Raw genomic sequence first — 288,358 nt, 5'->3', positions numbered from 1 at the left:
AATAAGCGGAATTTCAAAATAAGCAAGTTCAATATAAGTGGAGTAAGCTGTGTATATATATATATATATATATATATATATATATAATATTTTGTGTTTGTTTTGAAACAGTCATTCATGCATGTCTATTTTTCAGTAACCTATATCTCATTCTCCAAATACAATAACTGTTTATATTTAAATTCGTGTGTACGTAAGTGACAAGATTTGTAAGGACTAACTCTCCATTTAATACGCAATTAGGGATTTTCATGGGCCAAGCAGACATTAAACTTTTTGAAATTTTAATATACTAAGCCCGATTTTTATTCCGATTTTTTTTCAACACTTTTAAAAGAAATACATCGGGGCAGGCCATTTTCAGAGAGACAAGCGTGGATGAAAATTTTAAAATTCATTTTATGTGGCCTGACACTAGCAAGCTTTGTTTCAAATTTTAGCTTCTAATTATTTCCATTAATACAAGACATGACACTGACAGGAGTTAACCTTTTTTCAGCAATGACCCTGAACTTCCCATTTATCCTTGAGTCAACATCATGAAACACTTTTAGGTCACAAGCAAATTTTGTGTGAAGAGAGAACTTTAAATGTTTCTCCATTAGAAAGATAGAGACCGGACCGAGTCAAGGTCTTGACACACCTTTAAGTCATTAGCAATCTTTTTTGTTAGTAAAAACTTCCAATGTTTCTCCATAAGAAAGATTTGGACCGGACATGAATTTTGCACTTTTTCTGCCAGTGACCCTGATCTTGCCCGAATGACCTTGAATTAAAGTCATGACAGACCCTTAGGTCATTAGCAATCTTTGTGTAAAGTTAAAACTTCCCATGTTTCTCCATAAGAAAAATATGGACCGGACACGAATATTTTTCAAAGACAGACGGACAATGCGTTTGCGGGGGGGGGGGGGGGGGCATATATTATAAAAGGGATATTATATGCAACGTCAGACATAGATCGATGGTGGGTTTGAAAGTCTTAAAGTTCTAAAAACTGTGCAAATAATGTTTAAAGATCAACACAAAAAATCCACAAAGATAAAGCTTTTAATTGATGATCAACCCTTGCACGTGGCCTAGGAGATCCCACGCGAGTGGATAAGTGATCTGCGGTAACTTCGTGTTCTTCTTCATTATCATACGTGCATGTTTGTGCATGTTTATTAATAATTTATACGAGCACAGCTTTTTCATTATTTATTTTTTATCTATATTTTGATTTAAAATTGTAGTAGAGTGAAAATGTATAGGTTTTTCATATTTAAATTTCAAAATAATGATTTCATCATTATTATTGACATGTTCTAATCAATTTGTCACTTTTCAGGAATTTTACTATTGCAGACTTCGATTTATTTAATTACATAACAGAAAATGATTTATCAATGGTGAATAAATAAATTATTTAGTTGAATTAATTTAAATTGATATGTTGTGCTTGTTTTCTATTTACATTGGTTACTCCTCTTTGGAGTACACCTGTAGACTCTATTTATAGCATTTATTTGAGTGGTCACTTAGATCTGGTCATGTGATTGTTTATATGGGTACTTGTATCTGTTCATTCTGACTCATGAATTTCATGCTAAGAGGCTAGCAATGCGGTTTTTACTGCCATATTAGAATTTGAAGCTGTTCTATATTTTATTCATCTTTGAAGTATTTTCCTGCACTTAGAAGTTTTGACAAACACTTACACATGACCTACATGTAACTGGTAGAAGTTTCCATGACCTTCGCACCTCATTGGGGGGTCGGGGGAGTTTTATTCTGTAATTTCCCATACACAAATCCCATACACAAATAAACCTACAATAACCCAACGAATGGAGTTCCTGTCTTTATTTTACTCGGTTTCAAAATGAAAAGAATAATTTATCTTACTTGTACAGTTGATTTTGCATATTTTAAAACGATAGTGCGTATAATCAGATAGACACATGACCATTAGTAAAAGAAATATGTAGATATAATCGGATGTACACTCTAAGTAAGGCATCACCATATGTGTATGATGATTAATATTACTTGGCATTTTTAAAAAAAAAAATAACCTTTTTATTTTTAAAAGGCATTAAGATATATTGTTTCTTTTTTTGAAAGTTTAATGTATAGCTACAAACATGTATGATTCAACCATGCTTTTGTACAGCTTAAGTTCATTGCTAAAATTCATGTCTTTTAAAAATTATGTTTTTAAACTTTTTTTCCAGATAGGTAGTACTTCTTACCGCTTTGAAGTATACTCAGTAGACAAGTGTCCAACGAACAAAAGTGAGTTTGAGGAAGCAGCGATAAGAATGAATTGTTCCCAAAACGACAAGCGATACCTGTGTGCTCCAAATAGAAACTTGTCCAATCTAATAGAATTCTGTACAGACGTTCGAAGATCTCTCTTTGGACCAGGTATTCAATTTTGTAGTCTACTGTATTAGAAATATACATAATTATGATAAAAAAAACCTTAGAAATTAATAAATCTAAACCCATATGACATTAAGGGGTCTTGGTATTGTTAACATCTTATTTCATTTGAAAACATTATTTTACATAGATGATTCACTCTATTTAAAGATCTTTAATTCACAGATAATTGCGTACGACTGGAGGGAACAGGTTACCTCAATCATTATAACTGTAAAGAATTCAGCAGTGGCTGTCCATCGATGGCTTATTTCGACAATGAGATTTACAAATGTTGGTTTAATTTCATTAATAATTTAAAAAAAAAATTCAATTATATGTTTAGCCTAATCTTACATTGCATTATGTTGTACATGTAAACTTGCTGTAATAAGTGTTTATAACAGTACGAGGCATTTTTTCAACTTTAAGCTAAAATGATTTGTATATCAATTCGTATAATATGACTCGTTTTTTAATCACCTCCTTAGAATGTTTTATGTTAGCACACACACACACACACACACACACACACACACACACACACACACACACACATATATATATATATATATATATATATATATATATATATATATATATATATATATATATATATATATATTATACCAATATTGACTGGGGTTGAGGGCAACATTGATTATATTAACCCCCGAGGGACGAAATATTGCCCGACGCGAAACGGAGGGCAATATTTTCGTCCCAAGTGGCTAATATAATCAATGTTTCCCGAAAACACAGTCAACATTTGTTTTGTTATATGAAGAAACAGACCAATATTTAAGAAATTAATTGAAACAGATCGCCGTAATTTTCTCAGCTCAACATAGAATTTACGAATTCAATTTTGTGCAAAGTTCATTTTCAAAATATCCTCCACATTAAACGGTGACTGGTGATATTCCGCCAACCGTAACGGTAAGAATTAACATACATATACAAATGTTCTACCTGATTTTCTTTCACGGTAATTCGCAAATCCTTATATCCGTTATGATAGCAATCCGACGCCTTGCGCGTTCGTTGATTGCTTGCCTTGACTGACTGTCTATTATGACGTCATCTTGTTTTGGAGTCGCGAAAGGTAATGTACGTCATCGTTTACAAATCAACAAATCAGAGGCGATTATTTGAAATAGAGGGAATGTTCTCTAGATATTATTCCTAACCGGTCAATACCAAAAAAATATTGACCGGTCAATATTTTTCGGACGAGCTAATATCACAATTATTGACTATTCGTTTATATAGAGGTATATAGTGAGAATATACTACTGAATATAACAAATATATATATATATATAAGTTTTAAATAAAGGGATTATTTTTAGTCGTCAAAGGGGCATGAGCAAGATATTAGCCAGAGTTTATTTTATTTCATCTTCATTGTTTATAATTCTTTTGTAAAGAATTTGTAATGACCAACCAAAATTTGAGTGTCAGTTGAAGAGTAAAAAGCAAGATACAGAGCTCACCATTCTTTGCAATGTAAACATGATGTTGTTTACATTGGTTCAATATACTAGTAAAATATATTTTTTTTCAATCTGGTATTTTTGTCTATCTGCCAATTCGTTTTAAACAATATTAAACAGTTCTTAGCGTTTGTCACATTAATTTAAAGACTTGACATGCAATTTTCCTCCAACTCGCAAAATGTAAAGAAAATTCATGACCTGAATTTTTTTAACATTACAAAGAATTGTGAGCTTTGTAAAGCAACCCAATAGATAACAATTTTCAAATGATATGCACTTACTTTTTATTTTATAAACACTTTTGGAAACGATCTCGCAAGCATTTCAACATCATGAAAAGTATATAAATTAAGAGCATATGCCATTTTTATGCTACTCAGTCGTGAGTGATTAAACATGAAAATGTACATCAATACATATACATGTATGTCTGAAGTACTTAATAGGTTAGAGCGGCTTTTTATTTGAAAGTCAGAAAAACTGCAGTTATTTTGTCAATTTTTTTCGTCCAAATTCGATCCCGAATATGTATAACATTCACATAGCCCAATGAACATTTATCAAAGAAGCGCCTTAAATAATGTAAATAAATAATATTCAACAAGCGCACCGCAAATCGGAGCATCCCCTCGCGACATGACTTGTTGTAGGGGGAAATGCATTATTTAGGAAAATACATGTTAATTTATCATAATGATCAAAATTTATCAGATCAAAATATATATGACACAAGTGTTACTAAAAACTACTTTGAATTCATAATATCTGTTTTATCCTAATCCCCAAGCTTTGTGGTGTATAAATGGGGGGGGGGGGGGGGGTAGATGTACGTGGTTGCAATATTCCTATTTCTAGCAGAAACTCAACACATACACATATTCTTTAAAGTTAAATAATTAAGATTCATTAAGTGACATTAATATTTTATATAAGCATACATAAACGATCCGTATATACTATGAAACGTAGCTGAATATCTCACGATCTGTAGTCTGCTCTGATGGACAATTCTAGTTGCTTTTAGTATGTGGTATGTCAACCCATAGTTGTAGATATGCAGCTATTATTATAATGAAACAATATTCGCGTGATAAATGTGCGATATCTGTCAGTCTCCTCTGAATTTTGGACTAGTTCTATTGTAATACGGGAAAGTTTGTCCGAAAGTCGACTGCTTGTTTCGATGTCAATCGGATGACTATCATTTCTTGCCCGCTTAACTTTTACCTCTGGGCAATCTTCTTACCCCCCAAAACTACAAAACTTTTGGGTATTTTTACCTTTATTAGATTAAAATTCCAAAAATACCAAGTTGTTGATTTGAACTGCATACGGTAGCTATTTACTTAAAGTCGTACATAAAATTACCGGAAATGTCTATTGTCAAGTCATACATAAAATTCATGTTTTAACTTCGCATTTTTACGATTATTTTAAATATTTTAAATCAGTTGACTTGGAAATCAATAGAGTTTATCCTTTTACCATGCCAAAGACGTGTACAAAGTTTGATGAATATTCATTAGAGGGTTTTCTTGGAATTTTGCTAAAGAGCTGAAAATGACACACACAATATACATACATACACACACACGCACAGCAGCGATGCTATATCCCCCTCGCAACAAGTTGCGCGAGGGGATAATTAAAAAGTCTGAAAAATACATGTGGTAGCCAATTTTAGACGATATCAATCTCCTTGAAATAAAAAATTCTCATATTTTAGAGCTAATAGATCTTGAAAATTTTCTTTACATAATGATAGATTTTAGCTAAATGAATTTAATTAACATTCTAAAATAAAGCAAACGGGTAAACTGTCGATCACTTGTTCTTCTTAAATTGTTTTAGGTGCCTTTTCTCGGCTTTTAATTTTGTTCTATATATGCAAATCGTCAACACTCTTCCAAATTATTTTTTTTGAATTGTGAAAATTTATCCTTAGATCTATTTTTTAATTGTGAAAAGTTATCATTTTCAACCCCTTTAAACCTATATAAAGAGTCAAAAAGTGGTCCTACGGACGAACTTGTTTTGATTACACGTTTCATTCTTAAATGTAAACAAAAAAGAGTTCGAAATTCAGATTTAAAAAAAGTTAAGCTAAAGGGCTTTTTTTTAGCTTTGACCGCTCCAAATCCCTTAACTTTCGATTTCTTTTTCCAAAATCCTTTTCCGGTCTGCGTATTAGCTTTCAATGTGAAATATGAAAATATCTCATTCATAACTGTTACATGAACATAGTAAATCCCATTAACGATTTTCGTCGGTTCATAAAACCAGAAGTACTCAATATTTTTCCATGAGACTATGAATACGTACACATCTATTATATCTAGTAAAGCAATTCATACGCGTTTTATAGAATTCCTATCGTTATTCAAATACTTTTTTTTATTTCCCGTTTCCGCAAGATTAAGGTCTAATATCTCAAAAATAGTACGGATGAAAAACCGAACCGCTTAACCTGTTTTACAACTGGATAAGATAAACCTAATTCTAAAAGCCCACTTACGTGTAATATACTTGAACAAAATAGATTAATGTGTCGATTTTTCATATATCAAGTATTTCTTTGTATAAACCGAAACTTAAGGAACCGGAACCCCAAAATGTTACAACCGTGTCATTAGAAATTGCTATAAGACTATTGAATACATTTTTTCAATGAAGAGTCCCGTTTTCAAAAAATCTGAAAAATAGTAAAGAAATCTGACGACAAATTTTTTCAAGAAAAAGAATACTGATATTCACTAGACCTGTTTTGTCTTCAACAAAAAGGACGGCCTTTACGACAGATTTTTAAATCTCCTTTTTGAATTGCTCTATAAAAAGATCTAAAAATAAAGAAAAATTAAAATGCCTTGGTGCATACAAATGACTATACATGAACTTGCAATAATATAAATGTTTTATGAAAGATAACTCTAAAACTTATATCTTCATATACTGTATACTTTCGATATAAAAATTAAAAAAAAAAATATTTGAGAATGTATCCATCTATTAAACACAAAACTTATCAAGTAGCTGTTATGATTATCATCAATGTGCAAAACAAAACATCTCTTAACCTGTCATTTTCTCAACTGTGCTAAAGTAATCATTTTCAACCCCTTAAAACCCCCTATAAGGAGTCTAAAAGTGGTCCATTGAACCAAAATGTTTAAATTGTACTTATTTATAAAATATAGACAAAAAAGATTTTGGAAATTGGATGAAAAATAAAAAACGTTACAGCTAAGAAGCTGTTTTTAGCCCTGGCCCCTTTGGATCCCTCATCTTTTAGAATTATTATATTTCTAACACCTTTTTTCGGTTTGCGTATTTAGTTTCTAATATTTGTTTTTTAAAAAAATCAACATTTACTTGGGAACTTTTTGAGAAAACGTTACACGCTTGAATTAAACTTAACATTGAAACTCCCATTGACGATTTTCATGGGTTCATAAAAATTTTCTATAAAACATAAAATACATGACAGACTGTTCCTTTATTACATCTTTTTAAATAATGTCTTTGCGCTACAAGAAATTCGTATTATTATTTCAAAGTTTAACTTTCTTCATCCCTCCTCCCCCTTTTCCAATGTTAAATGTCTAAAATCTCGAAAATGTTAAAGAGACAGAAAAACCTCACAACTTTATGTAAAACTTGACAAGATTCATCTATTTTCAAAATATCTTTAAATTTGCTAAAACAACAGAAATCTATCGATTCCTTAAATATCTAGTATTTTCTGTGTGTAAACCGGAAGAATCTGAACCGAGAGTCGAAAACCTTTCATTCCCATGTGATTGGAGATTGCTTTCATACTGTTTCATTATAATTTTAATATATCTTTCCGTTTTTCCAACAACAAAAAAATTGACGACCATCCATCGAGGATAATAATAAAAAAATCGAATAAGAGCAATAGGTTTTTATTAACCGAAAGTCTAAAAACCATAATATATCAAATATTATAGTACTGAAATAAATACTTAAAGCTAGGCTCGTTTGACTTTATGTCATTATGCATATTCTGTAGTAAAAAGTGGCAATTCTCTCTCTCTCTCTCTCTCTCTCTCTCTCTCTCTCGCTCTCTCTCTCTCTCTCTCTCTCTCGCTTTTAATGTCGGACATGCATCAGAAAGCGACTGAATTGTTTTGTTAATGGCTATAAATAAAAATATGTCTGTCTAGTAGAAAAAAATCAAAGGTTGCATTGAAATTTGAAACAAGCGTTCTAAAAATAACCCCTTACCCTTAATACTTCTATGTGCAGCCAAACACCAATGCTTTGAAACGTAGTTCATTGAAATTAATGCGCATATTACATGTATATGTGCCCAAAACGCAAAGTCTTGTTTAAAAAAAACACGTAATTACATGTAATAAGAAAGAAATAAATTCAACGCTAAATTTATTCGCAAACAAATAAAAAACTAAAAGATTTGACAAAACATGGCTCTCTGTGTAATTATTTGGTATAGTAAAAGCCTTTTCTTCGACGATGCTCGGTTTTTTGTTTACTTTTGAAGTTGTGATATTTATAATAGCATTGGCGATTTGCCTGCATACAGCCAGGACTCTGATTTCAGCAAAGCCCGGCTAAAAACCAATAGGTCGTTTCGACGAAAAGTTGAAAAGCCCTGATAATAATAATAAAAACGTATTCATTGAGAATGAAATTAAAATGGTTTTGGTATCTACTAAAATCATCTATTTTTAAATAGATATCTAAATTAACCAAAAATATACATGTAAAAACTTTGAAACAATTTATGTAATCATATTTGTTTAACTTGGTTGTTTTAAATCAATAAACAGGTGTTTTTATTTACAGATCCAGCATGTTTATTTATCAACAAAGATTTAAATTGTTTCACTGCTGATATAAATTGCAAAGAAAGGTAAAAGTATATCTCGATTTTCAAACGTTTAATAATGATCCAAGTATATGAATTAAATGCATATACCATTCAATACATATGTTTACCATATCCTAATTTTTTTCCATTTTGGAAGGCATCAATTAACAACGCAGTTCACATTTTCTTTGGAAAAGACATAGATATATATATGATGATATCGATCTCCAATAGTAAACTATTGCTACCTCTGTTCTAAAACGTAATTGTTTACATCAAAGCATATCCTTTCACAAACAGTGTGTTTACAAGAATACAAGTCAGAGTCTCATTCCATACGTCTTGTAAATTGTTGGTTCCTGTAGCATACGTCTGTGTGTTTCATGAATGTTGTGTTGCATTTGTGTGAGCACACCTCGGTTGAAATATATAGGACATACTATGAATCAATTGTTTAATATCAACGAAATGCCCCCCCCCCCTTTCTTTTTTTTGCTGTGGATAAAACTTTGTATATGATATTCCAAATCGCAATTCTTATGTGTTTCTCTGGCAGACAAAAAACAAAAACATATTTGAGGGTTACCTTTAATTTTGAAAAAGTGAATCTATCAGAAACCACAGGGATTCTCTGCCAGAAAAACTCCACTATTAGTCGTGATTTATGGCTGCTAAGGAATGCATATTAGTTTTAGATAGTTTTTTGTTCTTTTTTATTTTCTTCCCATTTGATAATTGTCCGTCGTCGGTTGTAAATATTTCAATTGAACATTTTTAGCTTCTTTTCTGGAACCACTAAACCAATTTCAACCAAATGTGGCATATACTGTGGAATCATTATATTTCGTGGTGGCCCACTTTCGTTGAATTGGTGGAAACCTTTCATATACGAATTAACTACCACCAGGAATGAATAAATAAGGGTTACACAGTCATATTTACATTTGCAGGTATAAGAGATTACACGAAATGACGTCCCCACGAACCTGTTTAATTTAAGCTGTCCACGAAAATTGGCCACCACGAATTTTAATGATTCCACAGTAGCATTTATGGGTAAATGGGAGTAAGGAGTGTGAAATGTATGATTCCTGTTCCCCTGGAAAACACTGAGCTCCCGTGAAGAAAATAATCATCTTCTTTACTCCTGGGGTCGCATGGATAAAAATGTCTCAAGAGCTTAAGCATATTCTTAAGTTCAGGTCGCATGGATAAAAATGTCTAAAGAGCTTAACCATATTCTTAAGTTCAGAATTTGTACTTGGCAGATTGAAATTCGACTTAGCATATTGCTTAGTATATTGCATAAAACTTCTCAACTCTTAAGCATATACATAGCATAAGCTTAAATCTAAGCATAGGTCTTGCCTCTCTTAAGTATATAAGTATGTGCTTAAGTGTATGATAGTAAGAGGAAGGTGCAACAGATTGTAAATAGACTTGAGCCGATAGAATTGCATGTTGAATAAGCGCTGTAAACGAAATACATGTAAGTAGTAAGCAACGCAGTAATATTCCCGACCATTTCTTCTTTTTAAAGAGAAAATAATGTGTTTACATTAGAAAACTTACCGAAAATATTATAATATCATAGCGGGTTATTCACCATTTCTTTATACTTTTTAAAACTCATTTCCATTTGAACCCAGCTTTCTCCTTTCTATTTATCTCGGGGGGGGGGGGGGGGGTTCTTGTCTACTGTTACACATGCCTTTAGATTAAAACGATCATAAGATGAATATGATGATGCATGTAATTACTCATACTATATCTGTCATACCGTTGAGCGGTACTATACTGTAGATTCATAATTAAACGTGAAAACTGAGACACGCGCGTCTCGCGGATTTAAAATTTCTCCCTTTTTCAGACGGATGTAAGGTAATTGAAACTTTGATAAACATTCAGCATTCATTATTTTATACTTTCGCGATTTGATGCAAAACGGTTGGGAAGTGATGGAAATTAGTACTCGAGTATTAGGAATCTACAGTAATGAAAACAAAACTTAATGTACATCTATGAAAAAATAATTACACACACATATCAAGTACTAAGTATGCGTTTAAAAAAAACACATTCTTTTTTAAAACAATACATGTAATAAATCAATATTTTCCTGAACTAAGAATTATTAAGCATGTTGCATAGAATTCTAATGTAATGGAAAATAAGCATATTGCTTAGTTGAGTATATTCTTTACAAGATTAAGCATAAACTTTCGAAAATTCTTATATGTATTGCAAATGATTTACGTTTATTAAAATAAAGTAAAGGTGACCTACAATGAAAATGAAACGCTCGTATAATTTACTCACACACTATTAATTATTTAGTTTCAATTATTTAAATAAATATGGACATATCACTTAACAGAACTAATCCATAGATTCCATTAGGAATTTCTAAGGAATGCTACTTTAGTGATGATGTCTCGCAGGAGATCATACATCTATGACGTGTTATCATGGGAAATTAAGAGAAAAATTATTTAAAAAGTATTTATTTAAACATTCACACATGCGTACTTAGCTACCGCACCCATCACATACCGGTTCTACAACTCTTTTACACCCAAAGCGTGACCACACGAATACAACTCAAACTCGACAATCACGTGACACCAAAGAAACACGTAACCAATACAAATCAATGCACGCATGAATGAAAATGATGAATGAAATCCCATTACTATACTACTATTAAATACCAACATGAGATTGTCACCCTTGGGAAATTAATGGCTCAGGGTCAGGGTTGTTTTTTTTGCACTTATGAGAGGCTCTAATGGTTATATAGAAATGCGTTTATCTCCTCTTCTGTCCCTGGGTATTAAGCCGATTAACTAAGTACATAGTTATGATGAGGAAAAATGCCTCTTCGAAATTATGAATCTCACGGCCATTTGTCATTGGTTCCTGTGTTAGGGTGGTGTTCTAATGATTATATATGAAAATGCAATAATTCTTCAGAGATCTCCTCTGCTCCTGGATATTAAGCAGATGAGCTAGGTAGTAATACCTACATTATAGTATTGATGAAGAGGTGCGCCTCTTCCAAAATTGTGAAGTTCATGGCCCCTTGGTCAGGGGTTAAGTTTTTTTTTTAATTTAGAAAGTTTTTAGGATTAAACATTCCCGGAATATTAATAATGATTTCATTAGCAGATAATTATAATGCTAATGAATGTACATTCCAAAAGCCACATTGCAGTAAGTCGGTTGACCGATAAGGCCCAATGGCCTCTTGTTTGGACAAATTCGTTTTTACGAAATCAGATCATTTCTTATCACAAACTTAATTCCTGAAAACAAATAAAATTGGTCCCCAAGCAACTAGAATCAGTTTGAATTGTTCTATATTTCAATTTTAATTGTAACGGCCAAAAAAAGAGGAATATTCCATGACGTTTTTTGAAACAAAGTCAGACGAGCCGAATTTCAAGGGTTTTTAGCATCTCGAACAGTACGGAGTAGTTCAAATATATTTACAAAATTGGCATGCATTTACTAATACAAATAAATTTGATCTCGGTGAATACTGAAGTTCTGTTTATTCATTGTAGACTCTGTAATACCAGCACTCCTGGAATGTGTTTAAATAATCCTAAAAGTGAGAATTCGACATCAAAAACTAAAACCAAAAAATCTGAAACAGAAAAAAGCATGAAAAAGGTCACCATTTCTGTTGTTTGTGTTCTTGTTACAATCATGCTTTGGATAATAGGAATTGTCCTCTACAAGACACTGGGGAAGAAAGGTAATTTTTAAGATGGAGAATCAATGATTGTCATGTGACGTGGACAGAGTGTAGAAGCGAGAGAAAAACTTTGTTTTTCAATTTTATATTTTTTTCCAAATCGCGCTTCACAAAGTATTTAAAGTGCACTGTATGGATTCTTCAAAACTCCAAGGCCGATTGTTACAATTTTTGGTGTGAAGAATTGCTATGGTAAGAGGGGCGCCAAAGGCAGGAACACGTATGCAAAAAAAAAGGTCAAAATATAAAATATCGTCTTTTTGAATGCATGGTTATAATGTTCATTAAGCCCTCTACTACGAAAGCCGAGAAGGATCATTCGAGATTCGAGATTCGAAATACGAGATTCGAAATACGAGATTCGAGATTCGAAATTCGAGATTCAATATCTAAATTAACCAATCAAATCAAGGATCTGAAAATATGTATCCTAGCGACATCAAACTGTTCTAAATAAAAATCATACGTACATGCTCTTATATACAAATAAATGCTATGTTCACTTCTCCCTACCTAACTAAATAATTATTTGTATTTACTTTTACACAGAATATCTAAGTAGACTTGTAATAATGCAGTGTGCTTCGCGGATCTAAGTGATTTTTGTTTGCCCTGGTGCATTTCCACCTGATGCGTTTGAACCCTAAGGTATTTCACCACCAGTAATAGTTTAAAACCCGGGTTTATTCACCCCTTTTGTGTAAAAATGCCGTTATGGTAGAGAACTTCATAAGCGTAGCTAATTTTTTCTGTAGGATCCCCTGACCCCCTCCTTTCTAGATCCCCGCATGAAGATTAGTACATGTATCTAAATAATCTAAATATAAATAATCTGTCCTGTTTCACTAATAAATATAAGCATTACTTATCGTTTTTATGTATGCATACAGTGATACACTAGTACTATGGTTATAAACAAATCATTGAGATATTATCACATCATACGGAATTATTGATAAATACAATTTTTTTTTTCCTTTTCCTCAGTAAACAACTTATTATGAGTCTTACTTTTGGAATTGTTTTCAATATAGAAGGATACCTACTCTCTACAATTAAAGGTAGGGATGATAGGGTGCCAATTTGTTCACATTGCCGATTTCTTGTGCAGAGAACAGTAAAACCCTTTATTTGATTGTGCATGAATATTTCAAAATTAATTGTTGTACATATATTTACATTGATATATCAACAAGAAAGAATAAAAGCATATGTTTCACAGCCAAGTTAAGTTTCTCTGTAGTTTCCTACCCCCCTACCCCCCACCGCACCAAAATTGACAATAATTACATATAAGTCATACAAATGTTTACTTTTTTTGTAAGTTAATCTCTTAATATGTAAATAAGCACTGCAAACAAAGATGTGTGTATTTAATATACTACTACATTACACTTAGCCAGATAAAATGTAATCAGGATGAAGCTACAAGGGGTGAGTGGTGCAAATTTACCAATTTGTCGCCATACACATAGAACACCAAATAAAGAAACTGTGAGTGGTGTGTGGAATGCATAAAAGATGGCGGCAAATTATCTCAAATAATCAGTGCAAAAACCCACAAATAGGCTGTTATTTGTTACATATCCTGCAAAAACATTGATAAAAAATGTTATCGTCCCATAACATAGCCGATTAAGTTAATGTGTACATATGGTCAACGTACATGTAATTCTAATATACAAGAAGGCGGACGTATCAGGCGGGGATCCAGAAAATTAAATTTCAAAAATGATCGGTTGAATTACATTAAATGTTTTGAAAATTGTTTTAAACTATCGCACGGGTCAAAATGCGTGATAGAAGCTATGTACAGTGTAATTGGAAACTTTCATTTTATATCAATATGTAGTATTACATGTACCTATTATAACAAATGAGAGTATAGCACAACTGCCACAAGCAATACATGTCCTTTACCGGCACCACCTCCCTCCCCATAAAAAAATGAAACAATTGTCGTTTTATTTGCTAAAATGTGTGTGGTTCAAGATTTTTTTAAAGGACATACCCGATTAGAATTGCAAAAAGAGTCGTACGTTTAAAACTAATTTTGTCAAACCGTTTAGATTCATTTGGTTATATTTTGGTCCATTTGGGTAAATATATGCACCAGCGCAGCTCTAATTTATATATAATCAGGCCATAAATTCAAAATATTTTCAAAAATTAATAGCTTTAAATCCAGTGGATGAAAGAAAAGGAAAGCAAGTCGAACTCGATGAGTGCTAATACCTGTGTTGAATGAATAGTACAGTAGGATATGCGCAAATGAGTCCCGTCTACTCTTTCCTACCCTATAATTATTGGAATATTAAATCCGATTATAAGAGTCAAATTAAAAATCAAGTACGGATATGTACCTGTTTATCAAAAGTAAAACTTCTCATAATTTATCTACAGTGCATCGTTATAGAGCTACACAGAAAGTTTTATATTAATTTGCCGAGCCAAATAAAAAAAACCTGGAAAACGAAGAGAAAACAAAGTGGGGACAGAATAACTGACAAATCAATTAGGACTATAGAGCTGCCCCCCCCCCCCCCCATCTTGAAATGTATATACTGAAAACAGACTATGGCGTACAACATCCGCACACAATTTAAAGAAGATTTCATGTTTTTTTTATCATTTTTGCTAGCTAATGTAAGACAAATACCCCAAGCCCCCTCACGGAAAAGGAAATGCTAGGTGATGAGAGAGAGAGAGAGAGAGAGAGAGAGAGAGAGAGAGAGAGAGAGTCGATGTAAATCACAGGTGCGCTATCACCGTTAAAATTAAAGCTTGCTAGTTGGTCTGCCCTACCCTAGCTACCTCCTCTCTTTTCTCGTTTTAGAGACTTCATTATTGTCTATATATGCTTGTAACAAATCAAATCAATTTCAAATTCTAAATCAAACTGAATTTGACACTACAAAACTCTCTCTGTGTCTGTCTGTCTGTCTGTCTGTCTCTCTCTGTCTGTCTCTCTCTCCTCTCTCTCTCTCTCTCTCTGGATTTTTGTCTTTGAGGTTGTAAATCATTATATCTTCTATGGTTTAAAACTTTATCATAACCTATACTATATCTTGACATGTCGATTATTATTTTGAGTTTCGTTACATAGCTAAAACATTTAGATTAAACAGATCTTTCTTCGCGAGCCGATTTTTACACAGTTGGGGCGAATACACTTCGGGTTAAAATTGTTCGGGGGGAAATACATACAGGGCAAACAAAACCCCTTAGATTCGCAAAGCCAACAGTGTTATTTCTAATTTAATTGTTTATACTGTGTGGGGTTAATTCATCAATGTTACTTTAACCATTTTATAACCACTATTTAAGAGCTATTAAGACATTTATTTGTAGGAAAGAGCATGTACGAATGATCTTTATTTAGAACAGTTTGATGTTGCTAGGATACAGGTTTCAGATCCCTGATTTGATTGGTTAATTTAGATATTGAATCTCGAATTTCGAATCTCGAATCTCGTATTTCGAATCTCGTATTTCGAATCTCGAATCTCGAATGATCCTTCTCGGCTTTCGTACTTTACCAATATTTTAAAATTCATGCCTCTTGCGTAAGGAGTTCAGGCTTTACATCTTCCCAAGTCAATGGTTTCTGATTTGCTCCGCTTTACATAAACCCTTGACCGAAAAGACCACACATATGCGGGTTAACGATTACGCCATCTAGTGAGAGTACTCATTTTTAAACCTTTGTGACCTCTTGTTCTGACCAATCAGAGAATGCTTTATCAACAGAAACAGTAATATGGCTGCTCCCATGAACAAAATCAAATTCGTAGAAAATATGGATTCACTTGGACTAAAAACGAATATCAGTAAGTCAAATACGTACTTTTCCGTCTCAAATTCATTTGACAACGGTTCAACATTGATCAATTCACAATTAACTTCATTATTGAAACAACGTTTCTTATTGGATCATGCAAACTTGTATGACACCAACCAGCGTGCGAGGTTTCTAACCCCGTCAAACTCTGCCTATTCGGTTTATAATGTCCATGAATTCGAAGTCTTCTGCTTAATTTGTAAAATTCATTTACTCCTTGGACAGGGGTTTAGACGGGGCCAATATAGCTATATAGGGAAATATATTAAATCTTAGAAAATCGTCTGCTTTACACACACATATAAACATGTGTGCATGATTATGATGTCCACTAACTCTTCTACCTCAATTGTGAAATACATGACCGCTGGGTCAGGGGGTTTTAGCGATAGGGGGGGGGGGGGGCAATTTGGCCATACTGGTACTGTACCAGTTATCGGCTAAGACCAGTTATCGGCTAAACTGTGGGTTTGGGTTTATCACACGCAAATATCCGAGATTTTTTAATTCAGTCGTCTGTTTCGAATAAAAAAAAGTAAGTTTGCTTGAAAACTTTTTTCAATATGTTTTAAACATGTGCTTTAACGATCATTGTTTACCGCTGATTTACATCTTTGCACTTTCAGCTGTGGGGGAAGTGACGTAATAAGTTAAAAATAGAATATGACCTCTTTGTGATGCGTAATTATATCCCTTCTTTGATTTGGCATATAATATCATTACATATAACATTTATAAACAAATGGAACTTACTATATTCCGAGAGATTCATGGCGCAGTTGAACGCCTGATTGTATAATTTTGTATTGATTATCGTAAGATTTTGTGTATTACCGTATGATAATAAACGAATAATTTTATGAGTTTTGTTTACGTATAATAACCCCTACGACCTATTGGCTGACCCCGCAAGGGACATAATTCAATTTACACTTTGTAGAATATAAAATCCACATGTACTAGGATTATACTATGTTATTATCACGAAGCCGATAACTGGTACAACAAATCATAAAACCTCGGCAAATTCGGGGCGTGCTAAAAAGCACAGAAACAATATGTTTTGGGTTCTAAATGATGATGTAATCTAACCGATGAATAAATAAAGAGTTCACAATTTAAAGCATGACAAGTGTTATTCCAATATATCAAGAAATAAGGAAACACGAAAAGAAAACGTAAAATTATAGCCGATAACTGGTATACCAGAGCGGAGGTTGACAATGGTTGTCTACACAGGCAAAAGTGGCTCGCATGAATCTCATATGAAATTCGCATGAAGTTCATGCGAATTCTTCGCATGAGAAAGAGACGAAAAGTAACACGCATGAATTTCATGCGAAAACTTCATGCGATTTTGACATAATTTTGATGCGAATATCATGATTAAAATTTCGCACAATATTCATGCGAAAATGTATATCTTATGTTTCATTGTTGTTTTATGCGAATATCATACAAATATCATGCAATTTTCATACAAAATACTATGCAGCTTAATTTAATAATCTTGAAATCTTGATCTCTTTTTATCTAAAATTGAGAATATAAGCTGCCGTCTTGGATTTATAGGGGGTCCTCGTTTCAAGCTATGTATTAATCAAGTTCTTCCGTTTCCCCAACGATTTCTGACGAGATCTAGGTTGGAAAATGTTAAAATTACTTATTCCTATCGTTATAAACACATCGTTCCGAAATGTACTAGATACTCGCCAAACTTATCGAAAGCAACGGAAGTTGATGCAAACTCTCCATGTAAACACTGAGGAGATCCGACAGCATTGGATAAACCAAGAGGAATATTTTTTCGCGGTATTTTTGCGCTCTCTAGATTTATCATACATTTTCGGAACGTCTCAGTGATTATACAGAGAATTTACGTCACTCAAAAGTAAACTTCCGTTGCTTTCGATAAGTTTGGCAAGTATCTAGAACATTTCGGAACGATGTGTTTAATTGCAGCATACAGATGTAGTCAGACGATAGGAATAAGTCATTTTAATATTTTTAATGCAATACACAGAAATACACAAAAGATTACCAATTTTAATCAATTTTTTCTTTGGGAACAATCAATTAGGAAGTCCACTATCCAACAACCAAGCCCCTGTGCACAGGTATTGTCGTATTTTGTACAACACCGTGAACAACATGGCGAATAGGGCGCCAAAACAGTGGTGCTTGACAAAAGTAGAAACTGTTAACTCCTACGAAAACTGGAGACAAAATTTATTATACACTCTCTCCCTGGACCCTAATTTCTTACCATATCTAGAGGACAGTGCAACTTGGGGTAAGAAAACCCGCGCTAACCCCCATAGAAACTTCGGGGACGACGATGAGAATGTCCCCGAGGCCAATCGCAAGACCCGCGCACAGACAGTCAGGACACTCGAACTCATGCTCGGTCAGATCGCAAATTATACACCTATTATTTCGAGGAGCACCATAGTAAATGATAGTTGTACGACACTTAGGGACATATGGCAGATTATTCGCCTACACTATGGATTTCAGTCAACTGGTGCCCATTTCCTGGACTTTACAAACATTCAACTACAGCCAAACGAAAGACCTGAGGACTTATTTCAGAGACTCATGGCGGTCACTGAAGATAACCTCTTGAAAACTGAAATGGGTATCACACACAATGGCCAAGAAATTCAAGAGGATGAAGAAATTACCCCTACACTGGATAACTTTAGTGTACCTACTTGGCTTACCCTAATCCATCCCGATCTTCCAAGATTAGTGAAACAAAGGTATGGGACCGAATTAAGATCACGTACAATAGCTACATTGAAGCCTGAAATTTCCCAAGCCCTTGATTCGCTACTACAAGAACTACGAAACACAGAGGATGCCAGAGCTATGCGCACTCAGTTTTCGTCAGTGGAAAAAAAACCTCATCACCGCAAGTCCAAAAATCATGCCCTTTGTGTAAAGCTTCTGGTCGTCCTTACAATCACTACCTTCGTAAGTGTTCATACCTACCCCAAAGTGACAAAAAGTACTTTGCCAAGGCAAGACAGATAATAGGTACAGACAATAATCAGTGCAGTGATGAAGAGGAAATATCATTCCTTCAGGATGCCTCTGTTGCCAGGGTACAAATCCGCCAATCTCCATACATTGATGCATTTCTGGCACATCATTCTGTATCACCATAGACAGTGGCGCAACTGGTAACATGATTTGATCGGATGTTGCCAGCAACCTACAAGCAGTAGTCACCCCTTCTTCACAATATGCCCACCAGGCCGATGGATTATCACCGCTCCATGTATCTGGTGAGACTCGACTTATCTTTAATCATGATGGGCAAGAGTTAACATTTGAAGGAGTTGTTGTTGACAATCTGGACACCTTTTGGCTGGAATTCCATTTATGGAGGCAAATGACATTACAATCAGATCCGCCCGACAGGAAGTCAGAATTAGTGACAACTGTGTATTCCGGTATGGCACTAAAGCTCGAATAGGACAGCACTCCATTCGGCTCACACAAGTACTCCGAGCTCCAGTGGCAAACACCACAACTCTGTGGCCGGGAGAATACATTGAGATCAAACCTTCCGACAATATGACTAGTCCGGATGAGTACAACACATTTTCGCTGGAGCCCACATCATGCCAGAGTTCTACAACAAATTGTCCTTCATTTATAGACAGTGTAGCAGGAAAAGTACGGATTGCAAATTTGTCAAATGATCCTTATACCAATAAAAGAAACCAGCACTTGTACCTAATGAGACCCACTTTCTCCCCGGATGTTTCTCCATATGAAAGCACTGCACCTGACCCTAAGCTCAACACTAAAGACAGCAAAAGATCAACAACACATTCTACTGCAGTCAACCTTGACCCTGATAATACCCTTTCTACCGAAATGAGAGCACAGTTCAACCAGAATCTCGACACATACGATGAGGTGTTTCATCCAGATTTTAAAGGTTACAATGGTGCCAGTGGTCCATTCAAGGCTGTTGTTAACATCGGGCCAGTCCAACCTCCTCAAAGAAAGGGACGCTTACCTCAATACAATACAATTAACAACTTCTTTCAACACTTCAGGACAAATATGACGAGTTGTGGGCATGTTGTGTCTTCACTAAGCCAGAGATTGTGAAAGTCAATGTCGAGTATGTAAACCCATCACTTCTAGTCAAAAAGCCATCTGGGGGCTTCAGATTAGTCACAGCCTTCGCAGATGTTGGGAGATACAGCAATCCCCAGCCATCGCTTATGCCTGACGTAGATTCGACTCTCCGACAAATTGCTAAGTGGAGATATATTGCAATAACAGACCTTACACATGCATTCTATCAAATCCCTCTGGCAAAAGACTCCATGGAGTACTGAAAGGTGGTAACCACCTTTCGTGGCGTCAGAGTTTACGCTCTTTCAGCAATGGGTATGCCTGGCCCAGAGACCATTTTAGAGGAGCTGACCTGTAGACTGTTGGGTTACTTAGTCCAGGAAGGTGTAATTACTAAGTTAGCCGATGATCTGTAGTGTGGTGGATCTACCCCTATAGACCCCCTTCATAATTTCACAAGGACTCTTCAAGCTCTACAGAGAAATGGCCTTAACTAATCGACATCAAAAACCGTGATCACTCCAAGGGAAACCACAATCTTGGGGTGGATAAGGCGTGAAGGCACCCTTCGTGCAAGCCCTCAGCGAATTGCTGCGTTAACCAACTGTCAACCTCCATCTACTGTCAGTGGCTTGAGGTCATTTAATGGTGCTTTCAGTCCTTGGACGTGTCTTAAAAAGATACTCACAGGTCATTTCTCCTTTAGATACCGCCACTTTTGGCAAGTACTCTAAAGACAAAATTCAGTGGACTGACAATCTTCATAATCACTTTGAAAAGGCCCAGAAAAGTCTCTCATCCAATCAGACAATTACTCTACCGCAAGTTTCAGACCAGTTGTGGATAGTCACTGACGGTGCCCTGCGTAATGGAGGACTTGAGGCTACACTCTTCATAAACCGCTATGACAAAATTTACCTCTCTGGATTTTTCAGTGCTAAGCTCTGAGCTAATCAGCATACATGGCTGCCCTGTGAAGTCGAAGCACTTTCAATTTCAGAAGCTGTAAAGCATTTTAGTACGTACATTGTACAGTCGTCACTAAACGCCTGTGTTCTCACCGATAATTAGCCATGTGTGCAGGCCTTCGAGAAAATGTGCCGTGGCGAATTTTCTACTAGCCCACGTGTATCAACATTCCTGTCATCTGTGAGCAGGGTTCAAGTATCTTTGCGCCGTGTGTCTGGTGCGGCTATGTTCGGGATGTCAAGCGTTATTTACAGCATGCAGTTATTGCCAATGATGGGTTATTGGTGGTTAAACGTAATATACTATTCCACCCAACACAGGAGTGCATTATCGTTCCTCGCAGCGTTCTCGTCGGACTCTTTACTTCTATACACATTTCATTGAACCATCCATCTTCCAATCAACTAAAAAAGTGGTAAATCGGTTCTTCTTTGCACTTGACATGGACAAAGCTATTAACAAAACCTCAGACAAGTGTTATGAGTGCACTGCATTGGAAATTACACCTAAATTTCAACCAAAACACTCTTCAAGTCAACCACCTGACAAAGGTGGCTATCTGTTTGCAGTTGATGTCCTTAAGCGAGAACGCCAACTCATATTGGTTCTGCGTGAGTACATGAACTTCCTATACACGGACGTTACTAATTGAAAATGAGCGCCATAAAACACTTCGGGAAGGACTACTCATTTTGTGTTCAGAGCTACTACCGTTAGATGGCCCATTTGCTGTAATCCGGACAGACCCTGCACATGGATTTACTGCATAAGTCAACGACAAACTCTTAGCCAAGCATCGCTAATCCATTGAAGTCGGACGTATAAAGAACATCGATAAAAACTCTGTAGCAGAGCGAGCAATAGAGGAACTAGAAAAAGAAATCTTGCGTTATGATCCAATGTGTCGCACAGTTACTCCATTGTCTATGTGTTTAATTACCTCTCGACAGAATACACGAAGTAGAAGTAGAGGAACCTCTGCCAAGGAGATGTGGACCCATCGTGACCAGTTTTTGCATGACCAGATCCCTGTGGACGATAATGAGCTTATTTCCAAACAACATGACATTAAGCTTGATAATCACCATCACAGTCAGGCCTCTAAACAAATCTGAAAGAGCAATGCCCCTGGATGTCGGAGCAAAATTGGTAACTTGGTGTACTTATATTGTGACCGCAATAAATCAAAAACCAGAGACAGGTATATCGTAGTATCTTGCGATGGCGACTGGCGACACATTAGTAAGTTCAGTGGCTCCCAGTTCCGAAGAACAGCTTATAGTGTTAATGACAGTGATTGCTACTTAGTACCACCGCACGAAATACGTCAAGACAGTGTTCTGATCAACCTACCCTCTGACAATGAGTGTGATGAGTCGCCTCGTGAATCGATGGACTTGGAAAACAACTTAACCAATCCAACATACCCATCACCACCACCAATACCTTGTATTCTCTCGGATCCTCCAACTCCACTTCATCCCTCATCACCTGCAGATAAACTCACAGAACCGCTAGTTTCCGAGATAACACACCCTGACAGTGCCGCCGCTTTACCATCTACTCGCAACGATGATGACCTGCAACCTAGACCCATCCGTGTTCGCCATCCACCGAAGTGGTTATCTGATTGTGATTAAACCGTGTGATTTGTGTGGGCATAATAATCCCCTTTTAAGTGTTAATTCTTGACACATGTTAAGCTTGTCTAGCAGAAACTAAAAAATCGGCTTGTTTGGAAGTAGATACATTGAAAAGGTGCAAGATGCTTTATGGTATATATAGAGGTTGAAATACAGATTTTTAAAAAATTGCAAAATTCTCACGTATTATTCTTTCTAGTTTTCCACCTGATAATAATTTGTTTAAAGATGTATTTCATAACGTGTGGGTCTTATCGAGTCCCTTCATTCGGTGTGAAGAAAAAAGGGGCTGGCCCCTATGATTAGGGAGCAAAAGGCATCAATTTTGTTTTGTCAATTACTTTGAAGAAAAATGTCTAATGCAATTTTGAAGCAAAGTTGTTGAGAATTCATTTCTGATTCAATCTATAATATTGTATTTGATGTTAAAGAAATATATAGTCAGTGTTAGTGGAAACAATATTTGCCGGATCGGCTCATTTTCCGTGGGATACGCTGTGCATGTGCAAGATGTAATGAAACGTGTTCTTGTATGCACTAACTGATACATGATACATGCGGCGCGTAAAGATGATTCAACAAAAAATTCCGAAATATACATTTTCATTTAATAAAAAAGAACCTTTTTGACTTTATTTTAATTAGTTGTTTGTTTCAAAACTGTCCCTGTCTATATTTAGATGCATTCTGAGACTCAGGTAAGCGAGTCGCTAGCTGTGAATAGGCCGTCGCCCAGACTACAAGGCATGTGCTTGTAGAGCTCGTCAATTACACACGTTTAAAAGTTTTACGATTTCGGAGACATCTTGAATTGTATCATTTCAGGAAGATGTGTGAATAAAATGGTTAAAAATACATGTAATTATACTCAAAATTTTCTACAATACACGGTTGTTCTATGTAGCATAATGTGTAATACTGGTATAAAAATATACGCTGTCAATTTAAACGAACACGGGATTCATTCGAATAGAACATTGTCTCTTACATTATTACAAATTACTAATAATATTATCATTGTGGAGATGATTTCTAAAAAAGTTAACTTAATATTTGTCAATATTACGATTTGATTCCATAGCCTTTAATTTTTAGTTACGGTATTAGGGATATTAAATATGACTCGCCCAGCCTTTCTTTACTATTTGCAAAACATCAACAAGTGAAAATATCAAACAGCCTCCATCAGCAATTTATGAATTATCTACATACAAAACTGTGAATATGTAATAAAATGATTGTGATTTTTAAATACTCGCTATCATCCATGGGACATAAAAAGAAACTATATATTGATAGAATGACAAATTAACAATCTTTCAGAAATGTATTATAATGTACATTTGACCCCCTAGTCAGAAATATTTAAATATAGAAATTTTTCTTATTTTCTATATATTGTATCTTTAAATTGTAATTGTGTTTCAAACTATTTCGGGAACAAAATGCTCAAAGTAACTAATATCTTTTTGTCACTATAGAACCAGATGACCAGATCCCTGTGGACGAGAATAAGCTTATTTCCAAGGAACATGACATTAAGCTTGATAATCGCCCACACAGTCAGGCCTCTAAACAACTCGGAAATAGCAATGCCCCTGGATGTCGGAGCAAAATTGGTGACTTGGTGTACTTATATTGTGACCGCAATGAATCAAAAACCAGAGACAGGTATATCGTATTATCTTGCGATGGCGACTGGCGACACATTAGGAAGTGCGGTGGCTCCCAGCGCCGAAGAACAACTTATCGTGTTAAAGACAGTGATTGCTACTTAGTACCATCGCACGAAATACGTCAAGACAGTGTTCTGATCAACCTATCCTCTGACGATGAGTGTGTTGAATCGCCTCGACAATCGATGGACTTGGAAAACAACTTAACCAATCCAACATACCCATCACCACCACCATCACCTTCTATTCTCTCAGATCCCCCAACTCCACTTCATCCCTCATCACCTGCAGATAAACTCACAGAACCGCTAGTTTCTGAGATAACACACCGTGACAGTGCCGCCGCTTTACCATCTACTCGCAACGATGATGACCTGCAACCTAGACCCACCCGTGTTCGCCATCCACCGAAGTGGTTATCTGATTGTGATTAAACCGTGTGATTAGACCGTGTGATTTGTGTGTGGGGCATAATAATCCTCTTTTAAGTGTTAATTCTTGACAAATGTCAGAATTCGGTTTAAGTTGTCATTGCATTAAGTATGTTGTATGATTAACAATACCTTTATTGCATTTCGTATTTTTACATTTGTATAAAAGAAAAAAAACAGACGAAAAAATAGTGACACCATTATGTTAAATAACATGTATTCCGGGTTTGCAGAGTGTGTCCCGTAGGGTTTTATGTTTATATTTTTGTCTGTCATTCTCCCCCTGTTTTCGGTTTAATAAATGCTGCGTTGATACCTGTGTGTTTGTTGCTGTGTTGGATATACATTAACTGGCGATCCTCTTTTGCTTCTTCATATTAGAATTATACATAGAATTTCTTTGCTTGTTTTTATTTAGTAATGAATCGTTAAATATTCCGGATTTTCATGACCTAGAGTTATCCTTCGTTACATGGGTTATCTATATATAAGACCAAGTATTGCGCTATGTACATGTAAATGTTAATGAAACCAGTGTAAACAAATGTTTGAAAGAGACGTTTTCGTGTGGTATAATCGGTTATTGACGTAATGAACAAACACAATTGTGCAATTAAAGGATTCTCTAAAACTATAAAAATAGGGCGATCATTATCATAGGAATGTAAGAGATAATGGATAAAAATATTGTTCTTGTGCATCATAGCTATTGTGTAAATATTTTCGCATTTTTGACTTGCAATCATATTTTCATTTAAAGTTGCATCACGTTTTGCATGTTTAAATTACTTAATTTCAATCCTTTCTGAACATTTTCTTGAAATTACATTCAAAATACATGGTTTTAATGTGCATGGTATATAAACGGCAATGAGATAAAAGTAACAAAGGTTCAAAATTAAAACGAACAAATAAACACAGACTACGAAAAAAATGTTTTAGCAGTCTTCGCAAATGTGTTTTTTTTTAACCAAAACAAATTCTTTTCTCGGTGCAATCTATCATAAAACATTGTGAGATCTATTTTCAACGTGCCCGGTCCTCAAAATTTGATACAATTTGTTTTTTAAAACATGCAAATGGTTGTCATCAATTAAATATTCTGTTTAACAGCACCAGTTGCTTGAATTGACGACCATCGGTTCCTGGTTGGATACTAATGCCCACTGTTTTTTTTTCTCATATATTAAAGCACGGCATTCTGAACAATTGGTTTAGTACAATGGGTTAAAGTAGTTGTTTGTAACCAAGTCGCTAGCTGTGTATAGGCCGTCGCCCAGACTACAAGGCATGTGCTTGTAGAGCTCGTCAATTACACACGTTTAAAAGTTTTACGATTTCGGAGACATCTTGAATTGTATCATTTCAGGAAGATGTGTGAATAAAATGGTTAAAAATACATATAATTATACTCAAAATTTTCTACAATACACGGTTGTCCTATATAGCATAATGTGTAATACTGGTATAAAAATATACGCTGTCAATTTAAACGAACACGGGATTCATTCGAATAGAACATTGTCTCTTACATTATTACAAATTACTAATAATATTATCATTGTGGAGATGATTTCTAAAAAAGTTAACTTAATATTTGTCAATATTACGATTTAATTCCAAAGCCCTTAATTTTTAGTTACGGTATTAGGGATATTAAATATGACTCGCCCAGCCTTTCTTTACTATTTGCAAAACATCAACAAGCGAAAATATCAAACAGCCTCCATCAGCAATTTATGAATTATCTACATACAAAATTGTGAAGATGTAATAAATGATTGTGATTTATTAATACTCGCTATCATCCGTGGGACATAAAAAGAAACTATATATTGATAGAATGACAAATTAACAATCTTTCAGAAATGTATTATAATGTACATTTGACCCCCTAGTCAGAAATATTTAAATATAGAAATTTTTCTTATTTTCTACATATTGTATCATTATATTGTAATTGTGTTTCAAACTATTTCTGGAACAAAATGCTCAAAGTAACTAATATCTTTTTGTCACTATTAAATCCATTTCGCCGCAAGGAAATATTTTCTATCACTTGATAATCTGCTTTTTAAATATTCACACTTATGACGGCGATGAGCGAAATATTTATATTGTTAAGGTCAAATGTTTTATGCATTTCGTGTTCATGAGGAACATCGTGATTATCTCAGATTCCTTTGGTACAAGGGTAATAACTTTGAAAAATCTTTTATACAATACCGAATGAAAGCTCTCGTTTTCGAAAACACAATCTCCAGCTGTTGCCACGTATGGACATCGAAAAGCATCATCTGTTGGTGACGATGATGTTCGTAAATTTGTTTACAACAACCTTTACGTAGATCATGGACTGACGTCTCTTGCTACAGAATTAGAAGCAATCAACCTGATGAAAAACACAAGCAACACTGAAAAACAACGGAACCATTCGTCTCCACAAAATTGCTTCAACAGTGTGAATGTGATGAAATCATTTCCTATAGATGACCTAGGAAGCGAACTGCAGGAACTAAATCATTGTGCAGACACATGCAACTTACCTATACAACATAGTTTAGGAATGCAGTGGGACTTGAACTGTGATATGTTTGTGTTCAAAATCTCTAATGCTGAAAAACCTTTCACCCGCAGAGACTTTCTATCGACAATGAACTGTATCTTTGGTCCAATGGGATTTATTTCTCCAGTCACTATCAGTGAAAAAATTCTACACCGTGAATTTGTATCTCCTGAATGTCACTGGGATGAACCACTTACAGAGGAACATTTGAGAAGATGGAGAATCTGGATTGATTCATTACAATTTGTTAATAACTTCAGAGTTCCTCGAATGATTTAAGCCACTTCCATTTCTTTGGCTCGTCACGTCAGAACACACGATAGCTGCGGTGGTATATCCTCAAGTGACAGACAAATTTGGAGAAACTTCTCTTGGATTTCTAACGAGATAAAATCTAAACTGGCACCTCTGAAAGGTCACACAATACCGAGACTCGAAATGTGCGCAGCAGTTCTTGCCACAGAGTTAGGAGAAGCAATTTGTGACTACTTGTTAATTCCTCAAGATCGATGTCATTACTATACTGACAGTAGAATCGTCTTGGGTTACATTTGTAACAAAACCCGTAGATTTTTGTGTATGTTACAAACCGTGTGGAAAACATTTACAAAGTCTCGTCTCCGTCTAAGTGGTCTTACATCTCAACTGACAAAAATCCAGCTGATGTTGCAACAAGATATTCACATACAGCAATTACCACATCTCTACATCGCTGGATAACCGGACCCCAATGGTTGAAAAAATTCTTCGGATATGATCAAAACTGTTTATCCTCTCATCAATCCTGAAACTGACAAAGAAATCCGCCAAGATGTTATTTCTAGCAAAACTCAAATTACAACTGAGATCGTCTTGGACTCCCGTCGTTTTGCAAGGTTCTTGACCTTGAAAAATCTCGTTTTTGCCTTTAAGACTTTGAAACGTTTTGTCAGAGATAAATTTCAAGTGAGCAGTTAAAGTGAAGACGAACAAGATATCTACAGAGAAACTGAAATGTTCATCATAAAACAAATTCAACAGGAGTCGTACAGTAAGGAAATAGAAAACCTGAATAGTGGCCAACCAATTCCCAGAAACAGCAAAGTGTCGCGATTTGACCCATGGCCATTTTTTCTAAAAATAGTCGAAGAAAAGCAATCCAGTGAGAATGTTCAATTTGAGGACATCGGATATGTCGTGTACTCACAGAATCATAAATTCAGAATGTCTGTAGTATATAGACCCACATCATTAAGCGTGTCCAGGTTCATTGATGAGTTTTCTCTACATTGCGCAACTTTATTTGTAACATCAGAAGAACTTCTCATCACAGGCGATTTCAACATCCACGTCGACAATCTGAACAATGTGGATACGCGGAGGTTCCTAAACGTTCTTGATAAGTGTGGTTAAAAACAACATGTTGTTGACGCAACCCACAACAAGGCTCATATACTGGATTTGCATATTACTAGAGTGTCTAACACCATCCTGATGTCTACGCCGGTAGTGAAGGATCCTTTATTGTGCGATCTTCGAGAAAATGTCCGGAGATCACAAGGCCATCTGTTCTGTTTTGAATGTCTATAAAACAGAGAAACCTAAGAAAGAACTAAGTTTCCGATAGCTTCGCAAAGTTAATACAGAATATATAGAAAAAATTGCTAAGTTTCTTGAATTCAAATTACATACCACTTGAAGACCACGTGGAAAACAATAATTTTATCATGCGGGACATTGTTGACACACACGCGCCTTTATTAAGAAAGGAAATAACGATAAGACCAAACACGAAGTGGTACTCCCCTGACCTACGCCATGCAAAGCGCGAGAAAAGAAAAGCTGAAAGGTTCTGGAGACGCACAAACCTAACAGTGCATTATTCAATTTACAAAGAAAAGTGCTCGGATAGCACAAAACTGCTTCTCAAAAGCAAACAAGACTGGTTTTTGTCCAAAATAATTTTCTGTGGTAAAAATCAAGGGAAACTTTTCAAAATTGTAAATTCACTTCTTGGGGAATCCAGTGTTCAAATTCGTCCTGACCGCATATCTGATTTGGAATTAGCAAATGACTTTGGATCATATTTCAGCAATAAAATCAATGACATACGAACTAAGCTGGTCAATGAAAGCAGAGACGGAAAAACTGATGTCATGGCATTTGATAAACCGTTTGATGGTCAATTCTTGGCAAATTTTGATCCTACATCCTGTGAGGAAGTCTTGAAAATTTTATCAAATTCGGCATCAAAAACATGTTGTTTAGACCCGTTACCAACCAATCTACTAAAAGAATGTGAAAGCTCAATGTTGGTACCTCATATTACTGACATCATTAACAAATCGATATCTGAGTGCTCTGTTCCATCGAGTTTCAAGGAGGCAATTATCAAGCCTTTGCTAAAAAAATCTGGTTTTCATAAAGAAAATTTCAAAAATTATCGACCTGTCTCTAACTTGCCGTTCAATTTTAAAAGTTTTGGAAAAAGTTATTGCCATTCGAATTGATCGTCATTTAAAACAAAACCATCTTAATGATAATCTTCAATCTGCATATAGAAAACACCCTTCAACCGAAACAGCCCTTCTTTGTGTTCATCATGACATTGCTGTTGCCGTGGACAATAACAGTTGCGCAGTTCTTGTTATGTTGGATTTATCGGCAGCTTTTGATGTACTGGACCATGACATCCTGCACAAACGATTGGAGCATACCTTCGTTATCACAGATCAAAGGCCGGAACGGCCACAAAGGCGTCGAGCTGACATTTTCTTTTAATATATAGAATGATATCAATAATTTGAATTTCTGTACTAATATATATAGTCGTTTATCAAATAATATTAAAATAAAAAAGGAAATAAATTACGTTTTGTGCTGTTTCAAAAACAATAATCAGTATATTTCGTTATAAATTAGGTAGTGATGAGTTTATAATACAATAACCCATCATGGATACAAAAATCGAAGAAATTTCAAAGATCAAAAAAAATTATTATTTTCTTTCTGCTTTAAAAAGTCTTTGCACATTTCACAGGCTCATAATTTGAATACATTAACAGTGTGTCCCTAATTATAATAATAAAACATACTTTTATTTATTTCAATTCCCGTTTGAAACAAGATTACCTATGCTATGGTTGTTTACAAACAAATCCACAACACGTGCTATCTAAAATGCTCGACCAAACCAACTGCATTATCGTGTTTATTAATTGCAACAAAATCTCTAGATAAGTTTATCGCTTACAATTATTTTGGAGACCATGCCCGATAACAAATACATTTACATATCAAATTTTATTTCTATCAGGCACAGTCTCCAATCAAAATGTAAGCGATAATCTTAAATAATATTTTAGTGAATGTTTACATTGCACCTTATTGTATTCATCCGCCATTTCTTGATTAAGCAAATTTATACATTTATTTAGCTTATTTAGTTGTCAATAACCAGGGAGGCAAAGTTGGTTTTTTTGTACACAATTTAGTTGAATAAAAGGAATACAAATCTTGTAATACGTTTAATACTTCAAGGAACTTATTTTTTATGCGCATTAAAAAGGCGGTGCAGTGCATGAATTTTTGGACGATTGCCAATCCAGACGATCGCTAGAAGGCTGCCGAGCATTAGCTCGACGCCTTAATAATGCCCTTCCGTGGATCAAATCTTACATGAGTGAAAGAACGCAACGAATATCAATTGGTTCCGAACTTTCTAACCCGGTGCCGCTTGATATTGGAGTGCTCCAAGGCTCAGTGTTGGGGCGAAAAATCTACTGTATTTTTTCCCGTCCACTTACCGAGATTTCCTTGCATTATGGTATGCAGTATCAAGTGTATCTCATCGTAAAGCCAACTGAGAACTGCCGAGATGTGTCGTCAAAGCTAACACGCTGCCTGAATGATTTTAAGCTGTTGATGTCTAACAATATGCTTCAGTTAAATAAGGAGAAATATTAACTGATTGTTTTTGCCCCGAGAAGTCGAACAACCTGAGCGAAACTAGCTTACTCTTCGGCAAAAACATCATTCACAGTGTCCCAAGTGTGCGAAATCTTGGAGCATTTTTCGATCAACTCCTATCTTTTGAAAGTCAGTGCAATGCAGTCTCAAGGACATGTTACTCACAGATTCGGAAAATAGGACTCGGCATGCAAAACACTTGTCCACTCTCTGGTTACGTCGCAGCTGGACTATGGAAATGTGCTCTTGTACAAAATAAGTAGCACCTACATAATGAAACTCATAACACTGCTGCACGTCTTATTACCAGGACAGGCAAGCATGAACATATTCAGCCCATCCTTTTTGATTTGCACTGGCTTCCTGTGATGTATAGGGTGCAATACAAACTATGTATACAAGGCGCTCCATAATCTTGCCCCGATGTATCTAGCTGAATTAGTGTGCGAACACAAACCTGCTAGGTCACTTCGCTCGGAGTCGGCAAACCAACTAGTAGTACCGCGAGTCCGAGCAAAAACCTGCGCCGATCTTCGATTCGACAGGGTGGCACCAACACTATGGAATCAGCTTCCAGTGGGACTTCAGTTACCAGTCTGAATGTTTTTAAAGCACAACTAAAAACTTATCTTTTTAGAAAGGCATTTCTTTAAGTGTATATAACTGAAAAGTTTTACGTGGTGATTGCGGTCATGTTTTCTACATTTTAGGAGTTGGAGTCCTGATCTTACTTAATTTTAATCCATATAATGTGGTTTGTTTTAGCTGTATAATGTAAAATAGTCCTGTTTTATTATGTATTTTTGACATCCTCTGTAAACCGCTTTAGAGTTTTATTAAAGATAAAGTGCTATATAAATATTATTATTGTTTTTAATATTTATTCTTTATTTATTCGAAGTTTTGGGTATTGGAGGGAGACTTAAACTAAGTCCACAGTTATCTCTGGAAGAGAAGAATTTAATCCTCATTCCAAATCAAAACTACATTACAAAACTTCTTGTACCTCACTTCCATGAAGTTATTCGTCATCAAGGACGCCAGGGCCAGAAGAGCAGCAGGATATTGAATAACGGGCTGTAAAAGACTTGTATATTCCATTCTATCATATTGTATAAAGTGTCTTCTACTTCGTGGCAGCCTTGCTTCTCAAAAGATGGCAGACCTACCTGAGGAACGACTAACCCCTTGTCCTCCATTTACTTACGTTGATGTCGACTATTTTGGACCTTGGGATGTTGTCACGCGTCGAACATATGGTGGTTCTGCGAACTCTAAACGATGGGTTGTATTGTTTGCATGTTTATCATGCCGTGGTGTCCACATAGAAGTAATCGAGGAGAAGACTACTTCGTCATTCATCAACGCCTTACGTCGCTTTACATCTATTAGAGGAAAAGTGAAAGAGTTTTATTCAGACAGAGGGACACATTTCATTGGTGGAACTCGTGAACTTGGAATAAATGCTGTTTTTTGGTAGAAGATCCCTCGATAAAATCCTTCTTACAGTTGCAAGAGCAGTTTGGAAATTTAACACTCCGTTCTATTCTCACATGGGAGGCGCTTGGGAGCGCTTAACGAGGCCGAGTACAGAACGAGTACGCACGCTTTCGCGCAGCGTTTTATTTGTATTGTGACGTCATCTTTTTGCTTTGTTGACGCCATGGCGTGATAGTTTCAACTACTGATATTCAGCGAAATTTGTTGAAAATAGCTCGATTGATGCGTAAAATAGATATTATATTGTGGAATAAACATAAAAGTATAAGCTATATTTGGGCTCGGTTCGAAAACGTGAAGAGGGTTCAGCAAGCCTAGCCCTCTGTCACGTTTTCTTAACCCGCTTATATATAGCTTAATTTCTACTAGTATATTTCAAGACATTAACAATGTATTTTATATTAATGACCCTTAATATGCGATGCTATATATATATTTATTACTTAAATGTGTCTGAATGTTTTAATAATACTATGAAGATCACCATTTTCGTCTTTGTCAAATAAAAAAATAGCCATTATCTGGCAAACTGGGAAATTGGGCACACAAAAAACAACTTTGATAAGACCCCTGGATCAAACCAGGAGGTAAAAGGTTTTTTTTTTTATTTGACCATTTGATACCTTTAAGCAATAACTTGCATATGTAGAACAGAAAAAGAAATCCCTAGGGCAGAAGTTGTAAAAAATGTGCAAAATTGAAACATTTCAAGCAAAATCCCATAGGCTCCTATGTTAAAGATTAACAAACTTTGAGATGACCCCTTGAACAAACGGTGTGGTAAATGTTTTGATTTTTTCCCCTTAAAATAATAATTATATTAGTTGAAATTATTGTAAAAAATTTCATTAAAAAAATCTAGGGCAGAAAAAATTAGACCCGGCCTCGTTAATTGGTGTAATCAGACGAATCATTGATTCAATCTTACTGGATTCTAAGCACACAAAAATTACCCATGAAGTCCTAAGCACGTTAATGGCTGAAGTGACAGTGATAGTCAATGCCCGTCCACTGAAACCGGTATCAACCGACTCCGAAGCACCTTGCGATTTGTCTCCACCTGTTTTGCTAACTCAAAAAGCCGTTGATTCAAACGAGGATTTTAAAAATCAGTGTCAGCGAAGTTTATAACATTCAGTGAAGATCTGTTCAGTCTTTTGCGGAAATATTTTGGTGTCGTTGGGAAAATGAATACCTGCAGAGTCTACAAGAGCACCGAAATTGGAAAGACACTCAAGATAACATCCAAGGTGGTGATGTTGTTCTTTTGAAGGACCGTGATGCGAAGTTTATAACATTCAGTGAAGATCTGTTCAGTCTTTTGCGGAGAAATTTTGGTGTCGTTGGGAAAATGAATACCTGCAGAGTCTACAAGAGCACCGAAATTGGAAAGACACTCAAGATAACATCCAAGTTGGTGATGTTGTTCTTTTGAAGGACCGTGGTGCATATCGCAACCATTGGCCGACAGGACTTCTTGAAAGAGTGTTTCCTAGCAAAGATGGACTTGTGCGCAAACTTTAAGTTCGTGTTATCAAAGATGGACAGTCGCAAATATATGTGCGTCCAATTTCTGAAATTATATTTTTGGGTCATTTCATTTAATGCTTATTGTGTTGTGACAATGTACAAAAACAAAAACAGTTTCATCAATAACTTTTTGTGAACTGAGTACGGTATATGCAATTAAGTTATATTTTCATATCAGACGGGGAGTGTGTTGTCTATAGTTTAATTTTAAAATTCTTCAGAAATATTTTTTCCACAAGCTAACCACTCTAAGATAAATATACACATCTTTTGTAAAAGTCAACTATTTATTTCTGGTCAAACACTCACTTCCTGTCAGCCTTACTGACCAGTCCGGTCTCACTTTGTCAATCGTCTTCAATCTTGTTAGATACGTGCCTCGAGCCACTAAGTAAGTCTTTTTTTTTTTATAGAAGTAATTGCTTAAAGTCAGTATAAAACATTCTTAAACGTATCGCACGCTATTATGGTCTTTAAAATAATTTACAGTTTAAAGGTATAAAGTTAGATTCTATATTTTCCTATTTAGTAAATTGTTATTTCTGTTTGTTGTAGTTTTTTACCAATATTTTACACGACGGCAACGTCTCCACACAAAATAAAACATGAAACGCGTGTGACTTTTGTTTGCGTTGTGCATGGTTAGCTATCTGCCTGCACTAGGCAGCATATGTTGCTTTGAAGCGAGGTCGTCTCTACCAGATAATCGGTTTATAAAACAGTTTTTGAAAATGAAATGTGATACTTTTAAAACGAAAAAAAAATTCACGTTTATTTACATAATTTATTTTTAAATCGTTTATTTTAGAATACATATAAATGTTCATGTAAGAAAAACACATGCAATCATCAAGATCGACTTCATATCTATATATAAGTGTCAATTGTTTAATGAACTGTTGAATTGTTAATACATGTATCATGGCAAGAACATTGTCAAAATGTATTAATTATAAAATGTACATGAAGTTACTGATTGGACATTAATCAATAAACAAAATAAATCGATTAAAAGGTAAATAATAAACAGCACCATGTAATATTTGTCAGAAACCAAAGTGTCATCCTGAACATTCAAGTTATAATCTTAATGAGAGACGTAAGGTTTAGGAACTGTTAACGTTATGCAAAGACATAGAACAATGTAGTATCTATAATGCAATAAAGATCCTCTTTCTGTAGAGGATGTAGGCCAACACAACCCAGATAGCTGTGTCCCAAACAGCCTTCAGCAGCAGGTGCCAGTGCATCGGGTTCTCCATGTGCCAATTCACCGGAAAGAACCGATAGAAAACATCGTGACAGACGTACACTACAAGGGAATTCATCCCTATCGTAGAAAATAAAAATATTTTTTATTTTAAATTCATGATTTTTTTGGCCATAACTCAAGATAATACAGATTATAGATTCATCGAACATGCTTATATAAAATTCACGCTTATTGCGGTGTCAGGTTCGTTTCTAGTCAGGTTAAAATGTTTTAAAGCGCATTTTCCTGATTGAATTTAGTACACATAAGACAGTCTGGTGTAAATACCTGGAAATATAAATGGTGTCCCGTTCCAAATCTTGGCAACGTCAATGATTAGATACAATATGGTAAGTAGGATGAAGGCGAAACAAGCAGTCACCATGATAAATGACACAGACCTAAAAAAACAAAAAAAACAAACGACTTTATTTTGTTTAAATTTAATTATTTCATATGATTGATCCATTAAATATATGAAATGAAATATAACGAACTCTAACGCCAACAGAAACAAGAATATGTACTAATTGTCCATTGTTAACTGATATTTAACGTACGTCATTTTTATAAAAATATATCCAAGTAAACGATATAATACAAATACCCAATTAATACGCTATTTTCCTAAGGGATTCGCGTTATTTAGGCAATGTAATTATTGCATGTGTACTAACTTCACGAGAATTTTGCTTGCGTAGACAACACTTACTTTAACATGATAACTGTCACTCACTTGCTAAAACTGTGATGCTGGTTCTTATATAAAATGTTAGATATCTAGCTAGAGAGGAGATAGCATAGTCGATCTATCAAAAAAGAACAACTCCAGTACATCCGATTTTAAAGTTTTTTGAAATTAAATCTAGGAGTTTGTTTTACGTTTAATGTGTTAAATTGATTACACATTTACCATAGATTCTTGTTTAAAGGAATCCAACCATCATTTATTGAAAACTTGCACAAAGTACCTCCAATAGCACCCTGCAAAAATGAAAAATAAATCATGATTACAGCTTTCAACATTCCTTACTTTTGTGAAAAAAAAATCAAAGAGAAGATACTAATGTATAATTGAAAATGCTGAAATAGCTGTTAAATAGATATAAAAAATACATAAATGCCGCAAGGTATTTTTTGTTTATCATTTTTGGGGCAGGTTTGTATATGGTTACATTTAGAGAACACTTTAGGTTGAGGTCTTACCGTTATGATTGCCCATATGAGCCATCTTACAACTCGACTGGCATGACCGAGGTAATAAATCAATATTCGCCCGCTCTGTTAAAACATATTGATAATTATAACAACACAGGTACAACTGTAAGAATAGTTATACAGTGCGTGTACAAGTACCATGATTGTTTACGTTACATACATGGGCAGCAATTCTAATAATAATTCGTTCAGCTTAATTAACCTACTTAAATCTAACACCTAGAAAATAACTTCCAAAAGGTCTGTTTCTAAGAAAATGTCAGTATAATGAACATATCTTAATGTTCAGTAGCCTAGAAGCCACTCATAGGTCAAAATGCTACTTTATGTCACAAAGACCTTCAAGGCTTTGACATACCTGCTAACTATTTTTTTTCTTAGGAAAGTAATTCAGTACGCCAAATATTTTATCTTAACATATATATCTGAAGGGTAGAATATTCTGGTACTGATTCTATATTTTTCCAAGTTTAAAGTCGATTTATTACAAATATTAAAATGTATATCAACAAAAGAACAAATCAGAGAATGTTTCAACACCGATGTTACAAACGTATCTTTATACATCACCTGTAATCCTAAAAAGCAGAGAAATATGGACGACAGAGTTCCCAGAATTCCCTCTGGGTCATGCGGAGTGGTAGTTTGATAGATGATCTAAAAAATATAAATATATCACTTTTAGCGTGTATATGGATACTTCAAAAAGAAATGTGTTTTACAAACTTATTTCAGACTATGTGTTAATTTTGGTATATAAGGGTCGGGTTTGGTATAAAAGATCTTCCAATGCTGAGGAACATTAAAGAGGGCTGCATGGTCGTGCACATTTGTATACTATTATTATTATTACGCTATTAATAAGAAGAAAAGCTTTGTAAAAATATACTAAATAATATTCAAATTCTAAAGTTACAACGTTTGGATTTTAATCTGATTAGAATCAGACCCTCGACCCGCTCCTAATTTTTCTATTGTCGCTACACGAGCTTTGGATTTACTCTTTACTAAAAATAGTTTATGATCAAAAATATCAAATTTTAACTTTAAAGCTAGATTCTATAATTGATTCGCTGACCATCAAGCTTCCTTATAAGACGATAAGAAATGTGAGTAACTTACGTGAGGCGTAGGTTTGCCGTATATGTGGTTCTTGCCCAGCACCATGATGTCAATGTAAGCCGCAGCCCCTGCTGTACAGTTGTAGTATTTACCGGAGTCGTGTAGTCCGCCGGGCCCGATATATCCACTGGAGGACAATATTAAGGGTTGAACAAATAATATAATGACAGTAATTTTTACAGTGTTATTTTCGCCCTGTGATATTTTGCCTTTCTTTACTTACAAGCGGTTTTGCTCCGTCTTGAATTCGCCGAAACAAAGTTGATTTTTTTGGAATAGAGATAATTTGAGATATTTGAATTCGTCCAGTTCTAAAATTGCCTGCCGACAACAATGGCGAAAGTGCCGAAAAAAAAAAACCCAGGGACAAATATTTTCCTGTATACAGTAAATTGGAAAGGTTACCAGTTTCTTGTATATTAAGTTTACTGATTATCATTATTAATCTCCAGTAACCAAAAGTAGAAGTTTTAACGGTTGCTAGACATCAAAATAATGAAAACATAAGATAATTCTGTGGTTTCGTCAATATCGGGGTCATTTTTCGTGGATTGATTCAATTAAAATCACAATTTCAAAACAAAATAATTCCGTGAACAATTATCCAATCAATACAATGTACTTTTAGAAATTGCACTTCAATGAACATTTATTTTCGTGGATCGACTTAACAACACAATTAACGAAATAAGTATACAACAAATATTGATGAAACAGCAATTTACATGCCGCTTTTAGTACAAAGTCAAATTTGACATTCTGAGAGGATAGAATATTCATGCAGTTGACAGGAAAAGAACTTACGTGGGACAGGGCCCTATGGGTAGGAGAAATGTCAGGCAGACATACGCTGCTAAGATCCCCAGGGCCAGAAACCACTGAGGTAAGAACAGCAGGATGTCTCTGAATGAAGACCAGCATCTGCCCTGGAAAAAACATGAAATAGGTAGGATATACAGTCTAGACAAAAGACGAAGGTAAATATAAACATCATATGTTTTTGAAAAATTTTACTTTTTTTAAATTTCATAAAAATGTAACATGTAAGTGGGATCTTAATGTTGGTTTAATTTTACAAATACTCTCAAACTGTCAGAACTTAACACCATATATATATATATATATATATATATATATATATATATATATATATATATATATATATATATATATATATATATAGTATTTGGGCATGAGAAATCCAAAGGTAAAAATACATGTTTGATAATAATCAAGGAAAAAACATCCATCTTGTAGATAATCCCCTTGATTGTGTTGGAATTAATGCTATAAGAGCCTTAAAATTATTCTTCTTTCGATATTTAAAGTCAGAAAAAATATGGAAACACAATATACAATAATGTAGTTTATCTTGAAAAAAGCAAGTCTTTACATTTGTTCTTTACTTTATATTCAAATTCTAAAGTTATATCACCTGAATGTTAGAAATGTAATTAATGTACTCATTTTAAACTTTACACTGAAAAATACACTAAATATTTTTAATTTTACGCGGGTAATTAATCGGTTCAACCGTTATGCATTAAATCGCAACAAATATAAAATCACGAACGCCAGTTTTTCTTTTTTACCATTATAACTTCATTGTGTTAACATCTGTCAAAAAATAAAAGCCAGAATTTAAAATCTACAGGACGTGCTTCTCACAATTAACATGTAACGCGGCCTTTAATACCGAACGTTTAATTAGAAATTTAAGTAACAGAGACACTTTTCCCTTTGCTGGGGTTTGAACCCAGGTCCTCTGGCACGCCAGTCCAGCACTCTACCGATCGAGCTAAAGGGTTAACCCACTAGCCAGAGCTAGTAGGAATGCCATATACCTAACTCTACCACATTTACAGTGCACCATGTTTTATCTTTTCAAAATAAGAGTTTCAAGATATCTAATATATAATGTACCTGATATTTTTCCGGTGTGTCATACCGAGAAAAACAGACCTCAAACAGACCCAACACTAGGTAGGTAAGACTGAACCTCTGTAACACGCCAGGTATACGGATCGTCTTCAGATTCACAGCTGTAAACAAATAAATGTTAAGGTGGCTCAATACACCTTGAAAAAGTTTCTCAAATCCACAGAAAATTACTTGATAATCAGCATTAGATTGCATGAATAAGATGCATATTACCTAAATTAGTATATTAGTCATTTAGGGAATAAACAATGCAATTTTGAATGAAATTCTTTATCTTAAGAATTTAAATCAGTTACTCATTTTTAACAAAGCATTTAAAATCGTCATCTTGTGACGTAGTGTCTTATGAAGTATACGTATGCTTTGATGAAGAAGATAGTTCACTAGTACTACAATTCGTGTAAGGAAAACTTGAATCTTCATCTTCATACAGAAGATTGAAATTGGGGACTTAATGTTGGGGAAATTGTTGAATAGAGTTTACCGTGTGTTCTAGAGTACGCGTAGTAAAATTATAAATTATACAAAAGACTGACCCGTATATAGGACAAGTAGCATGACTCCAACTTAAAATAAGATTATTCTCTTTAAATGTTATTTAATAAATATTTTACACGTTCTACATATATAATTGATTGAATATAAAGTGAAAAGATGTATATAAATCGTGGCAATACGTTCATAAAACTCAACTTGTTTAATACTGGTGGCCAGTGTTGTAGCATAGCTATTCTTTTTTCTTCTGGGTTTAACTGAGTAAAAAAAAATCTAATAAGGACTTTTAAAATCGGTATAGAAGGGTTAATTAATTTCTTAAAATTAATTAAAGTCTCCACTATACTCACGTCCCCAGTTGGTGTTGAGGACAATCCCAATAAAGAATAGAAGAATGGCCCGTCTCAGGACCTTATACAGCATCCTATATCTGGGAGTACCCCGCTTCATCATCCCACGAAACGAGTAGTTCATTGCCGTGCCCATGATAAAGATGAACCTACCAATTAGAAAAATAAACTACTAGAAGATACTTTCTCTATCTGAATCAGTACACGAAAGAACTATAATAATTAAATAGTGGTGCAAAGAATGAAAGTACAATAATATACACATGACGTTTGAGCAATATAATGTTTTAAGCAAATTACAAAGGTGATCATTTTTTAATATGGAGTGTTTTACTAACGTTACATATTTGACTATTTGGCTTTATGTAATTATATCATAAAAAAAACCCATTTGAAATGTAATATGCATATAAATGATAAAAACAGATAAAACTACTCTTGTCTTCAGGGGCCATTGCTATAGCAATTTAATTAATTTTATACAATATTGTTGATGTACTCGATCCAGCGTCTCTCTGAATAATTAGGAAATAAATATATGTTTGCACTAGATTTAAAAGACTAATCTAAATATGTTACCATGGAAACACGAGGTCGGCGACAGTGATGCCATTCCAGGGAGGATGATCAAAGAACCAGTACCCCCCGCCTCCGTAATTAACGAAAACCATGATCATCAGACTCAACCTATCGAAACAAAATCCTGTAGCTGAAAATTGGTATACCAATGATATCAATCCCGTCATTCAAAATTCAAATTCAATCAATATATCTTTACAAACACGTTAAGGTGGAATAACACATCATCACAAAATGGGTGACCGCTGATCGAAACTACAATTCGTTTTATTAAAACGATTTTGTGGACAGAACCATTTAGCTTACTCCATAGCCGAGTGGATAAAGTGTCGGACTTGTGATTCTTACATCCCGAGTTCGAATCCCGCAGGAGTTTTTGTTTTTATTTATTGGAATAATTATTTAAGATATTCATTTTTTATCCCCAAACTGCAAATTTTTCGCTTATTTGACATTTGTACAGTTTATATATCATATTTTTCATTATCAAAAATTCCAGGTGTGTTATTCCACTTTAAGCGGGCTTGGTGTTCGTGGCCATTTATAGACTCTATCGATTTCCTGTAGAATAAGAGCTCTGTATGAAAATATAGAAAAATATCCAAACTTCAAAGGTAAAATACATGGATTTTTCTTAATACATGTATTAGTTAATAGCTATAGAAACTATTTCTAAGATTTTAGGCAGACGTAATGGTCAATTTGTTGGCCATCCAGCCTTCTTGAAATAAGCTAAATCAATTTATGAAGAAAAATCATTACAAATATATATTCTTAATTTGAACGCTTTGAACATATATTTTTTATATGAATACAGTGATTTACCCTCTGAAAGTATCTAGTGATTTCAGCCTTTCCCGCTTGTTGTGGGTAGAATACTGTTGTGGAGAGTTGTTCCTGTCATGCGCAGTTCCACTGTCTTCGCTGATATCTGAAAACCCGTTCTGTGTAGGTCGAAGACTCTGGAACACGTGGAAAGTTTAATTATACTGGAATTCGTAAGAAATTTTTAATTACAGTAAAATAAATTTTAATACACTGTACTGCTATCGGCTGAATGGCATACTAATATTTTAAATATTTTTTGCGTCATTTTCTTGGATTAAGTAATTAAAAGTTGATAGTTTAAAAAAGATGTCCTTTTAACAGCAAATGTCTTGAATATGTACTGCTTATCATCTTAACATGCACTGTAACAACAGAGAGAGAGAGAGAGAGAGAGAGAGAGAGAGAGAGAGAGAGAGACAGACAGACAGACAGACAGACAGACATTTCGTGGATCATATCTAGGAGATGAATGAGTACGTACAAGCTAACTGGGTTTTTTTTTAACTTTTAACACTATTATAAAATATGTATTTTTGATAATGAAACTAAATATCAACCTTCATGCGTAGATTCCTTGGAGCGTTCTCCGGGTCTGTGATGTTCACAGACTGGGATTTGTTGTATTTTCTTTAAAATAAAATATTGTCTAGATCTTATTTAATCATCAGTAATGAAAAGATAATTTTTAGATAAACTCAGATATTTTTTGTTTTCAAATCATATTTTCTAAGTCAATGTCCTTCGTAGTTCTTTACAGAAAACTCTATTCATTCAGAAATGAAATTGTAAATATAAGAATGTGATTGGTTAAACTGACCTGTCCAGTCTGACCACCATATCTCCGATGACCCATATAATGAGTAGTCCGCCAAACACATACAAAATGGCTGAAAACAAAAACATTGGAGTTCTTACCATTTATCTTCTAATTTAAATACAAAAACCATTATTATAATCACTATCTCCATAAACGCTACTTTTGAACATCATCATCATCATCATCTTCATCGTCATCATCATCATCATCACTATTGGTTATTTGAAAAATCCATTCAAAGGGATATAGTTGTTACCTTATTCCAATATATAGTTACATGAGTTAAGATTTTAATTTTTTTTTTACAATTTATAGGACAAAAGTTGATACTCTGCAGCTTCAGGGGAAAAATATAATGAATTTAAGAAATAAGTCGCTCACGCATTTCCGCCGGAAGTGGGTCGTTCGTTTGTAGAAGCTTGCAATCATGGTGGATGAATTCTTGGTTTGAAACAAACACCCAGTAGTCGCCAGATTCTGTGAATTTCTTGTGGAATCTGAAAGTACATGATTGTAGAAATCCATTACAACATTTCATAACTATATTGATACTACAATTTCTTCGATGCACAATGATAGTCTCCTTAAAGACAATGATAAAATCTTTGCATAAAAAGAGGTTTAATTTATTTGGTCATTGTCAATTTAACAAACATAAGGCTGGATGGATGGCTATGATCATATTCAAACAAAGTCAATATTCATAAGAAGAAGAGGTCTGAACCAAGATTTAAAAAAAAATTAAAGGTAAAAAATTTGAATTTTTTCTTAACAGTTTGTTAGTTTATGGGTGACGGAATGGTACCAAAAAGTCAAGGATGATGTGATGGGTTGCCTATTTAGCCTCCTTAATGAGTATTTTCACTTTGTTCGTCTTTGTTGTTCCTTCTTTTTCTTTTTGTTTATTCCTTTTTTATACTACGACAGTGTCCGTTATGTATCTGCGACTAGTAAGACTTGTATTAGTCTAAGAGATTCTTTAAGATAAACATCAATACGTTACCTACGTAACGCAATACTTACGTGCAGAATGTCTCATCAAGAGTCCCCGTAAGGTCGTTCTCTTTGAGGTAAATAGTCGTCCCATATGTCGTGTTTACTTTCAGCGTGTAAATACTAAACCTTGGGATGATGTCAACAAAAACTGGATCACACTGGAAATAGAAAGTTATTTAAGATTAATGGAGAAATTAAAATTACAATAAACATAAAACGTTGACATTTCAATGATCATTACTGAGTAATTTGATAATAAAAGAGCATATATGTCATATAATTCAAATATCTTTTAATCTAAAGGATAAAACTTTGTCATTTTGGGCATCAGGAAGACATTATAAATAATTATGCTATTCAGTGCTTTATATAGAATTTTGAACAGTTATAATTCAGCGCTTGCAGTTATCTTTTTTGTTCTGTGTTTTAGTGGGAGTCATTTAAATAGATGTGTTATTTAATTTCTAGTTCTTTCATGCACATAAAAGAACCAACAGTTGAATAACACTATGATGGCATATTTATAGAGGATAATGATGTATATATGCAAGATAATTATGTTGACATGCAAGATAATTATGTTGATATGCAAGTTACAAATCTTTTAAGTAAATCTGATTTTTGATGCAGTTGAATCACTTAATATCGCCTGTATCTGACATCACAGATGTAAGATGAAACATGATTATGTCAACATGCGACTTGTTTATGTCAGCATGCGAGTTAATTATGTAAACATGCGACTTATCTATGTAAAAATGCAAATTAATTATGTTTACATGCGAGGTATTTATGTCAACATGCAAGATAATAATGTTAACATGCGAGATAATCATGACATGCAAGATTTTTATGTCAACATGCAAGTTATCATGTATGTTAACATAATTAACTCGCATGTTGACATGCATCAGTCGCATGTCAGCATAACTATCTCGCATGTTGACATAAATATCTTGCAAGTTAACATAATTAAATTGCATGGTTACATAAATAAGTCGCATGTCAACATTAATAAGACGCATGTCTACATAATTAACCGGCGTGTTGACATAAATAAGTCTCATGTCAACATAAATAAGTCGCATGTCTACATAATTAAGTGGAATGTTGACATAAATAAGTCGCATGTTGTCATAATTGTGTTGCATCTTTGATGTCAGATACAGGCATTAGTAAGTGATTTTACCAATATATTAATCAAACTCCCTAAATAGATTTGTAACTTGCATGCCAACATAATTATCTTGCATGTAGACATAATCATCTTGCATGTTGACATAATCATCTTGCATGTTTACATATATTATCTTGCATGTAGGGGGCAGAAATATGCCACGTTGTATAATACATAAAAAGGAGCTGAATGCTGTAAAAGTATTACCTTCCAGCACTGATCATTTAGAGAGAACAACAGGATGTTAAAGTTAACACTAGAGTTGATCGTCAGCCATGCTTCGTCCAGCCTGAGTTCCGGTTTTCTTCGAACACTCCCTTCCTTACTATTATACTCCTTTGCGAATTCTAGATCCGATATTCCAAATGTCCTAGCAACTAAACCTACAAAAGTTCAAAGTTGAGAGATGAAAAACTTAACAAACTGTTTAATCTAAAGGCATAACTGATTTTTACTTAATTTTGATGCACTGTGACTGTATTATAGAGCAACAAATAATGGAACATTTCCCTTTCATTAAACCCCTTTCACAATTGGCGCACGAGCATTCGTGCGACCGATAAATTTAGATATGAATCGTAAACTGTTGCCGAAATAATCACATTTGAAATAAGTATTCGTACGAAATTGCACGATCTAACCGATCATATTTTGTGTAATCATATGTTGCTTGATATCATAAAACGTTTATTGCATTAATGTTCAGGGAATATGAAGATTCATTCCCCAGAAAAAACAAATTTCTCTTGGGCGAAGCCGTCGGGAAATATGAGGAAATAAATCTTTATACATGTATTTCTCTCACCATCATGCAATAAATGTATATTGTAAATTTTGTTCCGAAACAGAGATACTTATACAGGGTATACATACTAGTAGCAAAGCATGGCATATTTAGGCTGATAAGTCGTGCAATGATAATAAAACGTTGCAAGATTACATGATACACATTGAGCAACAGTCTCACGGTCGCAAAACAGACGCATAAACACCAGCGATTTATCTTACGATCGTTATAAATCGTGCATCACTCTTGCGAGTACACAAAACGTTGTAAAACGTTCGTACTAATGTTCGTGCGTTGCACTGCAATGATTTGGATCGCGTTTGTCGCTTCTGAATAGTTTGCATGTCCACTATTCAGGGGAGACTTGATGCGACCAGTAAAACGTATGCAACGAATGCGAGAGCTCGTGCAACGTATGCGAGAGCTCGTGCGAAGCTCAAAAATTTCGATCACAAAGTGGTGTAAAGTGGTCGTGCGCCAATTGTGAAAGGGGCTTTATATGATTTCTCGAAAGCATACTCTTTTTATTCTTTCATTTTGAAATGGATACAATGAAAAAGTAGAAATCTAGTTCAATAACTAAGGAGGAAAAAGAGAGAGAGCTTTTATTTTTTCTGTTGGTAAAGTATATTAATTAGCCACTAAAAGGTGACTTGATGATGAATTATTAGTTTTTGATATCAAAGACAATCCCATATACATGTATCATTATCATTATTCGGTCCCATTTATCATCTTATGCAAAGCGAAACATATTTTTGACAAAGGGGTCATCAAAATATCTTGAAAGCAAACTGAAATAACGAAGGTGCATACTGGGAATTCATGTGCAGATTCAAGAGGTGAAGGGCGTTTGCTTGCGACTCTGTTGTCGCCCTGTCCCCCCGGAGGCTAGATTAGTTACAGACGCTCGTTTATATGGGGACATTTAGACACTGTAATTAAACATGTAAGAACAAAGAGATGAACGATGATGAATAAAGCGTTCATGAGAGAGAGAGAGAAAGAGAGAGAGAGAAGGACAGACAGACAGACAGAGACAGAGAGAGATGTTTGAAGGTAGAATTTAAACTCAAACCCAATATATCCTAAAATTAATTGATAGAGTGGTGATGGTACATGTATTTGGAAAGACATGTGTGGTATTATTGCTGTGCTCTCTCTCTCTCTCTCTCTCTCTCTCTCTCTCTCTCTCTCTCTCTCTCTCTCTCTCTCTCTCTCTCACCCATACATTGAGTCATTCACTAAACAGCCCCACCAGTTTAAGCATGTTTTACCGATGAATAAACCTACATTCCTATTTAGACCCATTTCGATTTAACATTTCTCTAGCAACGCTTCCATTTTTCGGATGAACAAGAACAAAAATATCAAGATGTTTTGGTATCCTCTTTAAGCGAGTTTGGATGTAAAGATAATCAGAAGGACGCCACAGAATATATGTCACACAATTAAAAATGAATAAATTTAAACATAATTACAAAAACATTTAGAGTTAATCTATTTGTCAACAGTGCCGTATTAATATATCTAGCGTAAACGTTTTCATTTGTATACTAGGTAATTTGTGTAGAAACTGAGAAAAAGATTTGCTAAGTGTGCATGCATTCACAATAATGTATTTATCATAAATTCTCTTTTTCGTGTGTAGGAAAGGGTCGGCGATTCGATCGCAAATCTCCCTCCCCATACTGACCCTAATTCTGCATCAATTCTATTTCCCCCAGTTTCATGCCTCTTGCTTCGACTCTGTTTTTAAACGTGTGTATTACTGACCATGCGTTTGTCAACATGTGTAAGAAAGGAATTGCAAATTCCTATTCTTACCAGATATATACATGTACATTTTGAATCGATGTCGGAATAGGAAAACTGGAGGAATTGGGCTTAAGTGTTTCCCTCCTTATCTAAAAAGGGGGGGGGGATGGTAGTGAATTATTGAGTTGGTTGAATATTTTGAAACATATACCCCTGACCTTCGGAATCATTCTAAACATTTCTCAAGCAAGATAACTGAACACTACACTAGTTCATAATTATTAAATGACAATAATTTATCGGAGAGAGAGAGAGAGAGAGAGAGAGAGAGAGAGAGAGAGAGAGAGAGAGAGAGAAAGAGAGAGAGATTTAAGTGTCAGTGCAAATCCCTCCGAATTCCCATTTTCTATACTTTTGATACAAGACACACCATCTTCCTCTCTTTGTATTTTTTCCCAACTATTTTGTCGTTAAACTAATAAAACACGTTATGAAGGAATTTACTCTGCATTTATAATCATTATGGTAATTTGTATTTTAATGCATTCGTGTGGGCTGTTTTCTTTCTCATTCCTTGCTAAATCGTCTAATAACATACGCGACATTATAATTGCAAATTATTTTTAGATTGGCAATGCATATATTAGTTCTATGGAACAATTCATAATTATCAAGCACAAACAAAAATTATACATTTCATATGTATATATTTGCAAAGCAGCCCTCTCTTTCCCTTTGCACGACATGCGTTGACGAATATGAAGAACACTGATATATGGATTGACTGCTGCTTAATCTAATTATGTTTACTGTCACAATAACATATGATCAAATCAGCTCCAAATGTATGTAATTTCATAAAAATGGCATCATATCTGCATTGTATTGAAACAAGAATTTCTGGAATATTTAGATCGATATCACAAAAAGACTGCTATTTAAATACTCTCCGTAACTTTGCAGTTTGAATAGTTAATTGAACCTAAATTTGACATGCAATCGTAAGAATAAGCCATGCATGAACTTTACATGTTGAAGACGTCGAGAAAAAAATTGTTATACGCGTTAAGCTATACACAGATTTTACCTACCTAGAACGACCAAGAACATTCGTAAATCCATTGTTTCAGAAAAAATGCTTCTTGAAAGTTCAAAACTTTGTTTACATTACATTGTACAGCCGTTTAAAGCGCACCTCTGATCGTTACCGGTCTTGGCAAGGGAGAGATTTACGCCTGTGGTCGGTATTAGAAAAATGCATACCGTGGCGAAGTTGTGTTGTGACAGTTGAACGAATTAATCGTTATCTCATATATAGGTAGTTTAGGGGCGATTTAATACGGGGGTATGTAGGGAACCATTTATCACCCAGCTCGTTCTTCTGCCCCGCGATTGTCGAGATTTCTCGGAACCCGTAAGGACAAGAAAAGTCTCGATATTTATCTGTCTGACTTTTCCGAGGGAAAATAAAGTCAGAAAGAATTAAGAATACATGGCTTTTAAGATACTTAATTCTATTAAAGATGATATAATTTGTGGAGAGAGAGAGAGAGAGAGAGAGAGAGAGAGAGAGAGAGAGAGAGAAAGAGAGAGAGAGAAAGAGAGAGAGAGAGAAAATATAAAAAAGAGAAAGGAGAATAAACCACACATTATAGATTAGATTTAAATATTACAAAACAGGTTCTAACATATGACAATGAAGCAGTGTAAACAATCGTTGAATCATCCCTGCAAGTGATTTATTCCATCAAATCGTCTCGCCCCCCCCCCCCATATGGAATTTATTGACCACTATCTATCTATCTATCTATCTATCTATCTATCTAGCTAGCTAGCTAGCTAGCTAGCTATCTATAACTTGGGTAAAAACTTATTGAACTTAAGATTAATTTCAGTAATACATGAAGTTCAACTTAGAATTTGAATGTGTTAAATATCTATTTGAAATTTTAATGTGTGATATTTCTCTGCTATTTATTTTACCATTTATTATTATTTTTTTTTTTTTGAAAAAATCGTTTTAATTTTCATCAAAGTCAATACCAAGAGATTACAATGAAGCAAAGTTAAAGTGATGAAGCACTGCTAGATTTCTCAAAAATTAATAATGTGTGTAATCATTATATGAAGAAAATTAGACATAATGATTTGAAAAACCCAAAATTTTACCATCGCAGCATAATATCAAAAATATTAAATACATATGAAAATAATATATAGCTATATACAATGTCAAATCATCTTACAAAACATAGTGAAGCGCTGCTTTTTCAGTTCAGAATAACACTTTGCTGTATAGATTTGCAACAAGAATTGTTTTTATCAGCAAGAGTTATCTTTCTTTATCATGAACTATTGAAGGTTTTACATCCAGTATATGATAAATTACCATAGTTTCTAATTTTTCAGAAAATGTTTTCTGTTTTTTTAAATTTGGATAAGATAATAGTCAATGATTCCATCAATGTTTCCATATGTTTTAGAATGCTACAGATGTAAACCAAAGCAATTTGTTATAACACAAAAAGGCGATCAAATGAATGATCTTCCAGTAATTTGCATAATTTCAATATAGGAAATATATCAACTTGAATAAAATCTTAATTTTGTTTTCCCATATCTGATCTTTCAAAATAAAAAAAACCATGATTTAACTTTAAACATTTAAAATGTTATAAAGTTCAAATGGTGACGATTAAGTCTAGAGTTTCAGAGTTGTTTTAGAATGTTTTTCCCAATTATAATCAATTTACCTTAGTGAACGAGCTACATGTATTAAGAGATAAATAAACATTTTCAATCTAAAGATTTTCTGGCCAAAACATCAAACACGTATTGGTCATGTAATGTTCTAGTACATATAATTTAGTTATTTTTGATAAAAAAAACAACAACAACAATGCATTGGGGGATGGGTGAACAGGGGAAGGGATATAGATATTACAATGTAACTCATAAAAATTTGATCAATTTGATTAGTTTCTTATAATTTTTTGTAAAACTGTTCTAAATTTTTGCCCCCCCCCCCCTCTGTTAAAAGTTGGGGTTCAATTCGTTCCGTTCAAATTTCATCTTTCAATATTTGAATTTAAATAAATGTCGCCTTTTTCCGGCTTAAAATGGGGCCGAGTACCGTCTCCCTTGTTGTTACATGCCTTGATAATTGTGAGTTATTAGAAAGAAAGTTGGAACATTTTCTACAGAAGTTATCTCTCTTATCAGAGGAATAATTGTTATTTCGGACGAGTTTTAAAGACTGGATACATTGTAGATGGTACATGTGATGGCTTATAATAAGCGAAACCTCCCGTTTGATCTTTGATATAATTTTGATATTTACGTTGTCATTATCAGAGATTGATTTTCAAATAAATATGTAATTTTACCAGAATAAATAATACAAACGTGTGTGGTGATAATACAATAAAATTACTCCATAAATATGTATTTTTTTCCTTCTTCATTAGATCAACGTTTTCAAAAAAAATAACAAAAATGACATAGCTTTGTAAGAAGAGTAAAAAAAATTAGACATCCTTAAATCGGGTTCATGTCAGCTGATATTAAATGAACAAGCGACTTTTATATGTGTAATTGTCTCTTTAGGGTTCACACGTTAAATAGCCCTTCCAAAGGAATTGCAGTAGAGTGTGGGATTTTAAAACGTACTTTACGGTTCATGAAACATCAAGACTGTACTTTAAGAATAACTTCGTTGATCTATGTCCTTGATATTTCAAATTCTTTTGACTTTGAGTTAAAAATTAACGCGTCATTGAAAAAAAATAAATATATTTTGCTCATTTGATTAGAATATGTTCTTTTAGGAAGCAAACAAGAATAGACTTAGGTGCATGGTACTTCCATCGAATAAACTGAAAATGCTTGATGCCCGCTTTTCAAAAACGTTTTTGAATATATAGAAAAGTGCATGTAATCATATTAAAAGTTTTAACTGAGTTTTGCATATTAGTTTGTTTTTTTAATTACGTATACTAAATATGTTTGAAACCGGATATGGCCTGGTATAAAATGTTTCACAATAATTTGAAGTTTGTTTGATTAATCAATCAGCACTAGAAAAGTTCAATTTTAAATGGCTGTTCCTAAACACGATTTTAAATAATATTAATGTTTTATTTTAGAAAATTAAATGATATGATTCTAAAAGATATGATAATTTACCTTGACTACTGTTGTTAATGGTAAGCTATAAACACATAAGCAAACATGCACATTTTATGTATTATTCATAAAGTTTGATATTTCTATTAAAAAGCAATTTTAATCATCTCTGATACCATGTGACATGTATGAATCAACGAAAATGGGATATTTCAGGCGCGGGGGGGGGGGGGGGGGGACATTAAAACGTAAAGATAAATAACCCTATTCCAATAATTTTTAGCTCACCTGGCGCAGATTTAACAAAAAAAAAACTTAAGTCAAATCTCAGACTTAAGTCTGAGTTTTTTCTCAAATATTTGAGCTTTTTTCTCAAATTTGAGAATACTCAAATCTTTGCATTTCACCAAAAAATCTTATTTGTGTTTTTTACTAAATTTGAGAAAAAACTTAAGTTACCTCCACAGCAGACTTAGTCAAATCTCAAATATGAATATGTCATCATCATCATTAATACAGTATTATATTGTCTGTAATGTTCATTTCTTAGGTCTATTCCACTCAATAATAAGCGCATATGCAATATTTCATGCAGGTTTGAAAAATAGTTTTTTCATTAAAAAATAATAATTTTGGCGGAGTTATCTCCCTTGACAAAAATGTAAACAAAGGGAACTAATTCATTTGTTTGTGTTAAATGGAATAACTGTGTAGTGATTCTACTTTCTAATGATTTTAAGGTAACGATAATGTATTTAATGTGGTCTTTTGTTTGCTATTTAATATATAAGATCATGTATATATGTTATCTATACAATGTACTTAGCATAACAAAGTGTTCATTTCATGACTGATTAAAATTTTATGACTTTTGTTAACTTAATCCGATTTTCCTCTGTTGAAAACATAAGCAGACGATTGTTTTTATTAAGAATAAATAAAAACAAAACAGGAGAAGTGATACGGAGCCACTTGTGACAATGAAAATTCTTGACTCAGCTAAGTAGAAAATTCAACTCAGCTGAGAAATGACTAAGTTTGATTTGTGAAATGCAGTTTGAAAAAATCTCAGCTGAGTAAATTCTCAGGATTTGAGATTAAACTTAGGTAAAAACTTCAGGTTTTTTTTGTAAAATCGGAGTCTGAGCTGAAAGCTCAAGTGAGCTATTCTAATCACATTTTGTCCGTCGTCCGCCTGTCCGTCCGTCTGTCTGTCCGTCCCTAAACTTTTTTACATTTTGAACCTCTTCTTTAAAACCGCTTGGCCAATTTCAACCAAATTACTGAGCCAAATACAACGCAATTTAGCATAAATCATCCTTATGGGAAGGAAAATATAAATTGCAAAAATTAAGGGCTAATTCTGTTTCAAATTTAAGTAGTTTACGAAAATAATAATAAGACAGAGAGAATGGGGGTCAATCAGTTTAACTTCGGGCTCGATATGTCATATGTCATATATCGAAAACCAGAGGTAGAAGCAGACATCTTGAAGTTGAACGGAAATGGATTTAATTTGGTTATTCTGCAACAGTTTATGTGCAAAGGGAATATTTGAAACATCCAAAATATATTTGTGCCGTTTATGTGAAGTAAATTGAGCTTAATACAGTAAAACACGGTTATAACAAAGCACCAGGGACGGGCGATTTTGCTTCGTTATAAGCATAATTCGTTATATCCGTCAAGTTTACAACATGTAATATAGTCACAGGGGAATGAAAGTCACTTCGCTATATTTGCATTTCCATTGTTCTTTCCCACTGTTAGCCCATAAGGAGGAGCTGCAATTATTTCTCTATAATCGCAATTGCTCTGTCAGTATACTATGACGTCATAAAGGTGTAACGTTATATATACTTTTCCATGACGTTATAGATTTAAACCACTATACGATACATCATGTGTTTTTCTCCAACTCCATTAAAATTGACGTATTTACATGTAATATTTATCTTGTATTTTCTTTGATGAACAGAATAGATAGCAAATTTTCAATCAAAATTTACACGTATCGTTTCAAGTTTATCCAAGCAAATGTGATATTATGGAAACGTAAACTTAGCCTCCCGTGATTAAGCGTGAATGTAATGCGCATGCGCAAGATTGTAAAATCCAAAAAATCCAGATAAGTTCCGAAGTTTTAAAGGAATTTTCGTTGATTATTAATTAGCGAAGCTTGATTTAAAAATAGAATAAAAACAAATTGGTAACCTCAAGTACTCCATGATATTTTAAATATAGAAAACAAAAGACAGTACTCTTCCGATTTCTCGGTACTAAAGCCCAAAAATTCGAGTCTATTATTTTAATATAGTAGTATAGATATTGCATATGATCTTAAATTTGGTAAAAATGGTATTCAATAAAGGTAAATATGTCCAAGATTAAGTATATGCAAAAATAAGTGTAAAATTCGGATATTCATTTTTGGTTAATCTACCGAAGGGCCACATGGCACAGTATCCTTTGAACGCCCACATAAAGCCAGTGATGCTCAGGTGAGCGATGTGGCTATTGGGCCTCTTGTTTCCAAATCTGTTAACAATGAGAACTCTGGCGCCAACAAATGCATTTTCCATTTTTTTTATCGCACGTAAGAGGAAGCACATATAAAATAGTAGTGTTTTAAATAGCAAATTGTAACTGCAGCTATCACCGATTTGTTAGTTACATTAAAGCTATCTTTTTCGATATCACGTAAAATACATGTATCCAAATGTATATTATGTTAAATACTAAAATCTGATTAGTTTAGATGCAGTTTATAATCCATTTTATCACAGCAACACATTTGGCAACGGACAACACAAAGAATTGTTACATGCGCGTAAATTATGCGTACGGTTTGCAGTGAGGTCACGTCAAACAATGTAGTAAAGATTTCTTTAAAATTGAGACATTTAGTATAATAAAATAAATAGTGCCAGTTTTTTTTTGTTTTTTGTTTTTTGTTTTTTGTTTTTTTTTGGGGGGGGGGGGTTAAAATTGAAACCCCCCAAAACCATTGTAAACCGACGCGAAACTGTTACCCTCCCAAACCGGCACTATTTATATTGTCTGCGACGACTACCAACACCAACACTGAAAAAATTCAAGAATGATTCTAATTGTTTTATTTAAATGTTCCGGTTATAAAACGGTTTACAAATGTTTAAATGTTCACATTTACATTGTATATACATGTGTATACCATTTATAATCTTTTAAAGGACTATTGAATATAATATTAAATCAAAATACAAAATATAAAAAACATATGCTTTTCAGGTTCTCTTTTACAACCAATGTTCAGAAAATACACACATTTAATACAGTGACGAATTTGATACATAATTTTGGAACTATTTAGCCCATTATTACAGCAGATTTTAATATAATTATGATACATCATTTGAGCTTCAGTTTTTCCTGTTGACTATTTCCCCATCAAACCACTACCATATCCGTCATTGCCGTCGCTTGTGTCTTCGTTTGAGTTCCCAGATCCTTCACTGCTTTTGTCCCCAGAACCTTCGTTGCTTCCGTCCTTGGTATTGGAACCCTCTTCACTATCTCCTTGTCCACACCCATTGTTGCAGCAGTTACACGAGCAGCAATTGCAACCATGGTTACCAGATCCATGTCCGTGCTGATTCGATTCGTGGCTTTCTTTGCTATCGCTATCACCATCGCTATCTTCGTCGCTGTCATTACTATCTTCTTTGACTTTTTTGGATCTTTTGTGACGATGACTGTCGTGGTCAAAGTAGTACGGTTTGACAGCAGGTAATTGGTCTACATTGCGTTTTCTTCGTAGAACGATTTCAAAGTCACCATCACCAGCGTCTCTAACCGTACGTAAAACATCTACAATTGACAATTTCTTAGCAGACGTCAAGGCTAGAAACGTCAATACTAGCAAGGCTACAATGGTCTTCATCATTAATGAAAAATGCAAGAGCACAGTATATGAAGAAGTTACTAGTTAAATTCCAGTGAATGTTCTTTCTTTGCCATCATTTATATAGAAGGAAACCCCCTGAAGAAACGCCTCTTAATTTTAATTTTGAAGCGGCGCCCCTAAAAAAAAAAAATATTGCATAATGTGGTTGTCTATGGGTGTGTCACAGATTAGGTGCTTTCATATAGTAAACTACAGACCATATAGCGTTAATATCTTTAAACTGTTGTAATTATTTTATTATCAGTACAAGAATAATGTACATGTTTTTTGAAGCTCAAACACTATTCACAGAACATGTATTACTGAACTTGAAAGTCATCTCGGCGTCTAATTTGGCCATGATTTGGCATAAATATTGTATTTATTCGTCTATATTAAAAGATTTTTAATCGGCAATTGTAATCCAACACCAGTTTTTTAATACAATTTTTACCTCTCAAAAAGCTATTTTTGGTTAAATATTGTAAAATTTCAAAAATCTAAACCAGTGAAAGTATTTCAATAATTATGTACTTTATTCTCCATTAATATCTATGGATGTCCCATACCACCTTAAATAATATGTTTAAAGCAAATCAGCATATTACTATAAGACTTGAAGATAAATGACCGGACAGATAGAATCATTTTACAATGACATCACTTACAATTGAATTATTTCAAATATTTCAGAAATTGGGTTTTCTTTGTGTTATAGCTTGACAAAAACTCTGACCACTTTCACAAAACATGATATCTATTTATCTTATTCGTTTAACATAATGTTTTTCGTATCTTTTCAAATTTGTCATAATCAATACATGTATATATTGACATTGTTTTGTTCGTCAAATTCTTTGAATATGATATTCAAGACTCTATTTATGAAGAATAAAGCATAACAAAGCAATATTAATGATGTCATAATATCAAAGAACAATAAAAAGTAATTTTGATTCCTGGTTTTTGTTTTGACTGGATGCATTGATAGCAGAAAGCGGAAATATGCTTAATCTAATAGATATGTGGAACGTGATATTAGGTTTTTTTTTCCTTTTTTCAAACCTCTTCTTAACATATCACAAATATGTAGAAACATTAATGTTTTATTTTTAAATCTAATCAAGCAATTGCTAGCAAATTGTCGTGGGACAATGATTAAAGACTTTTGATAAATTCAAGAAATTCTTTTTTTCTGCACTTTTTTTTTAATCATGAAAAATTGTACTTTTTGCAACATTTTTTTTTTAATTTCAACATTATATAAAAGTTTAAGCTACGTGTAATTCTCGGACAGCTTTAAAAAAATTATTATCACTTCGATCTAGTTAAACGCTTAAGAACGTTTTGGTACATGAAATAAGATGTACCTTGGCCCAGAAGTTTAAATAATATATACTCGTGCAACCTTGTATGATAGCGATCGATGCAAATAAGTCTGATCATCTATATGAACGATATTCATAATTTTAGTCATATATTCTTTTAAAAAAATTCAAACAAAATAATCAAGGAAATAATGAAAAGAAACATGCAGACTGTCTTAAATGATAGCAATGTTATCAGTTAGTGTTAAATAGATATGCGCAATTTTACCACTTAAATGATCTTTCTTTATGCATGAAATTCAAAATTCAAATTAAATGAGACTCTACAAGAAATGCAGTCGTTTGTGGGATAATAGCATGCATTTTACAATATATCAAACACAGGAAATGTACGATTAAGATATGATGAATGTCCTTAAACTTACAAAAACTTTTGAAATAGAAATACACGAGTCATTGATTTTTTTTTGTAATGTTGTAAAGAAATACCACCCAAATGAGATATTATACCAAACAATCATGTGTTAACTGAAAGATCTGGAAAATGACTACATGTAAACAGCAGAACATTGTCATTTATTTACATTTTAGTGAGCATTTAGTATGCTTTTACAGTACCCGCAACGTTATTTTTTACAATCCTATCCTATCGTATCGTGTATCAATCCTATCGTATCGTGCGTGTTTACTGTTCTAACGTGCGTTAATCCTATTCTATCGTGCGTGTATACTGTTCTATCGTGCGTTAATCCTATTCTATCGTGCGTGTATACTGTTCTATCGTGCGTTAATCCTATCCTATCGTGCGTTAATCCTGTCAGGTTTATCGTTCAATTTTCACAGTTTTCTCGTTTATCCTATCGTGTTCATCGTGTTGTGCCTTTTCATAAGCAAGTAAATTTATTTCAAAGTTGCAAGTCGTTCAGTACGCCGTATACGAAAATTTATCTAACAAGAATTGTTAAATCCTATCCAGCATTCTATTATGATACTAATTTCTTAATGTTTTAAATCAAAATTAACCATGTAAAACATGTAAATCATATCTGTTAGCATTGAAAATGAAAAAAATTATTTAAACTATCGAAGTTCTTAGAAGTAAGGTAACATATTTACCTGTATATCGAAGATATTAAATCAAATGCGGAGTGTTAACTAATCGTATTTATTTATTATTTGTAATATAATTCGTTTTAAATGCATCATTTTCTTACACAGAAAAGAAATGTAATTATAATAGATTTACTTAAACAAGAGTTGAATTTTTATAATTGAACCCGCTATTTCCTGTGTTATTTGATCTCGGGCTGAAAAATTCGCGGCGAACGGCTAGTATGTTCGGTAGTGAAAACAATGTTAACAATACAGAAAATTTATTGATTATTTAAGCTAAAAAAATTAGTGAAAAAATTAACTGGTCATTTTTATACATTCTATAAAGAATGCCTCGACAATTGTTACTAAAAGAAATTCCGCGTCAATCTTTATTCGTAAATGTTCAAATTCTGCAGTCAAAATCAGGGATATGAAGGTGACGATATTGAAGACAAAATACATAACGCTACTTAGCGGGTTGTGTTATTTTTTCTTCGATGACCTCAACCTCAGAACCAGTATGTATCATCAAAGGAAGTATTTTATTATTGACATTTAAATCTTTTTTAAACAAATTTATAAATTGATTGTAAAAAGTAAGAAAATTCACGAAATACTGTTAATTTACAACAGTGCGTTAGTTAAAAGAAACATTCAAATTGTCTCCAATGAGAGTTTGAGTCTGACATCATCTTTATTATCTCGTGGAGTACGTGATTTTTCTCAGGTCGCTGTAGTTTTGACCAAAACGGGGCGTGACGATTTCAGTTCTGCCAATTTCCCGTCAGTTTCAGTTGCTTTAAGTTTTGATCAATAGCACCCCTGCGAATGTTATTGTCATTCAAATTTTAGACCACGTGGTTTAATTTGACCCTTTTAGTTTCGCAGTAAAAATCGTACCTCGTGTATAAAGTCTATTTCACAGTATATATGTTCTAGTAGTCAAATCTAAAATCCAGAAATTTATTGATTTTAAACTTTATCTTCATCGATTGATGAATAAAATGTGTTCTAAAAATAAATGTGACTATACAAAAATTAGTTTTTGTCTGCTGTTGCAACAACTAACATGCTTAAAAAAGATCCCCTCTGAGGATTAATTTTCGATCCGCGCCTGACCTAGTAATAACATCAATAGTGAAACAGACTATACCATTTTATTCAGAATGTTCCTTGAAAATGGCTTGATATACTAAGTTTTAATGCAAAATAGACACCCATTATTTTTTTTAAAACATGGTATTGCACACCACAAGCATCAAACATGGCTATGATTTTATTAAGCAACCCAATGTTTATATTTTCAACCACTCTACACGTGTTTGAACACGAACGATAACTCTGTTCTGAATATTATCGTTTAATATAAATAACTGCTAGATGGTTAAATAAGACATACATCTTGAAAGCTTTTCCCGTTTTAACATAAATCAAAGTAGAATATGATATGAAAAACGACCAGTACTTACGTATTTTGAGAACATTATCCGAACACTTATACTTCCGCTCGAAATTTCACAGGAACTGAACAAATATCGGTGAAGTCTCGTGAACTTTCATTCGAGCACCTCTGGATTTATTACTTCCTTAGCAACGATAAAGAAAACATTCCGAACACATTCGCAGGGGTGAATAGATAAACTCGGCGTGTAGATTTCTGTCTGGCTGTTTCTATTGAGCTATGATTTAACTAAAACGTCTGTAAGAAATAGAGGGAACCATACTCGGTACATGTAAATATACCGGTATCTTCATCAAACTAACAAATTTGATTTTACATTATGTGACTTTTAATAACTACGATAAACAGAAAAGTGCATACAAGTTTTAAACGATCAAATAATATAATGTGACGTAGATGTGGAGACGAGGTACTGTAGACGTGTTATATTTTGAGTGTTCTATATTTGGCGGAAAATGACACTCAACAGGTTAGCTTGGATTTGAACTAGCGCATTCTTCGATGTATCTATCTTGATTAAGCGGAAGTGGCATTCCGCCAAAAACGCTAATTAGAATACACAGCCAAATGTAATACGTTTACAGTAACTATATGACTTAAAATAATCTTTTGATCTATAAAGTTAAAAAAATGTAGAAAAATGTCATACCAATTCATTCGTTGAGAAAAAAAAACCAACCATCTAAATTGTGAAATTTATATGATATATCCGTCCCTGGTGTTAAATTTGTATATGATCAACGGTTTTATTTCAATCAGCCATTTTGATAAAGAAGTCAAAAACTTTCAGAAAATATACACATTATATATATATATATAGGATCTCTCATGATTTGCGATGGTATATGATTTTTATCCAACGAGTTGTGTGTTTTCTATCCCCGAGCCTTGGCGAGGGGATAGAAAACACACAACGAGTTGGATAAAAATCATATACCATCGCAAATCATGAGAGATTCTTTTTATCACATGTTTACCAAGTATTTTGTTAATCCCAACTTTTTCTGTAAAAGTTGTGATTGTGAGCCGGACAACGCATTATTTACAACACGTCAACAACGTTACGCATGGAAAAAAAGTTCCTTGAAGTTTAACAAACAGACATTCATTTTCGAACATTCTTTTATGAATTCATGACAAATAACTGAAACAACATTAAATGTTTCAAATTTATATCTCAACGCCCCTCAATTAAATTAATTATTTACTTTTTCATTCTACGTCAAACATCCGTCTAACCTACGTAATGATTAACTATGACGTCACGTGGCGTAAGAACACACAGTGGAATATCAAAAATTTATCCCATGAGTGATATCCACCGTATATTGAGATAAACATGTGATAAAAATATATATAGCATGTTTAAAAGTATTACATTTTAAACATGTTCGAATAAAATGATACTATATATTTAAAAGCACAAGGCTATAGTTGGTATTCACTGATCATAGTTTTGGTTTGTTTGGTTACATGTATGCAGTCAATACAAAAGGTCTTTGAAATAGAAAAGAAATATGGTTGTTGAATTTCATGTATTTCTTCTCCGTTTTACCTTTATTTATGTAGGGGGAAAACCTAGAAGAAACGCCTTTTCACTTTATTATTACGCAATTTTATCTAGGTGTGTCTAGGATTAAGTGCTTTTCCATTGACAGCAAAAGATCATAGAGTTTTTACATAATTTTTTTTATTATTATGATAATCGCTTTCTTATTATCTATTGTAAACACTTGATGCATGTATTCTGATCAAACAGTTATTAGAAATAAGAACGTGACCTTTAATAACTGTCAGTTTGGGGTAAAATTTGATGATTATTTGGCTGTCACAAACCAACATATTAGAAACAAGCTTTTGAATTAGTTTTTGTACTCACGAAAAGGTGTGAAACCAGTGATAAAGATTTCATCTTATTTTACTTGTATGACGTCATTTATTAATGTACATGTGCACAATCCTTCTATATAACTTGAATAACAAAAAAAGCATTTTAGTTTGTGTTTAACTGTTAAAAAATGTAAGCTGTCTCTACCAAACAGTGTGGAATATATATATAGGTTATTTAAATGTTTTTGATATAATTTTTTTTTATAACAATTCAATTTTTTATGTCCCAGACACTATATCCCCGTCTTTATAAGTAAAATGCGTTTGTTGTAATATTAAGATTGTGTTTTATATTGAGAAAAAATATTTAACTACTAGAAATTAAAAAAAAAGTTTATAAACATAATTATATTTTTCTAAAACATTAGAGATATATAAACTCAACGTTTGTTTATCCTCGTTTCTTTCTTTTATTCCAGATACATGAAGTTTGTCTTAAATGTAATTTAGCAATTAAATGGCCACACATAAATAATAAAAAATTCAATGAACAACCATTCTGATCGTTTTACTTCTTCAGATCAATCATCAAATAAACATTGTTTTTGTTTTAAATTTCGACCTTACTTAAAAGAATTGAAAAATGTCACTTCATTAAATGTTTCCAAAAAGTAGTCAGAATGAAATATACTTTTATTTTCATTTTGTTTATAAAGTACAAACTAGTATGGTCAAAATACAAATAACTTTATGAATATAGCTAAATGGTTAATATCTAAAATCGAAAGGTATGGGTCTATACAGAATACGTAAAAAATAGATGACGACAATGTTTAATGTTAACAAGAGGAGATACATGCACAAATATAATGCTAGTCAGCTAGTGTAAAATGAATAAGCAATTTTTCACCCATAAAAAAATCTCTACAATTATCCTTGACGTTAAATATTTGGGTGTAAGATATGAGAAGTACTTTACAGTTCATCAACCATAGCCTTAACATTCCAAAAAACGATTGAAACGGAACCTACTTGTCATTGAAAAATATATTTTCTTAAAGTTTTCAAAAGAATATAAAGAGCTCTGATTCATGAAACCTAATACTTTCATCGTATAACTGATGTTGATGTCCAAGTGGCACAGTGGACAATGCACTCGCTTGTCATCGTTGCGACACGGGCTCGATCCTTGTGATCGACTGTGGTGGTATGTGACAGGGTATGGTTGTTGCCCGATTGGACAGATGGTTTTCACGGGGTACTCAGGCTTCCTCCCACATCAATGACACCATCGCGCTAACATCCGTGCCAACGAAAGAGATTGATATAAGTTATAGAACTTATTAATCAATAGTTGTTAAAAAAAAAAGGGTTAAGTTTTTTATCGCACAAATTAAACTAATTTGCATAATGTACTTTCTTCGAAGATGACGACGAAATGAGAAACCCAGTTATATCTTTGTAAAAATAATAATTTAAAAAACTATATAGATATTAGTAATTGAATCAAAATCATTTGCTGCACAATATGCCTGTAACGTTAATGATCCTAATTTCTTATTCAAAAAATTATATCATTGATTTTTGATGTCATATACGGCTATTGTTATGTACCTGTAAATAGGTGCAGTTTTTTTTTTAATTTGATGTTAGAGACTTCTTTTTTCATAAAAAGAAAAAAACCAAACAAACAAACAAACCTAGCTTGTTATATTAATTGATAATGTGAAATGGTCAAAACAGAACAAATTTAAATTATCATCGATTTTCTTGTGTTTACAGATTTAATTGTTTGAGGGGTAATAGAGAATACTGAAAATTATTAGAGTTATGTCATACAATTACTTTTTTTCATTAGAATCAATTTCGTGAACACTTTATGATATTCTCAAATTAGTTATTAAACTTAGGTAAAAGGGGTCATATGACGTTTAAACTCACTTTTTGCATTCTCTTCTCTCTTCATGTATCAATGATACACACAAAAAGTAGATTATGGTGGAAATATAAATGAATGTAATCTAGGTAATTAATGCAAATTAAAGGTTCTACGAGTGAAATTGTCATAAATGTAAGATGAGTGTCACTCTACTTAATTGTGCATGGCCTACTTAAATTAAAAAAAATTCATTTAGGAAGCGAAAATGTCATTTTTTTTAAATTTTCTTTTAGACTATATTAATAAAAATGTAATGTTGCTTTTAGATTGTCATTATCATTGTGATTAGATAATGTGTTTAAGTTATGAGTAATTTATTTATTAAAGCATTTTTTTTTAAATATTAGTTAAAGTTAATGCACAACTGTGTTTTTGTTACGATCCTCGCTCATCATTAAACAAAATTAACAATAATGATCAAACTTTGTAAAAAATAAAAGAAATGTCACCCAGTGTAAAATGAAAATGCACAATTTTGTTAGTCTTTTAGTTTGTTTATCAATCAAGGTTTCGTTCGACGACACTTCTAAAGACAGTGTTGTGCTTTGAACTATTCATATGTACTGTACAGTTCAGTAAACACAATAAACTGCACGCTAAGGATATGTTCATTGATAAATAACCTTGAAATTTCTGAAACATATAAGAAGAAGGAAAACAAATCTGTTTTAGTTCGTTTGATAAGAACAGTTTAAAATAAAAAAAAAACAGTGATTACCTATATCGAAAATAAAAATTAATGCATTACTTTTATAAACAGAAAATTGCATGTCATTTCTATGTGTGCAATTAAACAATTTTGTAATTTTGTAATTTTTAATTGCCGATGAATCGTTTTTACCCCTGGAAAGAAAATTCTCCTAAATTAAGAAAATAAAATAACATCCTAATTACTCAATAGGTATTACATGTATTATATGTACCATTCTGTTAGTTTGACTTTAAATATGGTCGGGGCGTGATCAAAAAAAATATAGCACGAAGGGTTTTATGACAGATTTGATCACTTATATTTTTATAATTTAAACCATCGTACGATTGAATATTCAAATATAAGTAAGCAAAACCCGCTGGTGCCTCAGTTTGGCGTCATTTGAAGTTATTGGTTATATAGTACAAAATCAATACGTAGTGTTATCACAGGCAAAAGCATGTAAATATACATGTAGTATGATAAATCCCAAATAATTGCAAGCATGGTTAAATCAGCATTAATGATATTGTACAGAAAAAAAATTGAAAAGCCATCAAATAGAAAAAGAAATCAAAATTAGAAAATTGTATCTTCGATAGCCAGGGTTTTCGGTTTACGGGGACAGGACGGCTAGAAAAGATTAGTTAAAATCATAAAAATTAATTATTCAGATAATCAGCTTCTAACATCTTAATTCACTGACAAAACATTTCTCCCTTAAGGATGACGTTTACTCAGAATGAAAAAAAATACCACTGATGATAATGAAAAACCAACTAATGTGTGTTATAGGCCTTTTATTGTAATGTTAATTTTCATTTTCAAAAAAGTAGGTCAATGACCTACTTTTTGAGTTAATGGCCATTGTATATTTTTGGAAAATTAAAGGAAAATCACTTAAAATTGTACACTATGATTGAGATTTTTGTAATTGTGAAATTAATACAAATTGCTCAACACTTTTGAAAACAAGAGACAATTTATGAATGGCAGTGACACTTAATACATACAAAGCATCAAGTTTTCCTTCCCAATTTTTATGAATATTCCAGTCCGAATTTCCTCTATCATTTTTCAAATTCCTACCCATTTTTGATCCATTTTTACAAAAAATTGAATGATGATAATACAAAAACATTTATAGGAATAAACTTCTTATATTGATCTTATTATGTTGGCATATAATTTATATGAGGTCAATGATCAAAATTTTGAGATATGGTGTCTTTTCTTGTTTTTAAGCAAATTTCAATATTTTTTAAATTCGTGCCATACGGTTATTATAATGAATAAATGAGGTAAAACTACCAGTAAATATGCAAAATTATATAGACTAAAATCTAAGATCTTAACTTTTAATATTAGAGTACTTGCAAAAATGTTTTAGCAGAAAACAAGATCTACAAAATTTAGTCCGAATGTCCTCTGTTTGGCTAAAAGTCTATTTTTGTTTTGGCATAATTCCATAATATAGTAGAAATATCGAATGTTATGTCAATAATAATTCATTTCCCAGATACTCTTTGTGTTTAGAACAAATTTTACTCATGAAATTGAACTTTATAACAATCCGAATTCGAGAACTCAAACCCTGAGTAAACAACATCCTTAAGAAGATTTAAAAAAAAAAAAGTTTGATCAGATGAACAGTCAGAGTTCCTGTTTGAATGTTACATACTCACGGCAACAGTAGCTCTCCTATAGTACTCCTATACACAATCAGCTAAATAACAACAGGTATGATGAAGCCTCCTATTTTTTATTAGGAGTATCCCAAACTGGATAGAAGTCGATATGGACGATACAACTTGTATAGTAAAACTCTCTCTCTCTCTCTCTCTCTCTCTCTCTCTCTCTCTCTCTCTCTCTCACCATCATATTCATCATGCATTTAGACCATGTAACATGTACGTGCATTCAATATGTCTTGGTAGTATGATTATATGTAAAACTGACGAGTCATTAGTATATTGTAAAGAGCAGCAGAATAAATGTCGTCAAACATTTTCTCTATCACAGTATTCACACATACACACATGCAATATTGACCTCTGGTTTCAGTAAGAACTTTTTATGCTATAAATAACATTTTTATTGTTTCGTGAGTATCCACTTTAAGATTGATGTTGACTGTCGACATGAGGATACACCTAAAGCCTTGATCAATAACACATGTTAAATAACCCTTTTTAAAGGATTTTCAAGGCTATAATGAGAGATTTAAATTTAATACAACCTGGCGTAAGAACTATTAAAACACTGACATGTAGACGGCTCTGTTTTTTCCTCAGTTATGATTTTGCACATTTCATTTAAGACTAATCATGACGACGCTTGTCGAGAAACATGTTTTATATTGAGATTTCGTGACATGTAATTGATTTCTATTCGGCCTTTTTTTTACAAGATGAACATTTAAATGGTATCGGAGAAGTCCTTTTACGAAGAAAACACGATGTAGACTCCGTTCTTTGGAATGTATTGCATTACATTGAGGATGGAAGTATTCGTCGAAAAAGATCCAAAGACGATCATTATGACGATGTCAATGACACATTATGATAATGAAGAGAACCAAACATCGCATCAGCAGGGAGGTTTAATCAATGTTGCTGCTTGTGTAAAGAGTGCAACAAAAAGAGTGGAGAAGATGATAGCAAAGAAAATACTGATTCAGGCACCGACAGTTCAAATATTGATGACACAATCAACAAAGGATCCGATGACGCAAGCAAACACAAAAGGGAAGAAGACATTAGCTATTTGATTTTTGTTTCAAAGATCATACACAAGTACAGTACCGATCAGACCCAACCTAACACCAGAGTAAACCCCAACTAAACCCCGGGTTTACTTTCTGGGTTTACTTTGGGTTTACTTTTTGAAAATTGGGGTCCACTCGGGATTTACTTTGGGTTTACTTTGGGTTTACTCGAGAATTGCTTTTGGAGTCAACTATACGCACTGAAGTGTGAAACAGACCTGTATTTATCTTATCATCCTACTGCCTGTAATACCTGCCCCTTGTATATTCCGAATACACATGTAGCGTCTGCTTTCAGGGTATTCTCCTGATCGGGGTTTACTTGGGGTTTACATGTACTTGGGGTTTACTCTGGGTTTATTTTGGTTCCACTCTAGTAAACCCAGAGTAAACCCAGAAAGTAAACCCAGTTGGGGTTTACTTTCTGTTAGGTTGGGTCTGATCGGTACTGTAACTAAAATAATGATGTAAATAATCTGTTGAGATTACCATGACTCCAACAACAAAGGTTCCGAGAACAGATGCAACTACTCAAACGAAGAAAAAAGAGACTGTGACATAAATGGTAGGGGTATGGGATGACAAAATATCAATGAATAAAAGCACAGTAATTTTTTTTAAGTTTGGAATGTCCATAAAGTTAACATCAAATTAAGCTAGACTGAATCAAGTTCTCCATAAAATCAATGAGAGATACATTGAGATATTTGTTGTATAAGGTTACCATGTATTTGTAAATAAGCCGTGGAAAAATGGCTTTTCTTTTGAATTAAATGAGATTGTCTTGAACAAGTGATACATGTAACTAAAAATGTAGAAGAAAAGATATAATTACATAGACATTTTGAATTTTTCGTGTTAAACATGAAATCAGCATATTTTGATAATAGTTTTTCTCCGCCATTCAATTAAGTTCCTTTCTTCACTAAGCAACATATCTCGTGGTACTCTTAATAAGTTTATCAACTTAAAAATGATATATGCATCATATGAATCATTTTGTTATCATTAAAAGTAATTACTGATTAATGACCATTTATTGCCAAAATCCTTGTTATAAAAATCCCACTAATACATACTTCAGGGAATCAATATTATTTTAAGCAATGAAAAACAATAAACAAATATATAAGCATGGAAATTTTGCGTCTGAAAATACGAGTGAGCTACAAGATATATATGATTTTGATTACAAATCATGATCGATATTACTCGTATGTACAATACAGGTGTATTTACAAAGTACCGGAGCTCATATTTATATTCTAAGCAGAACATAATATTATTATATAAAAACACATTTTGTGAACAAACCTTTAAGGTAACCTTAATTGAACATATGCCTTTTATGGAAGCAAGGGACAGTTACCGTCAATAATTTTGTAAAATTGGGGGTTCCTGTACTTAGAGGTTTGAGTTTTGCTAAAAGTCATGAAATGATATTTAAAGATTATTATTAGTTACAGGAATGTTAAAATTTGTATGCAATATGTGAAATATGAAAGAGTCAAAATCTCATAAAATCCAGTTTGTAGAAAACTCTAGAAGTTTATTTTACTAGTCATTTTTTTCCATAAATTGGTGATTGTTCATATTAGGAGTGAATTAAAGGCATTTGTACTGAAATGCAAGTGAGAAAATTCTTGTTACAGAGTTCCGAAGATAAACACCCCTTGGCTACAATGAATTGTACAAAAACTGAAAATTCCGTGAAAAAAAACAACAAATCTTTTTAAAAGCATATGTGATTTATATTAGCCTTCAAATTGTCAATCGACGTAGCCCTTGTACTGTTAATGTCTGCCTAAAAAAGTTATAGAAACAAACACTCATATTTTTATATTGTTATTTTTTTCCGCATCTGAGTATGCATATTTACTATGTTTTAATGTTACTTGAAATACGGTCTAAGCTTCTGTAAAATAACGGCAAAAGAATGTCATGAAATATTTGAAGAGAAAGTATTGAATTTTTTCAGACGATATAACAATTAATTCCTATACTTTTTGTGAAAATGGACTTGTCGTTTGGAAATGGGCATGAAGACGTGTACTAACTTAAATAATAATATTTATTGAAAATAAAAATGCACACTTTTAAACAAAAACGAATGAAATGTTATTTTTCCATCAGTATCTTGTCCTAATTTGTAATCAAACATAAACAAACAAAAAATACTTCTCAGATTAGATTTGTCTGCTTTAATGCATTCTTCCGTATCACGCGATTGCAATTTGGAATCGTCTTGATCAATTACGAATATTCTATCTCATGCTTTATCAATGTTTGTACATGCAAATCATGGTTGAGCAAAAATATCCTGTTGTATTGAAGTTTTTGATCACAAGTGTTAATTACCTCTGAAAAGCTCATTGTTTGAATAAGAAATGTTATTCCATGTGATACACCAAACAAATAACAACCAAACATAAGGGATCGACATGTGATTTTAAATTCGTCTGGATCAACATAGATACGACAAATACATAACAAAGTGTTGCTAATGCACACCAAACATCGTAAAGATAAGAGTATACAGTACAACTGCACGTGACTTGTACGAAAGCAACCAAAATGTACAGATTAACGTGTGCCAAATAACAATAAATTGCAAAACTAAATCTAACTGGCAATCGTGGTAAAGTGTCATCAAATGCACAGCCGTTAAGGAATTTATACAGCACTAATATTCATTTAGTATAATCGTTTAAGGATGATGTTTACTCAGAATGAAAAAAAATTCCACGGATGATAATGAAATACCAACTATTGTGTGTTATCTAGACCTTACATGGTAGTGTTATTCTTCACTTTCAAAAAAGGAGGTCAATGACCTACTTTTAGAATAAATTGCTATTGAATATTTTTTGAAAATTTAAGAAAAATCCATAAAAATTTTACACTATGATTGATATTTTCTTAATTGTGAAAATAATACAAATTGTTAACTCTTTAACAAATGAAATACAGTTAATGAATGATAGTGACATGAAATAGATACAAAGCATTAAGTTTTCATTTACAATTTTTATAGATATTCTAGTCCGAATTTCCTCTATCAGTTTTCAAATTACTACCCATTTTTGATTCAATATAAAAAAAAACTGAGTGATGATAATGCTAATACATTAATAGTATAAAACTAAGTATATTGACCTTTCTCTGCTGGTATGAAATTTATATAAGGTCAATGATCACAATTTTGAGATTTGGTGTCTTTAATCATTTTTAAGCATTTTTCAATATTTTTGTAGTGTGTATCATAACGAAAAAGCAAAATAAAACCAACAAAAAATATGCAAAATTATGTTGACTAACAAATAAAATCTTAACTTTAAATATCATAACACTACCAAAAATATTTCAGTGGAAAACAAAATCTGAAATATTTAGTCCGAATTCCCTCTGTTTCGCTAAAAGTCAAACTTTGTCAGAGCCTAATTCCATAATTTAGTAAAATTATCTATAGTTATGTCAAGAATAATTCATTTCATAAATACCTTTTGTATTTAAAACAAGTTTTACTCATGAAATTGAACTTTTTCACAATCCGGATTTGAGAACTCACACCCTGAGTAAACAACGTCCTTAAGGCACGTATTGTTTTCCATGTTCTATGAATGTGAAGTTTATTATAAGATCAACAAGAAATTTATTGAAATGAATTATGTACGTTGTTATGTCTGTAATTCTGTAATAAAAATGAATGTGCGCATGATACAGGTGTAAATAAAGAATTTGATTATTATTGTTAATGAAATAATAACAACTGTTTATTGCCCACCTTTTTCCCCTCCATTTACACATACAAAACAATCTCTCTGCATATCACTGAAGCTTAAAAACAGGTCCCTACAAACACCAAATAAAATTTCTTTTGCTTTCTATATGTCTTATTTTTTTTTCTTTAATAGCATCGTAAATTTATGTGTATACAGTATTAATAGCATGTAAAAAGAATATGGATACACAATACATTCGGAAACAAGCGTAACCACTTATATTTAACCATTCTCTTAGATTAAGTTTATCACATCAATTAAGAAAGTAGTCTGCTCAGCAGGGTCATAAATCAATAAATTTTACATGTATCGATAATTCGCAATGATAGAACAAGAGCGGCTACTCTTTTTTCCATTGTAAAGAGGTATAGTGGACTTATAACACGCCTTTACGAAAGCCGAGAAGGATCATTCGAGATACGAGATTCGAAATACGAGATTCGAAATACGAGATTCGAGATTCGAAATTCGAGATTCAATATCTAATTAACCAATCAAATTAAGGATCTATAAACACGTATCCTAGCGACATCAAACTGTTCTAAATAAAGATTATTAGTACATGCTCTTATATACAAATAAATGCTATGTTCACTTCTCCCTAGCTAACTAAATAATTGTTTGTATTTATTTTTACACAGAATATTCAAGTAGAATAGTAAATATGCAGTGTGTTTCGCAGATCTATGTGATTTTGTTTGTCCTTGTGCATTTCCATCTGATGCGTTTGAACCTGGGGTATTTCACCACCAATAGTTTAAACCCCGGCTTTATTCACCCTTTTTGTGTACAAATGCGGTTATGGTAGAGAGCTTCATAAGCGGAGCCAATTTTTTTTCGGTAGGGGGGTCCTAGGCCAATTTTCAATAATTTTAATATGTATATTAAGCTTCAATTTTCCCGAGGAAAGTCCAGACCCCCTGACCCCCTCCTTTATAGACCTCCTCCGCGCATGAAGATAAGTATCTAAAATACGTTTTAATCTAAATATAAATAATCAGTCCAGGTTTCACAATAAATATAAGCATTACTTATCGTTTTTTATGTATACAGGCATACACTAGTACTATGATTATAAACTAATCATTGAAATATTATCACATCATACGGAATTATTAATATATACAATTTGTTTCCCTTTTCTTGAGTAAACAACCTCTTATGAGTCTTACTTTTGGCATTGTTTTCAATATAGAAGGATACATATTCTGTACAATTAAAGGTAGGGATAATAGGGTGCCAATTTGTTCACAATTTCCGATTTCTTGTGCAGAAAACAGTAAAATTTAAAAAATTTGATTGTGCATGAATTTTTCAAAATCTATTGTTGTAGTTATAATTCATTCATTGATATATCAACAAGAAAGAATAGAAAGTATAGACAGGCATATGTATCACACCCAAGTTGAGTGTCTCTGTAGTTTCCTACCCCCCCCCCCCCCTCAACGCATCAAAATTGACAATATTTGCATATAAATCATACAAAAGTTTACTTTGTATGTAAGTAACTCTCTAAAGATGTAAATAAGCACTGCAAAGATGTGTGTACTTAATATACTACTACATTACACTTAGCCAGATAAAATGTTATCAGGGTTATAGCTACAAGGGGCGAGAAGTGCAAATTTACCAATTTGTCGCCATAAGAAACTGTGTGTGGTGTGGGGAATGCATAGAAGATGGCGGCAAATTATCTCAAATAACCAGTGCGAAAATCAACAAATAGGCTGTTATTTGTTACCTATCCTGCAAATACATTGATAAAAAATGTTATCGTCACATATCATAGCCGATTAAGTTAATGTTTACATATTATGGTCAACGTACATGTAATTCTAATGTATATGGAGGCGGACGTATCAGGCGGGGATCCAGAATTTTTTTTCTCCAAAAATGATCGGTTGAATTACATTAAATGCTTTGAAAATTGTCTTAAAGTATCGCGCGGGTCAAAATGCAAGATAGAATCTATGTACAGTGTAATTGGAAACTTTCATTTTATATCAATATGTAGTAATACCTATTATAACAAATGAGAGTATAGCCCAACTGCCACAAACAATACATGTCTTTTACCGGCACCACCCCCTCCCCATAAAAAAAATGAAACAATTGTCGTTTTATTTGCTAAACGTGTGTGTGGTTCAAGATTTTTCTAAAGGACATACCCGATTAGAATAAAAAAAATGAGTCGTTTAAAACTAATTTTGTCAAATTTTTTAGATTCATTTAGTTATATTTTGGTCCATTTGCGTAAAAAGATGCACCAGTGCAGCTCTAATTTATATATAATCAGGCCATAAATTCGAAATATTTTCAAAAATTAATAGCTTTAAAACCAGTGGATAAAGAAATGAAAGTCGAACTCAATGAGTGCTAATACCTGTGTTGAATGAATGGTACAGTAGGATATGCGCATAAAAGTCCCGTCTACTCTTTCCTACCCTATATTTATTGGAACATTAAATCCGATTATAAGAGTCAAATTTAATTAAGTACGGATATATTTTGCCGAGCCAAATAAAAAAAAAAGCCTGGAAAACGAAGAGAGAACGAAGTGGGGACAGAATAACTGACAAATTAAATTAGGACTATATAGCCCCCCCCCCCCCCCCCCCGAAATTTATATACTGAAAACAGATTATTGAGTACAACATCCGCACACAATTTAAAGAAAATTCCATGGTTTTTTTTTTTTTATCATTTTTGCTAGCTAATGTAAGAAATCACAATTACCCCAAACCCCTCCACGGAAAAAGAAATGCTAGGTGATGAGAGAGAGAGAAAGAGAGAGAGAGAGAGTCGATGTAAATCACACGTGCGTTAACACCGTTCAAATTAAAGCTTGCTAGTTGGTCTGCCCTATCCTAGCTACCTCCTCTCTTTTCTCCTTTGAGTGGCTTAACTGTCTGTGTATGCTTGTATCAAATCAAACAATTTCAAATTCTAAATCAAAATTGAATATGACACTACAAAACTTTCTCTCTCTCTCTCTCTCTCTCTCTCTCTCTCTCTCTCTCTCTCTCTCTCTCATATCGACAATGACATTGATACCCTACAATACACTATTCCTATCTGGATTGTTGTCGTTGAGGTTGTAAATCATTATAACTCCTATGGTTTAAAACTTTATCATAACCTATATTTTGACATGTCGATTATTTCATTGAATTTCGTTTCATAGCTAAAACCACACTCAGTTTTAATTATTTAGATCAAACAGATCTTTTTTCGCGAGCCGATTTTTACACAGTTGGGGCGAATACACTACGGGTTAAAATGGTTCGGGGGAAATACATACAAGACAAACAAAATCACATAGATTCGCAAAGCCAACAGTGTTATCACTCATTTAATTGTTTATATTGTGTGGGGTTAATTCATTAATGTTAATTTAACCATTTTATAACCATTACATAAGAGCTATTAAGACATTTATTTGTAGAAAAGAGCATGTACGAATGATCTTTATTTAGAACAGTTTGATGTTGCTAGGATACAGGTTTCAGATCCATGATTTGATTTGTTAATTTAGATATTGAATCTCGAATTTCGAATCTCGAATCTCGTATTTCGAATCTCGTATTTTGAATCTCGAATGATCCTTCTCGGCTTTCGTACGCCTTCGCCTAAAATTCTTTCGTATGCCTGTGAAATTTGGGGTTTCCACAAAGCACCCGATATAGAAAAGGTACATCTCAATTTTTGTAAGAGATTTCTTGGGGTCAACAAAAAAACTACAACTAATTTAGTGTATTATGAACTGGGTAAATTTCCTTTGTATATTGGAAGAAAGCTACGAATTTTCAAATACTGGATAAAAATTAAGAATACAAATAACATTATCTTGAACGAGGCATACGAAAGCAAGCTTGTCAAAGAGTTTTTATTACAAAAAACCAAGTGTTTTTAAGCTAGCTAAACTTTTAAGTGTTAACAATACAAAGGAACTCAATAATCTAGGAAAATATTTGTCTAGCGCTTTCAAGATGAATACTCAGCATTGTAATACTACTACAGTTTAAGATACGTATCATATATTTATGTCCATTCATATTCTAAGACACGTACATGATTATATTGTCTTAATATGTCCACTCACTTATTGCACATTGCACATTTGTATATAATTTTATATGTTTTATAATTTGTATTCCGATGAGTTGTAAAGCTCAAGGATATTAAATTGATTTGAATGGAATTGATTAATTCTACCCATACTTATTTCTTTTCCTACTTTATCCATTAATTATTCATAATGTTCGGATGCTGATGTTAAAATTTTGAACATGTTATGCATCCTAGGTTAATTGTACTGTAAATGAATTTTAATTAATTCCACTGCTGATTTTTTTCCTAGGATAGGCATCAAGATAAGGAATTAAACTGTTGATTTTAATTGGAGTTTTTACCATATCCCATAGTTCTGGTGGAATACGTGTTATGATAGGTAGTGGTCGGCCAGTTATGCCTTGGGGGTTCCTCCTGGGGACCCGATGCTCTCGCACTACTTGCTTATGGTAAATATTTATCATGAGAATTCTTTTAATTTTTTTAATTTCAGAAGATTCACTGTCGTTATCTGACTTGCAACGTTAAATTCAAAGTCCGATAACTCTATGTTGCTTATCAAGGCCTGTGTCGCTGACAATCAAAGTTGTCTTCGGTGTAACGAAATACCTATTTATTATCAAAACCGATTTGGTTTGACTTTTCCTATAGCGTCACGATCATTTCTGTCAGCTACGTCATGCATAGATTATACACGCCGCCGGTGTGAAAACTATATGATTGGTTAACTCCTATTTTTAGGCCGAGTTATCAGTATACGCTTATGCAATGCCAGAGCTGAAGGATTTCTCAGAACAGTTTATTTCCCCCCAATATTATTCATTCAAAATCGACTATCCCGTATGTTTAAATTCTGTGCTAAACTCTCTCTCTCTCTCTCTCTCTCTCTCTCTCTCTCTCTCTCTCTCTCTCTCTCTCTCTCTCTCTCTCTCTGTGTGTAAACGGGCGTTAAACCATAGCCTCAAGCTACGGTCCAGAGTACGGCGTTATAAAAAATATAATATTTAAAAGTTGCATGTGCTAAGCGTTCATTTCATGTAAATACCGTAAATGTATAATGCACATGTATTACCTACTAACTTGCCAGTCAAAGTGATAGGTATGAATTCCTCGATTTCTACACCTTTCGATCGGCAATCGACAGTCAATAAAAGTATTGAACGATGGTGTGAAAGAACGAGACGGAAGTGGAGAGTGCAAGGAGGTTTGTACATGTGCGTCTTCATTAGGCAAGTGTCCGATTCGTTTCTCTTCTGTTGCCCTATCACTTTCGGTGTAAATATATATACTAAAATATCCACAAACAATTTACTGCAGATTACTTTATTTTACCTGTCTCTGAACCCCCGATCACCCGCTCCATACATGAACACTGGTTTGTTTACATACATAAAAAATACAGTTCTTGATCCGCTTTCCGAGTACGGTTAAAGGTTGTTTAATAGCAGAAAGTTTGGGGTGGGTAAAGCTACAATTATTAACAGTAGTAAACTAAATGAAGAATTATTTAAATGGATTATTTGCACAAAATGTGGTATGGTATGATGTAAATATTTTTAAAAAATAGTGTTATTTTTATACGCGGCAAATTGCCGTAAAGTTTTTTTGTACATGTAATTATTGTATGCACTGTAGCTTTATATTTTCTAACCCCAAATTTATACACATATGTTATGTACCGTATGTATTGTTTTATCACAAGTGTACACTTTCGAAAAATAGCCCAATTTCGACAGTCACGAGTACCCATGTGAATTTTTCATTCTCTGATATGTTGTTGTTCTGTCCGTGCATAATTTAGTCTTAGTTAACCAGCAGCCAATCAGCGGTAAGCTGAATCCACCAATAAAAAAACTGTGGTTAAGGTGCGGGTATTGTTTATGTATGACGTAGCTGAAAAAGTTGAACGCGACGCGATCGGAAAAGTCAAACCAAATCGGTTTTAGTAATATTGACTTTTCGAGCATTGACTCCTTAGGAAATAGATGCTGTCTCGGGAGACAATTAACTTGCTATTTTCCTCATAGCCAGTAAATAAGTATTTACTAATACTCGCCCTAGTGTCTTAATATTTTCTAATAAATAGTTTTCATGAAATCTCACAGTGTGATTTTGTGAATGAATGTATTGATTTCATTTCTATCTTTTCTTCATGCAGTTTACGCAATCTTTTTTTTTTTTCAATATAAATAGTGAAACCTATTGTGACATACTTGAATAAACACTATCATAATAAATAACGTTTTTATAAGCAATTGAGCATTTCTCACTTTTTTAAATAGATGCATTTTTTATTACAATAAAATAGATTGAATTTATCACACTCAGGAATCCACATCACTTTATTTTGCATCACTTCCAATTTAAACTATTCTGGTGTTCACCCATAATGATTTTTGCCACATATCCATGGGGATAATAAACACATTTTGGCGACATTACTTGTTTTTGCAAAAGCTTGTCCAGAAGAAAAAATCGGGGTAATTCCTGTAAGATATAAAAAAGAACGAATCCCGTAATATCATTTAAATTTATGCATACAAGTAAATTTAATTCAGGCTAAAATATTTTCGAATATATTAAAAACTTGATAATATGTAAATTGTAGGTTCTTTTTATGAATTTATACATATAAACGATAGTCATACATTTTATACAAAGTGTTATTAAGAACGATTCATAAGAGCTACAGCTTTTACATTTTTTACACAAACGTTTTATGCCGGATTTATTGCATTAGAAGATCTTTTTGTCGATCCTGGACCACTGTTAATGCAAACCTCAATATCCAACTCTCATTAGAAGTATTCCGTACAGATAAGAGAGGGATGCGATAAAAAATAGAGAACACTTAGAACACCTGCCTTTTGATGCAAGCATCCTATCCTGGTTTCTGAGTATACTGTAAAATTGATTTGGGTTTACCCAGAAATTGTTACACGTTGGAAAATTGATTGGTAAAGGCGCCATTTCATTCTCCTCTCCTTCCTGCATAACTAAGTTCATTCCTCCAAACTGAGGATGTGAATAATGGCAATGCATTATCCAGTATCCTGTAGTGCAACATTTAGACGAAACCTTTTACCTCTTATTCTAAAGGATATAATCTAACACGACTTATTCGATATAAGATCAACTATAACACAGTTCTGTGTTATATCTTCGAAGACTCAAACTACTTTTTATAGATATACTGTCTCAAAGCCTTAACATCATCAAAAACCATGTCATTTCTTTAAGTTAAACTTGTGAAATAATGTGAATGTTAGGTGATATATTATTATGAATTAATCTCTAAAAGATGTGCCACTTTTACAGTACCTACATGTATGAAGTAAAATAGTTATATTTCATTGATCGACAGTAATTAACTATATGGTGATTTTTTAAAAAAACAAATGAATTCTACGAATGAATAATACCAAACTAAAAAATAAAAAATAATTTTAAGAAATATATTATAAATCTGAATACCAGGATTATCCGCCATAAATCGGATGATGACATATCCATAAGCCGGAACATTGACTACATCTTTGAGAGGCGGATTTACCAGATTAACGCCCGGGATGTTTCCATTTATCCAAGAAGGATCCGCCCATGTGGCTTTTGTACATTGTTCATTCAAACATCGAATGTCAGGGTTAAAAGCAGTGGAGTTACCAGTTTCAGGATCAAAGAGTGGATAAGCTATCTTCAGAAAGTGAAAATGATGTCCATGTAGGTGAACTGGATGCACGATTTTAATAGTACCTGAACAGAAACACAAAATTCATATTTTGTTTACAATTAACTAGAGAAAGCAAAGCATTTTACCTAAAAAGTTATTCATCGGTTTATTAAGTTGTAGATTTTTTCCATATTTTTTGCAAGAAAAATTCAAATCAGATTAGGTGTAAAATGTCTAAGGATTAAGTAGAGCGCCCTCAATAAAGTTTAAGTTGTCTTTCATCTTTTTTCCCTAAGCACTGTGTCTTTTGAGTTGCAACTTGATATAACAAGAATGTTGATATGTGGATCAAAATATTTCGAATATTACAATGATGTTTGTAAAAAAAAAAAAATTGAAACGAAAACAAATTGTTTGTATGGTTAGCTGCAAACTATAAAATTATATATTAGTAACAAAATAATATAATAAACAAAACCAAATTGGAGTTTGATTTCATGTTGATGGATTCGGTGTTAATCAACGCTTTACAATCAAATAACGTTTTATAATATACTAAAAAAAAACTTCCAACAGACACTGTTAACGCATGTATATTTTTAAAACAACTCTTACCATAGGAGAAAATGACCATTTCTATAACATTTCCCAAATCAGATTTGAGTGTGTAGGTACAATGAAAGGTTGTGTCTGTACAGGTGTACATGTAATTGAGAATGCACTAGCTATGGAGCATATTTGATGCAAAGAACAGTTTCCAGAGTGGATAGAAATTCTCATTCATTGAAATAAAATTAACAAGAGGCCCATGGGCCACATCGCTCACATGAACAGCAGTTCCTTGTGATATTCTATTTCGTAGCATATGGTTTTTTTTCTATTTCAAACATTGAACCCCTTTGGGGCCCCAGTACTGGTCTGAGGTTTATAGCTGGCTTTAACAACATAAATAGTAACATAGGAATGAAAATGTGTAGCACTGCAGCGGGACTGCACGTACACAGCCTGAAAAAATGAACGTAGAAGAGTTCCACATCAAGAGGAATTACTCTCAGACTGTACAGAACAACATCAAGAAAGATAACTCTTGGTTCCACTACATTAGAGTTTACACAATTTGAGGATCCTTGCATAGTAATCTCACAAACTGTAGCATTATAGTTCTCGAGAAAAACTTTTAAAAACATTTTCAATATATCTTTCTATGTTAAACTTTGAACCCCTCTTGGGGCCCCAGTATTAGTCCAGTGCCAAAGCTTTATTTATTTGGAATCTACATTATTTAAGGATGCTTGCATAGTAATCTCACAAGCTGAAGCATTATAGTTCCTTAGAAAAGATTTTTAAACATTTTCCCTCTATATTTTTGAGCTAAACACCTCTTGGGGCCCAGTATTAGATCGAGGGTCACGGCTTTTATAATTTCGTATCTACACTATTTGAGAATGCTTACGTAGTTATCTGACAAATTGAAGCATTGTGGTTCTTGAGAAGAAGATTTTAAAACAGTTTCCATATATACTTCTACATTTAACTTTTAATCCAGCTTGGGTCCCCAGTATTAGTCCAGGGGTCACTATTTTAAAACTATCAAACCTACATTATCCAAGGTTGTATGCATGCTAGTAATCTCACAAATTGTGAAGCATTGTAATTCTTGAGAAGAAGATATTTTAACATGTTACCTTTATATTTCTATAATAAACTTTGACCCCCTCTTGGGGCCCCAGTATCGGTCATGATTTTACCAATTAAGAATCTACATAAGCAAGGGATGCATGCATAGTAATTCCACAAACAATTAAGTTGTAGTTCTTGAGAAGAACATTTTTAAACGTTTCCTTTATATTTTTTAAAATGTTTAAATTTTGAACCCCTCTTGGTGCCCCATTATTTGTCCGGGAGTCACAATTTTTACAAATTAGAATCTACATTATTTAAGGATGTACATGCATGCAAAGTGATATCCCGCACTGTTGCACTATAGTTCTTGAGAAGAAGATTTTTCTGTATATGTTAAAATTTAAACCCCTCCTGGGGCCCCACTTTTTGTCCAGGGGTCACCATTTATACAATTTAGAATCTTCACTATATATACAACCTTTTGTGCAAATATTGATATTTTTGGTGCAGTAGTTCTTGAGAAGAAATTTTTTAAACATTTTCATTAATTTTAATTTCTGTACCAATAGTCGTATATCAAATAATATCAGAATAAAAATATTTTGTGTAGCTAAATTAGTACATATTATAGTACATATTATAGTATTTATTGCCAAGCAGACAACCTACAAATTAATACACATAAAACATGGGTTCATCAACAAGAGTTCACAATAGCCCTCATCGTGCACCGGGACACATCCGTCCTCGACCAGGGAGGCCGCGGAGATCCGTGCAGGTGTCACTACAGTATTAAATTATACTATATATTCTTACCAAAGTTGCACAACTTGACATACAGATTAAAAATTCAAAACGAACTTCATGAAAAGATCCTCTTGACATAATTTTAAACAACGCTTCATTTACAATTTTCTAGCAAAATACACACGTGCATCCAGCAAGGCGTGAGACTTTGATTACCCCCAAGTTACACATGTGTTTGAAAATCAAGCCCGGGCCTTAAACCCCCCCCCCCCCTCCGGAAACAACAAGAATCAAAAATTCAAATGACCTCGCATTATTACAAAACTAGTTAGATAGTAAGACCTCTTACACATTGTTTTTCATCTTATAAAAAAATCAGCTCCTGTCGCATGCGGAAACGCCCCGAATTCAAAGGAAAATTCGGTAATTATTTTGCCTCAGCCATGTCAGTGAAATACTGTTATGAACCTGCACGCGCTGTCTGAGTTAGGTCGTACGTACACTAAGTCCATAAATACCACAATATGCAACTATATTTTTATATGCAATTTTAACATCACCATGTGACTGTATACTCAGTACATTTCCTTATAAAATACGTAGTGATGCATTTGTAATACAATTAATCATAACTCATCACGGTTACAAAAATTGAAGAAATTTCAAAGTTCATAAATAAATTATCTTCTTTCTGCTTTAAACACTTTTCAAATTTGAACAAATTTTACGGGTTCATCGTTTGTATACGAGTGTAACACATAAACAGTGTTTCCCTCATTATAATAAAACATACTTGTTTTTAAATTGAATTTCCGTGTGAAACAAGATTATCTATGGTCTGGTTGTTTACAAATATATCCACACCACGTGCGTTGAGCTGCCGTATCTATAATGCTCAACCAAACTAGCTGCAATCTTGCAACACAATCACAAGATAAATTTATCGCTTATATTTATCTTGGAGACCGTGCCCGATAACAAATAAATTCATATATTAATTTTTATTTTTATCGTGCACGGTATCCAAATAAAATGTAAGCGACAAACTAAAATAATATTTAGTGAATTTTTTACACCTTATCGTATTCATCCGTCATTTCTTATTTAAAGAAATTTATAGACTTATGCAATGAGTTGTCAATAATTAGGGAGACACAGCTGGGTTTTTTTTGGTGCACAATTTAGTTGAATAAATGGAACAAATGTCATGTAAACATTTTTTTTCCTATGTATTTCTATGTTAAACTTTGAACCCCGCCTGGGGCCCCAGTTTTGGTCCGGGGGTCACGATTTTTACAAGTCAGAATCTTCACTATATATACAAGCTGTTGTGTTAATATTGGCATTTCTGGTGCAGTGGTACTTGAGAACAAGATTTTTTTTAACATTTTCCTATGTATTTCTATGTTAAACTTTGAACCCCGCCTGAGGCCCCAGTTTTAATCCGAGGGTCACGATTTTTATAATTTAGAATCTTCACTATATGTACAAGTGAAAAAATTGGCATTTCTGATGCAGTGGTTCTTGAGAAGAAGATTTTTAAAGACACGCACCCTATACTTACTGTTTCGCAATTATCTCCCTTTTGAAAAGGGCTGTGCCCTTTATTTTAACAATTTATAATCCCCTTCCCATAAGGATGCTTTGTACTAAATTTGGTTAAATTTGGCCCAGTGGTTTTTGAGAAGAAGTCGAAAATGTGAAAAGTTTACAGACGGACGGACAGACAGACAGACGGACAGACGGACGGACGGACGACGGACAACGGACAACGAGTGATCAGAAAAGCTCACTTGAACCCTCGGTTCAGGTGAGCTAATATCACTTGAACACTTTTCATATATATGTGTAACAAAGTTTTGAAAAATAAGTTGCGACTATTTATTTTTAGGTTTTAAGGTAATCCATTAATTTTAACAACAAAGTTCATTCTTGGTACTCTAGATTTAGTGTTATCATACCACATTATGGTGACTGAGGAGACCATAACAAGTAAGAGTTTCCACACAATCGCAAAACCTGGAAGATCAAGTCTCTCTCTCTCTCTCTCTCTCTCTCTCTCTCTCTATATATATATATATATTTATACACGGATTTCATCTAACTTTTTATAACATCATAACAGATGTCAAATTGCATATTCGTAAAACATGACATGGAAGGATAGATAAAAACCAAACAACTCTGTGACGTCACTATTAATCAATGTATCAATGATTAAAATTATAGAATTATTATTTTTTATTGTTTAAACCAACAAATAACAAAAAAGAACCTTTTTTTCCTCATTTTTAGGGAAGATGTGGAGGAAATATTAGAATTTTAAGTGTATAATCATTTTTTATGCATTTAATTTTAACGTTTTCAACTTGCCAACGGTGACTTTGTTAACCTTCTAAATTTTGAAGTAAGATCCAATCAATTGACAATGATATCAATTTTACAAAATGACATGCTATATTATCCCAATTAAATACGTGTGTTACTAGCCGTATAAAACTGTCGTGTTCAAACTTTGGTATACTTGACCTGCGACGTACAGGGTAAAGATTATCCGTATTTTTACATACATTATGAGATTGCTATTTCATTTAGACAACATTTACCGTAAAAAAAAATTTGTGCACTATTTGCTTAAGGTGAATATTCAACATCCGATTTCTCTGTCGTTATCAGACTTTCTACGTTAAATTAAAAGTCCTATAACTCTAACTTGTTTACCATCAACGGAATAGATCTGCATCGCTGGAAATTAAAAGTTTTCTGCATAATGAAATACCTATTCACTGACTATGTATTTGTGTAATTATATTCTAAAAGCATGCATTTTCGAATTTCCAAAATAATAAAAACAGATATCACCCGGTAACCATGGCAACGACCCATGCCCAAATAAAAAAAAAACTTATATATTCTCTTTTGTCTTTTAATAAATGACTTTGATTGTTCATTGTAAATAAATTGTTACAATGCTCATTACTTGAAACATATCAGTACAGTGATGGCAATATATAGTGTTCTTATTTTTTTTAATCTGCTGAAATATCTTAAAATCACCTTGTTGTCATTGCAACCTTATTCAGATTGAAATTAATAGAATGCAAAACATTTGACTTTTTGAAATTAAAATTCGTAATATTTTCATTATCTTGAATGTAGAATTGAAACAAAAAGAAAAACCTTTATGAACATTTTTCCCAGATAAAAATGGTCTGTTACATGTATAATGAAAAAAATAAATTTTATCAAACTTCAACTTTATTTTATTTTGCCCCAATTCTAATTGCAACAATCTAGTTAATGTTTACACATAGTGGTTTTTGTCACATATCCATGGGAACAATAAACACATTTTGGCGGCATTACTTGTTTCTGCGAAAGCTTGTCCAGAAGTAAAACTTTGGGTAATCCCTATATGATAAAAAAAAAACTTTCTTAATATATATATATATATATATATATATATATATATATATATATATATATATATATATATATATCAAGAAAAATTTATAAAAGGTGTTAAAATTTCTTACAAAGAACATTTTTCGGTGAATATGGTACATTAAAAACTTTTTTTATTCTTGACCATTGTTAATCTAATCTCTCTTTGAAAGTATTTTGTAATATTAAGAGAAGGACACAAAACAAAAATAAAGAATACTTAAGACACCTACCTTTTGAAGCAAGCATTCTATTCTGGTTTCTGATGATACTGTAAAATTGATTTGGGTTTACCCGGAAATTGTTACATGTTGGAAAATTGGTAGGCAAAGGCGCCATTTCATGAACCTCCCCTTCCTGCATAACTAAGTTCATTCCTTCAAACTGATGATGTTGTAAATGACAGTGCATGAACCAGTATCCTGAAATTCAATATTTAGGCAAAGCATTTTTACCTCATAATTTTCATGATATCCAAAATAATAATAATATAAGATCTTAATAATCTTAATAAACATAAGATTTCAAAAAGTATGTCATTCCAATGAACAAATACCAATTAAAAAAAACAAGCGAGAATTTACAAGAAATATTCTGTAAATATGTATACCAGGATTATCTGCCATGAATCGAATGATGACATATCCATTTGCCGGAACATTGACTGAATCTTTGAGAGGTGGATTAACAAGATTAACTCCAGGGATGTTTCCGTTTATCCAAGAGGGGTCCGCCCATGTAGCTCTTGTACATGGTTCATTTAAACATCGAATATCAGGGTTAAAGGCAGTAGAGTTTCCTGTTTCCGGATTAAAGGGTGGATATGCTATCTTTATAACGTGGAAATGATGGCCATGTAGGTGAACAGGATGCACTACTTTTATATTACCTGAAAAGAAACAAAAAATTCATATTTTGTTTATACGTGTAATTAACTGAATCAAGCAAAGCGTTTGTCCAAAGAGATAGCTAACGTCGAAGTAAGTCGTAATATATTGTAAGGTTCACATGATTTTGACATGCATGGTTTTTAGCGGATAATTGATTTTTTAACAGTTAAGCGTGGATTTGATTTGGCGCATTTTTCAATATATGAATCTACCAACATTTATGTAAACATTTGGCAGTGTACTTGATAAGTGAAACCTGCCTTCCGCCGAAGACGCTAATATGAACACATAGCCAAATGTATTACGTTTACAATATATACATAATTTTTTAAAAGATAAATTATGGTATCAAATAACAATTAGGAGTAGTTGTAAAACGTCAAAGGAATTAGAAAAGCGCCCATATTTACTCTATGTTGTCATTTTTATTTTTTCTTTATTGAAAACACTATTTTTTTTAAGTGCAATATCAAATGACAATAATGTTGTTATCGGAGAAAAATATTTCGAATGTTATTTATTAAAGACCCTTATAAACTATTTATAAAAGGAAAAAAATGCACTATTTGCATTATAATCTATAAACTATAAATAATACATTAGTTTTTAGAATAAAATAAACAATTGAATTTAATTTTCATGTTGATGAATTGAACGTTAACCTACGCTTTACAATAAAGTTACTTTTTGTGATTTTGTTTTTTGGTTTTTTTTTAAAAACCCTTCCGCAAATACTGTTACATGTAAGCATGACGATTTTACAACAATTCTTACCGTAGGAGAAAATAACCATTTCTATAACATTTCCCAAATCAAATTTGAGCGTGTGAGTACAACGACAGTCATTGTCTGTACAGGTATCGGGTCCACATGGTGTTGTGGCGCCGGGACCAGGATACGTCTATGGTGAAAAGTAACAAAATCAAAGGCCGGAACGGCCACAAAGGCGTCGAGCTAACATTTTCTTTTATATCGAATGATATCAGTAATTTGAATTTCTGTACTAATATATATAGTCGTTTATCAAATAATATTAGAATAAAAAAGGAAAGAAATTACGCTTTGTGCTGTTTCAAAAACAATTATCAGTATATTTCGTTATAAAATAGGTAGTGATGAGGGTAATTCGTGATGAGTATATAATACAATAACTCATCATAGTTACAAAATTCGAAGAAATTTCAAAACTCAAAAAAAATTATTTTCTTTCTGCTTTAAAAAGTCTTTGCACATTTCACAGGCTCATAATTTGAATACATTAACAACGTGTCCCTAATTATAATAATAAAACATACTTTAATTTATTTCAATTCCCGTTTGAAACAAGATTACCGATGATATGGTTGTTTACAAACAAATCCACACGTGCTATCTAAAATGCTCGACCAAATCAACTGCATTATCGTGTTTATTAATTGCAACAAAATCTCTAGATAAGTTTATCGCTTACAATTATTTTGGAGACCATGCCCGATAACAAATACATTTACATATCAAATTTTATTTCTATCGGGCACAGTCTCCAATCAAAATGTAAGCGATAAACTTAAATAATATTTTAGTGAATGTTTACATTGCACCTTATTGTATTCATCCGCCATTTCTTGATTAAGCAAATTTATACTAATGCAATGAGTTGTCAATAACCAGGGAGGCAAAGTTGGTTTTTTTGTACACAATTTAGTTGAATAAAAGGAATACAAATCTTGTAATACGTTTACTACTTCAAGGAACTTATTTTTTATGCGCATTAAAAAGGCGGTGCAGTGCATGAATTTTTGGACGATTGCCAATCCAGACGATCGCTAGAAGGCTGCCGAGCATTAGCTCGACGCCTTAATAAGAATATGGTCAGAGGTTTTTCTAAAAACTGTATTTAAAGGAAATTTTTTTTAAATCCATGTATCAGAGGGACCAACTTTTCTTCTCATATTGGTATTAGTTCTATCAGTAAAAACATTGATGTTTCGGTATTCTTTATGGACTCTTGTTATCGACTCTATTGTCCTTAAAAATGCATTAAGTTAATATGCTGTGTAAACACAACTGGTTTTAAAACCAAATGTGTTTTCTTGACTTATTTTTTCCCTAATATCATTTACAATAAAAAAGGAAACACCTCAAATGCAGATCACTAAGATAGATGTATAACCTTTAAAAAGAGGAACAAGATAGGTTCCAACATGGTGAACCCAGATTTATTGTAAACAAGTCGGTGAACACCAATACTAACTAATGAAGTTTTTACAATTTAAAACATTTCATAATAAATATTATGTCAACTGTTTCTATAGAGTGAATTTACCATGTAAAACAAAATCGTTTAATGCTTTTTCATATTGCATATTCTAACAGTGTATCGGCAACCTGTTCAATGAAAATATTGCGAACATATTTTTTCGCAAGGTGCAGTTATACTGTTATTTGCTTGGTTCATTATTTGACAAGCCGTTCAAAAAATGTCAAAGAACAAGTGCACTTAAGCTATAGAGAATGGGCCCTTTTCCAGTGCCGTTTATATGTAGAAAATTTCATCAAATTGCTTTTTTCTCATCATAGTTAAGCACTCATGGATACTTCTGATTTATATGCACGCTTAAATTTACCAAAATTAGAATACAATTAAAAAAATTGAGGATTTTTAAATGCCTATAAATAATCTAAATCCGGAAAAATCGAACCGAACCTACTTGAATTGTGTCTATTTAAATCAGAGGGAGGAGACATTTAAATCAACTTTGCTATGTTGGTGGATCGATTGGCGCGTTTGCTGAATTATACTTTATGCATTATTTTACGTCTGAAAAAAAAAATCAAATGAAGCTTTGAAGTCGCATATTACCATAGTGACAAACAAATATTCCTGACCATACAAAGATGAAGGAAAGCGATCTAAAACGTGTCAATGTTTTACAGTGAGCACATTTGACAAACGTTTACCTGGATAGAAACCACGTGATTGTTTGAAATAATTTATTCCATGCGTGAGTTCAAACATGGGTCACGCAGGTAATAGATTTCGCTTGCTATAGGAAAAACCTTGAAATTTTCATACGTTTTTCATTTTTTAGGTACCAGCCTAACCGAGTACAATCTTCTTACTTTCACAGGAGTTTACTAAATGTATAATGCGTATATTGTCTTTTCCACAAGTTTGTACTCGGTTAGGCTGACAGTAAACAAAGGCTTTAAAATGAATGCCTGTCCTCGATTTACTATACAAAATCACGAATATCTGCTGACCCCTACTATGTTTTAAAGCTTCGTGCTTTTCATAAACAATAATTTCAGCGCTAAAACTTGTTAATTCTTATGGAATAGATATCAATAGATAATGTTAAGGAAAAAAATATGTTTAATTTGATTCTTCATTTTTTCACTTTTCACCGGGGCCCATAAGTGCACTCGTCCTTTAATGTTGATTACATTTTCTCATTATTTAAAACGTATTCAATGTATAAATATGCAGAGGAAATGTATGGGGGGAAAAATTAGTAATAAATCATGCTTCCTCGGACGTTTCGTCCATAAAACATTCAATGTCTTAAATATACTTACAGTCGTTCTTTATTGACAAAACATTACATTCATTAACGATATTTTCAGATAATAATATTCATTGTTTCGGATAATTTGCCAATGAAATGAAATCCTACGTTTTGTATTCTTTACATTTTCAATTGGAAAGAGTAAAAAAGTTTAAATTAGACATTTAACAAACAATGTCCAAAGGAAAAAAAAGAAAAAATAAAGTTATACTTTTCTCCAAAATAAAGAGTTTACTATTATGTGAAAATATTCAAACCTGAAGTGCTGAAGTTGGTTTGACAAACCGGTGACCGTTAATGTTAGAACTTCCTCCTGAAATTAAATTTAGTTCATGAATGAGATACGTGGTTCAATGGAGAAGACTGTAATTTTTTTTTCATTAAGTTTGGACAATATATTCAAAATCGTGAGATTGAATAACGGATTTGAATCGGATCAAAATCTTAGTATTATCCTTTATAACAGATGTCAATGCAATAAAATCGGGTTGTACAGTACTGCCACATTGATACATTATCACGAGACATCTATAAATAGCTTACGTATATTTTTTCACATAAAATGAAATAGAACAACAAAAATTCACGAAATTACATGTAACTCAGATTCAATATGCTTTCTTAACACCCCTGCGTACTGTGAAAAGTGTGATAATAAAAGAAAATAATAACAAGTTTTCATTATGTTCGAGGTCCTACGATATACAGAGCAAATACTTTTTAACTATCTAACTGCCAATAAACAAGATATACAAGACGAGTTGAGTCATGCACTGTTTACACAAGTAATCAACAATGCAGTTATAAAACCATAAGTTATTCTATTGCCAGCAAAGAACATTTCTTCATTCCAATTATTTAATTATTAGTTTAGGTATAATCTCTTAATCGGTATGAACAACGATGAATGTAAATGGTGTTAATCCAACTCCATTTACTTTGAAACTAAAGGATATTTCAAAGATTTCAACATTTTCATATATTTCACTTCTATAAATGTACAGCTCCTAAAATAAATTAGAGTTTGCATAATTGACCAATCTATCCTTAACAAAGTTATTTTCTGTCAAACCATTTTCATTACCTTTTTTCAAATATTAGAGCTCATCGAAAAGTTTCGGTTTGAGAAATGAAGAATCAAACATTAGCTTTTTCAGTTAATGAAAAACTTTAAAAATTTTGATATATGATAAAGCTTTTTATTCCATTTATCAAATCTAATAAAAACTGAAATGAAAATGTAACAGCAGAAGGAAATCAAGTTCAGTTTGGACTTATCATTAGTAAAACAAAACTTTTTCCAAGATATTTTTTTCTCAAAATTACTTTTTTCTTTTATTTTTACAGTTAAACAACTCGCTGTTATACTAGCCAATCTTTTCTTTTCGTTAAAAACATCATTTTAAAAAGGTCTTAGGTTGTAAATAACTGAACTAAACCAAAAATAAATTATTTTGAGATAGAGGACAGCAAAACTGTAATCTATGTATGTATTACCATCAATATTAAAGTTTAGAAAGAACAGCTGTTTTTGTCTTCCAGGTGTTACGATAGGGACGGGGGTTTTCCTTATGGCCCACCGTGTCGATTGAAGTCTAGTTAGCGGTATGCTGACAATATTTATGCCGGCAGGGTAGAGGCTGAAATAAAATCAATGTTTCTTATTGATTATAGTCATATCTTCATCAAAAGAATAAGAATATAATTGTTGGAAATACAACAAAACCATACTTAGGTTACTTTAACAGTACATGTATAAATGGTCATGACAGAATCAATTTAATTGAAATGAAAGATTTTATGTGTCAACAAAGTTATGAGTGAAAGTCTCATTTTAATTAAGGTATCCGCCTCTTGAAGATGAAAGCGTTTGGCTACGAAGTTACTTAAAACCGACAGTATGTTTTATAGGAAAAAATATCCGTCATTTCTATTGATACTAAAATGTTTACCCGAAAACTTGATTGACAGCTAAGCACGGTACAGTCGAGGTGCATTCTCGTTGTCTTATGATAGGAATTCTGTTTTCGTCCATCCCCTGATAATTCAATACAGCATAGGTGCGTGCACGGTTATCCAAAAGTTCCTGCAAAATTGTATTCAACAAAGAAATTAGAGTTATAAAGATACGTACAGGGTAGGAAAAGCTGAAGATATTATTGAAAGTTTTATAATGGCATGTTTAATATTGTTTCTTGCATATGTATCTACTAATGTATCTAATAATATTGTTTTCACAGATTAAATTCTCCTTTATAATTTTTTTTTTCATTATTTATATAAATAAGACACTCGTAGATTTACTTCGGTTTTTTGCTGAAAATCAGTTAAAATCAATGACAGTTTTAAATGATAGACCTTTTTAAATTAAGTTTCTTTTTTCCCCGGCAACATAACATTATAATTTATTTGAGTATTACAAGGTCGGTTTAAAGAGAAAAAAATTAACTTGATAAATAAGGTCTAAAAAAATTTTTAATATGTTTTGTTAGCTGGAATCTTAGCACTAGGAACTCATAAATCATTTTTAGTCAGGTTGAGTTCAATTATTTAGATATATACGAAAAAAAACTGTCACTAAAACTTGAGAGACAAAAACTCACCCCAGTGAGGTCTCTAATAGGAGTTGTAAAGTAGTTCATACGATAATTGCCTATTGGTCTGTTTGTATAAACAATAAAATCAACGCTTTCACCGGGTTGAACAACAACAATATCTGTCTTGTAGGGTTGTACATCGTTGCCATCAAACGCAACAATGATCAGCATGTGCTAGACAAATGTGAAAAAAAATCAGCCCTATTAATAACTTGTTGATATGCAGTGTAAAATGAACATATTTTTTAATAGACGAGGAATTACAAAGCTTAAAAAACTCGTTGCTTAGATTGATTTTCAGACACTAACTTACGTCATCAACAGAAATTTCAAATCCTACGTCAAATCCTGCGTTGATAGTTCTAAACCTATAGTAACGGTTCTGTAATACAGTGAACGTCTCAAGTGGCAAGTAATCTCTTTCTGGAGAGGTTGGATCATTGTTTATAAACTTCTGGCCTGTTATTTAGTTGTATAGAAATATTTTATTATGAACATGAATTTCTACTGATATAATTAGGAAAAAAATATCACACGTTTACCACATTGTTTGTTTAAAATTCTGTCCTAGGGATTTTTTTCTGTTCCATGAATTTAATTTATTGCTAAGAGACATCAAATGATAAAAAAAAATTTACCTCCTTGTTTTTTCCATGTGTCTAGTTAATTTTTTTTGGTCAGATAATGGCTTTTTTTTTCATTTGGCAACGTTGGAATTTATTATCTTTATAGTATTATCAAAACATTCAGACATATTTTAGTAAGAAAATGATATAAACATCACATATTAAAGGTCATAATTATAAAAATTGTGTCCTGAAACACATGTATTAAGCCATACATCGGCATGGTACTAAATTGTTAAATGATGAGTTTTATTAAGATGTCACAAACGTTGAGCGCTTTTCAAGTGCAATGTCACAATCGAAAGTAAGAGCTCACGCTTGTGACAGTGTCTATTCCATTAATTTGAATATCTTCTGTCCATACCTTTTCCATTGACCAGACCAATATACAGCCTTAACAATATGGCAGATCCGTCATGATTAACTGGCAACGGCTGGCACTGTCCGTCGTAGTCGTCCAAGCTGATATTTAAAAAAATATCAACATATTAGTTAATGCCATTCAATTTTATTCACAAATATTCCAGTCCGAATTTCCTCTATTTGTTTTTAAATTTCTTCCCATTTTTTATTCAATTTTACAAAATAACTGAATGATGATAATATTAATACATGTTTACTATTAAAACTATTATATTGACCCTACTCTGATGGCATAACATTTAAATGAGGTCAATGATTTTGCGATTTGGTGTCTTTTATCGGTTTTAAGCATTTTTCAATATTATTTAAGTATGTGCCATACGATTATCTAAATGAAAATAAGAAAAAAATCAACAGAGAATATGCAAAATTATGTTAACTTACAAATAAAATCTGAACATTGAATTGTATAGTACTACCAAAAATATTTCAGTGAAAAACAAAATCTGAAAACTTTAATCTGAATTTTCTGTTTTGAAAAAAACCAACAACATTGTTTGAGCCTAATTCCATGATTTAGTAAAATTATCAAATGGTATGTCAATAATAATTCATTTCCGAGATACTTTTTATTTTCAGAACAAATTTTATTATTCATGACATTGAACGTTATAAAAATCCGAATGTAAGAACTTAAACACTGAGTAAACAACGTCCTCAAAACTTACAATCCAAATCCGCCTCTTATAGCTTGTAGTTTCTCTTGTGCTGTGGTTTTCATCCAATCGAATAACACGGCAGAAAACTCGGCTTCAACGTCAGGAATTGCTTCTTCTGGTATGCTCTGTGTATAAACGTAACGTAATAATATACGCCATTGGCTCTAATCGTTATTCTTCCGATATATATTTTTCCAGAAACTTTAAGCTTAAGTGCATCGGTAAAACTTAGTAAAATGGCATATTCTGATTATATAAAGATTTATATTGTTAACTATATAGCTGTTCTATTTGAATGATTTTTTGATGAATTATATTCATAAACATCTCCAATATTATCTATAAAAGTAAAAAAAATAGGGGGGGGGGGGTGTACATAAGAGAGGTTTTGAAATTCGCCTCAAATACTTTTTCAATTCAGACAAAATTTTGATATGCGAGTTATAAACATGACTAGAATAGGTCATGAAATGACACCGCACAAAAGTTACTAAATAGCAATTATCTTCTTATCTTGTGATTATAAATGTTTAAGAAATATTATGATGCTACATAATGAGAAAAAACGTGAAAGCAATGAATAATATCTAAATTAATCATCTAAAAGTACTATGTCAATTATAAGCAATTCTTACGATAGGTGGTCGGATCCTTGGCAACACTATGAGAGCACCTGCAAGGCCATCAGATCGAAGGCTGTGTACGTGACCATGGTACCAATGAGTTCCAACAGGGGAAGCAATGAACCTGCAACAAATTATTGACCTAAATTTACATACATATTCTTAATTCTTTTCTAATGTTAGTGTCAAACAGATTTGATTGGTAGAAAATTTAATAGATTTTAACAAAAATTAATGTAAGTTTGAAGTATTTGCCCTTGGATTGTTATAAGTCTAAAAGTAAATATAGGAATGGCGCAATTCCAAACATCCCCGAGAAACTTTGAAAATTTGATCATTCTAATAAAGGTATGCAAAATACTCCCGGAAGTAAGCATAAGTTAAGCAACTAGTTGCGAATAATAGGAAATGTGGTGGTGTTAGTAATTCTGGTTTGTTTGATTAGTTACGCCATTCCCGCTTGTAGACACAATTGTCGATAGCCAAAGACATTTTAACCATCTTACTTAAAACCTACAGGACATGCATGTAAAAAATGTGCCAGTTTATGACAGGTGATTTGTTTATTTGCATCACCTATAATTTACTCCAATAACTTCTCTCATATTCTCATATTGTCTAAACTCCGCCATTAGAACTTATTGAACAAAAGTCTTCAAAAACATTACAGTGAAACTTTTCCTTAGTTAAGGTTTATTGAAAGCTTCTACATAGTTCTCTGAAGCAATTTCAAAATTTCAGATTTTACCGACCTGTATTCAAACGTTTGACCAGGATTGATTGGACATTGTGATATCATATCCGGTCCGTCCATCCAAGGCGTGCCACGTTGTACCAACCCATGCCAATGAATGGTAACGCCCTCCAGTTTTAAAGCGTTGCGAACAGTGATGGACACCTAATTGGTGGTGATTAGTTTATAACATTCAAGTATAAATTAATTTACAATAACTTGCAATATTTGTGCAGACAAATATTTAGTATTTGAAGAATAGGTTGATTGTTTTCAAACAAAGTTGAATCCTTTATTTAATGGGAAATAAATCACAGACAAATTCTTCCAGATAAGTTAATCAGAATCAATCTCAAATATTTTAATAACTTTTCCCGACTAACTATGAAGCACTTGATTTCAGCTTTCAACCTTTACAACACACTTTTTTATTCAGATAAAAAATGATTGGTTTTATGTCCGCCAAGAACTATTGTCTTTATAATTCTATATTACGTAAAACCCTCTCAACAGAGTATGGCCGCTGATTTTTGAACAGGTTTGTGTATGCAAAATGCACAGAACATCATATCTGTCAAATCATTTGACAAACTACTTACGACCTGGTCCTCAAAAACCACAATGTTAGGTCCGGGAATTTCTCCATTGATTGCATACACAAGTTTATATCGCCCGTCACCAGTAGACACATCATTTTTCATTTCTGTAAAAAGATATTTGTTTGAACTTTCTGTATCATAACATGACACTTATTTGTTTGAACCTAGTCCAAAAAGGTTGTAAAAGAACCTTTTCACACCGCAAAATATATATCGGGCAGTAGTGTATGCCAGCATTTCTTGTATACATGTTTAAAAAAAACGAAATAGCACTTAAATCCGTATATATAAAAATATCTAGAGTTCTGAAACTTAACAGAATATTACCGCAATGAAGTCAATCTATTTATATAACGGGTCAAAAATGTTGATTTTTGAAAACATGCAATATATTTGTCCGTGACAAGAAATAAATGTAAATACAACATTGATATGTAAAATGCATGACAGCTCAAAATCATGATAAGAACCACTTTATGGAGGATATTTTTCCCAATAAAAGTTAATTTGTAGAACAAAAGCTTTTTTTTCTTTAATTTAAAGCATACTAGACTTTGACCCGTGCACGCACAGGTTGACATTGCATATTATATCGGGCATTTACAAAAAAGATACATCGAAACACCATAAATTGATGACATTTGCATAACCAAACTTCAAGCCTACAATAATGCTATTAATTTCACTACTTTCTGCTGAGTTGGAATAATCTGTGTCTCGGGAAAGGCCTTCACTACAGTTAAAATGCCCCCTATATACCCGTAATGTAGCAGAAAATTGCAGAATTGCTCCAAAACGATTTTGGAGAAAATTAATAAAGTTGCATTGAAAATAACAGTCAAATTGTTCATAACAAACCACTTTAAAGCTGTAAATACCTTTCTTCGAAAAGTTTAATTTTATAATTGCAAAATTCAACATATTTCAACAGCGTTTTTTAGACACCATGTTAACATTCGAAAATCTCGGAATTTTTTTTATAGTAAATGCACTGTTTTTAGAATTATTTCCCGTATTTTCGTTGATGAACAGAAAAATTTTCCAATGAAAATTAACACGCATTTGTTCTATCGTTTCCAAGTTTATCCATGCAAATGTGGTATTGTTGAAACATAAAATAAAGAGCCTCCCGTGGGTTAGTGTGAATGTAATGCGCATGCGCAGGATTGTAAAATCCAAACAATTCAGATGATTTCCGGAATTTTTTGAGGAATTTTCATTGATTATTACTTAACGAAGCTTGATTGAGAAAAAATAAAAACAAATTGGTAACCTCAAGTACCAGTGATGTTTAAAATATATAAAAGAAAGGACAGTACTCTTCCGATTTATCGGTGTTAAAGCTAAAAAAAAATTCGAGTGTATTATTTTAATATAGTAGTATAGATAAGTATTTATAATTTGTAGAACAAAAGCTTTTTGTTCTTAAAAGAATATGATTATGAAAATATTGATTCCCCTGATCGCTAAACGGCAACATTCTATTAAAGTAAAACATTGATATTTTTAAATTTACTCAAACCAAAATTTGTGAATATTTTCAGTAAACAAATATATACAATGATTCAACTTTTATTTGCGACAAATTTATTTTGCGATTGACCAAATATACACTGGTTTGCCACGATTTATTTTCGCAATCAAAATTTGGATTATTTGTTGAGGACGGCTTTGTGGCAAAAAAAAACTTGCAACATTGAGGTTTTTGCAAACGTTGCTAAAATTTATAACCCTCGAATAATCGTTTATAGTACCTTCCCTCGTTAGTGGTATATACTGCTCCCTGCATGCTACATTTGTCACCCGACGTTGTAATATGCCGTCTCTAATCACAACAGGTTGAAATTGTGGTTCCCTGGGGTTGGTGTAATTGTACCACATCATGGTGAACTTGTAGTCCACGACAAAGTCAAAGTAACATACGTTGTTTGTACAGTTCTCATGCGGGATGACCACACGGCATTGATGTTCGAGCACAAAGAAAATCAAGCCTAGACATAATTGCACCGCAATCATAGCGAAAGGAACTCAACGAAATTTGTAATGATATTAAACCAGTCAAACGAAAGAAGAAATAATATGGCCTGTCAGCTATAAAGATTGTCTTCGTTGAGAATGTGTTGGTTCTCCGAGTTTCCTTATCGTGTGATGAAGCAATCCTTATTATTCTAATCAAGTAATGTAATATACGGCATTAAGTTATTTTTAACGAAGTTGTTATTGATATGTATAATTATATTTCCTACTCAAGGAATGGTTTTCTGTCATTTATTGTAAACCATTGACATGATTTATCACAAATTAAAGATTATATGAAAATTAAACCTTAATCTACGAAACGCCGAAAGAATCATAAAAATTTCAATTAAAGTTCAATATCCTTTTTAACACAATCAAGGTTCTAATAACATATAAGTAGACCATCACATCCTATTGAAAAGTTTTGCTCTGCTGAATTGTGTCACGTTGAGTATCATGACAAGATAGATAGAATTCCATGTTCTCTGAATAATTAAAGACTTTTACTCGCCATGTTCTCTATAATATTTGATATTTTTATTCGGAATATCTAACTTTCGCCAAAAAGTGAGTCGATTCGTTTACTTTAATTTTGTATTGATTTTACGTTATAACGTTAATTATTTTTTTATTGTTTGAAACGTAATCAACATCGGGGGGGGGGGGGGGGCGCTTTTCTTGGATTTGTGTCGCTTGACTGAAGACTTCCAACTACTTAAGGTAATCCTGATAACTTTTACATAAATGGAAATATTGATTGTTTCATCTTTTATAACAGGCTTACAATAAAAATATTTAACATGATGGGAGGGTTCACTTTTTCCGGACTGCTTTATTGAATGAATGAGTTATGAATATAAAAAATAAATTATTTTTCAAAAATGTTTCATAGGGGCTATGACGGTACCAATCGTTTCTGAAAAAAAAATACATAAACTTTATTAGATATTTGATCTGCAATACTAGATGCATGTACGTTCATGGCCATATGAACCATCAAAGAGGAATTTTATTTTACCTGCAGAGTTTCCATAGCCGGGATTTTACCGTTGACGCAAACGCATTTTTTACCTTGGCTTGTCACTTTTCATCCATCTCACACCTGTGTTTCTTTGGCGTATCACCATGCATTGCACAAAAGCTGTCTTTGCTGATGAATTACGTGCCGTTAAAACCATTTACCATTGTGAATAGTAAAAAAACAATCTTAAAAATAAGATTTTCATTTTTATTTGTAAGATTTTTAAAACCGGTATTTAGGTTTGACATCTGGGTTGCAAAGCTGTCATTTAGTGAACAATTTTTCACATTTAGTAACGATAGTACGTGTGTTTGATCGGAGATCTATGATTTGAACGTTGTTCCCGAGAAAAATTTCGAGACTGGGACTACATAAATTTCGTAAAAAAAAAACCTTGAACATCAATTTTTCAAACACATACAAGCTTAAGTGTTCTTTAAGTAGCAACCAAGGTAACAACGAAGAGACAGATTTGTTTATTTGTGACAAATAAAAACTTATAGGTTGTTAATGAATACAGCACTTGTTTTCAATCGGGAAATACCACAGATAACTCAATGCAGACAATTTGACACCATGTTCGCGCTTGAGAGAGTAAAATATTATTTATGTCCGGAAAAGTATTATACCATTCATCATAATTACTAATAAGATTGGAGTCGTAGGACATTCCGATTATTTTTAAGATAAATTACATTTTCAAATATGTTGATGTAATGAATTTTGAAGTGACACTTGCTTCCTTTCTCTTAATTCTGAGCCCGGCCTTCGTTGTTTCTCATCCTTACGCTCTTCTATATGGAGATAAAATTGTCGCCTATCGCAGTTATTGCAATAAGCATGCATCATTTACATTTATAATGTTACTTTTTATTATTATTATGCAATGGAAAATTGTAATTATTGCGACTATCGTTTTGTTTTCTGCGAACAGAATTACGCAACTTATTTCCTTGTATATATGCATAGATTTCTTCAGTTCTGAAAGTTGAATTGCTAATATTTTAGGGGTTAATCCCTTCAAAATATTGTAAATAATTGTGCTGGTTCGACCAGTTATGAAAATTTTTTACTAAAAACAATACCTCTGCTATGTACTTGTACTTTTTTCAAACTGTTTGCAGAAATAAGTGTCATTGGTTACGTACACCGTATATCGGAGTACGGATTTTCTTTATTTTTGTTTTTTTTACATTATTTATTCTTTTTAGATGTTACGGTCCTTCAGTAGTCAGGAAGATACGATAGAAATTTCGGAGCAGAGATTTAAACAAAATGAACAGAACAATAGACCAATTACTTTAATAAACACTTTGTAATTTTACACATTTATCCATATGCTCTCCGAGATTATTAATTATTTCCACATTTTCTGAACTTAAAAAACTGCACAAAATTGACCAATAAATGTCTCCAAAAAAAGGTTTGATAAAATACTTAGGACGAATATTGATACCATAACATATTATACAAAAGACATATCAACATAAAAAAAAACTTTCGAATCAACAAAAATATTAAGGAATTTCCAATTTATAAACAAAAGTGTGGATAATATCATATACGCCAGGAAACCACAAGTAACCAAAGCAAAATCATACATCTTTTTGTCTGGTTTTGTTTACTTGAAAAGAAAAATTAAGGTTTAAATCCTACATTTAAAAAAAATTCAAATCAAAGTTTGCCGTGTCAATCAATACTATGCGGTTTGTCTTTCAACGTCTGACAGTTATTTAATAAAAAGGGTGGTGTTATACTTAGTGCAATTGCTTAGTGAAATATGTTTGGCCGTTTTTCGCTTGAATTTCAGTACATTTACATTGTACATGTACATCTTATTTACATAAAGAGACGGGAGGTCAATAAATGCTTATACAAATACTTGTTAGAACTGGATTGCGAGGAAATATGATGGCACCAGAGAAGTCTTACGTTTTTAGAGAGACTGTTAATTCATAATGTAGTGAATGTAACCATGATAGAAAGTCAGAAACCGTTTTATAAAATGAAAACTATATTACTTATTCACAAAAAGATCTGTTTTTGGAACTTCAATGTTATTAGGTATAATCACACCTGTGATTAAAATTCTGTGATTAAAATTATGGCCCACTTGTGATCTTTAATTACTAAATTGAGTTTTTTCTCTATTTTGATATAAAATGTTATTAATTATTTTACATATATTTGTTCTTCTACGTTTAATTTCTTTGCCACATTTCACAAAGTGTGTCGAGTATTCGATTGCCGTATCAAGAAAAAACATACATGCTAGAAATGCTAATTGAATTGTGTCCCACTAAGAGTTGACTTCTCTTATGATAATTTGCGGTCAGTTGCATTTGTTTAATGGTTTACTTGATGTATGATAATGGGTCCTAACTTTCTTTGATGTTGTTCTTCGTTAAATTTTGCATGTAATGATCTAACGTTCTTTTTTTGATATGTACGAGTACTGGAATAGTAAGACCGTTACCATGCAAACAATACAGTTGATTTAACAGAATAAAAGACATATTGGGTGAGAATAATGACTGTGAAATAATATTCATTTCTGAGAAAAATTCATTTTAACATTCTTTTTTACATAATATTAAGTTTTACTAAATTCGTCGTAGTGGCTTTCTTAATCAAATACATCCATTAAATGCAAAAACAAAGGTGCACATTTTGGTTTATGAAAAGTATTCTTTTGGTGCCTCAATTTTTTTTAGTTCGATTACAATAATCAACGTTCGCCTGATTCTTATACCTGAAAAAAGTTACAAACATATACCCTGGGTAAAAAATCATTCATCCACTTAAATTATGATTACAGGGACATGGTCGTATTTTTTATTTTTTTTCTGTAAGACATATCTAACAGTGTCAGTTGTAAAAATATAAGGGAGACACAATTCTTTGTCATGTTAACATTTGTTTTTGTTTACATTTTGAATGCAGACAGGAAAATTCAAGATTAAGACCAAAAACGAATATGACAAGGCTATGATATATTTATTTGTTAAAACGAATTTGCAGGTAAAAAATCCCCCTGGGAAAAAAGTTTACCTGTATATTAAAACAATGTAAACAAAGATATGGCTCAAGACATGGCACGATCAAAATCAAAATTTCATAAGAACAATACAAAATAAGGGCAGGTCAAAGATCAAACTCTAAAATAAAATTAGAAATTTGACCAGATGCCATGGAGGTCACACTCGCCGTGTGCTCCTTTTCGTTATTGAGAAAAACGGAAAAATCGATGGATATTAAGGTGATTAATTATGGTTTAACAATAACAGTCAGTATGAGACCAAGAGGACGATTGCATTTGCTGACAAGGGCGTTGTATCGAGACTGTTATTAACTAGTTTGTCAGTGGCTTGCCTCGCATTAAAAACTGTTTATTACGTGGAAAATTCCATTGTGTACCGCATTTAATGAAACACAAAAACTCCATGTGTATGATGTGAATTGCTCAACTAAGTAAGGAGAGTGGACTATAGAAAATTTAAGTCATCAGGTTTATCAAAAAATTTGTTGTTTGGCTACCATTACTGTCTCTTTCCAGTAACATATCCAAATATAAAACAGATGACAGACTCAGTGGTATTTTTTATTTCAAATTTACCGGAATATAGAGTCGACGTAAGTATGGAAGTAACAATTGTTAATTGATAAGACGTCTTCAATATATCTGAAAGCTTAGTTGAAGGCCTCAGCGAATGACTTTTTTTCACGTTTAAGTTTTTGAATAAATTCTGCTTCAAATGAATACAGGAATAGGTCCCATGGGTATCAATCGCGCTCCAGTTCCCATGAAAATTCCTTCAGATTGTTGTATTGTAAGACCTGATTTCTAAAAATTCCATAGATGCTGTCTTTCAGAAACTCAAGCATTGTTATCCACTTCAAAGTACTTCTGTGTACTATCCGAATGGTTTTTAACAAATAGTTTTTTCAAATGTTCGATGAGAAGGTAAATCATTTTGTTCCCTTTTTATTGAAAAAGCAGCTATCAATGATGTCAAAAAACCTTGACTTAAATTTCTCGTAGGTGATTGCTGTATAAAATGAAGAGAATGCGTAAATTTTGATGCTATTGATTTTGGTAAAATTTGGAGATTTCAAATTTTAAAAATGTTCCTTTAAATGTTCACTTCAGATTCATACTGCTTCTTGAATGAACTGTTGCACAGTACTATCGAAGTTTTTCTTTAACTGCTGTTGGTATTTTTGTAAGGAATAAAGAAAAAGGCTTCGTGGTTTTTTAAGGATTTCTATGAAGTTTAGGTATCTAATAAAGGTAATTTAAAGTGATTTTGGTTGTTGTTAATATTGAAAATAACGTCTGACACGACTTTTAAGAATTTCCTCCTTAGAAAGAGAGCTATGATGATGAGTTGTTTTTCCATTTGCGGAATTAAATCCAAGCTCTTCTAATATATTTTTTATATAATGAGCCTTACAAAGAAAGAACACTTTTTTTTCCATTTCAGCACATACATGTATAGAAAAGAATCGTAAGCTGTGTGTCTTGCGTTTTCATTGCAACTCTACGACAGACACATATTTTTGTTGATCATTAGAACATTGTTAATACTGTAAACCAACTTTTATTAGCAACGACATTATTTTGCGATTAACTTGAGCAAAAGTGGTTCGCAACGACTAATGTTTGCGATCAAGCCATATCCAGACCCGTTTTGTTATAACAACTAGACGACATCGTTGCGAGAAATATTCGTGACGACGAGGCCCTCGCGAACCTCGCGAAAATTTCTCACACGCAAATAAAAGTTGGTTTACAGTACATGTAATAAAAAGACAAATAAAATTAGACCGCAACCGTTCTGCCCTTTTATAATGTACATCAGTTATAGCATTAATTTAGCTGATATATTATTAAGTCGAATTCTATTTATATAAACATACTTAATGATCATTTGACATAAATCTATTCATTAATTATGGAAATAGAATGAAAATATTTAATAATATGAAGAATATAAATAATTTTGCATATTAAATCCAAACTGTCACATATTCCTTTATTTTTCCGTTGTTCATCTTAAAATTAATGATGTACTATGAGACTGCTTATAAAGGCATAACAATTTATTTATTTTATAGTGTGACTCTGCGTTTTATACGGAGTAACAAATTTAACCATATTTTCTTCTGAGCGTGTTTTAGACTATCGTCAGATAGAGTTGTTTTTCTTTCTTTCGCATAGTCGTAAGTACCGTGGTACCATTTTTTTTATTAAAAAAAAATCACTTAGAAAGCTGATAGAGAAAACAGTCCATGGACAAAATGTGAATATAAGGTCCGTAGAGCGTATTATAGTGTTTTATTTAATTTCAACTTTATTTCCACATTAAAATGCTTTCTTTTGGAGATTATTGCAAAAAATTAAGCCGAAACTTTGCCGAAAAATTACATAACCCGCGAAGTGCAATAATTGCTACCTTCATAATATGAATCATTAAATAAAGCATTTTCTTGTTTATATACAATTTTCTTTAAACAAATTAATCAAACTTTCGTAAAAAGTAACTAAAAATAACTAAACATTGTTCATGTACATCAGTATGTTAGATTAAAGAAGAATTAAAGCGACTTCTGAGGGACTTTGCGTCTGCCATAATCACGTTTTTACGTACAGTCCGTGATTTTTTCGTGGTCGATAAAGGTTTTAACCGATTGATAAGTTGGGCATTAGATTTCAGACCTGTTAGTTTCTACAGCTAGGAATTACAATCAATTTCCGTATCCTCACTAGGCAGATCTTAATATATCATAATAAAACAGCTTTCCATTGTAACTATTATGAAGACTAATATCATAGAAATTGGGAATTAGCGGAGTTTTTACAATTTGAAGTGGGTTTGACATTTAATGTATATGGTATAATTCAGTCGTTTATTTCAGTTAGTCATTTGCAATGTAGTCTGAACTTGAGTCGTGATGGAAAACATGGAGTCAACAGACAAATGTAGAAAACAAATTCCTCTCGTGACCCAACAAAACTTATTGATACATTTACACTTCACGAAAGTTTCATCTTATGCTTGCTCGATTGGCGTAGCGCGTCGAAATTACATACGCTATACAAAACACCTTAATACAAATTGCGACAGATATTATATTTATTTATTTTTTTAGCTATTCTTTTGAACAAACAACACACACAAGCACCCGTCCGTTGACATAAGGTGGACACTTTAAGGAACCACATTGTGCTTCTACCAGGTAGAACACGTAACCATCCATTGAAGCATGGCCTCCATGTAAGGTGTCTGGGTTGGCGTCAATGCATGTGAATTTCGATCCTGCACTGTTAGCATAGTATCCCGCCATAAGATAACCACGATATTCGAGCTTCCATCCTTTGTAACAGGTTTTTCTCGCTGAAATTGATCATTTTCTATTGTTTCTTGTACTATTTGCATTAATTGCATACGTTTGTAAAAAGAAATGATTATCAAAAAGTTTAATAAAGATATAAATATCAATTCCCTCCATAAAGGAAATATTTTATTCAAAAAATAAAAAGAGGCTATTTATATTTGATTATCTGAATATGACATATCCTATTTTTATATTTCACCATACCTTGAATAATGTTTTCAAACCCTTTGTTAAATTAATTTTACGATACTGGTGCTTATTTTATGGAATCTGTTGTAGTTTATTTTCATTGGTCTATTTATTTACAAGTATTTATCGTTTGTTTACCTGGAAACATTTTTACGGCAGATTTATTTCGGCGGAGACAAACAGCACAGGGAACATCATGATCATGTAGTTTTCTCATGTATCTAGTGAGCTCACTAGTTTCGTACTCCGCCCCATATACATAAGCTTTTCCACCCTTGGTTCCATCTTTATAAATACCCCACTCTGGATTTCTAGGTAAACAAAGGGGCTCTACAGCACCTCCTGAATGAGAATAATGACTCCCACCAACGTATCCTACAATAACATTGAAACTATCGATACACATTAAGAAACTTGCTGACATGTAATAGTAAAAAAAAATTAAAAATCAAAACAGACATACAACATTAACGCACTCCCATTGACGCCAATAGATAGAAATCAATCATGAAGAATTCTAAACACGGTTTTCAAGAATGTTCATAACTCAGAGTTCAATAAACAGTTTTGCGGAAGTGCAGTTTTACCAGAAGAACACATTAAAAACAGGGCTCTCATAAAAATGGTCCAAAATAAGCTTTTCCTGCTTAATTTACGAACAAAATGACTTTTCATTAATAATTGTATTGGGTATATATAAGACAAAACTTCCCACATAAGCATGCGAGGATTGATTTTTTTTTAAATTTAAAGTTAATCTTACCAGAATGTATTAGTTCAGAATCGTTCGGACACTCTTTTTTACCCCAGCGGGTATAAACAACACTTGCGTTCCTGGTAGCTGTCAGAAACAAATATTTCAAGCGAGAAATAGATATTTTCAAATAAAATGTTTCAAAAGGTTTTTTTGGTAAATAGATATAAATGATCTACCTTTAAGTGTATGAATATCAGCCTCTAGTTTTTCTTTCAGTTCTCTGATAGCTTTTTCTTGACTGGTCTTAAACTCCCGCCTCAACGCCTCCACGTGATTTCCTCCTACGTTTGAAGACAGTCGTCCTGCCAAGTATCCCTCTAGTAAATCCTTACAATTACCAGTCTTTGTTTCTGCATGTGTTGCGACAAATATCATCAGGAAAATAATTAGAACACCCATAATCTGCAAAAAGAAAAAAAATGTATACTTATACTCTACCATTAATTCCTGGTGGTATTACACATAGACAACAGAGCAATGTTATCTAGAAAAAAGATATAAGAATAAATTTCTATGTAAGGTATTTTTCAGTTCAATTTGATTTTAATCTTTATCATTATTTTTTTCGCAGAACAAAAAAATCGTTTAAGATTAGATAGTAAGATTTAGTTTCCTTAAAAATTGAATGTTACTCTGTATTCTAATTCATTAAAAAAAATAAAAAAGAACTAAGCATGAAAATAATGAAATGGAAGCAAACATCTACATTTTAATAACTTTGTTATTGAAACGGATAGTTTAGTTCAAATTTTATTTTGTTTGAAAATTTAAAGTTGTTTGAAAATTGTTTTAATTCTCAAAGAAAAATTAAAAGGAAAGTCACACAAAAATACTCAAACGCATACGTGTATTTACTAAGTTATCCAAACAATAACAATATTGATTTTATCTTACCACATCGGCGTAATAAAAAAAATCCACGTCAAAAGATATTGAAAAAAAAACACCTTCTGAATTCAATAAAAATAGACACATGTCAGATTTTTTCTTCTATTTATATAAGTATCATATCTAGTTTACGTGCAAATATACCACCTACATGTACATGTTATAAATGCATTAATATGAAACCAAACACTGATCTAAATCATAAATATGTATAAAGCAAAACAAAGGCCTCAGCCTTTTTTTTTTATATAAAATAAGTTGTATATACATGTATATTACCTTCTTTCCAATATCATATTTTAAAGATAAAACATTGTATACCTTTTTAACAGTCAAAGCTCAACTTGAACATGAACGTAACATGAACATGACAAATGCAAAACACTCTCTACAACGATTCTACTATGAAATATCACTATTATTAATATTATTAATATTTGAATTAAAACATTTCTACCGATGTTAATAGTATGATCATGGTAAATGTGGTCGACGACGAAGTCAAAGTAACATGCATTTTTTATATTGTTTTAATGTAGAGGGACCACACGACATTGGTTTTAACAAACTAATCAGGACTATTTTCAAGACTGTCCTAACATTGCGGATGCTTACATGTAACAGAATTAAAACTTTCTAAACAAATTAAAACAATATTTTGATTTGGATCTGATATGTTTATTGCTTTCTATTTACAGAGTTGTTATCGTATTTTCCTTTCCTTTTGCATATTAAGTTAACTATCACTCTCGTTTCCAGTTGTTATGATAATGCATCACAAGTGATATTTTTAACATACTTGGTACATGATTTTTTTAAGTTATAATTGTATTTGTACAGGGAATAATAAAAATTTGATCTGTTTGTGCCTTTAGATATATTGTAATTATTTACATATCATGATATGTTTACAATGAATTAGTCAGGATTTATCACAATCATAAAATAGCATATACATGCCAGACGGGCATTAGTGTAGCAATGATTATAAAAATACCAATCTTTCACTGCGAATTTAACTATATTATCAAGGTAGTCTGTATTTGCTTATTTAACAAATCTACAAGCTTTACGATTTGCATAATAATACAGCAGCACTGCTTAGTTTATTTATTCCTTGGGTTTCTAAATATAAACTTAATGAACAAATCTCATTTCGTTGTTTTAAAACTGTTAGAGTTACAAAACATCTTACTTTTTAATACTTTATCATATATGCGTTTTTCAATATTCATCCAATATTTAAAAAATTGAATATCAAATATGTCCTCAAATAACGTTGATATCCTTATTTTATTCATAAGTATCGAAAATGAAGTCTTAACTATATAATTATAATATGCTAACTAGCTCATCTTCATTTATTACAACAAAACTGTAATCGTTTGCATTGCTATTACATTTTATTCTCTTAAAGCACTGGTATTTGTGAAGGTGGAGGTTACTCGATTTTCAATGTATAAAAAAGTCCTGTTTACTTTACATAATTATCATAATGCATGAATTAAACTTTTCCTAATGTCTGTGCATTACAAGAACTCTAGATTTCAAAGGAGTGAAAGATATTTATAATCATAAATTGATTTTCACAGCACTCGTATTAAACATACAAATCAATTGCTCCGTGACCTTGTTCTGCAACATGTTTGTTTTCTTTAAAACTAGCATTTCCGAATTATAAAACACATTTTCAATGTCAATGGGATATAGACCAACTTTGATCAGTGTTTATTTTTGACCGATGTCGAAATGCTACAATTGTCTTATTACTGTAGTTAAAGAATATGAGTCGGTGCAGTCCGTGATCTTTCTTAGGTCGCTGTAGGTTTCGACCAATCGATCAACTGGGCGTGTGTATTTCAGTTTTGCCAGTTTCCTGTCAGTTTCAGTTGCTATAGGTTTCGACCAATCGATAACCGCGCGTGTAGATTTCAAACCTTAGGTCTCTATAGAGCTATGAATTAACGATAATTGTCCGTAACAAATAGAGAGAATCATTCTTGGTAGGTGTAAATATAATTTTTGAAGTATCATTTTAAAGTGTATTTATAGTCAGCATACTCTGTATCCCAAACAGAGTCTTTGCTGAAACTAACAGGTCATCAGAAAAAAATTACAGCGAAAATGTTATTCAAATTGTGAACAATTGCATCTTACAAAATGTATTCCATAATCACAACATAAAGAAGTTAAAGTAATAACACTTTATTTTACTAGAATAATCGTTAAAAGCTTTACTTTTATCTCCATATTTTTGCTAACGTCAAACTATGGTCGATATGGGCCGGACGAAAAGTAACCACGAGTTGTGTTTGATTTGCCGGCAATTCCTGAAATGCCGGCAAAAAGTAACCACGAGTTATATTTGATTTGCCGGCAATTCTTAGATGCCGGCAAATCTCAAACGTGGGCAAATCTTACTTATTGTTCAATTAAAATACCAGAGGATATAGAGGTCAAAAAGTCTCGTTATCTTAATTGACAAAAGGGTTTGACAAAAAACATGGCAGTTTTACTTGCAACGTGCATTATTAATGACATCAAACAGAACACAAGAGCAAATTAAAAAAAGACAGCATCAAAACATCCAGACATGTCCTAAACTCATTGGAACCCGACACTCTTAATGAAGCATTTGGTCAATTGCTTATATATCATAACTAATTAAGAGCGTTTCGGCGGTATTAATAGCACATGTGACATTTCAAATTTGTAATAAGTCAGGAGCTCACCTTATACATAAATCAATCAATCTCTTTGAACTTCATTTGGTTTTAATTTGGATCTAATGATAAGATCACCTATATTTTTGTGTTTACTGTATGCAACCACAGGAGGTGTTGTGAATAATTTTTGCATACTTCGTCATGTATGTTATCCCAGTATTTCATAAGTCGTTCCCTTAATTCTCTTATACAAATTTCGTCACCAAAACATTAGATACAGCCTTTTTATTGTGTTCTTCTTTTATTTTTTTAGAAGATTAATTCTATTTGCTGAAAAGTTTCTTGCATAATAGGTTCAATTTCTGATTGTTTTTAATCTCTTTTTTTTTTAAGATGAGTTTTAAAGTCTTTAAAAATACTTTGTAATACAGCTTGATCACTAGTATTTCTCAGATGTCTGGTACATTCTCCTTTAATTAAGCCCTTGAAAACTGATGAGCTATGAGCACTTTGTCTGTCCAGGAATTGGAAGCTGTTAGTAGGTTTGATATATGAGCAAATGTCTAATTGCTGGCTATCTGAGAATCTTGTTTTCTTGTATATGGTCGTGTCTAAGAAATTGACTGGTGTGAGATAATTCATAAGTAAATCTCAGATATTTATGACAAGAGTTCCCTATGTCAAAAAATTCTTTAAATTCATCCGGGCTTCTATTAAATAGAATAAAGCGTCCTCTCTATATGTGCCGTGATAAATAAGTTTCGAAAGGCCCTCAACATTGTCGGCGCGCAATTACCCCCTTACTTCTCCTCATACTTTGCTTCTTTTCAACCCTTTCGACCAATTAAGATAACTTGACTTTTGTGACCTCAGTCTTCTGGTATTTTAATTAAACATTAAATATAAGATTTGCCCACATTTAAGATTTGCCGCCATCTAAGAATTGCCGGCAAATCAAACACAACTCGTGGTTACTTTTTGCCGGCATTTCAGGAATTGCCGGCAAATCAAACACATCTCACGGTTACTTTTTGTCCAGCCCATATCGGCCATCGTATCAAACAATTTCAATTTATGTTTTGATAGAAAAGAGCGATTTTTTGAACTCAACAAAACAACAACATACTTGGGGGTTTTTTTCAATTTATTTTTGAGGTTTTGTGCATTACAAAAAAAATGAAAAGCGAACTTCGCCTCAACCGTACAATGTACCAAGTCAAAATAAAAAAACACTATGCTTCATTTTTCATGAAAGATATATTTTTCAATTATGTGCTATTTCAAGATTTCATTGATGTGATGCATGCATATCACAGGATGAATGACCATCTTTAACTTCTCCTTAAAGATAGCTTAAAGATGCTTAAAAGTAGCTTAAAGACGATCTTTAAGCCACCTTTAAGCCACCTTTAAGGACAACTTATAGGTCCTTAATGTCCAAACTTCTTTAAGCCACCTTTAAGCTACCTTTAAGCCACCTTTAAGCCACCTTTAAGCCATTAAAAAATCGTTTAATTTAATATTGTGCTTAATTTACCAACAAAATATATTAACTACATGATAATGATAGAAAAGGTATTAAAAACGGTTTTTGTTCTAGAAAATAAAATTTAAAAAAAATTAATCAAAACTTAATGGAATCCGTTAGGCTTACTTAGTAAATAAATTTAAACCGAGTAGATAAACGTTCATCTAATTCACAGCTAAATGAAATGCAAGGAAGAAGATGAAATCATTTCTTTCATTTCTTTCATTAAATGCATTGAAACTATTAGGGTATTAGTTCTACGCAATTTTCCCGGTTTTCATGATCACGGCGCCGTTCCAGTATGTTTAAACATTTACGTGTATACATGATTTTTAGACTATCAATTCTATGACAAACAATATAACCAATTACGGGTGACGTATTTACTGCATGTGGCAATTGCAAATGATGTATACATATACTTGTACATACAATTGTATGATGTACCAGGCCGGGTATGTGACATATTTACTCTTATACATATATTTAAACAATTAACCCCTATTTATGATCACCGGTACAGGAAATGATTAGCTTCTAGATTTTATTCTTACATACATGTATCTTTAATTTGTAGACGTAACATTTTTAAAACCCAGAGTTGGGAAATAATACTTTGAAAATGAATTACAAATGTAAATAAACTTTTATTCACTAGACTTATCGTATACACGTACATACTAAGATTTCAACGTCTTTAGAAACCCTGACTTGCACCTGGGCACACGACACACCTGTTGTGTATATCTTGTATATTCTGTGTTAGTTCCAGGGGTTTTCTTAAGTTGGACAAACAATAGACTCTAATTAGATGTACACAAACGTGCACCTGGGCACAAGACACAGCTTTGTGTATATCTTGTATATTCTGTGTTAGTTCCAGGGGTTTTCTTAAGTTGGACAAACAATAGACTCTAATTAGATATACACAAACGAACAAAACTATGTCTAGACAAACAAAGCAGTAATATCCTGCCCGATATAACAAAGGCAGTTGAAAGTCTTTTCATCTTTAACATGTATCTAGCAGATCTAGAATTAGACCTAGAAATAATTAAAATTGAAAAAAAATTCATACCTTCAACCGATTATTAAATTAAATCATGCAGCCGGATGAACTAAGAGAGAGAGAGAGAGAGAGAGAGAGAGAGAGAGAGAGAGAGAGAGAGAGAGAGAAATTTCACCGATTAATTTATAATAGGAAACAAACATACTTAAATATAATTTCGTGCACAAATTTAGATCGAAGACTGCGCTCACCCCTACAATAATTTTGAATAATTTTAAAACCAAAAAAATTATAAAGAATTTTATGACAGCAATCTGTGTCCATCGGAGCATTGTTGATGATAGCAATATGTGTTTAATGGCACGCCAATTAAATCCGCCTGGACCCCACCCCCTTCCCTGGAAATTATATCATCACTCGGATCACCCCCTCCCCTCCCTATAAAAGAGCTTTTGCAATTAATACATGTTTTTATTGTTCAGTTTGATCAAACTTGACTTAAACGGAACTTAAAGATGGTTTAAAGACAACTTAAAGGGAGCGTAAAGAAGTTTAGACATTAAGGACCTATAAGCTCAGCTTAAAGGTGACTTAAAGATGGCTTAAAGATTGTATCTCCTTTAAGCTACCTTTACGCCACCTTTAAGCCACCTTTAAGGACTTGCTTAAAGATTGTTTTTCCCCCTGTGTATGTAAAAAAAACCCTCAATAATCCATGTGCTGAAATATTATATCTTTAATTGACGTGACAAGCTATACGTGTTAAACTTATCCCCCTCCCCCAAAAACACAGAAAAATCCAATACATGTGTATCTTAATTGCGCAAAATATCCTTTTACCTAACAAGACTTTTAAAAAGGATATGAGAGATGTTTACAACATTATGTCAAATGATAAACTTTACACTATTTTTTTAATTTTTAAGGATTAAAAGAAAGAAGCTAAGAAGAACACCTGTATATAATTAAAACTGCATCCATATTTGATTTAAATACGTCTCAATTAAATACTTATAGAACTAGGCCTCGGAATCATGAAGCACTATAGACCGAAGTCCAAAACTTACAATTTAGTCATTAATAAAATAATGATATTGATATTTTAAAAATATACACTGGTTAATATCAACATAATATAAAAGGGATTTAAAAAAAAAATTACGATTTATCCAATTACAAAACAATACTTTAAAAGTGTTTATTCACGCGTAGGGAAATATATTTGTTTCATATCGCTTTTTCTATGGTATCGTGGTATTTCTGTTTGCGTTTACTAGCACGCGCTGAAATTGACATTTGACGTCAGATTATTTTTAGACAAAGTAAACAGAGACACGCTGAACTAGGTGAGACACCAACCGTAAGCTAGGGCTGTATCGCCATCGGGGCTGATATTTCTCTGTCTCGGTCCGTCGTCAAGGTGTGTATTGCCCTCAATTTTGAAATCGATAATTCCCATATATCTCTGTTTTAAATTAAGACTAGTTTGTGAAATAACAATAGAATAACAAAATTAATATTACAATGCATCACCTTACATGTCTGAATATTATTATTTATTGTCGAAAATTGAAAAATAATAATTCAAAAATTGCGCCAAAAGTGATATGTAGCTAAGTAAGGAGAGGTAACCTACAACGGTTGTGTATTAAGAACAATAGCACGCTTTATTGATATCAATCAACATTTAAATTATGGAGGATATATCTAAAAGGATGGAACGAGACCAAATCGTTGAAATACAGAGTTTAGATTGTAAAAATTAAGTGGTTAAAGTTATGGAGGCGCTTATGAACGTTCTCAAACAACTTGCTATAACAGTATAGACTTAAATGAATAGAATCTGACAGGAAACTTACAAAATCTCAGTGAAAAAATTTGACTCATTACAAAGTTACGTAGGATGGAAGTTTCTCTCTCGATAATTTTGAATTCTATAAGGTACAAGTGCTTTATCTCAGACGACAGATTCCTTTGTACTGTATTTCAAACGATGATGGTTTGTCGACAAAGTCCAACAACTCTGACAGTTCTTAACACATAAAAAAGGAATAAAAACGAACGAGTTTTGTAGATCAAAAACTCACAATAATATTAGTTTCTTGAAATATTTCCGTATTGATAGATTTTTCGACAAAATGATTTAACGCGATATCATAGGACCGGCTCGTACATTTGTTACGCAATAAGCTCAAAACTGCGTAAAATACCCTCGCGTGTATGGTAAACAAATCAAAACTTCACGGTGGTAAATCACTCATCCGCGTAATTAAACCCACACCTATTGTTTGACTATAGAAACGTACTAAACCACCACTTTTCCAGTAAGACAATGTACAAATTTTCACTCAAGTCTAGGACTGCTTCATAGATCTTGGACCTGACTGCAGATACGCTCATTTAAATAAGAATAAGGTTTCCTAATTTTGATAAAAAATACAATTGCTGTTAAGTCTGTCTTTTAGGGCACATGCAGAAAAAATATAATTCTTACCAAAACTTTAAATGTCTTTTTAATTAGTTTTAATAAGTATAATTTGGTTCACTTATATTTATTTGTTGGTGTTTGGGCAACGATTCCAGGTTCTCCAAAGGTCGATCCCGTGGGAAAACTTGAGCCTAAACCTGTGTGAAGTAAAAGAATGGTTAAACATTGATTTGACATGATAATTCCACTTATCAGTTTGAACTATGATACACTTGTCATTGTATAAGGAAAGCGGATTATGCATTTAACCTCCACTCAATAAACTCTTAGAATAAGCGAATATGATTTTCATGTCAAGCATTGTTATTATTTAAACCTTTGAAGGCCTCTAATGAAGTTTACTCAAACGTAACTGAATAAGATATAAATGTGTGTGTTTAATTCTATTTGACAATAAATGTATCTCTCAACTATTGAATTGTTCTTCATTTATAACATACTTTTTTTCTCCTAAATCAATAACAAATACATATAATTATGAAAGGGGGAAGGAAAAAGTAAAATATATCAACCTTTTGACGAAAGCATTCTTTCTTGGTTTTTGAGTGATGAAAGAAACTGGTTTGGGTTAACTCGAAAGTTATTGCATGTCGGGAAATTCGGTGGTAGAGGGGCCATTTCTTGGATTTCTCCTTCTTGCATAACTAAGTTCATTCCGTCAGACTGGTGATGGGCCAAATGGCAATGCATTAACCAATATCCTGAAATACATATAACAATCAAAAAGTAAAATTATGTTTACCTTATATGCAATCTTATCATAATTGCATATTACCGTTAATGTAATAATGCAATCATATTTTCTGTACAGAGAAATTTTGTTTCGCCAAAGTAGGAAACATATCTGAAATAATCTGCACACAGGGTCACTTTCAATAAGGTTTCAATAAGGTTTTGACTTCATTAAAAGGCATGTATAATTATGTTGCCTTCTTATCCAATCATGTAACAACAATCTTATCGAAATAGTTCAAAATACGGTGTTAATTGTTAAATTTAATATTATATATAAATTACTATACAATATACCTGGATTATCCGCAATAAATCGGATGATGACGTAACCATTGGCGGGAACGTTTATTGTATCCTTAAGCGGTGGATTGATAAGATTAAGGCCCGGAATATCCCCGTTAATCCAAGAGGGATCCGCCCATGTGGCTCTTGTACATTGTTCATTCAAACATCGAATGTCAGGGTTAAAGGCAGTGGAGTTCCCGGTTTCAGGATCGAAAGGTGGATAGGCTATCTTCAGAACGTGGAAATGGTGTCCATGTAAGTGAACAGGATGAACAATTTTAATAGTACCTGGGCAGAGAAAAGCCATTTCAATACTCTGCAATTGCTATACAAAGACACCTGGTTATGTGACATGCTTGTAATGTAAAAACGAGGATTCTTCCCGAAAATTGTTTCAAACTATTTATCATATGCAATATTCTATCTATTTAGTGGTTATGATAAATTATAATGAGGAATAAATGAATTGTCTTATAAAAAATAGTGGGGGGGGGGGTTCTTTCACAACTCTTTTATGTTTCGTTTGGCACACTATTTAAGAGATTTCTTTTATCAGAAAATCAAAGAATGAAAACGAACATTTGACAAATAAGCTCAAAATTATATTCTCTATAGTGAGTTCTATGTAAATCCTATTACAGTCGTATATTGAACAAGGAAATCTCTTACCACCAAAAGAAAAGAGAACCATTTCTATGACATTTCCTAGTTCAAACTTCAGCGTGTGAATACAAGAACAGTCCGTGTCTTTGCAAGTATCGGGTCCACATGGTATTATGGTACCGGGACCAGGGTATGTCTTTATAAAAGTACATGCGAGTAGTATATTACTACAGTGTATATTATTAGTTGAAATTCAAAAGAATTCAAAAGAATGATTAAACTATTTGAATTTACCGACATCAACGCCTTTGGTAAATTCTATTGTATTGTAAAGAGAAAGAACTAAGTTCTCAAAGAGAAACCTTTAAAATTCATAATTAAATCAAAAATGTTTAAAAACATATTTTACCTAAGATAAAGAGACAAAGAAACTATGGGCGATAAAAATTGAAATTGGAGGGAAAAATACAAAGTTGCTCTTTTCTAAACCGTATTTGATGATTATTCAAAGCTTTTGGTACTGCATGGCTTCTTTATCAAGTAGGTAAACTTTTTACACAAATCAGATTTACGCAGTGTTTGTAAGGCAATTTAAATGTTTTAAGAGCCCAATATTTCATTAGTTTTACATGTAATTTTCGACTTAAAATTAATTTCAAAAGTAAGTCGAACAAACCAAACATTCCTTGTATACGGTATAATGTTTCTACGTGTACCTGAATGGCTGAAGTTGGTTTAACAAATCTGTGTCCATTGATATTTGGACCTCCTGAAACAATTCAATCGTATTTATTTTTAAAATCGTCGCACCTAATCATAATTACTCTGTATAGAAATGATAAGTATTGAATTACATGTATATTCAATATAGATTATATGTTATGTGATAACCTGTTTTATATTCAATTATATTCAATATAGATTAAATGTTATGTAATAACCTTTTTAATGATATAATCAAGCAATATGATAAATGACTGTACAATGTCTAAATTGACATCCAATGTGACTCTTACCGAATCTTAGATTGTAGCAAATCGGATTCCGTAAATAATTCTTAAAATACAATGCGCTGTATCAAATAAATGTTCAACAAGAAACTAATTTTGTTCTCTCGGCCAAAAAAATTAACGTCGCAAACCTCATTTCGATGATCTATTTATTTAGTCTATCGACTAAAAACTTATTCCAGAAATTGAATAAACGAACAATAAAGAAACTATATTGTTTTTACTTACCAAATGTTTCGATGATCTATTTATTTAGTCTATCGACTAAAAACTTATTCCAGAAATTGAATAAACGAACAATAAAGAAACTATATTGTTTTTACTTACCAAATGTTTCGATGATCTATTTATTTAGTCTATCGACTAAAAACTTATTCCAGAAATTGAATAAACGAACAATAAAGAAACTATATTGTTTTTACTTACCAAATGTTTCAAAATACTTGGAAACACCGGTTTTTTAGTTGTATAATCGATATCACATTTCAATTTTTAGAATTATATATGTTTCCTATACAAAAGTAATTATTTTCAAGTTTTTAAACACTCCTCCATGTTAATAAATGCTTTTCTGTCTTATTTTCTTATCGCTATTTTCTTACTCTTTTTGAGCATTCTTACTCTATCATTACCAGATAACTTCTTACCATCAATATTGAAGTTGAGAAAAAACAACTGTTTTTGTTTCCCAGGTTTTACAAATGGCACAGGATGTTTCTTTATCTCAAAATTTGTGGCTCGTAGTCTAGTTAATGGTATACTGACGATGTTAATGCCAGCGGGGTAGAGGCTAAAAAATTTGAATTAAATGCACAGGGGCTTAGTTTTACTGGTCAAGTGACTTACTAAAACGTACTAAAACAATGAAATTACATATTTATATAACATTACACAAAAACAAAATATTCTTAATCAAAACCATTTATAATGTGTGGTGTTTTAGAGCAGTATTTTTATTTTTACATTTTTTTTATTTTGAGTTTTGAGTTTTTCATGCTGTTCTTTTTTAATATGACATATACATTCAAGACTGTTACTGAAACAATGCAATTTTTACTCAAAATAGCAATAATAAAATTGGACGTGGTATTTTTTAGACTATGAAAGTTTTAATTCCAATTTATGCACGTAATAGTAAACAAAATAGTGCGAGGCTGTAGCCAATCACAAAAATAAAGGTTTTTTAAAAGTTCTGAAAATAAGAGCATCGAAAGCCAACACATTAAAAGTACTTTGTTTTGCTATAAATTCGATTAATGATATTTATTTACAACAATACAGATCTAAAGAAAAGAAAACGCGTATATTGACAGACTTAAATATGGGTCATTTTTCACAAATTTTTTAACTCTTCTGCCATCATAAACATTTAAAAATGTACCTGTAAAGGTTAAATGTAAAGATAATATTAAGATTTTAAAAAATCATGCTTTTTCGTTTTTATAGAGAATACAATCATTCATATTTGTTTTCTTTAATAATGTTTAATCTGTTTTATTTAAACATTCATTTATTACTTTGAAAAAAGACACAAATTTACCCGAATATTTGATTGACAGCTAAGCAAGGTACAATTGGTGTGCAGACTCTTTTTTTGACGATGGGTGATGCGTTTTCGTCAACTCCCTGATAGTTCAATATGGCGTAGGTACCCCTACGATTGGTAAAGGTTTGCTGTTAAAAAAGAAATAACTTCGCAGCTTTAACATTAGCTTATATTTAGGTTAAACATGAACAAAAGAAGTAAAAAGATATATAAGGAACATGAGATTTTAATCAAGTTTAATTCCTTAACGCTAATGTTAAAAACGGGTTATCCTGTTCAATCACTATACGTTTGAAATTTAGGTAGTAAAGGTTGCTGGTCTCTTGAAAAGCTATGAAAAAGCAAAGCCCTGCGTATTCGTTTATTGTCCTCAGCCGTATGGTATAGATTGATTTTCTTTATGAATTCATGAATTTGTTTGTCAAAAACTTGAAAAACATTTTGAAGTCATAATACCCATTTTGTGTAATTTTGTTCATATTTCTCTTTACAAAATATTTTTAGACTGAGAGATTCTTGCAATAGTATTGAACGATTGATAACAATTATTTTTTTCAAAATTATTTAAAAGGGAACTAACATCACACTGAGAAAATGATTCACAATAAATACAAACTCCGTACAAATTTCTAGAGAATGGTTTTTATGCTGAAATAGTAATTAAAACCTTCAAAAGTATTTTTTTAAATACCCCACTAAAGTCTCCTATGGCAGTGGTAAGGTAATTTATTCGGTAATTATCTGCAGGTCTGTTGGTAAAAATTATGAAATCCACTCTCTCCCCTGGCTGGATCACAACAGTATCTGCCTGATATGGTACTACATTGTTACCATCGAACGCAACAATGGTTAACATATGCTACAAAATGATAAAAGAATTGCATTAAACATTAATAAACGACATACCTTTTATTGTATTCTCTAATTAGGCAATTTATAGTATACTTATTCAAAAAGACATTTTATTTGCAAATTGCGAATTATTTACTGTGGTATCATTAAAATTCGTTAGGGTTAATTTCTGTGGATTGCTTAAATTTTACAGGTTCGTGGGGACGCAATTTTGTGTATTTTATTTTACTTTCAATAGGAAATGTGACTTTTTAATCCCAATTCATCAATCCGTGAAGGATGCTAATTCCACGAAAATTGAGTCACCACGAAATCAAATGATTTAACAGTATAATGAGTCTTAATTGCATTGATATTCAGATATATCTTTCTTGTCTCTTTCTTATACATTAATGTTATGTTTTGTTTTCTCTCTTACGTCATCAACAGAAATTTCAAATGCTGATTCAAACCCAGCGTTGATGGTTCTAAACCTATAATATTGGTTCTGTTTTACGCTAAACGTCTCCAGCGGAAGATAATCTCTCTCCGGTAATGTCGGATCTCTGACCTGAAAAAGTGTTTAAATCATTTCATTTTTAAACGAGTTTGATTTATAAATTACGTAAATTCAACACAATGTTTGAATTGGTGCAAAAAATAAAACTAGAAATTATAAAAAAAAAAACGCATATAATGTGTTGATTACTTAGATATTGTTTGGATATTGCTCATAGTTCAGAACTTGAATTAATTTGTCTCTAAAACAAAATTGAAGCCATTTTTAATAAACTTTCTTTTGATCTGACGTTTGTTATTATATTGAACTTAAGATGAACGTATCATCTTTCTCAATTTTCTTCCTTGAATTGTCAAGCCATTAGTATTAGTGTTTCATATAAATCATACCTTTTCCATTGATCAGACCAATATGAACTTGGAACAGAAAGCCGGACCCATCATAATTAACCGTCGCTGGCAAGCATTGTCCGTCGTAGTCTTCCAAACTACAGTTGTAAAAAAACGAGACCAGTTTAAATAATATACCCGTATATAATTATATTTCAAATAATATTTCATTTTATGTACATGCTCTATCACTTAAATACTCTCTTATTCACCTCAGATTTAAAAGGAAATGTCTGTCGCATACAAACAACAACAAAACATCCCATAAGAATTGCATGCATACCAATGACAAGATTATGTAATATGAACAACACGTTAAAGAAAAAATGATTGACATGTTTTCAAATATAAATGACATATTTTTCTAAACATCAAAGATTGTCAATTACAAGTAACAAGTTTAGAATACAGATGACATGTTTTCGAATGTTAATGATAGGCATCAAATAAGAATAACAAGTTTTTAAATATCAATGATGTTTTAAAATAAATACATAAAACAAGATATATATAGTGTAAAAGTGCAATGATGTTACGCCATATAAAATCACTTTTATATTGAAAGTGTATTTGTATGGTCAATTAAATCAAATGCATGAATTTTTCCATACTTAGACTTACACTGCAAATCCACCTCTTCTAGCTTGGAATTTTTCGTGTGCTGTAGTTTTCATCCAATCAAATATCACCACCGAAAACTCTTTTTTTACTTCAGGAATTTGTTCTGATGGCGTCGTCTGTACATAACAAAGAGGAAATACAATATTGTATGAACCTTATTACAATCTTTGTCCCTAATATGTATCCTGTATACAGGGAAATATTCGCCCCGGTTTATTTTCGCCCCTTTCGTCCTCGTTGTCGGTGGACGAATTTAAGTCTGGACGAATTCCGATGTCTTCAATTATTTTTCTTTGAACACAACTGTGTCTGCGCCAATTCAATACTGTGCGAAACTGTTAATAAGTGTAGAAGGGCGAAAATTACACGGGGCGAAAATAACCTTGTATACAGTAATACTAGACTAGAAATAACGGGACACTGCATTTTAGCTCTAAAAATAAAACTGAGATTTCTATGGGGTTCTTTCGGATTAAACCCTTGCATAATATCTCTGCAAAAATAATTGAAATACTTTGAATTTATAATAACTAATTTTCATACATGATTTTCTTTTAAATATACACTGTTTATAAAGTCCCTTAAAAATAAATTCCTTGTGGATACATTTTATGTCCTTTTTTAGATATAAAGTAAAAATAACTGTTTATCGAATGAATCCAAAAAAGGATAAAGAGACTTAAACATTTCAGTATGTACTGGGTAACTATCTAATTTGTATTTTTGGAGTCAGTCACTATTTTAATATCTAATATGATTAATTAGAAAAACGTAATACATCAACACGTCAAGATGATTATGTTAATGTGTACATTTTCAATCTAATTTTGTTGTTCTTTTTGTGTTATTGTTGTTGTTAGTAGAAGCAATCATTTCAACTAAAGAACAAAACTTCCTCAAAGATTATAAAATTTGCATCCCCTGCTTTCAATCAAAGCAAAAACGCATCACTGTCTATCGTGTACAGAAATTGAGTTAAATATTTACAGCTAATTACAATATCTAGCATATACAATAATTTATATTTCATTAATCTTTTGTTATTTAAGAGATTTGTTTGAAAGTTTTATAACGAAATAGCTAATCTTATATTTGCTTTTGCAGAATCAACATTAACGGGCTACATGTGTCCCGTCATTATTTTATCAGACAAAAAACAAAGCGTTGACAAAACAGTAAAACATCTTCTTGTACCATATACCGACAATCTTTGTTTTATTATTTTGTTCACACATCACCATCAGATGAAATGTTAGTCAATTAAGATTTGATAACATTTTACTGCATACATGGAAATATTCGCCCCCGTTTTTTTTGGCCCCTTTCATTTTCGTTGTCAGTGGGCGAATTTGAAACTTGGTGAATTCCAATGTCTTAAATAATTATTCTTTAAACACAACTGTGCCTGGGCAAATTCAAGAAGGGGCGAAACTGTTTACAAGAGGAGGAGGTTGAAAATTACATTGGCCAAAAAAAATGTAACCAGTATTCTCATTCGATCAATTGCAAAGTCTTTTACATAATATGCAATTTAAGTTAACTTAAAACAACCAGTATATTGAATTCTTATTTACAATAGGTGGCCGGATCCTTGGCAATACGATGAAAGCACCTGCTAGACCATCTGACCTCATGGTGTGGACATGACCATGGTACCAATGTGTTCCTGCTGGGGACGCAACAAACCTGGAGACAATTCAATTCACAAGATGAAATTCTGCCATTCAGTCAACTGAATTATAACCGAAGGGTCTAGATAAGATGACTCAGTGACATACATGTAGGTTCATTGTATGCCATTCAGTCACTTTTAATTTACCTTTTAGTCACCTTTTAGTTGAATGAATGACAGAATTCCATCTTTTGCAAATTTCGTGTAAAAAACAAGTTTATCTATAATTCTTCATATCTTTATTTTCTTGTAAATCACATCTTTTTTAAAGCTAAAGAGAATTCTACTAAAAATTACTCTAAGTAATTGTTAAAGTGAGTATTTCTGTGAATTCTTTTTTTTTTTTACAAAATATTTTTTTTCTGATTAAACGCGTATTTTGCATATTGCATTGTTTCATCTTACATATATTTTAACAGATCAAGTTAAATGATAAAACGAGTGCATTACAGATTTTATCAAGCACCCCTAAATCTTGCAAACAAAAAATAAATGGAACGTTTTGCTAAGTGCCATTGTACTAAAAGACACATTACTCGTGTTAATTTGCAGATGAGAACAATGCAATCATTATCATTCTTGATAAATAATTGTATAACAATTATTATTGCCCATATTCCTACATATAATCAAACGCCATAACATACATATCAAAGGTGTTATATAATGAACAGATATAAAATAGAAAACCTTTTGAATATGTTGATCTTTGGTCTTGCAGTGAGCCAGATCGTACCTGTATTCAAATGTTTGGCCCGGAAGTATAGGACATTGTGATATCATATCCGGTCCGTCCATCCATGGTGTACCACGCTGCACCAGTCCATGCCAATGAATTGTGATACCCTCTATTTTTAGGGTGTTGTGAACAGTGATAGAAACCTGATAAATATGCGATAAAAATGGTCATTAATAGTCATACAGTTGCTGCTTTTCTTATGAATAATATGACATTATTAAATGCATGTAAGACTGGTTTATTTAGCAGGGTTTTTTTTTTGGGGGGGGGGGGGGAGGGGGTGGTTCGTGTGTTTAATATTAATATTATCCTTAGGTATTTGTTCTATAGCGAAAAATTCGATTATTCAATGTATGAACCAATAATTTTCAGAAAATGTAAACACAGTTCCTGCTAAAAAAAAAAAAAAGTATCCAAATTGCAGTGATTTTTCTTATTTAACATGGCTCATTACCTTTGATTTGCAGCGATAAAGAATACCGAAATGATTTCAACAAATTTCAGGAAAAACAATGGTTAAACTTCCGTTTTTTTCGACGCGAAGGCTTTATAAACAAGCATTTTTTTCCGTTAGCTTCCGTACATTCAATAGTAATGTTTAATTTAGAAAATATGTTGTAGTCTATACGTCAAATGCAATCCAAGCTTTACACAAAAATTGTTTGGAATATATATTTAGGCTACTTACAATTTGGTCTTCAAAAACCACAATGTTAGGTCCGGGGATTTCCCCGTTGATGGTATATATCAGTCTATATCTTCCGTCGCCAGCAGTCACTCTGTTCTTTAATTCTATGAAAAATCATAAATAAATGTGCATGTATGTTGAAGTATTTGATGTATTACTATATATGACCAATTCAAATATTCTATGTTCAATTTTTTTTTAACTTCTAATGCCAGGTTTTGCATAATGAAATTTGTTGGGAAAAAAATTCACAATTTTTTTTGTGTGTGTTTTGTTTCAATGCTTATAATAAATCAACATTTTACAAGGTCAAGGAAAATTCAAATGATTAATGTGCGAGCATGTATGAGCACACTGGATTGATTTAAAATCTTGTTTGCCACATGTTACAGTTATCTATATACTAATATATCAAAATAAAGGACTCGGGCTTTAATACCGAGAAATCGGAAGAGTACTGACTTTTGTTTTGTATAATTATTTTAAACATTATTTGTATTTGAAAAAAAATACCAATTTGTTTTAATTTTTTCTCAATCAAGCTTCGCTAATTAATAATCGACGAAAATTCCTATTAAAAATCCGGAAGTCATCTGGATTTTATGGATTTTACAATCTTGCGCATGCGCATTACATTCACGCTAAATCACGGAAGGCTCTTTAGTTTATGTTTCCACAATATTACATTTGCATGGATAAACTCAGAAACGTAAATTTTTATTGAAAATTTGCTATATATTTTGTTCATTAAAGAAAATACGGGAAATAACTCTAACTTGGTGCATTTAATACGAAAAATACCGAGAGTTCCGAATGTCAACATGGTGTGTAAATTTGAAGCGAGTAAAAAAGTTGTTAAAAAGTGTCGAGTTTCCATTAATATGAATTAAATTTTTTAGACAAAAGGTATTTACAGCCACAAAATGGTTTGTTATAAATAATTTTACTGGTTTTTTTTTAATGCAGCTTCATTAATTTTCTCCAAAATCGTTTCGGAGCGATTCTGCAATTTCTTTGCTACATTACGGGTATATGGGAGGCATTTTAACTGTGGTGAAGGCCTGTCCCGTGACACATTATTCTAACTAAGCAGAGTGTAGTGAAACTAATAACATTATTGTAGGCTTAAAGCTTGGTTATGTAAATGTCAACAGTACGGTGTGTCGATGTATCTATTTTGTAAATGTCCGATATCATTAAATATTTTGCAATGTCTATCCTTGCTCGAACGGGTCAAAGTCTAGTTCTGTAAAAAATATTGTAATTCCTTTACATTATTTGTATACAAATACACCCAAACATGGTTTTCATAAAGACGAATTCTTTCTTCTGTATCTCGCTTGTAAGTTGAATCGTATCATTCAAATTTGTGTGAATCATTCAAGTAAACTATTTCTATTTATACATGAAAAAAATGATATTTTTCTCTTGTCTATAAGGTCTAGTTATTTCCTTTCGAAGATATCTTAGTGATTTTTGATAAATTTACGAGTGTATTCTATCATCTTCTTTAGTAAATCAATCAAATCTTCTGTTATTCTATAAGGCGACATTTTTTCTAAAATTCAAGACTAAGCTTATATGCTTAATAAAATGCAATTTTCAGGCAACATCTTGATTATAAATATTTGACGCACTATTGCAATTTGAAGATGTGAGAATTGTTCTTTTTTTGTTTTTTTTTTTTTTGCTTCTTGTTAATCAATACCTTCTCTGGTCAGTGGAATGAATTCCTCCCTACACCCCACATTAGTCACGCGTCGCTGTAGGATCCCGTCTTTGAACACAATAGGATTAAACTGTGGCTCCCGGAGATTCGTGTAATTGTACCACATCATGGTGAATTTGTAGTCGACGACAAAATCAAAGTAACACACATTGTTCCTACAGTTTGGATGCGGAGTAACCACTCGGCAGTGATGCTCAAACACAAGAAAAATCAACATCAAGCATGATTGCAAAACAAGCATGGCTTTTTTAAAACTTTGTTAGTTTCTCAACTGCAGTGTCAAATCGCAAAACAAAACAGGATGCCCTATGCAACTATTTGCTATGTTTCCTGTTTCTGAAGATCAAACTTAAGGTGCTTCTACTTTTTTTTCCTTCGGTCTGTCAAATAAATTAATACCTTATTCCGCTTGCCGTATCATTCTGTACAGAAGGTGAGACGACACTTTTAGTTCATGAATTCTTAAATACTTTATATAGCTTTATTATTGTTTAAGAAGACATTTATCGTTTCTTTTTATATCTTCTCTTACTAAAAATTTATCTAGAACTTGGTTTCAATGATTTTAATCGCAGAAATGTGATGCTAATTGTTTTATCAAAATAACACTGATGATTCCAAAATATAACAAAGATGAATTTAAGTATTAAAATAAAAATTTTCATAATTTTAACAAAATATATTTTTTTATCTCTATTGTTTAAACAAAAATTAAGTAATGCATTTCTATTGATCAACCAAAATTTGAGTGTCAGTCACTGAGTTATAAGCAAGATACAGAGCTCACAATCCTTTGTTATATAAACAAAGGCTAGTGCCGTGTTTTTGTTTACATTTGCCCTATATACATATGATTGTTAAATAGTTCCTAACATTTGTCACATACATATATAACCATTCACTTTTAGGTTTAAACCTGCAATTGTCCTTTTAAAATGTAAACAAAAACTTTAAGACTCATATTTTGGTTGACTGTAAAAAAAAATGCCTTATTAAAGCATTGCAAGTATTGAAAAGAGAGAAATAAATGCTGACATTGCCCCTTTAAAAATCAAGGAGACTACAAATTTTCAATTGAGTGACTGCAAGTTTAATTATACATGACAGATTGTATATATAACTATTTGTATTTAATGGTCATATGATGATGATGATAACGAACAGGGTTCTCAATGATATATATCTCTTACTTTATAAGCTCTGAAATATTCAACAATACATGTATCTCAATAACTAATTTATCAGACGAAATACAAAGTTACTAAGGGATTATAAAATAATTACATTATTTTATAACAAAGATGAAACAAAATGACTAAAAATCATGTCTTCTAGTCTCTTTTAAACTCAGCCTTATAACTTTTCCTATCACAATCTACATTCTAAGAACGCTTATTTCTATTAATATAAAAACCCAATTTAAACACTTTCGATTAAAATCACGTCAAAGCATCGTATAAATAAACGCTTTTTAATTAGGAAACCTCGTGCCTTGTAACGATATACACGCCAATGATGTAATAAAATTAATGAGATGAAACCTTACATATCCTGGTTTTTTGGGTGGTCTCTGTGTGAAATCTTGCACAAATTATGTAACCAACACTGCACAAGTTAAGAATGCATGACATTTTCAAATGAAACTATGTGGTTTCCTGTCCCATACATTTGCCTCACCTTTGGCTAGACCGCAAAATTAGCATGTCCTATTTCCTAAGTCAGGCACACAGTCATATATATTGACAGTCGCAAATCATCCTCAAATGCAGAGGCTACATCATTCTCTTTAAAGATTCAAAAATTGCAATTTTGTTCCCCATGTTTTTATCAAGAACGCTGTCACTGATGATTTACTGGTATAAAAAATGCACCATATCTTATCTGTTATGTTATCAAAGAAAATTCAATTCGTAAAAAAAAAAAAATAATTGCATGCCTAAAATAGAAGATTGTACTTTTAAAAAAGAGCATCCTATAGTATTTTATTGAGTATTGAAAATGTGAGAGACTGATTTTGATTCTGGTATCCTTATCAAGTTGGTCGTGTTTTTAATAAAACAAAATAGTAAATTTTTGCAACTTTTGTTTTACGAATACTGTACACAGTGTTATTTTCGCCCTGTGTTATTTTTGCTCCGTGTAATTTTCGCTCCGTGTTATTTCCCCCTTTCTTCACTTAGCTTGCAAACGGTTTAACCCCGTCTTGAATTCGCCAAGACGAAGTTTGGTTTAAGGAAGGAGTCTTTTCATTATCAAACATACTTCTTATAATAAGAAATGCATGAAATTTTGACACAGTCAAACGGATCATATTACTTAATGTTTCTATCAGTTTAATTAAATTTGACCTTTTTGTTTTCGGATAAAGGTCAGGTCAAGGTCACTACCTTTTTCCTCAACGTAAAGAGTGATAAAAATAAGTGTAGCTCTTTATAGTTCTGTAGACATTTGTTTAAGATTTGAAGATTCAAATCTTCAATGAAATCATAGACGATGAGAGTGTCTATCAGCTTATACTACTATATTGGAATAAATATTTATACTAAAATTGATATTGCTTAGCCCGCATTTCCTCTAATTTTCTTAAATTTTGACGAAATTTTGATTATTTTTTTTATGCTCCCAATAATAAAATATTTCTAATTTTTATGTATTATGAAGACTTTATATAAAGATATAAATTGACAGAAAAGCTAATATATTGACCGTTTCATAAGAGAGAAAAACTGATTTTAGTGATTTTTTCACAAGAATCAATGTATAGATTGGGCGCTTTAAAAAGCTTATAAAAATGTTGTTTGATAGGCAAATCATATTTTAAAAACATATTCTGAAACCCAAGTATCATATTATTAGTTCACATTAGTAAAAAAAATCCAACATTATTGTTATTGTTTTTAAAATGCTAAAACAGACTCATTATATATATATAATCTGCAGCAATTCTGAATTGCGCAACATGTGATATTTTCCTACGCCAATATTACGCCAAAAATATAGTCCTTGTTCCATTCTAAACATTGATTACATTTTTCTATGCCAAGTTGTATGATAGTAAAAAAGAAAGAAAAATATACTATTTTAATTTCCTTTCATCTTGATTTAATGAACAATTAATCAAATTTACGCTTGACAAGTCGAAAACCAGAAAAGACTCCTTCCTTAAAGAGAAATAATACAAGACATAAAAAGTCGCCCATTTTTATAATTGCCCGCTGACAAGGAGGGCAAATGGGGCGAAAATAAAACGGGGCGAATATTTCCCCGTATATATACACTCAGATTTTCCATACCATACTAAAGCACATAAATAAGTATTCTAAAACAGTGGAAAAAAAACAAGTTTTAGTAAAACAAAATAATGTACATGAATACCGCCTTTCAAGAAGACAATGCTCACTATGACCAAAATTGGGGTGGACCTGTGCACTCATTACATCATTAAAATCGCAACATAATATAGTTCTTTAAAAATAGTTGGATTTTTATTGTTTGCCATTGAAAGCATTAAATGTTTTCAAATTATTTGTTTAAAAAAAACATAAATGCTACCCGAAATTTGTTTATTTATTATTTATTTCCCTATAAGGTCGCCTTACTGATAGTTCACGCCATTATGTTCTCAATTTAAGAAACAGAAAATGTTCTATTTTATGAACCCCTTGAGATCTTTTACAAAACTCGCTGACTTTAAATACAGGTGAATTAATGTCATCAATAGTATAGATAACAATGAATGTTCTGAATTATGACCCCAGTGATTTCAGAACTGGGTCACATCCTTTAAAAACCGTCCAATGATGTAACTTAAAGTACGGATGATAGGATAAGTGTTTTTGTGTAATCCAGACCAAATAATGTTGTTTAAAATGTGTTTTATAATTAACGCAATATTTCTAAAGTAATTGTTTTCAAGCAAAATATACTCCAAAGATGGCTTCGAAGATACGCTAAACATTCTCTCAGATATGATTATTTCTAAAATCTCAAGCAATGCTAAAAATTAGATAGGATAACATCATATTGAATTAAAAAATCGCAAATGTTGTTGTTTATTTCTACATATACATATATTATATCTTATATCCAAATAACAGATGCATTTATTAATTAAGTCAATAAGATCAATCTTTTAAAGCAAAATAAACACAAGAGAATTCTTCAAATAAATAAGCAACTACACAGAAAAGTTTTACTTCACAACAACAACAACAACAACAAAAAACAAGCAATGGTTGAAATTCTCAATTATGATGACGTCATATTTTTGTCGTCCACGTCACATCATGCTGTTGGTGTCCTGTGGGTGTTTGGCGTACCGCTCTGACTTGTAATAGGCCGCTAGCTTCGGACGCGCCTCCATCCGGGCTTTGAATGCCTTTAAAAGAGGGCAATAATCTGCCGACTCGAAACCCTTTTTATAAGACGCTTCACAACCGCGGAGGCACTGAAGTAGTGCCAAGTCGACATACGTCACTTCCTCTCCAAAGCAGAAACTAGAGGAAAAGTGAAAAAAGAAATCAATCCGTTGTGGTTGTACTGAATTAAACATTAGTGAATAAGAATGTCCACAAACTTGATAGTTCGATATAAGTTTACTATTAGTTATTTTGATAAACAGATTAATTATTACATGTATATAAAGAGTCATGAAAATTAAATTTACCCGTTTCCGCCATTGTTATTTTTCAGAACTAACTCAAAATGCTTCAGCCATTTCGGTAGCCTCTCATTGACGAACCAATCAATATACGGCTGTGTTTCCTCCTTTTGGTCGTGGTAAGACCCAACCCAATGCTTTCCATGAAAGGCCAATCTTCCTACGAAATAATAGTTGATACTTTTAGCTAACCAGTATCCACACTTACAATAGACAATGTAATCATTTTGAAAGCATTGAGGGGGGTTAGTGATAGGAAGCAATAAATTTCAGATGTTCAAATATTTTTTCCCAATTAAAGAATATAGGATACAGTGACAAGAAATAAAGACGTTGAAACTCGACGTGCACACTCTTATGCATCTAAAATTAGGATCTCCGCAAGAAAAAAAAGTTTCCATTTATCATTTAAAATATTTTCTTGTTCTCTTTATTAGTATAAGTTATAGATTTTTTACACATTATAAGGCACCCATCCACGCCCACGAATTTAGAGAGAACACGTATAACGACCAATCCTCGGCCAAGAGTGTAAACAGAACAGTCACGTAAAACAAAAACAATTCATATGGGTAGAATATTTGTCATTTAAGTTTATAAAGGCAGAGTTCTGTTCTAGCTGTAGCTTGGCTGGGTACAAATTCTGAGTAGATGAGACAGTTAGTTTCGGTGAGCACGTGACATACCTTCTGCCACAAAGTCGTGAATGGTGGCGTTAACTTGATCCGCCTGCCATTTTTCCTCTTCTGATTTTGGCATCAGTCCAAATTGTTCCCCCAGGTATTTACATATCACTGACGTCTGACAGAGGTGGAAATCACCTAAAACATTGCGTAGGATGAATCTTGGCCATCAGATTAAATCGGACGGGTTTCTGTCTATCAAAATGGCCGATAAAGACCAGTTACCTAAATTCACTTTAGAGCTGATATAAAAATACATTTTGCTTCATTAATATGAACTTTAAACAATATCTCAACAAATGTAACTTCCAAATTCTAGCTTGTTTATTTTATTTTTTTTTTTAATTTTATATCAATTATCATGAAGTAATTTGTATTCCGAATGTGCCAATTTTAAATATTTGAAATTTCTTATTCATTTCACTGCTTTACTCTTGCCCATAGACGATAAATTGAGAAAAGTTACTTGCCAGAGTATGAATATTTCACACAAGTTATGATATAATTCTAAAAATTCAATGATATTCCTTCTGAGGTTTTGAATGAATGCTCTTAATATGAAACAAAAGGAACATCGTCTTAAATTCCCATGACTCAATTTAATAAAAAAAATTAAAAATTATCCTACTATTTTTATATTTGAGTCTAATATTCTCAATTTCCACATGTAGAATTGTGCCCAGACCCAAAGGAATGCGGTTTTATGCTTGTATTACATGAAAATATATTTAAAAAATATTAATTGATTAAAGTTATTCTTGCATTCTGTTTTTTTTTTTATGCAAAAAACTACACTCGAGAACCTAGACCCTGTGGGCTGATCTACCTCGTTTCAAGACAGGAGGGAACATGACCGGAAAACCTCCGAGTTTATTGTTCATGATCGTATCTCGGGTCTCCTCGTAGGTTTTCATTGGTTCTGTATAAAGAACCCCAGCTTCTTCGAAGATCAAACGAACGAATTCAGCTCTTCCAGCAAACGGTGCGTTGTAGTAAAGAATTTCCCAGTCCGCCATTTCTTTGGTAACAAAAAAAATAAATGCAGCATGCTAATTTTTATCATAATATCGATTCTTTTCTTTTTTCCCCAGATGTATGGCCCTCTTCATATGTTCATCTTCATAAACTTTATATTTACTCTCTTTCACCTTATTTTTTTTGGCGATCTTATTTTTGCAAGAATTTTATATGTATGACATGTTCACTTGTTCAGTTGTGTCGAATCATGTACGATGTGCTTCCATGACTAGCAAGATTTGGGTAAGTCTCATAAAACGATACATTAAACAAAACGTTTTCTTCTATTGAAAGTAATTCACGGTGTACAAAGTGAAATCAGATTTTTTTTGTCTACTAATAATAATCAATATAAACGATAATAAAAAATACCACACTATTTTGCATTTACCGCGATTGAGATTCAATTACCGGTATCTTTGAAATACCATACACTTGCAGTATATGATTAGATTAGATGAAGATGTAAATTATTATATATTTACATGTATTACACATATCTTCTAATGATACCACACCATCAGTTTTCTGATTTTATAGATAACTTGTTGTGTATTTAAGTTTTATGGCACGAAAAGTTCACCGTACATGAGTTTACCCGAATAAAAAGTAAATTTATCAAATAAAATGGCACACGCTTAAATTTAATAAAAATGTATCATCCCCAACGATGAACACCTTGAATTACCTGTGTGTAACTAAAACCTCGCTGTTTGCACGATGATAAATTCCGTTCTTCTGTTTAAACAAAAGTCAACACTCTTTCAAATGTTTGAAGTCCTATATAATGATGTATGACTGCTCAAGTACATTTATTAATGTATGGAGGGACGGAAAGGCAATCGCGGATCTTAGGGGGCGGAAGGAGGGGGTTGAAATTTTTTTTAAGTGTACATAATAAAATGACCTTAAATGTCCCTTGGACCCCCATCCACCCCACCCCAAATTGAAGAAAAATTCAGGATCCGCGCATGGAGGGCTATATAGAAAAAAACGACACTTAAAACTGAGAGAGTACTTAGTTATCTGACATAAAAAAGGGAATACCAAACCATTCATAATAAAAATTGAAACACTTCCGGGCTACATGTAGCAGGTCTGTCAAAGTGAAAGTAGGATGAAATTTATCAAAACGTGTTGGTTTATCAACACCTGAGTTAACTGGATAGCACGTGATCGTAATAACGGTAATTGTTTGTGAAGTACACATGTTATTAATAGGTGGCGAATTTGAAAGGTAAGTTTGTTGATTTAATTAATAGCCGTGTGTAGTTTTACCGAATTGGCAAACTGTATGTGCATGTCTATTCATTTTTATCGTGGACTTTGAAACAAAGCACGTACTTAAAAATTGTACTGTATATAAAGATATCTTGGATCTACTAAGCATCTTCAATTCGTCATAGGTTCTTAAAGATAAATAATCGATCTGACAGTGTTTAGTTGTGTAGTTATCGTATCATTTTTAAAGTTTAATTTCCTTATTTGAAACTGAATCATTCAAGTTGTTACGTAGATCATGCATTATCTATTTATTATCTTTATTTTAAGCACTAACTACATGTATGATTCCGTTGGTATGAACTCATTTTATTGTTTGATGTTAAAAACAAAAGGAATATATATAATACACAATATAGGCACAAGTTCTGAAAACTTAAAATGCCCTTTCATACATTTATAAGTAGTGATAACAAGTGCTCAATTTTAAAAACACAAAAGTATCAAAGGTCAATGAATACATGTACGTATAATAGTGATTGAAATTACCGGTATGACAGAAGATATACAGACAAATAATTAAAAGACAAAGGGTATATATACCTTGTTATAAAGACCATAGATATTCGTATGTTACAAAACAGACCCGATATCTATAAGTATAAATTTACGTTGGAAAATAGATTTTTAATTTCTGCAAGACCAATGAATTCTGAAATCATCTTCCCATAACAAAACATGGGTATCTACAATGTATAAACAATCTTTTAAAAAAAGCATTAATAACACAAAACACTACATTTCGTACAAGAAAAGAAAGGAAAGGTAGTTATCTTCAATTTTTCCACAAGAGCATAGAGGATTATCGATTATATTGCATCTAAATGTTTACATTTCCCAGTGTCTTTTGTCAGTGACAACACTACGAATCGATTTTGTAATGTATAGTCCTACATTTCATCAATGACTTTTAATATTTAAAGGTAAAATTGCTGAAAATTATATAGATATAAGTAATAAGGAATTAATCTTTGAATATTATATAAGGTAATCAAAATAATACGGTCGGGCGTGATCAAATCTATCATAAAACTTTGGAAAAAAAGTTTTTTTTTTAAATACGGTGTTCATTATTTTACATAGTTGTAATTGTTTACATATAAAAAAGATATAAACTGCACGAACTGAAAGGCAAATGCAAGTACCCTTGATGACGTCATCATACATCCTCCAAGTTTGATTCATTGCGGATCGAGCAATCATTACGGTTTAAGCTATAGATCATTATCTAATCATTTCTAAAATGTTCACTTTAATTAACAAGCGATATATCTATTCAAAGCCTCTTGAAACTGAAGAAGAACCTGCACGCCACGATTGGATCGACAATTTTAAGGGTTATCCACAACCCGATACTATAAGGATACTTTATATGAAAATACTTTTCAAATTTATTTTAGAGAATTGCATTGCATCAGGATATTGTTTTTATTAACAACTTTCTTCTTTTTAATGAATTCATACCTTCAGTTGGTGACTATAACTTCAGTTCACAGAACTATGGATGCAGCACGATTTTTTTCTCGAAAAGAAATGAAAAGTTCAACTTTTTTTCTTGTCATTTGAAGTAGTACACATACTAGAATATTATAGTTTTGGATATATTTATTTAAATAAGTTTGTGCTGATTAGCTCGAGAAAACATTTCCCAAAGACGTGAATGACCCTAAAGTAAGTTTTTTTAGGAACTGTTCATGTCTGTAGCTCTACGGGGAAATTCGGATTAGCATTTAGTTGAGCAGGTAACTCTACGAGAAAATATGGATAACATTCAACGTGTCAATTCGAATTTTTACTGTATTGACATTTTAAGATTTTCAAAATTGCAAACTTTGCGATATAAAATGAATTAAATTCTTAAAGATATACACGTATATGAGTGAAAAAAACTAAAGATATTTTGCATGTTTATTGTTTTTATTACGAGTAACAAGTCTGTGCAAGTCTCTTGAAAATAGGAGCACTTATGTGTTTCTAGTTCCGACAAATGAACCTCCAAAACTCAACACTTTATAGTCCCTTTATCATATTTAGTTTATTTTTATTACAAGAGGGTCATCCGTGTTTCAGATAGTCAGACGGTTTGGGAATTATATAATCTTTCCGTTGCGCAAACAAAGAAGTGGCTATGATAAAATAACAATATGCACAATATATACATTGGTCGAAACATGCATAAAATAATCATCTCAAAATGGCTCATGTCAGATAATATTTACTTTGTAACTTACATCATTAATAAAGATGGCTGACAATGCGTGCGAAGAAGATGTGCGGGGAATGTCCATGGACGAACTCTGTGAAATATTAGATAGGGAGAATGTGGACTACTCGGAACTAGAGGATCTCGAGGAAATTCGGGATCTTGTTTTACAGTCCATTGCTCAGCGGGAATCGCCCAACGATGAAGGGCATTCACAGAAGGAGGTAAAGAAGTTCAAGTTAAAATTCAAGCTCAGTTTCAAGTTTTTTAAAAAGAAATGGCAAAATATATATATCAATTTTTAAAATTGAATCCGTGTTTTTGTCAATTTTGTCTCATACCATCTTAACCCTTATTCAGAAAACGATTTCTTTAAATTTTGTTCTAAGATATATTATCAAAGTAACTTGAATACGATACTAATGATAGACTTTTTAAAAAAAAAAGAAGGTTAATGTGTTCTTCCTACAGGCGACCATTGATGTCATGGGGCGGATACTGGAGAGAGATGCCGAAATGAGGAAGGTGATACGAGACATCTACGACTCTGTGTTAGTAATGCTCGACATGAAAAACTTCGAGAAGAACCTTGGTTCAGAAATGACTAAAGAATATAACGGATACATTGGAACGGTGAAGGGCTATAGGAAACAGCTGGAGAGAACACACTGTCCTATCGTTGTGGCAGGTAAGAATGGATGGATGGATGGATGGATGGACAGACAGTGAACGTTAATAAATATCGACGAATGTTGCAAAGTTTAATCCTATAACAGTTAAAGTTCTAACGCCATATATACGGTTGTAAATCCATCGATTGACAAAAGATGTAGTATTTTTCTATTATCAGGAGAGACTGGTGCTGGTAAATCGTCCTTGCTGAATTTGATTATGGGGGAACACGTGCTTCCCCGACAAGTTTTGAGTTCTACTTCAACCATTTGTCAGATATTCAACAGCGAGCAGAAGCGAGCGGTAGTCACAGATGAGAACGGTGGAAAAATTTATCTCGATGACGTCACAGAAGAAACGCTTTCTAAATACGTCTGCGTCGATAGGTCAGGAGAAAATACGCAACGGTACAAAACAGTTGACATTTACTGGCCTGTTCCAATGCTGAAGGTAAAATCGCCCTTGTTAGTCATAGAAGTAGATTCATAGATAATAGTCATAGATTGTATATATCAATTAAAAACTGAATTTAAGAAGTTTCATTGTCTAAAAGTGTTGTATTTCTTTTTTTAATCAAATAAAAAAAAAAAGTGAACTGGACCATAAAGTTGCTTAATTATCCAAAATATAGTCCTGTCTAGATTTAAGGTGTAATATCCCTCTGCTATTAATTTTGCCATATATTTTTAAAAAATTTTCATATTGATTTTCATAAAAGTCAATATCAATCGATTCATATAAAACAAAAATGAAGTGATGAAGCGCTGCTAGATTTTTCAAAAATTGATAATGTGTCTAATTATGATATGAAGAAAACTAGACATAGTGATTAGAAAAGGCAAAATTTTACCATCGCAGCATAAAATTAAAAAACCAAAATGTATATGAAAATAATATATAGTTATATACATTTTCATTTCATATTACAAAACATATTGAAGCGCTGCATTTTAGTTCAGAATAGCACTTTGTTGTACAGGTTTGCAACAAAAATTGCTTCAATCAGCAAGAGTTATCTTTCCTTATCATAGACTTTTGAAGGTTTTACATACATGTTTTACATACACTGCATGATAAATTGCCACAGTTTCTAACTTTTTAGAAAAAGGTTTTCTGTTTTCAAATTTGAATAAGATAATAGTAAATGGATCCATATATTAAGAAATCCTAAAAATGTAAACCAGAGCATAAATTTTGCTATAACACAACAAGGGGATAAAGCGAATAATCTTCCAGTAATTTGTATAATATCAATATAGGGATTTATTGTCTTGAATCAAATGGGATAATGGTGTTTTTTTTAATTTTGTTTTCCCATATCTGCTCTCTCAGAATATAAAAGCCTTATTAAATTTTAAACATTTGAAATGTTATAAGTTTTAAACGATTATAACTAAGTATAGAATTTGTAATTGTCTTAGTCACATTTTTCCAAATTATAATTCATTCAGCTCTGTGAACGAGCTATAGATAGAGAAATGAAAACATTCCATCCAAATATTCTCTGGCCTAAAACATCAAACATCACCTGTACATGTACTGAACAAGTACATAAAATTTTGTTAAATTAAAAAAAAAAGAATTAATCCATCGGGATGGAGAGGGGGAGTGATAGTCATGTAGATATTCCTCATATTAAATACTTTATCATTATGATATATTTCTTGTAATATTTTGTAAAAATTTTCTTTACTTTTTTGCCCCCTGCTTCAAAAAAGCCCTGGGGTTCAATTCGTTCCGGTCAATTTTTTTTTCTATATTTGAATTTAAATAAGTGTAACGCCTTCCAAAATAAATTAGGACCCAGCACCACCTCCCTTGTTGTTACATTGTGAGTTAACAGAAACAAAGTGATATTATTTTCTACAGAAGTTATCTCTCTTATCAGAGGGACATTCCACCTTAAAACTTAGATTACTATATCATTTATTGGCGCATCTGATTGGTCGAAAAAAAATTTTGATACCGTTCTGATCTAACACTATTTATAGAACGGGAATTTCCAAAATAAACATTGATGAAGCTTCGCGCATTGATGAAGTTTTCCGGTCATTTTTTTCTTTGATACGTCGATCAATAAAAAAAAATATTATCTTCATTTCTTAATTCCATGATAAGTTTTACAATAGAAAAATGATCTTTTGAATAAAGTCCTTAATATATCATCTCAATTTGATGGACTTCTTTATATTTTTATTAGTCAGAAACTTCCTGTTTAAATCCTGTCTTACTTTTTTTAAGTGAATACAACTTTAATTATTAACCGGCCTTGATCAAATTTACTATTTGTATTTAACCATGTATAAGGTGTCTCAAGGTGTTTTGTCTGTGATTTAACTTAGAGATACTTTTACTAGGAACATGCGACGATCGTGGACACGCCTGGTGTGGGAGAGAGTGACGAAATGACGACAAAACTCCTGGATTATCTGTCAGAGGCGGTGGCATTTATCTACGTCATCAATACGACTAATGCCGGCGGTGTCCAAGACGACAGGGTAATGACGTCATTGATATTTCGTCCAGACGGATTTGCATAGTAGTTTTAATGATTTCGATAGTTGATTTACAGAGTAAAGTATTTTTCTTTTTGGCAGTTCATTTCTTAGAACTTTCAGCAGAAATGCCAACGCTTTCTACATGCACCACCCTCTTTCTCAAACAATGAATAATAATGAAATTGTTATTGGTAAAATTGTAGTTATAGTTGGTACGATGCTGTCGCAATATCTTAATAATTTGCACTGCATGGTTCATACATGTATATACTATAGAAAGGATCTACTCTGTAAAAGTAACAGGCCTTGTAAAGGATACCTTTTGAAAACTTGATGATATTGGATAAACCTACATACGTGTACATGTAGATCGAATACTATTGTAGAATAATAAACCACAAACAACTAGCCTATGCAAACCTCATCCACTTCTCAAAAAAATCGGTTATGATGATCAGTTCGACCACGTATCTCAACACAACATGGAATTTGCATGAACACTTCCAGAATTCGAGATAACATGTAAAGATTTGTTGTTTAAGTTTGTTTCGTATGATTTCAGCTTGTGAAAATATTCAAAAAACAACTTGAGTTGGAACAGAAAGGATTGTTGCAACAATTTGATCCAGAATGTGCCATCTTTGTTTGTAACAAATGGGATCAAGTGCCGGACAGCGAAGGCGAAATGGTTTGGAAAGACATTGCCAAGAAATTACAGGCTAACTGGCCGACTAGGAGGAACATAGACATTACAGGACAAATGTTTAAAATGTCCGTTACGAAGGTACTAATATGTTTTACAGTCCTGTGAATTACGAAGATCTACAGTATTCTTTTGTAATCATCAATCTTTAAACTACGGTGTAATTATTTTTTTCTGTTAAGCAGAAATTCATTTATATTATTAATAAGATGATTACTTCAGAATCTTTTAATTGTACTTTCAACTTTAAATAACGACTTTAATGATTTTTTTTAAAAAAAATTCTGTTTGATTGACGAAGAGAATAAGTTTATACCGAATATAAAAGATCGACGGTTAATTTTTACAAGCACTTGCACCAAGTATTAAAACAGCAGATTCGTCAGCATGACTAATAAATACTATAAATACTGGATCACTGCTTCATTAAAATGTACATGTATACCAGTGAAGGTTTGATAGCTATTTTTAACTTATATACAATGTACGTACAAATAAAATATTTGAAATTGAAGGACCTACAAAGAAGCAAAGCCGGACTGGGCTACAGTGAGAAGTTCAAGGCCCTTATTTCCGGAATTGACCGGCTGGTCAGAGCCAGTCTAGAGAGGCGCGTCAAAAAACACGTATAGTGAGGAACTGTTACTTAACTTTACCAGTCTTTACATTTACATTTTTTACGATTTTGTATGTTACTTAACTTTACCAGTCTTTACATTTACATTTTTTACGATTCACAAAATACAGATATCTTCATTAAGGAGGTTGGATGGTCAACAAAATAATAATCAAATCTTCCTAAAAATTCAAGATATGAATTGTATAAATATATGATATATTGTAGTAAAGGGGATATCCATATGTTTTAGCTTTTAAATTTTGGTATTTTATTGTATCTTTTTTTGGAAGGAGATCAATACAATCTAACTATGGTCACAACCAAATGCAAACAATGTTGGTTTTTATTGGTATTCGGATCCGATATCACATCTATTTATTTTTTTACAAATGCTTGGATATATTTTGTTATCATATATATACTAGTGATAGTTTTGAGGTAGTTGGTATATTTATAAAACTACTGCCATAATATAGATATTATATATAAGTAAGATGCAATGCATGTGCTAAAATGACGGTAAAAACATTCGATTTTAATTTTATTATTTATCAGCTGGCTACAGTCGTTCTTAGATAGACTTCTGATAAAGGTCATCGCAAAGATCAATGCTTCAAGGAAAAACCAAGAAGAGAAAAATGCCATGAAATCGGAGATAGAAAAGAGGCTGAAAACACTGGAATGCGAGACAGAGAATGTAAGTAACCGAGGTGTTCCAAATGGAAAAACATGCACTAAAAGGCATTTATCATGATTTTACGTATATATATTTATAAAAGGGTTTGAATTTTTATTTCTTTAGGATATATTTCTCCATATTTAGTTAAAAAAAATTATTTCTATGACCTATAGCTAATCGCTAATTTAACAATTCAGGTTAAAATAAAAATGGAAAACGTGACAGAAGAAAGATGCAAAGACATTGCAGACAAGTTAACAGCTCATTTAAATAGAGAAGAAACCAAACGAAAAATGTTTCAATGGCGGACAGGTATAGGATTTTAATACCTTATGTTTTTTATTATTTGTTTTTTAAAATTATATGGCTATTTTGATTTTTTGTCTAGTTCACATGCTTTTTTGTGACCAAATTAGGGAATGATAACTGAGGTTAATTTCTACGAAAGGCTTGGTAATCCAGTTCAATATAATTTAATTTATTTCCTCAAATTATGCAACTCATCAGAATGCAAAATATTATACACTAGTAAATAGTTTGTAAATTGGAAAATAATATTTCCATTAAGAAAACAAATAAGCATGAAAAAAATTCATTAAAATTTTGTCCAAACGTTTTTAAAACAGCAAAAATATGAATATTAACTTTATCCACTTTTTTGACATGATAAAAAAATTGATATAATTTCAAATATTTTTTTTTATCTAATAGTTTTGTCATGCTTATTTTTTCAACTAGATGAACTTCCTGATGGCAGTGATTTAGATGTGATACAATACAAGGCAAAACAACTAATAGCGGACAAAATTAACAGCCAGATCGTCCAATGGTGTCAAGAGCACCACATCGAAGACACCTCATCAAAACTGTTTGACCGATTTATAGGAGAATGCAAACTAATTAAGGGCAATTTCTGCGAGATTGACCAGATCGTTCAGGGAATCAAACCCCCAATCGTTGACGGAAATCTCCCACAGGCCGCGGAAACCGCGGAAACTTCGTCTGATTTCGATTCTTCCAGATCGTTTGCAATATTTCCTTTACAGGAGAGAATCGCACTCATTGCGTTTGCGCCATTGTGGCTTCCGTTAGTCATTGGAGCCAGTGTTCTAGCACTTCCGGTTGCTGTGGGCATGTTTATTAAGGATGCGATAGAAGAGAGAAAGAAAATAATCGAGTATCGTAAAAACAAAATGGCGCATATTCTCCAATTGGCCGAACAGGAAATAAAATGTTACAATAAAGATTTGGTGTTAAATGGTCTTCGGGTGACGTACCTTCGCGATTTTATGGCAAGTTTAGAGCAAGTTTGTGTGGACGTCATTCCAAAACAAATTAAAGCTGACCAAGAACTGATTGAAAACATCGTCAAAGAAGATAGAGATTCGCAGACGTTGAAACAGGAATATACGCCTATAGAAACAAAGTGTAAAGAGATCATCGGAAACCTACTCTATGCAAAAATCAAATATCTCTCCGACAATCCGCCTCGTATTCTGAAAGAAATAGATTCACTTGGGCGAGGTTCGTTTGCTAATGTTCTTCTATGTGACGTAGATATTGGAGGTGCTAAGTTGCAATGCGCAGTCAAACAAATGACGTCATCAATACGTTCGGACCCGTATCTTCAACTATCAGAAGCAACAAACATGAAGTGAGTAAAACTTCTCTTGCGCTGGAGGGTTTAAATGATAACGCAAAGCAACGACAACAATGCATGCTATCTTAAGAATGATTTCTAGAATCCCATTTATAAAATTAAAAGTAGTCTGATAGTCACTGGTCATAAGAAATCTTATTAAAATTTGGCTATTTATTTAATGCAATATGAGATGCAATTTGCACACCGGAAATATTTATTGTTACAAAAGTAATTTAGTGCATTGATCAGTAAAAGCAAATTATAAATGGAATAAATGCCCTCTTGTAGTCAAATTTTTGTATGGGAAGCCATTAATTGATTAACATTAAAAAGTCCATGGGCGGAAATCTGGTTTCTCGATACCAAGTAAATTTAATCTATCCGAAAATCACCGAAACTCAATAACCGCTGGCAAAAACATCCGTGCAAATGAGAGATAAGGATAGAAGGTGTACAACTTGTTTGCAACTGTTACAATTTGTTTTTTTCCATTTTTTTTTAAACTCAGTTACATGAAGAAAAAACACATTTTTGAATTTAAGCAGATTAATACAAATTCTGAAAATAATAAAAGCATGAATTGCTTTCCAAACAATTGTGTTTTTGGTGAGACAAATTTAGACTACTAAATGAATGTTGGATTTTTTTTTTTATTTGACATCTATAATTTATAGATTTACACATTTTCATTCAGGGCATTTCGACACACGAATATTGTGCAATGCATAGGGGTTTCCATCGAAAAAACAGGTACTAGTCAAAAGGAATACCTCAACATATTTATGGAGGTGTGTGAATGTTCACTTGCTGACGTCATATTATGTGACAGACACATCATGGAAATGTGCCAGTGCAATTCTTACCGCAGGAAAACGTGCCACATGTTTAAAGAAAAGGACAGAAGTGTTCTGGAATTTGTGGAAGCATGGGAACTATTTACGAAAATGTTAGAGGATATATTGAATGGACTGGTATATTTGCACGATAAAGGATTCGTGCACAGAGACCTTAAACTGACAAATATTTTGGTTTGTACCACTTGTTTCTTTTTTTTTTTACAAAGTAATACTGTGAAAAAATAGTTTCAATAGGTAAAATAACAATTTTGAAAGAAAAAATAAAAAATATTCGTAACGTCACAAAGAAGTTTTTCTTTTTGAATTTGTACATGTACGTATGGGATATCTCGATGTTAAATTTCATATTTGTCTTTTACTTTAAAAGATCAAGGATAATATCGCAAAAATAGCAGACGTGGGGATGTCAAAGCCAAAAAACCAGCTACAAGGCACCATCACCGGAACACCTGTTTTTATGGCACCGGAAGTTCTGGAGGGCCGGATGTACGGTTTATCAGCTGACATTTTCAGCCTATCTATCATGATGTGGGAAATGTGGTACGGCAGGAGGGTGTTTAGTGAAAGTGTTTACTCTGATGTCATGACAACGTACAGTTCCATCAAGGTGAAACAAATGCTTAGACTCTAATCTGCACAGTCAGATAATTCATGTATCTAAAGACATAAATAAGTCGAAACTGTTTGTATCTATCGGGAAATATACCATATCAAATGACAAACTTTCTTGACAAAAAGTTTAGAAAAAAATATATCAATTGCTTTTGCTTTAGGTTTCTTTTTTATTTCATTAGGAGCATGTCGTATCCGGCCAACGGCCAAAGTTCACTGAGAAAACAGCCCCTCCACAAGAAATACAGACGATGATGGAGGAATGCTGGGTAGATGTTGCAGACAACAGGCCGACGGTCAGACAATTGAAAACGAGGCTAAACGAAGTCGTCGCCAATTTAACTTTTACCACACCCTGCTGAGAGAAACTCGGTTACTTTAATTGTTATTGGCCATTAATGACCAAGATATGTATCCCAAATACATGTTCAACTGTACTAGTAGAAGTCATTTAAAATACTCATTCCCATTTGTTGGGGCATGTCAACTCTTGCCTTCTTTGCATGGAACTCTTTCTCTATTGTTAAAATGAGAGAGAGAGAGTGAGTGAGAGAGAGAGAGAGAGAAATTTGTCTTTTCAATAAAAATCATTGTACCACCTTCAAGTTTCCTGAATTATCAAATTATTTGGGAGAGACAGAAACTGATTCAGAAAAAATAACACGGCAATAAATAGTTTTTTAATGGATGATCATGTTGCTCCACTCTCCGTCAATCCAAATTTACCGTGGAGCTACAGTTCTGCAGCTTTATGTAATTAGTTTCCTAACCTTACCTTTGACCTCGGGAAGTGGAAAAAATCAAAATGGAGAGAAAAAATACGTGTATCTGATATTTTATTTATATTCCTTCAGAGATCTATATATGAACTAAAAAACAGTGAAGTACAACTTAATAATATTAATTATGAAATGACAATCTGTCTAATAAAATAAACACAATTCTATTATAATGTCAACAACACGAAGCCATACATTACATGCAACAATATCAATCAATGAACCTCCAACATAAATAAAACCTCAAAAAAAAAGTTAATGGAATAGCTGCAATAAGCTGAATCTCCTTGATGTGTTAATATAAAAACATTGGGTATAGCTATGTATTCCCAATGTGTAATTATTCCCTAAAGTATAAAAATAAATAGAAACAGCAAGAAATTTTCCTTCCTCGAGATTGATACAATCCTTCATTTGTTAATTCTTTTTTAAAAACAGAATATGGATAGGCATTTGTTTTTAGATGAAATCTTGATGAAATTCATAAATTGGCTTCAAAAGAAAAACAAACCCTTGAAAAAAAATTAAATTATCTTGTGTCGTTAGGTAAGAAATGTTTATCAAACTCAAAAGTCTTTTTGAAAAAAAAAATATTTGAGTTCTGCCTAGATATATTCAAATATTTGAGATCAAAGGTCTATAAATGATTTAAATGTGGGATTTTTTTATTTAATAAAATGCTTACAAAAATGATTGCTATCATAATTTTTATCTAAAATTCCATGATATCAAAATTATAAGTTATTGAGCAATGATTTAAAAAAAAAAATTAAGGTACACAAGATAGATGTAAATGAAATATTATTTTCTCAGTATTTATTTTCTGAATTGTTATCAAACAGTTGTTATAAAATTCATCAAAATGGCCTTCGAGATTCATGGTTTCCTGAGAGGTGTGAACCTAGGTCATGAAAAACAAATTGTTCAGGCTATTTCATTACATCTTGTATAAGAAACCCACAAATCAAAAAACCCCAAAACACAAATAATCCGTATTCTTTCAAAACCTTCTTGGGTAGATTTTTCAAAAACTTGTCAACTTTCCCAGTTTAAGGCCAAAAATTACTTAGCACGTAACTGTAAAAATCAAATGTTTTTTGATGATCAATTGATAATTTTAACTGCATATACCGTTTCCCTAAGCTACATTGTAACACAATTCTGGACATAACAATGCTTTGATCTCCTTTGATCACTGAAACCCTTATTTACCCCAGTTCACAGACAAAAATTTACATGTTTTTAAAAAAAAAACAGACAAGGACTCAATTTTTTTTTTTTTGGTACAGATTACCTAACTCTATATTGTTTACACACCAGCTACCGTGTTTTATTTTTCAATTACAACAAACAAAAAAAAGGCTCTCTTTTAAGTTAGTATGAAAATCTCCGAAAAATCAGGTTCACTCCTAGTTGTTGTTTCCGGGAAACTGCAACATGTCAAGCGGATTTTCCAGCTCCTCCACATCAGGAATTTTCCACTGGTCTTTGCGGCCCACCTCGTACATCTCTTTAATGGCGGCCCGTATTTTGTCGCTGCCCTCTGCGGCTATCTCCTGGTATTTGTCGTACAACTGTAGCGCCGTGTTGGCGTCCTCTACAGAGTCATGGGTGGACGACTGAATGTTTGTTTCTGAAATTATTATTTTATAAGATTTTTAAAATTCAAACCCCTTTTTTTTTTTAAACTTCACAATATGAGAGTCATGCACTGTATATAGAAATATACACTAGTGTCTGAAATAATTTTACTACTAGATTTGAAATTTTACACCATATTTTTTTAGAAACTACACAATATGAGATACATGTAGAAGTAGATAGATATATACACTAGCTGTCATGAAAATTAATTTTGTTTTATAAGTTAACCATTTAACTGTTCTTTGATAAAGTAACTACAACACAAACCACAAGACAGAATTCTTTATTTTCAGTCTGATTTGTTAACTTTAGATTTTTTTTTTGAAAATTCATATCGCAGCAAAATCATGCTATTATGAAAAATAATTTTGTATTAAACTTTGCTTTAATCAGAGCCTCTTAATACATGTAGCTTTTCTCACAAAACTTGATTATCAAAAGCTTATAAACCAAATTTTTCAAATTTAACATATTAACATATTGCTTTAAAAACTGATATATTCAATAAAAAGCTTCAATCTTCCAGCTGGACTTACTCAGGAAATACCAAGCCAGGTACTTGAGTGAGATCATCCTCTGTCTGGGGATGTAGAATAGCTGCACAGTGTCTACTATCTGATCCTTAGGCACCTACAAGTAACAAGTAACAACCCTAGTCATTGGTTAAAACACCTACAACATAAGTAACAACCCTAGTCATTGGTTAAAGCACCTACATCACAAGTAACAACCCTAGTCATTGGTTAAAGCACCTACAACATAAGTAACAACCCTAGTCATTGGTAAGAGTCTTACAGCATAAGTAACAACCCAAATCATTGGTTAAAGCTCTTACAACACACTGTCAAGTAACAACCCAAATCATTGGTTAAAGCTCTTACAACACAAGTAACAACCCAAATCATTGGTTAAAGCTCTTAAAACACAAGTAACAACCCTAGTCATTGGTTAAAACACCTACAACACAAGTAAAAATCCTATCCATTTGTTAAAGCACCTACAACATGATTATAAGAAAATCTTGTTCAAAGAACAAATGATATATGAGCTGGTTTACAGTATAAATCAAAAGAATCATTTCACATTGTTCCTTAAGTCAAACCTTGTCACATCCACTTACCGTATATTCGGGGGGTTTTTTGCGTGTCACAAAATTTTTTAAAAAGGTGGAAAATATGTAGCAATTTTAATTTGTGTCAATCATTTTCTTGCGTTTTAAAAAGTGTCGCAAAAAAAGCGATTAGATCATTGCGAAAATTACAGGATATACGGTATTATCTGTAGATATTAAACAATTCTAGTAAGTTGACCCCTGCGACTCACAGTGATGTTGATGACCCGGAAGTCCTTCTTCAGGCCGTGACCCACAAACACGACCTTGTTGTCCACCAGATAGCGGAGCTTAACGTAAGTCGACTTGAGGGTGGTCAGGTTTTTGGTGGACAGCTCGGGGTTCAGGTCGCCAGGGCTGATTCCTGACCACTGGGTCAGGTAGTCCACCACCTGTAATACAATGTATTGTTATATTCAGTAGTATATTCTCACTATATAACTCTATATAGACGAATAGTCAATAATTGTAATATTAGCTCGTCCGAAAAATATTGACCGGTCAATATTTTTTTAATATTGACCGGCTAGGAATAATATCTAGAGAGTATTCCCTCTATTTCAAGTAATCGCTTCTGATTTGTTGATTTTTTGATGACGTAAATAACTCTTCGCGACTTCAAAACAAGGTGACGTCATAATAGACAGTCAGTCAAAGCAAGTAAACAACGGACGCGCAATGCGACGGTTTGCTATCATAATGGATATACTGTGGTTTCATTAATATTCAAGGGTATCAATTTTCGTGGAAAAATTGAAAATCACAGTTTCAAGGGTACGTAAATTCGTGGCCAATGGCCCTATTGATACAAAATATTAATAGGTATTGCACTTCATTGAACATTAAATTTCGTGGATCAACTTCACAACGAAATCCACGAAAATTGGTATTCAACGAATATTGATGAAACAACAGTATAAGGATTTGCAAATTACTGTAAAGTAAAATCATGTAGAACATCTGTATGTTAATTCTTACGGGTAGCGGAATATCACCAGTGACCGTTTGACGCTGAGGATATTTTGAAAATGGACTTTGCACAAAATTGAATTCGTGAATTCTTTGTTGAGCTGAGAAAATTACGACCTGTTTTCAATTACTTTCTTAAATTTTGGTTTGTTTCTTCATATAACAAAACAAATGTTGACTGTGTTTTCGGGCAACATTGATTATATTAGCCCCCTTGGGACTAAAATATTGCCCTCCGCTTCGCGTCGGGCAATATTTCGTCCCTCGGGGGCTAATATAATCAATGTTGCCCTCAACCCCAGTCAATATTTGTATAATAATGAAATACTCTACAATTACACAACATAATAATGTAATAAACTACAATCAATTAACATGTGTTTATATAGCCCCAACTCGATGAAATGATTCATATAACTAAACACTACCAAAAACTATGGTGCAACTTTTTTTTTTTACCCTTATATATCAAAATATATCACGATTATTCTGTATCTTTCCATTACTCTGGGTATTTTGTTTTTCAGTTTACACAGTGAAAAAATATGGCAAATGGGTATTAATTCACAAGTCATTTACCTGTTCTTGGGTCGAGATATAGTCATCTATAAAGGCTGTTCCCTTCTTTTCTCCTTTTCTACAAAAAGCAAGAGAAAAAATTTCATTACCTCCACTTCCCTTTTCTTCGGAAGATCTAGAACAAACTATTGCTACATTTTTTTTTAAATTGCATTTTATGAAAAGTCTTTTTTTCATTGGAGGACTGAAAGTAAATTTTCTGAATTTAATATTTATAAGCATCAAAATTTGGACACAATACTTTAAACCAACTTCTATACACAACTACATTATTTCGTGATTTACTTTAGATGATTTGATTTGCTGCAATTTATTTTCCTGATTAAGATGTAGACTATCTGTAAAACAAAATAGCAGAGACATTTGAGGTCTGGTTTGCAGCAAGACATATTCATGATAATGGGGCTATTGCAAAGCTCACGAAAATTTACTGCATGCTGTTGGTTTTCAGCATACTGTTTATATTCTAACAAAAGCTTTCGTGGGTCAAATAATGATAGGGATCCATAAATACTGTGGAATCATTTTTATCCGTTGGGGTCAATGTTCATGGGAAGCCAAATTTTCCTGGTGCATGGGGAAGCAATTTTGTTGGTAGTGTAATCCGAATAATTTTAATAAACATAAAACAAATGATTGTACATGTATATAATAAGTTTGTGTGGATGGAAATTCATGGGCAAGGGTTACCCACGATGCCACGAACATTGGTCCCCCACGAACAACGATGGTTCCACAGTACATTAAGAAATTAAGAGCGTTGACATTGTTTACCCTCTGAGACAGGTCATTCTGGCACAGGTCAAGTGGGAGGGTTTGATCATGGAGCGAGTTCCGTCGCTGCGGAGTTCCGATTCTTCCTGCAACCCAAAAAAACACTGCCATGATAATTTCATTTTGAAATTATACAGTATGAAATTATTGTTATACATGTATTATGTCCTTTTTGACTTAGGAATGACCAGTTGAGAAATAATCTGTGATCATTTATTTTCCAAAATCAAGTCATTTTTTCATTCAATCACCAAAAAGTGATTATTACGAGGGATCAGAATCTCACAGATATTTTAAAATTGTACAATTTGTTAATTATTATACCACACTTGGTTGGTAGAAAATCAATGAAATTTTAGATGACCTGATTAAGTGAGACAAATTCTGCATCCAAGGCCACAACATCCCCTTCCTTGGGAAGCTCCTCCTCTGTCAGGGGTTCAAAGGTCACCTTCCTGTTGGCAGGATTGACCAATCCAAAGTCTTCTTTCAGCACTTTGACAGTTATGGGGTTTGTTACTACAAAATTAAGTTAAATTGACAAAATTGATGAAAAATTCATATGAAAACATTGCCCACCTAATACTATTGATTTTTTTCTTATAATTTAAACCAACTTTTATTCGCAGCAACTTTATTTCGCGATTTCCTGGAGATAAACTGGATTGCAACGACTAATTTTCACAACCAAGCCTTATCCAGACCCATGTTGTGATAAGAATCAAACGACAACGGCTGGTTCGCAGCGAGACATATTCGCGACAACAAGGCTCTTGCGAACCTCGCAAAAATTTCTCCCAGGCAAATAAAACTTGGTTTACAGTATGCTGAAACTACCCAATATATGATACATTACATTGTACCTCCTAGAGTACTTGTAAGCTTGATAAGTACTCATTTTTAACTGTAAGCTTGAATACTTGTTTATTACTGGAAACTTGAGCACTTGGATTTAATCGGTACACTTAAGTACACAGTTTTAATTGTACTATAACTGTACTAGGTTTTAACTGTAAGCTTGGGTACTTGTTTTACTTGTAAGTTTGAGTACTATTGTACTCATTTTTACCTGTAAGGTCGTGGAACTTGGTCAGGTGTCTCCTCTTGAAGTAGATGGTACAGGGAACCTTCCAGTCCAGATTGACCGCACAAGCTTCATGCTAAAGAAAAGTAAAGAAATCATATACAATGGCAAGACAATAACACCAATAAAAGAAGAGCAAGACAAAAACACAGGTTTATAGGGCTCCATAGTACAAACTTAGGGAGGCTGGGCGGTCAACAGATTATCTTTCAGTAATGCCTAAAATTTTTAGATATGATATATTTAGCCATAACCTGTCATTTAGTAAAGAAAAATTCCAAATATATTAGCTTTTAAATTTGAATGTTTTCCTATATCTTTATATAGAGCTCTTTTTCTTAAGGAGATTAATATAGTCTATAAATGGTCATGACCATCAAGCCCCCTTAAACAACATGTACAACAGATAGATGGACACACTCACCTTCTCAATGGGCAGGATGGAGAAGTCATTGAACAGGTACCACTGTGTACAGGTGACCTTCTCCTTCCGCTGGTGGTAGGTCTCGCCCACGTTGATGCACGCCACCAGATTTCCCGCCGTCTTCTCGTCCTTGATGTTGTACACCACCGCCAACACCTCGTAGTATTTCATGGTGGGGGGTGGGTCTCTTGGCACTGCTTGCTGTAACAGAGTAACAGAGAATTTGAGTTTGAGTAACAAGGCATGCTAAGGCTTAAACAGTCAAACTCACATGGTTATGGGATAGGGAGGGGGGAAAGTCTGGACCATTGCTTGCAACAGAACATGGGAGTTTGAGTCACATTATTACAGCAGTAAAACTTATCAAAAGTTTACTAAAACAAGTTATTTTGACATAAGTTTTATTGAAGGTCTCTATGCAAATGCAACTAAGGTAGAGAGTCAGCAGGCATCTTATAGCATTTTAATTTATTTATAAAGAATAATATTTAGCATGTGGGTTTTTTTCAGATAGGGTAGTCTTGACTAATTTCATTTCAAAAGATGCCTGTATAGGCCTTAACTACCAACTTAGTCCATGAACTAGTAAAATAAGTCCTGTTGGGATAAAAAAAAATGCAATTCAATATTCACAATTCAAATCATGATTGTGTCCTACTAACCTCATCTGGATACTCCTCCACATTGAGAGTTCCGTCCGGATGGAGATCCATCATTAATCCAAGTGGGATCCACTGACAGTCTATGTCCTCATCATAGTTGTGTGCGGCCGGTTCACTATATCAATAGAAAACACACTACTGTCACATAATGTCACTTATTTGTAAAGTGAGTATTGTTCATTATTCTAATCATGCACTCTGAAAAAGTACAAAATTGATTATTAGGACTACACAACACAAAATGAAATGAAATATAATAATTGTTATTTTCATCTTGAAAAATTTATAACTTGAAATAAAGCACTTAATAATCATTCAAATTATCAGTTAAACGAAATATGAATTGCCTGATAATTTTCAAATTTCTCAACTCATTTAGTCCATATATTTTCTGACAGAAAGACAAAATACAAGTGCTTGTATCACGTGTACAAACTCAGCTTACAGAAGGTCCCTCTCGTGCCTGAATTTACAACCACTCCTGCGGCAGCCATTGCCATAGCGACACATAACAGGGTTACCACCAGGGGCATTAATGAAGGTTCCCTGAGACGACTCGTTTATCTCCTCCTTACGCTGCTTTAGGATCTGTAAAATCCATCAAATACTTAATGTGCATGTTCAGTTTTATCTTTTACAGTGTTCATCATGTTCATATTCAGGTTTGAGAGTGGAGAGTTACTTAGATACTGTTAATCTGCCTTATATAAAACGGCCTTTGGTTACTTAATATAAATAAATCATGCCATTAGATTTTACAAATTATATCAAATCTATGTTTAAAATCTTAAATTAATTTCCATAGGTACATGTAAACAATGGTCTGCAGTAAAATATAAATCAAAGGCCTGAAGGGCCACAATGGCGTCGAGTTAAAGTTAATTTGAAGAGTAAAAACCTAAATAATTTTTTTAACAAGTGAAAAGCTGTCAATGTGACAGCTAACCGGGTTTTCTTTTTATATGCGAACTGTAACCATAATCCATGTCAACCCATATCCAGTGAAATAAAGTACCCCATATGCAATATTTTGCTAAAAAGACTTAGTTCAAAAGCTGGTATTTTTTTCATAAATAATCAGAAATAAAAATCCTAGAAATATTCACACCTCTGATACATGTACAATTAATCTGCAAAAGAACAACTTTTTATCTATAAAACTGTAGGAAAAGTTATCTGTACAATGAGGTTACTCTATATGCAATATTTTGCTAAAAATTGACTAACTTCAAAAGCTGGTATTTTTTTCACAAATTATCAGTAATCAAAATCCTAGCAATATGCACACCTCTGATATATGTATAATTGATTTGCAAAAGAACAACTTCTTATCTTGAAAACTGTTAGAGGAGCTATCCGTACAATGAGGGTACGCTATATGCAATACTTTGCCCAAAAATGACTAAATTTTTTTTATTTTTTATGCAATATTTTGCCAAAAAATGACCAAGTTCAAAAGCTGGTATTTTTTTCATAAATTATCGAAAATCAAAATCCTAGCAGTATGCATACCTCTGATATATGTATAATTGATCTGCAAAAGAACAACTTCCTATTTTGAAAACTGTAGGAGGACTTATCCGTACAATGAGGGTACCCTATATGCAATATTTTGCCAAAAAAAATGACCAAGTTCAAAAGCTGGTATTTTTTTCCATAAATTATCGAAAATAAAAAAAAAATTAAAAATAGAAAATGTTATTTATCACATAACTAATAAAATTACAACTCATTACAAATTTGCTCACCTAATTCTTAAAAAGTTTTGAATTTCAATTGAAAATTTAAGTTTATAGAAATATCTTTGGAGTTAAAAATTTTTTAGATTTTTTTTCTCTATTTTATATGAAAATAAATATTAAAATTATTATTGTGTTTAATCTTATATATTGTATACTGCTGATAACCACTCTGTCTCTCATTATCAATTTCATCTAAAATTCACAAGGATCCAAATGACACGGGCCGAAAAGATCAGGGGTAGATAAAAGAAAGCACCCATTCACGTTGTTTACAAAGTGAAAGTAGTTCACTAGTTGGTTTAAAATAACTTTTGTTTGTAGATGTACTTATCGCTCGATTAGGAAGTTTTGTTTCTACAAGATCAAACATTTGTGCATTTTCGATATGGATACAAAATAATCTATTTTGCAGGCTAGTACATTTCATAACCAAATTGAGTATGTAAGCCCAGCTATCGCATGTGTCTCGGTGCTAGTGTATTCATCCGCTGAAACCGAGACATATTGTTTTCAATAAAATGTGAACATTTTTAAAGACGGCAACCATTTCGAATCTGCAAACTTGTTTTGTTGACGTACAGTTCTGCTCGAAATTGAAGTATGTCATCTATTTTTCTTCAAACACATACGAAAACTTTGCACTCATTTGAGTTGTTTGGCTCCTAAAAATGTAACTTCCGGACGTACGATCCCTAGATGGCTTTCGAGCTTCGCTCGACGCCATAAAAAATTGAAATTAACTTGTTTTACAGTAGTTTGAAAGCTGATAGTAGAAGCATGCATAACTCACCATGTGCTGGATTCTCCAGAACTCGTAATCTCGCGCGTTCTCTATGTGACAGTTCACAGCCACCACATCTGGGATGTGCTGGATTGTCTTTATCTGGGTCTGAGGTAAACATCAAATCAACTCACATGAGGTTTGATATCACATCAATAATGACGTACATAAGGTTGATATCACCTAGTTTAAACTTACATGCAGTTGATATAACCTAAATGAAACTCACATGAGGTTGATATCAAATTGATAATGACTTACATGAGGTTGGCATCACCTAACTGATAATTTACATGATGTTGATATCACCATAACATTTTACAGAAGGTTAATATCACCTAAATGATAACTCATATAAGGACAATATCAAATCAATAACGACGTACACAAGGTTGGTATAACATCCATGATATCTTACATGATGTTGTTATCACATTGATAATTTACATGAGGTTAATGTACCACCTACATGATGAATTATATGATGATGATATCACCTAAATGATAACTTACATGAGGTTGATATCCCCTACAAGACAACTTAAATTAGGTTGATATCCCCAATAAATGATAACTTACATGAGGTTGATACCGATCACACACATTACACCAGGTCTGCATGTTTTGTTCAGCAGTCAGTGTGTTTTTGAGAACATCACAGAATGGCACCTCAAATGGAGGTCTTGTGTTACCTGAAAACAAAGCGCATTTTTTAGTACGGAAAATGGCCTTGTTAATTTCGGTATTTGAATATAAAACTACCAAAAATTTTGTTTCACTGATTCAGAAGTTCAGTGTGTTCATTGACCGGTCTTTCATGAATATGAATTTTTTTTAGAAGGGGTGATTTTGTAGGGGAAGAGATACTGGCATACTGGTAAAGTTACCTTGGAGGTTTCATTTTTTTTTTTTTTAGGTGTGTGGGTGTGTGTATGGGGTGAGTAGCTGTGACTAACCTGGAGGGTTACAGTCGGGGTAGCTGAGGTTGATGATGTTAGTGTCGGACTGCCTCTGAGTCTCCTGTCCACATCGACATCTCAAAGTCGTCACAATCTTAAATCCTAAGATATCTGAGATTGCAGACTTTTCCTCAACCCTGTGTGTACATGCAAACAATTAACTCACACAAATGTAATCAATCAAAATTCTCCAAAAAAAAAAATGTTCATATTGCAAAAAGAACAACCATTAAATAAATCAAGACTCTTATTCCTCAATATAAGGGTGGGAGAATTTTCTCTAGTCACAATATACTTAAAAAATCTTCAGATTTTACAAACAACTACGAATAACCAATGTTTGAAACTAAAAAAATATAAACAGCTGTTACTTTTCAGTGGGAGGATTTTCCGGTGGTCCCCCATCCTCGGACTTGTCTCCGTCCTTGTCTCCATCCTTCCCCTCGTCGTCCGGAGTCTCCGACCCTTTGTCCCCATCTCCGTCCCTCTCCACCTTCTCCTCCTCCTGGGGGTCCTTCCCCTTCTTCTTGCCCTTCTTCTTCTTCTTCTTCCTGGACTTGGGAGGTGTGTTCTCTGAGGACTTGTCCTCCGACTTCTGTCCCTCATCTTCCCCTGTTTTGAGGCTGGTTTCCGACAGCTGTTCTGCCAGATTCTCCTCCTCTGATTTGGTCAGACTATTGTCCGAGGTCTTGCTTAAATTCTCCTCGCTTTTGGCTTCTTTCACAGGTTGGCTTTTGTTACAGAGTTCCTGCAAATAATTTTGTTTTCAATTTTGATAACTTGATAAATTTTCAACATGTCATTTGTTCAGTGCAATGTAATATAGCAAAAATTAATTCATTATCTTTATCAGATTACAAATTTTGTTACCTTTTTATTTTTCTAGATTACATTTAATTGTTGATGCAGCTCACTACAAAATAAGTTACTTATGTCGATAACGACAGCAAGTGCATTATTTTCATAAACTTACAGCGTGGACCTGTTGGAACAGAAATCTCTGCCAGCTCTGAATCAGCCGCGACAAGTTGATTCGCGGGTCGTTTTCCTCATTCTCTGCCAGAATGAGGCTCAAGGCCGAGGCCTCAGGAATCGTGCGGAAGGCCCTCAAAAAGTTGCTGGCCTATATAAATTAAAATTCATTAAAACTAAAAAGGCATGTATTGTACTTTGATTTTTACACACTGGCACATTCAAGAAGAATAAAGTAAGCAGGCCTGATCACGTTCTTAAATTATAGCAGACAAAATGATATACAAATACTATTATATTATAATGTCATTAACTCATTATCCTTTATATACTTGTACAAGATATCTTAATCATAAAATTACTGTTATGTCAACACATAAAAATTATGTGTATTTTACCTGGCAGGTTTGTCCTTTTTGGTTGTCTAACATGTAGAACAAGAACCCAAGCTCACAGGCAAGACAGAACTCGCGCTCACACAGGTGACTCAACAGGATGCAGCGCAGCGGCTCAATGTAGTACAGCACCTGTAAGTAAACAGAGTGTAATGTAAACACTGTAGTAAAGCTCCTGTAACAGGTAAATGTAGACAGATGTAGGTGTGAACAATATTATACAGCACCTTAACAGGTAAATGCCAAATTGATAACAATGGGAGATACAGTAGCAAAGAGAGAGATGCAGAAAAATTGGACATTTTATATACATAAGCATTCATTTAACAGGTTACAATTCCTCTCCCCTCTCTCTTGTATTCTCAGTCTCTCTTCTTCAAATTTCTCTCATGCAGATTCAAACTTAAAATGTTTTAATAAATGAAATTATCTTCATCTTTTAAACTTTCTTTCCTTTTTAATAAAAATTAAAGTAATTTCTCAATTGTTATTTTTTACTTCCTTTACAAGAATTTCTGAGATATAATTCTATCTAAATGATATTTAAACCCTTTTTCACCTGGAACATAAAAATGACAGTTCTTTCTCTTTTTCCTCTTTTCTCCTCACTACTTCTCTAACAAGAAATTTCATCTAAAACATATTAAAACCCTTCTTTACCTGGAGCATACAGTTGCAGTAGGCATTGGGAATATCTGTCTCAAGCCCAGCAAAGTGGGTCTTGTTGTAGTGTCTGAAGTCAAAGTCCTCCAGCCCCAGCTTAGAGTACTTCAGGTCGACCTTCCTGTAGCGCTTTGGTACTTTGATGAATGGGTCATCAACTGGCAAAGGAAAAACTCAACATTTTAAAAATACATGCAGAAGATACCTGTATATTTCATAATGCACATCATCATAATGTATTATTAGCTGATAAAACATCAATAATCCTTCTTCTGGTTTTTTTTTATATCTGAGGAATAATCATAACTGTTGATAAGTTAAAATGAATAGCAAATCAGTCCTTTGCAAGAAAGTATTTTGTTGTGAATAGCAAAGTGAATCATAGTTATACACAAAGCAAATTAATAAGTATATCCCTAAAAGTTTTTACAAGTAGCTGAAATTCTGCAGCAGCAAACAGTTGCATTTACTGTAAATAATTGTTATCCAAACATTTCCATTTTATTTCTTTTTGGCTATGCAATTCCTTGTAATTAGTATTGTTCTCTACAAGTTTCAAACATTTAACATATATATTATTTGATTTAAACAACATTTCATTATGTATAAACATAAAAGGATTGGGAATCAGGCAATCTGCCTATCTAAGCCCTCTCCTAAAACATATATTATCAAGTCATAGTGATGAGGTGGATAATGAAAAGAGAAAGGAAACAGGACAGCATGATACCAAATCCAAATCAACTACATGTAACAAAAAAATAATCTTCAATCCGCAGCCTACCTCTGCCAATGGGAGACTCCGGTACAGCCCCTTTGCCCTTCTTTGATTTCTCGTTGACCTGGACATAAGGAATCTGGTTCCGTTTCTCTTTGCCCAGGTTTTTGGCATAGCCCACATTATGTTGCATCTTCATGGACCTTAAAATGTCTGCATCCACAGGTTTGGGTTTCCTAGAAAATCAAGACAAATAAAAATACAACATCACCAATTAAAAGTGCTGGTATATATCTTTATGTACTAGATGGATCATTATAACAAAGAAGCCATTCACATTTCTTGAAAGGTAGTCAAAAGATAATCTAAAATATTTAACTTTTTTAGTCATGTATCATTTTCAATTCGGTGGTCAGAACAGAAAGGATTTAATTTGCAAAATCAAACAAGATATCTGTGAGCCAATGCTCACTAGTGATACCCCCGCTCTGATGTGAATATGCAAAATAAGCAAAGTCGACATTTAACAGAAAGCTGGCACCCGATTAGTACAGAAATATATCCCACAATATGGCATGCCTAAACAAATAGTGTGTTAAAATTTCAAGCATCTGCGATTAATAGCTGCTGAGAAATCTTTGAGGAAAATTTGATTGAAAATTTTGGCTAAAATAAACAAAGTACTCATTTAACAGGAAGTTGACGTCCTATTGATACAAAAATATATCTCACAATAAGGCATGCCAAAACAAATAGTGTGTTAAAATTTCAAGCATCTGCGATAAATAGTAGCTGAGAAATCTTTGACAAAAATTTTAAAATTTTGGCTAAAAATAAACAAAGAACTTGTTAAACAGGAAGTTGACGTCCGATTGATACAAAAATACATCCCACGATATAGCATGCCTATACAAATACTGTGTAAAAAATTCAAGCATCTGCGATAAATAGTTGCTGAGAATTCTTTGACAAAAATTTGTTTGAAAATTTTTGCTAAAAGTAAACAGTCGTCATTTAACAGGAAGTTGACGTCCGATTGGTACAGAAATATATCCCACAATATGGCATGCCTATACAAATACTGTGTAAAAATTTCATGCATCTGCGAAAAACAGTTGCTGAGAATTCTTTGACAAAAATTTGTTTGAAAATTTTTGCTAAAAATAAACAAAGTCATCATTTAACAGGAAGCTGGCATCCAATTGGGACAGAAATAAATCCCACAATATGGCATGCCTATACAAATATTGTGTAAAAATTTCAAGCATCTGCGATAAATAGTTGCTGAGAAATCTTTGACGAAAATTTGTTAGAAAATTTTGGTTAAAAAATAAGCAAAGTCGTCATTTAACAGGAAGTTGACGTCTGATTGGTACAAAAATATATCCCACAATATGGCATGCCTCAACAAACACTATGTAAAAATTTCAAGCATCTGCGATAAATAGTTGCTGAGGAGCGGGGGTATAAAAAGCTAGAATTTAATCAAAGTAACCAATAAAGGGCAGACAACTTCTATATATGGAATGAAAAGAACCCCATACATGTAATAAAATTGTGAAAAATTTTCTAGTTTTAAGCTCAACAACATTTATCATTTTTTTTCTCAATAATTTAATTAAAATAATGGTGCTATCTACCATTTTATTGCATTAAAGGAAATTACTTGCATTTCAAATTTCTTCTAAACTTAAAAAATGAAATTAATCATTCAATCAAATTCAAGAAATTGACTTATTCAGATAATATATCTCAAAATCAATTTGCTGCTTACAATAAGGAGATTCACAAATTACATTCAATAAACTCCTTGTACATGTAATACTAAATTGCTCTGCTGGACTGACCTGTACGTTCTTTGAGAGAGAAAATCTGGCCAATCAGAGAGCAGCGTTCCGTTTGTCGGGTACATCATGGGGATGATGGAGTATGGTGTGTACTCATCCGTGACATGGATCGGCTGAATTGGGTCAATCTGCATGATAAGATCATGAAAAGAATTTAATCCATTTGATTGTACAAAATCGGAGTGAATGTATTGTTAAGAATATTGATATAATCATTAACAATTAAGTTTGAAATTAAAACTTAAACTAATCTTTCCAGCCATTCAAATAGCACAACAGAATCAAAATCAATTAATAAGAGAAATAAACGGATTCAACAGCTGAAGACTATACAAAGATTCAAAGATTCACTATGAGAGCTCAGAATGGCTGTTATTTTTACCGGATCAGGGAAGTCTGTCTGTTCTGGGTACTGGTTGAAACAGGGATGTTCTACACCGCTGTACAAATGCAGGCAACCTGTCAATCAAACAGATTTAGCATCATTTACATTCGATGGTCAATGACTGATGGTTAAATAACACTGGAATTGCCTACACACATTAAGGGAATTCAGAATCTGAGAGTGCTCCCTACAAACCAATCTATTTTCATGCATATCTCAAAATTTACTTTAATTTTAACACAGTTTTCATATTGAATGTACTTCAGAATTCACTACATTTAGTAAGGATTTGATAGACACATTTTGGACCTAGCTGGCATCATGTTTGGGATTGATATCAACAGATTCTACGGGAAGCCTAACCAACTGATTTATGCTTTAACATGTGGTTTATAAACATGTATGGTACTTAATAGAGATCTCAACATCCAAACAAACTAGTTCTTAGTAGTTATTTCACTTCATTTTATTTTCTGTAAATGTATTATATTTCACTGTGTATTTTATTAGGCATTTTAAGCAGAGGGCCATTTCTACTAAATCAAGTACATTGCTAAATGCCATCCAAGTAACTATATGACTAGGCACATTCAGAAATATGGCTGCTAAAATCTGCATTAACTTGTTGAAAATCATTTTATGACAAATATTGTATAAGCTTAATGCATGTATAATAATTATGTTGACTTTACAGTATACTTTATAGCTTTTACCTCCTTGGTCTCCAAAGGCCAGGGTTTGGCAGCTGTGACTGATGTCGAAGCTCAGGAGCGGATTACCGTGGGTATTAATTGGGTAGACACCCATAGCGGAGGGTGTCATGGCTGTAGTCTCTATCACCTGGAACTGCCCCGCCTACAGAAAATTGTAAATGTTACAGAAAATAATAGGCTTTCTGTATATTAACCATAAATATATAATCAGCAACTGAAAAATAGTATGCTAAATTTATGCAACTTAATTGCACACATTGCTACAAAAAATTTATACTAGAAATTACATATAAAAATTGGATCAACAATAAAAATATGCATGCAAAATATAAATTCATTCAAATTGCAATCGGAATATTTTCTCATTTTCCCACATCCTTATTGTCTAAAACAAGATACATTCATTTAAGACTTAAACAAAAGCATCTAGTATAAAATCACTATTAATTAGGTCTCAATCATGACAAATCTATTTGTATACATATTCAATCCTTATAAACGCTGGCAAAAATTGGAACAAACCTGAGATGTGATGACCATTTTGTTGGGGGAGGTATGTATGAACCTCAGGAACATGGGGTCAATGATGACCTGTATGGGGGCCATGGCCCTCATCACACGCAGGTCATACACCATCAGGAACCTGTCCGCCGTCAAGTTAGTGTGTCTGAAATAATGGAGGAAAACATAAATAATTGTGTGTCTGAAATAATGGGGGGAAAACATAAACAAGAGGCCCAGGGGCCACATCGCTCACCTGAGCAACAATTGCCTTAATTCTGATCAAATTAGCATTACAGTATCAAAATATCTTGACAACTGAGTACAGTAGATCTTGCTAAAAAACAAATTGAAAATCTGCCAATTTTTATCAACCTCTTATTTTTTAGTAAATACCAAGCCCCTTTTGTTGTTGTACCTGTAAGAAGATTTTTCTCTATTCCTATATCCCCCCCCCCCCCCCCAGGGAATCATGGTTTCACCAGACTTAAATCTGCATAACCTTTGCTTTCACACTAAGTACTGAGTTTTGAACCGAACACTTTCCCAGAATAGTTTTAAAGATTTTCTCTTTATATTCCTATGTAAACATTCAAACCGCCATCACGGTCCCGCCCTACCATTAGGGACTGTGATTTTGCAAACTTGAATTTACACTACCCGAGGATGCCTCTACACAAGTTTAAACCCTTTCTGGCCAAAAATTCTTTAAAAAGAAGATTTTTAAAGATTTTCTCTATATATTCCTAAGTAAAAATTCATCCCCCTTTGTGGCCTCACCCTACCACTGGACTATTAATTAAACAAACTTGAATCTATATGATCTGAGGATGCTTCCACTCAAATTTGGGCTTTCCTGGCCTAATAGTTTTGAGAAGAAGACTTTTAAAGTTTTTCTCTATCTATAAAAATTCATCCCCCATTGTGACCCCGCCCTACCCCCAGGGACCATGATTTGAACAAACTTGAATCTACACATCCTAAGGATGGTTACATGCCAATTTGAGATTTCTTGGCCAAATATTTTTGAGAAGAAAATTTTTAAAAGGTATTCCTATATAAAACTTGATCCCCCAATTGTGGCCCCACCCTACCCCCCGGGGACCATGATTTGAACAAACTTGAATCTATACTATCTGAGGATGCTTCCACTCAAATTTGAGCTTTCCTGGCCTAATAGTTTTTGAGAAGAAGATTTTTAAAGATTTTCTCAATATATTCCTATGTAAAACTTGATCCCCCAATTGTGGCCCCACCCTACCCATGGGAACTATGATTTGAACAAACTTGAATCTACACTACCTGAGGATGCTTCCATTTTAATTTGAGCTTTCCTGGCCTAATAGTTTTTGATAAGAAGATTTTTAAAGATTTTCTCTATATATTCCTATGTAAAACTTGATCTCCCAATTGTGGCCCCACCCTACCCATGGGAACTATGATTTGAACAAACTTGAATCTACACTACCTGAGGATGCTTCCATTTTAATTTGAGCTTTCCTGGCCTAATAGTTTTTGATAAGAAGATTTTTAAAGATTTTCTCTATATATTCCTATGTAAAACTTGATCTCCCAATTGTGGCCCCACCCTACCCCCGGGGATCATGATTTGAACACACTTGAATTTACACTACCTGAGGATGCTTCCATTTCAATTTGAGCTTTTCTGGCCTAATAGATTTTGAGAAGATTTTTGAAGATTTTCTCTATATATTCTTATGTAAAACATGATCCCCCTATTGTGGCCCCACCCAACCCCCGGGGACCATGATTTGAACAAACTTAAATCTACACTATCTGAGGATGCTTCCACTCAAATTTGAGCTTTCCTGGCCTAATAGTTTTTGAGAAGAAGACTTTGGCTCAGGTGAGCTAAAAAAGGTTAAGTTTCCAATACAATAAGTTGTTAAAGTTGGTTTCTAAAAGAAGAGACTTTGAAAATTTTCTTAATAAATATTGACAATTTTTTTACTTTTTTAATCTTTAGTTTTTAAGATCTGTGTACAAACATAGAATTGTGAGCAAATCTCTGTATCTTGCTTATAATTCGAAGCTTAACACTCAAATATGGTTAGTAAATAGAAATTGTAAACAATTAAAACACAAGAAACATGCATTATAACAAATAAAGAACACAATTAATTTTTTCGAAATGAATCATATATATACATGTACATGTATATACCTACATATTTCCGACAGCAATATCAAACTCTATTTAAACTGAATAAACTCGAGAAAATGCCGAGCATCTCAACAAAACCTATATTGCATTAATCTACCATTACGCAAAATATAATGCCGAATTACCGATATAATGAATTGTATTTCAGTACTTTTTTGATACATCAGATTTTGCTTAATTTGCGCAGGTAAACAGTTAACTGTTTGATTTACCGAAGTCTCTGTTTGATTTGATACGTAAAAATCACGAAATACAGACGATAGTTCCCAGGTTACAAAGCATAAATAATGAAAACGAAACGAAAATCAGAACAAGCTAACACCAACGTCATGTGTGAAAACTGTCAACGCATTGAAATATTTAGCCTCAATTTACTTCACAAAATCGGCACCAATATATTTTGCATGTTTCAAAAATTTCCCTTCATTCGCAAACTGTTGCACAACAAGCAAATTCATCATAGTCAGATCGACCCTTTTTCGTATAATGCCATGGCTGCTTTAAACAAAGAACCTCGTTTTAGATATATGGAATACGAGTCTTGGTAAAATGGGTACGCAAACCCGGGCCGTGGCAAAAAAAAAGCCGGGGCAGATCGGCAATCGTCAATTCCAAATACGCATTATTTTGCAGCAATATTTACAGCAAATACAAATATACTGGTCCATCAAATATCCTGAAATTTTAATGAGATTGGCAGATTAATAACTGCCAATCTTTTGTTTTGCCCAGGCCAAGTCTTGTCTACCCATTTTACCGGATGCCGAATCCGAAGCTATTAAACTGATTGAAACACGCCTTTCCTTTATTATTATTTTCGTAATAACTCAGATTTGAAACAGAATTAGACCTTAATTTTTGCAATTTATATTTTCCTTCCCATAAGGATAATTTATGCTTAACTACGTTGAATTGGAATCAGTAGTTCTTGAGAAGAAGATTTTTTAAAATGCACCCCCCTTTTTCTACAGTTTCAAGGTTTTCTCCGCTTTGAATACAGATCGGACTTTTATTTCTGCAATTTATATTCGCCCTCCCATAAGGATGCTTTGTGCCAAATTTGGTTGAAATTGGATAAGCGGTTTTAGAGAAGAAGTTCAAAATGTAAAAAGTTTACAGACGGACAGACAGACGGACAGACGGACGGACAGACGGACGGACGGACGGACGACGGACAAAAAGTGGTCAGAATAGCTCACTTGAGCTTTCAGCTCAGGTGAGCTAAAAATTGTGGGTCTGAATAAAGGGAGGGGGAAAAACATGACAGATGATATTATAATTGAAAAATAAAACTACAGTACACTTTGGTTTCATCAATATACAATGGATATCAATTTCATGGTTTTTTTTGTTGAGATAATCCATGAAATTTTCTTTGTTTGTTGAAGTGCAATATATAAAATCTAGTATTGATAGGATGATTGGTTGTGAGTAAACTGTGATTTTCACTAAATCAACAACATTGATATACAAATAATGATGACACCGCAATATGACAACATTGATGTCCACAAATAGTGATGACAGTGTCATCATGACACTGCAATATGAGCAGAGTGTGTGGAGATTTGCTTTACCTAGTGGAGAATCCACAAGTCACCAACATGTTGCCCTGAAGGTCGAAGTCGGACAGTGTCCCAGTGTGGGCGTCCAACACATGCTCCGGCTTCATGGTGGAATGGTCGAACAAGGTTATCTACAAAAAAAAATTATCAAAATTTAATTCCAAAAAATTATTTCAGCTGGTGTAAAATTATATGATTTGATGAGAATATGGTATACATGTACCTTTAGGTAGCAAGGGACAGTTTCTAATAAAGTACCCATCAATATTTTTGTAAAATTGAGAGTTGCAGTACTTGAAGGCTTATGAGTGTTGCTAAAATTCATGAAATGATTTTTAATGATTATCATTAGTTAGAGGGGTGTCTGTTGTTGAAATTGATATGCAATATGTAGGCCCCTTATGTTAGGTACATGAGAATCAGAAGTAAAATGCGAAACCTGCGGCTATGACTGTTGTGCTGACTTTACACAGTGAAATTGCAAGTTACAGACGGGAGGTAAAATAACACGAAAAGTAGGTGGATGGGACATTGTAAACTATACACCGGTAAGTTTCTGACATGTGATAGAGCAACATGCACGCGGTACGGAAGGTCAACCCTCTGCAGGGAATTAGCTGGGGGAGGTCTAAAAAGCTGAAAAATCATGAAAAATTAGCAAAATATGAAAGGGTCAAAATCTCATAAAAACCAGTATGTAGAGAATTTTACAGGTTTTGACTAATAATTTTCTTCAGAAATTGGTGATTGGCCTTATAAAGAGTGAATTAAAGGTATTTGTGCTGAATGGGAACTGAGGAAATTCTAGTTACAGAGTTCCGAAGACATGCATCCCATGGCTACAATGAATTGTATCAAAAAAACTGTCCCCTGCCACCTTTATTCAAAGTTTCCTATTAAAGCCATAATTTCAAAATAATTCTTTTTACACTTTACACTTACACACAAGCTTAACTCTGACAAGCTAAATTATCAAACACCAAACTAAGCAAAAATTAAAACCTCATCAAAATGAATTGCACTAAACAATGTCTAAATGTTAAAAAATACAAATGATTGGTCAGGATTAAAAATGTTTCATGCTGCTATGCTGCACACATGGAGCATTGCTTAATGTTTACCTTCCCTGCTGTATCCCCTGCACATATGTACTTGTTGGTACCTCTTAAAATAGCACAGCCTGGCTCAGGTATATCAACCTGTGGAAAATATGAAAAGTTTTGTCTATTTCATAATTCCATTAATATACATGTACATCTAGCTTCCTGTGTGAAAATCATGAAATATTTGAAGGGTTTTTTTTAACAAAATACTCAATGAAAATAAGTCTACATGTGAAGGGAAAAAAATCAAAACATTTTGTCTCATCATAACTCTTGAAAAAAAAAATTCTCATGAAAGAGTTTTCTCCTGCAGGCTTTTAAGAGAAAAATTTTTATTAGCTACATGCAAAATTGTTCCTAAATACAAAATTTAAAATCTAATTTTCTAAAATAGAAAAATATGAAAAAAAAAATGATAAAAAAAAAAATACCATTGACTAAAATACAAATGTTTAATCCTATCAAAGAAAATTTTGAATACAAATAGAAAATGTGCTTGACCTCTCGGATGACCTCCTTGTGTTCGACCTCCAGCTCGATGACCTTGGTCTGGTGACCCCCAATAATCACAGAGGATGGGCCAGTCATCATCATACACTGCATGTTCTGCATATTTGGTGCCCTTAAAACATAGGAAATTTCCATTTTGATAGTTTTTGTTTCACAACAATGTTTATACATGTATTTAAATCAAATTAACCAGTCTTGTACAAGTTCAGAAATACCTTCAAAGTATTTTTCACCAATCATTCAGTTTTCTACACATTTACATGTTTAAATACAAGTGCTCGTAATACATGTATCAATAACTGATACTTCATCTTACCAATAGGGTTAAAATCAGATCTTTGATCTGCTCCGAAAAATTTGATTTTGCTAGAATTTGATTAAAATCAGATCTTTTACCCTCTCCACCAAATTCGATGTCGCTACACTTGTGTAGTGACATTTATTTGTCAGAGTGGATCAAAGGACCGATTTTAATTGGATTGTCATCTTACATGTCTTATCTTAGCCCTCTTTAGTGATAAATTTCTATACTTTTTTAGCTTCATGACAATGTGTGGAGCTGAAAATTATTCATTACACTGTAAAGGACCTTAATGGAGCCAAATCCGAAAAAAAAAATTCACGTCTTCTGCATCAAACACATAAGAACTTACAAACCATGGTTTCATGAATGACAGAAGTGTAACCCTATTCAGACGGATTCCTTAGCACGTTTGTGAAGGAAATCTTACCAGCGGTGTATAAGCAATCATAAACAACAGCATGAGTCATTTTTATCATACAACGTTCTTATTTATACACAATGTACCTTTGAAAACGCAAGAGTTTTTGATTTACTTGGTGGAATTAAAAATAGGAAACCATCAGAAATCTATCAGAGTAAGGTATATCAAGAAAATTTCTAGTACATGTAAGCTGGGCTTTAAATGTATGCAGCAATGGCTGTGGGTTTTTGCGTTGTTGAATGATAACATTGTATTCTGACTCACCTATATGTAAACAGGGGAATCCCCCTTCTGTTGTTACAGGCCAGACAACTCTGGGTAAGGGAGAGAACTCCACGGGCCAGTGGTACAATCTGCCTGACATCTTCATTCATGTGAACTTGGAAGGATGTGTACTTCTGTAGCTCAAGGCCAAAATATGATGTCACATGACCCTAAAATATAAAATTTCTTATATCATTAAGTATTCGGATAATGTTGCATAATGAAAACACATCTTCACAAGATAAAACCTTATTTAGGTAAGTGAAAATTAATAAAAATTAAGTGATTTGGAATAATATTAAAACTCTGTTAACTTGATTTAAAACACACCCCTTGATTTCCCGTCCACAGAAGTTCCTGACTATCATAGCAGAGGGTGGACACCCCATATCTATCGCCCCCGTCTACAATTATTTTGTTTGTCTCCACGTATTCCTGTATCAGCTCAGGTCCCCCAGGGAACATCTCCTGTGGCTGTAAAACAAAAAATAGAGGTTTATCAAAAATCAATCAAAATCTTGTTATAATTTGCAAACTGATTAGCTAAAATAATCAATTTATATCATTACATCTTTGCCTAGTTAAAATATTTTCATATCTTATACTAAACCTTAACTTGCATAAAAAGAATTAATAAAAAATACATCATTTACAGAATTAACTCAAATTACAATGTATATCTTCTTTCGAAGTGGCAAATTGAAGCTATTTTAAAATGGTTCATAAGAAAAGTTTACTTTTATTTAAGAATAAGACATTCAGGTTGTGTTTAATTTACCTGATTTGGAAAATGGCCCTGCATTGGCATCCCATCACCTCGCCCGAGCTCTGCTCCGCCAATGTGTGGGGGTAGGTGTGGAGGGGGCATAGGCCCGGGGGGCATACCCTGTGGCATGTGCCCAGGATTAGGGGGCATGTTTGGGGGCCCCGCATTTGGAGGAAGGTGTGAGGGAGGATGGAATGGGGGATGAAGGGGCATGCGATTGAAATTCATGACTGTTTTCCTCTCAGTCCATCTGAAATAACAAAAAACAAAAATTGTCCGAAAAATAAAAATGACATGCGTTTACGTAATACTGTTGACTTGTTTTGATAAAAATAGTTGAAATTTTCCCAAATTTGCAACGCAAATTATATTTCATTTGGTCAATACGTTTTCCATGATCACATGTTACCATCGAGTAGAATAAGGCCTGACATGGTCTACTCTAAATCGTCGAATGACAGAATTTACTTTGCACGATAGCCGTTTACGTTTGATTTTATCGGGAAATTATTTTTACCTGCATCAATTTCCTATCACAAAACCTGATAATCTCGTCGTCTTTGGTTTGTATAGTTAGCTTTGGTGTGCAATCTCCCTCGCAAACCCAAACTGCGACATACACTATTCTTATCTCCTATCTATGAAGAGCTCTTCCTGAAAAGAGAGGCAACTCTAATTCGTAGAGAGAGAGAGAGAGAGAGAGAGCGAGAGAGAGAGAGAGAGAGAGAGAGAGAGAGAGAGAGAGAGAGAGAGAGAGAGAGATTCTCTTGTGATAAAATTAAATTTAAAATATAATTTTAATATAAATTTAAAATTAAAATCAAAAAAATCCTTTTGTGTGCCAGATATATATTTTGGCAAGGTTTTTTAAAGAATTAAACATTGATTTTCGCATATAAGTTGATCCAACTCTTCAGAGTACAAAATATTCATTAATTCTTTTTGGGGGGACATGATTCAATAGCGCTTGAATATACGCATTCCAATACAGGAGGATTAACATTTACATATATTTTCTGTGACTCATTTTTCTATTTACCGAGATCTTGAGAAATTTTTTCCCTCCTTAAGACAATTCTAAATCGAAAGGCAGCCAAGGGCCAAAATATGCACATACGCATTCTGGATCTCAACACCAGAAAAATTCATTTCTGATTATGGATATGCGACTTTCATAAATATTGAAAGTATCTATATTTATAAAAGTCGCATATCAATTTGATACATGTGTAATTAAATTTTAAATGTGTTAAAAAAAAGAAGAATCAAATCAAAGTTTTTTGGTGTTTGATTTTGCATAGTTCAGAGAACCCTTAGAATTTTTTAATCATTTAATTTAAGTAAACTTTATATAAAGTTTCATTTATACCCCATATTCGCTAGCCATATAGGAGCATAGAGGAATAGAGTGGATCGTAAACACTTGGCTAGCAAAAATGCATTTAGCCAAATATGACTGTCATATCTGACATGTATTTATCAACTCGATCATTGTTTTCCTCCGGATTTTTGTTTGCATACAAAAACCTGTTGTTAGGATAGTTTTGCAAGTAACTTTAAAAACGTTAATGATGAATAAGATCAAAATATGTTATTAAATTTCGATCTGAAGAAATATTTCTGTAAGGGTTATAACAAATCAATTTTGGTATAAAAAAAGACTGTATATTTTTAAACATGACTAACGAAATATTAACGCGAATTATAAACTTTAATCTTTTTTGTCATTTTAGTTGTAAATATCCGTATCATTATGTAAACATTGGAACGAAAATTGAAGCTCATATTGTTTTAATTGTTGCTTTTTTTCAAATACTTTCGGTGTTCATGGTTTTTGAAAAAAATGATCAGGTATACTAATAAAATTTATTCTGTCCAATTTGTCAGGTTCAAGTAACGTACCACAGTACATCTATGCACCACGATACATGAAGGTACTAAAATCTTCTCAAGTCATGCACGGTCTGAAGTCCGTGTAGCTATACTGTATAAGCAATGCTCGGAGTATGCAAAGCTTTCCCCTATCGGAATAATTATCAGTGATTGGATCTACAACCACCACCCCCTTTCCCGTAAAAAGAAATCAACTTTCATAATTTCACATAGTACATAGTACAGGAATATAGGCATCGAAAACCCCAGGCTGGTAAAAAAGCTAAAGTACCCCCCCCCCCCTCCGGAATTTGGTTTTGTTTTTTGTTTTTGTTTTTTTTTGTTATCCGCGCATGTTATTACACAATTTACAAAGTCGTTATCTGTTTCATTTATAAATCATAACAGTTGCATGTCACTTCCTTCCTCTTCCTATACGTCCCTGAATATTTCTTTTGTGCGACAAATGGTGGTCACACCAATTTATTAGTTAAAACAAAACAAATGCGCGTAATTGCACGTGAAGTCAAGTTACCCTCCCACTGTCAAATCCAAACAGTAAAGAATTGTGAGTTTAATATAAGAAACCTATTATTATTCATCACAAAAAATTAACTGTGGCCAGCCAAAAAAAAAACAAACAAAAGCAAAAACAAAACAAAAACAAGAAAAATAAACGAATAAATACCGCGCACCTGTTTTTATTAAGGAATCTGTTGTAAATATAACGTCATTTGGGAATGAGAGTGTGGAATACATTATACCTCTTCATTGAAAACCTAGCTACTTATTATCTAATATTTTCACTGCTCTCTGCACTTCACAGAGTTGACAAACGATTGGTGTGCATTCTTGCATTCAATCCCTTTAAAAAAAGAGGGGAAAAATGAAGAAAAAAATATACCGACAAGAGTTGATGTCTTAAAACTCGCTATAGATGTTTATGTTTTTAAAATTTAAAGTCTGCCTGATATATAAGGTCTACCATTACCGTTCGCTCACCTGCCATACGTATTTTCTGTCAGGTAAGTTTTACTCATTCACTTTTAGATTATGTGCATATCTACATGAACCAGAATTCTATCATGTGCACTACACACGGCTTAGTTATGGCTTACCAATATTTTTTGTCTTTTTTTTTCAACCTTTTTTCAAATTAATCGTTCACTTTCTGTCAGTTATTTTGCCTAACTTATTTCAACGATATATCTCTATACGTTCTGATGTGAAAAGGGGGAATTGTACACAATCACAGGCCAACGATTGTCACAGTACTCCAAAGTTTTTGATATATTTTAGGATAATATACAAAAACAATAATTCTCACCCATTTACACATATTCTAAGGGAAAATACAACACACTATATAGGTGATGCTTTGGTCATCAAGGTTTCAGAGTGCGTAGAATTGTTGCGTTTGAAGAAATTACGGGTGAAAGACCTAACAATACAAACTTACCCAACCTACATGTATACGTTTTTTTCATAGGCGTGGAATTGCTTGGCTGGGGGTGTATATGCCAGTCAACATTACGTAAATACACTAAAACATTGAACTGGTTTTAAGACATATTTTTTTTTCTATTGATACATGTACTATCAGATATTATCTTGCCAAATGCACTTTCGAATTATTCAGAGTCATAAAATTCTTATTATGAGACACCTTTTACGAGTCGACCATTGAAACGACACGTAAGCTTGTTTAGAATTTTAAAGAGCTCGCCATGTATAAAATATGCACTCGACAGCCTAAAAAGTTCACTTTTAAAAAATCCATTGATTCAACAAAAAAATAATGAAAAAAAGAATACTAACATTCCTTTAAATGAAGATTACAACTTTAATAGCATCAGATTTAGCTCTTAATTTGATATTTGCATCCCTTGAAAAAAGAGCAAGATTATTTACTATGAAGAATAATTACATGTACATGTTCTTAAATGTTTATAAAATCAAAATAGTTGTGCTTATCGTTCAACTAAAGTTATTCAAACTGGGTTGCTGTGTAGTTTTGGGGTATGTTCTTTAATGTAGTCTGAGGTTGTTTTTTTTTTTTTTTTTTTTTTTTTTTTTTTTTTTTTTTTTTTGTTAAATATAGTTGAAATGCTTCACAGGAATAATATTGCAATATTTGGATGTGTAAAGAAAAACTGATAAAACTGCTGCAAGAAATCTGCCCAGACAAAGGCCTCATTTATATGTAACCTCCGCCCGTATTCATAGCGATTTTGTACAAGTGCAATTTTATTGGTAATTTGGGTTTCACAATAATTAGTTGGCCATATATCAATAATTATTTAAGCATCGGTTTTTAACAAAGAGATCTATTCCTGACGTATAGACATTTTTGTAAACGGTGCAACTTTTTAAAATTAATAAAAAAGAAATTACGTCGAGGGTGATGTATTTTGACATTGACCTTTACCTCTTATGTAAATTGACTTCACTTCATATAACATTTCCAAATTCTCAAAAAGATTCTTTACGCACACTCTTAGGGGAAAAATACACCACTGGATGATGCATTGATCAAGATTTTTTGGTGCGTTGATACGCATGGCGATGTCATGTTGGAAATTTTGCATTTTGGGGTCTGTTTATCAATGCAGTTTTTGAAACTCTTGATTTTGTTGTACTTGAAATATTCTGCCTGAATAGTGATAGCATTAATAGTATATATACACGTATTGTACTTTAAAATTGCTGCAAGAAGTCCGTCTAAATTTGAAAGCCTTTTTTATATCCCCAATATTCTCTGGATTTTATTATAATATACAAGCACAGTTCTATTTACTCAAGGACACTCAAGTACTGCATAAAACTGGGTTTCACAATAATGTTTACAATTCAGCATAGGTTTTTCACAAAGAGATCTGCACTTGACGTTGAGACATTTTTACAGCGCAACATTTCAAGATAATGATAAAAAATAAAATAAAATAGGTCATGGATGCGGTATTTTAACAGTGACATTGACCGTGTGTATTTACATGTACCAATTTGTCCTTGATAAAAGTCACTGACACATGAAACACAGAAAGCTATACTTTTAAAGTTGACTTAGTTTCGATATTTACGATTAAAGAGTCCCAGTTAGTTAAAGATCAATTTAATTTATTAACACAAAACATATAAAATAAGCTTTCCTGAAGGAAAGCAATTTATGCGTAATACGTACATATTTATGGATGGTTATTCTATCTATGTAATTTTCTAGTAGATTTTTTCTTCCGGATCATACACTGCTGAGTATTGTTGAACTTCCATGTTATGTGTCATATTGTAAATTTTGAATTTACTGGGTGGATGTAACCAGTGAATTAAACATTCACATGACATATGCTTTAATTTGGTTCTTATTTACCTGTGCTAACCAACTCTCAAGCAGCGAAAACGTGTATGATAGCACTCAATACTAGTAGCTATTGACTGTAGGTTTTAATTTTTAAAAATACAATTGCTAAGTTTCTGCCATTCTGAGGGATATTCAACGCATTTTTCTTTAAGAATGTTTGTAATGTAATATGACACGTTACTTTTCAAGTGTATTCCTGTGTTTTGTTGTAAAAATAGGGCTTAAATAGTCAGACAAGATTCAGGACGCTTTTATTACAATGTATCGGTACATTTAAAGAGAAAAATAAAATCTGATTTTATTTTTGTTAAAAGTCTTTAAAAGAATATCTTGCATAGGCGACGGACAAAAAGTGCAAACCAAGGCTTGTAGCAACAGATGCTACTAGAATTACCCGAAACAATCATTTTTCAAGCAAGTTAAAAATGACACTTGGTTGCAGGTGAGATATACACAGATTGTGTAGTCTTGCCTCAAAAGCCAGTCAAATCTTGTTTATTACAAAGAACCATGGCCGTGGCAAGCAATGAAATAGATATGCTTACGTCACATTGCTGTTGGAATATAACTTCACCCAAAAGCCAAGCTCCTGTTGAAATAGGTCTAAATTAGATTAGAAATATGTCATAGAAGCAGGTTTATACTTGGTGATGCCCATAGGGTGGAAGAGGGTGGGTCCTGTGCTTGTAGCATGTGATTCAGAAATTGAAGCACAATCAATTTTTTTGTGTCTGAAAAAAAATACACAGTGTACTAGTCTAGTATTAGAACAATTTTAACAATCAATAGATTTGTGTCTGAAAAAAATACACAGTGTACTAGTCTAGTATTAGAACCATTTAAACAAGAGCTTGGACTTTGGTAGTTGTGTCAAACAACAATGTGACGTAACCCTGTCTATTTCATTGCTGGCCACTCAGCCATGGCTCTTTGAAATCAAGATTTGTCTGGCTTTTGATGTAAGACTACGCAATCGATGCATATTTCGCTTGAAACCCTACTGAAAGTCCAAGGTCTTGTTAAAATGGTTCTAATTTTGCAAACGAAAACAACGCTTCTTATAGGCTAGGTTGTATACTGTATTTAAACATACAGCTACATTGTTTTATATATCTGTGTTACTATACTTTGCGAGTTCTCTGAAGACGATAGCGAAACGGTTTTTTACAGCATTTCTCATTCCTGAAAATTCTTAAAGTTTGTAATCTTGTGGATTTCAGAATTGACTACTCAGTATTTAGAACCATTTTAATATTAACAGCTTGGACTTTGGGTAATTGTGACAAACAGCAATGTGACAAAGTCCTGTCTCTATCATTGCTGGCCACTCAGCTATGGCTCTTTGAAATCAACAACATACAAGAGACCTTTGTGTTCATTTTTAGTTCCCTTAATTGAATACTCTGTTGATCAAACACCTTCGTATTGTAAAATTTCAGATTAAAACCCTGCATTGTATGAAAAAAGGGGTATACAAATTAACTACACATGTACATGTACTTCACTCGAAAGTCTGTGGCTATGCAACAATCAAACCTATGCTAAAAGTCAGTTGGTCATAATTTTCAGTCACATATATTTAAAAATTAGAAACAAACAATTCCTAATAATTATGTCATTATTAATATTTTTCAATTTTTATGCAGGTCGATAAAATTTATTAAAGTTGAAGAAAAAAATCCTCGTAGACAATCATGTCTGTGGAGCTAACATCTGTGTCAAAAAAGCCAGACGGTGACATTGACACAAAAGATGTTGAGGTGAGTACGACTTATTAGTTAGATGTGTGATAGTGGGAAAACAATTCATAGGACATAGGATCCCTTATACCTGCTCTCTCTCTCTCTCTCTCTCTCTCTCTCTCTCTCTCTCTCTCTCTCTCTCATTTTATTCTTAGTCATGGAATAACCAATAATAACTAGTTTTAAACCAGTTCTATATTCTTTACTTTGATTTTTTACAGAAAGGAAAGGAGAACATGGGTTTTGACAATGGAGACATTGATAAGACCGCTAATGGATCAGGAACAAGCAATGTAAACTCTCTCTCTCTCTCTCTCTCTCTCTCTCTCTCTCTCTCTCTCTCTCTCTCTCTCTCTCTGAAAAACACCAAACCATATACAGTTAAGAGGTCAAAATTCAAACAAACTGCAAAAGGACAGGCATCTGTATAATTATTTATTCGATATGCGACCGACGTCTAAAACACTACCAAATTTCTATTGCCAGACACAGGCGAGCGCGCCACCTGTGGAGAGCAACAGCGTTATCCTGACGGTGGTAGAAGAGGGACCAGAAGAAGAAGAAGTGATGAACGACTGCTCCAGGGCCGTGCTGTACATCCAGACCATTGTATATGCTTTCATCAACGATAACTGGAAAGACATCGTCTACGTCATCCAAATCGTTCTCCTCACCGGCTACTTCGTCTACTTTGGCTTTGCTATGGCGAAGTCCTTCGAGGTTGACAGTGAGCCCCCGATGAGATTACTTGTGTGCTCCATCATAGGGATCCTGATTCTGATGACCAAGATCTTCTTCAAGATTTACGGCTACAAAGTGGACGCGATCTATAACCGAACCATGAAGAAGTACCTTAAATCTCGCGGGTGTACGAGATGTACTAGATGGGCCAAGCTGTACGTATACACAACAATGCTACTTAATTTTGGTTATTAAGAGGGCTGGAGGGTCTTGGCCATTTTTAGACAAGATTCATCTCCTTTTAATAAAGAGCTTTGTATTAAGAAAAACTAATTCTTTTTTAAATCGTTAGGATTTTTTTAACTGAATATTAATAGTAAGACAAGGCAAATTGCAATGTCCTTAATTAAAAATCTCTCTTTAAACCCAACTATCACTGGGCGAATTCAAGAGAGGTCAAAATCGTTTGAAAGAGAAGGGTAAAAATAACATGGGGCCAAATTAACCCTGTATACAGTTCTACATCAGACGATTAATAAATGTTTAATTGTATTTGTAGTGCTCTTAAGGTTGTCGTCTTCTTTGCCATTGCCATTTTCGTCCTTGTGGACATAGCTGAGGACAATCCCCAGAGTCTGATGTCCCTGGCGGGCCTGGCGATCTACATCTTCTTATTCTACATCACTTCCTTCAACCCGGCCAAGGTAAGGGGTCGTGTCGAAAGTAATTTAGGAAAATATCTACAGAGAGCAGAAACACTTCGAAATTTGTTTGTAATAGATAAATAGAAAATTAATAATTTGATGCATTTAGTGCGTGTATTACTACATATTATTTCTTAAATTGTAGTAGTAGTATTTGTATCTGATAAGCCATTTGGCTTAAGGAATAAATAAACTGAAGAGTTCCATTAATTTAGCAGAATGATTATAATTGGGTTTAGATAAGAGGGTCGGATTATAGATGTCATATTCAAACTCGATTGATCTCGTTACGAGGAAAGCTCTGTAGAAATTCTAACTTTTAAAAGCTAAAATTTCTAGCTAGGATTTTCTCTTTAACCTTCTGTGGTTTATGGCTTTAACAATCATATTTGAAGATGCAAGGCAGAACTTATTGGCAATTAGTTGACAACCCATCTTCGCTAGCCAAGGGTGACGATCCGCCACTCTTGAGTATAGCAGAGCGGATCGTCACCCTTGGCTAGCGAAGATGTTGAAAATACAACCTCCTTAAGGTCTGAACATATTTTATTGTATATATATATATAAGATACATATACAAATGGTTTGGACACAAGTTCTGACAACTTACTAGGTCTTTACCATTAAATAGAAAAATTATACAAAACTTACAACTGTAATTGCATGATATAGAATTGTTATTACGATAAATGAAAATAAGTGATATATACGAAAATAAGAAACATGCACATAAACTATATTAAACAAATCTACCAGTTTCGTTGATGTACAATTGAACTAATGAGAATAACTGCTTTTTAATATCAAGGGATAATGACTAATTGCCCCATAATAAAAGATGAGTATTAATTATATGAAAATGATCTAGTTGTAGCAGATTAAGAAAAATTATTTCTAGCGATAGTATAATTTTTGCATTTGAAGAAAAAATGGTATACATCTTCGGGTGATCCACACCGACAATTACCGCTTTCTATGTTATTTTTTTGGTGTAAATCATAATTGAGTATGCAGTTGTGTCTGAGCTTGGTATGTATTATGTTTAGCTTGTGCTTACCATGTGTAAAAAAAGAGAGGGAGCTTTAGCTATGTTTTTGATATATATAATGAATTCTTAAATCTTTGTATAGAAATTTGATTTCTTACTCCTATACTTAATATATTCCACAATTGAATAGTGTCCGGTACAAATGATTTCTTGAATTATTCTGATCTACACCTAGGTAAACTTTAATTTTCAATGTTCGTAGTTCTATATGCAGAATCGTTACTCCTGGTATTAGGGATGATCTGAGATAAGTATTCAGGGACACATTTGTTGTTGATCTTGTACATAGTGGTAAGTTTAGACGTCATTCTTCTAGCAGAAAGAGTTACCCAGCCCGTTTCAAAGTATAAGGATGTTTTTGATGCAATAATTGGTAACCCTGTAACAATGCGGGCATCATATAATTGAACTTATATTTAATTGACTACAGCCACCCTAAACAACTGAGGCATATTCGAGAATTGGCCTTTCAAAGGTAATATACATTTTGGAAAGGCTGTTTTTTTCCAAGACTAAATATAAGTTTTTGAAGAAACCTAATTTTTTTAGTGCTTTGTTTACTGTAATATTGATGTGCTCCGACCATTTGAGATCGCTTGCTAGATGTAAACCTAAGTGTGTGTGTGTGTGTTGAGATATATTCTTACTTACAATGCTGAAAAAATATTTCGGGTAATTCATAGCTAGATATTGTGGTAAAAAATACAGCCTTTGTTTTGTTTGGATTGAATTTAAGTAACCATGCATCGACTAGACCACTGTTCCAAAATGTATAAATCATGACTGATATTGTGTTCAATGCTAGATAAATCATGCGATGCATATTGGACACAATTGTCATCTGCGAAAAGTCGACAAAATGATAACATATTGTGTGAGACATGTTTAACATATATCAAAAAAGCAAGGGTCCTAACACTGAACCTTGCGGTGCACCCGATTTTATACAAGTATAAGATGATAAAACATTTTTGTACATTACTTTTTCACTTCTATTACATAAATAACTTTGTAACCCATTGTAAAACGTTGCCGGATATTCCGTAAGTTTCTAATTTAAAAAGGAGACCTTTGTGCCAAACTCTATCAAATGCTTTTGATAAGTCACCAAAAACTACACAACATGATTTCCCGTCATCAAAACTTTTACAATATTGTGATATGTATCAATTAACTGGTACACAGTTGAGTGGCCGGGAAGAAAACCGGCTCGATATCTATAAAACAAGTTATTGCAATGAAAAAAATTGTACATATGTTTTAAAATTATACATGCGCGGATCTAGAGGGGGGGTCGGGGGGGTCCCGACCCCCCCTGGAAAATGAAAATTTATTAAATTTACATAGTAAAATTATCGCGAAAATATGCCTCGGACCCCCCCTGGCAAACACAATTATCCTTCGGACCCCCCCTGGAAAAATTTTCTGGATCCGCGCATGTTATACGTTCCATTAATTTACTAACACAGCTTAATAATGACAGGTCTGTAATTAGAGGCTACGTAAGGATCATCTTTCATAAACAATGGAATATCATGAGCAAGTTTCCAATTCTTTTGAAACTTATTTTCAGACAATGACCTATTAAATAAAAGACACAAGGGCTTGGAAATAGTAAATTTTGTGAGTTTTAGCATTTTGTAACTAATATTGTCAGGCCCAATAGCTTTGTTGGCTGGCAAAATTGAAATGATGTCTGTAATTTCTTCTTCATTAATAACAATATTTGATAATTTATTATTACAGAGTGAATACATTGACGGAAACACATGACCTGTGTCATTGCAAATGAAAAAAAAAATGTTAAGCAGCTCCACTTCATCTAAATCTGAAAAAGCTACAAAGTGTTCTCCTTTGTCGGAGACATGTTGTATAGGTGGAATATCTGAACTTGATTTTGTTTTAAATGTGTCTTTCATGAGTTTCCAATAGAGCTTATCATTGTCTTTGAATGCCTCATCTAAATGGAATTCAATGTTGTCATAATAATTAGAAAGTGCGTGGTTTTTTTTCATATTGTTAACCTGGTTTCTAGTATTTCTGAATTTGATCCAGTCCGTTTGGCGCTTATATTTTAGAGGCAAATTACGTAAACGATCACGCTTTCTAACTGTTCTCCTTAACAGCGAATCGAACCATGGCTTATCTTTCGGCCTAATTGTAACCGTCTTCTCTAGAATGCATACGCGGATAAGTGTCAATAATTTTGATGAAAAATTTAAAGTTGCAGAATCAATGTCTTCAGCGTCGCATATTACACTACTCCCATCAGTATTCATAATGAGCAAGTTTAATTTTTCGGTATCTGCATGTTTATATTGCCATATTTTTCGGGTATACGAATGCTGTTGAAACCTCCTTAAGCCTCCATGTTGTGATTTTATTCAAACCATCTACACACCTGTCCACAGGTAAATTGGCACCCCGTGTTCTGGGGGATAGCCACACAGTATATCTTGGCTCTCATCATTCTCCGCTGGGAGTTCGGATACCGCATGTTCGAGTACCTCGGGAACCGAACCCAGGAGTTCCTTGCTTATTCTGACCAGGGCGCTGAGTTCATGTTTGGGCCAGATTTCAGGGACCACTTTTTCGGATTTGCGGTCAGTGATTGATTTTTGTTTTCGTTACTACATTGTACTTCCTGTTTTGTTGATGATGTTGTTTTGCGTTTGAAAAGTCGAGAGAAACTTTTTTTTCTCAGTTTGCTATTATATTAGTAGGAAAATAAGGTCAAATTAAAAAAAATATGACTTTCAAAAAAAAAATCCATACTTTTACATGAATGTATAGTATAAAATAAACATCCAGTCCTTCAATGTTCATCGGTTCTATTTAAGCAGCTAGCTTTTAATCGAAAAAATTCAGCTTTTTCGGTTTTAACTATCTCCGATAATACATGTAGGTTGAAGAAGTGTTATTTTCTCTAAAGTTCTGAAAAATAACAATTGCAGGTGATTTTATTTTGTATATATTGCATATCAAAAATGACTTTTGATTTCAAATATGTATTCAATCACTTTCGAAGAAAACGTTCAATGTCATGTACAATAGTAAAGCTTAATTTATGAGTAGCATAATATATGATAATAATCATCATCATCATCATCATCATCATCATCTATAGATATAATTCTGTTGTTGTAGGTCCTTCCTTTGATCATCTTCTTCTACTCCATGATTTCCATTCTGTACTACCTGGGTGTGATGCAGTTCATCGTCAGAAATATCGGACAGGCTTTAGCCTTCTTGCTGGGGACATCTCCGGCGGAATCCATCAATGCAGCCGGGAATATCTTTGTAGGAATGGTAATGCTGAATAACGATATCATTCTTATACTGTAAACGAACGTACTCGCAGGGCTTTTTTCCGATTTTATAGTAATAGAATGGTTTGCAACGTCCAATATTTCCAAATATACACGTATTAAAGGAATATATAACGTAATTTATATTCAGTTGGGGTAAAAGGGAATGTTAATACGTGTTGATCACGTGATTGAATCCCATAAAGCAAATTTGATAAAAAAAATAAGTCTGTTCGGAAAGGAATTTAAACACATACTTTTGATGTGAAATTGAAGACTTATTGCTTTATTTGACATTTTACTTGATTTCAATCGGTTTTATTTGCTTTTAAAAGAACTTCATAAAATATATGTCATAAGAAACAATGAATAAGGCCGTATTTGAATTTGTTCATGGTCATGTATTAAAATCAAACACAAATTAAAAGTCGCCACGATTTTATAACGTTTGTTGTTTTTTACCAGACGGAGTCGCCAGTGATGATTCAGCCGTTTCTTGAAAAAATGACGAAGTCAGAGCTCCACGCCGTCATGGTGGGAGGGTTTGCCACCATCGCCGGAAGTGTGTATGGCGCCTATGTCAAGTTTGGGGTGAGTAGCAATTGCAACTTCTCGGGTCTTTCCGACAAGCTCTGCCGGAAAGAACCGAGAAGTTGCGATTTTGGCCGAGATCCTAATCATCATCATCATCATCATCATCATCATCCGCCTCACCTTTTTACTCATCAATGTCAGCAAGGTCTACTATAATTAAACATATATCAAACAGTTCATGGTTTAAGAATAAGTCTATATGCTTTTTTTGGTTATAAATTGCACCTCCTCTATCGTGTCAGACTTTCGTCATCATCAATGATTAACATGACCCCGATTTTAACAAAGGAATAAAGGACTTCTAGATCTAGATCTATAAGGATTAAGGTGATTCCCGCTTATTCTAGCCGACTGATTAATGGACATACTATACTGATCGTTGTATACATGTGATTAAGTTCTTTATTCACTCTGTAAAAAAGTCTTAGACACAGGCATCTAACGTTACAGTGTGTATATATTTTTTCCATAAAAACATAAAGTAGAGGGTATTTATTTTTTATTATGAGAAAAATATTCAACGTCAGGTGTCTGTGTTTTTAAAGGGGTTTGGTCACGATTTTGGTCAAATTTTATTTTTTTGTTTTTCTTATCTAAAATGCTTTCATTAGGAATGCATTTCTACTGATCAAATGAAATTTGAGAGTCAGTTGTACAGTTATAAGCAAGATACAGGGTTCACAATTTTTTGTCATATAAACAAGGCTCGTGCCTCGTTTTTGTTTACATAGGTTCAATATACAAGTGAAAAACTTTAAGCTGATTTGTCTATTTTCTTTTTCATTTTAAGCATAAATAAACAGCTCCTAACGTTTAACACATTCATTTTAAGTCTATAACTGGATTTTTCACTTCCAAATTCAAAATGTAAACAAAAGCTTTATTTACATAGTTAAGAATTGTGACCTCTGTAACTGTATAACTTATAACTCAACGAATGACACTCAAATTTTGATTGTCTATTTAATTGCCTTACTAAAGCATTGTAAACATTAAAATCGGGAAAATAATTTTTGACCAAAATCGTGACCATATGCCCTTTTAAAAGATAAATGGAAATATCATTTCTTCAAAATTGAAGGTTTGTCTTCTCCTTCATGTTATTATTTTGGTGAAAATCGTTCATGACATGAATTGGTTCTGATCTATTTCATCATCCCTCGCGATCATCTTTCATCTCTGATGTGGAGGCATTTAATCAAGCTATAATTGATAAAATTTTTCACAGCCATTCTGATAATGAGAACTTAGAAACTCAAATTAAATCAAACTTTTATGAATTTAAAATTTTCATTTCTTTAATATTAATTTCATGAAAAGTGTCAAAAATAACGTTCATCGACATTCAAATACTTATATAATTTACCAATCAATTAAAAAATCAATAAATCTGGTGTATACAATCACTTTGGTTAACAGTGGTTAGTCGCCTTACTTTTTCTGATTTTGCCCACCGACATAGTTGACAGTTTGGCGAAGACAAAAAGGGTCGAATTTTAGCCACTTAATATATAGAACCATTTTAACAAGACCTTGGACTTTCGGTTGGACGTAGCTATCTATGTCTTGCGTCAAAACAAGTTAAAAATGACGCGATTTCAGGCGAAATATACACCGATTGCGTAGTCTTAGCTCAAAAGCCAGACAAAACTTGTTGATTTCAAAGAGCCATGGCTGAGTGGCCAGCAGTGAAATAGACATGCCTACGTCACATTGCGTTTGACACAAATACCCAAAGTCCAAGCTCTTGTTAAAATTGTTCTAAAGTATAGTAATATTCAATCCTCAAAAATGAATACTTACCCACAATCTTGCAAAATGTTATTCGGCACACCTCGGTCGTACCTGATGTAAGGGGATAAAAAAGGCCGAGGTTTGACGAATGATGTTAATTAATTCTGTCTAGGTACCAGCCAATCATCTCCTTTCGGCATCTGTGATGTCGGCCCCTGCTGCTTTAGCAATGGCTAAATTATCCTACCCGGAAGTGGAGAGGACAAAATCAACATCAAAAGACTTTTACAAAATGGGAAAATCGTAAGTTGATTTAGTAGGGCTTGATAGTCGCGGCCATTTTTAGACTGCATTGATCTCCTTTGGAAGAAGAGCTCGTTAAGTTAAATATATATATCTGATGGTTAATGTTGGCCATCCAGCCTCAATGATTGTTAGTCTTTGGTTACCAAAAAAAAAAACTAACAAAGAAGTAAGTAAATATTTGGCTAGCTTTTATAATTTAACGTATGAAAACTGGTGATTTATATTTCCAATTCGTCCATGGCATAAAGATCTAAGTCAGGGTGAGGACCTTTCATGACTCGTACTCTTGAAAGTTGGCATCAAAGCACATGTTTGTTGCAATTCGTCTGGATTAATAATTTCATATTTAAAATTTAAAAGAAAAACCTTATAAACAATATCTGGATAGTAGGTCTAAGAAACTGTTATTTGTATTTTTTTTTTTTGGGGGGGGGGGGTACTTTTGTGTTCATTACGATTATGTGATGTTGGAGTTTTTGGGATTTGATTTTAATCAACTCTCCTATGCAGTTACTCTGACAAACTAAAAGTTAAACAGTGTTTGGACCAAAGAACAAATCATCGCCGCTGACAAGACTTAGTTCTTGAAAATAACTTATAAATTCGATAAAATGTATGCTAAAGCATTGTTTTTCAAGGAATCTTATTTAAAAATACTTTGAAAATAGTCAGATTTTAATTGGTACGAACAATTTAGATATCTTTTTGTAGTCGTATGTATTCTTACGCCACAGTTCATTATAGTCTCGTTCAACTCGACGCTCGGTTGTCTCCGTAAATCTCCGATAAGCAGAGAGTCTCTCTTGCTTGTCGGAGATTAACGGCGATAGCCGAGCGTTTGGTTGAACGAGACTAGAGTTCAATATTGCTTGGATCCATAAATTTTCCAGAAATATTTCTATCACTGATACATAGTTTGATTGAATTCTATCTTTAAATATTACTTAACATGATTCATATGGGGTTTTATAAACATTCTTGTGTCGAAAAAGTGCAAAAATTCATATTATAAAAATGTGCATAATTTAAATACAGATTAAAACTACCCGTACTTGTGATGTAAAATAACATATCATTGATTTTAAAATAAATAAACATCGATAAAATCAACTCCCGTCAGTTCTTCGGTACTTTGATTTTTCCCGTTCTTTGTTTTTGTTTGTTCAATTTTTTTTTTGAGGGGGGGGGGGGGTTGTTCTTGGTTTTTGGTATTTGTTTATATTTTGTGCTTCAATATTCAGACTAGTTAAATCATTATTATGAAGATTTCACTCAATATTCATGTCTCCCCACTTCCAGAACCCACAGAAACATTATCGAGGCGGCGTCGGCCGGCGCCGCTGGCTCGGTGAAGGTGGTGGCGGGTATAGCTGTCCACGTGATCGCCTTCCTGTCCATCCTCAAGTTTGTGGATGCCACCCTGACCTGGTTCGGCGAGCTGGTGGAAGTGGAAGGGTTAACATTGGAAGTAAGTTTCCCGAAGTTTAATTCTTTGCGAATTATTCAGATTTTTTAAAATTAAGATATATTTTAATAAGGGTTAACTTTGGATGCGAGTTTCTGAAGTTTTCATAGTCTTTAAAAACAAATATAAGATTTCTATGAATAATAATAATTTCATAATCATAATGATATCATATCTTTAGTTTATAAAATCATAGCAGTTCAAAGATGGCTAATGTACATGTATTTTAGTAGGTTCTAACTGATACCAGAAAACGTATTAAACACATTTTAAACCAATACCTCGATTTCCTTGAAGAATAGAACTAGGAGAAAGTTCTAGGATAGTACTGTAGTAAATCGTATTGTTGATTTACTAGTAATGGTTTTACCCGCTAACTTCCCTCTCCCCTTGTTTACAGAGCTCATCAGTTCTGACTTCAACAATTTTTCCATCTCTTTTTTAATGAAAATCTATAATACATTATAATTAATTATTTTGAATAATATAGCTGCAATAATACACTATAAAGAATAGATATAAAATATAATTCAACATTAAGACAGAAACGTTTTTCGTCAATCCTTGGGGTGTTTTTGTTAATTTAATAATTTTCCCAATTTCCATAGTTCGTTTGTTCCTGCACGTTTTCCTAATTGCGTTTTTCATGGGAACGTTTATTTTAGATTGTATATTTCTTTTTAAAGCAATATGAGCTGCAATTTTCATGCTGAAATTTTTTTTCCACAAAAATGTTATTTTCAACTAAACTGACCAAAAATATCATGGTTTATAATTTCTGTTAGCCTTATTTTTGTGGAAAAGCTGTTACACCCCTGCGAATGTGTTCGGAATGTTTTCTTCAGCGTTGCTAAGAATATAATAAATCCAGAGGTGCTCGAATGAAAGTTCACGAGACTTCACCGAGAATTGTTCAATTCCTGTGAAATTTCAAGCGGAAGTATATGTGTTCAGAAAATATTCTCAAAATACGAAAGTACTGGTCTTTTTCATATCATATCCTGCTTCGATTTATGTTAAACCATGAAAATCGTCTAAGATGTATGTTTTATTTCACCACCTAGCGGTTATTTAAATTAAACAATGATATCAAAACAGAGTTATCGTTCATGTTCAACCACGTGTAGAGTGGTTAAAAATATAAACATTGGGTTACTTAATAAAATCATAGCCATGTTTGATGCTTGTTGTGTGCAATACCATGTTTTTAAAAAAAAATAATGTGTGTCTGTTTTGCATAAAAACTTAGTTTATAGAGCCATTTTCAAGGAACATTCTGCATAAAATAGTAAAGTCTGTTTCACTATTGATGCTATTACTAGGTCAGGCGCGGATCGAAAATAAACCCTAAGGCGGATCTCTTATAATCATGTTTATTGTTGCAACAGCAGAAAAAAAACTATTTTTTGTATTGTCACATTTATTCCTAGAACACATTTTATCCACCAATTAATGAAGATAAAATTTAAAATCAATAAACCTAAAGGTTTTATATTGACTACAAGTACCAAGATTCTATAAAATAGACTATAAACACGAGGCACTGTTTTAACTGCGAAACTGAAAGGGTCACATAAAACCACGTGGTCTAAAATTTAAATGACAGTAACATTCGCAGGGGTGTGTTGGGAAGCCTTGATTGAAGCAAAATTGAATTATTGTCGTCCTGTACAAAAATTGAACTGCTATATATTCCTTAGAAGAGAAATCTTTCTTCTGACAAAAACGAATGATTTTTTCAGATCTTATTTATCATAAAAGTTTAATATACATATCATATATCATACGGACTTATCATACTAGCAGGTTTTTGCAGCAAAATAAAATTCTAAGAAATACAGCTCGTATTCTACATTTAATCCTTTCTACGCTGTTTTTCAATCCCGTTTTTCACGGGAACGTCTGTTCTGTTCTGTATTGTATTTTTTCTTTGCATATCCCATAGTTCATCTGTTCCTATATATTTACAGTTTTTCCCATCCTATTAATCAGGGGAACGTATATCATGTAGTATTGTTGGTTGTTTTTTTTTTACTTTCCAATTCCCACAATTCATCCGTTCCTATATATGTACGTAGCTTTTCCCATCCCATTTTTCACGGGAACGTCTTTTCCGGATTGTATTTCTTTCCCTTTCCCATAGTTCATCTGTTCCTACATTTTCACAACTTTTCCCGTCACATTTATCACGGGTACATCTATTATGGATTGGGTTTTTTTCTTCACCATTCCCCCAGTTCAATTGTTCCTAAATGTTCGTAGTTTTCCTAATCCAAATTATATAGGAACGTTCAATCTGTATTGTATTTTTTTTCTTTCCTATTCCCACAGTTCATCTGTTCCTACGTGTTTTTCCCAATCCCGTTTTTCATGGGCACGTCTATACGGGATTGCCGCAGTGTGGCGCGGTTGATCGGCCTGAAGACCTTTACCAATGAGTTCGTGGCCTACGATCAGCTGGGCGGGATCATCAAGAACAAGAAGATATTCAGTGACTACGTGATGGGAAACCACACGGACTGGCATTATAAAGGGGACGACCTGTGGCTCCCTAGCTTCGACGGCGGATTAAAGATTCTCAAGAATGGGATTCTAGAGGTTTGTTTGGTCATTTTATTTTTCTTACCATTACTTGTACCTCCACCCCAACCCCCCTCTCACCCCGTGTCATATTCAGCGAAAGTACTTACGAAGTTGTTGTGAATATTTAATTATTCTTGCCATTTTGAAGATACTGAATAGAGGGATTTTAGTAGTTTGAATCGCTTATATTATAACCGCTACCACCCCTAGTCCCTTTCGGCTTTCATCGTTTTATTTTCAATCAAAAAGTGACTTGTAGAATGTAAATATCAAAATGTTGTTGTGAGGGAATTAATTTTCCCCCTATCTTTTGAAGCATTAAGAATACACTTTTTACTTAAACTAGTGAAAAGTAGTCAAAATATTAAAAATGCAAATACGTCCCGTCTATTATTTCTATACTGTGTCGTCTTTCCTTGATAAAGACCTTACATTTATTTAACTTTAATGCCAATGGTAATCATATTACATAAAGAATATATAATACATACAGTATATATGTTTTATAATGAACATGATATGGTTGACCATGCAAAATGTTTATTCACAACCCCATATTATGTACATATGCATGTATACGTTTTCAGCACTACATCAAGTTACACATTGTGGCACAGTTAACTGTTGAAAATTAAAACACATTTCTATAATAACAATTCAACAAACGAATCTTCTACAGAAAATTACCACAGTCACTTGATGCAAGGAACCCAACCTCTTTCACATTTTAATTGTGTTTTAGGTATTATAAAACATAAATCTGAGGCCGACACTCGCTCTCTTTCTATACAAAAACATTTCTAGTTCGCATACTTTATAGAAAATATGAAATGTGCGAACTAGAAATGTTTTTGATTCAATGAGTTATTCATTTTGATTCAATAGAAATAGAAACTTTTTGATTCAATGAGTTATTCTTAAAAATAAATTTTTTTTACTTAAGTAAAAAGCCGAAAAAAACGAGTTTGTAAAGCAATCTTGAATAAAACCCCGACTAAGTTCAATGATCAGGAAATTATAATTATTACGAAAACATACCAATACGTGGGTTTTCTTTGGTTGTTGGTTATATTTTCAATAGAGAAAAATGGAGGGGGGGGGGGGGGGGTCATGCCTCAAGTGCCTGTGAAAATTACAAGAAGTTAACTAAATTAAACCAGTAAATCCAGGCTATCCCATTTGTTCTACACAAAACTAAGACAAAAAATTACAGAATACCTATCCTAATCTGTAGAAGCTGAACTGCTCATGTATAACATATCGTTATCATTTCATTCTAGATTTTAAACATTTTTATAGAAAACATTTTATCTTAATCAGTAATCTAGAATGTGAACTCATACATATATTTCTTTCAATTCACAATCCGATTATTTAGGTGCCCTGAAGTGTATTTTTATTTACCAGCTGTTTTGATGCCTTTAAATAACCACAGATTGTGGACGTGTGAAAGGAACCAGGTCTATAACGTATAAATTTGCAATACATATTACTGCAAATTCGTTATACGGTTATAACGAATAACTGATATATCAAAATAAATCTAATGGTCCATAGGAATTCGCTATAATCAAGTTTTACTGTATAGTAAAACATATTCTTATCTGTTTTGTTTTTACCATAGACGAGGTCGGAGGTAGTAGCAACATACGCCCTGTGTGGGTTCTCTAACTTTGGCTCCATGGGGATTTTACTCGGTGGATTGGGCGCCTTAGCTCCCAGCCGGAAGTCCGATTTAGCTTCCATTGTTCTAAGGGCCATGATTGCCGGAAGTGCCGCGTGTTTCATGACCGGATGTGTAGCAGGTAAGAGTAGTTTGTATATTAAGACTGTCCTCTTTTTTCTTCTTCAAATATACTGCCACTATAGAGCGACCGCAACTTCTCAAGCCTTCCCAACATGCAGGGAAAACAACCATGAATATATTATACTCTGTACCAAGATGTCCTGGATTTACATTTTTCTTAATTGCATTATATTTATAAATTCCTCAGGGTTCAAATGATGTTCATTCAAAAGTATGAATAATTTCGTCCAAATGTGCTGCATGAATATCTTGGAACAGACTATAGTATAAGATATTATAGTAAGGCATCCATGACAACCTCTCTTTTTATGAAAATTGATATAAATACATAACAGTTCCGTAACTTTTGATATGCGTTCGACCAAATTAAATTCAATGATTCAGTGGATCAATTATACCACAAACAACACACATACGATTGTCTAGCCGATCCTTTAAATTGATTCGAGACGACTCCATTTTGAATAAAATTCTAACATCCGGTGATGTAAATACAATCGGAGAGTTGCGATGGTGAGCATTGTAGATTTTTAACATAGATCTAATGGTGAATTTGATGACCATCTTTCCTCCTAAAAACTTAAAATTGACTGTCACATAAGCTAGTTTTAATTATTGGTAACGTACAGCTCAATACATTTCATCAATGACGCAAATAACGTGCTTTTGGAGCGCAAGCGGGGTTTGTATAATTATACGAAATTAAGATACACAAGTAGCATAAAAATGTCAATTATTCAATATGTAGTCATACATGTACATATTGCTCAAAATCATATAAATATATGTAAGAAAGGATCTTTCTTTGAATATTATGACGTGAACACTACGGTTGGTGTTTTATTATATTTGATCACACCTCATAAAACTCAGAGAATAATTCATTACTCTTTAAATGACAACGTCAAAATGTCAGAAAATAATCACCAATAAACATGTATCCCCGCTTCACTTCATTATGTCCTCGTTAGAGGAAAGAGAAAAATCAAATTTATTATTTTTCCTTGCAGGTCTGTTATACGAAGACTTTTAAAATAGATGACTTGCATAATGGCTGAATGTAGATCATCAATGTTATAAGAACAGGCACGTAGCATCAGGGGGGGCCAGGGGGGGCCTGGCCCCCCCTCTTTTTCTCGCATCAACAATTTTTTTAAAATTTACTTTTTTTTTTGGCTTGTCAAGATTTTTTGGATGGGTCTGGCCCCCCCACTTTCAAAAACGATGCTACGTGCCTGAAGAACCATGCTGAATTAAAATAATTAATATCACTCATTGAATGGAACAAATGTATGCAACTACATGTATGTGAATATTTCTTTTTTATATCTGCTTACATTTTTTAATTTTTATACATTGATTATTCATTTTCACAAGAGAGAGAGAGAGAGAGAGAGAGAGAGAGAGAGAGAGAGAGAGAGAGAGAGAGAGAGGATGGTTAAAGAGTGTATATTTGTCATAATGTTTCATTTTCATTACGAATTTTCTACAGATAAATCCATGAATGTAAATGTTGTAATATAACGCAGATAATATGTTTCTGCGTCAGATTGAAAATTTGAGTAAGTTGTACGCGCACTTAGTCAAGAGTATTCGCGACTCTAAGTTTGAATTTTAAAATTTTGAGTAATAATAAGATAATTCTAGAAAAACAACAAATGATAATAACTAATAAAGAAAATATGAAATAAATGTATTCGTTTTGAAGTTACGCATAATTTGTACGTTGTGACTAGATATAGATATCTCTCGTAGAAGTGTACTAGTTTTGTTGTGAAACAAATTGTCTAATGGTCTGTAAATTCTACATGCATTATTGAGGGCATATATGCAGGGATTTTTATTTTTTTTTTTTTGGGGGGGGGGTTGTTTTTTGTTGAAATTTATATGCAAGGGAGGGGGAGGGGGTTTCTTTTTTTTGGTCAATTTTAGAATAAAGGCGTTAAACCGTCTAATTGAAAAAATTTAATGCTGCCAGAGACTTTGTTTATTCAAATATAATGGCACGCGTAATCTGTTTGATACTTCTAGTAAAAGACAAATTAAATTCTTCAGAAAACTTTTGTACGATCAAGGAATGATTTGTAAAAGAAAGTATTACGTGAACATTTGTTTTTTTACATAAATATGATATGCATTACACAGACTGGTATTCACAAATTGTTATAATGTGTTGTTCAAGATTTTTTTTAATTTTTACATATATATGTTTTGCAATAGGCATAAAATGTTACAATGTGCTGTCCGAGAATTTTCTTTCTACATGTCATTACTTAAAATATACATCTGTATTGTGCAAAACATATCTAACATTTTAATTTTCACTTTTGTTTTGTGTATCAATGAGTTTTAATGTTCATCCTTAAAGCTTAATGTTCAGATAATAAAATGTACATGTAATAAAAACAAGAATGAATAAAACTATAGAGTAATACAAGTTTGTTTCATCAAGGTATTAAGCTAGATTGTTTCAATTGAAAAAAAAAGTTAGATAACATATTACGATTTCAATTTGTTTTGATGAATAAATGCTCTCTCTCTCTCTCTCTCTCTCTCTCTCTCTGAGATAAACTACATATTTTTGTACTATCTCTCTTTCTTTCTCTTTCTTCTCTCTCTCTCTCTCTCTCTCTCTCTCTCTCTCTCTCTCTCTCTCTCTCTCTCTCTCTCTCTCAGATATATACTACCTGTTGTTTTACAAAACTCTCATTAAGACAATATTTGGGACAAGAAGCCAAGAAACAAACACTTACCCCGACGTTGGTTGAGATTAACGCTGCTCGTATACCACTAAACGCTCTCTCCACTACATCATGCGAGGCATTCACGAAAACATTTTCTCTAGATTTTTTCAGGGTCAGTGTACTTAATTGCATGCCTTATTTCTTGACTTACGGTTATGAGGGGTTTTATTTTTTGGCGTAGATATATTGTAAATCAACATCTTGTTTTAATTAGCGTTATATTTCATAGTTCGCTTCAGCTTCGATACATTGCATTTTATAACTTATGAAACGTACACTGTAGCAAACATGTAGGTTAAATAAGTGCCAATTTCCACTGAATCTTTAAGAAGTTTCTTTTTACTCAACACTGATCGATTTAGTATGTAATCTTCCTGAAGACAGATTGATGATAATACACGTAATTAGGCACTAATCAACTTCAGCATCGTAAGACAAATCAAAGTTATATGCGAAGGCGAAGAATAAAAAAAAAGGTTAATGAATGACCGCTAGAGACTGAATTGTGATTAAGAAAACTCTGAAACTAGCCTTGTCATTGATGAAGATCAAAATAATGATAAAGATGACTTAGAATGTTATTGATATGTCAACAAAGCATATGACGATCATATTGATGATCATGATGATGATAAGGGCGATGTTTATGACGGTGACAGCGGAGATTAGTGACTGCAGGGATTGTGTATGGTTGATGACTATCGCCCAGCTACTGCAACTCAGCAACTTATCAGTCTTATATCTCCAATAGAAAGCACAATTGCGTGAGACAACTTCATCCTTATTGCGGAACCTGGACACTCGGTCGAGGATTTATATTTGTAGAACAGAACCATCACAACTCTGGGTTACCTGTCGAGGAATCGCGCATGCGCGGTTCTAGTACGCCTCCCCTCCCCATCCCCACACCGAGATCTAGTAATATCTTGATTCATCTACTATAAATTCACAGCTAGTTAATCTCTAATTGTAGGCATCAAAAACCCCCTTCCCCTATCAAACCAAAAGACCTCCCATCCCCCCTACCCCGGGCGGAAATTAGGCATCAGAAAGCCAATTCCTCAGGCAAACCAGTACAATTTCCACCCCTTCCCCCACCCCCACCCCACCGGAAACAAAATCCTGGATCCACTCATATAGAGTAAAACCTCGTGCTACAAAGCAGGCCTAGTGTTAACTGACAAGTTGCAGCGGATAGGGACGATGACTGGCCGGTCTGATGTACAGTGTGGGAGACAGGTTGTCAATAGACATTTATGATGGCTAATGGTTTCCTTCAAATGCAGCATACATGAATGTACAAGGAGATGAAAGGGATAGAGGGAAACAGCGTTGGAGTCTGGATTTCTTCAGTTTTTTTGTTATTCGGTCGTTTACTATACGCGCAAACAAGAAAAGTCAATTCTCGCGGGGAGTTGGGGTGGGTGGGTGCGGGATTGTACAGGGTTGTTGTTTTGAATTATGAATAATAAGGATTGTTTCGAGCGTAATGTAATAAAACAACAGGGGCCTAGTTTATATTTCGTGCCGGTTAAATGTAGTAAATATAGTAATTAGATAATTACTTTGTAATAGATGTTAAAGTAACAAAGATCGGGCTCGTATCAAGAGAGAAAATTTGGTTAATACGTTAATACACATCGTCTATATCAAATAATAAAATCATTTATCTCTAATATGAGAAAAAATAATTCATTAGAAGCTTGCCCTAGATAGCTGCAAAATTAAAGGAGAAGTTCATGTATGTTCATATAGTATTTTTGTTGTTAATTTTTTTTTAAAAAGTGCTGGTGTAGTCTTGTATCATATGGTAAAACACTTTCTGAACAACTCCAGGAGCACTAATTCTGGACGTATCTTTCATTTGATATTCAATGCAAAACTTAATCAACTTCGCCGCATGATATTAAGGTTTCCATTCACTGTTTTTATTGCAATAAAAAGATAACGCCGAGAGAGAAATAAAAAAAAAAATTCAATTGACAAAAATTATGGAAATCCCATATTATGCAAATCACTTTTTATTTAACCAACCAATCAAAAAAGTTCCAAGATATTAATGATAAAATCGATTTATCTAATCATTATGTTAGTAGTTTATTGCACTTTTTTAAATATAAAATTAATATTTGAATTTTTAAAAATAATAGGAGGGGTAGAGGTACTAGTTGTCTATTTGAGAAGAGAAATCGGAAAAAATGTAATAAAATATATACATGTATATAATGTAGATATATAAAATTTACCATATAAGTTAGGGTTGGGTTAGATCGAGGCCAAAACGCCTCGATAACTAAAAAAAAACAACCTGTAATTAAGATAAGATCAACTTCCTGTAAACAAACAAATCAGACCAAATGATCTAGCACATTGTTGCGTCATATGTTCATTCATCTGAGCGAATATATTTAATAATGTCACTGAATCGGCAGACTGTATCTCATCGATTTTCGGGAAACATCTTGATTCATCTACAAACACAAAAGATTTGCATTTGTTTTCACAAAAGCGAGAGATGACAGATTTGTAATTAGGTCAATAAGTGAAGCCATTTTCTTTTGATATTTCAGTTTTAGAATATCTATTCAAATTACCACGAAGATCAAAAGCAAATGTCAATACAATGCATGGACACAATCCTATTTAATGATCCAAGTCAGATAAACGTTTTGGAGTCTCCTGGGTGTATTACACTGACGAATGTCTTTAACAGATCTATATACTAGAGGTATATACTGTGGTTTCATTAATTTTCGTGGGTATCAATTTTGGTGGATTTTCTGAAAACCACAGTTTCAAGGATACGTAATTTCGTGGCCAATGATCCAATCAATACAAAATGTTAGTAGAAATTGAACTTCAATGAACATTTAATTTCGTGGATCAACTTAACAACGAAATCCACGAAAATTGGTATTCAAAGAATATTGATGAAACCACAGTACGTTGTTTTATGGTACATGCAAAAAAAGAAGACATAAACCTCTATTCTTGTATCAATGTATTCAATGTATTGCTGTTTTAAAACAATCCACTAAAGTCTTTTCTACTTTTCTACTTCTCTATATAACATATTTTGCCCGAAATAGCGGCAAAAAATCACGTTTTAATTTCGTTTGACTGATTATTCTTCGTCAATTAATTACAACCTGATAGCAAATTTCAAACTTAATATACTATGCGAAATAAAAGAAATGTATTATTCTTCTTTTTTTTAACAAAAGAATTGTGATTATCATGGATTTAAGTTCATGGATTGATCTTATAACAAAAAGGACTAAAGAATTCTTATCACAAAAATGGGGAAAAGTAATGAAGCCCAGAATCCTCCCATTGTTGTACTAGCAGTCTTATTACAGTAGTCCTTTTCACAGCACGTTCGAATCGAACACCCGTAGAATCTGTAGGATCGAGTCTTTCCTCGACAGCCATTAAATGTTTCCATGGTGATGGGTTCACAAGGACCCCTCGAACACGTTCTAACAACCGACTCGTACTTCAGAGGAGAAGGGTAGTCCACCATTTCAAACACAACTTTCTGCAATCCATAATGTTTACTTTTTTATGATAATGATATTAATAATGATTATGATAAAAAGTACATTGGAATTTTAATTATCAGTGTCACATGTACAGTAAATAATAACTGAGTGAATATTTCAAATAATTACAAATTTCCCATGAAATACAACTGATACACGTGTTAAGATGTCTTCACGCAAATACAATCATCCATGTGTCTTTATGGATGCATATAGTGAACATATTATGTAATGGTGATCTAGAATAAAGAATTACCAGGATTGTTTGACGATTTTTAATAATTGCAATAATTTTAATGTGAAAGTCCTACCATACACGATTCGCCTTGTTCACAGTGGATTTTCTCTGAGTACTCCTCAAAATTCTCCCCACTACATTCCTCTCCAATACACTTCCAACACGTCAGACCATTCACGTGACCCGATATGATACCTACAGCAATTAAATCAGTACTAGTTGATTAGATTCAGGATCTCCCAATCCACTCTCTATATTTATAAATTTCAATATGATTACGAAACGAAATAGACAAAGGTAGTTTCAATAGTTCTGATCGAATCAGTCATGGTGTTTTTGAAATTAAGATTTAAAAACTATCAAATACCCACAATGCGTGAAAAAGCTATAATATTTAGGAGGGTTCGAATGGTCTCGGCAATTTTTAGGGCTGTATTTACTTTCTTTAGAAAAAGAGCTCTGTATGAATACAAATTTTAAAGTATTTAGATTTTTTTCTTCACCAAATGCTAATTTAAGGCCAAAAATAGCACGTCTAAAAGTTTAACGTAGATCTGATGGTTAATGTGTTGACCATCCAACATCCTTAAACCACAGTGGTAAACTAAAAATAAAAATATGATGAAACGTAACTTATTTGAAACATTAAATATGTTTTAGTTTAAAGTTTACTGGTGTAAATGCAGCATTAGTAAAAGTGAAGTGTCAAGCGTGTACTAAAACCCAGTAAACTTTAAACTAAAACATATTTAATGTTTCTAATAAGTTACGTTTTATCAATTTCTTTGTAGGTTACCATTGTGGTTTTAAGGAGGTTGGATGGTCAACAAATTAACCACCAGTTTAATCAAAATAAAACAATGACCTTGTGTTTAAAAAAGATAAACGAACGTGAAATGCAACGAGTATACCGTAGAAAATTTCACTACACTATCGAGGCATTTATACGTTTTGTATACATTATTGATAAAAATCGACGATCATATTTGATATCTTTATTGCAATATTTTTTCAACCCCCCAAAACGCATTGCAAATTTGTTTATATCCATATCGCATTTTACATAAGTTGTTTTTGATCTCATGATAACATGGAAACATGGCTTGTGTAAACAATATCATGAACGATATCATTTACATGTACTTACTTAATGCGGCCACAAACTTCAACAACTTCCGAATGGATGCCAGTGGGGAAAACGATTCCATACAACAAAGACCAAAATCAAACAATGCATGTATATAAATTCTCCATTTATTTCTTCCCACAGTCAGAAAGCACTTGAAAATATATTCACAATGCAAGCCGCTTCCCGATCAAGCAGTTATGGATCTTTTTCTTAAACAAGTACTCGTTTCTCTGTCCATCCCATTCGTTCACTCCGTAAAAATTCTTCTCTCTATCTTCCTCTATCGCTCCTGCAATTCTTGTTTGTATCACCGAAGGTGTGCGATATGAATGTAGATACTGCTGTGTCTCTGTACATAAAGGCCACTAAGTCTTAAGATGATTGCTTCTCTTATGCACATCAAGTTTCCATCTTCTCTCAGCGAGCTCTCTTCATCAGATATGCGATGTTCAGGAAGGCGGCTTAAATCTACTTAAGTCCACTTACCGTTTAATGTGATGGAAAGAAATGGCGATCGGCAATGTCATTATACAGTGGGTCGAAATCATTTGCATTTCTGTCGTTCCAATGTTTAATTTACATTCTGCATTTCAAAATAAGAGTTTAATTGCATATGACAATGTAATTCAATGGTGGGGAATAGACATCAGTGATCACCAGTGCCGCTGTTTACTCAAAGATAGAGTTTAAATGAAGGTTTTTGATCACAGTGTGTACTCTTCTGAATTCACAAAACATTTAAAGAAATCACCAAACAACTGCTCATGAATCCTTGAGAACATAATGAAGGGTAGTTTGTACAGCGCCTTTTTTCAAGTATATGTTTATATTTAACCTCCGCCATTACAACAAAGCTAAGAGCATTGGATTTTTTCTTTTAACATATTGATAAGTATTCATGTAAAATTCAATAAGTAGTAAATATGTGGTGTATCTGCATCGAAATTGGTTATCAATAGACCTACCTGGCTTTGTTAAAAATCCTAGTTACTGGGGTTTTTATCAAAGTTCATTTAGATGACAAAGACCGAAAACCGAGCACAAAAATTAATACACTCGAAAATGATGCCAACAATGTATTATTGCCTTGGACAACAAATTTTCACCCCCACCCCTTTCTTTAAAGAACTTAATATGTCGTCACAATATGCTATCACATTCGATCATTGTCCGAAATTTGGCATGTTTGACATCACAACATGATTATTTTGCAGCCATGTTATTGTGTCGCGAGCAACATTTTTATCTGCATGAAGGAAAAAACCCGGAAATTTAATTCTACGATTCATATCTAAGATTTGTGTAATAAATGAAATCTCAAATTTACAGAATTTAGTAAAAAGAGGAGACATTTACTGCAAACGAGAGAATTTGATATACCATTAAACCATCGTCATAAATCAACCCGAAGAAAACAACAAAATTGTAGTAATTAGCAAATATCAAATTAAAAATCTTATGTCATAACAAAGATAAACCAAAAGCAACAAAATAAACATGATCACTATGGTTATTTAACATAAAATAAACAACAAAAGCAACACCAAGCTTCTTTTTTTTTTATCGCAACAATACATGTGATAAATGCGACCAATAAAATCACAAACGTATATTTTATCGCCACAATAATAAATGCAACATGCAATCATATGCAACATATTTATCGCAACAATACGCGTTAGAGCAAGAACATAATTTACTGAACCAACAATAAATGCAACAATCAAGAACAAATAACAAACAATAAACGACGACAATAATTTGTATCTACATTATATGCACAATTCTTTCTTTTTGTTTAGAAAGCATGAGTTCTTCAAGCCACATACATGATATACTTTAAAACTATGGCATCGTATTCTCAAGGTGAAATCTAGGTTACGTTCAGCATTAAAATTCTTTCCAAGCTTGTAGAATAGAACACAGATGTTGCGCCATTTTGTTATGATTAAACATCGAAATTAATCCACAGTCGTTCGGAAGTTTGTTTTGCGAGAAGCCATGAAATTGAGTAGAAAGGTGTTTTAAGTAGAGGCGATATACTTCACCTGTTGGGCATCCCATGGGTTCTGTGAAATTCTACAGAGTATATTAAGCATCATTCTGAGAGAATTCCGAGTAACGTAATTCAAGCTTTTTTACAACATTTTAAGGGTTTTAAAGACAATCTAAGCAAATATTAATTGGATACTGTATTACGGTATGTGTTAGAAAAAAACCCCTCTTAAAACCGTGCATATAATGCATATCACATATTGTTCCCGCTGACATACTATTTATCTAGCCAGTTTTTGAGTTTTTGAACATGCTTACATTTTATTGCTGAAGGTATCATTTCCAGTAGTCACCATTGGGTCTATTATATGTAGGACATGAATGATCTAATTCCCATTCGTAAGAAAAGAAGAAAAGTATTACACCTAAGGATGTTTGTCGACAGCGTATAATTAAGTTTGGCTAAGCGGTACTACAATCGATTCTCTGTTTAAATCGGCAGTTTTAAGTTTTAAAGATTTTAAGTGCAGCTCAAATGGCAGCTACGTTTTTCTCTTAAAATTTTGCCTACATAATTGTTGCAGTTGAATCTCGAGGAATTTAATTACATGCCATAGTATTCATTTTTCATTTGCTAATTACAAGTGCGATTTTATGTCCAATCTAAGGAATTAAAAAAATTAGATGTATATGTACATGTATATTTAAATGTATCATCGAAGCACAGTTGTTAATTTATCTAAGGACTCAATTGAAAATTGAAAAACAAAATTACATCTCCAATGTTGTAAAAACGCTTGATTCCAATTTTTTGCCATTTTTACAACCTTGAAATACATTAAATACATCCAGAGTAAAATAGTATAAATATTATTTATATTATAGGCTGAATAACATTTTGAACGCCATCTAAAACTGTAAACCAAGAGCCAAGTACTTTTATTATGAGAGATATTTTCTTAGAATTTGAAAAAAAGATGGAGTAAAAAATTCAAACCGTTCGAATAGATAAAAGACGGTCGGTTTCTTATAGATATTTTGAAAACAGCGAAAATATTTTACAGTTTGGCTTAATACTTCAGTCAAAGTGTTTTACTTTATGATAAAAGCAGGTCATAAAGTTTTCTAAATTTTCTATTGCCTTTAGGAGGTTTTATACGCTGCTAGGATTTCGTTTGGTATTTCATCTGCTTCTAATGAGGTAACATTCTTTGCAAAAAATTAAATTAGTTTCTTGCAAACTTAACTTTTATTTTTTTCCTTACTAATCTCTACCAATTTATATAAATTTACCACTAAAGGAAAGGGTAGACTCTATTGCTTATATATTGAATATTGATTTTGTTAAGGTGTTTGATAAATTTCTCTTCCGCCTTATTATAAAACTGTTTACATTACGCAAAAGCATATATTGGGTTTCTCTATAAAGTTTGACTTTCATCCACAAGCACATTTAGTGATTTAGTATGTAAATATTGTTTCAAATTGATCTCGATCCAAATAACACAAGGGTTATCTATGCAAAACGTTTTTATTTAATATGTTTCTTGACATTTTTTTTTACGAAATCTGGAAGCCAGAAAACGACCATCTTCCGCCGGTGTTGCTATGGAAAGAACCTTGACCTGCAAATCCTGACATAGTCAGTACAATATCCCCGGCTTGCAACATGAGGATGGCAAATCCAGTGGACATTTCCTCTTCGTAATGGCTTTCCGTATCAACATAAATGGAACCGTTGTATGCCCCGTTGTGAACCAACTGGACAGCAACCTCTCCATAATCACCGGTTTCCCCAGCAACATGCCGTGTAGCAGAACGCGTAAATCCCCGTGAACGGTGCAGTGAAAGCACCGGTGTGTTTGCTGTAGCCATTGCCTTGGTTTGTTATGATTGTATCATACAGAAAAACATGGTGCGCAGCAACTCCACCGAAATCTTTAGAAATGTAGGCATAGAATGCTACAGGATTGTGAGCGACTTCGGGTGCAAGGAGTCTGCGAATAAACTGAGTCTCTGAAACTAAAAACTAAGATATTTTTAACACTGAGAATGATATATTTTAAACAAGTACATGTACGTATGAAACTAACAAAAATTAAATGATTTTCACAATTGAATATTTTAGGAAAAAAAGGAGCAACTCATATCCCTATGAAATCATATATTAGTTTTTACAAAACGTCATTGCCAAATATTTACATCACACATGAATGGATGGTGTCAGAAAACAAAGTACAGCATTAACCAAGGTAAAATTTCGGATCATTGTTGGTGAATAAAAAAAGACAGAAAACTCTAGAAGATTTAAATACCTTCACCGTGAAGTTCTTTTTCAGTCGATAACGTAACATTGCCATGTCCTGTCGACTCGTAAGTAACTTTTCCGTTGGATGTTCTTGAGCTGTTTTGCCTTTTTTCTAATGTTTTCACACTATGTCGAAGTTTCTCAATTTCCACTGATTGTTTTTCAATGGTATTCGTCTGTTTGTCAATGACTTCATTTTGTCTCTGTATCATCCGAAGCATTTCTTCCATCCTTTCTTCCATATGGACCCTCCATTTAGCATCGCCCGATTCCGGCCACGCTGCAGCAATAGTAGCAAAGCACAGAATAACACAGAGATTATAAAGACAATCCATGCTTTATTGTATATACATATGTATATTAAGTGCCAAATCTAGGCGTTATGTGACACAGGTTATCGTTCGGAATAAAACCACGATAACATTAGATTGTACTAAACGTAAAGTTACAGTATATAACCTTTAAAGTGCTGGATGGTAGTAATCATTCTTAGACATGTTTTACCTCCTTTGGACGAACGTTCTATTTAAAGATTTAGGAAAAGATTGTGAAAGTTTTTAGAGATACTTAAACTTTCTTTATATTAATGAGTGTTAAAGCTAAATTTTCTTCTAAATGGTGCCCATTTTGATCAAACTTTTAATATTGCCTTGGAGCCTGTAGCAGTCACTTACATGTTCGGACTATTTTAATATATCACCAATACTTGTTTGCTTTGTTTCTCAAGCACACTATTTATTTATATTCAAGCAAAGGGACTGATTTTATGTATCAATTAACAAACAATTACAGAACATTTTATCCATAAAATGTATGAACACATTAAAATAATTAAATCAAACAAATTGGATAAGTTTTTTAAAAGTTGCATAAATATATATGCGAATATTCTACAAACGTTGATGACTTTCACCTACGATCAAATTTAGTTATTTAGTATGTGAATAATGTTTTCAATTGATTTCGATACAAATGACACTATGAATAAAACAAACCAGCGATTATCTCAACATCCTGCTTTTATTTAATATGTTCGTTGACATTTTTAAGAAATCTGGAAGCCAGAAAATGACCATCTTCCGTTGAGGTTGCTATGGTAAGAACCCTGACCTGCAAATCCTGATATAGTCAATACAACATCCCCGGCTTGCAACATGAGGATGGCAAATCCAGTGGACATTTCTTCTTCGTATTGGCTTTCCGTATCAACATAAATAGAGCCCTTGTATGCCCCGTTATGAAGAAGTCGGACAGCAACTTCTCCATACTGCCCAGTTTCCCCAGCAACATGCTCACCCGAAGCAAAGGCCGTGTAACAAAATGCGTAAATCCCCGTGAACGGTGCAGTGAAAGCACCGGTATGTTTGCTGTATCCATTGCCTTGGTTTGTTACGATTGTATCATACAGAAAGACATGATGCAAACCAACTCCACCGAAATCGATGGAAATGTAGGCATAGAATGCTACAGGATTGTGAGCGACCTCGGGTGCAAGGAGTCTGCGAACAAACGAAGTCTTAGAAACTGAAAAAGATGTTATAAACGTTAATTATGAATTTTTTGATGATAGAAGTAGCTATGAAACTAACAAAACTTAAATGATTTTTACAATTGAATATTTTTCAAAAAAAGTAGCAACTCATATCCCTATGAAATCATATATTAGTTTTTACAAAATGCCATTGCCAAATATTTACATCACACATGAATGGATGGTGTCAGAAAACAAAGTACAGCATTAACCAAGGTAAAATTTCGGATCATTGTTGGTGAATAAATAAAGACAGAAGACTCTAGAAGATTTAAATACCTTCACCGTGAAGTTCTTTTTCAGTCGATAACGTAACATTGCCATGTCCTGTCGACTCGTAAGTAACGTTTCCGTTGGATGTTCTTGAGTTGTATTGCCTTTTTTCTAATGTTTTCACCCTATGTCGAAGTTTCTCAATTTCCACTGATTGTTTTTCAATGGTATTCGTCTGTTTGTCAATGACTTCATTTTGTCTCTGTATCATTCGAAGCATTTCTTCCATCCTTTCTTCCATATGGACCCTCCATTTAGCATCGTCTGATTCCGGAAACGCTGCAGCAATAGTAGCAAAGCACAGAGTAACACAGAGACTATAAAGACAATCCATGCTTTATTGTATCTACATGTGTATAACAAGTGCCAAATCTAGGCGTTATCTGAAACAGATTATCGTTCGGAATAAAACCACGATAATATTAGATTGTACTAAACGTTTAGTTACAGAATATAACCTTAAAAGCGCTGGATGGTCGTGCTTATTCTTAGACCTTTGGACGAAGAGCCCTATTTAAAGATATAAGAAAAGATTAAAAGTTTTAGAGATACTTAAACTTTCTTTATACTAAATGATTGTTAAAGCTAAATTTTCTTCTAAATCGTGCCCATTTTGATCAAACTTTTAATATTGCCTTGGAGTCTGGAGCAGTGACTTAGATATTAATGTTCGGACAATTTTAATATACCACCAATACTTGTTCACCTTGTTTCTCAAGCACACTATTTATTTATATTCAAGCAAATGGACTGATTTTATGTATCACTTACTAACACAATTACAAAACATATTATCTAAAAATGTCTTTCTTAAAATGTATGAAAACATTAAAAAAAAAAATAAATTAAACAAATTAGATAAGTTTTTAAAAGTTGTTTATAATTCTACCTACGACTGACACTGAAATGTTTGTTGATCATAATGATAATCTTACTAGAAAATTAAAAAAAAACAGTGCTGTAACTACTGTGTGGGGTCCCTTCTCATTTGATGAATTATATGAAATCTGCAACAATTTTTTGTATTTTTCAAAGGAGTAAATAAAAACAAGGTCTTTTAAACAGTTTTGACACATTATAATTAAAAGGATATTTGCACTATCTTTATTTTAAATAAAATATTGCAGCAGAAAATCATCTTGTTTTGTAGCAGTTTGTTGTTTTGATGAAAGATGAAAATAATTGATGGGCCTTAGTTCAAAAATGATTCCTGTATGCCTGACAATACATTGAATTATATAGCTTTTTAACATATCATGTGACAACTTTTTCCATTCGAATGTTTCCCTCGATCAAGACGTCACACAAGTTTACACCAGGTAAACAATTATCTAAGGGAAGACCAATTTTAAAATTATCTAAGGAAAGACCAATTTGACTGTAGCCTTAGCCACCTTTGCCTTCCAGACTATCTGGCGATCCCCTGTTCTTCAATCATTCACATATGAGATAAGAACTGTGAAAATTAAATGTATCTCATCGGCATGGTATATTTATAGAGCTTAGCATCTTAAATAAACACACAAAAAATCACTTAGATGTGGAAAATGAAAATTATACTAATTTTTTTTTTATAAATACCAATAAACCAAACAAAAATATTGCAGGTTAATGGGACCACCTTTTCCAGTATTTTCATCATATGAACTAGATATGTATTGCATGACCTCTGAGACAAAATATTAATGAAACAAAATGTTGGCATCCATTTATTTTGTAGATTCAACATGTTCAAATTATGATTACACAACAAGGTAAGCTCACAATGGGTACTGATTTTTAAACTGATATACGTCTAAGAAAATGTATGAAATTTTTTTTCTTTAAAGAGCTCATACTGTTCACATATGTGCAAAAACTGCAGGAAATAATATACGGGTGTTATATATAATTTTTATATCATAATATATATAAAATATTGAGTCTTACATCAGAAAATAATGGTACTTAACTTTGCTAGACATTAAATTTTACTGTTCTCAATTATTTAAAGTGTTTTGGTCAAAGAAGTTCGCCATTGTTGCTCAGGTGAGCGATGTGGCCAATGGGCCTCTTGTTTTAACACATTCTAAGAATCATTCTGACAATCTAAGCAAATATTTATTGCATTATGTGTTAGTAAATAACACTTTAAACCGTGCATGTGATGCATATCACATATTGTTATTTTTGACTTATTATTCAACTAACCAGTTTTTTAAATTTTTTTGAGTCCGGGAATAATAACTTTTAGATATCATTTACCATCGTCACCATTAGATTTAATATATGTAGGACATAGTGATCTAGTTCCCATTCATTAGAAAAGGAGAAAAGTTTTACACAAGGATGTTTGTCAAAAGTGTATAAATAAAGTGGCATGGTCACGATTTATGTCACAAATTATTTTTCCGATTGTAATGTTTGCAATGCTTCTGAAAGGCATTTTTAATAGGCAACCAAGATTTAAGTGTCATTCGTTGAGTTAAAAGCGAGACACAAAGCTTACAATTCTTTGCAATGTAAAAGAATGTTGAAGTAAAAATTTGCCTCCAATACTGTTGCAGTTTAATCTCGAGGTGTTTATTTATCTATTTTTTTTTCATTTGTTAATTACAAGTGCAATGAAAACTTTTGTTTATCAAAATGCATAATCGTTGTGCCATCAAGAATAAAATGCACTCAGGGTTAACATATTTGCATTGCATAAAAAATTATAATGCATTTTAACTGGTTTCTATGTGATTTATGAAGCATTAACAAGTTGCTGTCCTTTAAAAAAAGGACTACAATACGTGGACCATTTGCATGTGTTTCCAGCGAAAATGTGAAAGCCTTAAGATTATCAGAGATTACACCCACTCTAGCCCCCAGCTTTTAACCACTGAATTTGTACGTTGGATTACGTATATGTAAAGCCCTGACTTTTTATCTCAGAATTTAAAGGGTTCATACTTCTAAAATAATTATGATCTATCTATTAATGAAGTCTGCATGTATAGTATCAGGCATTCGGCGAATTCTACTATTTGCGCACACATTACGATTCGCACTGCTTTGTTAACTATGCAGTGGCAGCTTTGTTTGAATTAATTTCATATTTTGATGCATTTTCCTTGAGATTTAAACTTTTATAGAGTGACATAATTATTCAATCACACTTAAATGCTTAAAACATTTTAATCGGGAAGTGCTCTAGCCTCGCCTACTTTAAAAGTAAAGTTAAGTTGCATGTGTATACGGAAAACAACAAAACATTGCAAATTTATATGCTATTTGATGCATGTTGTAGTTTCGGCATAACATTAACTTATTCATAATACTGACAGTTCATATCACATTCCGATTATTTCTTTAAAAGGAATACTTTGTTTCTGTACTGACTACTTTTTACCGTCAACTCTACAATTACAGCGCCTTTGAACTTATGTGTGCATATGGCATGGAATCCCGATTCAGATAAACTTGTGCTAGCCTGGTTCCCTGAGCTACCCATTAGGCACAGGAACCAGGCTAGCTCATGCGCAGGCTGAATTTTCCCCATAGCATCCGGTTTAACCTCGCTTATATATTTTCTGCGTGGACCTCAGAAATAATCGCAATAAAGAATACAAAGTAAGAATTAAAATAATCTTTTATTTATCGTCCAGGTTTAGGAAATAAAAGATAAAATTTACATTTTCAGTGTCTTTGCATGCCTATGATAACACTACATATCGATTTTGTACTATACAGTCCGATGAATTAAAATGACGTATAACTGGTGCACAAGCGGGGTTTGCTCATTTATATTTAAATATTTAATCGTAACATTGTCATGTCCTGTCGAATAGTTATTAACTTTTTCGTTGGATGATCTTGTGTTGTTTTGCCTTTTTTCTAACGTTTTCACCCTATGTCGAAGTTTCTCAATTTCCACTGATTGTATTCTAACGGTATTCGTCTGTTTGTCAATGATTTCATTTTGTCTCTGTACCATACGAAGCATTTCATTCATTCGTTCTTCCATATGGGTTCTTGATTAGCATCGTCTGACTCTTTAAAGGCTACAGCAGTAGTGGTGAAGCACAAAATAACACAAAGACTATAAAGACAATCCATGCTTTATTGTATCTACGTGTATATAATAAGTGCCAAATCTGAATGTTACAAGACACAGCCTATCGTTCCGAATTCAAAATCGTGATAACAATTGACTATACTGCAAATATAGCTACCTGTAAATAACCTTCAATGGGCTGGATGGTCGTGACTATTTTCTGACAATATTTAACTCCATTATACTAAGAGCCGTTTATAAATATATCAGATAAATTAACAGTTTTAACCTTAGATACTTGGATTTTCTTGACACTAAATGATAGTGAAGTAAAATATTACATAGTTGATGCATTAATCATAGCTTTTCTTTACCACGCTTATTCTGATGACCGATCATGTACGTGTGTAAATTTAAAAATTATCGTTACCACATTTGAACAGCAGTGTTACCGTGAAAGTTTATAGGCCTATATGTTCGTTATAATATTCCTGGAAAAGGAACAGCCAGCCTCGCTGTAAATGTTGATTGATCTCATCGTGAGAAGACGCTTAATTTTCTATTTCGTGAATCAAATAATGTGTTTTGTTTATTTTTGAAGGTTAAACTTTCAAGTTTGTCATTTCAAATTTACTTTTATTATCAAATATAATTTTTTTTTAAATCTATTTAAAATACGATGAGTTAAACAGGTGCGCTAAACGTCAATAAGTCGATTTGACGCGAAAAACCCTGCATTATATTATAACGTCATAAATTTCGTAACGTCATATACCAGTGACGTTACATATTTGGCGATTCAAACATTTACGTTGGCAGCGAATATAGAACGGACATTGATAACAGATTTACAAAGGAGTTTTTATTGGAGGCTACAGACATGGTTTTAAAGAATAATGTATTTACGTTTAATGGCAAATACTTTCATCAAATCAAAGGTACAGCCATGGGAACTAAAATGGGCCCAACATACGCTACATTATGCTTAGGATTTTTAGAAGAACGTCTGTATAAAAAGACAAATGAGGAATTCGGTGAGGAATTCAGCCAGACTCTGAAAAAGAACTGGAAAAGATATTTAGATGATTGTTTCATCATATGGAATAAAGGAGACTCGAAATTACAAAGGTTGAAAAATATTCTAAATGATCTAGATCCAGATATCAAATTCACATTATATAGAAAAAAGTTCCACAAAAATTCCGTTTTTAGATGTTCTAGTCCAGAAGGAGATCGATAAAATTTCGACAGATATCTTCTACAAGAGTACAGATACTCATCAATATTTGCATTTTGGATCGTCCCATCCACGACATGTAAAGAGGGCCATCCCTTACAACCTTGCCAGGAGAATATGTACTATAGTCAGTGATGAGGAAACAAGAAATCAGCGTCTCAACGAATTAAAACAATTTTTAACTGACCAGCATTACCCTATCAACCTAATCAATGACGGAATAATGAAGGCCAAAGGAATAGATAGACAGGATCTTATTAATCCAATTTTACAGAACAACAAGGAAACTAAAATATTACCGCTTGTTACTACCCATAACCCTAGAAACCCGAATATAGCTCCAGTGGTTAATCATCTCAACGGAGTTCTCAAAACTGATGAAGATATGTCTCGCGTTTTATCCAAAATCAAGTTTATTAACAGTAAAAGGCAACCAAAGAACCTTAAGAGGATACTCTGTCCATCTACAATTAATACGTCAATAAAAACGGTATCTAAATGTGGAGACACACGATGCGGCACGTGTCCGTTTTTAAAACAAGGCAGCTTGATTGACTTCAGAGGAAAACAATTCCGCATAAATTTGGACTTGTCATGTCAATCCAAAAATTTAATATATACCATTACATGTATATGTGATGGTTGCAACAAATTTTATATCGGCGAAACAGGGACTACATTAAGAACAAGAATCCGGGTGCATAAACAGCAAATTAAAGAGCCAGAGTACCGAAAAATAAAAATCAGCGAGCACATCGATGTATGCGGAGGCGGGCAATTTAAAGTGTTTCCTTTTTATAAACTTTTTACAGAGAGTGCAACGGAAAGAAAAGAAAAAGAAAAACATTTTATTCAAACTTTAAAACCTTGCCTCAACAGACTGCTATAATTTAACTTTTTTATGTATTGTGTATATTATTCATTGAATGACGCTATAGATTACGCGGAAATATCCCTCTACAACGTTAACTTTAACTATGACGTCATTGTATTGCAGACGTCACCAAGTAACGTAATTGTTATTTTAAAAACGTCTGAAGATTGAATGAAAGCGCTAACGTTTTACTCTGTGTTGTCTTTCATTTTTCAAATTTTCTTTATATAAAACCGGACACTGCGATATTTTTTTCGATTTAACTATATATATATATATATATATATATATATATATATATATATATATATATATATATATATATATATATATATATATATATATATATATATATAATCTACCCGAATAATTTTTCATTAATCAGTCATGGCAAAGTTTTTGTATTATCCCGTATTATGATCAGAACAATATGACCAGTATTTCTGAAAATATAATATCTAATCATATTAAAATATTGGTATTGTCTATTCTTAAGTACATTTATTACTCTTTTTTCGCATCATCGTATATTTATATATAAATAATTTGACTGTTCCAATACATCATCAGAACCGATATGCATTTTTTCAAACAATTACCAGCAAAAGCCCGACAATTTTTCATCTTGCATCCACTGTGTTAAAATTTATCTATTATTTGGTGATGCAGATATCATTTGACGCTTAGACATTAAAAATATACCGCTGGATTAAATTTTGCTGACGGCAAATTATACTGCATTATGTATTATTTGACACCTCGGATAATTACATGCATTTTCGACACTGTCATCCACCTTCATAAACTAGTATAAAAGCATTCTATTTCATAAATGAATATGAAATTGTTTTGGCGTAGCAACCTATCTATTTAATACAAAACAACGAATGTCTCGACATACGACATCAATTTATTTCACATGTTCTTTGACATCTTTAAGAAATCTGAAAACCAGAAAACGACCATCTTCCGTAGTAGTTGCTTTGAAAAGAACCTTGACCTGCATCTACTGACATAGTCAATACAACATCCCCGGCTTGCAACATGAGGATGGCAAATCCAGTGGACATGTCTTCTTCGTAATTGCTTTCAGTGTCAATATAGATAGAGCCCTTGTATGCCCCGTTATGAAGAAGTTGGACACCAACTTCTCCATACTGCCCGGTTTCCCCCGCAACATGTTCACCCGAAGCAAAGGCCGTGTAACAAAACGCGTAAACCCCCGGGGAGGGTGCAGTAAAAGCACCGGTGTGTTTGCTATAACCATTGCCTTGGTTTGTTACTATAGTGTCATACAGAAAAACCTGATGCGTACCGACTCCACCAAAATTGTGGGAAATGTAGGCATAAAATGCTACAGGATAAGGAGCATCATCGGGTGCAAGACGTCTAAGAATAAACGGAGTCTTAGAAACTGAAAAAAATATTGTAAACGTTTGATAATGTCTTGAAAATAATATAATACACTAGTATATCTTTTCAAAATATGGATATGGAATTTAAGTTTTCAATTAAACATTAAAAATTCAAAACAAGGTTTTTACAACTGGATAACATTTATTATTGCTTGTAGCAACATTTATTTAGTAATCGTCTTGGAAGTTTAGAAGAGTTATTTCAACATGTTAATGCTTAACTATATCCCAAAGATCTTCTTGAACTTAGAAAACAATGTGGAAACACTTTTAGACACCCCTGTAATAGTCTACTAAATAAAGGAAGAAACAAAGACTCTGCATACATGTAAATCACCACCATACCTTCACTGTGAAGTTCTCTTTCGATTGACGTCGCAGCAGTGGCATTTCCTGTTGACAAGTCAGTACTTTTTTCATTAGATGTTTCTGAGTTGTCTGTCCTTCCTTCCAATGTTTTCACCCTATGGCGAAGGAGCTCGATTTCACCTGATTGTTTTTCAATGGTGTTGGTCTGTTTTTCGATGACTTCATTTTGTCTCTGTATCATCTGAAGCATTTCTTCCATCCTTTCTTCCATATGGGTCCTCCATTGGGCATTGTCTGTTTCTGAAAAGGCTACAGCAGTAGTGAAAAGACACAGAATAACACAGACAGTATAACGGTGATCCATGTTTTATCATATCTATAATAGGTGCCAAATCTACACGTAACAAAAATATCTTATCATTTCGAATTCGAATTCATGTTAATGTGACAATGCACTACCTGTACATAATTGTTAGGATCAATACATGCTTCCTATGTAGTGCTTTATGTATGAAGCGTCGTGACAATTAACGTTTACTTCTTTTTATGTTCATTGTGTATTTATTAATACACAAATTCAAATATTATAAAGATACTCTAATCTTAAAATACAGATCAATTAGAGCCACAGATTAACGCGGCTATGGTAAGGCTGTCCGAAGCTAAATATATATCGAAAAATGATACTATTTTAATTATCGAAAAATACTTTAACCGAGCGAGTTTCTTTAAACTTTTATTACATAAATTAACAGTGACATCCAACACTATATTGATGTATTTTTGTGATGTCATATATTTTTCTTAAGTACGTGACGGTTGTATTCTAACACGGTAAATAATCTATAAAAATCGCATCGGGGCATGTGAATAATGACATTCAATCAGAAATATTTTTATAAAAAATCCCTCGATAAGTAGTGTATTTTGCAGTTTTTGCTGGGAGTTCATATAAATATTTCGTTTATTTGAAATATTGTCAAAACATTTCGCACCGCCATCGAAATTAGGCACATTTTTTTCCTTTTAGGCTCGATTTACACAAAATCGGGTCAATCGGAAGGTTTCCCCCAACAAGATTTACATTGGTTCTTATTTTCTCTCCCGATTTCACGTAAGATTGTTTTTATCTTCTTTTGCGCCAAGCCGTTTTTATATGTATATAGGGCCTACATATCACCACCCATTAGATTACACGTGGCAGGGGGAGTCTCAAAACCATTAGTTTATGAATAGTTATTTACCTATTACGAAGCTTTAGATTTTTTTATACTCCATATCGGTAATATTGAATTTAGTATCACTAGTATTTACAACAGTGTTTTTGTAAAGGAATGAAGCGGTTTTATTATGCGCAATGAATATCACTTATTACGTTATGATACATTCCCTAAGAACGATCGAAAGGAATGCAGATCGTGATGTCAAAGTTAACTATGACGTCATATCTTTTGCAGTACAGACAAGTGACTTTCTACATATCGCTGTGAAATTAATCGGGCAGCCTTAACAAGCCGCAAAAAGGAAAATTTACAGTTTATGACTTTAAGTTAATAAATTATATTTTCATCCAAATTATGTTAAATCAAGGTAATTTTGTATTAATTTTACTGAAACAAATACTAGTAATTTATTTCCCCCCACATTCATCTGAAAACAGACTACAGCTTATCGGTAACTCAATTTTTTTTATCTCCACCTGCTTTCCCACTTAACCAACACCGATTTACTTGTATTTTACTTGTACTTATTTTTCGGAATGTTGGCTAAGTGAGAAGACACCTTTGATAATACGGTGGTCGCTATTATGGTCAACCCAAAACGTCTTCGATGGCAAAGTGTGCGTCGCCTGACTCAGATTATTAATTCCAAATCGTCAAAATATGTCAATGTCCATGCTAACAGTTAATTTTAATGTCAATATGAATTAGTATTTTCAAATGCTGGATGCTAGTCTTTACAGTGTTTTGCTTTGAAGTCCAAAAGGGTCACTTTAAGTAATTTTTTCTATGTTTAGACAATTTGAGTAATCTTCTGTATTCGTTTGCATTTTTTTATCTCAAGAAGAATCTTTGCTCGTCTTACAAGCTAATTCCAGGTAAATTCATCCTTCCTTGTTTCTTTTCTTAGTCAACACCATGACATCTATTAATTTCATGATCCTACTATTTTTGTGATATTTCATATCTTGCAGCTGATGTTTGCTAAAGTGGTTGAAAGCATAGCATTATTTGTTGGTAGCCAAAGTAGCTAATATCGTTGAAGTGAGGCCCATCAACATGCATATCAACTTATTTTTAGGTAAGATTAAGGAACATCAAAATGGCAAATTACAAAATAATAAAACTGAAATAATTTATTATCTGATTTTTTTCTGATTGAAATGTTTTAGACAATGTCCTAGTAAATCTGGAATCCGGAAAATGACCATCTTTCAATGTCAATGCTATGAAATGAACCCTTTTTGATTTGGTCAATAGGATATCTCCGACTTGCAACATCTTCCCAGTTGGTTTCCGTGTCAACACGTCAACATTAATAGAGCATTGGTAGGCGCCGTTGTAAACCAGCTGGACGGATACCTCTCCATGATAACCCGTTTCCCCAGCAACATGCTCACCCGAGGAAAATGCTATGTAGCAGAAGGCATATACCTCAGGAGAAGGTTCTGTAAAGTCACCTGTATGTTTGCTATTCCATTGCCTTGATTTGTCATCTCAGTATCATACACGAAAACATGATGCATGCCAGCTTACCAAATATCTTTTAAAATTTAGGGAAATAATGCAACAGGATTGTGGACGACTTAAGATGCAATGAGTCGTCGAATTACTAGCTTTTCGAATATCAATAATGAAAGTATTTAATAGAGGCCATGATTGTTACAGACTAAGGTGATTTTTCTTTAAAATCGTAACATCGACATTCCTTGGTAACTTTTCACTCTGAACCAACTTTTATCCGCGTGCGATAAACTGTACGAGCTTCGCAAGAGCTTTAGAGATGAGAGTATATTTTTCTAGGACAAGTGTCGAAATGTCCCGAAAAAATATATTTCACATAATCAACATCTTGATCACTGGAATTAATCGTCACGAATGTTTTTCTCCAAAATTGCAAAATTAGGCCATTGCAATAAAAGTTGGTTTACCGTATTTTAAGATTATAATACTTATGTCTTCGGCGAACAAAAAAATAATGTAAATAGCAACATGATAACACTGAAATAGTGCATGATAACTTTAATTCTCATTTTTTATTTCTAAGATAATATCTCAGGAAATCTGAAAACCAGAAAATGACCATCTCCCAATATCGTTGCTATGATAAGAACCCTGGCCAACGTCTTTCGACATGGTTACAACATCATCTCCTGCTTGCAACATGAGGATAGCAAATCCAGTAGCCATTTCTTCTTCCCAGTTGGTTTCCGTATCAACATAAATGGAACCCTTGTAGGCGCCGTTATGAACCAGCTGGACAGAAACTTCCCCATAATTACCAGTTTCCCCTGCAACATGCTCACCCGAGGCAAAGGCCGTATAGCAGAACGCGTATAACCCAGTAGTAGGTGCAGTGAATACACCTGTGTGTTTGTTATATGCGTTGCCTTGGTTTGTCACCTCAGTATCATACACGAAAACATGATGCTTCCCAACTCCACCAAAATCATTGGAAATGTAAGCATAAAATGCTACAGAATTGTGAGCGACTTCGGGTGTTAGGAGTCGTCGAAAAAACTTGGATTTGGAATCTGAAAGAAAACATATATGATGGAAGTTTAAAAAAATTAAAAGGTGTCAGAGAATTAAGAAATAAATTTCTTAAAAGTCGTTTTTTTCGATTATTGTAGCCACGATATGCAATTATTGTGTTTGTTGTTGAATTAAACGTCCATGTCAAACGGCAATTCTTTTCGATAACTATGTAAGCCGGTGATGATAAAGACACTGCACTTTGATATTCTTTGAAAAAATTATGTATGTTTTACCTTCATTGTGCATGTGATCTTTTTCATAAGATAAGATGGTTCCATTTGGAGTGGACACGTCAGTGAATATTTCAGATGAACTTTTTTGTTTTTGGCTGTCAGACCTTTCCAGCTTCACAACCCTATCTTGGAGATTATTGATTTCCAACTCTTGTTTATCAATAGTTTTCATCTGTTCTTCAATGGTGTTTGTCTGTTTTTCAATCACTTCATTTTGTCTTTGTATCATCTGAAGCATTTCTTCCATCTTTTCTTCCATATGGACCCTCCATTTAGCATCTCTTGATTCTGTTAGTGCTAAAGCAACAGTAGTTGCAAAACAAAGAATAACACACAGACTATAGAGACTGTCCATGATGAAGGTATGTCTTATCTGTATTGAGTACAAAATCTAACAATAACAATTTCTTATCATCTGTACTTTACAAACAAGATAAACTCTGAATGTACTTTTATATACAATAGTATTTCAAATTTCAGATTTATAACAAGTCGTTGATGTTTTTCTAAACAGGAATTCTCATTGGATGATATCTCACCATATGAGAAACTCGGCATTCGATAACAGCGAATCATTTCAAAATTCAATGCATATTTTAGAGGATCATTTAAACTATTTGAATAAGACGCAAAACATATGAGTAAGCATTGCCCATCACATATTTTGAATGTCCATAGTATGGGCTAAAGTATTCGGCTGAAAATCTTTGTTTTGCTAAATCACTTATCTGTACAGTATAAGGTTATTTTCATTCCTTCTATCCATTTCATTTTCATTAGAAATGCATATCTAAAGCATTGTAAATAATAAAAATAGAAAAATATGATTTGACCAAAATCGAGACCATGCCCTTTAACGTTGCTCAAATTATAAAAATTCTCCATACTCACCATTTTCCCATCCTCAACCAAATATAAACATTACATGACATTTCGTTCCGAAATTAAAACCATGATGGTATGAGACTGTTTACATGCAGTATACAGTACTATTCTACTTGGGACAAGGAACTTTTATTCCGTTGCCCTAATTTCATCTAGCTGCAAAGAAATTGTATGATCATCCAGGGGAAAAATCACTGCTCGCTGACTATATAAATGTATATCGCTTGACTCGCCTTATGAACACCAAACCTTTATACAATGTAATAAAATCAGATTAATCCTGACCTGCTAATTGTGTTTCTAACCGGTTAGTTTTTTGTTGTTGAATATTATGATGTTGGGTCCTAATTATAGGAGGCTGTATGCCTTGGAATCCCTTAGTCGCCTTTGAGATATTTAATAACAGTACAGAATAGAAACCGTAAGGGTCAATTCACGATTCCTATATGGTTTAAATTCGGTTTTGATAAGGAACGCTTATTCCCTGTTGGCACCTTATCTCAACTAGTTACAATTAAACAAAGGCTATTGTCATCTTTATTTACCCAGTAGCAGAAATTATTCGTTAGTTTGATATAAATATAGATGTACATTGTTTGATCTGAAATTTAAATGAATATTATGGTGGTCATTAATATGGTCATGACTAACACACAACTTCTTTTTGGACTAAATGTGTGTCGCCTGACTCGGCATATCAACACCAACAAAAAATGGCCATGCCCATACTAACTGCTAATTCTTTGTCTACTCAAAATATTACTATTAATAGTGTCCTTTCGAATTAGTTTATAATGTTTGATGCAATTCATTGCAAGGTTTATGCTTTGGAGTCTATCGGGGTCGCTTAAATTATTATTTTTTCTATCTTAGGACTGTTTTCTACTGTACTCGTTTTTTGTTGTTTTTTTTTATCAAGCAAACTCTTTCTTAATCTTTTCAGCTAAATTATTTATCTTTCCTTCTATTTCCTTTTTTTAGTGACCACTATGATTTCCTTATCTTTCTTATGCCTTCTCTTTCTAGAATACCTTTGTCATTTTTCATCACTTGCAGCTGACGTTTGCAATGTGTTCTAACGTACAACATCATTTCCTGGAGGCCAAATTCGCTACAAATCTTAGTCAGTTTGATCGGCATGCCTTATAATTTACTTATTTTAAGGTAGGATTAGGAACATCATAAAAGCAAATAGCAAAATGATAAAACTGAAATGGTTCATGACAACTTTAATTCTGATAATAAGTGTTCTTAGACCATGTCTATATAGGAAATCCGGAATCCGGAAAATGTCCATCTTCCTAAGTCGCTGCTGTGAAATGAACCCGGGCCTCCGCTTTCCGACTTGGTAAATACGACATCTCCAGTTTGCAACACGAGGATTGCAAATCCAGTAGCCATGTCTTCTTCCCAGTTGGATTCAGTGTCGACATGAATAGAGCCCTTGTAGGCGCCATTGTGAACCAGCTGCACAGATACCTCTCCATAATCACCGCTTTCCCCAAAAACATGCTCACCCGAGGCAAAGGCTGTGTAGCAAAACGCATACAACCCAGTTGATGGTGCAGTAAAGGCACCTGTATGTTTGCTGTAGCCACTGCCTTGATTTGTCACCTCAGTATCATACACAAATATGTGATTCGCACCTACTCTACCAAAATCTTTAGAAATGTAGGCATAAAATGCTACAGGATTATATGTAGTAACGAACCTGCGAACAAACTGGCTTTTGGAATCTGAAAGAAACAAAATTATATATATATATATATATAGAGGATATCTATATTGTGTGATTTTATATTTGCTTTATCCAACGAGTTGAAAGGTGTATATATTCGCGAGGCTTGCCGAGCGAATATAACCATTTCAACGAGTTGGATAAAGCAAATGTAAAATCACACAATCATAGATGTTCTATTTATCTCATACAATTTGATTTATATTATGAAGCTTTTGAGACAGTCCCTTATGTGACCCGAATTGTTGTTTTTTTTCAAAGATTAAAAACGATGATGCAACGTTGTGTTATGCGGCTCAATTGTGACCTTGCGCAATACAATTTAGTACGTCATTCCTGAGATAAATCTAACTGTTTTAATGTAAAGTTTCACTGAAATAAACCTTAAAATAATTTTTTAGCTCTAAATAGTTTTTCTTAGAGATTATTCACTTGATTAAATGGAAATTCCGATTAGAAGACGTGAATAATCAAGTTTGTTGACATAACGTTACACGAAGTTGCGAATGCTCGTTAGTTTGAATTGACTCGAACGAGGAACAGTTGTTGATGTTCTATAAAACAAACACTAGCCTTATGATTCGAAATTAAAGTGAATAAGGATGCTTACTGGTGGTGGAATAAACTTCTTATGAAACATTATTTCGGTAAGTTCTTGTATATATACTGGCACGCCAGTACACAATCAGAGCGCTGTTTTCATCGCGTCGTCAGGATGAACTCCTTGATAGTTAACGTAATTTGCAGTTTTATAAAAATCACAAAGCAAATTGAAAGTTGGAAGGGGGCTAAACTCATCAAAAATCTGTGGTTACGGTTGTGTATAACTTTTAAAATTGTGGTTACGGTTACGGTTATGAATAAGCCCCCCCCCCCCCCTGGTTCCGACGCCTATGCGACGCAGTTATGTGTTTTCCTTCATATTTGTAATTTAAATCTTTGACAAAATCCCTTTTATATCAATTTTTGTAGTAAATATAGTTATATTGAAAGTACTAGCAAATCTTCGTAAAAACATATAGATCTAGGTCACTGAAGCGTTGAAGCAAGGGGCTGTATCAAAAATAGTTCGGACCGGAAGTATTTGATATAGCATCACCCGTGTGATATAGCAAAGGTTTATCACACGGGTAATATACACCATACGTATGAGATAAATATATATATATATATATATATATATATATATATATATATATATATATATATATATATATATATATATAATGAATATAATTTTTAAAAAGTTGTCAGATATTAAAACAAAAAACTATAATAAAGTCATTATTTCGATTTTTTTAAACTGACATGCAATTATTGTGATCATTGTAAAATTAAATGCTCGTATTAAATTCGATAACTACGCAAGCCAGTAATTAAGACGAAATAATAAACAACAATTTACAAAGCTGCCACTGCACTTTTATACTCTTGGAAGAAATTGGTACCTCTCAGCTTTTAAACATGTATTAGACCCTGCATGTTATACCTTCATTGTGCAGATGCTCTTTTTCGATCATAGATAAGATGGTTTTATTTGGAGTGGACACGTCAGCTGGCCGTATATTAGAACTGTTTTGGTTTTCATATCTTCTTTTCAGCGTCACAACCATGCGTCGGAGGTTAGTGAGTTCCACCTCTTGTTTTCCAATAGTTTCCGACTGCTTTTCAATGGATTGGTTTGTTTTTCATTGACTTCGTTTAGTCTCTGTATCATCTGAAGCATTTCTTCCATCCGTTCTTCCATATGGACCCTTCATTTAGCATCGCTTGATTCTGGTAACGCGACAGCAACAGTTGTTGCAAAACACAGAATTACACACAGACTATAAGGACTATCCATGTTTTAAAATCTTTATATTATGTCTTATCTGTGCACGTATTAGGTCACTCTATAATATAATAATAACAATTTCTTATCATCCGAACATTATAAACACGATAGACTGTGATTGTACATGAAAATTATGTACAATAGTATACACATGTAATATTTCAGATTCACTTTAAGTCATTGATGCACTTCTAATCCGGTTTGTGCGCATTGCATAATTTTAAACTATAAAGGTACTGAGTAACGCGATGTTTGAAAATAGCAAAGAATCAAGATTTCCTTAAGAACAAATTCTTTTAAAGTCAAATATATATATTTATATAACAGAAAGCCGATTCAAAACTCTACCAGTTTCATTATAATCTTCAGGAGTTTTGAACAATCACCATAGATGTATCTATGGTGATTATTCAAAACTCCTGAAGAGTTTTGAATCGGCTTTCTGTTATTTTTTTTTATTTATTACTTGTGTGGAGAAACTTTACTCATTTTGGAATATATATATATATATATATATATATATATATATATATATATATATATATATATATATATATATATATATATATATATATACGTACTATTAGGTTCTTTTAATTGAGCCGATGTAGTTAAATGCAAAACAGTTATTATTACCGGCACATTGTTTAAATGCCGGTAGTGTATGTGGGGATTTGAATATTTGGCCAGAACTCTGTATTTCTAAGAGGGGGTGAGCAATGAGGCTCCTAGTAAATAATTAATAGAAATATGAATATTTATATTGTACTAAATTCTGCATAACTCAATTTTTAATACGTGTATCCTTCAGGAATACCCCTTTTATCAATTTACCCCCCCCCCAAATCAGAAGAAAATAAACATCTTTATTGTGCAGTATGAGTACACTTTTACCATCGAATTGTTATCCCACCTCTTTAATATACATATACAAAAGCACAAAGAAAAATAGACACATTCCCCACTCACATTCTATTGTTCATAAAAGAACAAATGGTCACAAATGTGAATGGATTTGTCGCTAGAAACGTGCTAAGATTCCACAGCTGTGTATCCCCCAAAAGTTTTACTGACACCTTTCACTGGGTGTGACTTTTAATTCACTCTTGTTCGACAATCACCATAAGCATAATAATATGAAATAAATAGCATCGTAAAAATAAAGGCTACTGATCAAGTTAATGAAATATAGTAGTCTCTTTACAATATTTTGCAATACGCCAGTACATATATGAGTTTCAATCCATTCCCTTCCATTTTTTACCCGTATTTTTTTTCATTTGAAACTCTCCCAAGCAATTATCATAAAAATGGGGGAGGGGGGGGGGGGTTAATTTAAACAGACAGTCAACTTAAATAGTAAAACTTTCTCAAAATCAACTACAATTTCATTTATTACAATTTTAAAAATGAACATGCATAGAAAAACATAGTAATGCAAAGTAATGCCATGTAATGCCAGCATTACACTAAATTTTGGAAAGTAATGCATTACATTACCATTATTTGTAATGCTAAATATGTGGCATTACACATAACTAGCATTACTTTGAAAACATGTAATGCATTGCAATGCATTACCATTACATTTGGCATTACCCCAAGCCTGCTTCCACGATTAATCTATTTACATGTTGCGTATCTGCAGAATACAAGTACTTTAATAGTGTACTGTATTTATACGGGTTTACAAAGACTTATTGTAATTAAATTGCCCTTAAATTGAGTTGTTTTAAAAATTGATTACTAGTGGAATTGTAGCTCTATAAATGATAATTCGAGATACTGGGCCCTATAATTAAATTATGCACAGATCTGGCGACTTATTGCACTTGCACACAAAACGATCACAAGTTTTGGGGTTTATTCTTTTATTCGCAGACAGGAAAGTTTTAATAGCAAGAATCGCAAGTTTTCTCCAGCAAATCGGAAAATGATGTCGTTACAAATAAAAGATGTCTATCAAATATTTAGGTTAAAAATAGTTCCATTGTAATGACGTAATAATGACGTAATAATGAAATTCTAGTTACATGTTTTAATTGTGTTAGCATATGAATAACTCTGTTCATTACAAAACAAAAGTATTAAATGAATGAACCAAAAAAAAGAGAAAAAATATCTATATCACTTTAATATAATATTTTTAAAAAATATTCTTCTAGGCGATCTGGAACCCGGAAAAAGACCACCTTCCCTTGTCGCTGCTTTGGAAGGAACCTTGACCTGCTTCTCTTGACTTGGTCAATACGACATCTCCAGCTTCCAACATGAGGATGGCGAATCCAGTGGACATATCGTCGTCATGTTCGGATTCAGTGTCAACATGACCCTTGTAGTCTCCGTTATGAATCAGCTTGACCGTAACCTCCCCATAATCACCGGTCTCTCCAGCAGCATGCACACCCGAGGCAAAGGCCGTGTAACAAAAAGCGTACAACCCATTGGATGGAGCAGTGAAGGCTCCTGTATGCTTGTTGTAGGCATTGCCTTGGTTTGTTATTACAGTGTCGTAACGAAAAACGTGATTCACACCAACTCCACCAAAATCGCTGGAAATGTAGGCATAAAAGGCGGCGGGAGTATTTCTTCTAGGAGAAACAGCTTGACGGATGAACCGATTTTTGAAGCCTGAAAGAAACATATGGCCCTCTAAAAGGAACATTACCAATTTACTATTAATGATTCTTTGCTTCTTGTGTACAGATAAACGTGTGAAGATTTTTTTCATAATTTTCATTTTGATCCAAATGTCCACAATTGTTATTTATGACAACTTTAAATTAACCTTTTTCCGCCATTATCGCATTTTTAGCATAAGCCTAACTCGGCTTGTTTTCAAGCATTTTTTTTTCGAGCGATTGTTTGAACAAATAAAATATTTTCATCAAAGATGTATCTATCTAGGACTTATAAGTGACAACAAAGAACTACAATGTATATATGATATCGGTCATATTTGGCCCCCATAGTGCGTCATTTGTTAAAGTGTTTTAGGTACATTAAATTGTTATGTTCTATTTTAGAAGAGTTGATATTACATATATTTTTTAATTATTTTTTAAAATTGTTTGCACTCACAGGCAGTTTATGACGTCAGAAATTACGCAATTTTTATAATTTAATCAAAATCATTCAAAAATTGATTTTTTTCTTATCTTTATTCTAATGGAAAATATAGAGTGACACTTTGAACAAGGAAAATATTTGTGTCCCTTATTAGTCTTGGAAAGATACATCTCTGATGAAAAGAAAAAAATTTGTTTGTTCAAGCATGCGCTCAATGTTTTCTGAAAGAAAAATTGTTTAAAACAGGCCGTTTAATGCTAAAAATGGAAAAATGGCGGGAAAAGGTTAACTTTGTGATGTCATATTTCTAAATTGTGGGCATTTGGATCAAAAGGAAAATTATAAAATAACTTTACATGTATATGTGTACAAAAAAAATCAAAGAATTACAGAAAAATGATGATGTTTACTAAGGGGGCCATTTTAGGCTAATATCATATATAGTTCATTGTTCTTATTCAAAGCGTCGCTCTATATTTACCATTCAGAAAAGATTTTTTTTTAAAATTTACTCATTGTCACGTCTGACGTCAAATACTGCCAGTGAGTGCAAATGAATCGAATAAATAGGTGAAAAAAAATATTTTGTTAATAGTTCTAAACAATTACACAGCAATTTGATGTACTCTAAGCACTTTTGAAAATTCAGAATTATGGGGGCCATATTAGGCCCATATCATATAATATTCCTTTAACAAACTTCAATATACCTTCGTTGTACAGTTGTCGTCTTTCCATTGACGATGGTAAGGTTCCATTTTTAGATAAACCGTTAAGCAGCCTTCCACTTTGTTGTTCCAAGTTATCGGATTGTCCTTCCAATGCCTTCACTCTTTGCCGAAGAGTCTCGATTTCCACTGCTTGTTTCTGAATGTCATTCGTCTGTTTTTTAAAGACTTCACTCTGTTTTTCAATGCGATTCTTATTATTCTGTATCGTCCGAAGCGTTTCTTCAAACTTCTCTTCTATTTGAGCCCTCCATTTAGAATCGACAGTTTCTCCATATGCTAAAGCAAAGATAGCGAGAAGCATGAAAACGCAGATTCTGTGCTGTTTGTCCATGTTATACCAGATCTGTAATGAAATGTACCCGCAAAATCTGAAAACAGCAGAAAACAGTGCACGTAGCTCTTAAATAGTTGACACATTGGGGATCTAGAAATTACCAAAGCCTAGTGATGTCAAATTGAAATGTTAGAAAAAAATTAAAAGTCGTTGTTACGAGATAAAAAGTCGTTATACTGAGATAAAAAGTCTTTAATATGAGTAAAAAGAATTCGTCATAACGAGATAAAAAGTTGTTATTAGAGATAAAAAGTCCTTATTACGAGATAAAAAGTCGGTGTTACGACTTTCAAAAGTCGTATAAACGACGTTATTATGACTTTCAAAGGCCGTATAAACGAGATAAAAAGTCTTGATTACGAGATAAAAAGTCGTTATTACGACTTTCAAAAGTCTTTAGTGCGACTTTCAAAAGTTGTATTAACGACGGTATTACGACTTTCAAAAGTCGTACTAACGATATAAAAAATCGTTATTACTACTTTCAAAAGTCATATTAACAAGATAAATAGTCGTTATTACGAGATAAAAAGTCGTTATTACGACTTTTTTCAAAAGTCGTTTTTACGAGATGTAAAAGTAGTTAAAAAAGTCGTTATCACGGGATATTGCTTTATATATAGTGATATAACAATCGTAGATGACCCTGAACATTTCAGCCCCCACGTTAAGAGCCCTTGATGTTTCTGATAGGTCCTAAATAGGCTTCCGTATATAACATATGTTCCCAAAAGAAACCATGAAGGCGTTTTTCCTTTAAACATAGAGATAAAACACATCTGATGGCGTTTGTATACAGGTGTACATGTATATATTACCTGCCTTAAGAAATAAACAGAAATTTAAAAAGTTCACCGGGATATGAAGTTGGTTGGTCACGTGATCAAATCCTGTGAAGCCCGAAAATGAAATATACATGTATATTTAGCGTTTCGCGATTTTCATGTTTCAGTTTTTGATAGCATGCAATATTGGACATACTGGTAAATTCTGTGTGAGTGGTTTGTTTTTAACAAAAGCAAATATGTGGACTGCTTTTCATACATTTATTTTTTATTCACCTTTGTCCTTCTTCCAAAATTAATCTATTTACATGTCGCTTATCTGCGATACAAGTATGTCAAGTACTCGAGTAGCATACCGTAGATATGCGGGTTTGCAAGTCTAATTGTAATTAAATTGACCTTCCCTTAAATTGAGTTCTTTTATTAATCACTTGCGGAATTGTAGTTCTATAAATGATAATTCGAGATGTTTTGCTCTACAATCATGCACAGATCTGGCGCCTTATTGCACACAAAGCGATTACAAGTTTGGTGATAGGTTTTGGGTTTTTTTCTCAAAACTGTAGACCAATTTTATTCGCGGACAAGAAAGTTTTGCAAGAATCGCAAACTTTGTTTTCTCCAGCAAATCTCAAAATAATGCCGTTGCGAATAAAAGATGTCTGTCGAATATCTAGGTTGAAAATAGTTTCATTCTAATGACCCAATAATGCAATCACAATGCCAATTAGGAAATTTAATTGTGTTTAATGTATTAGCATATGATTAACTCTGTTCATTGCCAAAAAAAATTAAATGAACAAAAACAGATTTTTTTATTTATATCAGTTTCATATAGCAAAAAAATAATATTTTCCTAAGCGATCTGGAACCCGGAAAATGACCACCTTCCCATGTCGCTGCTGCGGAAAGAACCTTGGCCTGCTTCTCTGGACTTAAGGAGGCCGATTTGGGTTTTTTTTGCGGAAAAACTACAATAGCATAACTCTTTATTTTTTAACCATATGTTATTTAAACCAACTCTAGTTCATTTGCGAAGGTTCATGAAAATCGACCGTCTTGTTCTTTTTAGGTACCAACTCAAAATAGAGGTACATTTATTATAGGAATATATAAGGAACTGTCATTTTCCGCACATCAAAGCAGTCTTAAAAAAATACTACAATAGCTTTTTTTCTCAAATTGTTATATATGATTAGCGATATCATTTCCTACCTTATATGTAAAAAACACAAAATTCTACCGTCTGGTTTTTAGTGGGGGCCATCTCAAAATATTAAAATGCACCAAATTTTGCTATATATTTGGATCATCACGGATGATGATTGGTATAATGGATTCATTCCAAAAATGAGGAAAATGTCCTCGAGGATAGCATCATTCTATATATAAAATTTCAACAGCGTACAATTTTATGTTATTTCTTATAACGTACTCCTACAAAGCTTCATTGTATCATAACGTCATAAAAGCGCAATAGCAATGCTCCCCTACCGCACAACGTAAAAATCGTGTTAAAAATAAAAAATTCCTTTCAAAATCTAAATATTTTTATCTGTATTTTGTTTATTGTGTTCAATTTGATAAATGATATCGAAAAAAAATCATAAGAAGTATAAATCAACTGTATTATATTAGAATGCGCAAAAACATGCGCAATGCAAACTAAAGTCGGCCTCCTTAATTGGTCAATACGACATCTCCGTCGTAGCGGAGTGGACCGAAACCATTGGCTAGCGAAGATGTTTCCAAATGGTATTACTCTTAAGTTTGTTATTTCATGACTATACACTGATCGATTGTTCTTTAGAAACTATTGAGATCAATTTGTACGAGTAGTTATAATAGTGAGAAAGATTAATAAGAAATCGCAGCCATCTAACTCATTTCGGAACTTTCGTGTCCGTTTAGGTAGCTGAATATGGATTTGTAGTTTACATTGCGTCGACAACTTCTGGTAGGCCTTCACCTCCTGTCGTTTTTGAGTGTCGGCAGAAAGCGAATAACACACAAAAAGTCCGACAAATCTCTCTAGGAGAAGTCTTAAGGTGAGAGATAAAAACACGATGGATGTTGTAGATAGAACTTGATGATGTCTTATGAAAGAAACTTCACGACTTAGCTCCATGTTTGTATGGTTTCTTTGTTCAGTGGTATTTTCAAAATGACCAGTGCATATGTGACACTCATAGTGTAGCCTTTATTTATTGGCAATAATAAAGCCTTTCTAGTCACTTTAAATATGATTATTTTTATTTTTAGGTAATATTTCGAAATGTTGTTGCTTTTTTGTTCAGTGATAATGGTATATTACATTTATATTTCCTAAACTGGCTAAAGAGAATATATTCAATAATTTGTCTTTATTACCATTGAGTGTTTACCATATAAACTCATTTTGTAAATGTGGAGTTATTCTTAACTTAAGGCTGTTTATAATTTTTACCTTAATGCATACACATGATAATGCAACTTTAAGAATTGAAGCATTTAGCAAAAATTCAAATATACTGTTCAAATTTTCATTTTTTTGTGGATTTTGGTGCCCCATGTTGTGTTATGTGAATGGGGTAGGGAAAAATAAGGTACATTTTGCGTAGCACCTCTACATATCAAATGTATGTTAATTCTTTGACAAAATAAAATTAAAGTCCATATATATCAATGGTTTTGTCCTTCGAACTCAGTTCTATATAGTGTTGTAATTTTTCCTACCTGCGTTTACTTTGGGGGAAGCTACATATGTATCCCAACCTCCTGCTGTGAACATTTGAACTTTAGATTATTCCTTTTTCCTGTATGCACAAGAGGTACTTTATATAGAGATAACAATTTTTTAAGGAGGAAAAAAGACCATTTACAAAGGGAGAGAAATGCCGCACCATGACTGTTAAACAAGTTCACACATATTTTAAACGCAGTCCAGTCCTGTTTGAGAAAATTGAAATTCAATTCACATGCCAAGTTCTAATCCAGATCTAGCCCATTATTTTTTTCATAAATTGCCATTTAATCACACTAATATAAACAGAGAGAGAGAGAGAGAGAGAGAGAGAGAGAGTATGTTAATATGTTTTTATATGCATTTCGAAAAAAAAAAAAATCAGAAATTCTACCATTTTGCATCAAATCGTGAATTTCAAAATATAAAATCCCTAATGCCGAAGTTTGATCATACTTTCATTCATTTATATAATCTGTCCAAAACATGAAAGCAATGAAAATGGCGAGATGTGCTTCTCGTGATTATATGCAAATATTAATTCCTCCAGTTTAATTAGGAATTTACAGCGGCAATGTATATAGAAAGTTACACAGTAAGAATATATATTAATGAATATAACTGATAATCATATGATGATTGAGTATGGTAAGTAGATCGACCATACTACAGGGTTTTTCAAAATTGTTGAAATGAAAAGGTAGATAAGACACTAAAAGATGCTTTTTATATATGTGATTTAATTAAACTACAGTACCGATCAGACCCAACCTAACACCAGAGTAAACCCCAACTAAACCCGGGTTTACTTTTTGAAAATTTGGGTCCCCACCGGGTTTACTTTGGGTTCATTCTGGGTATTTTGAAATTGCTTTTGAGGTCAACTGTATGCACTGAAGTGTGAAGCAGAGTAGTATTTTAATCTTACTATCCTACATGTATTGCCTATAATTCCTACCCCTTGTATATTCCGAATACACAGTTAGCGTCTGCTTTCAGGGGTATACTTCTGGCCGGGTTTACTCTCTGTGTCCACTCTGGGTTTACTTTGGGTTTACTCTGGGTCCACTCTAGTAAACCCGAAGTAATCCCAGGGTTTAGTTGGGGTTTACTTTCTGTTAGGTTGGGTCTGATCTGATCATCGGTACTGTATTATAGCACATTTTATGATAAGCCTTAAATGCATGAAACCAAATCTAAAAGCATGCAATTAATAGTGATGCTAAGCTGACTTTTGAAGGGGTGGTCAGAAACAGGAGATAGCTAGAGTGTAATTTGTTTTCATGTAAAAAGACATGCAGGTACACACAAATTAAAAGGTAAAAATAATGTATGGTTATCTGTTAGCTTTAAAGTGTGTTCTACTTTTTTGAAATATCCACCCTAATTGGGCTTATATGAAGTGTGGTATTAACCGTATTTTGTTGAGACAGATGACCAATAGTTTAATTTTGTGTCTACTTGTGTGTACTGGCTTATATTCTTAACAATTCAGATTCTAACCAACTTTTAACGAAATACATGTACCGGGTACTGTGAAATCATCATTGTTGGTGTCGGACGAATGTTCGTGGCTTCCGAGGGTAATCCTTGCACACGGAATTACATCCCCACGAACGTAGATACAAGCATTTGTTTAGTATTTATTTACTTGTACGAAATAGAAATTGCTACTGATGAAATTACGTCCCCACGAACCAGGAAAATTTTGGTTACCCACGAACATTTACCCCCACAATTAAAAATGATTTTACAGTATGCATATCCACCAAGAGAAAAACATTCTGACTGTTTACATGTTTTATGTATGATGTGCAGACATTGGTAATCTGCTTTTAAGTTACCACACTATACTTACGAAAAAAAAACCCAAAACAAATAAGCACAGCTCTAAATTAAAGAAACTAAAAAACTAACAACATAGGTTATTATAATAAATTACAAGTATGATATTTTATTGCAAAAATCTTCATACATAATTTGTAAATGACAAGTCTCATAAATTGTATATAATAGGGAGTGAAAATCAAGATTTGATTTGTTGACATAAATCTGCAACATATAAATTGCCTCATTTACAACTGCGCAGTCTTGCATCTGCTGGAAAGAATTTGCTGGTTTATACATTACTTTTATGTACTGGTACATGTATATGCATTCACTTTTTTGCAAGTACCAGTATATATTTAATATATATATATAGAATCAAGTGCATTGCACTTCTGTTCACGTATACAAATAAAATTAAAAATTAGTTTGTTCTAAGGGTAAAGGTAAAGCAACTGTCTGTGAACAAATTACCGGTATATGGATTAGAATTCTACTTATGACATATTTTAGTAAACATATCACATTTGTTGGGTGTGGGTTGGGGGGGGGGGGGGGGCATTTACATGTACAATTTTTTGCCTTTTACATGCATTTTAATTTTGTATTTAAAAACACCATTTTATTGTAGGCAATACATGTCAAACCAATTATAGAGTTTTCCTTTTTTTAAAGAACTTTTTTTGGGAGGGGTGGGTGGATGGGTTAGAGGTTGTTGGCCAATCCAGTTTCTTTTAAATAAGGATCAAATGATAAAAACAAATTTGGATATACATAATATATATTAGTATTTACTGTAGAATCATCGTTTGTTGTTGACCAATGTTCGTGGCTTTTATGGGTAACCCATTTATGAATTTACATACCTATGAATGCATATACAAGCATTTGTTTAATATTTATCAAATTATCTAGAACTTGCTACCAACGAAATTATGTCCACACGAACCAGGAAAATTTTGGCTACCCACGAACCCTGACCCTCGGAAATAAAAATGATTCCACGGTAGTTCTTTCAGTCAGTAATCACATGAGACTGAGTCCAGGTAGTTAGATTTGATCTGATCAGAAATCAATCAACCTCTCATTGATCATTGATTATGACAGAATTGACTATTTTGGCTGGGGAATATATATATACATATTTATTTAAAGTGACAAGTGTAAGCTTCTCTTGTGGAAATATGAGAGTACGGTGTATAGGAATGAAAAAATAAAACATTTGAAATTTGGCATAGCCATGCATTCCAGTGGTGAATAATGTCCAGTAGATGAGAGAGAGAGAGAGATTATTAATTACATGTATGCAAATATTATGGGAACAGACATCCGTGTTAAGACCACCACATGCATGTTAGTAAATGGCATGTGTATTAGATACTATTGTAAATTGTGTACAAACACTGCTTGAAAATGTGCAGATAGATGTATACGTACACATATTCACGTCGGGATTCTGCAAGTCACGTTTTTAACATACGGATATATGTTTGCCATTTAGTGTCAAGTGTACACACGTGCAGAATTTACGTGTACTTGGTGTGTGTGTGTGTGTTTACCGTCTCGTCGAGGTTTACGTTGAAAAATGTCGAGATAAAGACAGAGCTAACAATACACCGAGGTTTATTTAAACACCAATAATCTCAATACGTTCGAACTTTCAGACGTCTATTATTGCGGTTTTCAACTCGTCACAACCCTTCCTTCCAAATTAGTAAGCAAGGGGTGGGTGGGGTGAGACATTCATTATCAATTTTTGCTGACGTTGTACACTTTCGCGGGCTCTGTTGTTTGGGGAAAATCGTTTATGAATGTATTAATCGAAAAGTCACATAATTTTCGTTTACATAAATAAATAGAACATGGAATATCCCCGAAGAGTATATATACATTTTTATATGCCTATAGACATCTATAAACAAGACGGCCATTTCCTCGAACGACCGCTAAATAATTAACGAAAATATAAATGATGTTATGTCAGCAGTCGATCATTCATTTACGTAAGGTCCAAGCGTAGCCCCGCCCATTTTGGCGTGCATGTTCGCCATGCAGACTACGGTGGTTCCTAAAGTCTTCTACTGCGATCAAAACAATCCCACAAAATACATCTCTTCTTAATCAGATCTGTGAGGCATTTTATCCCCCGATTTCCTTATAAATTCGTCGTGTTAATATATCACCCTTGTTGATTAGCGATTGATTATGATATATTAAGATTGATTGAGTGGGCTCTCATTGGTCCGATTAGACACGAGATTTTCCCCCCTCGAGGCAGAAAGCACTTTCAACGTCGGACAATGCAAAAACACATCCACGTAGATTAGGCAATTATGATGAATTCAGATTTCAGAATAATTTTATACAGACAAACTATGTTTCAACGAACGTGATACGAACTCGGAATACACAGTGATATATTGTTTACTTTTTAATCCAGGTGTGATCCGGTGAAAAAAATAACAACATCTCGACAGACAGGTGTTGTTGAGTGTATGCGAGGCTCCAAGCGGGAGGCGGTGGAAATTCTTAGATCTCTAATGGATCCCTCGGTGGCGGAGAGTCTTCAAGCCTTGGAGCGAACTGCAGCATGGGTGAACCAGGTGGCCCAAATGCGGCAGATGGTAAGAGTTATCTGTGTATTGTTTTTAAACGAGCACCTGTTGAGTTGGATTATTAATTCTCTCTCTCTCTCTCTCTCTCTCTCTCTCTCTCTCAAAAACATTTAAAGCCTGGGATTGTTATGAAGTAGAGATCGAGGGCATGTAAAATACTAGTATACAATGGAATAATATCTTGTATGTGACAGACAACTTTTTTCCTATATTAATAGCTATGTCTGGAGAATTCCTTCTGGCCATGGCTGGTCTCACCTATAGCTGACTCACCTGTGTCATTGTCTGCTATGTTTTGTCACGAACACACAGTTTCTTTCAAAAGAGGTTGTCAATACCTCTTGCCATTTCTAAAATGCTTTTAAATTTTTTCTTACATTCCTAACTTTCCTCTTATCAATCACATTATAAATTCAGCAATTTTTGAAGTAATTAACATTGAGTAGATATTCATTTGTATTAATCATACTGATGGATGTGTGAAGTTTACAGTATATAATGTTTTCGTATAGCCTTACATACAGTGGTATAAAAGAACAATAGACAAAAGGCGAATCTATAACAAACATGTAATTTTTTCCATAAAGTTTCAACATGTTACAACAGTAAAAATAATTGTTGAAAAGACTCTGGCCAGTATAGGTACATGTATATTGAATTTTATTTCATAACTTAAAAAAAAAACTTTCACTAGTGGTAACAAAAAATATATCAGTAAGTTTTGGATTTATTTTCTGCAACCGAAATGATATACATGTAATTCAACTTCAATTGGATTTTTTGTGACAGTAATGATGAATAGCACCTCAAAATGGAATATATTGAATATATTCACTGAAATAATGACTTAACATCCTAAGGAAATTTTTGTGACACTGAAATCATAATTTCCGCCTCCGAAATGGATTTATCTTCAATCTTAGGAAGTTCTTTTTGTTTATTATTCAAAAACGGATTTTTTTCCCCAATAATATTAGTTTTCTTATAATGATGTTGCGCTGTGGTACATGTAGATTTAAATATGATACTTTACATTAAAAAGAATTGGATATTAGAACAAAAGAAGTTTTACTTCTAGTGTTAAATTAGCTAGGTGTTATATCACCCAAACTCACTATAAAAAAAAATTCTGCACACGAAAAGCTTTAATTTCAAATTAAATTTTTTTTTTTCTATGAACAGTCCAGTTTCCAGGACATCAAGGAGGATTCGATGGGGGACAGTAATCCGGACCGTGACGCTTACAGCGACAAAGACTTCGACGATATTCCGGACAGCTACGAGGGTCTACAGGTAAACTATGATAGGGAGACGTTTGAGTCGAGCGACGGAAGCCGTCAAGCTGATGCTGGGTCATCTAGTACGATGGTTAGTTTGTATTCAAACTAATGCAAGCTTCTGTAGTGTACAAGATATTTTGTTGCAAGCTTCTGTATCAGATATATATCAATGCAATGTTGTCTTATTTAGTTATATATTGAAATTGATCTCTATAGTGATGTATGGATCAGCTTCGCTAGCCAAGGGTTAACAATTCACTTTGAGCAGATCATAAACCCTTGGCTAGCGAAGATGGAGATATACGTCATGTAGTATGATGGTTTTTTTTTTTAAAACCAAAGCTATAAGCTTCTGTATTCGATATTTAAATGCAATATTTTCTTTTTTAGCTACTATAGAGATTGATTTTCTTGGGTAGTTATGCAAAGTCTAGTGTGATGGTTAGCTTTATAAGGTTTTATTATTCATGCTTGCATGCACTGTAAAATTTTGATTTTTTATCAGACGTTAGTTTTTGCTGGGGTATTAATTTTTAGAAATGACGAATTCTGAAAAATGATAGAAAAAGACTTTCTTTAAATGACCAGTACTGTAATTGTTGAAACAGTGATATTCTTTTCAATCTATATGGTATTATTATGCCTTCTGTCAGTTTGTCACTATATATTCAATACTCATCTATTTTCGCATAGTATCAAAGGATTTATATAGCGTAAGCACACTATGCCGAAATAGAGCACAGCGAATATTTTTAATGAAAATCTGTCAAGCGCCGACAGCGGGATTCGAACTCACGACGCTAAAATCATTGATTCTAGCATGAAACCCAACGCATTACCGCTACGCTAAATTGGCCGTTATTATGAACACCTGTATTTAGGTATATAACACGTAGATATATACGACTGACATCAAGCAATTAAAACTATTCATTTTTCAAAAAAAAAACTTCATTATTGACGGTAATTTTAAAGTTAAAGTTTCCTATAAACTTTTGAACAAATTGATTGAACATTTTTCAAAGAAATTCTACATGAGAATCACAAAAACGCTTTTTTAAATGACGCTTGATAAAGAATGTTCAAGAAAAAAAATTCACTGAGATTTCGTCTGCTAAACATTTCGAGTTTTCTCGGTAAGGCCAAACGTCTCTCTATTTCTTGAAAAGAACATAAACCTTTGTTGACTTTTTATTGTACAATTGATTACACGTAATTTGAAAAACAACAACAAACGCTTGCTTTTCCGGTGATTATTTTTAGGGACTTGTCAACACTCGAACGTCAGAGCTACTTATAGCAAAGCACGTCAGTATATTTAACAGTCGGCATAATAATAACAATAGTGTTGTGTTGTGCATGTACTATGCCTAAATAGTAGTCAGGGTTTGATACATAGTGCACTCGCCTCCGGCTCGTGCACCATGTATCAAAACCCTGACTACTATTTAGGCATAGTACATGCACAACACAACACTATTATATAAATATAGCAATAGGACTGTAGCTCCCGGTCTGAAAAAATTCGGATGGACGACCTGGGAGCTACAGTGCCTCCCATAGTAAAAAACTGCAATTTACTGCGCACAAAAAATGCGCTAGGTTTGGACTGATTAATCTCATTTACGATCACATTCTGTACAAATATTTAATCCCAAAAAATTCCTCGGACATTTTACCAAAGATATTGTCACTTCACTTGCCTCTGATATTCTTTTAAACAACATCCCCAGCCCTGTAAATTAAAGTGGTGCAAGTTTGTATACATTTAAAAATGGTGATTCTCGATTTCGACGTAAATTAACATACTTCATTTTCCAAGGTCGGTTATCATGTTTAAGAGAAAGTTTGAGGCAAGTAAAGTGACGATATCAGTAGTAAATTTGCTGAAGAATTTAATGGTTCTTATTATTTTTACAGAATTTGTGTGAAAATAAGGTTAATAAGCTAAAAACTAGCGCAATTTTTTGTGCGCCGTAAATTGCAGTTTTTTACTATCATGATGGAAGGCACTGTAGCTCCCAGGTCGTCCATCCAAATTTTTTCAGACCGGGAGCTACAGTCCTACAGCTATATGGTAATAGTAAGAACAAATTTGAGAAAATTTCTACCATGAAAACATTTCCAAGTTTATAGCATGTATACCTGTATGACAAATTTTCGTAAATGTCTAATGTGAATTACAATCATCAACATATATAATATTATATATATATATTTTATTTGAAATCAGCTTCTAAGGAAAGATATATACACAAAAAATTTGGTTTCAGTTAGAATTTTTGAGATGACATTTTTGCCTTTTTTTTAGTAATTGTTTATAGATCTTTAACCTTTAAAATAAACTGCAAGTTGCTTTAATTATGACTATTTCGTCCAGGACTTTGTGGATATTCCTGCCACCGTTCAGGAGTTCAAGGCCGCCTTGGAAAGTTCGGGGATCTCCCAGAGATTTGCGGCCAAGTTCATCATGGATTCCACCAGTCAGGGTAACCTCAGCTTCCTGCTGGAAAAAGGGAAATCCAAACACTGGTCAGAGCTAAGCTGCCGGGGACGACTACCGTACATCCGCATGAGAAGGTGGCTGGACAGCCCCGAGGAACAGAGGATCACCCTCAGTCAACTCAGTATGACCAAAGGTACAACCGCCATCTTTAATTTCTGTGCTTATCTCTCACATTTATTTTTCCATTTTATCTTCACCTTGATTGTTTTCTTTCACTTCTTTTTGAAGTATCTCTTAGATTTGTTTGTTCTTGTCGAATATAATTTCTATGTACATGTACCTCTTAAGTTATCTTTATCTTCTTGTTTCAATATCTCTCTGATTTCTTGTTCATGTCTATCTCATCCAATTTCCATACCTCTTATGTTAACTTTCTCTTTTTTTTTCTGCTTAAGCATTCAGTATTCATTTGAAATATTTACAGAGTTCAAGAAAACTGGTCCTAAGGATGGGAGTGGCAGGCGAGGAAAATTCACACTGTTTCAGCTGATGGTGCTGTGTCGATTTTTCGAGGAAGACCAGAATCCTTCTCTAAATACCAGGATGTTATTGGCCGAAAAACTTTTGGTTTCCCTAGAACGTATTACAATTTGGTTCCAGAATCAGAGGGCTCGGGGATTTCCTGCTAAGCGCGTATTGTGTCTCATGAGTGTTGATCGACAGAACGCTGAAAGTGAGAAAGCAGAGTTCGGTAGAAAGTATAAAAATATACAGGATGACATTCAAAAAAGGACACAGGCTCTGACTGGTGCACTTCAGAACATGGCTGGAACCACAGCGCCAAGCCCAACCTTGAATGGAACCGAGTCAAATCTTTCATCAAGTTATTTCAATGGATTATCGACTGAAACTCAGAGCCCATCTGCAGGGCCAAGAACAATGGATTTATCCTCTGCTCCAGGATCAGTACGTTCTCTTTCGGCTTCGCCGCATCTGAGTCAGCGATACAAGCCGTACGATATTCCGCCGGTGTGGGGAAATAGTGACAGATATGGAAACTTTACAAACTATCTGCTGCAGCAGACGACTAGCTCTGCCGGCAACAGCATTCAAAACCCAAATGTTATTCAGTCGGACGAATCAAATGCCAGTATGAAGAAGGAGTTAGGGGACCTAGGGATGAATTTGACACCAGGGAGAAATCTCCCAGAGAAAAGCTCGGGATCAACGGATCCAAGACCAGCTTTTCTAGTGCAGAATATGGTCAATTCTTCCAGTGTTTTCAGTCGGCCTTATCCTCACAATGCATATCAGTTAGGTAATATTGGACAAAATGGCGTACCAGAGAAAGAGGGAATAACAATGACCAAGTCGTCCGATTTTCAGATCCCGATTTCACCCGCACCAAAAATGTCTGAAATGGAAATGACCTCTTCAAAAAAACAGGAAAAAATAACTAATGGGAATGTTGGAAGTATTTCTGATCATGGTGATGAATCAAATGGACCCCAGTCTTTACGAACCATCGTCAAAGAAGAGCCAAAGGGGGACCAAGGCCACATAGGATCCTCCGTTTATAACAACCACTCTCCACCGACTAATAACTCCTCTTATGATTACCCAATGGGAAATCATCTCAATGGTCACGTAAATTTTGCGTCCATCAAAGTAGAAAACGTTGAAGATGATGCTAACATGTCAAAACCAGAGAGAATCACTGCAAGTCAGTCAGAGCGTTCTGGAAAAATAAACGGGGCTTACGAGAGGGCGCCATCATCTTCCTCACTGACGAATGGCAGAGCATTGAACTCTGAACTTGCTTCTTTGAAAAAAGAGGTGGATCGGTTTAATTAATTATTTAATAATTGATAATTTAAAAGTGGATAGATGGAGTTGCAAATCAGATGATACACTTCGTTTACCAAGGATTTTGGCATTAATTAAGATGGTTGTGTGGTAACCAAATGGTTAGTTACTGATATATATTCGCTTAGATGAGGATTTTAGTACTAAGATTATTGTGCATGTCATGTTAATTTCGACAGTGTTGTGTACTACAGTATTTGTAGTTGTCTTTTGAGTTTTAAAGTTGTAATCCATCATAGCACATAATTTTCATGTTTTTTTCTCCTTGATGATAAAGAGCTTGAAGTTCAAGACGCGATAACATTTTCTGGTACAAATTTTTGATATTGCATTATTTTTTTTCCTTAAGCAGTTACTAGTGTTAATTTGTTCATTGCTTCGACTGGAGGAATAAGTTGTGTGTCAAAATTATGCATTAATATGTATACCAGTATGCTCCAAACTCTATCTGAAGTTATCAATAAAAGCATCTTCATGATTACATGTAATAATTAAGTTAAAAATCAAACAAAACTTCACAAATACATCCCTCTCCTGTAATTTCACATTAAGGTACCTCACTACATCAAAACTTATGCTTTTAAAAAGTACACTACGTAGCAAGATGGCAATTAAAATTTTTTTTCATCAATCAATTTGGTTGAACAACACCATAGCTCAGTGGTAAAAGTACAGTATTGGGCTTGTGAATAAGTCATGAGTTCAAATCCGCCCAAGGTGTTTGTTTATACATGTATTTACTGAAATAAATTTTTGAAAATCATGATTTCCAAAATTGCTAATCTTTTCACCTATTTGACTTGTATACTTCTTATGCCTCATGCTATCTATCATAATCAAGTGCATGTAATTTTCTGCTAAACTGAGAAAATATTTCAAGGTGTAGTGAGCCACCTTAATTTTGATATTTCATTCACAGTGATATTCTCCTTTCTGATCATTTTTTGTACTTTATATCAGGAATTTATCCTCCATTCTTCAAACACGGTGAACTGTTGTGCTTAAAGTCTTACTAGTCACAATGACTGAGCATTTTTGTTATCATCTCAAAAGCTGCAGAATTCTGTTAACTCGCCCTAAGCATGCACACATGTAATATATCAGTGTTAAAAGAAATTATTTTAAGGTTGCACATCCCTCAGGTCAAAAAGTGATATTGTGTGAATGGGAAATAAAGTAACCCCTGCATTACAACATGTTTAATGAACAATCTCAAGGAAAAACAAATTGTCTATCATAGCTGAGGGGTGTACAACCTTAAACTGATGGAAGAAAAAAATGATATGATTACTGTATTAGTCTTGTTTGTTTAATGTTTGGATATTAAACTCCAGAATGAACAGTGCTGAAGAATGTTATAGAGCTGTTATTCAGTATATGAAAGATTATCACAATGTTCTTGTAGGAAACTATGTGTGGATCTAAAAAGGGGTTGGGGGTCGAGGAAAAACTCGAATTTCTTAATTTTGCTTTGTACCGTAATATTACCAAAAGTTATTTCTCAGAACCCTCCCCCCTTTTTTCTCCTCCCCTGGAAAAAATTTCTGGATCTGCACATGGAATTTGAGAGGAAACTTGACAATAACTAAATACATGTACACACGAATTGTGTTGGATTAATCGTCTGCGTATATTTGTAATGTTTGATAAAATGTGAATTTTGTATGTAGATCTGTATCAAAAGTTTTTTTTGGAAGAAAAAAACCCCCAACCAGTTTATTTGTATAGAATGATGCATGTATTTATGCCTAGTAATTTATTTCACTTTAGTATGTTTGTACCAATTTGTATTTATATATGTATGCCCTTGATGGTTGTGTGCCTATTGTTAACTATACAAAAAGTTTTATTATAAACTCACCCTTTTGATAGGTATAGTTTTTAATAACTATATATATCTCATTTTGTTAGTGTACTTGATGTGATACAATTTTACATGCAACAAAAAGCTGGAATTTTTTTTTGTAACAATCGCTCTTTGCTCAGTGAGCTTTTAAAGGTCAGATAGCAAGGTCATTAGGTCAGCAAGGACCCAGGTTCAGGGTCAAAGTTCAAGAAGCAGGACTTATGATAGTTTTCCCCATACTTGGCTATGTACATGAATATGAATGGATTAAAAAATTATGGCATTAAAAATTGAGTATATACCACAAATCTTGCATTGATCATAACACTGTTAACACTTATTTCTATCAGTATGTACATTAAAGAAAATTCTTTATGTAAACTTAGGAATGTACATTATATACGACTATTTGGATTCATATGAATGTAACTTCCTGTTAATTATTTAAAACATGTAGCATTTGTCGCCTATGTAAAATTTATTTAGTAATTTACTGAAGAATACATTACACAAGCATTTTAAAAAATCTATTCCAGTTGTTAGATCTGTTGAAAAGTGTAGGAAAAATACAAGTACATACAATCATGCAATATCCAATGCAGTTAATTTTTGACACTAACTGAACTCAGAAATTTTTCTATTTAAGAAATAAGGATTCATTCTTTGAGTTTAATGAGGTGATCAAATAGGGCCAGGAGTGATCAAATCCAATAAAGCCCGAAGGGCTTTATGATAGATTTATTCGCCTGACAGTATTTGATCACATCATTATATTCAAATGACTCTCATGATATTCAAATGACTCCTTGTTAGTTACATTTAAATAGATATTTATATAGATAAATATTTTTCACAATTTTACCATTAAATATTAAAATGATGGAATGTATTGGACTATAAATTACAAAATTGACTTGTAGTGTTTATCACAAAGACATTGGAAAATATAATTATACTGGTATGAACTATCCATATACTGGACAATGCTGCATACATTTATACTTTTATTTATTTAAGGTATCAGATAATTTTAAGAAGCAAAGTTTGTTATATGTGTACTTTCAGCCTATGTAAAAAACTGTGAAAAATCATGCAAATGTTTTGTGCAAAACAGCAATAACTTCAGCATCACACAAATTGAAAACCATTTTGTATTTGTGGTCACTGAATGGCATTTTCTAGATACATTTACTTGTTGAAATAAAGTATCAAAAGAAATTGGACTACTGTGTTAATGAATCATTTGAGAGTTCAAAAACATTCTTGCAAATTTGTTTCTATAATAATCTTTTATTCCCTCATTCTGTATACCGTAATTTTTCACATTATTTTTGACATTTTTTCTGAAGAAATTCAAACTATATAAAAACATTGCAAAACAGTTTCAAATGAACACCTACAAGTTTTCAGTAGTTCACTTGTATCAACATATATTTATTGCAAATTGTAACTTGACAGACAATAAGCATAGAAAATTCAACTTTCTTTCAATTTAAAAGATGAACATTTATTCAGTATGAATAAAATAGTATCTACCATAATAAAAAAGTTGTTGATTAGTTTGAAAAAATGTACAGCAAATGTACAAAATGACAACAATGTTCAAAACATTTAAATATATAAGTACATGTGCATGCTTTCAAATTTAAAACTTTAATTTCCAATAAAAATGAAACCAAGCATACAGTCTTGCACAAAATTTTCATTTTCAACAGATAAGCTTGTCTTTGGATAATCAAAACATTGGCATAAGATAAAATCAACCTGAACCAGTCAAAAAAAATTACTGATTCCAACAATGAGAATGTATAGCTGCTGAAACACAGGAATCTGCATGTCAATATACATGTACATGTAAAAGCACTATTGCGTAATATGGTATCTGCAATTTTGTATCAGTATGTTTGATTCTCAGGGGGTGGTTTAGGCAGATCTTCACTGGGGGGCAAGGGAGGTGGCACCTCTCCCTGGTTCACAGCACTGTAACCCCACTGATACCCCTCAGGGGCCTGCTGGGGTTGGTACTGTCCCTCATAGAACGTATAACCAGGGTACTGGGTATTTGGCACCGAGCCAGGAAACTGAGGAGCTGCAACCGGATTCGGATTGTTCGGAAAACTCGGATTTATCGGATTCATATATTGCAGTCGTGAATCCAGACTTGACTCTGTGGTGCTGTGTGTGATGGGTTTGCTTAACTGTGGGCTTGTTGAAGAAATCCCCTGTGGGTAGGGCACTGAGGCGGGGGCAGGGATGGGGGTGGGGGCTGTTTTCTGAACACTCTGTGTGCTGGGAGGTTTCCTGGCACCCTTGGAGGAGCCTGGCTTGGACTCCTTGGTCCTGGTTTGTACTGAACTGGTCTGTCCGGCAGCGGTGGACAGAGCAGCTGTTAGCTGTTATAAATATTATAAAAGTAATCTATGTAAATATAGTGTTATCTGTTAGAAAACTCTAAATAGTTTATAATAATCCTACAAGTAATCTATGTAAATATAGTGATCTGATAGATAACTCTAAATAGTTTATAATAATCATAAAGTAGGTAATCTATGTAAATATAGTGATCTGATAGAAAACTATAGTTTGTAATAATCATAAAAGTAATCTATGTAAATATAGAGTGTAATCTGATAGAAAACTATAGTTTATAATAATCATAAAAGTAGGTAATCTATGTAAATACAGTGTAATCTGATAGATAACTATAGTTTGTAATATTCATAAAAGTAACCTATGTAATACAGTGCAATCTGATAGATAACTATAGTTTGAAATAATCATAAAAGTAACCTATGTAAATATAATGATCTGATAGAAAACTGTTAAAACATGAAATGTCCATTTTAAGAAACTTGAGACAAGATTGTTTCATCCTTTAAAAAAAAGAAAGATTGAAAGCAAAACATATGTAGATTAAGCATGCACAAGTTAACTGTTTTCTAGTGATTGAAACCTAATACATTATTATTTTTTTCATTATGAACTACAGCTAGTTCATAATAAAAATAATCAGCAGTTTTGACCCTCCAACTGAAGAATACTGTCCAATAGTACTAAATTTGTAGCGACATGGAGTTTTATTTTAAAGTGGATATATACCTCTTTGCCACTTTTCTTGCCTTTCGTGAAGTTTGTACGAGTTATACACACCTCTTTGGGAACGTTTTTGAGTCTGTACTGTAGGAGAGCCTGGGTCAGTGCATTAGAGACTTGTAGGGCCATGGCGGCATCTTCTTCTGTCTTAATCATAGTTTGAGACTGAAAAAAACCCCACAAATAATAATAAATAAACAGTGCCTCCAAGTCAAATTGACTGAGATTAGCATATTTTGTAGAAAAAGCATGCTTCAAATTATTACTGGAAGTCATTTTAATTCCACAATGTTAAAGTCATTGCATGCTTTAGAAAATTCTATTTTAATTAAAACATGGTACTTCTAGTCTTATACCATGTACCGGTAGTTATAAAATACCAACACTCGTGATTGTTTAATTGTGTGGAAAATGGTTAATCAAGAAGAATGAAACTAAAACCACTGTGTTATTTCCTCAATCTACAGTATAATGTAAAGCCAACTTATGTTTGAGATGACCTCATTTTGCAAATTACCAGTGAAAGCTTTTTAAGGAAGCTGAATAGTCAACAAATGAACATTTAGATCTACCTAAAATGTTGAGATGAAATTTGTTTAGCCATAATGTTTATCTAGAAAGAAAAATCCATATATTTATATTTCACCATTTGAATTTTGATACATTCCTATATTTTTATATAGAGCTCTTCTATTAAAGGAGATCAATACAGTTTAAAAATGGCCAAGACCATCAAGCCCTCTTTATTTGTTTTAGTTTTAGTAATGTACAAAGGGTATGTAGATAATATGATAAACATAATCATACATGTATTAAAGACATACCGTATATAGACTAAAAGTAACAAGAAATGCTTGCAATAAGACAAGCTTGTCACAAACTTTTTGCTCCATCATGAAATTTATTAGCACATGAATTAAACATTGGTTCACAGGATACATTTTCAACAATTTCATGGTCTTAAAAAATTTGAAGAAAAAGAAATGAAGTTTGATTCTTACCAGAGCAAACATCATATCAGCTGCCGAGTTTGAGGATGCCTCTGGAGTGGGAACTTCCTCGGGGGCTTTCTGTTGAATAATGAGTGTTTTAATTAATGTTTTAAAATTTATGCATACTGTAGAAGCAGAAATATTCGTTGTGGATTAAATTTCGTTATTTTCGTTGGCAGTAAAAATCAACGAAATTAAATTCATGACAAATTTTTAACCAAAGTAATAATGAATACTAAGATGTTACGATGTGACGAAATTAAATGCCAACGAATTTTTATTTGGTTCAAAAACAACGAAATTTTGACCCAACGAAAATATGTGCTTCTACAGTAATTAATTATCATTTTAATTAAAACTACTTGCTCTTGCACCTGTGTAGCCTCAAAGAAAATGTATTTTTGTTATAACACTAGCTTGACTATGTATATATGTATTCTTTTGTGTTCTTCTCAGGTATCTCTGAGTGAAATAGCCTGAGGTAAAATTCATAAGATTTTAAGTCCATATATTCATTTGACAAAACCCTGATTTTTTATTAAATCAAAAAAATAAGACTTATCTATTAAACATAAAATACTGTGACAAGATGCATCACTTACAGTGAATAAATCATAAAAGATTATTACCCAATGATAATGATGATTAAAATCTACTGATAATATACAACCAATCAAATTACTGGAAACAAATCATTCACATTACCTTCTCTGTTTGGATGGAAGGAGCAATCTGTGATGTCTCAGCTGAAAAAAGATGCAAGGTACTATCATGTTATTCATTATTGCTGTTATATACTGTAAATGTTTATTTGCGTGAGAAATTTTTGCGCAGTCGCGAGAGCCAAGTCATCATGATTTTTTCTTGCAGCGAACCAGCCTTTAAATGTCTCTGGTATTCAGTTTCCAGAAAATCCACATCTCGATCAAAAATCTAAGACTCTGTAATTCAGTTTATCGACTCCAGTAAATTGTATAGTCTGTCCCAAGTTATTTTTGCTGCATATTTGAACGATTTTTAATAAAAATACACATACCTGTGACTGAAGTGCAATTAAAATGGATGGAAGGGAAAATTCCCAAGATAACTTCATTCACACATTATCATTTTTCCCTCGTAAAAATTCACAGGAACGAAAACAGATTTCCTACGGAGATTTATAATGGGGAATGTTGACATCTTTTCTCCATTCGGAAATACTCGGGACCCCTCGCGCAATTTTTCAACGTTATCATCCGGGCGTCTTCATCTCCTTGGCAATGGAAAAACCTCGTAGACTTTTTATTTTTAGCCGTGTACTGATACCCGACAAGCTAGAGGGGGCGTTTCAAAGGGGAAATCTTGGGATTTTTTCATACTATTGAATGAACATCGTCTGAACCAAGAGGTATTTATAAATATTGAATAATTTAAGAAAATATGCGGCAAAAATATCTTGGGACAGACTATAGAAAGGTCTTTGCAAATTAAATTTGGTTTACATTATTAATTAACTTAAAATAGCATTAGTGCTCTGTGAATTTGACCTCTCTGAAAGATGATGAACAGTTATGTAAACAAATAAATACCTTGAACATTGCTTTGATTATTCTTCCCCCTAGAAAAGAAATTGAACAGTTACTTATTTAGGACTGTTGAACAAAAATTACATCTCATCCATTTGGCTATACATGTACCCGTATGTTCCATCATTCTTACAAATTACAAGCTCAATGAAAAATCTCAATCATTTAATACAAACTAATGTATTTGAGGAAGAGTCATTTTATATTTATTGATTGAAAAATTATCAGAACTTATAAAATTGCACTATTTATCTACTGGAAAAGGACTTCAACTTAACACATTCCCTTAACTTTCCAACAAATTCATCATTATTCATCCAATAATGATTTTCTCGGTTTCCTTTTACATCTGTGCTTTGCTCTAAACTTTGCCACACTTTTCCATAGAACTTCCTATCATACTTATTATATTGACTTACGGTAAATTCCTAATTAAACGCGAAGAATTTATATCAGCGTAATATCATGACAAGTACCCCTCGCTATTTCTATAATAAATATGGATAAATGTCTGCGTTCGCGATTTTATTCTCACTATTTGATACAAAACAGCGGGATCATGGAATTAAGTACTTGTGTAATATAAGGAATTTACAAAAATTATTTACATAAATATCTATATTTATTTAACATCTCTGCCTTTTCACTCTTACATTTTCTTCTGCCTCTTCCACTCAAGGAATTCATTGAACAACTCTTTGTCTTCATCGTCTGTGTTGTTCCCTGGGGTCGGGGGCACCCTTTGGGGACCCCTCTGGTCTCCATGACGACCCTGGTTATATGTGAATTGGTTCTCCCCACCAGAATAACCTCTGAAATGTGAATAATACTAGGACTTAAACTTCATTCCTTCTCTTTTGAAGCTATAGTACTAAATGCAAACAATCATTACTAAATATATTAAATAATATTAATATTAAAATACTAATATTAAAATCAAGTTAAATAATTTTTACTTAATTCAAATTTTTTAAACACGCAAAGATTATTAAAAACTGCATTGACTCTGATGAAGATAATGATGGTGATGAAACAATCATATCCATAATATAAATTATCCAACATGAAAGCCCATTATATATTCAGATTAGCAGTGTAAACATGTGGCATCAGGATCCACTTGCAGCCATTTCTTACAACAGTAATGTATAAAAAGAATCTTGATATCAGACAGGAGATTAAGTAATGGATATACACGTATGCCAAAAACAGTTCTGCATGAAAAAATATCAGACAGTTTCGAGGCCCATTAGGGCCGAGAACTGTCTGATATTTCTTTATACAGAACTGTTTGAGGCATGTCTTGTATTTAAAACACCTCTTGTACTTCAAACACTGCCATTGAATTTCATTGTTGATTTACCTGGGACAGTCTGATTTTGAAATATATCTCTACAGTAACCCCTGGTGATGATTTGATATTAAGAAGCTCACTAACATTGGACTGTCACAGGTAAAATCTTAGACTGCTGGAACAAAGGAATGACATCACAGCAGAGTAGATGACTGACCTTTGATTGCCATTGTGGCTGTAGTCAAACACTGACTGGTTGTTGTAATCATCCACACTGCCAAAGTTATCTCTGCTTGTAAATTAAGAGAAAGATTTTTATGACATGACTGCATTGTAGTTGTATTCCTATCAATTTTATTACATGCTTAATATTAGATTAGTGGTTGTTTGAAAAATTGAAAGTAAAATCCAAGGAATTGGGGGGGGGGCATTCTAATACTATTTTATTCGTTCTGATTAAAAAAAATATTTCTTTGATAGGCTCAAAAAGATTGCTGCACAAGGATCACAATTGCCAAGTAATCCAATAAAGGGTCATGTCCCTTTGAACTTTTCAATTATCAATACTGTAAAACAACTTTTATTTGCATGTGAAAATTTTTGCAAGGCTCGTTATCTGGGTGTAATAACAACATTGAAGTAGATAAGATTTGATTGCAAATGTTATTTGCTGTGAGCCAGTCTATCTACTGAAAAGTGAAAATCATGAAATGCTTAAAGGATTAAAGTGTGTATTATATATAATTAATATTATTAACAGGTCAAGGAAAGATTCTCTTGTTAGGATGAACCCCTGGTTCCTATACCTGTGGCCCCTGGGTTGCTTTGAAGGGAAGTCATAGGGACTCTCTGAAGCCCTCTTGTTGTTGCCTCTATCTCTGCTGCCACCATAACTCTCTGATAGGAAAAATATAAGACACATTTATACAACATGTACGATGAATTATTATAGCCTAACAACGCCAACAGAATGTACTATAACTGCTGTGAAACATCAAGGTTACAGCTGTTTAGGTTTTAAATTCCAATAAATTTCTTTGATAATTTGTTTAATTTTTAATCTATGGTACCATATAATTGCTTAACCATGCTCTAAAGCATTGTTATAGTCATGTAGGAGGTTGATTCTCTTTCCAACTGATTAAATATCATTTATTATTACCTTGCTTAGCCAGGATATCTGGGGTAATTCTCTGTTTTTTCTTCTCTTGTACTGGTGGCCCTGGTTTGTTTTTAAGATCTGAAATTTTACATTTCAAATAAAAGTGTACATTATACATATAAACTAAAAATGTAAAATGACAAGGATGGAAATGAAAGATACTAATCATATTAAATGAAATTTGACATAAAATACATCAAACACAGTGACTGTGCATACATCCCTAATATCAATCTTTACAACACAGCTTTAAGTACCAGGAAACGTCAAACAACATTTGGAAAAAGTGTTAGATTTTTAGATGGAAAATTCAAAACTTTCAACAAGTCTTTTTCTCTGATGCTATGTGTTAAACATTTTTTCCATTTCTCTTCAAAATTCATTTTTCCCCTTATAATGCAGCAACAGATTTTTCCATATCTACTAGTACTGGATACAGAATTATTATCGCCCCATGTTTTATTGACCTTCCACACTTGGAAGCATTTTCGCCCCGACCAAGACACAGAAAATATATCTTTTTTCTGATTAACACTGACAGTTATTAAAGATTTGTTTTGAATTTCCTGTGTCTTAAAATCTCCCTCTGACAATGAGGGCAAAAGTGGGAATATAATACAGGTCTAAGGCAATTATTTCCCAGTAAACATACATTATCTTTATTCTTGACTACCTACCTTCCAGGAAAGTGTCCACTGTGATTCCGGATTTGCTCAGCAGATTTGCCGCTATTGTCTCTGTCGCATGATCGATCTCCAGCTTGACCTTGATTTTGCCCTGACCGTCACGCTTCATGCAGTCGAGAGCAAATTCCTCCGCAGATGCATTTTGCTCAGACTTTTTCCTGCTCGTGTTGGAGTTCATATGGCTATAAATGTCTGGATGGTTTTCTTTCTGTAATAGATATTTTAAAAAATGTTTTAGTACTTCTACTGTAACTAAAAATTTATCTTCTGATAACTACTAAAAGTCTTGTGTATATGAATTATCAAAAAAAAGAGATTTCAAATGCCATGAGTGTCTACAGTCGTTTTCTAAAGTCAATTCAATTATCAAATGTTTTGTACAATAGATACATTTTCTGTGCAAGAAACTCTTGAAGAAAAAAAACAAAAAAAATGTGTACATGAATATAACGAACACAGATATAGCGAATTTTACGGCTATAACGAATTATTATTCATGTCCCGGCAAATTTCTTATATAAACCTATAGAAAATTGATGTATATAACGAACATGGCTATAACAAATTTACGGCTATAACGAAGTAATTTTAAGACCCCCGCTGGCAAAATTTTAACGTAATTTATCATTTTATAACGAATTTTTTCCATTTCAAATTTCATTGAAGAAACATGCAATTTTAAGATGCATATATAAAATACACAAATTCAAATACTATACAGAATTTTTTTAAAAATTGAAATGAAATGGTTACATGACATTTTTTGTAAATGACGGTAATACTAATTTATAATAATACCGGAAAAACCCTTAATTAATTTATAACAAATTCGCTATAATATTTTTTACGAATTCGTTATAAACGTATAGCGAATTACGGCTATAACGAAGTTTTTTTTAAGGTCCCTTGAAATTCTTTATAAACGAGTTTTGCTGTATTAACTTTTTAACAAAGACTTGACTGGCCCAGAGGCTCTGACATATAGGCAGGCATACTATGCCAGTAGCCCAAAGGCTCTGACATATTGGCAGGCATACTATGCCAGTAGCCCAAAGGCTCTGACATATTGGTAGGCATACTATGCCAGTAGCCCAAAGGCTCTGACATATTGGTAGGCATACTATACCCGTGGTTGAACCAACTAGAAAACTGACCAGTCAGGAAGGGCCCCGCTATGACAATGGGCCCCGCTATGACAATTAATACAGAGAAGTGAAAAAAACTATGAATTCCATCCTCTTTATATTAACAATGATGAAAAATAAATGCCCGGCACAAGATGTTAAGAACTGCAATATATATAAGGTGGTAAAAAAAAAAATATGAAAATTATAAGTAACAACTGTATTTTTAAAATTTCAAGATAATTCCTAAATATCCAAAAACTCTAAATAGTAACCTTGTATCTGCATAAAACAGGGATAACCTCATGTCTTATAAAAAAAACTAAATTAAATGTGTATTTAAAAAAGATTTAAACAGGTGTTTTATAAAATGCAAGCCTTCAGTGAATGCAAATACATTGTATCACCCAGGGTTGACCTCAACTTCAAAACAAACATCAGTTGCAGACAAAGGTGTTCATTAATCTTCATATGACAGATAGAGATAAGCCTCTAAATTTTCTGCAGCAGGCAAGATAATTAATCCCATCTGTTCTCTCATCCTTTTCTTCTAAATTTACAATAAGATTTTTTTTCAGAAATGACAGAATGGGGTTATTATCTGATTACCTGTTAATTAAAAGTTTACAGCATAAAGGCAGAAAAAAATAAAATTAATAATTAAAAAATAAAATAGTGAACAAGAGGCCCATGGGCCACATCGCTCACCTGAGGAACAATAGGTATGATAAAATCAGCTCAATGGAGTCATAATACAAACTATCTGGACAATATACAATAATTCATGTAAATCCTGTATAAATAAAATCCATTTTCCCCTGGATATTCTTATGTTTATAATCATTAGTCCCTTTTCTAACAGGATGATTTTATAGTTATATCATGTGTTGAGTATTGCAGTTCTCAAAAAGATCCCTAACAATAGTTTATATATGGGATATAAACGTACAGTAAACTCTCAACCTTCTCATGAGGCCAAAGAATTGTCCTGGGGCCAAAGTCTTAACAATTATAAAGAATCATCTGGCTGATTAGTTTCTGAGAAGATTTTTAAAGATTTACCCTATAAATTCCTTTGTTAAACTTTGACCCCCCCCCCATTGTGGCCCCACCCTACCCCTGGGGATCATTATTTTCACAACTTTGAATCTACACTACCTGAGGATGCTTTCACACAAGTTCCAGCTTTCCTGGCTGATTAGTTTCTGAGAAGAAGATTTTTAAAGATGACTCTGTTTATTCCTATGTAAAACATCGACCTCCCATTGTGGCCCAAACCTACCCACAGGGGTCATGCTTTTCACAAATTTGAATCTACACTAACTGAGGATGCTTCCACACAAGTTTTAGCTTTCCTGGCTAATTAGTTTCTGAGAAGAAGATTTTTAAAGATTTACTGTATATAATCATATGTTTAACTTCAATCCCCCATTGTGGCCCCAACCTACCCCCAGGGGTCATGATTTTCACAACTTTGAATCTTCACTACCTGAGGATGCTTCCACACAAGTTCCAGCTTTGCCTTCGAATTAGTTACTGAGAAGAAGATTTTTAAAGATTTACTGTATATATTCCTATGTTAAACTTCGATCCCCCATTGTGGCCCAACCCTACCCCCGGGGGTCATGATTTTTACAACTTTGAATTTACACTACCTGAGGATGCATCCACACAAGTGTCAGCTTTCCTGGCTGATTAGTTTCTGAGAAGAAGATTTTTAAAGATTTACTTTTTATATTCATATGTTAAACTTCGACCCTCCATTGTGGCCCCACCCTATCCCCAGGGGTCATGATTTTCACATCGTTGAATCTACACTACCTGAGGATGCTTCCACACAAGTTTCAGCTTTCCTGGCCGATTAGTTTCTGAGAAGAGGATTTCTAAAGATTTACTCTATATATTCATTTGTTTACATTTACGGGTTATTGTGAAATTAATGTACGGGGCTTACATACATCATTGCAGGGACTGTCATGCAGTGATGAGGAAATATAGCGCGTATACAGAAGCTGAAATGCTATATACATATATCTGTTATATACACACAGAAGCTGGGTTAGCGCTTTTCAGTACTATCAGTACTTTGATTTAATCTTTAGCTTTTAAGATCTGTGTACAAACATAGAATTGTTAGCAAATCTCTGTATCTTGCTTATAATTCGAAGCAAACACTCAAAAATGGTTAGTAAATAAAAATTGTTAACAATTAAACACAAGAAACATGCACTACATGTATAACAAATAAAGAACACAATTTATTTTTTCGAAATGAATCATATATATACATGTATATACCTACATATTTCCGTAAGCGATATCAAACTCTATTTAAACTGAATAAACTAGAGAAAATGCCGAGCATCTCAACAAAAACCTATTGCATTAATCTACCATTACGCAAAAAATAATGCCGAATTAACGATAGAATGAATTGTATTTCAGAACTCCTACATCAGATTTTGCTTAATTTGTGCAAGTTAACAGTTAACGTAACTGTTTGATTTACCGAAGTCTCTGTTTGATTTGATACGTAAAAATCACGAAATACAGACGACAGTTTCCAGGTTACAAAGCATAAATAATGAAAACGAAACGAAAATCAGAACAAGCTAACATCAACGTCATGTGTGAAAACTGTCAACGCATTGAAATATTTAGCCTCAATTTACTTCACAAAATCGGCACCAATATATTTTTCATGTTTCAAAAATTTCCCTTCATACGCGAACTGTTGCACAACAAGCAAATTCATCATAGTCAGATCGACCCTTTTTCGTATAATGTCATGGCTGCTTTAAACAAAGAGGTAGGTAAGCAAAACCGGGCCGTGGCAAAATAAAAGCCGGGGCAGATCGGCAATCGTCAATTCCAAATACGCATTATTTTGCAGCAATATTTACAGCAAATACAAATATACTGGTCCATCAAATATCCTGAAATTTTAATGAGATTGGCAGATTAATAACTGCTTATCTTTTGTTTTGCCCAGGCTAAGTCTTGTCTACCCATATTACCGGATGCCGAATCCGATTGAAACACGCCTTTCCTTTATTATTATTTTCGTAATAACTCAGATTTGAAACAGAATTAGACCTTAATTTTTGCAATTTATATTTTCCTTCCCATAAGGATAATTTCTGCTAAACTACGTTGAATTGGAATCAGTAGTTCTTGAGAAGAAGATTTTTAAAAATGCACCCCCTTTTTCTACAGTTTCAAGGTTTTCTCCGCTTTGAATACAGATCGGACTTTTATTTCTGCAATTTATATTCGCCCTCCCATAAGGATGCTTTGTGCCAAATTTGGTTGAAATTGGATAAGCGGTTTTAGAGAAGAAGTTCAAAATGTAAAAAGTTTACAGACGGACAGACAGACGGACGGACGGACGGACGGACAGACGGACGACGGACAAAAAGTGATCAGAATAGCTCACTTGAGCTTTCAGCTCAGGTGAGCTAAAAAAGGATATCTTAATATATATCTTGATTTTAGAATTCAATAAAATTATCATAAATCATTGTGTACGGTATTTTAACCAAAATAAAGTATGAATATTATATATTTTAAATCCATATTTCAAAGAATGTACACAATACTACACATCATTCAAAATTGACCTTAACTTCAAAACAAAGTTCATTTGCAGACACAGGCAGTGCAGTAATTAATCTCAATGTGACAGATAAAGATAAAGCTTAGGATTTTCTTCCTGTGGAAGGTTAATTAATCCCAAAGGACAAATATTGCACAGCCTTCCAAGTATACAATGGTAACATTCTCAGCAGTTATCTCTCTTTGCCCATTTATTATTATGCATAGTTAAAGCTGACATGAATTCATAAATACGTATTATTTCCCTTTTATCTCCAACTACCGCCATATAAGTTGTCGATTTCTATTGTTCTGCTCATCGCTACACACCCCCTATATAAGGCCGAGAGCACTATTCATGCTTCACCGCATTCCGGAATTTCGTACACCGGAACACGTTACCTTGGACGAAAAGACATGGAGAAACGCTATTTGAACAAAAATAACATGACAACCACTGCACTGGAAGATATATCCAATAAACGACGAAACAAGACAGACTGAAATCCAGGCGCAGATACTTAAAAAATTCCTCGATAATTGTAGACCGTTTTCCTGTGTATGTTATAACATCGCACATGCGCGAACCATACACAGTGGCAGATCGAGCAATGTCAATTATCGCTTGGATTTTAGAAATGGGGCGTTTTTGTAGGAACAGATGGAAACGATGTTACATTGTTACTTTCTTATATTTACTATCCTTTAGCTACTGTGTTGGATGTTGTGCCGCCGGGGTTTTTCAAGAAGATGCATACGTTATGCACTCTGTATGAATGACACACGTGTTCGATGTGCATGCGAAGTAAGGAAGCACTGTCTGCGCAAAATAATACGGATACCTCGGAAATCCTTTCAAAGAATAAAATATATTTTGTATTTCATTGATATTTGTTTTCTTTATTGCAACATTTTACTACAATGTACAGTATATGCATTTGGAAGTCCGTGCAACCTGAATGCCTCGATCGGAAAGCAACCGACCGTAACTTTCTCGCCCGGTATATATACCCCAGTTGCAGTAGAGGAGCGATCGAAACTAATATGGCGACCAAATGCTTTTATGAATTCATGTCAGCTTTAAGGAATCTACCCCAACACCCCAGCTCCAAACCAGAAGACATAGAGAACCAAACTTAGCATCAAAATATGTATTTCTGCCTACTGAACTACCATACCAAATTTGAACTTGATTGGGCAACCATGAAAAAAGTTATTAGAAAAAAACAGAAAATTTGTGGACGGAAGAGTGACAGACGGACAGACAGAAGGATGGACGGACAGAGTGATTACTATAGGGCACCCGCAAATCCTTGCAGGGCCCTAATGAGTATTGAAACTCATATATTTTGACTGACATTCACACATTGACCATCTTAGTACATAAGAGTGGGTACTTACAAAGTAATTCATTCTATGTTTGAAGCCGGTGGCGTGTGACAGGACCGTATTCATGTCACACTTGGATTCACACAAGTTACAGACGTATGTCGGCCGAATAGATGGGTCAGATTTCTGGAACTCAGTGAAATATTGCAAACCTGTAAAACAGATGAAAAAAAACATGTATTAAATTATTTTTTGTTAAGATAAAATTACAGGCAAAGATCAGATGGCAAACTGTAAGACTTTTAAAAATGATAAATATATCAATTTTGAAAATACAATCATAGATCTAGACGAAGATTAGCTGGCATTCTGGAAACCTGAAAACATACCTATGACATATAATATCAAATTATAGGCAAAGTTATATACATGCATTATTATACATGTATTATATAATATTAATAGGTTATTTTTGCCCCTTGTTATTTTTTGCCCTTCTACACTTGCAAACAGTTTCGCGCTGTCTTGATTTCATCATGATACAGTTGTCTTACCCGTAAAAGAGATACAAATTGAGACATTGGAATTCGCCCAGTCTTAAATTTGCCCACTGACAACGAGGGCGAAATGGGTGAAAATAAAATGAGGGCAAATATTTCACTGCATACAAAACATGGATCGCTACATCCCAGACTGACCTTAACATATTCTCTTTTAAGAAGTGGACAGGCATGGCCTCCATGTATTGGATGAAGGTTATTTATGTACATGCCTGTCCACTTGTCTAAAAGGTGTAGCCTTACCAATGATAGGGAGATCTGACTATTTACATCTTTACATGCCTGTCCACTTGTCTAAAGGGTGTAGCCTTACCAATGATAGGGAGATCTGACTATTTACATCTTTACATGCCTGTCCACTTGTCTAAAGGGTGTAGCCTTACCAATGATAGGGAGATCTGACTATTTACATCTTTACATGCCTGTCCACTTGTCTAAAGAGTGTAGCCTTACCAATGATAGGGAGATCTGACTATTTACATCTTTACATGCCTGTCCACTTGTCTAAAGAGTGTAGCCTTACCAATGATAGGTAGATCTGACTATTTACATCTTTACATGCCTGTCCACTTGTCTAAAGAGTGTAGCCTTACCAATGATAGGGAGATCTGACTATTTACATCTTTACAAGCCTGTCCACTTGTCTAAAGGGTGTAGCCTTACCAATGATTGGAAGATCTGACTATTTACATCTTTACATGCCTGTCCACTTGTCTAAAGAGTGTAGCCTTACCAATGATTGGTAGATCTGACTATTTACATCTTTACATGCCTGTCCACTTGTCTAAAGAGTGTAGCCTTACCAATGATTTGTAGATCTGACTATTTACATCTTTACATGCCTGTCCACTTGTCTAATGGGTGTGTAGCCTTACCAATGATTGGCAGATCAGACTTTCTGATGACGTGCTCTACTCTGGAGGGTTGAGAACAGACTACCATTTTCTTCCTGTCCTCCTTAAACTCTGCTCCTGGATCTGTAAATAAAAATATTGTTAAATACCATATACACCTAACAATAAATCAAAACAAAACAAAAATAAAATTTAGTATACCTTTGTCCTCGTTATACATTTTACAAAAACGATCTTTTGATAAATATTTTTTTAATAAGATTATCAGAACAAATATGTATTTCAAATGTTTTATTTTCCATAGAACAGCTTTTAAAATGTAGATTCTTTTTACTTTCAATAATTTTTTAAAATTATTGTTATTAATTGATCTTCAATTTTTTACAGTTTATATTCCTATATCAATAAAAAAAATTCTATTGAATAAATTACATATCTTTCTCTCTCTCAATTCACTCCATCTTGCATTCTTATGACTTGATCAGTTTATTCACTCCTTCTCTCAATATTTAAATTCATGTGTGCATGTTTTAAAGCTATTTATTTATGCATTTGTCATACTCAAATTTCAATGAACTTTATTTCAGAATTACAACAAATCTATTCTCTTGTTAGAGATTCTATAATTTAAACATACAAATTTTTTTTATCAACAAAAAATGAATTTCGGAAAATTCATTTTTTTTATCAATGATATCAAAATGTCTCATTATTTTCTTTTTGATGGGCATCAAATCATTATTTTATGATGGACTTCAAAACGTTTAAAAAATTCTGAAATGCTTCAGAATTTTTCAATTCCCAAAGTAAAAACCATTTGGGAATTATCACAATTTGATTCCAGCCACAGACCAAGAATGCTTTATTTTCCAAATATCTAATTTGGAACTTTAAACTTCCTCAAAGGTTATCTGCCCTTTGAGTATACTTTTTAAATATACAACGAACATTCACCATTTCTAAATACCTGTTTAGAAATGTATTTTAGGTCTTTCATACTTACCCCCTTTTCCGAGAAAAAATTTCTGTTAAAGAAAATAAACAGAAAATATGTAAATTTATTCATGAATATTAAAGTATTATATTTTGTAAATCAACACAATGAAATTAGAATCTGTAAAAAATCAAATATAATGCAAGTATACACAATATATAATTTGTTGAAGTCAATATATTATTTTTCCAATTACCTGGTAATTAGTACGATAAATTAATCAATATAATTTATCTGAAGAACTGCAGTCACTGTACTGAATTTATTTTGTTTTACAGATGTAAAATGAATTCAATTTGCATTAAAAATGAAATACATGATCTTTTAAATAATTGTTTTTAAATTTTAGCAATCGTTTCTAATCAATTTTAATTTCCAAAGATGTAAGGAAAAACAAAAATTATTTATAGATGTATAATTTTGTAGAGTCCATGCCATATCATAACATATATCATATCATGTTATTATACCTCTACTTATTTTTCACTACATGAGAGTAATTTGATATATTTTACTGATTCCCTGACAGACTGATTCCCTGCAAAAAGGTGCGTCAGTTCGATGAACTGATATACCCATATTCAGAACACTTAGTATTTTCTTTTCACCAATTGAAAGGAAAAGTTCCAAAATATTCCGAATAAAATTATGAATATTCGATTCATAACCACATTTAATTCATGTTGCTTTTTGATTGGCTATACGTATTCATCTTTTTCGTATAGCATAACTTGCCTACGTCACAGTACATCACATGTGCAATTACATTTTTTTTTATCAGGAACTTGCTCTCGGGGAATTGGAATCTTGCTGATTCCCTTAATGGTATACTTTAATTGAATACTATTGCATTAACCTCAAATTTTTACTGTTACCGGAAAATTAATTATAATAATCTAACAATATAATAAAAACATAATTAATCAATAAAAATTGTCAAAATTAATGTTAATTAACAATTAATTTGAAAATTCAGTAATACAGAACACTTTAAACCAACTTTATTTCCAGATTTTTAAGAAATAAACAGCAATTTAAAAAGTTCACTGGGATATGAACTTGGTTGGTCACGTGATCAAATCCTGTGAAGCCTGAAGGCCAAATTATGTGGCAGTGCGAGTTTCTTTACTTATGTCGCAGTTGTCATATAAAAGTTTTATATTTTGCGTATGTATATTTGGCTAGCATTGCCAATCGAGGGTGAATAAGAGGTGAATAAGTGAATGTATGAATGAGTTTTGGTTAGTCACGTGAGGATTTTGTTTACGGGTGTATGTTGACCATGTGTTTATTCTTTACTACATGTACTATATTACAGCTGACCAATAGAAATTTACGACTGAATTCATTAATATATATGACTTTACTAACTCACTATAAATAGCGTAAATCCCGCCAATTCCCCAACCCCCACGACTTTTATCTTTATGGTAGAAACAGTGAAGTGTATCTTTACCTTACCTGTACAAGATATTTCATATATTTTGTAAACTCATAGTCGTGGATACCTGGTAAGCTTCCGTTTACCTTGTAATTGAAATTTATTAATTGTAAATTACTTTTATTTCGTTTTATCCAAATTTTCTAAATTATCATGCGATGTTGCGTATGAATTGTGTAACTGATTGTGAGTGTGATTGTACTGATAGGTTTTATTTATTAATATACATTAACAATCCTCGAAATAAAGAACCAGTGAATAGCTGAAATCAATACCAGGGATTCAGTGTTATTTATTCATACAAGACCCTGCGACACTTAAATATACATGTACACTTCATGTATATAAGCTTTAAAATACCACCGTTTATTTTAAAGCCTGCACGAATCCATTATTTCTTGATAAGAAATAACATTATCAAGAAATGAATGTTTTGGGCTACACACAGTACTTCTACAGAGGGACAGTACAATAATTCACAACTTAGGTTAACTTTGAATTCAACGGACCATTCACAACTTAGGTTAACTTTGAATTCAATGGACCATTCACAACTTATGTTAACGTTGAATTCAACAAGTTCATGAATTCCATCCTCTTCAATGCCATTTTCTCTAAACATATGGGATTGAATATGGAGAAATATATCAGAATTCTAATGGAAGACATTCTAATCATATATTACATGTACCGTATCCTAACATGCAATACACTATGACTTTTAAACTGATGTTTTATTCACAAAATTTAATGCCCTGTTTTTAAATTGGCAACACTAGTCAACAAAATAAATTAAGGTACAAAATTAATGAACTGTATGTACACAACTATTTATGCTATTCAAAATGTTTTTAAAGGAGCTTTCAGACAGAATGGATACCTAAATAATCAGAGCACCATTTTATCATCTGTTATCCATTTCTTTGTATTGAGCTTGTCTTTTGTTTGTGTCATTTTTTGTTGTTGTATTTTTTTTGGTTTTTTTTTTTGGGGGGGGGGGGGTTATAAACAATATCACTCTTGTATGTAAAATGACCAATGTGGAATTCATGTAATACATGAATTCCACATTATGTTTTATTAAATATTTGAAACTGTATTTATCACATTTAAATTTCATAGTGTAATAGAATTCAAATTTATAGATTTTTAGGTAGGAATTTCCATTTCACATCCATTTCAAACAAAAGTTTTAATTGCTGTCTTTTTCCGATTTTCGGATTTATCAATATTTCTGCTGTTTTAAAATGGTTTAATTTATTTGTTTAAAAATCCTTTTAATTGTTGCACAATTACACTTCAGGAAGCAAACAACCTTATTTGCTAACAGTTTTTATGCTGATAGAATCTCTCCAAAGTGTTTTAAAAATCTGTTCAATATTTTTCATATTTTTCCCTCTTTCACTTCTTTCTCAACAATCACACACACTTTCATTATTACCAAAAATTCTTTCCAGAATAAAATCACAAAATAACAATTCAAATAACATGAAAAACTGGGTCTTCTTCTTCTCCTTGTCAACCTACCATTCTATGCTTGGTTCCTTCAACATGCATTTCAAAGTTCTTCTGACTCGTGCAGTTGACATCGCAGACCTGTGGATTCCAAAAAACACATTTTTTTAGCACCATCAATTGGTGAAGTTTTATTAGCCAGATATCAAAATAAGCTATTTTACTCATATTTCAACTTAAGTTTCTTTATCACTTTAGCCCCCTAGTCCCCCCCCCACCCCCCACCCCCAAAAAAAAATAAATTACAGTTAAATATCGATATCTCGAAGTTCGGGGGACCATGGAAAAACTTCGAGATATCCGGGTGTTCGAGATATCCGAAGTCGAAATTCTTCGACTCCATTAGCGTTTTTGTCCTGACATGTTTACACAGGAAGTCCTTATATGCACTATAATTTGAGAACCGGTATGAACGGAAAAAAAAGACGGAATATTGAAACGATGTTTTATTTATAGACATTTATAGACATTTATAGACATTGCACATATACACTTAAATAAGAATTTATATGAAACGTTACAATTATTTTAAATAACAGTTAATCAAACATACAAGCATAATGTACATGTATACAACTTTTCAGAATATAAATAAATCACGTTCACAGTATTGTCAAATTTATCATGATTTAGTGTGTGTTATTAAATATTTTTTTGGTATATTATTCATTAAGTAGAAGTTCACTTTGATCATGCATCGATATCGATTATACGATAATTTACGCTGCGCTATTTGGTAATTGAGTGACCGTGAACTTGTTTGCTTTATAAGTAGCGTGCATCATTATTCATATTATCGGTAATGTTAGGGGTGCTTACTTTTGGGAGCTGTGAACTTGTTTGTTTTATCAATCACCGGAGTGTATACCCAAGCTGTTATAACAATTACCGTGTCATCGATAGCTGCACTGGCTAAGCGTGGAGTTAATAGACTATCAGTCTTGAGAAAAGGTGTGAATTGCCGCGGGCGAGAATAACGAGGACACGAAATGCGGGGTGCGATTAGCAGACCGGAAAATTGACTTCACTTCGAGATAACCCAGGTAAAATTTGCTATTGGGACCGTAAACATACTTCGACATAAGCTGGGTATTCGAGATAACCGTATTCGAGATATCAGTAGTTTTTTAAATCATATATATAGGGAAAACGGCCGGGACCGGCGGCCGATTTCGACATAACCGGGGTATTCGAGATATCCCATGTTCGAGATACCGATATTTACCTGTACATTTCCATAAAAATAGAAAACATTAACTCTGCCAGTGAATTGTCACTACAACAGCATCAAAGTTATTGAGAAACAGTCAATCTCTACAATATGACAGATAAAAGAACTATATATGATATGAGTTAAATTTGGCCCCCATAATTCGCCATTTTCTAAAGTGTTTCTGGTACAATAAAATGTTATGTTATATTTTAGAAAAAATATATTTTTTACTTATTTATTTAATTTATTTGCACTCACTTGCAGTATATGACGTCAGAAGTGAAGCTGTTTTTATAATTCAACCAAAATCAGTCAAAAATTGACAGTTTTCTTATTGTTTTATCGATGGGAAATATAGAGCGCATGCTTGAACAACGAAATTTTTTTTTTCACTAATTAGCCTTGGCTAGATACATTTCTGATTAAAATATTTTGTTTGTTCAAGCATGCACTCTATGTTTCCTGCAAGAAAAACTGCTTGAAAAATTGCAAAATTGGCGGGAAAAGGTTGTCTTCGCGATGTCATATTTCTAAATTGTGGGCAGTTGAATCAAAATGAACATTATGTAAAAACATCACATATATATCTGTACAAAGAAAACAAAGAATTACAGTAAAATGATGATGTTCATTTTAGGGGGCCATTATAGACCCATATCATATATAGTCCTTTACCCAGCACACATATAATACATGAATTTCAAACAGACCTTGCAGTAAAAGTCACTCGGGAATTGAGGCTTTCCAAGTGTATCTGGGTCAATGTCCCTCTCGCTTGCTGGAATTTTCTCGGGGGGCTCCATCCAGTTACTTGTGTAAAAGTTGTAGTCATCCTGACCTTCCCCTCCCTCCATGTTGCTGTCGTCATAGGCCCTGCCCTGACCATAGTTTTCCTCCCGGCGGCCGTAATCCTGGAAGCCACCTCCTCTCTCATTGTACCCAGAATACCCCTCCACTTCCTGTTCCTGTCTGCCTCTCTGGCCCAGTTCTATTGCGTTTGCATCGCTGAAATTTATACCATACCTATTGTGACCTTGGCCTCTCCCTTGTCCAAATGAACCTCTGAAATTCTGCCCTTGACTCTGTCCTCTGCCATGACCTTGATCAAAATGACCTCTGCCATGACCTTGATCAAAATGACCTCTGCCATGACCTTGATCAAAATTACCCCTCTTGGCCAGTGACTGGTACCCCCCTAGATTAATTCCCCTCCCTATGCCTCGTTTGGGATTGAATCCAACCTGACGCAAATACTCCATGTCCCTCTCTGAGGCCAAATTTTCCATTTTGGAAGTTGATGCAGGTGAAAATGTCACTGCCCCATCTGAAATATCAAGAAGAAACATTTTTTATTTCTCATGACACACTCTGCTGACCTCTGTTATGTATAATGTTATTGTAAAAAGAAAAATTCCAAAACCATGAACTATGGTTTATGTGGGTTTTTTTAGCTGAATGATTTTTTAATGAAGATAAAATTCTACTGTAGATTTAGGTCATTAAAATACAGAGCCAAACATAATACATTTATATTTAGAACTATTGGAAAATAAATAAATTTAATTTTATCAGTATCTCAAATTTATAAAAGGAAAATTCACGCAGACCCCATACCTTTTTCTTCATCCATTGTTTGACTTGTATTGTTGTCTTTTTCTGCCTCCATTACTTTCTGAGTGTGGAGTAAGCCTCTTGTGTGTTTCCAGTATGCCTGAAACCAATCAAATTTTTCCCTGAAGTCAAGGCATTTCAGTTTTATAGATAAACCTGTGTCATCTGAATGTCTCAATATGGTTCACTTTCAAAAAATATTTTGTGGAGCATAAGAAATGAAATTGAAAAAAAAAGCCATAAATGTATTTTGTTGAGCAAGGTGCCCATTAATGTGCGTTCATTGAATGAACATGCTATGGCAACTCAATTTCACAGTGAAAGCTTTTTGAGTGTCCCTTCAACTCACCTTTTTTACATTTCATTATCAAAAGCATAACTTTTAAGAAATAGAATAACCTCCAAATTTTATTGACAATTCTACTTCAATTTCTGTTTATAAACTTCAAGGGTTAACAACTAACCTCATCACTTTCAAATGGCATTTTACAATAATGACAAAAGCCTGTATTTTCTTCCTCTTCTTCCACTCCTCCACCTTCTTCCATCCCCTGACCTCCCCATCCTCCTGAGTCATTTCCTCCATAATTTTCATCTTCTACAACATGTTCTTGACTATGGAAGGTCTCTTGAGTTGACTGCTGGTGAGTTTCTTCAACATCTTTAGAAAATGGCTCCTGATTGGCTGATTCATCATAGTATGGATTCTGATTGGCTGACTCCGTTGGAAATTCAAAATCATTCTGATTGGTTGTTTGTTCAGAAAAGGAGTCCTGATTGGATGATTCATTAATGTTGGAGTCCTGATTGGATATATCTTCATAAAATGAACTAGGATTGAAACTTGGCTTGGTGATCAATTGTTTATCAGAACCTGAATTTGAATCAGGATTTTTAATCAGTGGTTTCTGAGAACTGGAATTGGAATCGGACTTGTTTATAACCTTTTTATCAGAACTTAAAGTTGAAAATGGCTTGTTTATCTGTTTTTCAGAACTTGTGTCCTTGCTTTTAATTTGCCCTGAATTAGTGTTTTCTCCATCTGACACACCTAGAGTAAAAAAGCATGAAAACATGAAATAAACATTCGTGAAATTTAATATTATTATGTATACAAGCATTAATCAGCCATTAAAACAAGTTATAAGCACTTTTTAAATTTCAATTTGACATGCCAGAATTAAATGTGTTGGTCATTATGATGTCTTAAGGTCAAGATCTAGTAAATGAAAGGTGCCTACAGGTTTATGAAATTCAAGATATAAATTCTTTTAATGATGCTTCATAACATATATTTGTTTCATAGGGTGTACCGGGGCTTTAATTTTTGGTAAACACAATGAAAAATCATGTTTTAAACAACCATTTTTTTATGAAATATGAAGGATAAAAGAAACAAATATTGGAGTTTTGTCCATTTTTGACTAATGAAATATATCTAGATTGCCTGCAGTCTCTCCAAATATCTACATTAAACAAGCTCTCGACCTCCTCTTTAAATGTTTCGATGTCAAATTGAATATAGGTACCGGGATTACTTTTCCCGTGAATATAGAATGTCAAAATATTGTTTTATTTTCCACACAATTCCTTTAAAGTCGTAAAATACGGGAAAAGATTCATCAATTGAAATCAATTATGACGTCATAATGGTTCTAGCACCAAAAAGACACGCTGGAATCATTTACTAGATCTTGACCTTAATTAAATAAGTCATTTTTTTCTTATTTCGATCCTGATGAGCTAGGAAAATTGTAGCTATGAAATGAGTTACAAGTGAATCAGCAAGGATACTTATTGTTATTTATGCTTGTGGTAAAGTATGCGTTTTCTGGAGTGAACCAATATGTGTGGGTAAAAATAAAAAACATTACATATTTTCCCTCACGTTTGCAAATTTAGTGTCACATTATGGGGCCAGTGATGGGGTTTAAAAGAAAACCAGAAGCAAGTAAAGTGAAGATACATGTACCAGTAGAAAAATGTCTGTGCATGGACATGGTGGAATTTTTTGAAATTGAATATTTGTCCAGAATGTGTTGGTAATAAGATTAATAATTAAGTTCAAAATAAGTGCTCGTGATTTTGCCCCGTAAATTGCAACTTTTTTAAAACGTTTACCAAAAACTGTATTTACCAGGTCATCCATCCAATTTTTTTTAGACGAAAGTCTGTCCCAAGATACGTATGCCGCACATTTTCCCAAATTATACTATAATTATAAATATCTGTTTTCAAAACGATGTCCATACAATAGTATGAAAAAATCACAAGATTTCCCCTTTGAAACGCCCCTCTAGCTTCTCGAGTTTCAATACACTTCTAAGAATATCAAGTCTGCACAGTACAAGGATTTTGTATTGCATGAAAGATGAAAGTACCCAGTTTATAACGTTGAAAAATTGTGCAAGGTATTTCGAGTGACTTCAGAATGAAGAAAAGATGTAAACATTTCTCCGTAAGATATCTGTTTTCATTCCAGACTTGTGATTTTTCTGAGTGAAAAATGATTTGTTGATGAAGGTATCTTGGGAGTTTTTCCTTTCATCGATTTCAATTGCACTTTTTTCACAGGTATGTGTATTTTTTATTAAAAATTGTCCAAATGTGTGGCATAAATATCCTGGGACAGACTATAGTCACGATAAATCTTGCTGAGATTACCTACAGTTTTGATGTAGACACTTCATGGTAACTTAAAACTGCTGCAGGGCAATTAAATTAATAAATCTTGCTGAAGTTGGTGAAAAATTAAATAACGTAGATTAAACAATTGACATAATGTCATAACACCAAGCGCTTTGATCACAAACTACAGTCGCCGCAGTTTGACTACATTAATGAGATCGAGCTCACTTAAGTCCAACTGAAATAAAACCGTTGTCCAACCAACGGAGATACTCTTGTCTGACTCTGGTCAGGTAGTTTAAAGATGGTGGCGGAAAGCAAAACCTCCAAATTTTGCTTTTTTTAAATCAGCACAACATGCAATCTGTTAAATTTTAGGCGCACACATATTATTTTATGTGTATTGTCCTTCCTTTTTCATGAACAATAAAATCATCTCATTTTTTATTACCAGACATCGAAAAATGTGCGTTCACCATACGTTTTCCTTACTACTTAAGTTGATGATCGAACTGGCGGTGGCCCTATGTCATTCTGCCCTGCAAACGAGCATTACCGCAGTTACCATGAAGAAAAGCTACGTGTAAACTTCCAGAAATGCCATTAGCATAGCGTCTGTGTTAAAATGAAAATATAAGGCAGTCTATGGGTTTGTACCTTTTACATCTGTAGGAGGTGTTTCAACCTCGCTGCGGGGAATCATTGGGGTAGCTTTAAAACCCCTGAATGGTGTATTGAATGCACCTCTGGGAGTAAACTGTCGTGGTCTAGGAGCCCTCGATGCTTCAAAACTAGGTCTAGGGGGCGCAGCTAATAGCCCTCTGGACGGACGCACTGCAGGGGCTCTTGGTCGAAGGAGGGCAGGGCCGCCTGGGCGAGGGTACTGAAATCTCGCTGCATGTCCAGGGAATCTACCTCTTCCACGATACTCCATATTGATAAACTGGTTCTCTACGGTAATGCGAACCAGTCAACAACCGTGAGTATTTGCTAAACTAGGACTGACTTTACTTCCCGGATTGATAAATTCGATTTTTGTGGTACACATATTTGAATGTATTCATAGTGCATGTATTCTTGTTTTATGTAATATCTGTGTTTTTTTTGTTTTTTTTATAGCAAAAACCAAGTAAGAAATTAACACGTGTTCATAAAAGAGAATAGAAGACAGCATGCAGACACGGTATCCGATGCATCATATCTTAGGAACAACATGTACAAACACAAACACAAATATGTTATTGGCACAGACACAATTACAATAATTGGCAAAGGCCCAACATATGCATATTAAAAACAGAAGTATTGTTTTTATTACCTATCAATATGGAAGTTATACGTGTGCAATGGATATTTTACATTCACATGAGAGGGAAATAGTTCTGACAATTAAGTTTGTGCAATGTTTCTGTATGATATACATTTATTAATAGATGAGAGAGTCATTTTCATTACTTGAAGATTTACAGAAAACAGAAAACAGAGCGTAGCCTTAAGGATATCTGACATATATCTGACATATCTGTACATCCACTAGAATAATGATCCTGAAAGAATGTTTTTGTCTAAATTCCTATTTTCAAAGCTTTCTCAGATTTACATGTAGCTGTGTTGTTGTTTTTTAATACCTTTAGAAAAAGACAGCAATTCCTACAGTCCTAGTTTCTTTACAAACTGAATCAGTTTGTTGGGTTGTCTAAGAATGAATGAACGTTCCGCCCCCACCTTTTACACTGCTCCACTGCCAAATATAAACTGATGAATTGAACATACTTTTTTGTGTGCAAAATTAACGCTCTCTCAAGCCATCGTCTTAAGCTTCCTATGTACAAGTAAGATTATTGCAGAAGATAATATCCTCATTGATTTTTCCACATCACCAGGAATCACTTGAATTTTAGAACATGAAAAGTCGGATGAAAATTATTCACATATATTTTTAGGACCCTTGAAGTTACATTGATTTTATTATTGAATTTAAATAGCTTATTAATAATCAAAGTTTAAGTGGCTCAGGAGTTAATCTACATGACTTTATTAAGTCAGGCTAGACTATTTTCGATTTTGGATGTATATTTACTTAACTTCTGGAATAAAATACTAGGTTTATAATATTTTTCGTGATTGATTACTTGTTATATTTTTCGTTTAATTTGTTTTCCAATATATTGTCAGTAGATATTGCAGGGAATTAGAATTAGTTATCTGTTTGAATAACGTCAATTTAAAAAAAACAAAAACATGTAGCTTATGTATTACATGTAGGTACCTGAATGACAACCGAGAACAATATTTAAAATATGAAACAGATTAAAACTATGTGTGTGTGTGTATATATATATATATATATATATATATATATATATATATATATATATATATATATATATATATATATATATATATATATATGGTATTTAAAAATGATAAGATATGAAACAGACTTAGCTATATGACTGACACGTAACTTTAATTCACATCATTTTTTTCTCATTTTACAGAGATATTGAAAACCATCAAAGTTGCAAGAATAGTCATGTAACTTTTCCAACCGATACAAGGCAACACAGTTTTCATCACCGTCCATATCTGGTTGGGATTCATCCCATTTTGGATATAGAATTGGTTTCCCGCTGGTATACGTAAATAAGGAGGATGTCAGATTGCGATGAGCACCGATCCAAAGAGAACAGCTAGAGCGCAATGGGCATTGTTTTTCAACTGGAATGAAATTAGATTACAAAATATAATATATAACCATCATATTACCATTCAGTATCGCATGAAGGTACATCAGTTTAATCTAAATGATAAAATGGGCAATAACTTGGTAAAAAAATGATAAATTGTAAAATTCAAACTATTTATTATCACCAATTTCCCTTTAACATATAGCAAAGTATTTTTCTATATATGCAAGCTTGTCGCATAAACTATTTCATAACTTATCGAGATATTATATTATTTTAAGTTGTAGAACTTGTTTATCAGTCGTTGTCAATGAAGCTAAGTTTAACTGTAATGTTAATAACTATGATGCATGTATTACATGTACTAAGATAACCCCGTGTTAATCGCAAACAGAACACTATTTGACACACAATAAGTCAAATAAAATCCCACTTTGTATCAAAAACACCCCAATAGACTAAAATCACCAGCACCAAAAATTTACGTGGTCATGGCCTCTGGTGTCACATGACTTTTTTTTCAGACCCCCCCCCCCCCCCCCCGTGTTAAATTCAAACTGATATACCGGAGAACACTCAAATTCAGATGTAATTATCAATAAGATTTAAGTCTGGTAATTATTTAGGGATAAGGAATCATTTTTTTTAGTATTATGATATGATCAAATACAGTATGGGCCGGGGTGATCGAATCCCGAATCAAATTCCGAATCAAACTTAGTTAAATAACACATGTAGTGAAAAGTAAATTCAGAAACATTGGTAATGTTAATATTATAATATCTCCAATGCATCATTTAAAACGAATACTGTAATGTAAGACTTAGTATAAATGAAAAAAAAATATTCTTTTTTAAAATGCAAGAAATATTTTATATCTCACTTTAAAAAAAGCAATAGATGCTCAATTGAAATGCAGGTGCTACTGTATGTCTTTCAAATTTGGCTTCTTTTTTTCTTTACATGTATATATTTTGAAAATCAAAACGAGTGTTAGAAAGCGCTTACAAATTATATTTTAAAATAGATATGAAGTATGAAAATATAAATTGAACAATTTTGCAAAATATCAACGAAAGAGTCTGACATGACCCGAAATTGGCGACTTCACTATATACAAAGCCTAACATTATATAACAAAGATTCAATCAAATTTCAAGTAACTTGACTAGTTCAATTAATCACGTGATCACTTACCTCCTGTTTCTGGCAAAAGGAATGAATCTTTGACCCAGTCCTCTTCCGTTTGAGAATATATTTCTATCAGGGAGGCATCACTACTATTGCAATAAGCCTGCAGTTTAGAATAATAGCAATGTTGAAAGTGAAAATGTAGACAGCAATTAGCCACAACAATTTTCTTTATCATAAGACACAGTTCATCCGTTCTTTATGGCGTGTTGTTGTCAAAGTAACTTTATCTGTAACAGTTGGGGGAAATTGCATCCAAAAATACGAAAGTACAACTGTAACTCAACGATCAATTATTTTTTAATTTTGGGGAAAAATTCAAAAGTGAATTGTCAGTAAGGAAATGATACAAACCAATACTCTATGAATTACTACAGGTAGCTATTGTGCATTGAAAGTTTTTCATCAATTTAAACTAAACTGTAAAAGTTTATTTTTTATAACATCTTGATTACACCCGGATGTTTCTAGAATATGCAACAGAAAGGACAGGAATTGACAATAATACAGGTATTACCTCTGCCTGGTTCCATGTTGTTCCAATGGCACTGAAATAGTAACAATAACCAGCGAAAAGTGTCCAACCTTTTCTGCATGCTATAAAAAACCCAAAGTGTAAGCATCGTTATATCAATTTATTTTCAAGCACTCTCGTATCCTTAGTAATTGATTGATATGCAAAACAATCAAGCATATCAAACACGTTATCAATATAATTATTCACAATTTCAATTTTTTTAAAATGAATAAAACCACTGAATTTAGGCATGATGTATACATATATTCCTGACAATCAATGTAAATACACGTATACCTGGTCTTTAATTTCAATACACAAAAATCGAACTACATGTATTCACATCCAATTAAGCATTAAATCCTTAGTTTTTGAAAGAAATAGTATCACAACTGCAGCGGTGTGTGCATACAAATTTTCATAACGCACGTTGAATTCTTAGAATTTGAAAGAAATAGTCTCATAACTCCAGCGTAGTGAGCATACACATTTCCATAAGGTGCGTTATTATGCACACAATGCACCCACCGCTGCAATTATGAGACTATCTCTTTAAAAAACTAAGGCTTAATGCTTATATTTACATTTTTTAACTTCTTGCCTGCTCTGCAAATGTTATTTATACTTCAAACATTCTTTTTTTATCATAAGGGTAAGTTCATAATGTTTATTACATTTTACTTTATATTCTATAATAAATGTCATGTGACTAATAAAAGCCGCGTGATCAACGTCTTGTCTCCCCTTCAGGGTAGAGATTTAGATACCTTCTTTGACCTCAAGTAACTCCCACCCAGAAGGGATCCCTACCAGGTTTTGTAGTGTATACATTGTATCTATTAAACCTTAAAAATGTAAAGGTATAATACGACAAGTTTAATCACCTTCAGTGTCCTCCAATAACTCCCATCCAGAAGGGATCCCTACCAGGTTTTTGTTCACCAGTTTATCTGTTGGGCGACATCTGAGAAGTTTGCAAAGTTTCATGGCGTCATTATAATAAATAGCTGCGCATTCCGGAAGACGGTTAACGCATCTATAGGCACACCCCAAGCGGTTTAAAACATTGGCAGCTTTTATGAAACATGTAGTAGTTTCCTTCTGCACTGCTTTGTTTGAGGAGACCCTGTTTAGAAAAATCCTTTGATTTTCTCCAATAACCAACATTTCTTTTAAATACAACGCCGAATACAGAAAGAGGCAAATCACTAACCATTTCTGCCTTCTCCAAAATTTCATTAGCATCGTCATGTTTTGAACTTTGAGTGAATAGTAGTTAGTCTTGCATTTGACTTTTATTCTTAAGGAATGATGCCCTGTTTCTTAAAATGATGTTTAAAAACAATTCAAGGATTATATTGATCATGTAGCTAATGGAGATTTTGAATTAAATTAGGCTTTAAGCTATACGTAAAATGAAAAGATTAAAGAGCTTATGATGTTGCGACGCGAGGTGAACTCGTCAATACAATTTTAATAGGGTACGTGGTTTTTATTGTGAATATGATAAAATAAGTAATCCTTACTGAATCACACACATTAACACAATCTCCTTTGAATGTTGTAAATCCCAAGAATTCGAATGTAATGATATATTGAAAAACCTTTACTCTTATTTATAAAATAAGAACCAATTCTATTCTACCATTTCTATATAATTAAAAACATGTAAAAATAAATGAATGAAATTGAACACATTTAATCCCAATTCTTTAAATCCTAGTTATGATTTATTTTACCCAAAACTTAACAAAATCCAACTTAATGACCAAGATAAATCTAATAAAATGATTTAATATACCATCAATATTTGAATTTTACCAAACACCAGAACTTGCAACTTGGTAAATATTTCGGTGAAGTTCGGTGTAAAATTAACGAGATTCTAGTTCACCGACTACACCTTTTGAAATAATTTAGGTGCAATCGGAGAAATCCTAACTAAAATAATAAAAGGGGGGTGGGGGGTGCTGCTATTTCAATATATTAGCAAACACCCTATAATTTCACCGACACCGACTGGTGTTAAATAAGTTTACCAGAGATCTCGGTGAAATAGTTGGTGTCACTTGGTAAATCCCTAAGAAAACCCAATTCATTACCAAATCTCCACGCGCTCGCCTTAATTGTTCCTCCGACGTCTTCAAAACCAACAAGACTACAGTTATTTAATGAAAATTTACCCCCTTTTATACCAGGCCAACCAACCCGCAATCACAGATACAAATGGACAATTCATAGAGATGCTCCTCGCAAACTCCCCCCTCCCAGACTAACCCCTGCTGTGATTCAAGAAGTTGGGTAGCACTGAAAACAATTTAACAAAAAACATAAAGCAATCTTTACAAAGCAATTCACTACTGCAGAAATCATTTAATTAACTTTAAACTATAATATTTCATAATATACTAAAAGTTACAATGTAATTAAATCACAATGATTATGTTCTTTAATTTTATAACATTGTTCAGTAAAACATTTCAGAGATTTTGATTATGATAAGAGTGGTATTATTTTAATTCCCAGATGCATGAATTTTTTTTATCATCAACACATACCAATACATTGAACACCAAGTAAACTTAAAGTTAATGCAATTAATATCACAAGTACTAGAGAAATGGTCAAACACCTCAGTTTTAGCCGGGCTCTGCTGGAAGCAGAGTCCTGACTGTAGGCAGGTAAATTGGCAATGTTACTATAAATAGCACAACTTCAAAAGTAAACAAAAAAGCAAACAGCGTCAAAGTAAAACCTTCCGCTACACCAAATCGTTACACAAAGAGCCACGTTTTGTCAAAAGTGTTGGCATTTTGTTTCTTCTTTTTTTTTTAATTTCGAGAGAATTGTCCATCTTTTTAGTTTTCTTATTAATAACGTGCTTTAAAAACAAGACTATGCATTTTGGACACATACAATGCGCATGAATTTCAATGAACTACTTTGCTGCGCGTTGAAGAAATGGGATTGAATATATAACGCTTGTTGCAAAATTCAAGGCAGCAACTGTTGAATTTTTTTCTACTAGACATACATAATTTTGTTTACAGCCGATTACAAAATTTGATCGCTCTCTGACGCTTTGCCGACATTTAAAGCATGAGAGAGAGAGAGAGAGAGAGAGAGAGAGAGAGAGAGAGAGAGAGAGAGAGAGAGAGATTAAATCTTTACTACACAATCTGCATAAAGACACACCAAAAGCGCCCGGCTTTCAGTACTTCAGTACTTTGATTATTGTTTAGCCCTTGCATTATTTTTACAGCGAATGACGCAATGCCCGTTCTGTTTTCTATAGCTTGCTGGATTGCTCAGTATGGTATTTTTTTTATTAGTCTGACATCACACCAGGCTTGAATCTAGGTTATAATCTTACACATGTGTTTTAAAGAAGGAGCTCACAATATCATGGCCGCGATATATAAAACCCCTTCTGATTTTCAATACCTATTCGAGAGGGTCGATGTCAACTTCCTTTTAAATGTCAATTTTGCTTATATTTTTGCTTATTTTGTGTATTTACATCAGACCAGGATTATCACTAGTGAGCATTCACACACAGATATCTTGTTTAATGTTGCATTCAAAGCTTGAAGTCCCACTAATGTTTAGACTTCCTCTTTAGTTAGTCTATTGTTTTTTATTGTCAAAATATTAAATGGACATGCGTTATGTTTTGATATTCCTAGATATATGATGGTTCTCTTAACAACGATATGCGAGTAAAACCATAATTAAAAACAGAATTTTAATTGTTGATACATGTATAAGCTCTTCTGTTTTGAAGCTTTTATATATATTATAGTTCTAGACCTGCTGCAGAGCTTTAAATAAAGAAGTCAGGCGAAAATCAAAATTCAAGTAAAAATCATTTTATTAGAACAACATGCTGGTCAAGAGATCTAAAACATTTTGAGTATAATGTTTTAAACAAAAATTCTCATGTGACAAAAGATAAAACATCTAGAGTAAAGTATAAAATATAAGACATTGATGTTATGGGGAAAATAAAAATTACACCCTTCATCATACATGTATTGAATAAACAAGTAATCTACGTGGTTTTAATACAGAAAAAGCTACAAAGTTTGTTTTTTTAAGTAATATTCAGCAGTTTTTTATAGACTGGCGGCATAAAATAAAATTGGCTTAAAAACTTAAATGTACAAATTCAAATTGCGTAAAGTGACAATAACAAGTACGGCGAATCATCATTTTAAATGTCAAATAAAAAAAAAAGCCGTGTCGGTTGCAATTAATTTTCCTAGACTACCCATTCATTCAAAGATTGATTTTAATTTTTGATGATAGCAATTGTTTTGCATCTCAAAAATTCATTAATGTCCCAAATTAGACATATTGGATAGATAGAAATCAAAAAAACAACAGATAGTTAAAACATGAAATAATCCGTGATAAATGACTTACAATGTACATCAAACTTTATAACACATCATTTCTCGTTTTACAGATGTAATGGAAATCAGAAACAATGCAACCAGCGTCGTGTAATTTTCCTGATCGCAACAACAAGCCGCAATTTTCATTTCCTTTCTCATTGCCTGGTTGAAATAATCCCCACTTTGGGTGGAGAATTGGTTTTCCGCTGTTATATAAAAAGTTGGACGTTATAGGGTTGCGCGAAGCACCGATCCAAAGAGAGCAGCTCCAATACTTTGGACATTGTATTTTAACTGGAATGAAAAAAAGATTACAATTAAAAAACAACTATACATTTGAAAATCGGGAAAATGTAGGAATTTGTACTTCGGGTTTATTTAAATAATGAAACTGGAAGATTAAAATTCGAACTATTGCGTACCAATTGTCAACCAATTTCTGTTTAAAATATAGCAATGTTAACTTCTTGGTTGGCAGACTCATTAACCAAACTGCCACTTACTATGATACACTCAAAACTCATATACATGTACATGTTCCATGTAAACCCAAAGTGTCAATAGCAAATTAACAAAATTAGAAAACACTCAAATTCATATACTAGTACATGTTATCAATAATAGATAGTGCAATCATCAGCAAGCAAAATGCCCATCTTCTCAACTATTAGTTGTATCTGCTCATTTGACAGGTACTTTGTCCTTTAAACTTTGCTCCAGTTTAATCTATTGTAATAAACTCTGTTACTAACGTAAACGTTACTTAATCCAAGCCAATCAAATCGAATTGTACTCTTGTTTTAATACAAATACAGTAAATGCATACCCTTATCCAACTAATGGATGGAATTAATTAAAGTAAAGTCAGTTGAATTATTCGTATTTATATACCTCCGGTTTCAGGCAAAAGGAATGAATTTTTTATCCAATCCTCTTCCGTTTGAGAATAGATTTCTATCAGGGAGGCGCTGCTACCATTGCAAAATGCCTGCAATATAGGAATGACTTTAATTTGAAGCAAGCAATAAGCGTGTAGGATATAGAAGAATACTGCGTGTCTGATCTTTTCTGCAAAGAGGAACTAAATCTGGAATTTTGGAAATAACTTTGTTAAATATAAAAAAAAAATCAATCTTTAAATACAGGAGTTAACACTGTCATGTGTATATTGTTTAAATCTTTTAAAACAAAATTAAAAATGCACGATCTGTTAGGAAATGCCATACATGTCCTTTTATTTGTATGACACAATCAGTTTCATGTCTTTTAAATGAAAAATTTTAAAATTTGTCAATTTAAGCTCGACTATGACATATTAGTTTTAATCTTAAACATATACGGGCGATTTTAGTATATGCAAGAGAAAAAACCCCGAAAATCAACAATAATTAAAGTAATACCTCAGCTTTGATCCATGTTGTTCCAATTGTACTGTAATAGTAACAATGACCAGCAAAGAGAGCCCAACCACTTTTACACGCTGAAAAGAAACACAACGGATAAAACATGACGATGGGGTTTGAACTTTGTCTTTGAGTTCCCTTTCAACATTTACCGTGTAATAAACTTACAATTTTGAATGTAATACTTCTTTATGTTTCCAACTATTAAACATTTAATGAACAACATCTAGATCGGACTTTTTTTTCAGAACGAGGGGTTTTTCGTATAGTAATTATTGACTGTAAAACATGCAATGATTTAAAATTTAAAAAAAAAATTGGGACAAACAACATAATTCAGTTTAGTGTCTACATTGTATCTATTAAACCTTAAAAATGTAAAGGTATAATACGACAAGTTTAATCACCTTCAGTGTCCTCCAATAACTCCCATCCAGAAGGGATCCCTACCAGGTTTTTGTTTACCAGTTTATCTGTTGGGCGACATCTGAGAAGTTTGCAAAGTTTCATGGCGTCATTATAATAAATAGTTGCACATTCCGGAAGATGGTTAACGCATCTATAGGCACACTCCAAACGATTTGAAACAGGAATAGTTTTAATGAAACATGGAGTAGTGTCTTTTTGCACTGCTTCGTTTGGAGAGACCCTGTTTAGAAAAATCCTTCGATTTTCTGCTGTAGCAAAAACATTTTTTAAATACAAAGCAGAATATAGAAAGAGGCTAATAAATAACCATTTCTGCTTTCGCCCAAATTTCATTTTCGTCAGCATTTTCCTACGTCTGAATATTACAGAATCATTTGATAAGAATGATGTATTGTTCTTTTAACTTGTGTTTTAAAAGCAATTTAAGAATAATTCATGTAGCCAATTGAGATTTTTAATTTTTGGTGTAAATATAAGCACAATGAAAAGATTAAAAAGCAAGCGTTCCCTACTATATTTATTTTCAACTTCAATGAAAACAATTACAATGGTTTCATAGATATATTGAGTTTCAATAAAACTAATATAAGGGGTATGGTATTTTTACAACAGTTATGGGGGGGTCTCATCATCATCAAAGACTTTTATAATTACATAGAATGCCAAGTAGCTTCATGTTTATGTAAATATTAGCATAATAACGAGAAGAATAGTCTTTTGCGTTATAATTTTAAAAAATGTTTTTGTTTCACAAATAACAATATATAATAGCGATTTTATCATGTTGACATGATAATTAAAATGGTGTCCAAATATTACAGTGTATACAGAGGAGTCTTTGTTGATAATTTCATCACGTGGATGGTGTAAAACACACTCCTTGATTTCTGCAGGGGGTATCTTATATCGTACTTTATTTTATCTTACATCCATCCAATGTTGGATGATCTCATTAATCTTAAAACTTTCCCTTTTAAATAGTCTGTTTTTCTTTATTGTCAAAATATATGAGCATATGTTGTTTTGATAGTCCTAGGAAGATCACAAATATAACATAAATATATTTTTTTAAAAACCATGTATATATATATATATATATATATATATATATATATATATATATATATATATATTGTCATGACTGTCATATTGTTTCGTTGTATACATACAATATCATATATTTCTTAAAAAGTATTCTATTAAGTCTTGCATAAAGGCATTATTGGATTTTATCAATTGATAAAACAAATTGTTCTCATAAAGAATAATATGTGAGTGAAAATATTTTTATATCTTGATACAGGTATAAACTCTGTGTGTTTTAAAACAATCTGGAATATGCAAGTTTAATTCTACTGCATAGATTTAGATTAAAAAGTCGGGCGAAAATCAACATTTAAGAGTCGATTTAACAAATTACGTAGTTTTCAGGCAGAAATAGCAACAATACAGTTTTTCTTTAGGCAATTATTTAAGACTGATAAAAAAAAAAAGGAAATTTTGTTTGAGGAATAAAAAAAAAACCCAACAATCATATTATTCACTTGAAAAATCAGGATACATGGAACGATATTTCGTCAAACTAAAAAAGAAAAAAATATTCTTTGGATAAATTTCACCTTTTTTTTGCATGGGTAGATGTTGCATTACCATTACATTTCATATTTTTTGGCAATACGTTTGATAGTTGTTTTTTTGACCTACCGAATCAAATTGCTTTTTAGAACTCATTCAAAAATTTCCAAAAATTAAGGTCAAAAAGTAATTGTCAATGAATAAACCAATTTATTAAAATACTGCTATGCACATCTAAAATAAAACAGCATCCTATTTTTCATGAACAAAGTGTTTCTTAAAGTTCCGTTAAGTTGAACACAACTCATGAATAAGCATCATCACACAGGTATATAAACCATTCGAGTTAGTCCAACCGACTGAACACAAACTATTCAGAACGGTAGCGTATTGAATTTTCTTTTTCTAAATATTGCAATATTCTATATATTTGATGTTCGCATTCTTCTGAATTTAAAAAAAAAACCGATAATCTTAGCGGGACTGAATAACGCCGCAATATAAGATCTGAGTCCACACGATTTAATAAGAAATTTGGTTAAGTTACAATAGTGAGGAGGGTATATTATCATTTTAAAAAATATAAGAAAATGTATCGGTTGCAATTAAAATTCATGGACTATCCATTCATTCAACATTTGATTTTCAATTTTGATGTTATCAATCCTTTTGAATTTTCTAAATTTATTCATATCTACACTTAGACGTATCTAATGTCTGATATTTGGAATTGAATAACAACAAATAGTTTAAATATGAAATAAACTGTGCTGAACGACCTACAATAAACGTCAAACTTTATATCATATAATTTTTCCTTTTACAGATATAATGGAAATCATAAAAACCGCTCCAAGCGTCGTGTAATTTTCCTGAAACATACAAAAACATGCCACAATTTTCAAGTCCATTACCTTACCCGGTTGATGTAAGTCCCACTTTGGGTGTACAATTGGTTTTCCACTATTATATATAAAGTTGGAGGTTATAGGGTTTCGAAAAGCACTAATCCAAAGAGAGCAGCTCCAAGCCCATGGACATTGTATTTTAACTGGAATGAAAATATCTTACAATTAAAGAAGAGGCCAATGGACCACATCGCTCATCTGAACAACAGTTCCTTGTAGCATTCTATTTCGTAGAAATGTTTCCTGTACATGTTTAAGTTAAACTTTGAACACCTTTTGAGGCCCCAGTTATGGTCTGGGGATCACGGTGTTACTACTTTAGAATCTATAGTAGCCACAGATGCTTGCATAGTAATCCCACATACTGTTGCACTGTAGTTCTTGAAAAAGATGATTTTTATACATGTTCTCTATGCATTTTTATGTTAAATATTGAACCCTGTCTTGGGCTCCAGTATTAGTCTTGGAGTCAGGGCTTCAACAAATTAGAATTTAAACAATTTTAGGATGCTTGAATAATAATCTCACAAACTCTAGCAGTGTAGTTCTTAAAAGAAAGATTTTAAAACACTTTCCCTTTTAACTTATACTGTGGAATCATCAGATTTCGTGGGGGCCAATTTTCGTGGATTACTGAAATTTTATAGGTTCGTGGGGACGTAATTTCGTGTATTTTCTTATACCTACAAAACGAAATACGACTTTATAACCCTAACATATAATTCGTGGACGATGTTAATTCGTGGATGAGAGGTACCCACGAATTCCACGAAAATTGAGCCACCACGAAATCTAATGATTCCACAGTATGTGAAACCTTGAACCCATTCTGCGGCGTCAGTGTTGATCGGGGGGTCATGGCTTTTATGATTATGAATTTACATAATTAGAGGATCCTCGCATAGTTCCCCACAAACTGTAACGTTGTAGTTCTCGAAAAAAAGAATGTTAAAAATGTTTCATTACATTTCTATGTTAAACTTTGAACCCCGCCTGTTGCCTCAGTTTTGATCCGGAGGTTTAGTCCTATATTATAAAAAATTAAAGTTCCCTTCAAATAACGATGCTTTGTACCAAGTTTGGTTAAATTTGACTGGGTGATTTTTGAAAAGAAGTAAAAAAAATGTGAAAAGTTTACAGACGGGTGGACGGGTGGACGGACGGACGGACGGACGCCGGACAACAGGTGATCAGAAAAGGTAACTCTAATTTTCAGTTCAGATGAGCTAAAAAGTACACATTTTAAAAGCTGATAAATATAGGTACGTGTACTCCGGTTTAATCTAAATAATGAAACTGGTGAAGATTTAGTGCAAATTATCAACATATTTCTTCTTAAAAATTCTTGCTTTGTGGATTATTTATTAGAACGCCACTGGCTCCTATTCAGAACTCGCATACATGTTCTACGAAACCTGAAGTGCTAGTAGCAAATTGATAAAACCAAACAACACTCAATTTCATATGTGTTCATCAAATAAAATTTGATTTTGGTAATAGTTATGCATTAAAAGATTTTAGTAAACAGTAGTTTCGAAAGAGCAGATGTAAAAACTATTCTCGTTATCAATATAAGATAGTGTAATCATCAGCAAGCTATATTCCCCTCTTTCTAAATATTGGTTGTATCTGCTAACTTGACAGTTACAATATCAGTTAAACTTTGCCTCAGTTAACTCTATTTGTAACAAACTCGGTTATTAACGTAAAACATTTCTAGTTAATGCCAGGCAATTAAAACGAAATGTACTCTTGTTTCAATACTAATACAGTAATAGCATACACGGATCCTACCATTTTACGTAAGTAAACAAAGTAATGTCAACTGGATTATTCGTGATAACTTACCCTCGGTTTCTGGCAAAAGGAATGAATCTTTGACCCAATCCTTTTCCGTTTGAGAATAGATTTCTATCAAAGACGTGCGGCTGCTATTGCAATAAACCTGCAATTTAGAGTAACTCTTATGTGTAACCAACAATAAGCATGCAGTATATAAAGGAATACAAAGCATGACTTTTCTGCAAAAAGGAACTAAATTTGTAAGTTTTAAAAAAATAAAAATTACATGGCAGGTAAGGAAATGACACAAATGTACAATTATTGGTTTCGCACATTCATCTATATATCTGTATATTAAACATTTGTCAATTTGTCAATTTAAACTTAACTTTAAGAGATTAGATTTGTCTTGCATCCATATGGGCGTATCTAGTGTATGCAAGAGAAAAGAAAAAATTAACATTGAGTAAGGAAATAACCCAGCCTGATTCAATTTGGTTCCAACCACATTGAAATAATGATAATGACCAGCAAAGAGAGCCCAACCATTCGTACACACTGAGAAGTTACAAAGCATAAAAAACGAGGGTAGAGTTTGAACTTTGTCTTTGAGATTTCCCTTATAACTATTAGCATGCATTACAATCCAGAATATACTACTACTTTTTCCCTTCAAATATTCATATGAATAGACAAAAATATCTAGATTGTAATTTTTATATCAGAATGAGGTTGTTTTTTTACCACTTATTGACTGTAAAAAAAAAAACATTTCAATGATTTGAAATTTTCAAAAAACAGTTTCAGGGGAATTAACGTAATTTAGTTTAATTTATCAAGTTAAACCTTACAAATTAAGGGTAAAATACGACAAGTTTTACTACTTTCAGTGTCTCAAATAACTCCCATCTAGTAGGAATCTCTACCAGGGTTTGATTCTCCAGCTTATCTTTTGGACGACATCTGAGAAGTTTGCAAAGTTTCATGGCGTCATTGTAATAAATAACTGCGCATTCCGCAAAACGGTCAACGCGTCTATAAGCACATACCACGCGGGTTCAAACATTGACTCTTTTAATGAAACATGAAGTAGTTTTTTTTCTGCACTGTTTCGTTAGAGGAGATTCTGTGTAGAAAAATCCTTCGATTTTATCCGGTAGCAAAATAATTCTTCAAATACAAAGCTGAATATAGAAAGAGAGTAATTATTAACCATTTTTGCTTTTGCCCAAATATCATTTTTCTATATCTGAATCATTTCATAAGAACGATGTATTGAGATCCATGTATCGGATGGAAATTTGAAATTAAGTTGGATGGCTTGGATAGAATACTACTATTTTATTTTAAACCTTTGTTCAATAAACCCAATTAATTATAGATATATTGAATTTCAACAGGAAGAACTGTGGGGTCATTAAAACAATAATTGTTTTTTCTTCAACATTTTTTTTTCATTAACAAATAAGTATTTAATTACAAAATGTACAAAGTTTACGAGTAAACTTAATTAATGTTTATTATCTTAACATTATCAAAAAGTAGAATTGAATTTTTGAAATGTTTATTGTCCTGGTGTTTGATGGTGTTGCATACAGTTTGGTGGAGCTTGTTTGCTGGAAGTAACTCAAACAATTTTAAACAATAATCTATAGATCATTTGAACGTCACCTCTATATTCGATTAAGTAGAGTAAAATTTTATGGGGCATTCAACAGCTTGACATATAAGTGCAGAAAAAGTACATTTAAATTAAAGTCAACATTACAAACAGTACAAAGCAGTTAGTAATTAATTTAAATTGGCGTTTGTGTCGGTTGAATAAAGCATCAAACATCAACAAGATTTGTAAGAGAGAAAAAAATGAAGACAGAAGTATGTACATGTATATGGGTTTTTTTTAAAATGAATTTTAAGATTTAATGTAACTAAATTTTATTTTCATATTTTTAGCGGAATGGTCCAAAACTTCATTAATCTTGAAAAAGAAATTCTGATAAAACCGTTCAAAATTATTTGCGAGTTTTCTCTCTTATCATAGGAACATTACACATAAATCTAACAAAAACCTCCTTTACTCCATTCATTCCTGATACAAAATGAACAAGAAATCATATTGACGCAAGCGTCAAATAGGCCACAAAAAATATAGTTGTTGTATGAATCATTGATTGTTTACATAAAAATACACCACAAAGAAGAAAATAAGAGTTGGTTGTAATAATTTTTATGGTAAATTTTAATATACTTTCAGCAACTTGTTTTGAAGTTTAACATTTTACTATTATCATAAAGAATCGATTTCGTTATACTGTAAGCATTTCTAACGGAAAGGACTATGTGCGGTATGGTCAAATATCTGCCCCCGATTTCAACCAATTTTTAAATAGTATCGTATAAAAATGAAATCTTCACAAATCATTGTAAAGAGGATGCCTATTACTTTAATATTGATTTTAGTCATCATTGCTCACTCCCTGTTTATCTATGACGTCACCTAAATGACCTAATTCCCGCAAATTTGCAAACAAATGAAGATATTCTCATTTTTGCTCTATATTTTGCATTCGGAAGTATAGAGCGCAGGTCTGCTCAAGTGCGATTTTAAGATATGTTTTTCTTCAGATAGTTATACATATTATACTAATAAATGGTACTTGAGCAAGCCTGCGCTCGATGTTTCCCAGTCGAATAACCATCGGAAAACACCCATATTTTGCTACAAAACATCAATTTATCAAAATAATGCAATATTCATGACGTCATTTCTACATTATGACGTCACTGTGGTGATAACCTTTTACACCTTTATTTCCAATATGATTTTAACTATCTTTCACCTTATTTTAAAGCTCTTTCTAAAACTTTGATTTTGGGGGGCAAAAATTGCATAAAACCGCACCTAGTCCTTTTATGATCATTGCCATAGTATAAAAAATTGGAAAACACACTGCATGATTTGTACATTACTCTAATACAAAGTTCAACTCATCATTTTTCTCTAGGAGATTATGAATTTCAAACCATTTTGGGTTTTTTGTTGTTGCATTGTATTGAATGAAAACTTAATGCATTAGTTTAATATATGATTTTAAGGGACCTCATAATAAAATAAAAATTGATTAGTTCAAATTTTCCAGTCAATTCATATTTTCATTTCTGTCATATTCTTGCGCAAATAATTGATATAAAAATGTTATTGCATGATATTTTCTACCACATTTTACATGGAAATATAATAAATACACACGCAAAGTCATTTTATTTGACACGGCACATAGAAATTCAAATATATCATTTATATAAAATTTAATGACATTCAGGTCTTTAGTATTTCAGGTCTTTAGTATGTCCCGCATACCGATCATGATGCATTGTTTTGAAAAGAATGAAAAACTCCGAAATTTTCCGCATAGATTATAGTCTCGATAAAAACGCGCCAAATACGACAATCTACCAAGTATGACCTACTTTTCATTTCCGAGTAAAACAAAAACAATGTGATATTTTCTAAAAGGCATAAAACATATTTCTACATGCAAATTTACCTTTAATTCATAAAAATAAGCATAGTATTAATTCTATTAAAAAAAGAACTATCCCGCAGAAACGCAGTAACAATATTTAAATGTGTATCAAATAACGGACCGCCTACCGGCGGCCCGTAATAACACAACACATTAGATAGACTAGCAACGACAAGCAACAGTTTTAATGAATACATACAAATATACTTTTGGATATTAACATGAAGTCATAAATTTGATTCATTAAATAAAAACTATCCAAAAAATGATAACATTTTTAACGTATCTTAGCTCTACGTGTCGTCCTAAATCGACTTAACTACTCGATGATAGCAACTTGTTCTATTCGTCCCTGCAAATGTGTTCGGAATGTTTCCTTTACCGCTGCTAAGTATGTAATAAATCCAGAGGTGCTCCAATGAAAGTTCACAAGACTTCCCAGAGATTTGTTCACTTCCTGTGAAATTTCGAGCGGAAGTATAAGTGTCCGGATAATATTCTCGAAATACGTAAATACAGGTCGTTCTTCATATCATGTCCTATTTTGATTAATGTTATAACATGAAAATCTATTAAGATCTATGTCTTATTTTATCATCTAGCCGTTATTCAAATTAAACGATGATATTCAGAACAGAGTTATCGTTCGTGTTTAACCACCATACACGTGGTTATAAATATAAACATTTGGTTGCTAGATAGGTGTCTGTTTTGTATAAAAACTTAATATATAGAGTCATTTTCAAAGAGCATTCTGAATAAAATAGTATAGTCTTTTTTACTATTGATGCTATTTCTAAGTCAGGGGCGGATCGGAAATTAATCCATTGCTACTAAGCATGTTAATTGTTGCAACAGCAGAAAAAACTATATTTTCTATTGTCAAATTAATTTCCTGAACTTATTTTAATCCACCAGTTAATGAAGATAAAGTTTAAAATCAATAAACGTCTAGAATTTATATTTGACAACATGTACCTAGATTCTAGGAAATAGACTATGAAAACGAGGCACTATTTTTACTGCAAAACTGAAAGGGTCACATAAAACCACGTGGTCTATATATAAATGAGAATAACATTCGCAGGGGTGCTATATTGGCCACCCCCCCCCCCTCCCGATTGAGCATATCTGTAAAAGTATTCAGAATGAAAAGTTAATGTCTTCAGAAAAAATATTCATTAATCAACAAAAAAGAAATGTATTTCTATCTAATACGTTCCCTATATGTAGTTTGGTTTGATAGTTTGATTTAAGAAAACCAAGTTTGATGATTCTACGGATTCTCTTTATTCTATAACTCAATCATATATATGGAAGGGAATGAAAACATGATTTATCTGACAAAGAATTAATACATAATTAATATCAGACGGACTACTAAAATTATGAAGGAATAACGTACTACAATACTCTCTCTTTTTAAATTTGTGAAATTCATTTATAAACCGCCTTGTCATTTTTAAATTTAATTTATATAGCAGGATTATATCTGGATATATTAAGATCCTTAAATATAGAAGAGCTAATGCTTGCATTAACAATTATAAATGTTTTCTCTCACATATCATTTTACGAGAACTATTGCGTGTTTTCATCAATCGAAACACAATAATGTCATTTCTTTTTTCATTGAACAATACCTACGTATATATACGAAATATCCCAATAATACACAATATTGTACATAAACAACGAAAAACGACCCTATCTATACCAGTTAAAAAAATCAGGCGAGAATCAAAATTCAAATAAGCACACAATTTTATTAGACACCATTTAATTAGAACAGATGTATGTCAATGATAAGAGGTAAAACATCACGTTTTTTTAAATTACGATGTTTAAAACAAAAAATAAAAAAAACTCATGTGAAAATAGGCAGGAGAATCTAGAATAAGGTTTTACAGATATCGATGATATGTGGTAGAAAACAGTCCATAAACCAGCTTTAAACATAAACCTGTAAACCAGTGTTTTCATAGCAAAATCAGCGAAAATTGGTTTCTATTAAGGCATTTTTATTAATAGCTGATCGATAAATCCATATATCTGATGACTAAACAAATGGTTTGCGGAATCATGTGAATGCCAAAACGTCATATTATAAATTTGAAAAATTACCACATGAAAATTGTATTTAAACAAGCTTATTTGAAAATGTAAGTTTTTTTAACTTATCTTTTTAGACTTGAAAATTCACAAATAAAGATATTAGACCTAAAATCAAAAAGGAAAACACAAAAATGTGATTACACATTTAAATGAAATAAATTTAAAAAGTATCAATAAATAAAATAAAATTTTATTTCATTAAAAATTGTTTTTTTCAATGAATGATTGATTAGGTTACAACATGCACATATGACTGTATATCATCATTGCAACATAAGCATATACGTCATAAAACTTTGTCAGTTTTTTAAATCCTAGACTATTAAGGGTCATTCAACATTTATTGTTTAATTTCATTCTACTACTTCTTTAAAAAAAAAACCCCAGATACATAACACTTACACGCTACTGATATTTGACCGTAAAAATTAATTGAAATAAAAGTAGCTAAAATTTGAAACAGATTTTTTAAACAACGAACTGATTTGAGACAAATATGTTAGATATAAAATAAACTTTGCTAAAACATAAACCAAATTGTGCTAAACGACATATATCAAGCTTTATTTCGCATCAGTTTTTCATTTTACAAATGTATTGAAAATTGTTGTAATCACAATCAAAGTCATGCATTTTCTGCAACCGAAACAAGGCGACACAATTTTCATTTCCATTTCTATTATCTGGCTCAAATAAGTCCCATTTTGGGTATAGAATTGGTTTCCCGCTGTTGTATGAAAAGTTTGAGGTTGTAGAATTGCGAGAAGAACCGAGCCAAAGAGAGCAGTGCCAGGACCTCGAGCATTGTGTTTCAACTGGAAAGAAATTGTATTTTGTTCATTAGAATATCATACATCATAAAATTAAGGTACTTTAACTTAATCTGAATGATGAAATGACTATTGATTAACTGATAGAGATTACATTTCAAATGACTGGGTTTGTAATTTAAATTGGTTGGAGTTCTTCCCCAGATTAACATAAATATTACAACTGATTATAATGAGGAGAGCTATTATGAAACACCCGGTACTTACTACTAATCAGTCTTTCTAATCAAATTAACATTTTGTGTTTTCTTTATATGCATGCTTGATACACTTAATGACTGAAATGCCAATAAGTAAAATACATATTGAATTCATATACACATGTACTTGTTCTTAGAAAACTTTAAATGTCATGATTATGCTTTTAAGATCACAATTTGAAAATACAGAGAACACTCAAACTGTCAGATCTGTTAATGGATACAATTTTTATAATAGTTTTGTAATAGTTGTGAATGAAATGTGGTGATAACAAACAGTATTCAAAATAAAAGTCCAAAGGAAAAATACAAAACAGAGGCAGAGCAAACACGGACAACTCTACAAAAAATTAGTGGCATGATCAGGTGCCATGAAGAAGTGAGCATTCTCTGCTGACCAGTGTCACCCGCCGTTGCTCTTTGCCGTAATCGAGAAAACGGAAAAATTCGTAAACAATTCGGTGATAAATAATGGTTTAACAAGTATGAAAAACGTCAGCTAGCATTTGATCTAGCAGAAAATTGTATTTGCTGACAAGTTTTCGACAACGTTAAAAGTGAATTATATTAAAACTGTATTAAAACCTCTTGTTTCATTTACATGGGTGCTGTCGTTTATGCAACATGTACAGAATTCATTCATCTCAATAATCAGCATTAAAAATCTGTAGATTTAAAGCTTCATTTAAAGTAAAAAAACTATTGATAAATTAGTGGTTTGGAGACTCTCCCTGTTACATGTAAACAACTGAATAAAGGATTTTAAAAAAGAGCTTGGCGCAGGTGAAAGATCAATACAGTTTTCGAATATTTACAAGTAAAATTGGTAGAGAATAGGGGTATCAAAGTGAATCATGCTAAGGAAACCTACGGACTTACCCCAATCTTATGTACATGTAAATCGCTTTTAAATAGTAAAAATGGGCCTTATTTTGATGATTTGGCGAACTGTTTTAACAATATCTTTAATAAACGGAATATCTATTTGAAGCCCAAGCAAGAGTTTCAAAGTGAATGACATAGCAAAGGATTTTTCTTTAAAATATTTATGATTTAATTTCATTAATCACCTGCGCCGATACGATTTAATCAGACAATATGCAATGTTAGAAAAAGCACGTAACATGACAACAAAGTACATATGACGTCACAAAAATGCATCAAGTATTATTTTTGACATCGTTGTCAATACATGATATAAAATTGTTTAAGAGATCACATTTATCATAAAGTTTTGTTGCTATGTTACCATTAATATATTTTTTCTAGTAAAAAATAACTACTCAGTATAATACATATTACTGGGACTCTGTGGTATCCTATAATTCAATTAAACAAAAACAATCTTAAAACATAAGAATAAATGCCTCATGACTAAAAATCTAAGGTTGTGTCAAAATGCTGAATTTATTATTCATCAAGCTAAGTCTCCCTAAATAAGTTGTGTTTGACACACCTCATGGATAAATCAAAATCAAAAGAAATTTTCATTAGTTTTCGTGTAGGTTTTAAGTTTTTTCATCTAGTTGCTTTCTTGTAAATTGCATAATTAAATGTTTTCAGACAGCTTTTAAATATTTTTGCATTCTTATAAATTACATAAGAAAGAACATGTATTGTCAAACTAAGAGGACACAATGGCCTTGACCATTTTGAGACTAAGAAGAAAAGCTCAATATAAAGATTAAGGAAAACTTAAAACCACATGGGGGTATCCTTAACTTAATGTAAGTTTATCGTCAAAAATATTGCATATCAAAATTTAAGGCAGATTTTATGATGAGATTGTTGACCGTCTAGTGTCCTTAAAGAAAGACAATCTAAATTATAAAGCCAGAGCA

General features: G+C 33.0%; 13 protein-coding genes and 4 long non-coding RNA genes across 24 annotated transcripts in view; 4 read left to right on the top strand and 13 right to left on the bottom strand.

Moving 5' to 3' along the window:
• Window positions 1–2,717, top strand: part of LOC136272196 (uncharacterized) — a 3,880-nt gene extending 1,163 nt beyond the window's left edge. The window contains exons 2-3 of the long non-coding RNA XR_010710161.1: window positions 2,217–2,409; window positions 2,593–2,717. This is a non-coding gene — a long non-coding RNA (uncharacterized lncRNA). The remainder of the gene's footprint in view (window positions 1–2,216; window positions 2,410–2,592) is intronic.
• A 32,893-nt stretch (window positions 2,718–35,610) lies between these two features.
• On the bottom strand, window positions 35,611–49,305 carry LOC105346373 (heparan-alpha-glucosaminide N-acetyltransferase). Its single transcript, XM_034454344.2, has 17 exons — window positions 49,131–49,305; window positions 45,702–45,877; window positions 44,345–44,475; window positions 43,703–43,818; window positions 43,322–43,391; window positions 43,062–43,131; window positions 42,502–42,638; window positions 41,677–41,784; window positions 41,098–41,246; window positions 40,235–40,353; window positions 39,116–39,237; window positions 38,312–38,438; window positions 37,760–37,846; window positions 37,178–37,252; window positions 36,885–36,955; window positions 36,260–36,372; window positions 35,611–36,049 (listed from the first exon to the last, which is right to left on the bottom strand). Exons 1-17 carry the CDS (start codon window positions 49,159–49,161, stop codon window positions 35,871–35,873), a joined length of 1,881 nt encoding a protein of 626 aa, XP_034310235.2. The 5' UTR covers window positions 49,162–49,305; the 3' UTR covers window positions 35,611–35,870.
• Window positions 49,306–55,582: 6,277 nt separating this feature from the next.
• On the bottom strand, window positions 55,583–56,086 carry LOC117683442 (dentin sialophosphoprotein). Its single transcript, XM_034452615.2, has one exon. The coding sequence runs from the start codon at window positions 56,084–56,086 to the stop codon at window positions 55,583–55,585; it is 504 nt and encodes a 167-aa protein (XP_034308506.2).
• Window positions 56,087–84,345: 28,259 nt separating this feature from the next.
• LOC105332245 (uncharacterized) lies at window positions 84,346–97,423 on the bottom strand. The gene is made up of 15 exons (XM_034453213.2): window positions 96,991–97,423; window positions 95,237–95,340; window positions 94,657–94,802; window positions 93,917–94,028; window positions 93,291–93,406; window positions 92,564–92,661; window positions 91,887–92,032; window positions 91,580–91,747; window positions 90,929–91,062; window positions 90,474–90,616; window positions 89,234–89,289; window positions 86,203–86,329; window positions 85,149–85,427; window positions 84,772–84,960; window positions 84,346–84,505 (listed from the first exon to the last, which is right to left on the bottom strand). Exons 1-15 carry the CDS (start codon window positions 97,250–97,252, stop codon window positions 84,399–84,401), a joined length of 2,187 nt encoding a protein of 728 aa, XP_034309104.2. The 5' UTR covers window positions 97,253–97,423; the 3' UTR covers window positions 84,346–84,398.
• Window positions 97,424–105,945: 8,522 nt separating this feature from the next.
• Window positions 105,946–125,948, bottom strand: LOC105334004 (uncharacterized). The gene is made up of 16 exons (XM_066073548.1): window positions 125,548–125,948; window positions 123,840–123,943; window positions 123,149–123,294; window positions 122,315–122,426; window positions 120,741–120,856; window positions 120,112–120,217; window positions 119,650–119,781; window positions 119,071–119,238; window positions 118,374–118,507; window positions 117,481–117,623; window positions 116,540–116,592; window positions 115,890–116,019; window positions 115,230–115,508; window positions 114,713–114,901; window positions 114,207–114,337; window positions 105,946–106,023 (listed from the first exon to the last, which is right to left on the bottom strand). The coding sequence occupies exons 1-15, from the start codon at window positions 125,807–125,809 to the stop codon at window positions 114,255–114,257; spliced, it is 2,157 nt and encodes a 718-aa protein (XP_065929620.1). The 5' UTR covers window positions 125,810–125,948; the 3' UTR covers window positions 105,946–106,023; window positions 114,207–114,254.
• Window positions 125,949–129,591: 3,643 nt separating this feature from the next.
• On the bottom strand, window positions 129,592–132,777 carry LOC105333994 (glutathione S-transferase P 2). Its single transcript, XM_034453224.2, has 5 exons — window positions 132,617–132,777; window positions 131,738–131,929; window positions 130,915–131,049; window positions 130,235–130,388; window positions 129,592–130,064 (listed from the first exon to the last, which is right to left on the bottom strand). The coding sequence occupies exons 2-5, from the start codon at window positions 131,925–131,927 to the stop codon at window positions 129,848–129,850; spliced, it is 696 nt and encodes a 231-aa protein (XP_034309115.2). The 5' UTR covers window positions 131,928–131,929; window positions 132,617–132,777; the 3' UTR covers window positions 129,592–129,847.
• A 216-nt stretch (window positions 132,778–132,993) lies between these two features.
• Window positions 132,994–145,710, top strand: LOC105333995 (uncharacterized). Of its 3 annotated transcripts, XM_034453222.2 has the most exons (14): window positions 132,994–133,165; window positions 134,895–134,951; window positions 135,454–135,636; window positions 135,884–136,100; window positions 136,263–136,534; window positions 138,442–138,582; window positions 139,145–139,366; window positions 139,801–139,916; window positions 140,460–140,601; window positions 140,781–140,895; window positions 141,322–142,237; window positions 142,920–143,253; window positions 143,450–143,689; window positions 143,877–145,710. In XM_034453222.2, exons 3-14 carry the CDS (start codon window positions 135,454–135,456, stop codon window positions 144,054–144,056), a joined length of 3,078 nt encoding a protein of 1,025 aa, XP_034309113.2. In that variant the 5' UTR covers window positions 132,994–133,165; window positions 134,895–134,951; the 3' UTR covers window positions 144,057–145,710. The 3 variants fall into 3 exon arrangements, with proteins under 3 accessions (XP_034309113.2, XP_011435552.3, XP_034309114.2); XM_011437250.3 differs by lacking the exon at window positions 134,895–134,951; XM_034453223.2 differs by lacking the exon at window positions 134,895–134,951 and having other exon boundaries at window positions 132,995–133,115.
• LOC105333996 (PAN2-PAN3 deadenylation complex catalytic subunit PAN2) lies at window positions 144,514–169,169 on the bottom strand. Its single transcript, XM_034453221.2, has 29 exons — window positions 169,032–169,169; window positions 168,527–168,764; window positions 168,079–168,222; window positions 167,749–167,918; window positions 166,751–166,871; window positions 166,268–166,345; window positions 165,159–165,277; window positions 161,418–161,562; window positions 160,896–161,037; window positions 160,180–160,256; window positions 159,798–159,925; window positions 158,017–158,186; window positions 157,230–157,390; window positions 156,573–156,701; window positions 156,176–156,325; window positions 155,574–155,950; window positions 155,200–155,339; window positions 154,823–154,935; window positions 154,253–154,351; window positions 152,166–152,308; window positions 151,721–151,835; window positions 151,059–151,259; window positions 150,620–150,710; window positions 149,915–150,069; window positions 149,551–149,636; window positions 148,777–148,834; window positions 147,441–147,620; window positions 146,654–146,747; window positions 144,514–146,106 (listed from the first exon to the last, which is right to left on the bottom strand). The coding sequence occupies exons 2-29, from the start codon at window positions 168,740–168,742 to the stop codon at window positions 145,883–145,885; spliced, it is 4,026 nt and encodes a 1,341-aa protein (XP_034309112.2). The 5' UTR covers window positions 168,743–168,764; window positions 169,032–169,169; the 3' UTR covers window positions 144,514–145,882.
• Window positions 169,170–171,260: 2,091 nt separating this feature from the next.
• On the top strand, window positions 171,261–191,569 carry LOC105333997 (solute carrier family 28 member 3). The gene is made up of 14 exons (XM_011437254.4): window positions 171,261–171,411; window positions 175,391–175,504; window positions 175,708–175,779; window positions 175,973–176,382; window positions 176,727–176,871; window positions 180,331–180,522; window positions 181,067–181,228; window positions 181,693–181,818; window positions 183,728–183,858; window positions 185,161–185,329; window positions 187,658–187,924; window positions 189,534–189,714; window positions 190,727–190,800; window positions 190,961–191,569. The coding sequence occupies exons 2-13, from the start codon at window positions 175,439–175,441 to the stop codon at window positions 190,747–190,749; spliced, it is 1,944 nt and encodes a 647-aa protein (XP_011435556.3). The 5' UTR covers window positions 171,261–171,411; window positions 175,391–175,438; the 3' UTR covers window positions 190,750–190,800; window positions 190,961–191,569.
• Window positions 191,570–195,469: 3,900 nt separating this feature from the next.
• Window positions 195,470–197,887, bottom strand: LOC105333998 (uncharacterized). The gene is made up of 3 exons (XR_010710423.1): window positions 197,388–197,887; window positions 196,314–196,435; window positions 195,470–195,998 (listed from the first exon to the last, which is right to left on the bottom strand). It is a non-coding gene; the product is annotated as an uncharacterized lncRNA (long non-coding RNA).
• A 4,798-nt stretch (window positions 197,888–202,685) lies between these two features.
• On the bottom strand, window positions 202,686–203,862 carry LOC105334006 (complement C1q tumor necrosis factor-related protein 3-like). The gene is made up of 2 exons (XM_066073488.1): window positions 203,483–203,862; window positions 202,686–203,196 (listed from the first exon to the last, which is right to left on the bottom strand). Exons 1-2 carry the CDS (start codon window positions 203,808–203,810, stop codon window positions 202,718–202,720), a joined length of 807 nt encoding a protein of 268 aa, XP_065929560.1. The 5' UTR covers window positions 203,811–203,862; the 3' UTR covers window positions 202,686–202,717.
• Window positions 203,863–214,550: 10,688 nt separating this feature from the next.
• On the bottom strand, window positions 214,551–215,722 carry LOC105334000 (uncharacterized). The gene is made up of 2 exons (XM_011437257.4): window positions 215,321–215,722; window positions 214,551–215,083 (listed from the first exon to the last, which is right to left on the bottom strand). The coding sequence occupies exons 1-2, from the start codon at window positions 215,673–215,675 to the stop codon at window positions 214,605–214,607; spliced, it is 834 nt and encodes a 277-aa protein (XP_011435559.2). The 5' UTR covers window positions 215,676–215,722; the 3' UTR covers window positions 214,551–214,604.
• Window positions 215,723–217,441: 1,719 nt separating this feature from the next.
• LOC105334007 (collagen alpha-1(VIII) chain) lies at window positions 217,442–223,971 on the bottom strand. Of its 3 annotated transcripts, none has more exons than XM_066073624.1 (3): window positions 223,557–223,971; window positions 222,117–222,429; window positions 217,442–217,655 (listed from the first exon to the last, which is right to left on the bottom strand). In XM_066073624.1, exons 1-3 carry the CDS (start codon window positions 223,906–223,908, stop codon window positions 217,457–217,459), a joined length of 864 nt encoding a protein of 287 aa, XP_065929696.1. In that variant the 5' UTR covers window positions 223,909–223,971; the 3' UTR covers window positions 217,442–217,456. The 3 variants fall into 3 exon arrangements, with proteins under 3 accessions (XP_065929696.1, XP_034309120.2, XP_065929697.1); XM_034453229.2 differs by having other exon boundaries at window positions 222,117–222,408; window positions 223,557–223,969; XM_066073625.1 differs by lacking the exon at window positions 217,442–217,655 and having other exon boundaries at window positions 221,895–222,429; window positions 223,557–223,969.
• Window positions 223,972–226,586: 2,615 nt separating this feature from the next.
• Window positions 226,587–240,521, top strand: LOC105334001 (uncharacterized). Of its 4 annotated transcripts, none has more exons than XM_034453231.2 (5): window positions 226,587–226,744; window positions 231,686–231,869; window positions 233,043–233,153; window positions 235,521–235,779; window positions 236,071–240,521. In XM_034453231.2, the coding sequence occupies exons 2-5, from the start codon at window positions 231,741–231,743 to the stop codon at window positions 237,438–237,440; spliced, it is 1,869 nt and encodes a 622-aa protein (XP_034309122.2). In that variant the 5' UTR covers window positions 226,587–226,744; window positions 231,686–231,740; the 3' UTR covers window positions 237,441–240,521. The 4 variants fall into 4 exon arrangements, with proteins under 4 accessions (XP_034309122.2, XP_034309121.2, XP_065929692.1 ...); XM_034453230.2 differs by having other exon boundaries at window positions 233,043–233,228; XM_066073620.1 differs by lacking the exon at window positions 226,587–226,744 and adding an exon at window positions 227,263–227,281 and having other exon boundaries at window positions 233,043–233,228.
• Window positions 240,522–240,675: 154 nt separating this feature from the next.
• On the bottom strand, window positions 240,676–265,920 carry LOC105334003 (uncharacterized). Its single transcript, XM_011437260.4, has 18 exons — window positions 265,611–265,920; window positions 262,790–263,376; window positions 262,329–262,425; window positions 261,425–262,038; window positions 259,514–259,582; window positions 256,555–256,576; window positions 255,573–255,674; window positions 254,210–254,349; window positions 248,082–248,298; window positions 247,405–247,482; window positions 247,049–247,139; window positions 246,460–246,531; window positions 245,602–245,760; window positions 244,952–244,980; window positions 244,089–244,129; window positions 243,393–243,461; window positions 242,449–242,556; window positions 240,676–241,691 (listed from the first exon to the last, which is right to left on the bottom strand). The coding sequence occupies exons 1-18, from the start codon at window positions 265,885–265,887 to the stop codon at window positions 241,194–241,196; spliced, it is 3,270 nt and encodes a 1,089-aa protein (XP_011435562.3). The 5' UTR covers window positions 265,888–265,920; the 3' UTR covers window positions 240,676–241,193.
• A 1,506-nt stretch (window positions 265,921–267,426) lies between these two features.
• Window positions 267,427–270,636, bottom strand: LOC136272031 (uncharacterized). The gene is made up of 4 exons (XR_010709902.1): window positions 270,236–270,636; window positions 269,352–269,431; window positions 268,841–268,937; window positions 267,427–267,674 (listed from the first exon to the last, which is right to left on the bottom strand). It is a non-coding gene; the product is annotated as an uncharacterized lncRNA (long non-coding RNA).
• Window positions 270,637–274,636: 4,000 nt separating this feature from the next.
• Window positions 274,637–275,875, bottom strand: LOC117683623 (uncharacterized). The gene is made up of 3 exons (XR_010710093.1): window positions 275,559–275,875; window positions 275,149–275,228; window positions 274,637–274,736 (listed from the first exon to the last, which is right to left on the bottom strand). It is a non-coding gene; the product is annotated as an uncharacterized lncRNA (long non-coding RNA).
• Window positions 275,876–288,358: the final 12,483 nt, after the last annotated feature.

This window comes from Magallana gigas, chromosome 10 (genome assembly GCF_963853765.1).
Source record: "Magallana gigas chromosome 10, xbMagGiga1.1, whole genome shotgun sequence".
In the NCBI taxonomy this organism is placed as follows: domain Eukaryota; kingdom Metazoa; phylum Mollusca; class Bivalvia; order Ostreida; family Ostreidae; genus Magallana; species Magallana gigas.
Note: the sequence above shows the minus strand (reverse complement) of the source record. Positions and strands in the feature narration are given on the sequence as shown.

Coding starts and splice junctions, on each gene's coding strand:
- LOC105334001 (XM_034453230.2), top strand. CDS start 231,741: ATGCGAGGCTCCAAGCGGGAGGCGGTGGAAATTCTTAGATCTCTAATG. Junction 231,870..233,042: donor TGGCCCAAATGCGGCAGATG/GTAAGAGTTATC, acceptor TTCTATGAACAG/TCCAGTTTCCAGGACATCAA. Junction 233,229..235,520: donor CTGGGTCATCTAGTACGATG/GTTAGTTTGTAT, acceptor TATTTCGTCCAG/GACTTTGTGGATATTCCTGC.
- LOC105333997 (XM_011437254.4), top strand. CDS start 175,439: ATGTCTGTGGAGCTAACATCTGTGTCAAAAAAGCCAGACGGTGACATT. Junction 176,383..176,726: donor TGTACTAGATGGGCCAAGCT/GTACGTATACAC, acceptor TTGTATTTGTAG/TGCTCTTAAGGTTGTCGTCT. Junction 180,523..181,066: donor ACCACTTTTTCGGATTTGCG/GTCAGTGATTGA, acceptor CTGTTGTTGTAG/GTCCTTCCTTTGATCATCTT.
- LOC105333996 (XM_034453221.2), bottom strand. CDS start 168,742: ATGAATTTCAATCGCATGCCCCTTCATCCCCCATTCCATCCTCCCTCA. Junction 166,872..167,748: donor ATTCCCCTGTTTACATATAG/GTGAGTCAGAAT, acceptor CTATGTTTTAAG/GGCACCAAATATGCAGAACA. Junction 156,326..156,572: donor AAAAAGGACAAACCTGCCAG/GTAAAATACACA, acceptor TAATTTATATAG/GCCAGCAACTTTTTGAGGGC.
- LOC105346373 (XM_034454344.2), bottom strand. CDS start 49,161: ATGGATTTACGAATGTTCTTGGTCGTTCTAG. Junction 40,354..41,097: donor CCTCAACACCAACTGGGGAC/GTGAGTATAGTG, acceptor ATTTGTTTACAG/CTGTGAATCTGAAGACGATC. Junction 37,253..37,759: donor TCTGCTTTTTAGGATTACAG/GTGATGTATAAA, acceptor ATGTTTTAACAG/AGCGGGCGAATATTGATTTA.
- LOC117683442 (XM_034452615.2), bottom strand. CDS start 56,086: ATGAAGACCATTGTAGCCTTGCTAGTATTGACGTTTCTAGCCTTGACG.
- LOC105334003 (XM_011437260.4), bottom strand. CDS start 265,887: ATGGAGTATCGTGGAAGAGGTAGATTCCCTGGACATGCAGCGAGATTT. Junction 245,761..246,459: donor AGCCACAATGGCAATCAAAG/GTCAGTCATCTA, acceptor TTCACATTTCAG/AGGTTATTCTGGTGGGGAGA. Junction 242,557..243,392: donor CTGATATGATGTTTGCTCTG/GTAAGAATCAAA, acceptor GGTTTTTTTCAG/TCTCAAACTATGATTAAGAC.
- LOC105333994 (XM_034453224.2), bottom strand. CDS start 131,927: ATGGCGGACTGGGAAATTCTTTACTACAACGCACCGTTTGCTGGAAGA. Junction 131,050..131,737: donor CCCTCCTGTCTTGAAACGAG/GTAGATCAGCCC, acceptor GCAATGTTTTAG/GTGATTTCCACCTCTGTCAG. Junction 130,065..130,234: donor AATAACAATGGCGGAAACGG/GTAAATTTAATT, acceptor CTTTTCCTCTAG/TTTCTGCTTTGGAGAGGAAG.
- LOC105334004 (XM_066073548.1), bottom strand. CDS start 125,809: ATGCTTGTTTTGCAATCATGCTTGATGTTGATTTTTCTTGTGTTTGAG. Junction 120,218..120,740: donor AGAAGAGGTGGATTTGCAGT/GTAAGTCTAAGT, acceptor TTACAACTGTAG/TTTGGAAGACTACGACGGAC. Junction 119,782..120,111: donor TCAATGGAAAAGGTATGATT/TATATGAAACAC, acceptor ACACTTTTTCAG/GTCAGAGATCCGACATTACC.
- LOC105333995 (XM_011437250.3), top strand. CDS start 135,454: ATGGCTGACAATGCGTGCGAAGAAGATGTGCGGGGAATGTCCATGGAC. Junction 140,896..141,321: donor AATGTTTCAATGGCGGACAG/GTATAGGATTTT, acceptor TTTTTCAACTAG/ATGAACTTCCTGATGGCAGT. Junction 143,254..143,449: donor TTAAACTGACAAATATTTTG/GTTTGTACCACT, acceptor TTACTTTAAAAG/ATCAAGGATAATATCGCAAA.
- LOC105334006 (XM_066073488.1), bottom strand. CDS start 203,810: ATGGATTGTCTTTATAGTCTCTGTGTTACTCTGTGCTTTGCTACTATT. Junction 203,197..203,482: donor AAAAGAACTTCACGGTGAAG/GTATTTAAATCT, acceptor CATCTTTTTCAG/TTTCTAAGACTTCGTTTGTT.
- LOC105332245 (XM_034453213.2), bottom strand. CDS start 97,252: ATGATTGCGGTGCAATTATGTCTAGGCTTGATTTTCTTTGTGCTCGAA. Junction 93,407..93,916: donor CAAGGATCCGACCACCTATC/GTAAGAATTGCT, acceptor GTTTATACACAG/AGCATACCAGAAGAAGCAAT. Junction 91,063..91,579: donor CTATTAGAGACCTCACTGGG/GTGAGTTTTTGT, acceptor ACAATTTTGCAG/GAACTTTTGGATAACCGTGC.
- LOC105334007 (XM_066073624.1), bottom strand. CDS start 223,908: ATGGACAAACAGCACAGAATCTGCGTTTTCATGCTTCTCGCTATCTTT. Junction 222,430..223,556: donor ACGACAACTGTACAACGAAG/GTATATTGAAGT, acceptor TGTTCCTTTTAG/AGGGCCATATGTTTCTTTCA. Junction 217,656..222,116: donor AAGCTGATTCATAACGGAGA/CTACAAGGGTCA, acceptor TCACAATGGCGC/CTACAAGGGCTCTATTCATG.
- LOC105334000 (XM_011437257.4), bottom strand. CDS start 215,675: ATGGACAGTCTCTATAGTCTGTGTGTTATTCTTTGTTTTGCAACTACT. Junction 215,084..215,320: donor AGATCACATGCACAATGAAG/GTAAAACATACA, acceptor GTTTTCTTTCAG/ATTCCAAATCCAAGTTTTTT.